At 42.6% G+C, this 288,358-nt stretch overlaps 1 protein-coding gene and 1 long non-coding RNA gene across 2 annotated transcripts; one reads left to right on the forward strand and one right to left on the reverse strand.

Annotated features, from left to right (window-relative positions):
* Positions 1-42,825: 42,825 nt before the first annotated feature.
* ANGPT1 (angiopoietin 1) lies at positions 42,826-187,954 on the reverse strand. Its single transcript, XM_081204802.1, has 9 exons — positions 187,128-187,954; positions 114,887-115,042; positions 110,401-110,522; positions 95,449-95,681; positions 86,767-86,894; positions 79,856-79,957; positions 70,162-70,331; positions 56,988-57,118; positions 42,826-46,461 (listed from the first exon to the last, which is right to left on the reverse strand). Exons 1-9 carry the CDS (start codon positions 187,422-187,424, stop codon positions 46,301-46,303), a joined length of 1,500 nt encoding a protein of 499 aa, XP_081060928.1. The 5' UTR covers positions 187,425-187,954; the 3' UTR covers positions 42,826-46,300.
* A 58,564-nt stretch (positions 187,955-246,518) lies between these two features.
* On the forward strand, positions 246,519-248,158 carry LOC308593151. The gene is made up of 3 exons (XR_014010788.1): positions 246,519-246,567; positions 247,568-247,717; positions 247,821-248,158. It is a non-coding gene; the product is annotated as an uncharacterized lncRNA (long non-coding RNA).
* The last annotated feature ends 40,200 nt before the right edge of the window (positions 248,159-288,358 follow it).

The raw sequence follows: 288,358 nt of genomic DNA on the forward strand, positions 1-288,358 counted from the left end.
AAGCTGAACAAGAAAGAGAAAGGGAGCAGTACCGTCTGAGAGGGGAAAAGATGCAATTTCAGTAAGAAATGCGGAAACTGGAACTAGCATCTGGGGAGAACCAAAATAATAATAATAGCACAAATGTTCAAAGCCAGTTTAAGGTAGATCTCAAGCCTTTTCCTGAATTCAAGGAGAAATTAGGAACGCCCTATTCATTATTAATATTACTATTATTATTATTTATACCCTGCCCAGCTGACTGGGTTGTCCCAGCCATTCTAGGCAGCTTCCAACATATATAAAAACACAATAAAACACTATAAACGTTTAAATCAGAAACTGGGATGGCTCCTGTAAATCAGAGACTGTCCCTGGAAAATGGAGGATCTGCAAAGGGTGCCCACTGCTAAGGGCAACAAGCCTGGATTTTGGTAGCTTTAAAAGTCTTGTTTATCATATCTTACTTGTTATAACCATAGTGGGGAACCCTTAACAGCTGGAGAGCTATGTTCCTTTCTGGGCAACCTTATGAGAGTCACATGCCAGTAGTGGGTGGGGGTCAGAGACAAAAGTGAGCAGAGCAATGAATGTAAGCTCTGTCCTTGTACCGTAGGCTAGTTTCTACACACATTCCTCTCTATACTTCATCAGAACAACTGGGAGGCATAATCAGAGCTCAAGGACACATTCCAGCCAGGCAAAAACACTTGGGGTGCAAAGTAGATCCCAGCATGGGGAGAATTCTGAGGGCCATATAATATAGGCCCGAGGGCCACATTCAGACCCTGGGCCTGAGGGTCTCCCCCTGCCCTGTTTTATAAAGACAAGGCAGGAGAACGTATTTTCCCATTGCTACAAGTTCTTGAAAGTTCCCAGAGACCTTGTCCTTACTGAGGGATGTTGGGAAATTCTGACAAAAACAGAAACGGGACTGTAAATTGGCCAATGCTGACTTAGTTGTCCCATGTGCAGAATGGAAATCAGTCCAGCAGATACAACTGGTATTCACTGTGGCTGTTGTTGCTTTGAGTGTGCAAACAATAATATTCCACCCATTGCATTTCCTTTGCATTGCAGAGCCAGTTTGGGGGGACTGTGGGGCATGTGCGGGAGGAAAAGCGGGGAAGCTCTCTTGTGCAAGCAGAAGTCTTTGCACAGAGCTTCTGCTGATGGGGCTCATGAGAGGAGGAATCCTACCCTATGTAAGTTACATAAACTATGCAATTTTGTCACAGTGGACAGTGAGACAAATACCATCAGTTTGGGTGGCAGATGAACTGCAGCAGAATGCAAACAGTGCTGCATGTGATTAATCCAGGGCAAATGGAAAATGATACCTTCTTGTCTATCCAGATCATCCAGTGGAACAGTGATTTACACAAAACTACTGGTAACAATCATTTACACAAATTTATATTATAATTAGCTCTTACACAATCTACATGGCTTCTCAGTTGTTTACTGCATTGTTCATGCAAAACTCAGTCCGCCATCTGGAACTGTCCCTCAGTTTTCTTCTCTCTTCTAGCACGAGCCTTCTTGATTTTGCCTTTTATGAGGCATCCCTTTTATATTAACTTTCCCCTTAGCTAAAATGTGAGCAACTGCCCGCTCCTTAGGACTGCCGTAAGAAGAGGAGGCAAGTGCCATTCAGAATTGTTTTTCCAACTTTGATCGCCTATTTCCAATCCCTCATTTGAATGGAATTTAAGAAATTACTAAAACGCAGCTGGAAATGAAGTAAAGGATACACAAGCAATCATCACCACTTACTCAAAGAATAAGCCATGTTTTTATATGAACTTGAATGCATACCCCAGGGTAATATCCATTCCGCATAACATCAGATTGGACCATAAGCATCTCTTTTAGCAATGCCCTAAAAAAAAAAATCAAAATCAAAACCTCAAGAATAATATTTTGCAAACCAGAATTTGTGTCATATAATCTTCTTTATCTACAAGAATTCCTCATGATCCAGGCCGTCACCCTGAACCTATCTGAGCCTTTGTCACACAGAAGCAGTGTAGCCAAGGGATGTCTAGTATAATGTCCCCTCATCACACTGGGGTCTAGATGAAGACATAGAGAGACATCTAGCCATCTTAGGCATCTCCATCTGTGTCCAAAGTGCATTGCTGAATTTATTTGGGATTCTGCAAAGTTTTAGTGGATCAGAATTCTACTTTCTGGCAGCCGTTTTCAGCTAAAGTTACCACAGCAAGGAAGTGACTGTTGGTGAGAGGGAAAGGCCAAAATCTGCTCCATCTCAGATATGCATATGGCAGGTATAGAGAGGGGATCTTCAAACAAACAGGATTATTATTATTATTATTATTATTATTAAGAATGACCATCAGGGTCAAGTATGGGGAAGTATGATGCTTTCCTCTTCTACGGACTTATATAAGTAGAGATTGTGCTTTCAATACACAACAGACCTCATTAAGAGGATTATGAATGAATTGACCTGAGTCTGTGAGAACCAGTGACAAGTGATTTGGGTAGACTTGGAAACCTGTATCTGGGTCTAACATTGAGACTTTGAGACATCATTGTCTATTTGTAAAATGAGATATTTTATTGTTAGCTACAACTATGACAACAACAGCATATTGATGAGGTTTGTTATTTGCTGTTGCCATTATCATTGCCACCATGAAACATACAAAGAGAGTATCTCTAAAGGGCAAGCAGAATGCTTTATTTCCTAACCAGAGCAGTTGCTGGGCCACTTCCCACGACTTGGAAACCTGGATTCAGCTTACAGACCTGGGTTAGCCACCCATAATGGGTGCCAGGAACCTTTGGCCCTCCAGATGTTGCTCCAGATGTTGTACATGGCCATTGCAAGGGGTGATGTGAGTTGTAGTTCAGCAACACCTGGAGAGCCAAATGTTCTTCATGGCTGCATTATAAGGTTGATACAAGAATGAGCATGGTGAAGAACGTAAAGAACTCGGCATTCAATACATGATAAATCTATCTATCTATCCAGTAATAATAGAAGACACATTCTGCTTTTCATGTGGCAGATACTTAAATGTTGAAGAAAACTATTATAATTGTGTCCTGCATTGCTCTCAGATGTTTGACTACCTCCTTGTCCTTGCCTCTAAAAGCTGCGAGAACCCAAGCGAAGTAAGAAATTCAGTACCTTAATACAAAAGAAGGTCTCATATATCAAGTTCTATTAAATTCTTTACAAGGTCTTTCAGAACTCCCTTACAACCTTATTGTGAGAATTATTTTTACAAGGCACGCTTGGTTGGCATTTTGCAGTCCTTAAATATGAAGACAACTGAGTATAAAAATGAAAAGTTGTCTTGGGGTTCAAGGATAATGTGGCCTAAGAAGGAATTGGTAGGGAGAGCAGAGATGTTTCTGAATAGTGGAGCTTGAAGGCAATCTGAAGGTCAAGAGAAAAGCACAAAAGCTTTGGGTGTAAGTTGGCCATTCTTTTTAATATATAGACACAGATGGTGTTCAATCTTTTGTATCTTTCTTGACTTTCTTCACAGTGATGTATAAAATAGCTCTGTTAACAACTGGCTTTTACAACAATAGACTTGCGCATAAAACTATTTTACAAGTATGTTGAAAAGGAAAGGGGGGAAATTAAGTACTGGGTACAGTGGTACCTCGGGTTACATACATTTCAGGTTACATACGCTTCAGGTTACAGACTCCGCTAACCCAGAAATAGTGCTTCAGGTTAAGAACTTTGCTTCAGGATAAGAACAGAAATCGTGCTCCGGCGGTGTGGCAGTAGCAGGAGGCCCCATTAGCTAAAGTGGTGCTTCAGGTTAAGAACAGTTTCAGGTTAAGTACGGACCTCCGGAACGAATTAAGTACTTAACCCGAGGTACCACTGTATTGGTGAGTTTATATAGGGTTGCTATACGTCTGTTCAACAACTTTATGCAAAACTAAACAAAGCTCAACAATTCCCCCCCCCCCATTTCTGTTCGGATTTTCACTTTTTGAAATACAGTATAATAGTTTATAGTAGGGGCAATCTTCCTTGTCAGAAAAACCTTACATGATTTACTGGAAAACCAACATTCTAGGATGTGCAAGCTGTAAAATTGTTTTGTCCCATCTGCACTATCCATTTGGAGAAGTATCATACCACTTTAACCATCTTGTCTTCCCTTAAAGAATCCTAGGATCTGAGGTTTGTTAGAGGTTGAGAGTTCCCTGGGAAGAGGGACTAATTGTTCAACCACTCTGGGAATTTTAGCTCTGACAGGGGAATAGGGGGTTTCCTAACAACTTATAGTGCCATTAACAACTTGGGTTCCCAGGATTCCTTGGGGGAGCCCACGACTTTTTAAAGCCTGTGATGCTGCTTTAAATGTATAGTGCCAATGGGGCCAAAGTTTATTATGATGGACAGCCACTACTACAATGTGGGAAAGCAGTACAAGAAGCAGAAATAAAAAGAAGAAAATCAACAGGCTCGTAGTGGAATATGGCATGCAGTGTGAACAACAGAGTGTTCACAACTTGCCAGAAACAACGGAAAGATCAGACAATTGATTGGTGGCTTGCCACCACTGTCAATGGAGCTACACATTCATCTTGTGTGTTCTGGAGAGAGAGGAATAAATCCAGATGTGGAATGAACATGTTCTCCTGGGTTCTGTTCCCAACCCAGATTTCTCTCTCTGATTCGTGTAGTCAAGAAGGAACAAAGGCAGACTATCAGGGTGATAATACTTGCCTCGGAGACGATTGTCAGCTTCAATTAATCTTTGCAGAGTGCTGAGTTTCTTAGATTAAAAAACAAAACAAAACTCTGTAAGTGCAAAGTATTCATTAATTGGCTGATTCCTAACTGAAGTTCCTTTGAAATAAAGCCTTTTATACTTTTATAGAAGTAGACTATTCTTCTGAAGAATAGAATACCGATATTCCCTCTAGTTCGGGCAAAAGTCTGTTTCTTGTAACTGTCAAATATTATAGAGTCCAAAAGCTCTTTGGCTGTTGCATTTGATTATCTAAAAATGTTTTCAAGTTCTGCCCCACGGGTACATTTTAGGGGTGTTTGTTAATGGAAAGGGGTGGGGATATTTAGACAGGTGTGGATTGCTGGTGTTGTATGGAAATTTGGTTGGAGTCATCAGGTTTTTTTCATCACGTTCTGCTGCCTTAGCATGGTGGCTTCCAACAGCAACTGGTTGCCTAGAAAGGCCCACCACAATTTCTGAAAGGCTTATCTCATGAGGTGGGCAGTGAGGAATGAAAGGGCCAGAGTTCAACTTTGCATACAAAAGAGTCACAGAAGCATAGAACTGTAGAGTTGCAAGGAACCACAGTGGGTCTTCTACTCCAACTCCCTGCAATGCAGGTATCTTTTAGCTCAACATGGGGCTCGAACCCACAACCCTGAGATTAAGAGTCTCATGTTCTACCAACTGAGCTATCTATCCTAGGGATCTCAGGTTCAATCCTTGGCTTCTTCAGGAAAACATGGAAAGCTGCTGTTGACAATACTGATCTAGATGAATCTTCTGATTCCCACCTTCCTGTGGTTCTATAATATGCACACACCTGTTCACTGCTCATTTCATGCTCCTGTTTATGAAATGTAAATGATACAGTTTAAGGCATCACATGACACACGGTTGTTGCAATGGTCTAACGTGGTTATTCTTCTGGAGAGAGGTTCGCCTTTAGAAATTGGATGGCTTTAAAGGAGGATTGGACAAATCCACTGAGGACAAGGCTTTCAACTGCTACTGGCCATGATGGCTATGTTCTGCCTATACAGTCAGAGGCTTCATGCCTCTGAATACTAGTTGTTAAGAACTGCAAGTGGGCAGCATGCTGTTGGACTCATGTCCAGCTTGTAGGCTTCCCGCAGGCCTCTGGTCGACCACTGTGAGAACAGGATGCTAGACTAGATGGGCCACTGGCTAGCTCCTGCAGCCTTGTCTTACTTTCTTATGTTCTTAGACTTTTCAGAATCTGAAATTGATTTAGAGATGGATAGTGGGAATCTTCGTGTTGGAGGAGACTCTTGAGAGTCCCATGGATTGCAAGAAGATCAAATCTATCCATTCTTAAGGAAATCAGCCCTGAGTGCTCACTGGAAGGACAGATCGTGAAGCTGAGACTCCAATACTGTGGCCATCTCATGAGAAGAGAAGACTCCCTGGAAAAGACCCTGATGTTGGGAAAGATGGAGGGCACAAGGAGAAGGGGATGACAGAGGACGAGATGGTTGGACAGTGTTCTCTACCAGCATGAGTTTGACCAAACTGCGGGAGGCAGTGGAAGACAGGAGTGCCTGGTGTGCTCTGGTCCATGGGGTCATGAAGAGTCGGACACGACTAAACGACTAAACAACAACAAGTGGGAATCTGGCTGAAGAATCCATATTTATTGAACATGATTCTGCCCGACACTATTCTGCTACCATTTCTTGTGTGTTTTGTTGCATGGAGTAGAGACTTTAACACTATAACTGCAACTGTTTACTTATAGTTCATCCCTTGTTGAACCATAGAGGTTGAATGCCAGCTGAGCTCATAACAAGGCAGATAATATCTACCACATCACCTACAGTTGGGCTTCCTGATTGTCAGCCCAATCTGTGCTTGTCTGCCATGAAGTAAGTCCAAATGAGTTTAATGGATCTCTCACTCCTGAGTAAGCGTGTTTAGGATTGCAGCCTTAAATAATTATTTCATGCCTTCCTACTGTCATGGTGAAACAATTACTTGGGTCAAGGGTCTGCACCATAGGGATTGTTTTGGAAGGGGCCCACCCACATTCCAACCTGAGCAGGGTAAACCTGACTCTGGACTCCTGGCTGGAATGTCATGTTAACAATAAATCACGAAGCCATTTAGCTTTCAGCAGTCAAGTGTCTTCAGGTCTGCCTTCCTGGTTTATGTTTTTAATAAAGTCACATATCAAAGCTTTGTGCCCCAGTTGGAATATATTTGGATCAAGAAGATTTAAAAACCACATTTCAAACAAAGCATATTAATCCTGGAATCAAGCACTCTGTAATTTATTGGGGAGAGACGTCCCCAAGGGCTCATTGTTATTTTATTGATATGCACAGATTAGAATTATTTCCACGGATGAATGTGAGGTTTAATTTTGAAAAGTTTGTAAAGGAGACTGTGAATTTACTACAAACTCCTCACTTGCTCAGGCTGCAAACACACCATACATTTAAAGCACGTTCTCACAAGAATCCTGCAAACTGTAGTTAACCCATACAGTGAGTTCCCAGCACCCTTAACAACCTACAGTTCCCAAGCTGCATGATGCATGTATGCTTTAATATATGCTGTTTATCCTTACAATACCTTATGCTTTGTTACACACATTTTCCTAGGATTTGCAAATGTTTATCCGTTGCATTAAGAGGGTTTGCAAAATGAAGACAATATGTTCCTGCAGACTTAAACCTAATTACCTCTTTAGGATGAGGGTGGGATACCTTCCCTTCCGCTCCTTGGCACAAATGCTCCTCTCACTGTCTTAACCAACTACCTTGATGATAATCAGGTTTTCTGTCTCAACCAAGAATTGAAGAGGATTTGCAAAGAGTGAATCCGGTAAGTGTTAACTGTAGTTAGCATGTGTAAAGGTAAGCCATGATTAAAGCCAGCAAGAGAAAGTGCTGGATTTACTGGAGGAAAGATTTCCTCTAGAGGAGGGAAGAAAATGAATGAAGCACATACAAGTTGACACATAAGGCACAGAAAAACGAGGCTACAGGGCCAAAAAGCAACCAGGGTTGGAGGGCAAATCAGAAGGCAGGACTACAGAAGATCAGGACCAAAGAACAAGACAGGATAGGCAAGCCGCTTTACAACTCTGGTTGACTTTGTTGCTCAAAGAATGCACTGCTGGAAAAGGAAGCCGTTTTGGACAATCTGGGATGGTGAATCCAAGCCATCTTTTAAATGGACTTATCTGAGAGGCTGCACTTATGCAGCTCACCACACGGGAAAGTGGCTAGCAGTTCCTGACTCAGAAGCAGTGGTGTAGTGGTAAACTTGAAAATCAGGAGCTTGTCACGCTAGTCTCCATAGCTGCATCCCCAACAAGGGTCCAAAAATGTAGACAGTTATTATGTTGATCCATTATTATATAGATATAGGCACACACACACAGCAGCACATAACAGCCTAACACCATAATGAAACTACATTTAGGTAAAGGTAAAGGGACCCCTGACCATTAGGTCCAGTTGTGGCCGACTCTGGGGTTGCGGTGCTCATCTTGCTTTATTGGCCGAGGGAGCCGACGTACAGCTTCCAGGTCATGTGGCCAGCATGACTAAGCTGCTTCTGGCAAACCAGAGCAGCGCACGGAAACGCCGTTTACCTTCCCGCCAGAGCGGTACCTATTTATCTACTTGCACTTTGATGTGCTTTCAAACTGCTAGGTTGGCAGGAGCTGGGACCGAGCAACGGGCGCTCACCCCGTTGTGGGGATTCGAACCACCAACCTTTTGATCAGCAAGCCCTAGGCTCTGTGATTTAACCCATAGCGCCACCCGCGTCCCTACATTTACATTTAAGTAAATTCCACTGAAAAACACCTTGATACTCCTGCTCTTCATTTTTAATTATGAATGGGTCAATGCATGTATGCATAGAATTGTATCAAGATAAACCTTGTGCAAAAAAGACCCACTGAACTCAATTGATTGTCCTATTTTTTTTACTATGTTTTATAAAGTTTATATTTATACAATCTACACACACACACACACACTAAAATGGCATGCAAAATTGCATGGTAAAATTACGGTACATACCTGGGTAGGTTTGCTGGAGTGGGGTTGGAAAGTCAAGTTCATTGATTTCAGTGAGTCTACTCCAAGAAGGACTGGATACAACCCATAGCCTACAATTCTGAATTGTTTGCTTCTGTTGTAAATGAAAGAAAAAAAAGTTGAGAAGACATTCTTGAAATAATTTTTTTTTCATGGGAAATAGCTAGTCTGGTGTTTTGTCAGAGATCCAAACTAAATAAGTATGTTTTGATGCATCACATTAATCACAAAAAAGACAATGTTTGAAAGATTACAAATGTAAAAGCCCCCTGGGGAAAAATATACTTTTAATAGGCTTTTATCTTTTTTTAGTCTTTCATAAGTTCACTCCTCTTACAGGAAATCTGTCTAAAAGGATCAGCATGAACTGTGGAAGTGGCAGTGTTTTCTTCAGCTACTCTCCAAGGGCTTATACAATCTTTTGAAATATTAGGTACAGGGCAATCCCTCTGTTGCTAGTTGTAATCTGATTGCATTTAATTCAGTGTACAAAATGTACTCATCATCTCCTTTTATAAAAGGTGTTAGTCACTTCTCGCTACTTAGCCCTTCAGGAATCATAAACACACCATCGTTTAATTGATCACGGAACATCCATCACTTCCCCCAGTAATTCCTTCATCTCCCATAATAAAGATAACTGAGCAAAGGCGCCAGTGAAGGAACCTGGGCTTCTTAGATTTCAAATAACTTTCTTTTTGAAAAAGATGTAGGAATGGGCTTGGCAGCTGCATCTTGTATGTTCTGATTAGGACTTTCAGATGGAAGAAAGGGTTTTGCTAGGGCTTTGACTTGATTATGGACAGTTTGTGGTTGACTGTCAATAATTTTTCCTTTGTTTTCCTTCTGAATAGTTGCAAAAAGCAATGAATTGATATTATTATTATTATTATTATTATTATTATTATTATTATTATTATTATTATTATGTAACTATTTCAAAAAAGGACTGCAAAACAGATTTGCATTCCCTCTTCTTTTAAAGACCCAACTTACCATATATACTTGAGTATAAGCCGACCCGAATATAAGCCGAGGCACCTAATTTTGCCACAAAAAACTGGGAAAACTTTTTTGACTCGAGTATAAGCTGGTTCACTACACCACAAACCTCCTGGTGGGCCAGAGTGCATGTGCACATGCATTCACACACAGCAGAGGGGGCTTCTCTCTCCCCCCAGCCCCTCCTGTCCCCCTGCCTATCTAGGGTGCTGCCGAGAGGCAGAGGCTGGTGGCGGCAATGGAGGAGGAAGAACAAGCAGCCTGAAAGGGCTCCTTTCAGGCTGCTAGTGTCGGAATCTCCACTCAGCCAAGCTGATAAAGCTCCATTTTCCGGCCGAGTCTCCGGAAACGCCTCCGACGAATAATTAACAACCTCGAGCCTTTGATGAGGCTCCAAGGCACATTTTATTCAGCAGAGTTCCCAGCACAGGGAAGAGACGAGAGGTTTGGCTACATGCTATGCTTTATTTCTAAGCTACTCAGAGAGCACAGAAAAATACATCCTCTCTCTGTGAGAGCAGAGAGCAACTGAAACAAAGGAACAAAGGAAACAGGAAACCAGTAATGTCACATCCGTCTCTAGTCTCCAGTGAGACTTTCAATAGCCTGGACTGTCTCTGGAATGTAAACAGAGCCTTGTGACTCCAAGCAGCTGCTCAGTGGCAAACAGAAACAGAAAGGCGGAGGAGGAGGAAGGAGCAGCCTGAAAGGACCCCCACTCGAGTATAAGCTGAGGGGGGCTTTTTCAGCATTAAAAATGTCCTGGGAAAGTCAGCTTATACTCGAGTACATACAGTAGTTTTGAAGGCTGCAATCCTATATGCACCTCCCTGGGTTTAAGTCCCATTGAATCCATTGGGGCTTACCTTGGAGTAAATATGCATTGGATTGCATTAATAATCACCCCCAGCAAAGAATAGGCTTGTACCGCAATTGAAGTGTGTTTCCAGTTTCGACTCAGCTATCAAAAGTTACTTCTTTAGTTATCATACTTATTTGTGTGTGGGGTGGGTGGGGAACCTGTTCTAAATTATGCACTGCAACTTGGTACACATGATGGAAAATTGTAGTAACTGAATGAGGACTATCTATGTCACTCTGACTTCTGCTAATGAAGAGTGATTGTGGCTCTCATAAGACTGGTGACTATGATTATCGTTCTTATTGGAAGACGGGATTCTTGCAGAAGTTAACACCCTCCCGCTGTGTTCAGATCAACTTGCATTACTTAAGCGAAGGCAGAACAACTAATTGAATGGGAAAGCAAGGCCGGTAGAGAAAGCCCAAAGTACTTTGGAAAATCATGTTGCTTGGCTGAAAACACAGGAAAGTGAGTAGTAATTTTTTCCCTCAGAGTGTTTTTTGAAGCGTTATTAGCTGAGAAACAGCAGGGACTTATCACAGGCCCTCCTGTGTTTAAGTGGATAATCTGGGCCACCCAGATCTGATCAGATATAACAGAACTCGTCACCTGCAGAGGAATCTGATGGCACAAAGCAGTGTTTTTCTTTGCTTAGAAAGAAAGGAACAGGTCTTTTGCATAGCGTGGCTGAGACGTGCAACAAAAGCCCCAAGTCGTTTTGCATTATGTTTGAAGCAGAGAATCCCAAAGGCATATCCTCTATGGTAAACACACACATCAAATTATACATTGGATTGTGCCTAAGTATCTCCATTTGCTGATGGAAGACTCTTTTATCCAGTGAAGATTTCTGTGAGCAGAAAGTAGGGGGAAATCTGCAGGCAGGTCAGGGGTGGGAGTCTTGTTAGAATATGCCAGAGATCTACCTCATCCTAAGGCGCTCATCTTCACAGATCCTGCCATAGGACTGTAGAAACAGGGTAAAACAGACTTATCAGTGAAAACAGGTAAAAATGATGCAGACTGGAAGTAGGCTGACCTGTCTATGCTATTAGTATATGTCCATCCCTATATGTCAGCTGTTCTGAGCTGCCTAGAAAAGAACAGCACTGTTGGCTATGATACAAATCTCTATATGGTTGCTGCACCTTATTATGAAGTTCTTTTTAATTCATGTGTAGGCATCATTACTACAATGTGCAAAATATAGAAATAATATTTTTTATTTCCTTTCTCAGCTTTATTTTACAAGTCAATGAAACACCTGATTGGGGAAATGACCGACTGTACATGACTGTGTAACTCTACTTTCAGAGGATGGTTTCTTATAAAGCATGCCAAAATGGATTTCCATGTTCCAATATGTGCTTAATCCTCAATGTGCTTATGTACACTTCCATAATCTTTGCATCTGGGGAGTTGCGTCTCGGCTTATTGAAGAGGCAGCTGCAAAAAGCAGCTTTGGAGGGTTTTTGTTTTTTTAAACTTATTTCTGGTAAAAGGATAATATGTTAGGTGACTTTATTGTACCGTTACGAAGTGGGCCGTGCAATTCTTTCAGTACGTACTCCTCTATTTTGCGACCAGACAAAGCAAAAACTGAAATGAATTTAAAAGCCTTTAAAAGACTTGCAGGCAGTAGTTCAGCAATGCCAAGCTTTATCCGCACTGCTGCTTGACCCAAGATTTATTGCTCTCTGGATTCAAATGATTCAGCTGCAGACAGAACATGAGAAATTATATGTTTTAAGCCAGCAACAATATGGCATAGATCTACCCTGGGCCAAAGCTACTACTTCATCTGCGAGTCTTCAGCCTCCAGCAAGCTGAAATGAAACCTGCCCGTGAGTCTGTAGCAAATTTAAAATGTGTTTCGGAGTGGCTCCAGTGTACAGCCAGCCCATAGATTTGCATCAGATTGCATGTGTTTTCCTGGTGGAGAAGCGACACACATCTAAATAAGTGCTTTGCAAACATGCTGGCTGGCTGATGGTAATGCAGGAAGGACTGGGGATGAATTTTCAAGGGTGAATTGGTCAATAGGATTGTGTGCTAATGGCCTACACTGTAAAAGTAGGTCTGATGGCACTATATTGCCACTGGAAACCAAAAGTCACTTGATTTGTTCTGGTTGCTGCTCAACTAACTATTCCAACCACCCAGTTACCCATGGGTGAGCAGGGTATTGTTCTGAACCCAGGATGGAGAAATCACAGAAGGGACTTCCTATGTTTACCAAAGCCCATAATCAAACATCGATAGATGTGGCCAAATCTTCTGTAAAACCTTTGATCTTTGGGTTTCAGGGGCTATGAAAAGTAAGACAAAAGTTTCGAGGCTATTCTATGGGGAAATAAATGTAAATGTGTTCTCCAAACATTTAGGAGGCAGTTTCCTATTTCAGTTCTCCATATGGCACAAGCAGATTAAAACCATTGGCTAACCAGGTGTAGGGGTGTGTGTGTGTGTGTGTGTGTGTGTGTGTGTGTGTGACAAGATGAGTGAACAAGTCAGAGAAGCTGCCAGCTGAAAGTTGTTGAAAGAATTGTGTTCTCTGACCTACCCTACAATTTGATGCAAGGGAAAACACATCCATCTTTGAGATTATTGTTTGCCCTAAGTGTAAAATGCTCCTCCATTAAACTGACGACATGGAGCTGATCTGTACACTCTTCCAGATGATACCTGATGCATATGTGGGGCCATAATTGCTATAAGCTTATGGGTAGACACCAGTCAAATTGAGAAATACTATTTTGTCAGACTAGATGGGCAATGACATTGTCTGTGCCATGGCAACACAAAGCCTTTTGTTTCCATTCTTTGCTGGAGTCAGAGACTGCCATTACAGTGTTTTAATTCTTATGTGTGCACATCTATTAATGCAGTCTTTTCTCCTGTGCTTTTTATTCCCCACCCCCTGCTTAACGCTACTGGAATGTTATATATATAATATCTATTATTTATTTTTGTTGAATGGGTAGTCATTGTGAAGTCCAAAACTCATTTCCCACCCCACTCCAAACAGTTTGTTTCCTTTTAATTTTCTTTTCACCTCAGGCATTTTGATAGGCTTGAGTGGGAAGAAACAGGCAAACAGAGACAAAAGACTCCCCCCCTCCCCGTTTTAGTTATTTAGAAACACTATGGCTTTATCAATAGCAGACTTCAGCCAGAATACCTGCTGTTTTTCATCCAGACCAGAAATGATAGACAAGGCAAAATGTGTCAGTTTTCTTTGCATGGAAATGAGGGGTTTTTTGAGAGGGAGGGGGTGGAGTGTAGGCATCTGCAAGAGGAAACATCACATCAGCAATTCAGGAAATCATATTCTAAGACACTGGAAGCCAAAATATGGAATTACAAATCAAAGCCCATGAAAAATGGGAAGGGTTTTTTTTTTTTTAAGTCATGCTGGGGGAGGAAGCTGGCATTGCCAACCAGCAGGTTGCAGCAGTCCTGTTTAAACTCCTGGAGCCTGTCCAGTCTCTTCTAATAAATTGCTGTGTGAGGGGCTTTCATAGGAAGTCATAGGAACAAACATTATTCCAGACAGATTCCTGTATCGTTCAGCAGCTTCCTGTCCACACTTTGTCATGAAGTAGAAATAATGCATTTTCTGCTTGAAAGTCATGCCCAATGCCTTCCAGCTCTCAGCTGGTATGTTAACTTTCGTCTCTGACTATCAACTATCATACACCAATGCACCTTGGAGCAGTCAGGTTTCCTTAAAAGATACCTCCAGACTTAAATGGTATGGAGTCAGAGTTGGGCATTTATTTGCTTTTAAGGTATAACTTTGTGCCATCTGTTGAGCTGATAAGCCTATTATGTTTAGTTTTTGTTCTGTTTTCCATTAAAGCCCTAAACCAGGAATGTTGAAGCGATGTTCTTCCAGGTGTTGTTGTACTCCCAACTCCCAAACCAGTACACCAAGTGGTTAGGGATGAGGGAAGCTCTACTGCAATTGTTTATTTATAGGCTGTATTTTCAGGCATTATGACTACCAGAGTAGTTTACAACATTCTGAACAAATTCAAATCCTACTAAATAGTTGAAATCCACATAAAGCAATGCATGGTACCTAGTACAAATAAAAATACAGAGTGCAAAGGAGAAAAGAAAATCAACAAAAGGCCTGGGTGAAAAGATGAGGCTTTAACTGGTGGTGAAAACTCAAATGTTATCTGGATGCCATCTAAACCAGCAGTTATCACTCACAGTTTAAGAAGATAGGAAGCTGCCTCCCTCCGTCAAACCATTGATCCATCTAGTGCAGTTCTGTTGACATAAGTAAAAAAGATAAAGGTAAAGGACCCATGGATGGTTAATTCCAGTCAAAGGTGCTCATCTTGCTTTTCAGGCTGAGTGAGCTGGCGTTTGTCCACAGATAGCTTTCCAGGTCTTGTGGCCAGCATGACTAAACTGCATCTGGCACAACAGAACACTGTGACGGAAGCCAGAGTGCACAGAAATGCCTTTTACTTTCCCGCCACAGTGGTACCTATTTATCTACTTGCACTGGCATGCTTTCGAACTGCTAGGTTGGCAGGACAGAGCAATGGGAGCTCACCCTGTCGTGGGGATTTGAACCACCAACCTTCCAATTGGCAAGTCCAAGAGGCTCAGTGGTTTAGACGAAAGCACCACCCGCATCCTTGTTGACACAACTGATGGGTTAATGTGTCAGTTTTGCTTTCTCTCCATTTCTCATTTATTCTTTCTTAAGTTGAGTTCTCCACATTTCTGCCTCAGTTTGCAATTAAAATAAAAATTCTCATGAAAATTCATCTACCATATTTTTTTTGCTCTATAAGACTCACTTTTTCCCTCCTAAAAAGTAAGGGGAAATGTGTGTGCGTCTTATGGAGCGATTGCAGGCTGTGCAGCTATCCCAGAAGCCAGAACAGCAAGAGGGATTGCTGCTTTCACTGCACAGCGATCCCTCTTGCTGTTCTGGCTTCTGAGATTCAGAATATTTTTTTCCTTGTTTTCCTCCTCCAAAAACTAGGTGCATCTTGTGGTCTGGTGTGTCTTATAGAGCGAAAAATACGGTATTTTTAATGCAGAATTCTCCCAATGCACCCATTATTGTGTGCAATCTTGCTCAGAATGTAGGTCTTCACAAATCAATTTTCCCTAATATAATGATTTTTTTGTATGTTATTTTCATGAATTATGCATTTTTATACGCATTGCTTGGCTGGAGAACTACACTGCAAAATTCAAAGGAGTGCGAATTTTGAATCATGGCTGGGGGGTTTTTGGTTTGCATATTGTCTCGGAAAGTAGATTTGCCTTTCATTGCAAAGTGAATTGAATCTCTTCCCCATCTCTGTTTACCTTAGACCTTCTCACCCGGAAAGATCAAGTATAGATGGACAATACAAGTGGCCTTGCTCTTCCTGTATGGATAGAAATTAAGAACACCTCATTGTGTTGGCTATTTCCTGGGCAACAGGCCGAGTGGGCCTTAATGCAGAGAGGTGACTCTAACAAACGTATTCCCCACCACTGCCATGTTGCTTTGACTGATGCTTTGTGCTGTACTAGCTTCACCCCTACACCCTGGAATAAATTACAATGCAAATGGGAGGCAGTGAAGTAATGCATTGACCACATCACCGCTACTGTCTTATCGTCTAGAACATGAAATGGAATCTCTTCTGTGGTGGTGGGGAGTTATGAGAGCACATTTCTTTTGGTTCTTGCTATGTAAGGACATCGCTGTAACTTGCCGTTAATCAGCCTTAGGGTCTCTATCTCTCAGCATTTTGTCAGCTCAATGTCTGCAAAGAAGGTCACTGAATCTGGGCATAATGAAACACATCAAACATCTCACTTGTAATCTCGAGGCTCTGCTCCCCCAGCCTGTCTGCCCCCTCCCCAAGAGCCGAATGAACTTTTAGACGTTTGTTTTCTACTGTTTTGGATGTAGCCAGTGGGTTCCATTTTTCCATACATTACTGTTATATTAAAACGGCTTTATACTTGCCCAAAATCTGTTCCACGCTGTTGTTCTACGTTTATGATCCACTTCGGTGCCAAGAGATATGAAACTAGCTGTGTATAACGACCATCTGTTTTTTGGCTTGCTATGAAATGGTGAGTGAATTAGCAAGTGAGTTCCAAAACACAAAAGGGATGCTCAGTTCCATAGAAAACAAGCCAGGATTGGACACTTCTCCATGCTGCTGAAATGCATCCAACATTGTTATCTTCAACTATGGGAGCGGTTGTTTCTTTAATTGGCCCCTGCTGCTTTTTGGCTTATACTATAGTGGGAGATGATCTAGATTAGAATAATTTTGGTAACCATTCTGGCAACACTTCATCTGCTCAATCTCTTTCATGGTTCATAGCTGGGAATAACAGTTGGTTACCCTCCGAAGCTAAAAATCTATCTAACCTGTCCTTGGTGAGATTGATAAAGACAGATAGTGGAACCATATTCCTGTGGGTGTCCTTAATTTGCATGAGAGGAATTGGAAAGAGGGGACATTAAAAGTAGAAGAACGTATGGAGAACTTGCAGGATCATGTCAGCGACCCATCTAGTCCAGCAGCCTGTTTTCACAGTGGCCAGTCAAATGCCTAAGGGAAGTCCCAAAGTACAACTTGAGCACCACAACACCCTCCATTCATGCAGTTTCCAATAACTGGTATTGAGAAGTATATTGCCCCTGGCAGTGGTGGTACAACATATCAGAATGCACTGCTGAAGTCCTTCTGAAGAACACTGTCAGTTCCATTTTTCTGGAGACCTCCACTTGCACATTTCTTGTGTTTCATAAGAAGCCAGACCATACTGAGTCAGACCATAGGCATATTTAGCTCAGCCTTGTCTACACTGACTGGCAACAGCTCTCCAGAATTTTAGGCCTATTCCTAACCATAACTAGAGATGCCAGGTATTGAACCTAGGACCTTTCAGATTCAAATCATGGAACTGTGACTTTTCCTAATAATGATCTCCCCATGAAAAAAACAACAACTTCCCATGCGTAATAAGATCTAACTGAGAACTGTGCTGAAGGTTCCCACCTGATATGCTACTTTTCTAAGATTTTGTTTCAAGGAGTAAAGGTAAAGGTACCCCTGCCCGTACGGGCCAGTCTTGCCAGACTCTAGGGTTGTGCGCCCATCTCACTTAAGAGGCCGGGGGCCAGCGCGGTCCGGAGACACTTCCGGGTCACGTGGCCAGCGTGACAAAGCTGCATCTGGCGAGCCAGCGCAGCACACGGAAACGCTGTTTACCTTCCCGCCAGTAAGCGGTCCCTATTTATCTACTTGCACCCGGGGGTGCTTTCGAACTGCTAGGTTGGCAGGCGCTGGGACCGAGCAACGGGAGCCCACCCTTTCGACCGGCAAGCCCTAGGCGCTGAGGTTTTTACCCACAGCACCACCCGCGTTTCAAGGAGTAGAAGGAGACAAATATGTGACTCCTGAAGTTTTAAGCCGTCATTTGCTCCTCAGCAAGGATGGGCAATCAGTTATTAATTTATTACATCTTTCATGCAGATCCAGGAAATCATCCTTCCTTCTGTTGTCAATGTTCAGATGTGAATATCGTTGCATATGAACAGCACCCTCCATGAACAAAGGGAAAATATTGACAGCCGTAAGGGGAACATCAATATTTGCAGAAGTACAACAAAAATCTTTAAGGAGAAGATCCTAAGAATGGCTCAATTTAGGAATGAGTGATTTGTTTTTTGGAGGGGGGATGAAAACTGGGTAGGAGGGGAATTGGGACAGAGTATTGTGGAAGTGTAGCTTCTTGTCCCACATAGAGATTTCTCAGGAGACAGATGAGGTGATCAGGGACAAGAAGCTACAGTTAGAACTGGATATGGAACAACTGATTGGTTCAAAATTGGGAAAGGAGTACGACAAGGCTGTATATTGTCTCCCTTCTTAGTTAACTTATATGCAGAATTCATCATGCAAAAGGCTGGGCTGGATGAATCCCAAGCTGGAATTAAGATTGCTGGAAGAAATATCAACAACCTCAGATATGCAGATGACACAACCTTGATGGAAGAAAGTGAGGAGGAATTAAAGAACCTTTTAATGAGGGTGAAAGAGGAGAGCGCAAAATATGGTCTGAAGCTCAAAATCAAAAAAACGAAGATCATGGCCACTGGTCCCATCATCTCCTGGCAAATAGAAGGGAAAGAAATGAAGGCAGTGAGAGATTTTACTTTCTTGGGCTCCATGATCACTGCAGATGGTGACAGCAGTCACAAAATTAAAAGACGCCTGCTCCTTGGGAGAAAAGCAATGACAAACCTAGACAGCGTCTTAAAAAGTAGAGACATCACTTTGCCAACAAAGGTCCATATAGTTAAAGCTATGGATTTCCCAGTAGTGATGTATGGAGGTGAGAGCTGGACCATAAAGAAGGCTGATTGCTGAAGAATTGATGCTTTTGAATTATGGTGCTGGAGGAGACTCTTAAGAGTCCCATGGACTGCAAGAAGATCAAACCTATCCATTCTTAAAGAAATCAGCCCTGAGTGCTCACTGGAAGGACAGATTATAAAGCTGAGGCTCCAATACTTTGGCCACCTCATGAGAAGAGAAGACTCCCTGGAAAAGACCCTGATGTTGGGAAAGATGGAGGGCACAAGGAGAAGGGGACAACAGAGGATGAGATGGTTGGACAGTGTTCTCGAAGCTACCAGCATGAGTTTGACCAAACTGCAGGAGGCAGTGGAAGACAGGAGTGCCTGATATGCTTTGGTCCATGGGGTCATGAAGAGTCGGACACGACTAAACGACTAAACAACAACAACATTGTGGAAGTGGGCATGGCTGACTGAACAGGAAAACAGTGCACTATGCAAGTCCCACCTGAGGAAAACAATTTACAAGTTATTTAAGCACAAATTGGACATTTTGTTTTTGTATGAACTTGGCCATACCACAGCAGTTGCTGTGTCTGATATGCTGTGCCCCTCTCCATAATAGGAAAAGTGGTTTCCCTAGTTTATTCTCAAGGGGCACCAAGTCTCCTGATGGTTATTTGGCAGCAAATGTGATGACTCAGCCAAAAATATTGTTTAAATAGTGGGATTCATGAAAAGAAAGTTATTTGGGGGGTGGGGGCACACAAGCTTATCAAAGGCTCAGGGTTCGAATGAAAGCAGAAGAACTTTCAAAGCAATGAAGTGAAACAAGAATTTTCCACTAAGAAAATAATCAGGAATTACTATTTAGTACAAAGTTTATTTTACTGTTATCCTCTCTTGGATTGTGACCTTCTTTGCAGTTGGAATGTGTTATTATTCAACCAATTCATATAAACATCCTTTGTGGCTTGGTAGCTTTATAACCGGGAGAAGATACATTTTGGGGTTTTCATCTCTCCCCAGCTTGCCTGTGCATCTCTATAGGTTCAACACAGAGGAGGACTAAGACAGAAGACAAGGAAAACAAAGAGAGGCCTTCATTTGTACATCAGTTGTTGTCTTGCCAAATATGTTGGCTCGGTGCAGCATCAATTTCCATCCTGCTTTGCACTGGCTTCCACTTGTGGAAGTTGTGAAATATTTATCATCAAAAATGAGTCCTCTGGGATTATTCTTGGAAGGCAACTGCTCTCCAAACCATAGCATGTTGATTGAAATCCTTTGTGTCCAGATGTGGAGAAGCAAATTGTGAATGCCACTCATCCCCCATTCAAAAGTTAAAAGGAAATAGAGCAGCTATGAAGAAATGGTACCTATTGCTGTTGGGTCTGTGTACAATATGGTGCGGTGTTTGGTCATCCTCTGCTGCTCATCAACCAGAAACAACATGGACATGAATTTTGTAAGGGAACCGCACCTGTGCGGTTTGCTGCAGCTTTCAGTTTCTTCAACATTTTTGTGTCTCTCCCCAGTCCACATCAACAAAGTGCCCAACTACAGTGCTAAATCAGTACACCCCAAAAAAGCAGTCTTGATGTCATTGTGTACATATGTTTGCATCAAAATACTTTTGTGTGTTGTGTTTTACCAACAAAGATGTGTGCTTGTGTGCGCTGATAAACGCACAACACAAAGAATCTATCCCACACAACTTTTGCCTCTCCCCACTAGCACCAAGGAATTACGTAAATTTCATAGGGATGGGGAAGGAATTTAATTCAGGTTACATTCAAAGGCAAACATACTGTTATTTATTGAGTTGAATAGGATCCAAAATGCAGCAGTCTGATTGGTCCTAGAACAATAGGATTCAGAATGCAGCAGTCTGATTGGTCCTAGAACAATAGGATCAAGAATGCAGCAGTCTGATTGGTCCGCAGGAGCCACCCAATCCAACTCCAGGTGGAAGTGAATCTGTAACCTGATTGGCCTACAGGAAAATCCCAGAAATAGCCAATCACGTGGGACCCATTGTGTAAATAATGTATATAAAGCAGACATTTCGGTGGGAATTCCATTCTTCACTACTATGAGCTGAATAAAGAGCATGAAATCCACACTCGACTCCGAGTGTATTTCACATACCTAATTAGCACTTTCTGAAACAACTAGCAAATTCTAAAGTATCTTAAGGTTTTCAGTGATGTACTCCTCAATTCTTTTTCCATCTCTTATTGTTCACTTTCATTTTGTGTTCTTTTTTTGTTCTCTTTATCTGGGCAAGACTTGCATTTTTAAAAAGGGATCCTCTTGCCTTTAATAGCTTCCTTGACTCTGATCACAAACCCTGCCGGCATCTCCTTTGCCCTGGTTGTGGTATCTTTTTGGATCTGCAGTATACATTCTAGCCAAGCTGCTGTTTACATCTCCAGTTCCTGGCATTTGCAGGTGGGACTGGGAAAGATTCTTGCCTGACACCCTAGAGGGCTGCTTCTAGTCAGTGAACACCATGAATATCCTCCAGATGTTATTGAATTCCCACTTCCAAGAGACCAATCCAGCATGGCCAATGATTAGGGATAGTCAAACAGCATCTGGAGGGCATCATGCCGAGGTAGACAATGCTGGACTAGGTGGTCCCTAGCTCATCACAAGACAGGTTCCTATGTACCTAAGTTAGTGATGACTAAAGCAAAAAATGATGGTGTTCTAAATAGGAGTTTCCTTGCTCTACAAGAGACCTGTATTTACACAGGCAGCTTCTGCGTATTTTCACTTGCAAAGCATGCAAAATCACCCTCTGAGGGCAAGAAATGCACAGTAGCTTGGCTACCAGCTTTCCTCAGAGTACCCATGCTCTCTTGTGACTTGCAGTTGCCAAATATTCCTGTCTCTAATGAACTTTATATAGCCGTTGTGCAATGTGGGCAAGGGCACAAAACTCTCCATTTAATTTCTTACCACGAAATGACCTTCGGCTGAATTGCATCATTCAGAACACCAAGGGCCTTCTCCATTCCTTTTCAAATTAAAAGAGTGGCTTCAGCTACAGCCGTGAATTCATCCAATCCTCTTTTAAAACCTCTCCCTATTTCTTGGGGGGGGGGGAGTGAATCCCATGATTTAATGGTGCCTTCCAGAATTTGCTGGACTAAAACTCCCATCATTCTTGGCCATTGACCATGCTGGCTGAGGCTGATGAGAGGTGTTTTCTTTTCCTTCCTTCCTCTTATTTTAAAAAAGGAGAAGATTGTAGCCACAACAGTATGGCTACATTCCTAAAAGATTTTATTGCTGTGTAGAATACCTAATTCTACACAGCAATGTCCTCAGCATTTGTCAGCCTACCTGTGCATTTTATAATAAGGCAATGGAGGCTGCTCCATGAAGGTGAATGGGGCACTGCCCCACCAACCTCTGCCTGCCTGCTCTATTATGTACCACCAGTCAGGGGGTGGCTCTGCCTGCCATTGGCTGTGGCGCCACCTACTGGTCGCCTCCTTGCCTTCCACCCTATCAGTCCCAATGGGCACCAGCTGGGGCTGTATTCAGGTATGAACGTCCAAGTACGAAGGAGAAGGTGAAGGTGAAAATTGATCCCAGGACGTGACAATATATCAAAGATTCTGATCTTTACCTCCTGTGGACAAAATGTCATATACCTGAGCGTTATGCAAATTATGTTAGCTTTCCAGCAGGAAAGCATTGCTGTATATAGTCAAGCGGTGGTTCTTTCAGGGCAGACATTCTGACTATTTCAAAAGACGGGAGAAAACATACAGTCTGGGTTTTGGTCTTGACCGAAATGTGACCTCGGCTACGTTGATTTGCCGATCAGTTTGTTCCACCTAAACTAGAACCACAGATTTGGAGCTTTTGAAAAGAGCAAGCCACTTTATTTAGATGCCTTGATGTGATAGTGGGAAATCTACCATTAAATATTCCTTTTTTTTAAAAAAAAAGCCTGAGGAAACAATATGACAACAGGAGGCAGACGGTAAGGGGGTTTCACATTTAAGAGAGGAAATGACATGGGGTTTTTGGCAAGCGCAGTTGAGATAGCTTGGATCCAAATGAAAGGTAGAAAGGGTAAAAAGATCAGAGGGAAATATTAGCGAGCCTGGGCCTGTGATAAGGCAGACCTGGAAATCTCTATTTAGATAAAGACTGCACACACATACACACACGCACACACCTTGGCAGAACTTTATCACATTAATCCTCATCAGAAACAGATTTCCTAAACCTCTGCAACTGCCTTTTGGAATAAGTGTGATTTTGCTAAAGAAAAGGCAATGCTCTTTAAGGGAGCATTCGTGCTCTCTGGGTTTTTAGAACATCCAGATTGGCACCAGCACTTGGCATTGTGGGGCAAAGCCTGTTGTGGCCACAGGTCCTGGAAGGCCCCCTGCAGCTGACAAAAAAATCTCCCTTCAAAAATAATAATACATTAAAAATAATAATAGCCCAGCAACGTAAAGAAACACGCTGGGTGTGGCAGCTGCAGCTGGTTTTGCACTTCCTAGACCCAAACGTCAGGGCACTGCCCCTGACTTATACGTTATTTATGTGTTTATTTTGAGGTGCAGATCTGTGCCCCGGTCTGTAGCTGTGTTGGATATGAAACAGGTTTTACATATGGATTTGTTTGTAATTGTTTGTATGTACGGAACTGTTATTACACATGGAACTGTTTTAACTGGTTGGGTTTTTTTTACATTGGGATTGTTTTTAAACGTTTTTATTGGTGTTTTTTTAAAAAAACTGTGAAATTGCTTCGAGATTTTATGGGTAGCAATTCATACATAGAATCAAATAAAAGCAAAATAAATAAATGTATAAATCTGTTGGTCTACTCTGTCTTTTTTCATGCACTAATCTGCTCTATACCGAAATGTCAAGTTCCATATTCCAACAATGATTATCATCCTTTCCTTCCTACCAGTGAAGTCACGGTTAGTATCAGAGCCTGGTACCATTTTGTAATATTATATTTTAATGTGTCCTTTATCTTTTTACTGCATTATTGCTTGATTAAGGTACTGCCAAAATTCTCAATCCACAGCCTAAAATGATTCAAACAGAGCTAGTAAGGATTAAAGGATACACTTTACCAGAGTCTCTTAAGTTCCCCTCAATACCTCAGCCTCAACACTGACCCCTTCTCCGGAGTCTTCTTCAGGTGTTTGAAAGGTCATAGCTCAGTGGTAGAACAGCTGCTTTGCATGCAGAAGGTTCCAGGTTCAATACCTGGCTTCTCCAGGTTGGCTGGGTGAGTACCTTACCTGAAACCCTAGGCAGGCATGGCCAAACGTGGCCCTCCAGATGTTTTGGGACTACAACTCCCATCATCCCTGACCACTGGTCCTGTTAGCTAGGGACGGTGGGAGTTGTAGTCCCAAAACATCTGGAGAGCCACGTTTGGCCATGCCTGCCCTAGAGAGTCTCTGCCAGTCAGTGTAGACAATATTGAGCAAGATGGACTAATGATCTGACTCAGTGTAAAGCAACTTATTGTGTCTGTAGGTTTTCTACCTGAACCATCCGTCATCCTCTCTGATGGGCCTTTGAAGCTACTTATGAGATGTTCCTTCTCTCCAATTCCACTCCCAGAGAGAATGCCTACCTGGTCAATTAACTGCAGTTAGCTCCATAAATCTATCTATTAATCCTATAGCAAGGTCAAATACATTTCAATTCAGGACATCATTTCAGTGGTTCCATTCATTAATCATTGCTTCATAACATCCTCATTAATTTATAAAAACCCTATCCCGCTCACACCCATTCAATTCCTTTGGCACCAACCTTTGAAGCAGACATGTTAGCAAATCCCACAATGCTGAATTTATTCAAGGAAATGATTCTGTTCATTCATCAACCAACCTTTATACTCCACTGAAGAAAATGTTGGCTTATTTATTTAATATTTAAGATATACCGACTGGGTGTTCAGTTTAGACATTGGTAAAGAAGAACCTATGTGTGTTCAGTCATTGGCTTCCATTTGATTAGCAATTCCGCATGATTAGGATTTCAAATTGCATGGAGACCTTCACACACATAGCTAAACATGTGTACACTTCTCTTGTCGGATGTCTGCAAAGAATATGTAAACAATATGGAAGAAAGGGAAGTGGGACACGCGTCGTATCCAAATTAGCGTTATGTGGCTCGTTCCACCAGTGCAAGGAACCCAGAACCTTCTTGCCAAGAAGATGCTATTCCACTAGGTAAATGCACAAGTGGTACAAACTACAGCTTGTGGACTTTATTCAGTGGATCTGAATGACAGTCTGTGGGAGTGGGGGACCTTTCCAAGACAAACTGATTTTTTTAAAAAAAACCAAATACAAATACACACACACAGAACGATTCACTGACAGAAAGCATCTGTTGTCTGCAGCAGATAGAAATTAAAAACAAAGCCCAAGAAATGCAGGAGTATTATTTTGCAATGGCATTCCAAAATACAATGCCAGGAGAACTTGGCAATAAAACCACCCCAACTGAGATGGAGTTTCTCTAGGTATCAAACAAAGAATTAGACACTGTGCTAGCTTTGCCAACAACTTTGGCTGCCATTGCTACAGAGCCAGGGATATTATAGTTGTCAGGAGCCCAAGGCAAACAACATCCATCCAAGACTGATAAAGGAAGTTTGGGTGGAAATGAGAGAAGCTTTAACAGATATTTTCACAGGTTTGTTTGGTTCAGATGAGCTCCCTGTGGGACTGGAACATAGTTAGAATAACCCTCTAATGAAAAACTAGCCTGGAGACGTCCTTAGAAATTAAACATTAATCCATTTAACCTCTTCTGAGAGAAGGTTTTGTCAGCATTTGAGTGATTTCAAATGCTGATACTTTTGCGAAGCTGAATGTCTCGGCTTGGCTGTGAACAGCTACAAGGCATCAGAAGATGACTACAGTGCTCTAAAAAGACCATAATTCCATATATATCTATATTAGTTATGAAAATATAAAGAGATAATGACTGTGACCCACCAGAAAAAAAGGGATCCCGAGGTTGTGGTGGATAGTTTGATGAAAATGTCGATCCAGTGTGCAGGTGCTACAAATCAAGGAAAATCCCACCTTGGGGATGATTAGGAAACGAACTAAAACTGTCAATATCACAGAACAATTATACAATATGGTGAAACCACACTTGGAAAACTGCATGCAGTTCTGACAATCACACCCTAGAATCACACCAATCAAAGGATATTTATGGGTGAATCTTTCACTTCAGTTTTTCAGTTTTCCATTCTTCAGTATTCCACATTTCCACATCAGTTTGCAAAAAAACTCTTCATGAAAATCCATCAGCATTCGTGTCCAAATTTTTGTTAATATTATCCAAATACACGTTTCTTATGCCATTTTGCCTAATACACAAATTTTCCCCTCAAAGTCATTTCCCCTCATATAATGCAGGTTATTTTCACTTATGCCTTTTATGCACACTTGACCCCAGTATATGCATTCTGTACACATTACATGGCTGGGATGCTGCACTGCAAAATTTGGAGACGCGTCAAAGGATGGTTGTGTCACAGTTTGTGTATTGCTTTGGAAAGTGCAAATTGGTTAGATTTGTGAACTAGATTGAATCCCCTGTCTCCAGTCTATGTAGAGTTGAAAAAAGTGCAGAAAACAGCAACCAAAATCATTCTGTGAGGGAAGGTTACAACATTTGGGGCCTTTTAGCTCAGAAAAAAAAGTTGTGAAAGGCGGCAGAAGTTCATTAAAGCCACAGCAGCATGGTAGAAGCCCCAGCTGACCGAGTAGCTCCAGAAGGCAGTAAAAAGAAAGAACTCTTTCTGAGAACTCCTATAACACCTGGTGCCCTGGTTTCTAATTTGTTTCTTTTTATTTATTCATCTGTCGCATTTATATCTCACCTTCTCCGTGGTGCCCCTTTTAACCTACATGGTTGTTCCCCTCATTTAAACCCCACAACAGCCCCTTAAGGTTGGTTAGGAAGGGAGTGAGTGACTGTGTGCTGGGCCCAGGGGTAACCCATGAAACACGGTCCAGGACCGGACCAGAATCCAGAGGTTCCTCTAGGAGTCAGTCCTAAAGGGCCAAGGCAGGGCACAAGGCAGGAAACCAGGCAAGGACAGGTACAGGATGTAGGCATACAGCAATGTTGCTCCCACAACCTGGGGTGGGGTCCGACAGCCTTTTATCTTTGTCGGGGTAGAGGCTGGGCCTGATCCCCCAGTGACTCACCTCCCTGTTTTGCCCGAAGGCGAGCACTCCTCCTGCGAGTACTTAGGTTTCTCCTTCTCTCAGACCTTAGTCTCTGCAGCTCAGGAGACATCGGTGGGTTACTAGACCCAGGGGCTGCCCCAGCCTCCCCTGACCCAACTGGTAGCGGAGCAGCTGTAAGTGATGGCCCAGCTGAAGGCAACGAGGTAATTGCCACATCTGGAGCCAGGGCAGGCTCAGGCCCCTGACTCGGCCCAACTGGTGTTTGTTGCAGGGGAACCTGTGCAGACTGGAACTCTTCAGGACCAGGCCCCAGACTTGGTTCATGTTATGTACTGAGTTGAATAGGATCCAAAATGCAGCAGTCTGATTGGTCCTAGAATAATAGGATCCAAAATGCAGCAGTCTGGTCCTAGAACAATAGGATTCAGAATGCAGCAGTCTGATTGGTCCTAGAACAATGCAACAGTATGATTGGTCTGCAGGAGCCACCCAATCCAGCTCCAGATGGAAGTGAATCCACAACCTGATTGGTCTACAGGAGAATTCCGGAATTAGCCAATCACGTGCCATTAGCCAATCATTGTGTAAATAATGTACATAAAGCAGATACTTTGAGGGGACTTTCATTCCTCCTCACCACTATGAACTGAATAAAGAGCATGAAATCTACTCTCTACTCTGAGTATATTTCAGTTCAGATTATGCCTGAGGCAAAGGATCCAGTGCAAACCGAGACTCCTCTGGTTCTGAGTCTGAGCCCAAGTCCCAGGCCATCACAGACTGGCCCAACATCACCCAGTTAGCTTCACAGCTGAGTGGAGATTTAAACCCTGGTCATCCAAGTCCTCGCCCAACACTCTGACCAACACTGTGACCAGTAGCCCAATTTAGGGTGCTCATGTTCGTAGTTAAACCCCTAAGTGAGTTATCCCATGAACATCTGAAAGGCAGCCTTCTTCGCTACAAGCTGTTAAGATAAGCAGAGGGAGGCCCTCTTAGTAGTGTGGGGAATCTTGGGAAAAGCCCAGGAGAGGGCAGCTTTCCATGGCAGCCTCTACATTTTGGAACTCCTCACAGAGCTGCATCTAACACCCTCGTTAGGCAACTTCTGCCATATGCTGATGGCTCACCTCTTTGCGTTTGCCATCTGATATATAATTATTAGGACCTACCCTATTCTTCTGATTGGCTCTGATATGTTTGAAAATGTGGCCATTTCTGGCTGCCACCTCCTTGATAGAATAGTTTTCAGTGGGCTGAGCATGGTTTATATGTATATATATTGTCAGAAACAGATGTTGGCCCAGATATAATTGAAACCAGGGTGGTTGTTTTTTGGAAGGTAGAGAATCTAAGGTAACAGAATTATTGACACATTTCATTGCTCCCAGTCCATTTTGAAACACGGGACAATAAGTAGAGTAAATTCACAGCTTAGGAAATTCTTGGAACAAAGAGAGGCGGAATGGTCTTAAAGTCAAACATTAGATCTAATCAGCCAGCTAACACAACTTGGTGCAGAACTACAGATGTCATTTTGGGATTAGGTTGAGATCAGGCCCGTTTGAAGAAAGTGCAATGCTGGATGTGTTACTTCGTTACGGGAATTAGCTTGGGCTGCGGTACGACATTCGCTGTTGGAGGAAAAGCTCCAGAGAAAACTCTTGGCTTCGGCTGTTTTTAAATGGTTCAATTGTCTGATAGGAGCGGGGGGGGGGGGGAGCGGGGGAGGAAAGTGGCTGTGTAAAGTCTTTCCCAAAAACTGATACTAACTCCTGGGATGCCCGAAGGATTTATATTCATGCTGGATTATATTATCATGGAATTCATACAGTAATCATTTTATGTGTTGTCGAAATACAGACCTAAAACCCCCAAAGGTGGAAAACATCAGAGAAAATCACTTTTGGTCTTCAAGGAATTCTCACGGACTTCCAGATCTAATTGTTATTTGGCAGGAATCAAACGGAGCAGACTTTTAAAGATTATTATTCTTCAGAAGCCTCCATTAGGTCTTCTTTTGCTGCAAACATTTGACTGTTCCAAATCTGTATCTTACTTACTTATTCTGTTGTGCTACCTGGTGTTTTTCAGCTTTTGGATTGTTACTGTTCCTTGTTTTTTGTCAAAATTCAGGGCAAATGCATATCTACAGCCCCTCAGGTTAGAGGGCACCCAAACTGCCTTTGAGTGTCATTCCTTTCAAATTTTGTCTTCAGGTCTATTTCACACCATAAAAGGAATTCCATGTATCCACCAAAACTTCAGATACTTTGCTCAAATGACAGCCTTACCCCCAATGGCGCATGACATACTGCCTTTGAAATGCATATAGCATTTAAAACGTTATTTAGTTTATGTATATTTTGTGTCATTAATTTGCATCCTCTGTGAAACCCAGGACAATGTTCACAGGGTTCCTGGTGAGTCACCTGTTCAGGTACTGATGTGGTCCAGGATCTCAATACTCATGGAATAAACTTACCGTTATTAAAACAATGTTCTCTTTCTCAAAGAAATGTAGAGATAGGTAGATCAATAGATATCCATATGGATATATGGATATAATATATTTATGTCAGGTTGTGTTCTATGAATGTTTACTCAAACCAGTTTAAAATGAACAGCATTTTCCAACCTTGGGTTCCCAGATGTTCTTGAATTATAACTCACATCGGTCCTAGCCAACACAGCCCAATGGCCAGGCATGATGAGAATTGCAGTCCAACAACATCTGGGGACCCATGGTTGGGAAAGGCTGGCATAGAAGTAGGATAGCCAATCAGTAGTTTGCCAGATGTTTTTGTACTCCAAGTCCCCTTTTCCTGCCCATTGACCTTGCAGGTTGAGACTGCTGAGAGTTGAAGTCCAACATCTGGAGGTTTGCTCCCGTGGTTTAGAAGATCCATGTATATGCATACTATGCATAGTATTAATTCTTTCCTCTCCTAAATGTTTTGTTCCTGATAAATTGTCCCGAGAAGATGCTAATCCAGGTAAAACAGAAGCCAAGCCTTTCTCTAGGTATGTGTTTTCATTAAAAAGGAATACGCTCTGGACCTACAAACTCAAGATGAAGGATGAAAATACTAAGGAAAAAATGATTAGAATGTTATTTCTAGCTAGGAAATATCTCCTAATAAAGGCACAGAAAATCAGAGTAGATGCCTTTTTGTGGGCCGAAAAGCACAGTAAAGCTAAACATAAAAATGGCAAAATTATTTTGCCCCTTCTCCTTTCTGATTAGTGCTGACTATTCTGCAAGACATTGTACAGTAGTGATTATTAGAGTATAAGGATTGGTTGTTTTCCCCTCAAATCAAAAACAGATTGTAAGGAAAGGATGCTACATACAATCTGTTTCATGAATAATGGGTGGCAATTAGCCTTACTTTAGGCACATATATATTAAAACTTAGTGTTCTAGGTGGGGAGAGTTGATTTGAAGAATTAATATTAAAATGTGCATTAACTACCCGAGGCATCAGGGGTTATGCAAAGCAGGTGACTACTATACCCCCCCCCCTTAAAGACAAAATACTATGTTGAGCAAGTCCCATTTCATTCACCAGAGCTTACTCCCAGGAAAAGGACTATGTGACTGCAAAAAAGGCTCTTTCCAAAGTGGTCAAAAGAGAAATATATTTCACTGGTTTCTCTAGGTTTTGATTCTTTTACTTAGGCTGCAATCCTGCACACAATCAAGCTATTTAATTCTTAAAAATAAGTTTGAGGAAGGAGGGGTGAGTTGCTGAATGGGAGAGACTGATTATTCCTATTTTTCATCTTGGTTCGAAGCAAACTTTCACCCAGCTTGCATCTCCATTAAACCTGGCTTAAGACGCAATCTTATGCACAGCTATTTGACAATAACATCAGCTGAAGCCAACAGAATTTAATTCCAAGACATTCGTTGACTTCAGTGGGTCTAATTTGGCTTCAGTTCAAGTGTTTTGATTTACCTCCGTTGTGTGGATAAGACTGTTGATGGGATTCACACAAAGGCATTCAGCAAAAGGATACTTGGCAGTTAGATCATTTCCCTGAGCTTCATATCACTCTTTTAGGCCACCTACTGTGCTGCCCGAGAGGAGTCGTATAACCTTTGACTAAATGTAGGAATTTAAGCTATGAAAAGGTCCGAAACTTGACACTTGCCATGACGCCACCCTGTCGGTTGTTAAAGATAATTCCGCAGTAGATACTGAATTCTGAAAATAGAATTACACAAAGGTTATTTATCTACCTTTGCCCTTCCATACTTTCAACTGAACCCTGCTGTGATTGGAGATTTCCTGAAATCAACACTTTGTCTATATTAACTTTTGCGTTTAAGTCTGTTGATGAGCACAAAAGACGTTTGCAGAAGGCAGTGATTGCAAAGCAGCCAATTTGAGGCCAACAAAGACAGGCGATTGCCCAATTAGCATCTCCTGTCACTCGATCACAAAAGCTTCCCCACAGATGGCTTACTTTTGATTATGATTCCCATTCCCATGAAACGGAATGAAAGGCTTGGTCAACTGAGTTAGGACTATGTTTGATACCACCTGTGTTGACTGAGGCCCACCTAGCTTGTCCTCAGGGTTGGCCCAGCACATGTTTCTTCCTGAAGCGAAGGACACAGGATCACAGGAAGCTACTTTAAACTATCAGCTCATCTAGTTCAGTATTGTCTACACTCAATTCTTTTCCTTTAGAAAAAAATTGGTGCCAATACTGTGTACTCTTGAGTACCCTGAGAAAAAATGCACTGTCTACCCTGACTGATGGAGGCCCTCCACAATTTCAGATGGGGGACATTCCCAGTCTCATGAGGAGATGCAAGGGATTGAAACTGGGACTTTCTGCATGCAAAGCAGATGCTCTACCGCTGAGCTGTGGTCCTTCCCATCAGAAGATGTTGCACCTTCCCCAACCCACATCCAGAAGCTAGCTGGACTGGCAGTGGAATCTCCCTTGAACACTGGCAATGGGCTAGCTAAGGGAAGCCAGGTCAGGCCATGTAGCATATACAGTTCTGTTCACCAAGAGATGGAAATAGCTGGAGGAACGGGTGGCTGCCAATGTTGCCTCAGCATCTGCCGCCTGAGGCTGCATTCTCATTTTGCCTAATGGTAGGGCAACACTTCTTCTCTTCATTACTTACATTTGTGCTTCAATAGGACAAAAAACAGGAGGCAGATCATTCAGCACAAAATGGCAAGCAAGAGGCATTATCACTGCTCATTGACACATTCCAGGCAGGCAAAGACACTTGAGGAAGGTGCAGAACAGGAACCATGAGGGGTGTGGGCTGCAGGGAGGGGTGTGATAAACCTGAGCACCAGACACATTTGTGGCCTGAGGTTCCTGAGGTGGTGGGAATCCATTGCCTTCAACTTGTGAATTTTTCATAGTTGGCTGCTGTGGCAAACAGAATATTGAGCAGCCGGACCTTTGGTTAGATCCAGTTTTACTTTATGTGAACAATTACAAAAATTTCACTTTCAGTGAAGCCCTTGCCCCCCACCCCCACCCCCATTGTAGCTGGTCAAGATACACATTGTGCAATCTTCCCTGATAATAACACATGAGCCACTCGCTGGAGACAAACTCTCTGGAATAAACAAAGTAATGTAATATTTCCTGGTGCAATCCCAAGTTTATCCTATTCCCTGACACTAATCTTTTAATTCATTGGCTGGGCACTAGCAATCTCCTTCCGCATTTAGATACATTGGACAAGGCTTTGAGTGTTTTGACATTTTTTGATGCATTACAGCTGATTTCCCTTGTGGTCTTAACTCTTTCAGATTAGAAAGCTGCCAGTGCCAATGAAGAGGAGTTGGAAGGGTAAACAGGGTCATCTCGGCCCATGATCGGAATCGTTTATGAATGAATTCCAAGCTATGCCTGGACCAACTCCTTTTTTGCACCATCTAAAAACATAAGAAGAACCTGCTGGATCAAACCAATGGCACATCTAACCCACTGTTCTCACAGTGGCCATCCTGTGGCAGCAAGTTCCATAGTTTAATTGTGCGCTGAACTATCTCTGTAAATATCATTATGTGTCCTGCTGCCACAAGACTCTTTCTCATAATATAACCATTGCCACACCATTTGACTAGGGGAGCAGGTGGCACTGAGGTCTAAACCACTGAGCCTCTTGGGCTTGCTGATCAGAAGATTCAAATCTCCGCGATGGGGTGAGCTACCATTGCTCTGTCCCAGCTCCTGCCAACCTAGCTGTTCGAAAGCACGCCAGTGCAAGTAGATAAATAGGCACTGCTGCAGCGGGATGGTGTACAGTGGTACCTCGGGTTACAGACGCTTCAGATTACAGACTCCGCTAACCCAGAAATAGTACCTCGGGTTAAGGCTTCAGGATGAGAACAGAAATCGTGCGATGACAGTGCAGTAGCAGCGGAAGGCCCCATTAGCTAAAGTGGTACCTCAGGTACCTGAACAGTTTCAGGTTAAGAACGGACCTCCAGAACGAATTAAGTTCTTAACCTGAGGTATGGCTGTACGCCATTTCCATGCACTCTGGTTTACCTCACGGTGTCTTGTTGTGCCAGAAGTGGATTAGTCATGCTGGTCACATGACCTGAAAAGCTGTCTGTGGACAAACACCGGCTCCCTTGGCTTAAAGCGAGATGAGCGCCGCAACCCCATAGTCTTGCCTTTGACAGCACTTAACCATCCAGGGGTCCTTTTTACCTTACACCATTTGGGTAACATGAATAGGCCCAGGCTGTGTGGGAGGAGAGCTAGCTGAAGAATCTCCCCTTCCCAGCAGCATTGCTGCTACCAGAAGCCAGAACAATTCTGGCCCATAAAAGAAGCCCAGTGTTGGCTCTACTAGTTAACCATAGTCCTTATCATATGAGCCAACTGCTAGGGGCTGAGGTCCCTTTGCCATAACATATTTGAGGGCCCCTGGGCCCACCAAAGTTGATCAGCATTGCCATTCAAATAGTGTGCATGTGTATATCACATCATGTGATTGATTCTGCAGGGCGGAGCTTCCTTGTCCCCCTCCCCCATATTTCATTCAAGTTGGCACCCCTGGTCCTTATCATGCTATTTTGAGCGTGGGACATGGAGCTGCATAGCAGCCGATCAAGGATGGGGAATCTATATCCCTTTAGCTGTTAGTGGACTACTGCTCCCAATACCCCTGAGCATTGGCTGTATGGACTGGGGCTGATGTGGACTGATGTGGACTGGGGTCTAGCAAAGTGTGGAGGGACATGACCCCCCCTGCAGCAGATCTATACCAAGAATGTTAATGGGAGAAAGCAGGGCACAGACAGACCTTAGTTAGTATTGCCCTTCCTAGCAGCTTTGCATGAAACATAGAACTTCAGTGGAGAACTTACAATGTGAGCCAGTGTGGTGTAGTGGTTCCGAGCAGTAGACTCATAATCTGGTGAACTGGGTTCGCTTCTCCGCTCCTCCACATGCAGCTGCTGGGCGACCTTGGGCCAGTCACACTTCTCTGAAGTCTCTCAGCCCCACTCACCTCACAGAGTGTTTGTTGTGGGGGAGGAAGGGAAAGGAGAATGTTAGCTGCTTTGAGACTCCTTTGGGTAGTGATAAAGCGGGATATCAAATCCAAACTCTTCTTCTCTTCTTCTTCTTGTGTGAATAAATATCTCACAGTGAGATGCAACCTATGGTCTACTGTTTTGTTACCACTTTAAGATCAGAGCCTTTAAAAGTGTTCAGTACTGTCCTGCTTAAGTACATAGGTAGGCCTGTTAAAAATTATTTTATGAAACTGTGTATATGAAAAAAGCACAGGACACTGGAAAATAATGGAAAGTGTGCAGGAAACCATTTTAATATATGGTGCAGAACTCTATGGACCACATTGACAATGGTATTTCCCTCCTTTCTCCAACCAATACTGCAGTGTCAAAGAATTAGGTGACTTTCACTGAGTAATTCTTATTCCTGTTCATATCCATGCTTTCATTCAGGCTAGCTGATTTTTGAGACTTGTCTGATGGGCAAGGGATGAGAACGGCATCAACAACTGGATCTGCTCAGTGTTCCAAATATTGATTTCCCGAAAAATATTTGTTAAAGCGAATTAGTTATGGTGGGAAGTCCTGGCTAGAATGCAAAGGTTATCTGTAGCATTGTGACCTCTTGAGCCCAATCTGCATGCTGCTCTGGCTAGAACAGAAGAAAGCAAAAAGGTCAAAGAAACAAGATAGCTGATATAGGGCAAGAAGATTAGCGGCTTTCGCTGCCTGCTAAGCTATTAATTCAAACCAGAACTGTACCTTTTGGCAGGTACTGTGGGGGTGGGAGAAAGAGTGTATTTTTTATTATTGTTGCTAATTAGATCCATCCAAGTGCAGGCAGTGCAGGTCCACCCTATTTAGTTTTGCGGAACAAATCTCTCTGTGTGTGTTGCCATCAATGAATGAAATGTAAGCAATGGTGTAAGTTCCTGCGTCTGCATGAATTTCACTACTGAACATGAAAGAAAATAGCAGGTGAATGTTCAGGGATGGATTTTCCATCTAGGCCGAGATATTTCCTGTTTCTCCTTCAGAAGCATATACTTCTAGGAGAGACTTTGGGTTTATAGAAAGGTAGGTAGGTAGAGGAAGATTCCTACTGAACCTGGGATTTTTTTAGCTTAAACAAAAGGCAACTAAGAGGTGACATGATAGGAATTTATAATGTTATGCATGGCGTGGAGAGAGTTGACAGAGGAAAGTTATTCTCCCTCTCTCATAATACTGAAACTCATGGATAAAACTGAATGTTGTAAGACTTGAGACAGATAAAGGAAAGCACATAGTTAAACTCCCATTTTAATTATCATCAACACCACACTCTTGATTCCTGGTCCATGTTTTTAAAATCTATTTTAATGTAATTCTGCATTAACTGCTATCTTGTGTTCTGCAATATTGGCAGTTTATTGCAGTCTTGCTATTGAAGCCTGCCTTCTGTTCAGAAACCTGAGACCTGATCAAGCAAACGGCTGCTGTCAGATGCTGTTGCGGTTGCTCGAGAGTAACCAGGCAGGACTCTGAACTGTCTTTTACAGGCTTTATTTTGGTGCAAACTTTTTACAGTGAAGAGCATCATAAGTTCATGTCTGGCTCAATCGCTAGCAGAATCTGGGAGTGGTCTGTTTTTGTACCTCCCCAACATAAAGGTTTTGTCACCCCCAGCCTTTTCCGCCCCTCCTACTGCGCATGATGGGCGACGACAAGGGCATGCCTCCCTCCTCTCTGGCTTGCTCAGGTGTGGTGTTAAGGTTCTTACTAGCATCTTCTGGTCCTTGCACCTCTTTTCCACTGGAGGTGGGGCTTTCCTCCTCACCGGAAGAGGAACTGCTTCGCAAGATTTTCCGAGGCTCCCTGTAACACAACTGCCCCTTCATCTCTCGTCTCTGAGCCGATGGCAGTTCCCTGACATCCACATTCTTAAGTGTGGCTCAGGATAACCCCAGTTGACTATTATTAGATACAGGATAACTCCCATGAAGTAATTAGACCTCAGCAAAGCCACTGAGTGTTTGGGAAGTTAACACCTCAGGATATGATGGGTTAATGTTTGTACATAGTTCTCATAACTTTTCATGAAAAGTCGAATTCTGCCGCACCAGTCCTGGCTTAGTTCTTTATTCCCTTGTGGGATATGTTAATGGTACTTTTGTCTTAAACAGGAAATAATCCTAGCATGGCGCTGATGTGGATTTAGAAAATAAAAGCCAATTTATCAAAAAATTGGATCAACTGCTTTTCAGCCCTCAATCTCCTCCTCTAGTTTTGTATAGTGAAAACAGTTCATTTGAACTTGACTCTATTGGCTTCATTAAAAATGTTGCTAATATGCTATAGGTGGCAGCAGACATCAAAAGAACTCAACTGAAAGACCCTGGTGTATTTCATTATGGCTCCTAGGTGCTGGTAATTTCCTCACTGCTTCTTTACAGTCATGTCTTCTGTGGGCAAATCCTATGGACTTTGGTAGGACTTATGAAGCAATCCTATGCTCACGAAGCTGGCACAAAGCAGGCTGGTGTAAATTAAGCCAGCGTAAAATTACACCAGATCTTTACCTTGTTCAGCAGCAGGGCTGCTGCTCTACTTTAAAATCTGGCTATGCAGTAATAATAATAATAATAATAATAATAATAATAATAATAATAATAATAATAATAATAATTTATTTATACCCCACCCATCTGGCTGGGTTTCCCCAGCCACTCTGGGTGGCTTCCAACAGAATATTAAAAACACAATAAAGCATTGAACTATAAAAACTTCCTTAAAGAGGGCTGCCTTCAGATGTCTTCTAAAAGTCAGATAGGCCATTTAGGGCTTTAAAGATCAGCACCAACAGTTTGAATTGTGCTCGGAAACTTACTGGGAGCCAATGTAGGTCTTTCAGGACCGGTGTTATGTGGTCTCAGCAGCCACTCCAAGTCACCAGTCTCACAAAAACTCACTTTCACGCATAAACCTCTCTTGCTGGATGGAAACAGTTGTGTATGTGTAATTATGTGTAGCATAACAGCCTTATTTTGTACTATCTGTGAGGGTGAGCATTATTTCCACTCTTGAATGCTACTTTCATCAACCTCACTTAAAGGTAAAGGTAAAGGTACCCCTGCCTGTATGGGCCAGTCTTGACAGACTCTAGGGTTGTGCGCTCATCTCACTCTAGAGGCCGGGAGCCAGCCCTGTCCGCAGACACTTCCGGGTCACGTGGCCAGTGTGACAAGCTGCATCTGGCGAGCCAGCGCAGCACACAGAACGCTGTTTACCTTCCCGCCAGAGTGGTACCTATTTATCTACTTGCACCCGGGGGTGCTTTCGAACTGCTAGGTTGGCAGGTGCTGGGACCAAGCAGTGGGAGCACACCCCGCCACGGGGATTCGAACCGCCGACCATGCAATTGGCAAGTCCTAGGCGCTGAGGTTTTACCCACAGCGCCACCCGCGTCCCTCAACCTCACTTACCTGATGGAAATTTGAGCTCCCTTCTTTCAACCACAGCTCATTGATACAGCACTTCTTTCAGCCAAGTAAACATCTAGGCCCATAGCATGCCAATTTTGAGTGGTTATTAGCCTTCCTTACAATAGCTAATTAAAGGAAGGGCCATACCTGAGTGTTGGAGCACTTTCTTTGCACAGAGAAGGTTTCTTGCACCTGCAGTTGAATGACTCATATAACAGGTGATGGGAAAGGCCTTAAGCTCTCTCTTGCCTGCCTGGAGAGTCACTGGTACTCAGAGCCAGATAGACAAGTAGGCTGACCTGAAAGTAAGGTCAGCTTCCTATGTATGTTAAAGAAGTTTAAAATTCCTGCATTGCTGATTCCATCAAGGTGCATTCAACCACATGGTTCTAATTTAAGGAGTGGCTGCATTTTTTAATTTAATGCATCCTATCCCCAGCATGGGCAAAGTCCTTCAGCCTGTGTCTCTTGTTAATCTGGGCCCTGTTAGGTCTGCATATCTATGATGTACAGTTTAATGCACACCATAGAGCAACCATAAAGGATTAAGATGGATGATGCTACACCATGTCCATGTCAACTTTGTGTAACCTGTTTGGACCTATAGGGTGGTGTTTGCTGCTGTAGATGCCACTACGTATGTGAGGAACAAAGAGAGAGGTTCTACTCTGGTTTTATGAAGGCAGAATTTTGCCTGGCTATCACCCCGTTGGAATCACATTTTCAGAAGAGGAAAGACAAAATAACATACAGTGGATGCGAGTCAAGATCTAAAGCCAAAGTCTTTAGTAGAGGAGAAAAATCTCAAAAGTTTTGCCTCACAAAAAAGGAAAAGAAAATATACACTGAGGAGTTCTGCTCCATTTCCCTAAAGAAAATAAATGAACAGTTCAATGATGCATCTGAATGTGAAGAAATCAGAGATTTGTAGTTTCCCTGAGAGCAGACAGTGCTTCTAAATTTAAGCATGAAAGGGATACTGGAGGATGGGTCTACATCTAAACGTGGAAGAATAAATATTATCTGAAGATGATTTATTTGACTTAAGGGTTCCTGACTCAGTAGAAATATGGACTGTTTCTTGAGACACCCCCGCCGAAGTCTCTTTAAGAAAGTGAATGTTCTCTGGGTTATATCATCCATTTTAGAGCCTGATGCCCACTGACATTTCGATATACTGATAGTAAATCTGAAACTATCCATTCATGTTGACTAGTTACACAGCTAGGGCTAGAGACTTGTACCATGAGATGCTTTAGGCTGCAATTCTAACCCTACTTATATGGGAGCTGTGGAGGCTGGTCCATTAGGGTGAACGTGACAATGTCCCACCAACTCTCTGAACTCTGACAGCCTCCATCAGCTGGCCTTCTTACAAACAACCAGTCCAGGGGGTGGCATTGCCTGTGACAGCTTTCTCTTCCTTCGTCTCAGTGCTGTCCTTGTAGAACTCAGGAGGCGGATGGGGACAAGACTAGAATTAGTTAGCTCTGCCTGTCCTTGACTCTGGTTCTATGGGCTGTTGGTTTCCCTGTCTTCCACCCTGCCAGTCCCAATGGATACCAGTCACCAGTGCCTGTGAGTAAGCCCCACTGGATTCAGTAGGACTTATTTCTGAGTAGACATAGTTAGGACTGCATCATTATTCTCCCACATTGAGAGCCAAATTGATTCTTTGTATATGAAGCCGGTGAAGGCTTTAGTATTCAATCAAGGCTAAAGGTTCAGAAAAATCACAAGGCATAATGCCTTCAGGACCATAGGGTGGGAATTGCATGTCTGAAGGCTCCCCTGTATCAAAACATAGCATTGATATAGATATACCACAAACAGTTTAACATCTACTTGCCTTCTATATATTTCTAGGAGACCAGCAATAACTTGCAACTGAACTCAACATATTGACTTGTCCCCCCAAAAAGGGCTTTTAGGAGAAGGAGAAATGGTGTTTCTTCATCATAATAATGTCCACCACCTGTTCAGGTCCCCCCCTCTCTCTCTCTCTCACAAGGGAGCAGTCAAATATATATATATTTAAAATAAAATAAAAAGGTGGCATACCCAAAATGTGGAGTTCTTTCCATTGATGTGCATAGGTGAATGGTGCGGTGGTATAATATCAGAGACTCCCAGTAAAGACTGGGATGTTGTAAAGCTTCCCAGTAAAGATGCCTTCCCAGCAAAGATGCTGTTACCACAAGGGACATTGGAAGAGGGTGGGCTTCTCTCTCCCCCACAGATTTTGGGGGAGACATTGGAGCGTTCTCCATGCACTTAAATGGGGGAAGGCATGGATCCACCTGCAAAATAAACCCATTTTTTAATCCCTCCTTCAAATCATTCTGATTCAACTGGCCTGTGAAAACCATTCAATGCAACTAAAAGCTAGACCTGTCCATCAACTCAAAATATATTCCCACCTCTGCACACACTCCCTTCTTGAACTCTGGATGTTTTCCCAGGCAGATTGGCTTTGTTTCTCAGGGTGGTAAAGCAACAGCCATTGTGGGGTTGTTGTTGTTGTTGTTTTAGGAGAGCCAAGGCCACAGAACCAATCAAACTTAGCAAGGTCGTGATTCACTTTGAGACACCCTGTTAATGGTGCAATCTAACTTGGAAATGTGAAAACCTTCACTGAATCACCCAATTTTCCTTATAATCCAGAGAACACAAAGACCTGAGACACAGTATATCTATACAGTGGTACCTCAGGTTACATACGCTTCAGGTTACATACACTTCAGGTTACAGACTCCGCTAACCCAGAAATAATGCTTCAGGTTAAGAACTTTGCTTCAGGATGAGAACAGAAATCGTGCTCCAGCAGCGCGGAAGCAGCAGGAGGCCCCATTAGCTAAAGTGGTGCTTCAGGTTAAGAACAGTTTCAGGTTAAGAACGGACCTCCAGAACGAATTAAGTACTTAACCTGAGGTACCACTGTATATCTATATGCTGTATCTTTAATATTTTGCTACAGTTATAAATGCATTTCAGCAGATTGGATTCCACCCCCTTCCTAAAAAAAAAAATCCTTCGCATTTACTTTCAAGGCATACAAGAGCCTGTAAGTACTAATTGGCATGATAATCTAGGACTTGAAAGAAGCAAAGACACATTTCTCCATTCCCCTATGTCTTTTGTACTGGCTCCCACCCCCAACCCCCGCTTTAAGCTAGGCTGGCTTGAATGTATACAAGAAAGAAGTCTAATTATGCTTAACTTCCCTGAAGAAAAAAGTGGATAAATGTGTTACAAAGAGATGTTGAAAATACTCCCTCCATCCTTGAGCTATATATATATATGAAACAATGGCTGGGATCTGGTAAAAGAATTCGAGCTAATTGAGGCTGGCCACTGCCAGGCTTCATGAACCAGAGAGTGATTAATGAATAAAAAGTCGTTAGGGAAGAAGAAACAAGTAATTCCATTTCATACAAAGATGGCCCAAAGGAAAATGAGTCATTAGAAAGGAAATCCAAATCCAAATTAAGTTGTGTAGTAATCAGCTGGTAGGAACCAGCAAGAAATGGAATTGTTTCGTTTGTTAGCAAGAGACAGAATATTTCTTTTTAAAAAAAAAATGTGAAGTGCTTTTAGATCATAAGAAGAGCCTGCTAGATCAGGCCAATGGCTCATCTTGTCCTTCACTCTGATCTCATAGTGGCCAATCAGATGCCTAGGGGGAGCCTGACAGCAGAAGCTGAGTGCTTGAGCCCTGTCTCCACTTGGGATTGTCAGGTTTCATTTCTTAGTACCGAAAGTATTGATCTGATGTATAGAGATCTTTCCTATTCTAACTAATACAAGAGAATTCTGGAAGCTCCTCTGTGTGAAAGAAGCAAGCAGAAGGTTCATGATTGTTTGGGTTATACCTTCAGAGAAGCTGAGTACAGCTGGCTTGAACTGGTTCTCTTATCTCTTCCAATTAAGGTCATGTTGATTATAAATATAAGCCAGAAGGAGCCTGGGTTTTACTTTCTATCTCTCTTCTTTTTGGTATGGTGTTCTGTACATAGTATGCTTAGTGTTAAGGTTTAGTCTTGTTATAAATTTTTGTAAGTGCTGCAACTTGATTTTTTATGGACTGTACCAATCCTGAATGTACTGGCTTTGTGACCATTATGCTCATTTGCCTTCAGATGAAAGTAAAAGCTCTGTTGAATGAAATATTAATTGCCTCCGGTCTATTTTTGGGGAACTCTGCTACATGTTAAAGTTTTTTCCTACCCCAGCACTGGCGCGACAGGGATGCCCAGCAATTGGCATGCAGGGGCATATTGGAACATATTTACAGCCTTATCCTCCATGAATTTGCCCAATCCTCTTTGACAGCCATCCAAGTTGGTGCCCATTACTACTTTTTGTGGGACTGCATTCCATCGTTTACCTTGGTGCTGTGTGAAGAAGTACTTCCTTTTGTCTTTCCTGAATCTTCCAACAACCAGCTTCACTGGATGTCCCCAAGTTCTAGTAGTGTCAAAGAGGCTTGATCTTCTCAGCCCTCAGATTGCCAGCCTGAACTTCTGAATATTGTTCTACTTAGGTTTTCCCTCCTCTCAAATGTGGGCTACCACAAGAATGTACACTCCAAACACAGCAAAACACGGAGCCAACCAATGTGTTTTAAATGTTTTATTATAAAGGATAGGAAACCATGTTCCCATTTGTTCAAACTGAGATAAATAAACAGTAAATATCATGCTTGAGTTTTGACATATCTTTTCCTTTATGGTTTTTTTTTAATTGTCCTTTGCAATACGATCTACACGATGGCATTCCTGATTTGGAGACTTAAAAAAAAAAGTTTTTTTGAGAAGTAGCACACTTTTTGGACTTAAATGAAGACTGCTGGAATGAGAGAGAAACCAGAAGTATGAAGGAATCACTGAGCAAAGAACAAGTTGGAACACAACAAACTAACCCTTCAGGCAGGATAATGCAAAGAAAAATACATACAGATACATCAATACAAAAGACCTTCTAAACTTGAGAGACATGGAGCCATCACAGTTACAAATAATCCTGTGGTCACCCCCTTGTACTTCCAGGTTTTCAGTAGGAAACCTGTGCAAGCTTCATCATTCCCATAAATGGAAGCAAAGCAAGCTATGAAGAGGCTGGGTAGTCAACTTTCTTAAGCACAACATTAGAAAAACTTGTTGAACATTTTTTATTTCCTTCAGAAAGAGGCTCACGCTTCAGAGCAACCCAACTGTGTGCTCATTTCAACAGGGCCAGATTCCACTACTGTTTATTTATTAGTTATTCATTTCCATTTCTGAATCACTTGCTATAAAATAATTTGCAGTGATTCAACAGTTAAAAATATATCAAACATTAGACACAGTGAGGTGGTCATCTCAAGTGACAGAGGCTGAGCGTGAGGGATTGACTGTGTCGGAAGTCAGAGCAATGGGTCTACAGCACAGCCTGCCCTGCCCTTCCTATGTTAGCCTGTTGTCTTCAGGAGTGGTGGAAGACATCAAACTTAAAAGAGCTTGCTGGATCAGCCCAATGGCCCATTTAGTCCAGCATGGTGCTCTCACAGTGGACAACTGGATGCCTGTGAGAAACACACAAGCAGGATTTGAGTACAAGAGCACTCCCCCTTCCTATGGTTTCCAGCAACTGGTATTCAGAAACATTACTATCTCCAACTATGGAGGCAGAATATAGCCATCATGGCTAGTGGCCTGTCCCATTTAACGGGTGTGTGTGATGAGGGGGCACAAATAAAACCTCTTGGAGGGCCAGATGTGGTCTGCAGCCCACAGGTTAGCCACCCCTAAAGTACACCTATAATGATATATGAAACACAGTTGAAAGTCAGAGTGAGACTTGTTGAACAGTGCTGAACACGGTGTTCTTACAACAAGGACTTCCTGAGATGCTGATTTGTAAATGATTTCCCCCATAAGATGATCCTTCCTCACTCAGATACTTCTCATGGCATAGAAAAGCTCGGATAATGATACCTTGATAGCTGGAAAAACCCCAATCTGCACATACATAAGGAATGTGTGCAGCGAACATCCCATGCTTTGTTGATCGCATTTGCTCAGTGCCACACATGCACACAAGTTTCCATCACACAGAAGATTTTACTGCGGGTTCCTTGAGTTCCCATTCACATTGGTTTCCCCATTTAACTTCTCATGCGCACTGGAGCTCTGAAGTCTTGTGGACCTGATAAGTTCCTATGTATTCTGAAAATGCACATAGATGAATTCCAACTGAGCAAATAATATTGGATGTGGACCAGATAGTTGCACATACAAATGTATGGCCGGTCAGCTTTCTCTGATCCCCATTTTCTTAAAAAGGATGGCTCTCAAAAATAATGGAATGAGCCTAATTTTTACGTGTGAATGGTTATCTCACCCATTTCTGCAAGAGAAGGACCACAAGCTCTGTGGCAGAGTACATGGTTTAATACCTGACATCTGCAGGTAGAACTGGGGGAAACTCACATCTAAAACCCTAGAAAGATACTGATAGTCTGCACAGAAGCAGTGCTGAACTAGAGGGACCTGTATAAGGCAACTTCCTATGTATGAGATCTTTCATGCACATGAGTTACATTAATGAAGCATAGGTGCGTTTCCCTTGGGCCATATGTCTGTCTGAGCTGGTTGACAATGTACACAAGGAAGCACATGAAATTCTAGAAGTGCATACATTGGAGGCAAGTTATTCAGGAATCAACATTGTAGTACTAGAGCACAACAAACCCCTTCCATACAACTACCAAAAGCTACACGTTTATTGCAGCCCTACGTATGGGACATGATTCAGATGAGTACTTTTAAGTCCCATTCATTTCAAATAAAAGAGTTACGCATAGGCTTAGTTTTCCCACTGAAATTAATGCCTTTAACTTTGGCTACTCTGTGCCCATGCCCACTGCAATTACAATACATAACTGTAAGTATTCCCTTAGTTCTCCTGTATTTACTATTTCACAGCAGTAACTGAAGCACAGCAAAGAACTGATAGTCTCCTGCTTAACTTATTTTGCAGATTAAGGATGAATAACATAGAGAAGAAATGAAGGTCTAAAAGCAATTCAGAAGTAATTAAAATGTGCACATGCAAAAACAACAACAAAACACTGCTTCATGAACCAAATCCAGTTGGAATATGTGGTTACGCCATCTGCATCCATGCTGTATATTTCAAAGGAAATTCCATTTGCAAAATAACCTTTATTTCACCTTACAAAATATCTGGGTTTGACATTCAGACTTCATTTGCTAGAGGCCAGAGCCGTAACAGTCAGAAAGAAAAATCCCTGGTTTCTTTTGTTATCATGCTATAAATCCCAGTTGAAGGATTATGCCAATTATCAGGATTACCTACATTCACCCCAGCCATGCACGACCATTGACAACTCTCTGCATATTGCTCTTATCATTCTCTGTCCATCATGATTCACAGTCTCTTTATTGGGGGCATGTTTCACATTTGAAACCGACTTAATGAGAAATTGCTCCAACATACCATATTGATCCTACATGAAAGAGACGTTATCCATCTAAATGGTGTTTGCTGATACCAAGCAACGTTTTGAATGACCATCTTTGTGTTTCTTTTTTAAGGCACGTGTACCAATTAAAATAAATATCGGTTGTGCTTTTTTTTGCATAGATTCTGTGCTATTTCCTTCACTGACAAGCATCCTTTTCTCCACGGATGATGATGGTGATGATGATGATGATGATGATGATGATGTATTTCTGCTTTACAAAATTTCATCTAGTTTAATCTGGCAGTTTTGTACAAGCAAACAAGCTTCTGCTCAAAAGTATTAGGTTCATTTGTGGCAACCGAACCATAATGTTGTCCACTGATCTGTCGCAATAAACACCTTCGCTAGTCCAAACAACCACAGTGTCATCTGCATCCTGGTGTGTTGGGTGGTGACTTGTGTCCGTTTACTGCAGCCTATGACAGGGAAGATCTGAGTACTGATGGGCGGCTGCCATTTGATGCTTTCAGGAAGTCCTCACCCTCTGCTTCTGAAGGTCACATACGAAGTTCTTCAGAATATGGTAGCTATACTGCACATTGTTTTTGCTTTTGCTTGGTGCGTTTAAAAGTCTAAGGGCCGGATCATCATAGTTGTGGAACGTAATGAATAACTGGGGCCTTTGAAGTAGTGCCATTTGATTCCATTTATTTTTCCATGGTGCTGCCCAGCAGAGTAGAACATTCCGTTGAGATTGGAAGGCCCACAGGCATCAAACCACCATCCTGAAATCATTAAGAACAAAACCATTAGAATATACACCAACTAAGCATGCTCACTTTGGCTTGCAACATCACGCTGGCTGGCAAATGTGTAGAATCCAACTTGGTAAAGGCCGTGGAGGCCATGTTTTGAGTTTCTTCTTCTTCTTTTTTGAAAAAGAAGAAATATTTTGAGGTTGGGATTCTTAGAACTGTATGAGTGGCTACATAAAAAACAGTCAATGATAGAAATAGGAATAGCAGTACTCTGTACCAAACAGCAGACAGTTTCTGAAAGTGAGGGAATTTTCAAAAAATATTTTGTTATGTGGCATACAGGTCCGCTTCTCAAAAAGAAAGGAACAACTATTCCAGTGGATATTGCAAACCCTTGACAGCAGCTAAATTTTGGGTTCTTGCCTATAATCAGAGTTGATTCTAGATCAAATGACACTGAACAAGACATCCTTCCATTTGTTTGACTTCTTAGCATCTTATTTTGTAGTCATTTCACAACGCTGACACCCAATGCGCATGCATTTCTACAAGCTGATAAATTTTCATGGGTGCATCTGCAAATCTATTCATTCAGGTCATTGTCTCTAAACTTATGGAATAGAGTTCTTATGCTGGGCTGCCAGGCCACGTGACCAAACTGAATGGGGTTAGGATCCAGCTAAGTCCATGGTTCTGCCCCTGCTATGCCCTTGGAATGCCCTTTTTGGGTGAATTATGCTTGAATCAGCTCAGCCAGCTTTGGTTCAGCCAGCTGAGTCCTGGCTGAGGCAGGATGAGCAAGTTACACCACCATATTTTCAACCTTGATCAGCTGGGCCAGAGATCCACTGCATCCTAAACTGCTCATCCTAGTGAATCTTGCCATAGGATTGCTCCCTAAATGTATGAAAGAACTGCAATGATTTTTTTTAACAGTGAAGCTTGTTTCTTTCCTTAATTAAGAAGCATACATGCTCCAGCCGTGTTTGTGGGGGATCACAACATTTCCTTCTTGAAAGCATAAAATTATGTGAGATCAAGTTTTGCCCTCTGAAGATTTTTTTTTGGGTTGTTTAAATATTTGTAGCCAAACTTTAAAGAGGTAAACAATGGCTAAATAAATCATTCAGAAACAAACATTTGCAGACTCTTATTCTCGATGACACTCACTCAAACAAACTCAACTTGTTTTAATTAGAATACAGGGAAGCAGCATATCACTTTACTAGCACATTTTGAGCAAGGCAGAACTTTGTGCATTGCAGGGGGTTGGACTAGATGACCCTTAGGGTACCTTCCAACTCTAAAATTCTATTATTCTAAATCAAATCATACCCCCTGCAATGCAGGAATCACAGTCAAAGATTCCCTGACAGATAGCCATCCAACCTCTGCTTAAAAACCTCCAACAATGGAGAGCCCACCACTTTCCATATGTCCATTCCACTGTCAAACAGCTCTTACTACCAGAAAGTTCCTCCGAATGTTTACAGTGGTACCTTGGGTTACAGACGCTTCAGGTTAAAGATGCTTCAGGTTACAGACTCTGCCAACCCAGAAATAGTACCTCAGGTTAAGAACTTTGCTTCAGGATGAGAACAGAAATCATGCAGCGGCAGCTGGAGGCCCCATTAGCTAAAGTGGTACCTCAGGTTAAGAAGAGTTTCAGTTTAAGAACAGACCTCCAGAACAAATTAAGTTCTTAACCCGAGGTACCACTGTAGCTGGAATCTCCTTTCTTGTCTGCTCCCTTCGGATACCTGAAGATGGCTATCATGACACCTCTCACTCTTCTGTTCTCCAGGCTAAACATAACCAATGCCTTCAACCATTCCTCATAAGGTCAGGTTGCCAGAAGTCCCTGTTTCCCGGGGACGGTCCCCGGATTTACAAATCAGTCCCCATACAAAATCCATGGAAGTTGAAAAGTGTCCCCGGATTCATTGAAAAAAATCTGGAAACCTTATCTAAGGCTTGGTTTCAGATCCTCTATCACTTGGTCACCCTTGATGATATGTTTGCAGGCATAGAATCATGGGCTTGTAAGGGACTTTGGAGGCTATCCCATTCAACCCCCATGTTTCAGAGGCCTGACTGACCTCCCGTAGAAGTCGAGCAGTTAGTGTTACCAGGGCCATGCTGTGGAATACTCTGCCAGCAGAGATTCAGCAGGTATGCTTGCTATTGACTTTCAGGCATCTCTTGAAGACAGGCCTATGCAACAGTATAATTTTTTTGATCAGCCAGTCACCTTAATCATTTTGTACTGTTTATATGGTGTTTATACTTTGTCGTATAAATTATTATACACTGCCTTGTTATATTGTATGAACTGGTGGTATATAGCTGCTTTTATAAATACAGTCATACCTTGGGTTACAGACGCTTTGGGTTGCGTGATTTCAGGTTGCCCACCGCGCCAAACCCAGAAGTACCGGAACAGGTTACTTTCAGGTTTTGGCACTTGCGTATGCACAGAAGTGCTAAATCACGCTTTGCACATGTGCAGCAGCGCCGAATTGCGACCCGCGCATGTGCAGACATTGCGCTGCACTGCGGGTTGCGAATGTGCTTCCCGCACAGATCACGTTTGCAACCCAAGCATCCACTGTAAATGCATAAAAGCCTTGTTAACACTGGTTTTACCCACTCACCCTTTCTTTCTGTTGTTTCTTAAATCCACTCCTTTTTGCCCTCTTTGATACCCCCCAACCGGCGCCAATGAAATTTATATTGTCAGCAGATTTGTGGCAGGGACTCGCCATGTACATTGATGAGAGAATAAAATAATGTGGACATTCCTCCCCCACCTCATATTACTTACAATTCTCCTTCCTCCCACCCCCCAACCTCTTTTCCAAGCAAATCAATAAGGGATATGTGAAACTCCTGTGAGAACTGTTAGTACTCTTTCCAAAAAAAATTGGGCTACCCTCAAAAGCTGGTCACCTGAAAAGGAACCCCCACATTAGCCTTGAATTTCAGTTTAGGTAACGTTTCAGCGGTCACTCTAAGAGCCAAGCTAACTAGTGTGTGGGAGATCTCTGACCGGATCTCCTGAAATCTTTTCCTTTGGTTAAAAGCAGCCACCGTGGAAGCAATTTCACTTGACTTGCATTTGCAGTGCTGGGGAGGGGATATTAATTCATCTCGCTAAGCTAAAACTCTGCACCCCCATTGAAAGCTGCTGTTTAGGTGGTAGGAAAAGCTATCTATAACATTGAGTATCATCACCATTACCACTTTAAGAGTCATGGAACATCCTGAAAACTCTAGGATGTTAAAGGTGATGACCTCACAGGACTATAATTCCCAGCCCCCTTAACAAACTACAGTTCCCAGGATGCTTCATGCTTGTCACAGTATTATAAAAGTGCTTTTAATGTATGGATGTAGGTTATCTCCATTGCTGATAGCAGTTTGGGGACATTTTCATCCAAGCAAAGCAGGCTGAATCCAAACCCACGTGGCTGCTTTTTACCAAATTTAAAAACTATCATGGTTCCCACTCACATCAAATCTAGTTTGGCCCTCAGACAAACTGTTCCTTCTACAAAGCACAGTGCAGAAGGACCTGCAAGACAAGAATTCTGAAGCAAAGCAATACATCAGAAGCATGGCTTTACTCATTGCAAAAGTCCCTTTTTTGAAAGGAGTATATAGCAGGACAGCTTAGGTTTGTGCTTTTGGGGTTGAAGGCTAATAGTGAAATAAAGAGATTTCCCCTTCTCCCAAAGGGGAAGGAAGCCAGTCTGCACCTTTTGTTCCATTTAAACTAGAGGTTGCTTGTGTTGTGCAGCAACACAGCATCTGTGAACCTGCTGGAAGCCTCTGCAGGGGAGCCTAGCAGAGCCAAGTAACAATCAAAACTGAGCACACACAGTTAGCAGAGCGGTGTGAGATTTCTTTGACTCCACGGAACAACACGGCGTCTTCCAAACTGAAATGCTTACTAACTTTTTTTTTTTTTGGAAGAAAGAATAATAAAAATAATAAAAGGCACCTTTGGTGTTCAAGGATTCCTGTCCTATCTCTGGAGATGCAGGGGAATTAAACACAAATTTCTTTTTTTTTTTTTTTTGTGGGCAGAATGTGCTTCCCATGCGGCTTGTGCACTTTGTCAGCAGATATGGACCTCTGCATTCCATCCAAAGGAAAGGAGTCCTTGTTTTCTTTTTTCTTTTTTAACCAGTGGTAACAATGATCAGCGCATAGCTCCAAGGTTTACTCGACTCTGCATTTCGACCAGAGTGAATTTATGACTTGAGCCTTGCAAAGTAATTTCTTGCATTATTTTTTTTTTTTGAACAATACTTTGTAGGCTCCCCACCCCCGAAGTAACACTTCATAACAAGATCTTTGGGGAAGGATCATTGCCAAATACATTCTGGCATTCTGCTATTTTGATACAGCTGACCTCTCTTTGATTACAAAGCTATACCTAAGGGGCTAATAACCAAAGAAAAAGAAAGCAGCACAGCTGATGTTTGACTGTAACAAGAGCATAATCTTGCAGAAATTTAAGACAAAGCTAAACATGGAAAAATCTAATCCTCGATCCCCCCCCCCTTTCCAGAACACATAAGCCTGGAACACATAAGCGGCTCTCAGCTCCATTTACACTGTCAGGAGTATGGACCAGGAAAGTGGTATCTATTACCATTCTACTTCACAACAACCATCATAGCATGAAAGACAGACTTTCTTTGGGGATATTTTTCTTTTCTGAGCAAGGCAACCTAAACACTGTGCAATCCCAAAGCAGCCCTACATGACAGACTACCTAAATTATGCCTACAGGAACGATCTGCTAAAGTACGTACCACATTTAAGGACTCCCGGCTGACTTGCACAATTAAGTGGGGTCTGCTTTATAGGGTACTGGAGACATGTCTATTACGGTTTATCTATGTGGTCCAGCTCACACAAGCATGTGTTGTTTATCCCTTCTTGACTGCCTCATCAAATCATTGCTCGTTTGCTTGGATGAGCTATCACAGTTTAATCCCCTCAGAGAAAACCTGTATCTCATGCAATTCCAACTCTAACAATGCTTTTCCAGTGAAGATGCTTCACACATTCAGCTGAGAGATCAAGTGAAATAGATATATATATGTAGGTATGAACCAAGACAAAAGTCAGCAAATGCTGAAACAGGTCCCAGGATACTAACTTCCTGCCTTCCTGCTGACCTGGCTACAGGACAGATCTCCATATTTTCCACATAGTTTCAAGTGTTTAAAAGTTGCCATTGCCTCAAAGGTTCGATTTCTGCTAAGCAGCAACTGCAACTTATTCTGGAGAATAATGTGAGGACTGGTCTTTTTTAAACTCTACTTATGGCGCTATCCCCAGCCCAGCAACAGTAGACTGGCAGATAACTGCACAGATAAAACGGGGAAAGAGGAATTGCAGCCTGTTAAATTAATCCACACCCGAATTGCAGCCATCTCCCCTATAAATCTCTGAATTTTTCTCATACAGCTAAGGGAGTGGTGATTGACTAGATAGAATTGCAATCAGCTTCTGAGCTGGTCCATTTCATCCCTAGAGATATTAATTATACTGCCAGAATGATTCAATATAACTGGAAGGATTTTGCATTGTTCTTGGTGGTTCTATCATTCTAGAATTTTTTTATTTTGTTGTTTTAAAAACACTTCAAATATTGTTATGGCCAATGGCTTCAATCATTTCAACAGTAAACATTTATTCATTCATACCAGAAATTATACTGGCCTAAAACAATCAAGGTTTGCTTTTTATGGACCTGTAGGGGGAGAGCAAGAAATTATTCTACTGATGTTTCTAAATCCTCATCCTTCTGTTTAGATTACTAGTTGAGCATCTGCTGATTTTAATTCAATATTCCTAACTAAAAATATGTCTTATTTATTGGAACCACAGCATACTCTCCAACATTTCTCTGATGGAAATAGGGACATCCCATTCCATAATGATAACTTTGCTATTTATACCCCACACATCTTACTGGGTTGCCCAGCCACTCTGGGCAGCTTCCAACATATATATATATATAAAATAAAACATTAAACATTTTTTAAAAAAACCTTCCCTATACAGGATTGCCTTCAGACAGCTCGGGAGTCAAATAACTCCATACCCACCAACATTTCTCCAAAGAAAATAAGGACATCCTACCATACCTTCTAACATTTTTGCGATGAAAATAGGGACGTCCTAAGGAAAAAGCAGGATATTCCAGGATCAAATCAGAAACCAGGATGGCTTCTCTAAATCAGGGACATCCCTGGAAAATAGGGACACTGCGGTTTACAATCTTTTGTCTTCAAACTGGTTTCTATATTTCTCTTTCTGAGGCAGAAAGTTCCACAACTAGAGATTGGATTTGGATTTGAATTTGATATCCCGCTTTATCACCCAGCAGCTGCATGTGGAGGAGCGGAGACGTGAACCCGGTTCCCCAGATTACGAGACTACCGCTCTTAACCACTACACCACACTTGCTGTTGGGTAGCTTGGAAATCCATCCAAAAAACAAAACAAAACATTTTTCGGATGATTCTGAACTAGTTCACTCATGTATGCACATTGCTGGAGTTCGCCTAGTCTACATGAAAAGACTGACATCTGAAGGTATAGACTTACTATTGATAATGTCTGTTTGATGGGCCATTGGATAATATCACTACTCCATCTCTGGTATTAGGTCTGTGATGGCTCATGGGCACATACATTGACAGTGCAGCCAGAAAGTGATGAATGCACAGAACACTGATGAACTAGTTTTCAATAGAAAAGTTGTGTTTATGTCCCCAAGTTTAGGTTAAACTGGCTGCCTGCATGTGCATAACTCTCTCTCTCTCTCTCTCTCTCTCTCTCTCTCTCTCTCTCTCTCTCTCCTCTCTCCTCTCTCTCTCTCTCTCTCTCACACACACAAACACAGAACTTTGCTTAGATCCTATGAAAAAGTACATTTTTGTTTTGTATGTCTGCTCCTTAAAAAAAACCCACCCATTATGATAACATAGGTAAAGGGACCCCTGACCATTAGGTTCAGTCGCGGACGACTCTGGGGTTGTGGCACTCATCTCGCTTTATTGTCCGAGGGAGCTGGTGTACAGCTTCTGGGTCATGTGGCCAGCATGACTAAGCTGCTTCTGGCGAACCAGAGCAGTGCACGGAGACACCGTTTACCTTCCCACCGGAGCGGTACCTATTTATCTACTTGCACTTTGACATGCTTTCGAACTGCTAGGTTGGCAGGAGCAGGGACCGAGCAACGAGAGCTCACCCCGTCGCGGGGATTCGAACCGCCGACCTTCTGATTGGCAAGTCCTAGGCTCTGTGGTTTAACCCACAGTGCCACCCGCGTCCCTTATGATAACATACAGCTCAGCATTTAGCACATCCACACATGCAACAGGCAATGTAAAACACAACAGTTCAATGTCCTGTAACTATATGCCTACGAACTCTATGGACATTGGCTCCATAACTGTGGAGGCTGGTCCATTTATGGTCTGCCCTCAGCTAGCCTTCTCCTGCCTCCCTTCCTACTTACAAACCAGTCCAGGGGCTGAAATTGCCTGTCACTTTCTTCCTTCTAAGTCTCAGTGTTGTACATGAAGGAAGGAGGGGGCAAAACTAGAATGACTTGGCTCTGCCTGCCACTAGCTCTGTCTCTGCCTACGGTGGCTCCCTCTGCCTTCCATCCTACCATTGACAATGTGCACCAGCCACTGCGGCATTTAAATGTGATCTAAATATGCAAATGGCCTTAAATATGGCCTTGTCTTAATAATAAATGTGCTCTACGGGTTTTCAATGGAAAAGACCTGTTTTGATGGTTCAGTGAAGTTTGTAAACCTTTTTGGAAACAGACTGCTCTACTTTTGCGATCTGTATATACTCCACAGCACTGTAGGTAATTATGATGATCATAACAGGTCAACAAAAGCTGCATCAAGGGACCTTTTATCTCCTGTTGCAAACCTCTGAGCCAGGTATGCCAGCACAAAGCAATAGACTGTGGTAGATCTACCTGCTCTAAATCTTGCTTGGCCTTCCATAATTACCTCTTTCGGTTCCACCCAGCCTATCAAATGATTGCATGAATGGCATGCAAACATTTTAGATGTAAAATAAATAACGGCTTTTGGAATACTACCTAGAAGGATCAGAGCATTAACTATAGAGTTTTCTACACAGAGCTTTAAAGTTTGGCCAAACTTGAAGCCCACTGTTCCACATCATGCTGGAAAGAGAAATTCAACCAAGTTGTTGAGCTGGCGGAAGCCAACATAATGAGTCCCTCCAGTGCAATGGGACTTTCCCCTCTCTCCTCCCCAACACCCTCCCCAAGTCTGCTTGGGAGGGCTGGGAGATTGTTCCATCTGGCAAGCAGAAATGTTTGTGCTGATGGAGCAAACACCTTTGCACAAGACTGAATTCCACCCAAAATCTTCTCCCGTTGGCCTTGTTATTTCTTAGTCTTTAAATCAAGTGTTGACTTGTCAAATGATCTCTCCTCCTGCTGTGCATCACCCAGATTTGTCCTAGAGATCCCCCCAGTCCTCCAGAGCAGATCTGGGTAGGGTAAATGGGGAGGAGAGGGGGGCAGAAATCCCATTGCACAAGCAGAAATCTTTGCAGTGATGGGATGTTGCACTTGAATATTCCAATTAGTTTTATACACATTTGCTGCATTAATCCTATAACAAGATCAAATATGTTTCATTTCAGAATGTCTTCCTATGTTCCTAAGTTCTATTCAATGTCTAGTCAAAATCACATGTTTGTAACTCAATCCAATTATTTTAGGTCCCATCCTTTGAAGCAACATAAAATGAACCTGCTTTATCACAGCTCAGTTGGTAGAGCATGAGACTCTTAATCTCAGGGCTGTGGATTTGAGCCCCACATTGGGTGAAAGATTCCTGGATTGTAGGGGGTTGGACTCGATGATCCTTGTGGTCCTTCCAGCTCTATGATTCTGTAATCTCTGTGGCAGCCCTTCAATTATCTGAATATGTCTATCGTGTCACTTTTTAATTACTTCTTCTCCAGGCTAAATATCCCCAGCTCCTTCAAACTTTCCTCAAGGGACTTTGGCGCTAAAACATTTAACAACAGTACAGAATAAATTGTGGCTTTCCAGTTGTAGTTTTTAATCTCTGGTGATTCCAGTCTCCATCTCTGATCATCTCTTTTGTCACTTGCTACACATAAAATATTTTGCTCATCTCCCAGAGACTACAAAACCCTCCAGGCTGTCAAGATAGCTGCAGAACTTGTGTATATTTTATAGAATTCATAATCAAAAGGCTGTCCATGGTGTTGCCAAAACCAACAGAAAGTCTGATAAGGTTTTCTACTGTCTAAGATACAATTATTTTACAAGATGAATTATTTTTATTACATAGTTATCACAGCCACTTTTTGTTATCAGACAGTTTGTTGTGACAAAAGAATTGAACGGATCTTTCTACGGTTCAGTGTTGTGAAGTGCTCAAAGTGCTATCTCACAGGAAGCTGGCTGTACATTGCAAATCCATGAAAAAAAATAACCCATCATATCCTATTTAAAGATGTTTATGCACAATCAATTAGTAGCACCGGCCCTGAAAAAATGAGTCAAGCATCGTTAGTCATACAGCTGACAAAAACGGGTAAAAGCATCTCCTTATATGTCCATATAGCTTTTTCTTACTTGGAAGCTTTCCACAAGAAATTACTAGGACTCACTTCAAATGTCTAGAATCACCCTGGACGGGGGCATCTTGGTTACTGACTCAACATTCCCAGTGAATTTCCCATTGGACTCTTATCAATACATCAGTGGTATTATTTTTGTTTGGCGCTATAAATAATAGACCAAGATGATAGTGACTTGAGATCAGATGACACCCCCACCGTCCACCCCAACATCATCACCACTATCATTTGTAACAAGCAGCCATGGGGAGGGGCAGATGACAAAATCAGAAACGGGAACTGAAATCCCCAGTGTTCACTTATTTGTCCCATTTCCAGAACAGAAATAAATCTAGTGAACATAAATAAATACTGTGGTCCCAATCCAAATCTAACAAGAATGTTGTGAGACAGGAGACCCAAAACCAGGTCTCCATTATCTGCACCTCTGGCCCTGCATATTTCTTTAAAAAAAAAATGAAAAAGATTTAAATCAATTCGTCACTTCTTAGAAGGTAGAGAGCAGTAACAGAAGCAGAAGGTAGCTCAGTAACAGAAAAAAACGTTGAACACACCAGGTTTCACAAGTCTTAACAAGGCTCCCTTAAAACCCTGCAGATGTTTCCCCTAAGGAGGAAGACCAATTTCCCATTGATTTTCAGTGAAACTTTAGCTAAAGGAATCTCAGTAAGCCGAAAAGAACTTCTGTTTGAAACCCTTTGGAAAACTGTTGGTAGCAGTGGGCTGGAAGGATTAGAATCATGATTCAGTAGAAAGTAGCTCTTTCTCCATTCATTCATTCATTCATTCATTCATTTATCTTTTGGTCCATCCATCCCTTTATTATGAGTGTTTTTTTATCATTTGATGCTTACCTCCTGTTAGCATAAGGGCACATTTGCACATGCAGTTGTCATTGTCAGCATCTTTGGTACTGAAGTCAGCTCCGTGCAATATCAAGCTGCTCTGTTTTCCTGCGGTTCCTGAATGACCCTTTAGATACAGCCTACAAAGAGACAGGAGAGGTTCTTCATGTTAGCCAATACAGCCACACAATGAACCACACTTGATTTGGAATTCTGTGGTGGCGACAAGTCAGGAAGATTCCCGAAATCCTGAAAATGCTGCGGGTCAGTGGAATCATATTTCAGCCATATCATTATGACTTAACTCATTTGTGATTTCCCTACTAGGACTGGATCTAGACACATCAAAGAAGAATTTCAGTTTAAAGAGTTGTAAATTTAAACAGGGAAAACAGGTAGAGGAATATCACACATACAACACATATAAATGACTTTTTCTTTACCAGTCTAGCTGAGTCCTAGAACTCGTGGACATACAATGAAGGTGAAGGTTGGAAGATTCAGGACAGACCAAAGGAAGGAATTTTTTACACAGTGTGCAGTTAAACTATGGAATTGGTTCCCACAGAAGGTAGTGATGGCCACCAACTTAGGTGGTTTTAACAGAGGATTAAACAAGTCCCAGCAAAGGAAGAATGGATACAAAAACTTATGGAATATGCAGAAATGGTGAAACTTACTGAAAGAATAAGAAATAAAGGTAACAAACTTTTTATAAAAGAACAGAAAGGGTTTATCGAATATTTACAGATAAATTGTAAACAGATAAAAACACAGGCAGGGTTGTTGTAATAACCTGCAGCTACATAAGAGTATATATTTAAAGAAGATAAATAAATAAGTTAAGTTAATTTGGATATGCAGAAGATATTAAAAATAAAGTTAAGGGAACCTGCAGAAAGAGGAGGAAGGAAGTCAAGTTTTAAAATGTTAGAATTTTTGTAAGATCAGTGAAATGTATATATCTGAAAAGTATAAATAAAATGTTTAAATAAAAAGGATTCACAAGTTCATGGAGGATCAATGGCTGTGATCTGTGATGGCTTTCTTTTACTTGGATGGCCATCTGTCATGGAGGCTTTAACTGAGATTCTGACATTGCAGGGTTTGGACTAGATTACCACTGAGTCCCTTCCAACTCTATGATTCTTTAATTCTACCTCCACTGGTGATGGCAGTGTGCTCCTCAACTCAGTAGCTGGGAATCACAATTTGAAAGACTGCTAAGTCCTCAAGTCCTGCTTGCGGACTTCCCACAAGCTTCTATCTGGTTGGCCACTGTTAGAACAGAAGGCTGGATTAGATGGGCCATTGGCCTGATCCAGGAAGGCTTTTATTATGTTCTTATACGATTGCACTGTCAGCTACACAATGCCCATTCCAAACTAAGAGAACGCTGCTGCACAATCCCTTTGCACACAGCCAGAATTGGATCAGTAAGGGGAGAATTAAGGGCACTACGCTGGAAAGAATGCAGCCAATCAAAATGGCAAGATAAATCCAATGTAGGGGAAGTTCCAAATGCAGGGCTAAGATAAAGTATCTTGGAAAAAGTCAGAGAAAGGCTGGACATAAAAATGGTCACGCTTTATGAGGAACAGTTGAAATGCAGTGCCAATTAGATATTGTTTTCTAAAGCAATACACAGGCTACGTTTTGGAGCAATAAGTATTCCACTGGTCCTTATGCTTTTTTGTTGTTGCTTGAATATAAACAAACTAAATTGAGATTAAAGCCTTCTAGATTTACTGAACTTGGACTCTCATGACTTATTTTGGTAAATGATCTTACTTTTTTTTCCCCCTAGAGGAAAATAAACTCCTTTGGAATAGTGCTGATAGAAAAACGACTCCGGAACATGGTATCTACAAGCTTATTTTAAACTGTCACAGATCGTCAGTACATCACCCCCCCCTGCCAAGCTCACAGAAGCAAATGTCAGCAGAAATAGTGGAACTTGGCTTTCTGACACCATTTAAAGAACTCTGGCTAAATCCCATCATGAAGTCAATAGCCGAAAGTGCTAAAAAAAGAGCCAGGGGTTTCTTAAACTGGATGTATAGAAACTCCATGAGAATTTTTGCTCGACTTAAATCCAAACTGGTCATGGCATAATCTGCACATGACCAAATAATCTCGTCATGTTTATAGCATTGAAATGTGGTTTCTTTGTAGGTCATTGCTGTTATTTTACTATGTCATTATGAAAGTGTTTTCGAACTGTTTGTTTGAAACGCAGCCTTGTTTTGTTTGTTGTAAGCTGCTTTCAGCATAATTTTATTTTGTGGGAAAGTTATTCATTGGGGTATCTGTTGATAAAATTATCTGCTGATAAAATTCATATAATAATTTTAATAATTTTTGCATGTAGGGGAAAGTTAACTATACAGTGGTACCTTGGGTTAAGAACTTAATTCGTTCCAGAGGTCCGTTCTTAACCTGAAACGGTTCTTAACCTGAAACGTGCTTTTGCTAATGGGGCCTCCTGCTGCCGCTGCGCTGCTGGCACGCAATTTCTGTTCTTATCCTGGGGGAAAGCTCTTAACCTGGAGCAACCACTTCCTGGTTAGCGGAATTTGTAACCCGAAGCATCTGTAACCCGAGGTATCACCGTAAAGGAGAAAAAAAACCCTGATTACCGAAAGAGGAGAATGAACTAAATTCTTTCCTTGATCTCTCCCACAGCTGTCTATATTTATGACATTCTTCCAGTCTAATAGCATAATTGTGTTTTACCAGAAGTTCTCTTCGGGCCTTTGCAATTTTGAGTTTTGATTTCTCTAGTGTTAATGGCTTAACATATCTTTCACATCATGCTACAGAGATGGTTTCCAGTACAGATGGAAGGGAGATGTGGTTGATAGGAGACTGCGCAGTGAGACACCGCTAAATGAGTATCTGTAACAGAACACACATGCAACTGGATTCTAAGTGAGAAACAGAAAGAGGGCAATTCACATGTGGAGAAAAGATTGCCACAGTCGGGACTTTTTAGTTTAGGCAAAAGGCGAGTAAGGGGATTGTTATGTACTGAATTGAATAGGATCCAAAATGCAGCAATCTGATTGGTCCTAGAACAATAGGATTCAGAATGCAGCAGTCTGATTGGTCCTAGAACAATAGGATTCAGAGTGCAGCAGTCTGGTTGGTCCACAGGAGCCACCCAATCCAGCTCCAGCTGGAAGTGAATCTGCAACCTGATTGGCCTACAGGCGAATCTCAGAATTAGCCAATCATGTGAGGCCCATTGTGTAAATAATGTATATAAAGCAGACATCCTGGGGGAACTTCCATTCCTCTTCACCACTATGAGCTGAATAAAGAGCATTAAATCTACTCTCGATTCTGAGTATATTTCAGGGATGATTATGCAAGGCACGGAGAAAGTCTATCTATCTGTTCTGATCGGCTTGGGTCTTCTAAGGAGGCCTCAAAAGGCAACAACTGGTCCAGATTATGCTTAAGTGATGTCCTAATTCTGATTTATTACTTTAACTACTAAACACTTTTTATCTAGAGGTAAAAGGAGAGAGAGAGAATGAGCCTCATCTGAAAATATGCCAGGCGTCGATTCAACTTTATTGCAAAATCAAGCGCCAGTAATTGTATATTTTCAATTCATCTGAAGCCAAAAATATTTTTTCCTTGCAAAGAAGTCGATATTTTTTGTATCACACACATGAAATCAGGGGTGTACTCCTACTTTGGCAATGGAACATTCACTTAAGGCAAGACAGTGATTACGGGGAAGTTCCCAAGTATTTGAAAATGCATAATAGGATACAGTAATTGTCATAGTTACAAGAAAAATAGTTATTTTCTATGCCACAAATAATTTGATTTCCTTCTGTACTCACTAATAGCAGAAGAAAATAAGCACATGTGCTTGTTATGCTCAGAGGCAGTGACTGAAGCTGCCTTGACCTAACCTGGTTAATGATGCAGATATATTTGCTGGAATTGCAGGCCTGGACTATGCATGTTATGTACTGAAGTTCTCACCCTGGGCCAGCAGGGGGATACTGTAGATAGTTATGCAAATAAGGGATCGAAAGTGACGTTCAGTGATTGGATAGTTTTAGAAAGTTGTTACAGTAACGTTGTACTGGAGCTCTATATAAGTAGGCTGACTGAACCCTTCAGTTCAGTTCTGTCCTGGCTTGTGAATAAACTAGAGCTGTTTGAAGAATCGATGTGTCGTCTGATATGTTCACCCACAACCTAACACTGCACATAGCAGAAACCCTGGAGAGTTGAATTGTATATTGATTTCTCCTTTACGCCTTATTCTGGGAAGGCCATGGAGGTCCCAAACCAGTGTCTGGATGTAGCAAAGGATTGGATGTGGGCAAACAAATTGACACTTAATTCAGACAGGACAGTTGTGCTCAGGCTAAGGATCTGAAACATGAATTTCAAAGGATACAGTAGTTGTGTTCCAGTTCACTAGCTTCAGGAAATGTGATTAAGTAGGTTCGCATTAAAGATGAAATGAGCCTAATATCTTCCCCATCCCTTATTATATGGAAAACAAGAGGTTGCCACACTAGTGCTTGCCTTGTAATGCTAATGTTGGGCCAAGGGGGGTTGTGTAGAACCCATGAGTTGGTCGGAGATACAGAAATGCCTAAGGAATGTGTGTGGTTTGAAACATACACCAAGCACAGACATGATGCCCAAACAATGAGGTTTGGCTGTCATGTTTTATACCTGTATATTCTAATTCTCCCACTGACTCCCTGGTTTGAACAAACCATAGATTGCTGTGTTTTTCTACGCATGGAACCTATGGTTTTTTAAAACCATTGTTTGTCTCCAAATCAGAAATGGAAGGCACAGTTTGATCTTGGGTTCTGTTTCTGGCTTGTGGATTAGCTATGGGTTACTCATACTGGGAAATGAGTGAGGGAATCAGATTATGCAAGCGGCTGCAAAGCCTGTCTTCAACAGCCCAACTATAGTGATGTCACAACTGGGTTATAGGGTGTTCATATAAACACAGTTTGGCATTCTATAATTCAGGGCACGAAAGTTCTTTAACAAGCAGCTAATTTCTAAGTGTAGGTAATCAGTGCAGAAAAATCAAGAACTGGAAAGGGTATTCCTGGAAATGTTTACAGAAATTTGAAATAAATAAATGTTGCCTTGGAATCCTTGATTTGCTTTCTAAGGACATAATGTGGATTTCAAGAAGTGCCAAGATGAATTATGTGCCACTAAGACCCCAGTTTGAAAAACACAAACAGCCTGTTAAACATATTTCTACTCCCATGGCGTCATTTGTGGCTTCTAGAGTCAGATATGAGTGAAAGGTTCACTCACTGTCATCTATTTATACTTTAAGTTGTTAGCTGGTGCCATACTGACCAGGCCAGGAGGGTTCAGACTGAACCCTGAACCCTGAACACTTTTTTTCTTCTTTTAAAAATCAGAGTCATGGCCTTATAAAAAAAAAATCTGCAGTTCAGAATTATGACTCTGTCTCTTTAAATAGAATCAGGAATTAGGTACATGGGGCTTGTTATTACTGCTAAACGGACTAATAAAGATTACTCAATAATGAGTTTGCTTTATGCATGGTTCGGTTTGCAGCAGATTGTCAGGGAGATTTAATGCAATCAGGTATTTGGCAGGTCTTAGTTTTCCATACAGATAAAAGTCTCATGTAATTGCTTGTTTGTGGAATCTCCTGCCTCACCATGTCCGCGGGTGGCCTGCATTACCAAAGACAGTCCTCTATTTGAAGGTCTCATCTGTTGGAATGGCTGTCGAAGTCCAGAAGGAAGATTAAGAAGCATGAGAAAGGAGAGCAGGAGTCTTGAACTAGAGGAGCGGTTCTTAACCTGTGGGTCCTCAGATGTTGTTGGACTACAACTCCCATCATCCCTGAGCTCTGGCCTTGCTAGCTAGGGGTGATGGGAGTTGTAGTTCAACAACATCTGGGGACCCACAGGTTGAGAAAGGCTGAACTAGAGCATCAACAGGACATGATCATCTGTTGAGTTGTGGTAGATCAGTGATAGGACATCTACAGCAAGCAATGCACCAAGTTTCTGAATCGGCCCTTCCTAGCACTCTCTCTAGGCCACACCCCTTCTCCCAGGCTCCCCCCCCCCGTGTAGAATCATAGAATCATAGAATCATAGAGTTGGAAGAGACCACAAGGGCCATCGAGTCCAACCCCCTGCCAAGCAGGAAACACCATCAGAGCACTCCTGACATATGGTTGTCAAGCCTCTGCTTAAAGACCTCCAAAGTAGGAGACTCCACCACACTCCTTGGCAGAAAATTCCACTGTCGAACAGCTCTTACTGTCAGGAAGTTCTTCCTTAATGTTTAGGTGGAATCTTCTTTCTTGTAGTTTGGATCCATTGCTCCGTGTCCGCTTCTCTGGAGCAGCAGAAAACAACCTTTCTCCCTCCTCTATGTGACATCCTTTTATATATTTGAACATGTACCTTGAGGAGGATTTTCTGTGCAACTGAGGAGCGTAGGGTGGAGGCAGACAGATCATGGGGAGGCAAGCTTTAGCCAAGAAACAAAACATAACAAAAAAAACTGTAATTTTTTTTAAGCATTTGGCTCACACCTACTGCAAATGCCTAGTGATAATTGACGACAGCTTTCATTTTTTTCCTCTTTTTAAAAAAACACAGGGCGGGTGAAGGGTGGAAATTGATGGATGATGAATGGATGTGTCCTGTCTAGCTGTCAACATATGGCATGGACTGGGATTTGATTGGATTAAGCTACAACTGTGAGTTTACAAACCTTACGAGAACAATAGCCTCAGCTTTCAGTTAGCCAAACAACGTTTCTCTTAACGTTTGCTAATTCTCAGAGATAGCTCACACAGTGCCACTTCGGACTTTGGTCACTCAACTGATAAAGCACTTTGGCGTTGTTCCAAAATGGGCCTCTTGCTAATGGGCACTAGATTAAATCACTACACGTTTGGGTATATTTCAAGTCATTCCTGAGAAGTCATGGCGGCCTGTTGAATGCGGGAATAAATTTCCATGTTGAGAACATTTGCAAAATACAGTGGTGCCTCGCAAGACAAAATTAATCCGTTCCGCGAGTCTCTTTGTCTAGCGGTTTTTTCGTCTTGTGAAGCAACCCTATTAGCGGCTTAGCGGATTAGCGCTATTAGCGGTTTAGCGGCTATTAAAGGCTTAGCGGATTAGCGGCTAAAAGGCTATTAGCAGCTTAGCGGCTTAGAAAAAGGGGGGAGCGGAAAAAAATCAGAACACTCGCAAGACATTTTCGTCTTGCAAAGCAAGCCCACAAGGAAAACCGTCTTGCGCAGCAGCTCAAAAACGGAAAACCCTTTCGTCTAGCGGGTTTTCCGTCTTGCGAGGCATTCGTCTTGCGGGGCACCACTGTATGTACAGAAAGCACATCTGCTAAAATCTTATTATGTGTTGTGTTCTACAGTCATACAATATGGCTTGAACGAGCTCATTTGGGTTAGGATTGATTTGATGTGAACTTGGAGGTTCTGTAACCAGAGAAGGAGAAAATTGGGTGTTCCAACCCACCTAGGCTGTTCTGGAGTACATCCTTCCCATTGTGATATCATAATATTATGTACTTCCCTAGCTCTGTTACCATTATTGGCTGTTGATGCTGCTGGAGGCAGGGGAAAGCACAACAAGGCAATCTCATGGCATGGGTGAAATGTCCCCCACATTATATTTGAGAGTGGAGAGTGTAATGGCAGGATGCTATCCCCATGTTCAGTGCAACACGTTGTTTGGCTGTTTCATTAATTCCCATCACACTACTTCTTGCCATTGCCCCCCTCCATATTTTCTCCCAGCCACATTATTTAGTAAATTCCCATCTGAAATTTGCTTGCAAAATCAGAGAGAAGTTTATGTTCTGGTGTATACTATTTAAATCAAATACATCTGATGAATGGGAATGCTAATGTGAAAATTTGTTTCAGCCAAATATTCTAATTTGAAACAAACACACATGAAAGCTCATAAAGTATATGCAAGGCATGCCAGAAACAAATGTGCATTCCCCATGATTACAAAGTCTTCTGTTTAACTCTCTTTATTTCCTCATATAGATATAGAAAGAGATTAATTTGGCCCCTGGAATGTAAATATGAATATTTCGCCATTATTTAAAATGTGTATCTAAACGGCCCTTACTTGAATAGAGTTACCCTGTGGTCTAAAAGGATACTTGGAGATAGCCCGTTTAATCATTTCTGCATGCAAATACTGCCAGAAAGTAATATTAAAGAACATATAAATCAGATGAGCTGCGTTCAGATTCAGGAATTAGGTCATCATTCAGCATTGATTAGTAAATGCCACTTATTATCAGCCAATACTCTAAGCTCCTTCGCACTTTTTTATACCCATCTGGGATGTATTTTATCCTGCCTTCTCAGAATATATATATATATATATATATATATATATATATATATATATATATATATATATATATATGAGAGAGAGAGAGAGAGAGAGAGAGAGCGCGCGCGCGCAGCTGTATGGTTCTGAAAAGAGAGGATATTTTTTTAATGTACATGTGTTCAGCATTACTGCTTTCAAATCAGAGATCCTTTAGGCTAATAAAAAGTAGTAGAAAGAAGGAAATACAAACAGTTAGGAGAATAAGCAGAACATGTCTGAAGTCACCAATTGGGAATGATCCAGGCTGAATCAAAACTTTCTATAGTGTTTTGTAGAGCCGCATGAAAAATGATTTTCCATATTTTCTCAGGCATAATATATCACTCCATAGCCTCCGAATCCTTACATCAGTGATTGCAAGGAAATGTTGGAGCAGTGTTATTTGTCCTTTGATAAGGCATTATTGTGCTGAATGCAAACAAAGCGCTTCTTCCACCTCCCAAGGCTTCCCCCCTCCCACTCCTTCACGTTGTTTTCTGTTTTATATTTTAGGTTTCCTTGAACTAATGCCCAGGCCAACTTGGAAACCAGTTTCTTTGCTGGTTCTTATTATTGCTGATGGAAATGATAGTATTTGGAAGTTAAAAATGCAGTGCATCCTTCCTCTGTGTTTTCTTGCTAACAGGAAATATTGGGTGCAGGATCATTGTTGCTGTTAATAGTTTCATCAGCAAGAAAGATCATTTGCTTGGCTGAAAGGAGTCTGTTTCCCGTGGGGGATATTCAGAGTAGATGCAACCGGCAACTAGCAATGCGAAAAGAAAGCAACAGTGGATTTTTGCTCAGTAGGCACTTCTTGGGCTTGCTATGCACAATGCGAACCAATGAAAGTTGCGCCATCAAAGGCACAGACACGCTCTGCTCTGTGGTAGGTTGGCCAGCTGTTTGGCATCCAGCCTTAAGATTTAGCTCCCTCCTCAGTTCCACAGCCAACTTCTGTAGCCATCCTAGATTTGGCAAGGGAAGTGAGACTTTTTACTCACGAGGCTGTAACAAGTTCCTACACTAATGCCTTGATGATCAACATTCTTTGGTTAAAAAAATCAACACTGGGGGGGGGGACATTGGCCAAGCTTAAATCTCCCAAGATGAAGAGATTTGCATATTGGTAACACGCCTCATTATTTTAGCAGTGATTTAGACTGTTAGCTGTAAAGGACAAAGCTCTTGCTGTATGACTTATGCTACTTTGTAAAGTATCATGATGGCACAATATAAATAGACACATAGGGTTAGTTCTAACTACTCTGACCAGCCTGCGTCTTCGCAGAATGTCAGATAATTATAATTTTCACCTGTGACCTGATCATTTTAACTCAAGATGCCAAGAACCGGTGTTTCCCCCCCAAGAAAAACAGGTACCATAACTCAACATGTTACAATAAGTCACCAGGTGACTCGGGGCAGCCCTGAACAGATACTGGTTTGACATTAGGGATGTGGGTGGTGCTGTGGTCCAAACCACTGAACCTCTTGGTCTTGCCAATCAGAAGGTCGGCGGTTCAAATCCCCATGATGATGTGAGCTCCCATTGCTCTGTCCCAGCTCCTACCAACCTAGCAGTTCGAAAGCATGCCAGTGAAAATAGATACCAGTGGTGTAGCGTGGGTTGTCAGCACCCGGGGCAAGGCAAGTAATTTGCACCCCCTAACCCGTGGATTTGCGCCCCCTAACCCTACCCCCCAGATGTTGCGCCCGGTGCGGCCGGCCCCCCCTGCACCCCCCACACTACGCCACTGATAGATACATAGGTACCACTGTGACAGGAAGGCAAATGGTGTTTCTGTGCACTCTGGCTTCCATTACAGCAGTCTGTTGTGCCAGAAGCGGTTTAGTCATGCTAGCCACATGACCTGGAAAGCTGTCTGAAAGCAAGATGAGTGCCGCAACCCCATAGTCACCTTTGACTGGATTTAACCATCCAGGGGTGCTTTACCTTTTACCTTTCCTTACTGGTTTGACAACAGCTGCGTTCACTGCCCACAGAGGTGCTAAAAACTACAACAAGTTGCCTCCCTAGCTGGTTTGGGAGTCCCCCCTGGTTCTGGTCTAGGTCAAATAAATGTGCCCCCACCTCCCTCATTCTCTTAGATTCAGGCAGATGGCTATGGCAGCTCGGAAGGGCCCTCGTGCAAATGCACACATGTGCAATGGTAGAAGCCTGGCTGGAAACCTTAAAGCCCACTGTCGCTACACAGGAGACAGATGGAAGAAAGAGAAAGATGAACTGCCCCCACCCTCGTGGCTAGGAGATAGGTGCAACCATAGATCTAAAGAGTAGACACACACATGCTGGCCAGCTTGCATTTTGACTTGAAACGTTTGTTTGGGGATTCTCAGAAGTAAGTAAAGGCAGAAAGCAGGACAGGGGAGCACCAGCCCACAAACTGGTGCTGACCTTTAAAGCCCTAAACGGCCTCGGTCCAGTATACCTTAAGGAGTGTCTCCACCCCTATCTTTCTGCCTGGAAACTGAGGTCCAGTGCCGAGGGCTTTCTGGCGGTTCCCTCGATGTGAGAAGCTAAGTTACAGGGAACCAGGCAGAGGGCCTTCTCGGTAGCGGCACCCACACTGTGGAACGCCCTCCCACCAGATGTCAAAGAGAAAAACAACTACCAGACTTTTAGAAGACATCTGAAGGCAGCCCTGATTAAGGAAGCTTTTAATGTTTAATAGATTATTGTATTTTAATATTCTGTTGGAAGCCGCCGAGAGTGGCTGGGGAAACCCAGCCAGATGGGCAGGGTATAAATAAAAATAAATTATTATTATTATTATTATTATTATTATTATTATTATTAGAGGTGCCAGGGTGGGGAAGCACTGCCAGGAACTGAGACTAAAATCTGAGACTAAGGGTGCATTCAGACATTGCTCTACTTTTCCTGATTACAAAGCTAGCACTTCTATTCTGGATTTTAATGTTCCTTTCACACTGCATTACCTATTGCCTTATGGTACTGTGGCTTTTGGGTTGATGTGGAGGGAAGAACAGTATGCCGGAACACTGGCCCATATTTCATCATGTGGAATTACAACTGAAAACTCCTGTGATTTTCCAGATTAACAGGATAACAAATGGATTTTTTTCTGGCCGCAAATAACATGGAGATAATTGCTAAACTAGATGATGCTACTTTTCCAGAAGTGGCTTTTACAGAGTGTGAAAGATCACAAAAAATATGGAAATTATCATATAAAGAAACATTAGAAAAATGAAAGTAGCCTGACTTTGGCTAGATAAGGCTATATTCAGGTGCTGAGAGACAGGGTGCTTTTGCCTTTATTTGCGTTAATAGAAAGTTATCCATAAGATTTTGTGAGTTTACAGACTTTGAAATTAAACTAGACAAGCTGGGCAATAAGGAGACAAGCACCAGTATATCAAGTCCATGAGATTCCCCTATCACTGTTGGATCTTGGCTCCAACAGATAAGAAACTGAGCTTGGCTAGAGAAAGAACTGTGCAGCTTAACATCAGCTATTAGATCACTAGCTAGTCTCTTATTTCTACCTTGGGAAATGTTAATCTTTGGGGTTTTAACTGATGTAAGCAGAATTTTCTTGTATGGCTTAAAAAACAACACTCTACCACTATTATTTTCCCCCAGTATTTTCAAAATATGCATAAAATTACGGTAAGTCAAAATTCGATAGTTTGGTGATTTCTAAACCCGATTATAAACCAAATTGAACCTTGTTGCACTGCAGATGATGGAACTGGATGTGCAATAAGGTAATATCAGCTCTCAACTCTATTCTTCTCCCCCCAACGCTAGAGGCAAGGACAGTTGTATCTCTGACACACCCTTCACCACTTTTCCCTGGCACTGGGAACAATGTCATGGCAGCAACCAGGTACAGGAAGCTCCCAGAAATGCAGGTCCCTGGGTAAATTACCTTTCCCAGTCTGTTAGCATCTGTGTCACTGTCATAATAATGATCTATACACCAGGGGGAGTGGGGGGGCAGAGACACCTCCTTCTTTCATTGCCTCCCTGCAAGTGCCAGAAAATCAGCTGCCAGATAGGTGAATGGTGGAAAGATTTGTGGTGTGGAGGAGTTCTTCTCTGGTTCAGATTACAATCCAAGCCAGAGAAAGACTCTGAACTTAAAAAAATAAAAATAAAAAAATGAGGTGAGCATTATGAGTCCCAAGATTCATATTTTGAGCCAAGGAATTGACTCAGTGACATGATTTAGGTGCAACAATATATCCAGTGAATGAAAGAAAAGAAAAGAAAAGAAAAGAAAAGTCGTTATAATTCAGAGTGCTGATTCCAGCACTTAAGTTCTTTTAGGGTACAACCGTTTGCACACCTACTGTCAGGAGCAAGCCAGCAGTAAATCACACTGTGCAAGTTTGAGTTAACTCTTTATTAGCAAGAACACGATCTGCAAACCTACCTGGGGGTAAACACCACTGAACATGAGACATACTTTGAAGTAAACGTAGGTAGTTGTGGGAAATATCTCTAGAACGTTATACCAGCAGAATGGGGGTGCCTTGTCAAACATGACCACTTTATATTTACATGTCCATAGTATATGGATATCTTATATGTCAACAAGTATAAGTTTGTACCTAGGCAGTCAGTGTAGACAATACAGAATAGTCTGATTCATGTAAACGAGCTTCATATATTTTCTCATATTCCATCTACTAAAACCTTCCAATTGTATATGTTTGGTTAGTGAGTTTCTAATTCATTGCATGCACACAGTGACAAAAACATCTGGACTCACCTGTAATTCTGCTTTTCATTTCCTATGTAAAATCTATCGTATTGTGAATATGCTCGGCTTCCTTCCCAATCCATTAGTTCAATTCTTAGAGAATAGTGTCTTTGACTAGTGGTTATTGCAAAGATAAACTCATTCCCCAGCCAATATTCACCAGAAGGACTACCAAAGCCCTAGAAAAAAAGAGATAATATTCAATTTATTGGTCTTTGCTTACATTTCTTTAATACTTAAACTATAGCAACTGTCACTTGAAGGGAAACCAACTTTCATAGTTGTGATAAAACTTGACTAATACCCACAATATTATTGAAGTTGTCAGATGCAATTTGGAAATACGAGCTCGTATTTTCATTGACAACTATTATTTTTGCCGCTGTTTGTTGACTATGATGACATGAGATTGCTATGAAAGTTTCCTCATGTTTGAGGCATAGAGTTACTACTTATTTTTCCCAACTCCTCATTTATTAAAACATGGCAAGCTTTAGGCCGGATCAGATGTACTCTTTGCAAAAGAATTAAAATATATCAGGTTGGATCCAGACAAAGTTAGTCATAAGGTAGCCATGATACTCTAATTTTCCAATTGATTTTGATAGACCTTGCATTTGCTTCTGCTGCAGAGAACATTTATACTCTACTTTATTAATTACTTTGCTATACTACGTTAGTAATTATTAATTATATTTCTGGGTTGTATCCTATGTAGTGCTAGGCAACCCGTTCTGTTAGCGCAAAGATTTCTGCTTGTGCAATGGAACTTCCACTCCCTCCTTTTCCTGTACCCCCTAAATTTGCTCTGGAATTCTCCCCAACCCTCTGGATCAAATTTGAGAAGGATACAGGGCATCTGCAGTGGCAGGAGGAGTGGAAATCCCATTGCACAGGCATAAATTATTGTACTCATGGAACGAGTGCACAGTATACCTTCCTTTGCATGTGAAATTTTATTAAAGAGTTGGTTTTATGGCTTTAATGCTATTAATTGTTCTAGGATTTTAAAATGAATTTATTATAAAATTAAAGGAATAATAATACTAGTTTGAATGCAACTCATGTTGTCTAGAAAATGCAAAAAAGGATGGTAAAAAATTCCCAGGAGAGAATGGGTGAGATGGACAGCATTAGCTGCTAAAATAAAGGTAAAGGGACCCCTGACTGTTAGGTCCAGTCGCAGATGACTCTGGGGTTGTGGCGCTCATCTCATTTTACTGGTCGAGGGAGCCGGCGTACAGCTCCTGGGTCATGTGGCCAGCATGACTAAGCCACTTTCTGGTGAACCAGAGCAGCACATGGAAACGCTGTTTACCTTCCCACTGGAGTGGTACCTATTTATCTACTTGCACTGAGTGGGACGCGGGTGGCGCTGTGGGTAAAACCTCAGTGCCTAGGACTTGCTGATTGCAAGGTCGGCGGTTCGAATCCCCACGGTGGGGTGAGCTCCCGTCGTTCGATCCCAGCTCCTGCCCACCTAGCAGTTTGAAAGCACCCCTAAGTGCAAGTAGATAAATAGGTACCGGGCAGGGGTACCTTTACCTTTACTGCGTGCTTTTGAACTGCTAGGTTAGCAGGAGCAGGGACCAAGCAATGGGAGCTCACCCCGTCGCAGGGATTTGAACCGCCAACCTTCTGATCTGCAAGCCCTAGACTCTGTGGTTTAACCCACAGCACCACCTGTGTCCCAGCTGCTAAAATAGCTGTCTACTAATAGATGATATTGAAAAGGAAAGACCTTTTGAAAAACAGAAAGAAGACAGCATGTGTTTTCCAAACCGATAGGTTCTACACTTTTGTTGTGAGCCACATTAGGAACATCTATGTAGAAAAGTGTCATAAAATAAAAACAGCACCACTACTACCAAAACATAATGGCAGGCCCAAAGGATTACCATATCTAGAAATGCCTGTTATAATTAAACCACATATTTATGCCCACTTGATAAGGCTCTTGAAATTACAATATAATGTTGTTTTTATTCATGATTTTGGCCTGGTTGGGACATCCAGCAGCCCTCTACACTCACACACATGTGCATGCATGCACAATCAAACTGGCAATATTTAAGTTCCTGCTGACCGTGAAATAAAATAAACAACCTGGCAAGCAAAGGCAACATTGATTTGGGACACAGCTAATTGCCCTTGTGGCATGTTTTAAAATGGCAGACTGTCATTTAAGTGGGATGCCTTTATCCCTTAGGACACCTGGAGTTTCCCATAGAGCCATTGGCATTGTCTGCATGGTTGTGTAGCTGAAGTGGCAAAGCAGCAAACATTGGTGCTGAATGCACTAGAAGAAAAGACATGAACCTGGACAGCTCTGTTGGACGTCACTTTAGAGGGCTTTGCGCCCTGATGGGTCTAAGGACATAATGCATCACTCGGCTCTCCTTATTGCAGAGGGGAGGATGTTTTCCTTGGCTCTGCCCAGCGTGCTAGGCATAAGAAGCCTACTTTCCTTTGTCCCATGGTTTCTTCCACCCCCCCCCCCCGTGATTTCCAGGCACAAGTCTGGGCGGTTTTTCTTTTATCCTGTTTTCATTGTTGCCTGGGAAAACCCACAGTTTACTGCTGAATTGGAACAAATGTCAATCCACAGAAAACCTGACTGACGTTTGTTCCGATTCAGCAGAAAACAGCAGGTTTTCCTGGGGGAAGTAGAAGGAAAAACCTAAAACCTCTCAGACCCATGCCTGGACATCACAGGGCAAATGTGATGAGCCCGCAGTATAAAGACCACCATTTGTGTTGGTGCGAACTGATATGGCTACATTAAACCAGTTGTGTCCAATAACAACAGTCAATTGTTAAAATGTTACTTCAATGACGTTCTGATCAGAGGCTATATAACAAAGGGAACTGGAGACAAATGACATTTTATAATGTTTTAGCTACTTAGCAAGAACCACCAAAGGCCAATCTACATTACCCGTTAATTGTGCTGCAATTAGCGGAGCTGAAATAACAAAAAGGGTCAGGGAGTCTGTGTGAGTTTTGAAAGCGACTGCAAGGCTCTTGCATGACTCTTAATAGAGGCACTCAGAATTTGCAGACTCGATGTTAACAAGGGGGCAGGGGAAAATCCCATGGATGGTGCAAAAGGGATTTATTACTTTTGGCAAATTTCATAAGGGTATCCTATTTGAATCGTGTTCCTTCAGCGTCATTAAACCATTTTCTCTCTTGCGTTGTTTATTTTGTCTGAAAATGTTCATAGGAAGCTTTGGCGTTTTTTGTAGGCAATCCCTCCAAATTGAAACCAGACACAGACAGTATAGCCTATGGGTTCATCTCTTGTCAGATAGCGCACTGAAGGAAGCAGTTAATATGTCAGGTAAGCCCCCCTCCCCCCAATATCAGCAAGCATGCCTTTCCAGGGACTATAAAGAATAATCAGGGAGATTCTCAAGCTTTACATGGGAATACGCAGCAGTCTTTGAACATTTCTGGCAATAATTTTATTACTGTGCACGATTTCTTTTTTTTGATGCATACTCCACTTTTTAGATATTTCTCACAAGGCAGTAACAAAAAACCACACACACACCATAAACAATACAGTGGTACCTCGGGTTAAGTAATTAATTCGTTCCGGAGGTCCATTCTTAACCTGAAACTGTTCTTAACCTGAAGCACCACTTAGCTAATGGGGCCTCCTGCTGCCGCCGTGCCACCGGAGCACGATTTCTGTTCTCGTTCTGAAGCAAAGATCTTACCCCCAAGGACTATTTCTGGGTTAGCGGAATCTGTAACCTGAAGCATCTGTAACCTGAAGTGTCTGTAACCCAAGGTACCACTGTACCACTGTATGTATAACGTTTTGCGAGGGGGAATCAACAACAAAGTCAAAATTGTAAGAATAGCAATCAAAGCTAGCAACCATTGATAACCCCGTGAATTTGTCCAGTGCCCTTTTAAAGTCATTCAGGTTGTGGACATCTGTCATAATACCCCCATCCACACTTTGGTTAAACAGAGGACGGGAGATCAGGCCAACCAGAGTGTTCCTCTCTGTTTGCCGTCCCTTATGATTAATGTTTCGCTACCACAATGTCAAAGTCTTCGTTTCACCAGGCTGCCTGCACCAAAAAGCTACAAACTCCCCCAAGAACACCTCTACTGTGGGGTTTGGTTGTTAAGGGTGGGTGGTTAAAATAATAGAGACCAGAAGGTTTCATGAACCAAGTTTAAAAGCTAATGAAAAGGATAAATAGAAAGGTTGTTCTTAGGATAAAATGTTTTCACATATGAATAGTTACATGCACACAATCAGTGGTGGACCTATATTTTGGGGGTCTGAATCTTGAATGGTCATGGGGGCCCCTTTGTAACCAGCAAAGAGGTCTGTGTAACCACTGTTATCTTCTACAACGGGGTTGTTCCGTGACAGATTACCAAACCTTTACAACACCTGTGCTACTGACTCTCAAACTTTGAGTAACACAAAATTGATCAATTTGAGTTGTGTGACTCATATCACGTCTACTAGACCCATTATTATTTTTTAAAGCAATGTTGGCTAAGGTCACTTTTGGGCCCCCTCTGGGATCAGGGGCCCTGATGCTTAAGATTCATTAGTTTTATAATAGACACAATCAATCCCACAGAGGAGCAAAGTACAGAAAACAAAAGTAGGTTGAACTCATCCCAACAGCTGAGAGTTAAGGCCTTAAAGATAAAAGTCCTAGAAACCTTATTGGCAGTTTGCAGCTCCCTCTGGCTTGTCATCTTCCAACACCTACATGATTTATTGTTCTAGAGATCCGTGCCAGTCTGACAATCATTGCAAGTAGCTGGCTAAATATACCTTTGCATATCCCAAACTACAAACAGACACAAACATCAAAGAAGTGCACTTTTGTCTGAATCCCGTTTGTAGACTGGCCCACCCAGAATCCACACCTTACCTCATTATTTCCTAAAACCTCCTGAGAGGCTTACCTGAGAGAGATAGCAAATTAACTCCTTGATTCCCCAACCAAACTATATACAATATTTCTGTTTCTTTTTAAGCAGCCCATTTCCTTCACAGCCATCACTATATCTTCTAGTAATAAATTCCATACTTTGGCTATGAATGGTGTGCATCCTCATGCTTCCTCCATGTGCCTGCAGAAAAACCAATGGCTGTCTTCTAGTTCACCCACCTGAGCCAAATCTCAGACAACCACAAAGCAGCCATGGTTTTTCTCTACTCTCACCCAGGAAGATGAGGCATGAGGAGAGCAGAGACTTGTTTGAGAACCAGAGCAGGGGTTTCCTCTTGCCGCAATCCCATTTGAAGTAACCCAATCACATTTTATCTTAGAAATGAAGTAGGGTTGAGCCTGGCTAGTAAAGGCATAGGTAAACTTGGCCCTCCAGATGTTTTTGGCCTACAACTCCCATGATCCCTAGCTAAGAGGACCAGTGGTCAGGGATGATGGGAGAGCCAGTGTGGTGTAGTGGTTAAGAGCAGTAGACATGTAATCTGGTAAACTGGTTTCGCATCTCCACTCCTCCACATGCAGCTGCTGGGTGACCTTGGGCCAGTCACACTTCTCTGAAGTCTCTCAGCCCCACTCACCTCACAGAGTGTTTGTTGTGGGAGAGGAAAGGAAAGGAGAATGTTAGCCACTTTGAGACTCCCTAGGGTAGTGATAAAGCGGGATATCAAATCTAAACTCTTCTTCTCCTTCTCCTCCTCCTCCTCCTCCTCCTCCTCCTCCTCCTTCTTCTATGCCTGGGCTGATACTTCGGTAGGAGGCTGATTGGGAATCCTTCGTGCTTTGACCTCCTATTTTGTGTTTCAGTGAATGGTCATTAACTAGCTCCAGGTTCTCTGGAATGAAATAGGATTTTCCAGATCCATTTCAGTGGGGCTTTAGGCCTGATTTTGGAACTGAAACTGCCTTAGTCACCCTGTGAGATTACTTTTGCCGAGAGAGGGGTGAGAGAGTTCAACACTGCTGATTCTCTTGAAGGCTTTTGACGCCATCAGTCATAGTATCCTCCTGGATAGGCTGCCTGGAATAGGGGAGGAAGGCCTTCTTTTGCAGTTTTCCCTCTCCTGTTTGGATGGTGAGTGTTAGTAGATTTTTGCTTCACCCAACTTCCATTTTTCCTTTGCATCCACACATCTGGGAACCTGATATTTCAGGGTTCTGCACTTTAGATGTTTGTGTGGTATGGCGAAGCAGGGATATGTGATGTCTGGGTCAAGGCTAAGTGGTACACCCTTCTGCATTGCATGAGCAAATCTTCTGAAGGCAGCTATAATTTCCCCAACAGAATTTATATACAATGCAGCCAAGCGCTATGTGTTATGAAACAACTCTTTTTGCTAGAGCTGAACTCTCCTTGTCCTTTCTGACTAGGGAAGGCTGCCATATGGGTATTATTTGAATAATACATGGGTAGCATTTATTACAGCATCCCTAGAAATGCTGTACTCAGCCGAACCAAGCAGATATATAGCCACACGTCAACACAATTCCTCAAACAGATGTTATCCAGTAACATTCACAAAGGGAGGATAGCGGATTCTTTTTACCACAAGCTCAGGCAAAGAAAGTGTAATCAGCTTTTTGTTCAGTAGCTGAGAAATGACTATAAATTAATTAAACAAGAATGTATGTGGTGGCTTGTGGTTTTATCTAATAGGTTTGCTGAACTGCATGGGGCGGAAGTGTCTCAGCTTCTGGTTACATGATTTTTGGCACAGCAAGTTTCTTCTGATCTTGTCCATCCATACCACTCAACCTTCTCCTTTCACCCAGCTGCAGACAGTTTGGTCAAGCAGTGGTACATACCTGGCCTCTACTCTCCAATTTCTCATATTCCACCCTGGCCTTTCTTGTATATTGTAGGCTTATAGGCATTTAATTTTGCTTTCAGAAGATGCCTGTTTGCAGCATTTCCCCCCTTTAAAGTCTAGATTGCTGAGGCACCACAAGGGGTTTCAGGGATCCCTGATCAACTCATACCACCTCACAGAGATCTGCCTTCACCTCTAGAAATCCTCAATCCCACCAAAGTAACCCTGCTATGATTCGGAACTCATCTGAATATAATGCACATCCTTATCCTGGTTAAGTATGCCACATACCAGAAACAAGGAACTGAAATAATCTAAAGTAGCTGTATTTAAATTAACAAAGAACCGTAAAATCAATAGCATGAGTAGTTTAAAAATGCAGAATATTTATTTTGATCAAAAACATACCCTTCAAACTAAGCCAAATGTTTTTTGTTTGACAAATGCATGTAAAAGTGTTTTTCCCATTAAAAAAAAAAATCATTAGTAGTGAGAGCAGAATGGAAACAGTGAAGCAGGCATGACTAACTCTGAAAACACAAAGCTTTTAAAAATGTAGTCAACACCTCATTTGAAAAAAAGAGGAAAATATTTAATCAGGAACAATTTCTTCCTAATTTAATAAGTTGCTTGACATGATGTTTTCTAGTTTTAGCCTTGTGGTGTACCCTGGCATCCTTCAGAAAGTCTTGAAACTTCTCTATACCCTACCCTCTGGAGGACACAAGGACAGCTAATTTCATTTGTCACAAGATCATGTGGAGAAGTGCTGTCAAGTTGTTCCTTGTGTTCCAGAAACCCAACAGGCTTCAATTACATTTGGGCATTTAGTGACAGTAGCCCCATGCTGTGGAACAATCTTCCAGCAGAGGTTTAGCAAGCATCATCAGTTTTGACTTTCAGGCATCTCTCTCTCTCTTTTTAAAATAATGCTGACAGCCTATGCAGTTGTTTAATCCACCCCCCAGGTCAGTCATTTTAATGATTGTTTTGTACTGATATATTGTGAATTATTTTTGTACACCACCCTGATGTTATAGTATACAAATGGCAATATACAAATACTTTCGTAATGGAACAAAAAACCCAACTATTTAAATAGTTGTCCCTTTATCTCTGGGATTACGGTAAATGCAGAACAGAAAAGCCCAAGTCAGTGTTAGCTGCCACCATCTACTGACTTCAGAACAGGAGTTCAGAGGAGGTGACTGAATATAAATAACGGTGGTGTAGAAATTCATTGTGTCCTTAAAAAAGAAGAAGAAGACCAACTCAATTCAGCATTTCTGAGTTTTCTTGCCCAGTAGAACACAACTATTAGTTGGATTATCCACTTCTTTGGATTTTGCTCTGCAATAGTGGTCTCAAAAGGTGCACATTTTAAAAACATTAGTAAGCACACAAAATGTGTATGTTAGGATGAAAAGGAATGTATTGAAAATGCATATTGTATGGGTAAATGAATTCAAAGTTCATACAATTTACATGTGAACTTTGTTTCTGTTAATTTTGGAAAGCCTGAAAAAAATAGGACGTATCAGATCTATAACTGAGAACACCAGTGAAACTGACATAGAACGGACTTAGGCGGGTCTGCCCGTCCTTAAATGGAAGGGGAAAACACTTTCAGCACTGAATCCAGACAAACCTACTTCCCTTCATGCCACTATTGCACAGCTAGCAGAAGGAATGCAGATGTCCTCAGAGTCTGATGATTCATTCTGAGAAACCACACCATAGCCTCAGTCTCATCAGTGATAGTGGAGCCAATGGCTGCTAAAGCAGACCAAGTGCATTTACCTACCAGAGGCAGAGGAAGCCAGCTGGACTGAGCAACAGCCCCATTTTAGTCTCAGTCTAGGAGTGCCTGGTGCTGAAGCAACATTTGAGCCTGCTCCTGTCAGTCTGTCTACAGCCTGAGCTGCTCTTGGAGCTGTCCATGGTTCTACCTTGACCCTGAACTCTTGCCTTCAACATATACTCTTCCCATGAATGTGAACTGCTTATGGGTCTTCTCCCTTCAGGTTGGACTGGAACATTCAATGGGCTGCAGTTACTACCCACTTGGACAAGAACACTTATGTGGTGACACAAGTTCAAACAGCACCTCCATCTGAGGGCATCCCAGCAATGAGTCTCTCCACAGCCCTAACATCTGTTGTTCCCCCACCTCAAATTTAATACAAATTTAATACATAATTTGTAAATGAATAATCTAGGGCAGGTTTTCCCAAACTTGGGTCTCCAGCTGTTTTTGGACTACAATTCCCACCATCCCTGACCACTGGTTCTGCTAGCTAGGGATGATGGGAGTTGTAGTCCAGAAACAGCTGGAGACCCAAGTTTGGGAAAGCCTGATCTAGGGCAAAATATCTAGTATAGTAGTTTTCCTCAGAACAGTGACTGTGATCCAAACCAGCTTTCTCCTTTAAAATACTAGTCATTTCCCCGTGTTTCCTTTCAGAGACAAATCTCCCTCAGTACATGAGAAGCTCCCATTCTTGAGCAGAAGTCCTTTCCCCTTGTTCACAAGGGAGTTTGGAGCTCACCCAAGGTTACTTTTATTATTCATGCTGAATGTGACACATCCTCTTGGGGTGAGGAATGGAAAGCATAGACAAAGGCAACAGATACATCCCAAAATCTGCGAGGCATGGGGAGTTTCTGAGCAGAGAAGCTCTAAGAAGTATGATTCATGTTAAATCAAATCAAGAAAGGGGTCTTTAGATGGCTATATGAGACTTGAGTCACATGGTTCTTCTGGCTTTCCTGTTTAAAGGCCACATTCCCAGCACAAGTTCTTAACACAGTGTCCGCTTCAAAATAATAATGATTTTATAGCAATATCCCCATGGATTCTAGGGATAGAATTCCTGTAAGTAACTCCCCCCAGCTTACCATCTTGTATTCTTTCCAGCTTTTTTGGAAATCTAGGCTTCCATCTTCTCGGTGTTGTATGACTGTCCAGCCTCCTCCTGCAGTCTCCATGTTACAAAAAACCTAGGCATAAGAAGATACACTCGTGAGGTTCACTGTGCGGATCTGGGCCCTTGATAGATCCAGTTCAGCTTCCTGCCTCCTGCAGTGGCCAATCTGAATTTTTAGAAAGCTTTGCAAAAAAGCAAATTAGCTAGTAACCCATGTTTTTTAATGCCTAGATTCTAAACCAAAAAAAAAAAGGGGGGGGAATAGAGAGTTACTGAACATGGAGGGTGGATTTCTCAATCTCAGTGACCCAGGGAGCAATCGTATACACAAGAAGCTGCCACAAAGCAAGCTGGCATAAATTACACCAGATCCAAACTCCACTAGCAGTGGAGCAACAAGCTAAGCCTGGGAGAGGGAAAACAAACCTTCAAAATAGTTTGAGTTACACTATCATCTGACCCTGTCAGAGCCCTCAGAAGACAGGCAAGCACTTACCACACTCTGAGAAGGCGCTGCACCACTCGCACTGTGCCCACACGCTGCCCACACGCATTGGTATGTAAGTAAGCCCCCCTTTCCACACACCAGCAGCTCTCTCAGAGCTGTTTCCCTCAGGTGATATCTAACACAGCTTTGATATCTGTCCGGTTGATACATCCGCATGGATGGGATCTATAGCACAATTATTTCTAGCCTCAGCTGAGAGAGTGTAAGAGTTAGGTGGAAGAGACCCACACAACCACCGTTGGCCACGTGTGGGAAGGGTTGGGCAGTGGCTTCCATGTTCCTGCAGGTGCATGCAAATGGCACGAAGGATCCACACCACTGTGCGCTTTACACTGCACATCTTTTATGTGAGATGCTGGGCCATATACCGTATTTTTCGCCCTATAGGACGCACTTTTCCCCCTCCAAAAATGAAGGGGAAATGTGGGTGCGTCCTATGGGGCGAATACAGGCTTTCGCTGAAGCCTGGAGAGTGAGAGGCTGTCACTCTCCAGGCTTCAGGAAGCTCTGCGCAACCCTCCGGAGCCCGGCTCGAAGCCGCGCCGGCCTCCGGAAGGTCGCGCAGAGCTACCTGCCCTCCCGGGGTCCGCGCAGCTCTGCATTCCGAAGCCTCGGGCGCACTCTTTAGCGTGCCCAGGCTTCGCACAGCTGTCCGCAATCCTGGGGAGACCGGCGAGGCTCCCTAGGCTTGCGGATAGCAGGCTGTTCTGGGGGCTGGGGAAGCTCGGGCTTCTCCTGCACCAGCCTCATGGGGGCGGGGGGGAAAATAATTTTTTTTTCTTTATTTCCCCCCCAAAAACCTAGGTGCGTCCTATAGGGCGGTGCGTCCTATGGGGCGAAAAATACGGGGTGTGTATATATATATATATATGCTTTCGTAGATTTTCACGGGTACAGGAATGCAGGTTTTGGTGTCTTCGGGTGTCTTCCCGTGTAAGAGTTGGGGTGTCTAGGCGACGTTTCGACGAGGTCTCACTCGTCATCTTCAGGCTGGTGCTTTCGGCTTCTTGTTACTAGAACAGAGCAGGATCTCAGTGTTTGAGTTCCTATAAATACTGTTGAGGGGGTGTGGTGTATAGCCTCCAACGTTCTGGGCAGAGAGGAAGTTCCCAGGTTAGTGTGCCTTTTCTTCTTTTGTTCATTAATTACTTGAGGGATATCTTGAGAGATTTCTTGAGTGATATTCTGAGTACCATTTAGGAGGGTCATTAGGTGTGAATTAGTTGCTAAAGCTTTCGTGTCTTGACCTCTTGAGCTTGTGAAGAGTTTTTCTGAGAAGATGGCTGTACTGCACTTAGTTGTGCTCTGGCTTGGCTTCGTGTATAGGGGCGAGCTGTGGTTTTGTGCCCTGTGCCAGCCAGATCTGTGTAGGGATTGCAGGGGGGTGCAGCATCCGGAGGTGCCACTATGGTTTGGCTACTGGATGGTGTCTGTAATTTATCTGTGGAGAGGGTCTGGGTTTGGGTCTGGTGTGGTTGATTGGAGATGGCCTTCTGTGTGCCTCTGGTTCTGGTGTCGGTTTTTGTGGGGAGGGCTAATTTCCAGATGTCTGGCAGGCGGGACGTGTCGTCACGCTTGTTCATGTTGTGAGGGTGTTTCTCTATCTCGATGGCTTCCATGATTATTCTCTTGTGGTGATGTTCCATGTTAAAGAGCAATTTGGAATCTGCAAAATTAATTTCGTGTCCTGTTTCTTTCATGTGTTGGTAAAGAGAGGAAGTTTTTTCTTCTTTTTTGACGGCATTCTTGTGTTCTGCGATACGTGCATTTATTCGTCTGTTTGTTTGTCCAATGTACGTGGCTGGGCAGACTTTGCAGGGTATTTCATAGACCCCTTGGTTTTCTAACTGGATTTTATCTTTGGGGTTTCTGAGGATATTGGCTATTTTTTGGTTGGTGCAAAAGGCTGTTTTGATATTGTGTTTATGGAGGATTTTGCTAATTTTATCTGTAGTGCCCTTGATATAAGGAAGGAGGGCCATGCCATTGTTTTCTTCTGTGTCTTGGTTTTTGGGGGGTGTTTCTTTTTGGATTAGTTTCGTAACCCTGTTTTGCTGGTATCCGTTGGCGATTAACACATTTGAGAGATTCTGTAACTCAGTTGTCAAGTGGTCTTTGTCAGCCAGGCGTTTGGTTCTGGAGATGAGAGTCTTGGCTACGGAGTTTATTTGTGCAGGGTGGTGGTGTGATTGTGCATGTAAGTAGCGGTTGGTGTGTGTTTTTTTCCGGTAGATAGTGTGTCCTAGGGAGCCATCAGGTTTTTTGTAGATTAGGACGTCAAGGAAGGGAAGTTGGTTGTTGGCTTCTATTTCCATAGTGAATTGTATTTTGGGGTGTAGGCTGTTGAGATGTGTGAGGAAGCTATCTAGTTTTTCTTTCCCGTGTGGCCAAATTACAAAGGTGTCGTCAACATATCTGAGCCAAAGTTTGGGTTTGTGTTCTGACTTGTCTAAAGCATTGGTTTCAAAGTGTTCCATGTACAGATTTGCGATGACCGGTGAGAGGGGTGATCCCATAGGTGCTCCTTCTATCTGTTTGTATCTTTGTCCATTGTGGATGAAGTACGTGTTGGTTAGGCAGTGGTTGGTCAGGTCCAGGATGTATTCGGGGGGATTGTATTTGTTTTGAATGGCTGTCAAGGCTTCATTAATGGGCACTTGTGTGAAGAGAGATACAACATCGAAGCTCACAAGTAGGTCATCGGGATGTAGGTTTTGCTTCTTTATTGTTTCTATGAACTGGAAGGAGTTTGTAACGTGTGAAGCGATAGATTCTGCATAGGGCTGAAGTTGCTTAGCGAGAAATTTAGCGAGATTTTGTAGAGGTGAGCCTATGGAGCTGACTATTGGTCTGAGTGGTGTTCCTTCTTTGTGTATCTTGGGGAGACCGTAGAGTTTGGGGCATCTGGATGATTTTTCTCTGGGGATGATTCTTAGCTGGATTTCTTCACTGATAGGAGAGGCTTTTATTTTGGATTTGGTGGTTTTTTCCAGATAGGTGGTGGGATCTGTTTTTATAGGTTGGTAGGTAGGGTCTTGGAGTAGATTTGATAGTTTTGCTTGGTAGTCCAATGTGTTCATCACAACAGTGGCATTACCTTTGTCTGCTGGGAGAATGATTATGTTGTTGTCTTTCCTCAGGTTGGTGAGTGCTTTCTGTTCTTCTTTGTGTAAATTGCTTCTGGGTGGTTTGCTGGAGCAGAGGATGTTGGTGACTTCAAGTCTGATTTTATTGGCTTCATCTGGGTTGATTAAAAACTCTTCACAAGCTCAAGAGGTCAAGACACGAAAGCTTTAGCAACTAATTCACACCTAATGACCCTCCTAAATGGTACTCAGAATATCACTCAAGAAATCTCTCAAGATATCCCTCAAGTAATTAATGAACAAAAGAAGAAAAGGCACACTAACCTGGGAACTTCCTCTCTGCCCAGAACGTTGGAGGCTATACACCACACCCCCTCAACAGTATTTATAGGAACTCAAACACTGAGATCCTGCTCTGTTCCAGTAACAAGAAGCCGAAAGCACCAGCCTGAAGATGACGAGTGAGACCTCGTCGAAACGTCGCCTAGACACCCCAACTCTTACACGGGAAGACACCCGAAGACACCAAAACCTGCATATATATATATATATATATATATATATATATATATATATATATATATATATATATGAATGATGCATTCCTATGCCAAAAGGAGCTTTCACTAATAATAATAATAATAATAATAATAATAATAATAATAATAATAATAATAATAATAATAATAATTTATTATTTATACCCCGCCCATCTGGCCGGGCCTCCCCAGCCACTCTGGGCGGCTTCCATAAAAACCAAAAATACAGTAAAATATCACACGTTAAAAACTTCCCTGAACTTCCCGTATAGCTTACACGGTCGTGTATTTAGGAAACAAGTTAGTCAAAATATTCTCAGCCCTTTCCCTTTCCCAGGAGGGGAAAAAAAATTGAAAACCCCTGATTTTCAGGTTTTGCTCAGTCTTCTTACTTGAAGCAATTTCCTTAAATATGTTCATACTCAGATGCACATGCTCCAGAATGGTTGAAAGTATTTCAGAGTTCCTCTCAATGTGATCTCTTAGCAAAGCTACATGCTCCGCTGGTGTTTAGAGCATGATTTTAACAAAAGTTGTTATGAATTCAGTGCAGGTCTCAGCATTCTCACGCAGGAACATAGAAGGAAGCGGACCTCATGACACTAGCTGGTAACATAACGCTGTACATGGCCTGATCACATGGGGGTCACTACCCAATTCCTTTCAACTGTTTCCTTCATAATTGTCCAAAGGATGCTATTTTATCCTTAGCTGAATCAATTCCATGCCTTTCACTCCAAGGGGTATTGTCCATTCTGGTGCTATGCGGTTCCCACTACTGAATGCACTTCCAGTCTGCTTTATGCAGCCAATAACCCCAAATTTTGTGTCAGAGGAAGGGGATTGTACAATGTCCCCCACCCCCACCACCAAATGGAAGCCTTATTTGAGGAGGTAAGATCAAAAAAAGAAAAGAAAAATCTAAAGAAGTGCTTTTGCTTGGAGAAAAACAATTTGGCTCTCTGCTTCCTCCCACAATGACATTTGAGTGCAAACATTTATCTGCACCATGCGGCTTCACTGGTCTTTGATTTATAACCGCCTTTTTTAAGCAATTCATGTATCTTATTTAATACTCGCATCAAGCTCCCAGAAACACAGTGGCTACTTTTTTTGCACATTAAATCCTCATACACCAGTCTGTAGGCTTATGTTTCCATATGGCAGCTGGGGGGAGGGCATGGCTGGGGGAGATATATAAGCACACCCACACATACAGGAAACTTCTTGAAGTGTATTTTTTAAAATTTTATTTAAAAAATCCATTCCTAAACAGGTTAGGGAGTTTTACTGTTCTGAGTAATGTAGCAAATTAAAAACAAGGAATCAGACAATGACAGAGGGATTTGCAGCACTAAATTATTCACTGTGTGGTCTGGTCCACTCCATAGCAATGGAAGGGAACACCTGCCACATTAACAGGAATGGCAGGCTGATTATAAATGTTAGCTTACCACTATCTGAGCCAACAAATGTCCTCAACTGGCTCATGTCCCAGACAAGGTCAAGGCACTCAGCTATTAAACACCTTTAACATGTTTTGAGGTCGAAACTTGAATACACACACGAAATAAGAACTTGAATTGCTCTGCTTTTTTATTTTATTTGCTTGATAGTGGATGGAATATAACCTGAATCATCACAAGGCAGTGGAGTCTAATGAAATGAAACTCGCTAAACTTATAAGAGATGTATCAAAATTACAACAACCCTATGGAAGCGTGTGCTTTTGTTGTTGTTTTAGGATTAAAATATACCATAGCTCTCAACTTTATTTCAGATGCTGCCAGTTCCAGTCATATGTCAGCTGAAAGAATTCCATCAAAAATAGAAACAGAAGTGGGAAATGTCATCTTCCTTTTCTGTCCCATGTCTGGTAAAGAATAAATCCAGTGACTATGATGGGTACAGCAACACAAATGACGTTATCTTTGGCCGAAGGTGAACAGTAGCTGAATGGAAACAATGCCACATGTGACTAATGTGTGGCAGGATGAAAAAGGATGCCTTCTTACATCCCTAATGATGGACTGGTCGGAAGAAGTCATTGTGGTACATAGGTGACTGCACCCAGGACTCTTTCTTCTCTCCCTCTGGTAACTGGAGATACCAGTGAAATGGATCGCTGATGGGACACGCACTTTGAAACTATCTAGCACTGCTCCAAGCATTGCTTTTTCTTGCTAGTTTCTTTAGACGTCTTTGTATTTAGAGGATCAGAGGACCAGTGTGGTGTAGTGGTTAAGAGCGGTAGTCTCGTAATCTGGGGAACTGGGTTTGCGTCTCCGCTCCTCCACATGCAGCTGCTGGGTGACCTTGAGCTAGTCACACTTCTTTGAAGTCTCTCAGCCTCACTCACCTCACAGAGTGTTTGTTGTGGCGAGGAAGGGAAAGGAGATTGTTAGCCGCTTTGAGACTCCCTAGGGTAGTGATAAAGCGGGATATCAAATCCAAACTCCTCCTCCTCCTCCTCCTCCTCCTCCTCTTCTTCTTCTTCTTCTTTTGAGGCACAATATTGCAACTTACCTTATTACTGCAAAATTTCAAAATCCCTGTTAAGCAGACACCTGCTTTAAAATCCCTTCCTGCAGAAATTGAGGAGAGGGGCCAGGGATGCATCATATCTCTCAACATTAGAATTTAAAGATATGATACCCAGATTGCAAAAGGCCAACTCTTGAGCTCTGAAGAGTATCTAATGAAACAGGTTGTTTTTTTTTAAAAAAAACAACCCACAAAAATTATTTACCTTTTTAGGTTCGGATATGTTATTAACATAAATAGTGTAGACGCCACTTTTGTTGAAGCCAGCTTGGTATGCATCAGCACAGTCTCTGAATGGCCTGTCATCTTCTCTTTTTGTACTCTTTAGTACAACTGAAAAACAGAAAACGAATATGGTGTTGACATCAGCAGTAACAGCCGCATTGCAGTGTTATTTCTAATGGTGTATTTTTTGTTAATGGTTGCTCTAATATTTTTACAGTGGTGACATAAAAATACTTTCATAAATAGATCAATATAATATACAAAAATTAGAGGCATTTAATTCAGTGACAAGCAGAGTGATACCACAGCCTGAGCAACTGAGTCTAGGTTATCCTGGTCAAAGGGCAGATCCACACTCGTGGTTTTTAACGTTAAGGATGGGTTAAGGAATGCTGTTGATAATGTAGATGGACACATGGTATCCTACTTTTATGTTCATAAAACGTTATTATCTTGTCTTTTTATCACTTAATTTTTAATTGTTTTATGCTGTTATATCAGTGCAACACTGATCATATGTCCCTAGGTAGTGTTTTGTCTGGTTTTTTTACTGCATTCAAACTCTGACCCCCCTCCCATGGTATTCAAGGGGCAGATAACAAAGGACATGGAGGGAGAGAGGAAGAATTAAAATGTGAGACCAGATGGCAGAGCACAGCAACCAGCGTGGCCAGGTATTACTTACATTCGATGGGGGGAAAAACCAAAGGTTAAAAAATGTTTTTGATTAACAAGTATGCCCTGTGACATTTTAGGACGACATATCTAATAGTGTTCCAATAGGGGGAAATAATGTTCAAGAGGTCAGTGTAGATCCAGCCCAAGAACAGCTGCAGTTGGTGAATTAGCCTACACTGGGCAGAAGCATTCATAGCTGTAATAGGTATGAGTTACTCGTGCGTAAACTGGTGCCTTTCTCGGTTAATTTGCCTTGTTAAACCTTTCTGACTGCACAGCCCATTCTCATCGTGGCTGCCTCAGTCACTGGCAGAATCCGTCAGTGGGCGTTTCTTGAACCTCTTCCAGCTTAAATGTTGTTTGACACCCAGTCTCCTCCTCCTCTCGCTGCGCGGGAGTCTTCTGCGCAGGGAAGGCGTGGGTAGCGGAGGAGCAGGGCTCTCCTCACTGATGTCCAGTGAAGAGTCCTGGAGCCCTCTCTCCAATTCCCCCGTCTGCCCCCCTTTATCCCTGGTGTTGCGCTGATTGGCTTCCCCCTCTACTGAGCTGTTTCTCCCCCTGCTGCTGGGTCCTTCGCCAGCATCATCTGGGAGCCTCCCCTTCACCTCTCGCTCCGATGTCAGTTCCCTGACAATAGCCACAAAAGCCACTTGAGACTCCAGTGATAAGCCCTGCAGAAAGAGGCAAGTCCTCACCTGGTGCCTAAAGAGATGGGGAGTGTTGATGCTACCTGGACCTCATGGGGAAGTGAGGACGATAACCCTGCTACTCCTAGGGCCTTCTGGTGGTTCCCTCACTGTGAGAAGAGAGGTTACAGGGAACCAGGCAGAGGGCCTTCTCGGTAGTGGCGCCCGCCCTGTGGAATGCCCTCCCATTGGATGTCAAGGAAATAAACAACTACCTGACTTTTAGAAGACATCTGAAAGCAACCCTGTTTAGGGAAGTTTTGAATGTCTTATGTTTCATCATGTTTTTAATATTCTGTTGGGAGCTGCTCAGAGTGGCTGGGGAGGCCTATAAGTAATAAATTATTGTTGCTGCTGCTGTTACTGAGAAGGCCTTCAGCAAGGTATAGACCTCTCCACAAATGATACAGTAAATCAGGGGTCAGCAAACTTTTTCAGCTGGGGGCCGGTCCACTGTCCCTCAGACATTGTGGAGGGCCAGACTATGTTTTGAAAAGAAGAAGAACGAATTCCTATGCCCCACAAATAACCCAGAGATGCATTTTAAATAAAAGCATACATTCTATTCATGTAAAAACACGCTGATTCCCAGACTGTCTACAGGCCGGATTTAGAAGGCGACTGTGCCGGATCTGGCCCCTGGGCCTTAGTTTGCCTACCCATGCAGTAAATTAACAGATAGAAATAAACAGCTACAGGTTTGATGGAGGAAGCTTCTTTATCCTGCCAACATGCCTATCTGAAGCACACAATATCTGCTGACGAACGAAGGTGGAAGCCCTATGTTTAAGTTATGGTACGATACATAAAACTCGCATTACCTATTAACGGCAGGATTCGTGACTCACAATCTGTTGGCACTATATAAATGTTTAACAGTAGCAGCAGTAAAAGTTTTATGGAGGAATCTTAACGTCTTTTGTTACACTTAGAGAGGGAAAAGGCAACAGAGCTACTGTTACATTGCCAGATTAGCACATACTCTCTCCCTTTTATTATCAAGGAAAACATCCATTTGCTGCCTTCTTCACCTCACTTTTCTTTTGAGTTCCTAGCACAGTCCGATGGATGAGGCCCAGAGTTTATTGTTTTAGGCTGTTTATCTTGAAAGAAAAATCAAGGCAGCTTAGAAGTCAAACAGTGGGAAAATAGAATGAGAAATCGGAACAATAAAATAGGGTGCTGTTGGCTTCATTCAAATGTTATCATCAGTCTGGGTTGCTGAAAGATTGCTCAGATAAAAAAGATTTTATCTTCCTCTGGGAAGCAAATTCCACTAAATAATGGCTAAGGCTATAAAGGCTTGCCAGTTGCCTTGAAGCTCTGATAAAGAGAAAAGGCAGAACCCGGAACAGCCCCAGTCTTGCTCAGCAAGAAAGCTTCTATGAGAAGCTCCCTGTGTTATGCCGGTCTCAGGCCTTAAAAAATAAAGCCAGCATATTGAACTTTACCTAGAAGAACGTTAGCTAAAAGAATTGTTTTGTAAAGGTAAAGGGACCCCTGACCGTTAGGTCCAGTTGCGGACGACTCTGGGCTTGTGGCGCTCATCTCCCTTTATTGGCCAAGGGAGCTGGCGTTTGTCCACAAACACTTTTTACGGGTCATGTAGCCAGCAAGACTAAGCTGTTTATGGCGAAATCAGAGCAGCGCACGAAAACACCATTTACCTTCCCGCCGGTGCAGTACCTATTTATCTACTTGCACTGGTGTGCTTTCGGACTGCTAGGTTGGCAGGTTGTTTTGTAACCTAGGCCAAATACAAATTCCAGCAGCTGATCCGATCAACAGATGTCACCATATTCTATCATTCCAGCTGGAGTGAATTGCATGCTGTGATCGCTATCCAAGGAAGAATCCTGCTATTTTTATGGTAGATGTTTTGTTTCCTGTAAGTCACCACCACCAAAAAGCACTTGCAGGAAGGAATCCAACAGGTAGAGAGTTTTTTTGTTTTGTTTTGTTTTTATAATCACACACATTCTTTACCTGCCGAATTTCTGGGGAAAAGTTTTTATTTATGGCAACAGAATATTGTTTCTCCAGCAGGGTAGTCATTGATTGTCCTCATACTCCCCCATCTATTATTTTAAATATTTATTAGTTGTTTTTTCTTACAAATCTGTATATATACTTATCTGTTTATGAAAAAATAAATATAATTTTTTTAAAAAAAGTTTAGTACACACAGAAGTTCAACAGGTGGGTCATTTACAATCACACTTATTCTCTATCTGTTGAATTTCTGCCTCTGATTTTATTACTAAACAATAGGAAAAAATGGCAGGAATGTTTTATTGTGAAGAAGGACTACATGAAGAAAATTAAATACAAGCTTGATAACTCAGTTCCTTTTGTTTTTACATCAAATCAGGAATCTCAGCATGGTGTGGTGGAACAATAATTCCCTTACAGGTGCCTTTCCCCCAAAATAAAACTGGCATGAAAACTGAGCTGCCAAGCAATTGTGTTCCTTAAAGACTGATGCATTTCCTCTTTCTTTCTCTTTTTTGTGTGAGCAATGAAAACCTTTGCCTTCTTGGCAAAGTTCCAATTTGTAATTACTCCAGGATGGAACTATGTTCCCTTGTATCCAAACGAAATGACTTCTGTGCCAAGAATTATCTTCCAGTCACTGCCCTTGTGCACCTCTATTCTATCTTCCCTTACTTGCTCCCCCCCCTAAACTGAACCCCCCTCAACACTGTAACCCTTTCCTCCTCTAGGAATGTTGCTGCAATCCCTTGATCATTTTGGTTACTAGTTAACAAGCAGCTTTTAGAGATTTAGATTCAGGCAGGTAGCCGTGTTGGTCTGACGCAGTCGAAATAAATAAAAAAATGTCCAGTAGCACCTTATAAACACATGAAAGCTTATACTCAGAACAAACTTAGTTGGTCTCTAAGGTGCTACTGGACATTTATTTATTTATTTAGAGATTTAGGATATACTTCTTTAAGACACTTAGGTAAAGGTAAAGGGACCCCTGACCATTAGGTCCAGTCGTGGCCGACTCTGGGGTTGTGGCGCTCATCTCGCTTTATTGGCCGAGGGAGCCGGTGTACAGTTTCCGGGTCATGTGGCCAGCATGACTAAGCTGCTTCTGGCAAACCAGAGCAGTGCAAGTAAACGCCGTTTACCTTCCCGCTGGAGCGGTACCAATTATCTACTTGCACTTTGACGTGCTTTCGAACTGCTAGGTTGGGAAGAGCAGGGACCGAGCAACGAGAGCTCACCCCGTCGCGGGGATTTGAACCGCCGACCTTCTGATCGGCAAGCCCTAGGCTCTGTGGTTTAACCCACAGCACCACCCGTGTCCCTTAAGACACTTACTTAGCAGTAAATTTGGGAGACCAGCAAAGCCAATGTGGTGCACTCCAGATTTTGGTGACTGCAACTCCCATCAGCCCAAGCCAGCACAACCAATCATCCACAACATCTGAAGTGCATCACATTGGCTACCCATGCTACAGACATCGGTAGGATTCACAATTAAACATGAAAGACCATAATAACCTAAAGCTAGAAGACATGCTTCTGCTTTGCATGCAGAAGATCCTGGGTTCAGTCCCTGGGATGTCCAAGCATGCCTGGTAGGGTTGCCATATTTCAATAAGTGAAAACCTGGACAGAAAAAGTTGTTGAGCTTATTTCTGCTAAACAGCAAAGAGATTTTGAGCTTTCTCCTTAGGAAAATCAGCAAAAACAACACTGCCAACATTAGCTGCCATACGTCCAGATTTTCCAGGAACATTTAGCAGATTTTCCGCCCGGACACTGCTTGCGGCAGAAGAAAGACTTCTTCCTGAAACTTGGAGAGCTGCTCTCAACCTGTAAATCATTGTGAGTGATATAGAACAATGGTTTGACTCAGTATATGGCAGCCTCTTCATGATCTGGCTTCATATCTAGGGCTTACATTGAAAGCTGAGTCTAGCTTGCCTCTCCTTCCTTGAATTTGCTCTGTAACTGGAAGTGGACCAGTCACATCCCTGTGGACGGAATGTTAGAATGAATGGGCATTCACTCTCTCCACAGAGATGATTCTGGCTGAGAAGAAAAGGGCAGCAGCAGTAAGGCATCCATGTACTGTAGGCTGTTAGGCCTCTTTACTACATTGGAGCATGATCCTAGGGAGCAAAGTATATTGTGTGTTTTAATAACCACAATAGTGCTATGCCTGCACTTTAAAAAAAAAAAACACACACACACCAACGCCCTCATTTCACAGCCACTTTGGAACCTTTTTTTGGCTGGGAATTGAAGCATAAATGCAAATAAGCATTTGTGGGTATATAGTGATCTTTGATATCAGTTGCTGGGAAGCAAGAGTAGGAGAGAGTTATTGCATTCATGTTCAGGCATTTATTTGGCTCCTGTGGGAAACAGGATGGTGAACTTTGGTCTGATGTGGCAGGGTTTTTTTAATGTTTAAATTTGCACTAATTAATGTTTAATTATCATGTTTAATTTGCTAAGCGGAGCAGTTCAGCTGCAGAAGCTTGTCTGTTTTATACCTATTTATGGGGTGGGGTATAATTAATCACAGGAAGACTTCAGCATTCCCAGTAGCTTGTGCTAGACAAGATAACAAAGTCTGGAGTGTAGATAGAACCTTGCTGACTGTCACTCAGCAACAATGCAAGATTGCAATTACTATACTCTCTTTTAAGGCCAAACTACATATGATATTCAATGCAACAATTGTTGTTGTGAGTGAATGTGTGTACGTGTGTGTGTCAACACCAGTGCTGGAGGACCAATCAGGATCAGAATTGCAGTGTGTGGGGAGTGGGGATAACTTATTCCTCCCACATTGCCTTCTTAGTGAAAATCACCCTCACAATTTGGCATTATTTGGTTTAGAACGGAAGCTTCCAATATTTCCAACTCTGTTGTTGTTGTTGTGGAAATTTTTATACTCCTTGAAATCCCACCTTTTACCTAGGAAATGTGCATGTTCAAAGTTGACACAGTATTTCCTTAGTGTTGGGATTCAGCTTTTTTCATGCTATAATAAACCTTGAGGTGATGTGTGAAAAGCTGAATATTGCAAGTAGGAGTTGATGGACACAGGAAGTTAGGCTGGAGGCTGGCACTTGTAACATTTCCTTGCGTCTAACATACTCCCTGTTGTTTTTGTCCATTGAGTTGGGAAAGATTGAGGGAACAAGGAGAAGGGGACAACAGAGGACGAGATGGTTGGGCAGTGTTCTTGAAGCTACCAACATGAGTTTGACCAAACTCCGGGAGGCAGTGGAAAACAGGAGTGCCTGGCGTGCTCTGGTCCATGGGGTCACGAAGAGTCAGACACGACTAAACAACAACAACCATACTCCCTAATGCATGCGGAAGGGCTGTATCTCGATGACAGAACATCTGCTTTGCATGAAGAAGGTCTTAGGCTCAATCTCCAGGTAAAGAGCACCCCACCTGAACTCCCAGATGCTGGTGCTGCCAGTCAATGTACTGACCTAGACGAACCAATGGTCATACTTCATGTGTTCCTGTGTTGGTGTGAATAGATTTTGAATTGTCCTCATATGGAGTCAGGAACTTTCCTTTGATCAGCCAAAGGTTGCCCAACGCTAGTTTAGTAATTCTCAAACCCCTGATAATAATGCAATATTATATATCAGAGGATGTTGAGAAAAGGCTGTGTCAAGCAAAATTAATTTTGATTTACTTAGTAATCTAAGATCTGACACAATGAATAAGAAATTCAAAACATAGTATTTACTGGTTCCGATGTAAATTAACCAATCCTATTACTAATCGAAGGATGCTTATCTTGATACTAGCATATTTCAACATTTCCTGACATTTCTAATCACATGTTGATATAATGAAGGATGTAGTGCTTTGTGGCTTTTCAAATATCTGTCAAATATGGTTGTTATATTAACCTAAAACTGACTTTTCCTGATTGCATGCTCAACTATTCAACAGTGATCGCCGACATGGGTTTGTGATCCCACTTGTTGGTAAGACTGTTGATCCTACTCATTACTAAGATTGTATAGTTCCATTCAAAGTTCAGCTAATGAGAGTCAAAAATTTCTTGTAGATTAGTAAAGACAAAAGCTCTGATGCTGTTGCACTTGCACCTAAGTCACCATGATCCCCAGTGACAGTAGATCCACCATGTCCCACCGCAGCAGAGACCTCTAACTTTCCTAAGGTCACAAAGAGCACACCAAGTGGTGGTGCTCCATTTCAGGTCTGGGGGCTGCCCTTTCAATGATCCCTACTGGTTGGAAAGCAAATGAGACCCGGGAGAGGTTGACAGGGCCTAGAGAGATATAAAGGCTCTGCAGGAGTAGGGACTTTGTTGTGAACAAGTGGTTGACTCTGATGCCTCCTGGGGATCTGTCTGTGATTCTGCAAGCCCTGTGTCCAGTCATCTTTGCTATGTGGAACTGTAGTGATCTGCTACTCTTGTCATACTGGGTTTTGAACATGTACTTGGCTCACCCAGGTTGACCCAGGGTCCCTTCAACACCCCACTCTGTTTAGGCAAACACAAGTCCCAGCTCAGCCACAATTCTCACTGTTATGCTCCCTCAAGGGATTGTTCTGAGGAAAAAACTTCCATGAGTGCTGCTTTAATACAAACATGTCAATATATGCTTGTATCATGCATGTGTTATGAAGATTACCATGGAAATATCTTGGCACTTACTAGTCCCACTCAATCCATTGGTAGGACTGGTCCTGGTGGCTACCTAGCAAAATCCTGAAAAATGGGAGTCTGGTTGCTGTGTTTAAGCTTAGAAGCCAGCCTTGGAACTCATCCCTCTCCCAACAATTCCTTAAGCTGTCTTATTTACTCTTGCCCACTTAACTATGCTTAAGTTCTACTCATACGACACTTCTGTGAGGTCAGATGGGGACATGCAGAACTTAGGGGTGGGGCATCTAGTAGCCCACTGAATCATACTACAGTAGTTCTGAAAGCCTACATTATAATCTTAGGTGTTAAATTGGATAATGGCTTTACAATCCACAAGGAGCATAATTCAGTACCCAATGGTCATTTGATTCTGAATGTGTTCAAGGAAGCTGGCCTAAGCAGGTATTTGGAAAATATAGTTTTATCCTCAGAATGACATGCTAATAGAAATCTGGGACAGAATTGACTCAATAAGATGGCAGTCATTGTATTACAGACATTCTGGGGAGAAATCCATAACCATTCCTGCTTGGCGGGGGGTTGGACTCGATGGCCCTTGTGGTCTCTTCCAACTCTATGATTCTATGATTCACCCCTGATTTAATTGTTCAAGCATATGCCATCTTACCTCCTTCTTTAGAACAAAGACTGACTAAGTTGTGAACGGTGTCCATGAGCTCCAGCTGTTGTTTTTGCAGAATACTGTTATTGGTGGTTGCCTTACTCAGCTGCCTCTCCAGTTCTTGGATGATGTAGGTCTGACGTGAAACCAAGCCTTGCAGGTTCTCTTTCTCCTCCTTCAGCGTATCCAGCTCCCCTTTATGTCTTTCTTCCATTTCAAGGATTTTGTGTTCCAATAAACTAGTAGGGGAAAAACACATCTTTGTTAGTGGTAGTGTATGGGAGTAGCTGGCTGGAGAATCAAGCAGAGGAGATGAGAGGCTGCAGGTCATTCATTCATTCATTCCATTTATATCCCACCATTCCTCCAAGGAGCTCCACATAGGACACATGGTTGTCCATCTCATGTTGCCCTCCCAACCACCCCGTGAGGTAGGTTAGGCTAAGAGACAGTGATTGGCCAAGGCTACTGAGTGGGGACTATTATCTTAGTCTCCCAGGTCTTAGTCCATCACTCTAACTAGTACATCATGCTGACTGTCTTTTATATGTGGAAGGGGCCCAAAGCCTTTGAGAACCAGCCCAGCTCTGGAGGGTAGCCTCCCAACAATAGGAGTGGTTGCATCTGTCACTTTTGGTTTCTCGGTTTCTCAATTTCCCCACTCTTAGTTTCAGTTCTCCACATTTCCACATCAGTTTGCAACTTTTTATTTTAAAACATCCTCATGAAAATCATCAGCATTGAACTGCAACTTTCTCCTAAAATACACATTTGTTTTGAGGGGTGGATTCCCAGTACAGTGGGCAGCTAGCATCTGCAAAGAAAAGGAGGATAAGGGGAGGAGTGAAGGAGAACTACACTAGCCCAAAGCTCACCTTATTATTACTATAAACTATAGTCAAGGCATGCCTGCCCATGAGGTGGGCTGATGTTGCCGCCTTGGGTGGTGGAATCCTGCGGGGCAGCACTTGTGCAGCAATGACCTCTTCTGGCAAGATCTCGTGAGAGTTCTGTGAGATCTCGTGAGAGTTCTCCGAGATCTTGCCAGAAGAAGCCACTGCCATGTGACCTAGGCAACTGAGGCTTCTGCGGGAAAGGGCACCTCATGTTTTGCCACAGGTGGTTAAACAGGATGGGTCCCCCCCCTGACCATAGTTTATCATTACAGCAGAAGAGTCTGCACTAAAATACAGCACCGAGTTGCATTTAAAGTGTGATTTCAAGACAGTTTGGAGGTTACTGGCTGGAGAAATGCAAAGGGAGCAGAAATGAGTTTCGAAAAGCCTAGTGAGCCCCTCATTGCTCATCCTCAGAGGAGCAACATAACACAGGCCTGTTTCTGGATAATACTGCTGACAAACATGGCCAAACCTTGACACCTGGCAACATACCACCGTTATAATGTGAATGGTTTCCTATCTGAAAACTAATATTTGGCTAAAGAGTAAAGGTGACTAGACTGACTATGGCTGCATGGAAAATAAAAAATACCACCACTCACCCCCGCGCACATTTTATTACGATTCAGATTTCCAAGTGAGATAACATGTACTGCATACAGGAATATATTAAATATGTGTTTAGAAAAAGCAAGATGATGTAAGATCTTGTCTCTCTCTCTCTAAATGAGAGTGATACCCAGATCCTCGTGAGTCCCCCTTGCCCCCGTAGTCTTTAGTTGTACTAGAATCCAAGGACATTTAAAGTTAAAAAATATCAGTTTCTCCAAATCTACTTAATTTCTCTGTGAGGTGTCAGAGGAAATATGGCACCCTAACTGTTCTCAGATTGTAGGGTTATGTGAGGTACATAGCATCTTTAGAGAACAGGGAAGTGAAAACCGACACAGCAAAGGTGATCCAGATAAAGAATATAATAGTTCATCCAAAGAGGAAATTAGGCACAAGCTAACATGATACTTCACTCTGCCAGAATTTCTTTCAGAGAAGTTGGCTTGTGCATGTTTGAAATATATTTTCATGGTGAATCAGAGGGCGTTCACTCTTCATTGAGAACTTCAGGCTACAATATGGGGACAGGGGAACCTTGGACCTGGGGGCAGAATGTGATCTTCTCGGCATCCCTCTCTGACCCTCAGTACTCTCTCCACAGACCCCTCTCAGGGTCACACTACTCAACACCCCAGATCCACACTCTCCTCAAGTGTTTGGGCCTAAGCAGAATGTCCTTGAACCACAAAAATGCCTATTGCTTCCCTGAATGGAGGAGGCAGGTACGTATAGAAACCCCTGGTTTTTGTGTAGTTGAAATGTCCAAAGTAAGAGTCTCCTCCATTGCGCCAGCCACTTTTCTCTCTGGCCCTACCCACCACTGGAATGCAGCCCTTTCTGGAAAGTTCCCCATGTGGGAACATGGTCCTCCTTATTATGGGATTTTTATTCCCACCCACACTCAGATCTTGCTCCCAGTGGGATAGGAAGCTCGGAGTTTGGAAGAGTTGCCTCTCCTTTTGAGGTAGGTCTTCAAACAGCCAAGGTTCTTCTATCACAAGCATCTTTACATTTTTCTCTGGAAACTACATTTACGAAGGGGTCACCGGCATCCTTTTTCTTGGCCTGCTCTCCTTCTTAGCCTGAAAGAGGAAAATATATGGCTTTCTCCCATTCCTCTCCCTGTGGGCACATCACTGCTATGGGCTTTGTTGGTTTCAGAGGAAGGAAGAGGGTTGGAGGACTGCAAATCTAAATGGGACATGTTCTTCTCCCGCTCACTCTTCTCTGAGGTGAGCAATATGAGCTCCTTAAAGCTGTATCTGTTCCTGATAATCTTCTCTCACATCCCTAATCACGGGTCTTCCTCTTACAGAGATGATTGGGGAGCATCTTCATAAATGGATGTGCATTTTGCCCCGGAGTTCCACTGGACACTATAGCAATGGACTACTCGTGGTAGTTCAGTATTAGCATCAAGACTCAGCATCATAAAACCACTCATGTGGTGCTGCTTGGAGGTTTTAGCATCAAAACCTTTCTGTTATAAGAAGGAAAGATGTAAATATATCCCATCTGCAGACCAGTCTTTTGATTCCGTATGCCAAAGATCATGCTTTTTATATCCACAGACTAACCAGTGGATTCACGACTGCCAGTGATCCACGTGCTATCCAAGATTTAATTTGAAATTCCCCCCACATCCCTCTTAAGGCATTTATTTCTGGATAACAGATCAGTGGCAGAGTGCCTTGAACACAGTTCATCTACCCAAACCTCGGGATATAATAGTATCCATATGTTATTGTTTTTATTGACTATCACAGACATTCAATGTGGGATGTTACATATGATAAACATATACTTAATTAAAGCCATGAATCTGCTTCTACACTATGGAGTAATATTTTTCTAGAAAGGAAAAGTAATGAAAATGAAACACAAATATGCTTTCCATTTAAATTATAAAACATTTGATGTACAAGAAACACACCTCCTAAAAGCATGACTTTTTGTCTCACAAAGTGAAAAGTAGGAGGGATTATGGATTACAAGAACATGAAAAGAGCCTTGCTGGATCAGGCAAAAGGCCGACTGAGCCCAGCCTCCCTGCTTCCCACCATGGCCTACCAGATGTTTCTGAGAAGCTCAAAGCAGTTAGTGCAGTTCTTATTCTTACAACCACTTCTGCTTGGCTTTTCTAGGATGCTCATAAGAAAGCTGTCCCCCACATAGATAAAGGGACCCCTGACCATTAGGTCCAGTCGTGACCGACTCAGGGGTTGCAGCGCTCATCTCGCTTTATTGGCCAAGGGAGCCGGCGTACAGCTTCCGGGTCATGTGGCCAGCATGACTAAGCCGCTTCTGGCGAACCAGAGCAGCGCACAGAAATGCCGTTTACCTTCCCGCTGAAGCGGTACCTATTTATCTATTTGCACTTTGACGTGCTTTTGAACTGCTAGGTTGGCAGGAGCAGGGACCGAGCAATGGGAGCTCACCCCATCACGGGGATTCAAACTGCTGACCTTCTGATCGGCAAGTCCTAGGCTCTGTGGTTTCACCCACAGCGCCACCAGTGTCCCCCACATACTGAACCCTCTATACACCATTTCTGCAACAATTTGCTTTTTGCTTTCTTTTTTTGGTAGATCCTTATGAAAATACACCAGCATTTTAATGTGGTATTTTTTCCTAATACAGTCGTACTTCCCGAATGGAATCCGTTCCGAAAGTCCAGTCAACTTCCGTAAATGTTCAAAAACCAAGGCGCAGCTTCTGATTGGCTGCAGGAGCTTCCTGCACTCAATCGGAACCAGCGGGGAAGCTGTGTCAGACGTTCGGCTGGAACATTCGCAAACTGGAACACTCACTTCTGGGCTTGAGGTGTTCAGGAGCCAAAATGTTCGAGTCACAAGGTGTTCCAGAACCAAGGTACGACTGTAAATACATTTTTGTATGTTTTGAAAAATATAGACATTTTTGCAAGTGCTTTCCCCGAATCAAATGCATTTTTCTATGTTATTGCCGTGTGCATATGCACTTTCACACACACTTCGTCTTAGTATATGCATTTTTGTACACGCTACTTGGGTGAAGACCTGCATTGCAAAATTCATGACAGCGTAAATTTCAAAGGATCTATGATGTACTGCTTCCTTGAGGAGGGAGGATAAGTGGGGGTGTCTGTATATATCTGTTGATTTCCACAATGCAGCATGCTGTCTTGTTTATTACCTCCCAGACAATATTTTACATAACAGTAAATTAATTCCCAGTAATGAGTCGGCCACGGGAGTTAGATTAGTGGAATGTTGCCTATGTCAAGGAAGGAAGAGAGATGGTAGCATTTTTAACCCCACTGACTGGGATGTCGTGGAATGAGGAAGCCTACAGATGTTTTACTGCTTAAGCAACAACACATCTGACCGTTTATAGATGACTTCATGAAAGTCATGTCAGCTTCATGTAGTGCAGTAAAGAGTCTGGGTATTTTAGATTTCCCCTTCCCGTTTATATTTACAAATGTGGTTTTGCATTAATTTCAGAATCAGTGTATAGATAAGGGAATCATACACACTGCCTTAATGATTCTCTCTGCAGAAATGGCAATGAAAACCATATTGAAGTGTTCAGAGTGGTATGCAGATCCAGAAAGGGTGACATTCTCAGTAACATGGTAATTACTTGTCAACAGCAGTCAGACCACTAATTTCATGTCTCCTTTATTTAGCTGCATAACAAACCTCACAATGAAACCACAGGCCTATATTTAGATGGTAGATCTCGAAGCCATGTTTAAAGGCAGAAATACCAGCAGAGAATAAAGTTCTACTGTTGAGACCTTCTATTAGCCTTTTACTTCAGAGTTTGCAGGGCACACTGCGGCCAGCTCAAGACTTGGATTCTATTTATTTTAAATCAAGTGTTGGCATTTTTTAAGGGAAACTAATTGCATGTGTTTTGTGAAATGAACATTATAAAGTTCTTGAAAAAACAGGTACATTAGTAAAAAAACAAAACCACCCTGCATATAAAAATGTGTTTACTGGAAGAAATTCACTCAAAAATGCTGATAAATCTTCACGAGGATTAAAAGAAGAAGAAAAAGAATTAGCAAATTGCTGAAAAATGTGGAGAACTCAATTTAATGTTGGGAAAATGAGCCTGTGAGAACAAAACGTGACAGATCCATCCCTATTTCAAGGAAATAATTAGGGATGCTTCAAATATCATACGTTTCCTACATGGAGAGCATGTAGGAAAAGCAAGAAGGCCACATGTGGATTTTCATGAATAATGATCATGCTTGTGTCTATTACTACAGCCCACATAGGAAATACAGATCATTTGAAATTGGCTTTAGATGTTGCAAGATCAGGTTAAAGGTGCAAAGAAAAGTGTGTTGTCTTTAGGGCATGTTAGCTAGGGGGCATATTCCTTTAGATGGCAACGTTTAAGAGCTGCTAGTTCCTAGTCTCAAATGCCACAATATTATCTAATGCTGTCAAGTCTATTGATCTTAAATGAGGCCCGAAATCAATTTTCTACCGGAGAAATGGTGCGTTACTTTTGTCAGGATGTAAACCAGCAGGGTGGATCAGCAGGGGAGTATACTTAACCCTCTTCTCCCTGTTCTGCTAATAAACTTCACTCTTAGGGAGAGGTTAGACAGAAAGGCCAATGTAAAAAATTCTCTGTTGTAGCTACTGTGGAAAAAAAAAAAGGGTGATGAAGTAGACCGTGGAACCAGCCCTGATGATTCTCCCCTGGGGCTAGGATTGCTTGATCCAGACAATTTCCTTTGCAAGGTAGATCTGCTAATCCGGTCCAGACCATGCTTGAAGTTTAAAAAGGATTTTAACTCAGATGCATTTGAGAACAGGATGTGGACCAGTACTTAGATATATATTAGGGTTCTCAAGAGCTTGGACATTTTAAAAGTACAGATAATAAGATTTAGTCTGCCCAACAGATACAGATAACTGCCATCACTGGGATAAATGCCCTGCATATCATCTACATTTTTACTGTATTTTATATGTATAAGGGAATTCGACATGACACTTCACCTGCTATGAAGCTGGAATGGTTAACATCAATAAAGGGAGCCCTCCTTGCTCACCTACAACTTAGATCTGTGAGACAGACAGGCACAAGGCACAGGGCCTTTTCTGTGGTGGCTTCATGGCTTCGGAATCTTTTACTGCCTTTACCTCCAGAAGCCAGTTTTCCCCCCAAGGGGGTTGAATGACTTGAAACTTGGCATTCACGTCAGCAATATTCTTCTCTGAGAGAGCTTTCCTTCTGTTGTCTTATATTAGGAGGTCAATGTGTTTTATCTGGCTTATTGTTTTGATTTCTTAGCACATAAGTGGAACATGGTTCAGTGAAACTTGGTGATTCAGCCTACAAGTATTTTAAAACAAATAAAGCAATTCACAAACATCAGAAGTAAGAGTTGTCATCCTTTTTCAAAAAAACAACAACCGTAAGCAATCCCTTGCATTGAGCTACCTGGTGGGGCATATTTTGTTGCGGTTGTTGCTGTTATTAATAAAATACATGTTATTTCTTACTGAAGATGTAAACTGGCTCTTTCAAGGAGTACTGGAAACCTTTTCTTGTCTATTTAAAAAGTAATTTTCCATATGTGAAGTCCACAGTGGGGTTTGAAGTTTAAGGGGACAAAACAGCAGAACTTATTAAGAAAACCATTAAAGAAGATGAAACTGGATGTGATGGAATTTTAGAATGAAACTGTATGCAATACTGATTATAAACATTGAGGATGGGTGAGTGGGAAGGCAACAGTATTCCAGGAAGTTTTTTTTTATGGTTGATGTTTTATTGTGTTTGTAATATTTTGTTGGGAGCCACCCAGAGTGGATGGGCAGCATGTAAATATAAATATATAAGATTATTATTATTATTATAATTAAATAGGATTTTAACTGTTGAGTGACAAAATGTAACTTTGAATTTTGAAATAAAATAAAATATGTATTGGGGGGGATGTAAACTGGACATTTTATTTAGTCATAAGAGCATTTCTCCAACCCACCTTTCAGGCCAATGGGGCCACCTAGAAGGCATGTACACACACACACACACCACAAAATAACAAGCAATACAAACTGGGATCGTTTACACAGAGCCAAACAGAACGCAAGCAAACAGCAGGAATGGGATAAAAACAAAAGCTTGGCAAGCTACTGAGGCTTTGCCGCAAATCAAAACGCCAGAACAGAGGAGCCCACGGAGCCTTTCCATAGCGGGGATTTCACAGGCAGAGGTGCTGCTGATGTGATGCAGGAGATCAGATCTCCTGGCTTTTAATTTTATTTTGTTAAAAAGGCTTCATAGCAGAAGAACATCAGAAAAGCCTGCTGGATCAAACCAATGGCCCATTGACCACCCAGGTGCCTGTGGGAAACCCGTTAGGATGACCTTGGCACAAGAGCAATCTCCCCTCCTGTAGTTTCCAACAACTGGTATTCGGAAACATATTGTCTCCGTCTATGGAGGCACAGGATACCAGCTGTGGGGTGGCATGAATTGGAATGGGGCAGGGTGCTGGGGGAAATGATGTCCAGTGCTTCCCTGTTGCTCTGTTTCCCTGACCAAAATCCCCTTCCCCAAGCTGCTATTAGCTCTACTAGGAGGAAAGGGGGCCTCCTGAGCTTATTAGCTTCCCCCAACGGGACTTCAGGGGAAGGGACATATTTTAACTAGGAAAACAGCACAGAGACAAAGGTTTCAACACTGCGCTACCTCCTGGTGCCACTGCCCTCGTCTAATTTTGGGGGTCCCACAGCTGCTTAAAGCTGTAATAAAACATCAAGAGCTCTGATTACAGATGTCCCACCGCATCATGTATGTTTTGGCCCATAGTTTTCAATGCATCTATATATATAAAAAATTACGTCCAAGGTATTACACATTCCTCTTACACGGAAAATTATAGCACCAGATGTTTTTTGACAGCGCATTATACTAACACTACAGATTTTTTTTAAAAAAAATTGGTGAAGGGATCATAATGTCGCTGCTGTGGCAATTCTCATGCCAAAATCCTTTTTTAAGCACTTTTTGTTCATGGCTGAGCAGTCGCAAGCCCTTGTGTTGGAAACACAGGGATATCCTTTCCAACGAAAGGCTGCTCCTAAAGTTACAAAATTCTTACAGGGGAAGATTGGTATGTGGAGGGAGGGATAGGAAACGTGTAGATCAGGATGGGCCAACTCAGTTGACAAGATCTATTTTGTTTGACAATGTAAGAAGAGCTTGCAGGATCAGACCAAATGCTCTTTTAGTCCAGCATTTAGACATGGCGGCTAACAAAAGGCCTGCAGGAAGTCTGTTAGCAGGACATGAGTGGAGTGGTCCTCTCCCACTCATGATTCTCAGCAAATCATGTTCAAAGGCATATTGCCTCTGGCACCGAAGGTAGTACATAACCCTCATGACTCATAGCCTTTTAAAAAATAACTGGAACCTTAAGATCAACCATTCAAAGCTGGATGCAAAAGACATACAGTGGTACCTCGGAAGTCAAATGGAATCCATTCCAGAAGTCCGTTCGACTGCCAAAATGTTCAGAAACCAAGGTGTGGCTTCTGCGGAGCTGCGGAAGCCCTGTCGGATGTTTGGGTTCCAAAGAACGTTCGCAAACCGGAACACTTACTTCTGGGTTTGCGGCGTTCGGGAGCCAAAACGTTTGACTCACAAGGCGTTCGCAAACCAAGGTACAACTGTACTTAGAGTTAAAGAATTCTGAGCCCAAGGATTTGTTTCAGTACCAGAACCGATTGCACAGCCCCTAAAACCCCACTCCTGTGTGTCCCCCTTCCCCAATTTTCTTCATTTCAGCAATATAATTTGGAGTTGGGGGAGCCATTTTGCCATTGCCGCTGTTAAGCAATTGGAAGTTGCCAGTCCACAAACAGATCCAGAGCTACCTTTCACTCACCCCTGGCATGGATCATTCTTGGTGATGATCTCACATGCAGATACTTTTTGCTCTGAGTTGCAGTTGGACTCTACTTTCCAAAGCATGTATGCTGCCAGTTCATTGAAGAGAACAGATGTGATAATTTTGCCTGCATTTTGTTATGTATGAAAAATGCATTGATTGAAGTACATGCGCTGATTAAAAGAATTGTGATGTGATTGTGCAATCACACAGATTCCTTTTTATGCTGTGATTTAATCTAAGTGCATATTTATTTATTTTTATTTGATTTATTAGATTTATATACTGCTCTGCATCAAAAGATCTCAAAGTGGTACACAAGATTAAAACATGAGATAAAATCACAAATAGATAGTTAAAACAGAAACAACAAAACAGTAAGTGAATATGTACTGGTCTGCATTCATAATCCACAAAGGAAAAAGATGTTAACTGCACACTGCATCAAATTGATTATGTGCAGGGGTCTGAACAAACTCTGGGTTTTTATTTTATTTTTATTTGTTTAAGGTATGATGAACAGTTAAGGCATCAGTGCCATTATGGAAATAAACCAGATTCTAAAATCTGGGTAAAACATTAGAAGGGGGCAGTGCCACAAGAATATTGAGGAACCATCCTCACTCAATTATTATCCAAACTTTCAATTCAACCAGTTTGTGGGTTATGGGCTAGGCAACTTTTCTCCATTATCTATAGGGAAGTTTCTGAGTAGCCTAGTATCTTAATCCTGTTGTTCCAATTCAATTGCTTTTTGGAAATAAGCGAGACAGTGAAAAAGTTGTGATCTCTACAAGAAGAAAAGATGATCTCTCCAGTCTGCTCACTCCTGCTAATTTTATTAATGGACCTTACTGCATTCTGCTTTCTTGAACAAACAGTTTCTGCTCCCCTTCCCTCCTTTAACTGCAGCATGAAAATAGGTTGATTTTCAACACATCCCTTCCTTCCATATACAAGGCCAGGCTATTTCATCACATTAAAAGGGCACATCAGTGTGTAAGTCGATGCAGCCACACACAGAGGTCAAGGCAGGCCATGTTTATTTACTGCCAAACATATCTTAACACTGTGACACATTATTAAAGCACATAAATAAATGCAAAATATTAAGGACACCAGTTATCACCTATAGGAATCTTTGCCTTCTCCACATTCTAAATAAATACTTAGGCCTAAGCCGATAATTGGCAGGTCACTAATACAATCAGTAGGTCAGTGGGTTAAAAAGCCACACACATTTCCACTTTGACACTGAAGCTTTGTAATGGTCTTGCAGGTAATTCAATAATACGGAAGCAAAAGTTGATAGAGCACATTACCTATATAGGGTCTAGATTTCAGCCGATTACCGAATCTCCCTGCTCTGCCTTCCTACGGGGCCAGTATTCCTATATAACAAAGTGGCCTTTTATGCATTACCACAACGATGCAGAGACCACGTTCCCACAGTTTTACCTCTGGTTGTACAAGAGTGGTTGAATTCTAAGAACAATGTGAGCAGAGCCAATTGCAATTTTCACCCAATGGTTGCTGTCCAGTGGGATGAATATCAGATGGGAAATACCTATGTAATTTACCCCACCCATATGGTTCTGGGGTTTCATTTCTGCAACGGAATGGAAAGATGGCTGTTGTGCTTTCTTGTGACATATGAAGGTCCTTAAGGGCGCTGCTCCACATTTTTTAAGCAAACTGGTCTGTTTAACAATTGCCAGACTAATGCATACTAAATCCTTGGGAGGCTTTTGGGGGAGGAACTACATTGATGAGCCTGTAATTAAACTTTGGATTTTTCCAGATAATGTGATATGGTTATTTTCTTTTATAAAAATGCACCAAAATACATATTTTAGGATAAAATATGCTTAGAAATGTCTATATTGAAAGAAAATGTGAATTTGCATTTTGTGATAAGATATGCATTTAAGTAAGTATTTGGATACAAAATTTCATATGGATTCTTTCCCCACCCCCAAAATGTACAGATCAATGCAGAAATGGGATGAAAACATGTGAAACGGGCATTGACTGGCAACAGACTGCTCCATCCATCCCTAGTGACAACCAAGTCAACTACTTGGTGACTACAATAATTGCTTGATAAACTAGTCATTTAGGAACCATGCAATATCTCTCTATGAGATTGTTTTATCATCTCCTAAGTGCAATTAATGGAACGAAAGATCCTGCAAAATGAGACAATCAGGATGTGAATGTCCTGTTAAAAGCATCTCTGAATACATGCAAACTGTTTGCTAAGCACGAAGCTGTTCCTAGGTTCTTTGAGAATATCAGTGTGTGTAAGTGTTTGTGCAGCAATTGTCCAAGAAGTACATTTCAAACAGCACAAAAAAGCAGTCCTTGATGTTAGTTAATAATTGGAATGGTTTGGGAAAGCATAATAATATCCAATTTCATTTGTCTATTTGTCCCTTTCTTAAGCTACCCCCTGCCTTTACATGGAACAATGTTTCTTAAGATAACATGAATAGCCCTACTCCATATCCAATACTCCTGATAGGGCCATATAGAATTCCCCCTATAGTTAACTTGGTGGCCCTCTGCCAATCAACAGGGCAGTGACATGAGGCCACCCACAGACAAAGTAAGAATTTCTTCATACCTGGGAGACTTCCTAGGTTGTTGTTTTATTTTTTAAAAAAGTAGCACTTTGTTTTAAAAATGAGAGAAACCCTCCCCCAAAAGCCTCCCAAGGATTTAGTATGCTTAGACCCTTCCCGAGCTATAGATGTTAAAAAGAGTTAAAAACAATGCTAGTGATGAATGTAAGTGGGGGTGACAATCTCATTCCACGATCAACAAGAGAAATAAAGAAATCTCCAAAGCAAGGAAGGAGAGATGGGTAACCATATACTGTTCAGGTTGGAGATGAATAAATATATTCCTCCACAATCTGCCCCGCCCCGATTTCTCCCCATTGATCTAGAGCAGGTGCAGCTAAACCTGTGGTTCTCTAGATCAGTGTTTCCCAACCACTGTTCCGTGGCACACTAGTGTGCCGCGAGATGTTGCCTGGTGTGCCGCGGGAAAAATTAAAAAATTCGAAAGATTTTTTTTTTTAAAAGTCAGATTTTCGATTGGGGCGCCGTCACTAGATGACCCCAGGGGTTCCCTCCCTCCCTCCCGCTCTGCGCCTCCCTCCTCCTCCTCCTCCGGGGAGGCCCTTCCTGGCTCTCGGCCAAGGCTTGGCGGCTGCCACTCACTCACTCGCTCGCCCACCCGTCCCTCCATCCCTGCACCCGGCCTCTCCCCCTCCGTCCCCGGCGCGGGGGCTGCCGGGAACCGTAGTCCCCTCGCCCTTGGGCTCCGCGCCCGCGCGGGGTGCACGAACTACGTTTCCCAGCGTGGCCTGGCGGGCCGGGCGTTTTGTTTGAAGCGCTCTTCTCCCGGCCATGGAATGAGCGCGGCGGCGGCGGCCGGGCGGGCAGGGGCTCTTCCGCGCAGCCCCCGCGCAGCCTGCCTGTGCCCCCGCGGAGATCGGGCGGCAGGATGGAGCCCGGGGATCCCCGTGGAGGCGGAGCGGCGGAGGCGGAGGCTGCCCCCCAGGTAGGGCTGCGTCAGGGGTTTTTTATTTTTGCAATGCTGCATCCGCGCCGGAGGGGACGCATCGGACCGCGGGGAGACCCCTTGGTGGGCGTGCAAGGCAATGCATGCGTGCAGGCGTTGCATGGAGTGCAGTGCAATGCAATGGCAATGCGGCGCCCTGCATGCATGCATGCAACTTCCACCTTCGCTCCGGACTTGGCAGGTGAGGGGGGTCCCCAGTGGGCGGCAGAGAGAGCCGGGAGGGCGAAGGGGAGCCGGGGGGGAGCAGCGCTGCTCCCCGAGCCGAGCCCGGGGGGGAAACTTCGGCGTCGTTGTGCCGGGTGTTGGAAGCGGAGGCTGGCGGGGGCCCCTCACCTGCAAAACCTGGTCGCCTCTCATATATTTCGTGCATTGCATTCATCGCCCGCTTTCTCCTCCAAGGAGCTCCCGGGGGCGCGCGTGGTTCTCCCCGTGTTATCCTCGCAACAACAGCACTGCGAGGTGGGTCAGGCGAGTGGCCCAAGGGAGCACCCAGGGATTGTCCTGGCCAGGTGGGGTGATTTGAACCCTGCTCTCTGCCCGGTCTTCGTCCTCATTTAGCCCCCACATGTGCATGACTGTGCATGACTGAGGTTTTCCCCCCTCGTCTTGGCTATGGTGTGAGTCTGTCCTGTTAATTAATGGGGTTCTGCCTTCGGAGAAGATGAGCCAGCCTTCAAGGAGGTGATTATGTAATTTGCTAGCAATTCATGTCCCTCCCGGCGTGACGCTGTGCGCTGACGTCATGGGGCTGTAATGGTGGTGTGCCTCGAGATTTTTTTCATGAAACAAGTGTGCCTTTGCCCAAAAAAGGTTGGGAAACACTGCTCTAGATGCTGCTAGACAGCAACTCCCATTATCCCTGATCACTGACCAATATCTTGAGAGGCATAGTTTCCCCAAGCCAATCAACAGCATCCTCTCATTTACCATGCTAGCTGCGATTGATTAGCACTAGGAATGTCAGAGGATTCCACTGTAAGCACAGTGCAGCGCAGCACTGCCTTTCCACAATGAAATAACACAATGAAATAACTGCAAAGAAGTGAGATGTAAGGAAAATAATGCCAAAAAATGAATATCAAAATATGGTGTCTATGTATGGCATTACATACCACAAAAATACATATACGGTATAATTCTACTTACGTGAATAATGAAGCGGGTAGCATATTACAAGGAGAAAAGAAAATTCAGTTGAGCATATTGACCAATATGTCAGTATGAATGAACGTCAGAATGGAATGAGGCACATTCCTACATCCCTAATGCAGGCTTCCTCAACCTTGGCCCTCCAGATGTTTTGAGACTACAAATCACATCATCCCTGACCACTGCCACTGGTCCTGCTAGCTAGGGATCATGAGAGTTGTAGTCCAAAAAATAACTGGAGGGCCGAGGTTGAGGAAGCCTGCCCTAATGGGTCCAGCAATATTCAGAGGGCCATCATTTTAGCTACCACTTACCTACAGCAATAGAGTGCTTTAGCACTAATTCAGGACCAGTGATTGCATCAAATGTATGAAGGAAGAGTTCACACTCCTTTCACCAACTGTACTGCTCAGTATTTACCTTCCCCCAGTGATTGCCATGGGGGTGCATGGAAGCAGAGCCCCTTCATGAGTCTTCCTGGTTCCCAGGTTCTTTTGAGATGCCAATATCACACCTTGCTGCCTTTCATCCACTGGTATCATTCAAAAGTTTAGGGTCACTGTAAGCATAACAGTACAGAGTACTGGCCATTTTACCTGATAGCCTCATATATAATTGTATTGTTTCGTTGCTTGCCAGCCTGGGCTCCTTTTTAAGAAACAGTGGAGTAGAAATCCAATCAATCAATCAATCAATCAATCAATTAATTAGAGAATGTCCGGAAGAAGGCCTCTTGGTACTGAAAATGCTCTTCCACACATGCTTTACAACAGTATTAAAGAACTCTGCACTCACCTATTTTTATCATGTATTTTCAAGATTTCATGTGTCTGCTGGAGCAGTTGTTTCTCCAGCTTGTAAGTAGATAATGAATTCTCCAGCAGCTGAATTTCTAGTCGAGACGTTTGATTTAGTACCTGAAGGAGGCAAGCGAGAAATAATAGATAGGCCTTCCAATACTTTTGACTTTAGCAGTCAACATTGCTGTTCTGCTTTGCTTGGTCCCAGACATATCATGATGATCCAAAAGAAAAATATTGCAAAATAGAGACACATCAACAGGACATTTTATTTTGGTCTCTACAGCTTTTCCATTGTTCTTTTATGAAGTGCATTTACCTAAGTAGCTTGCCAGGGTGATTTAAATTTAAACACAAGCCAACCTGCTCCCCAGCTTCTGTTCTGTAAACAGAAGTTCCAAAACATCATTGTCCCAAGGTATTTCTTTGGCTGTGTTTGGTCTAGGTTTATTTATAGCATAGCTTCAGATATTGCATACCTCCTTGGAAGTAAGTTTACATTCCTCCCTTGAGCTTCTTCAATTTCAGTCACTCTAAGCCTCACTAGGTTCTTCCTGTGTCCTTACCGAACAACATCACCTAGAACAGTAGCCTTCAGTGTTCTCAGACCTCAGCCCACCTTTAAACCAAACATGTTGGGGGGGACCCATTCCTTCCTATATATAGGGATAGGGGAATCTTCCTAGATACACATAAAATATAAGGCTGTCAATGCCAATCAGGTTATGGAGAATTTATAGGACCACTACCAATCATCATGTCTCTGCATGCCAAGCATGGTGCATGTGTGTTATTTAAAGAAGGCACCATTGGCCAAATGTAGAGTTGCCATAGAATATAACAGGCCTGTCATTACAGGGAGACAGACTATTTTCTACCACGACCCAAAATCATGTGTGCTCCAGCTATGAGCACTTCAGATCCAAGAATTCTGTCTTGTGGATCACATTGTGAATCTACTTATTTGTGCATGATCAAATCAGGTTTTGGGGCCGTCGTTATAAAATTAGAAAGAGAAGGCTCTGGCGGTTCTGATGGGCGATTGTCTAGAAAATTATTGAATAATACACATTTATCTTGTTGTATCACAACGCATATATTCTCTACATATTTGGATAGATTTCCAGAAAAATAGTTGGTGTTATGAGTGATTCAACAAAAAAAGGTCATAATCTTTGGCTGAAATCCTGTGTAAAGCATAAATTCTTGTGTTGCCTTCTGATAGTGGGCATCCCCCCTATATTGTATGTGTGCCAAAAGTCAATTCTTATGTTTAATACTGTGACTGCAGGACTAAGCCAATGGGGATCAGCATCTACACTGCTCTGGTAATATAAAAGCCGGCCTTTGTTTATCAAGGATGATGGGTGAGTTGACCTTGACATGCTTATTTTCTCCTAATGCAGTTCAAATATATAGTGTAGCCTCTATTCTCTGTTATGACTTAAGACTAAAAATATAAGATTTTGGTTCCAGCAATTTCTCATGCTCATATTCCATTACCTACAAGCTAAGGCCGTCTTATATGAAACTTTTATTAGCCCTTCCATGGAAAACTAAGAAGCTGAGAGCTTGAGTAAGACTATATTGTCATCACCATGTGTATATTATCTCTAGCTAGACTAAATTAATTGTCCTTTCTTGTGTAATTGATCTTGTTACTCTATATGTTGATATGCGTTTTAAGTAATCATTTCGGGAAAGGATACTGTAAACACGGTTTGAGGCTCGGAGAATACAAAAAATATGATCCATCTCAAACACTCTGCTGGTATAACTAACTGGCCAGTGTAGTGATTACATACATGCATACATTTGTTTTAAGCAGACAGTCTGGATGCGCAGCATCTGCTAGATACCATATGCTTGAAACTGTAAGGGAAAGGGGAAAGAGTGGCGGAGAATTATGAATTGTGAACAGATAGATAATATCAAAGGGCTCTCAATGAGTTAGGGCCAACGGACATGTATCAGAAGCTGGGATGCTGATCTTGTGGACTTCTCTGTCTCCTCCCTTCAAACCCAGGCCCTGTCTGTGATGGGTTCCCAACAGGACTGCAATTAGCAAACAGATGTTCTCTAGACCTCTTAGCCTCAGGTATAGACAGTTGGAAACATAAGACTATGAGAAGATCCTGCTGGATCAGGCCAAAATGGCCCATCTTGTCCGGCATCCTGTTATCACAGTGGTCAACCAAATGCGTGTGGGAAACAGGATTCAGACACAAGAGCCCTCTCCCCTCCTGTGGATTCCAGCAAATGGTATTCAGGAGCAGTACTGCCTCCAGTGGTAGAGGCAGTGCACAGCCATCTTGCCTAACAGTCTGTGATAACCTTCTCCTCCATGAATTTGTCTAATCCTCTTTAAAAGCTATGTAGAAACAGGGTCCCTACTTAATTACAGCTAGAACAGGCAGAAAGGTCTGGTCTTTTCTTTAGCCCTGGAAGAAGAGGAGGAGGAGGAGGAGGAGGAGGAAGAGGAGGAGTAGTTTGGATTTGATATCCCACCTTTCACTCCCCTTAAGGAGTCTCAAAGCGGCTAACAATCTCCTTTCCCTTCTTCCCCCACAACAAACACTCTGTGAGGTGAGTGAGGCTGAGAGACTTCAGAGAATTGTGACTAGGCCAAGGTCACCCAGCAGCTGCATGTGGAGGAACGGGGAAGCGAACCCAGTTCACCAGATTACGAGTCCACCGCTCTTAACCACTACACCACGCTGGCTCTCCCCTAGGCCATCCTACCTCCACTACCACCATTAAACAACAGGAGAAGTATTGTTGGACATGAACTTACACTGAAGGAATGGGTTTCCAAAACCCAAAACTGACTGTGCAGGCAGTTTGAAACTGCACCAAAATCCCTATTTTTCCTTAGCTAAAATCCATTAACTTGAGCTCTGTGCTCAATGCATAAACAAAAGCCCAGCTGTATAGACAAGTGCTCAGAGCGCTCTCTTTTATCAGTTGTGACAGCAACTATGGCCTTCACTGTACCAGTAGTAGAACAGAACAGAGAGAAGACACGTCTGTGCTTTATCTTACGTCCTGGACACACTCTGACACACAAACCCAGGTCCGGGAACAAACGCCAGAGCGTGTTCCCGGAGATGATTACCTCTTCCTCCCAGATAAGAGTAGGAAGAGGAAGATCCTTTTATGGTAAGAAGTACAGGAAGAAACACCCTTTTATGGTTAAGAATACCAGAGCAAGAACATATGTGATGTCAACCTGCGTACATAGGCTGATGTGGTTGGAAGGAGGGAGAGGGTGTCTGGAGGGTATAAATACTGCATGAAACTTCTCATTTCTTTGGACTTGCTGTGGACTCACCATGCAAGTGCCTTCTGCTATCCAAAGAGCAGAATAAACTCTTTCTTTGAACCAACTCGGTGTCATTTTGACTTCCTTCCACCTGTCCCAGAGCAACGCAGACCCAATCAGTGAACTCCAATAAGGCTACAACACATGGGACATTAAATGACTTGCAATCTTAAGCATATCACAGAAGCCCCTACAATAACTTACAATTCAGGCCAGGTTCTCACTGAGATGATAAACCTGTGTTTTGGCCGTTCCCAGGTCCCAGGGCTGGATCCAGGTTCAAGGGGACCTACAGCAAAGTGCCTTCCACAGGTTCTGCCCTACATTGGATCCTTCCTCCCCTCAGCTATGGGCTGCGCCCCACCATTGCCCTGCAGCAGCATTGATGGAGTAAGGGTGTTTTCTCCTGTTCAAGAGGGTAGGACCTGCACCAGTGGATTCACGCTAAGGGAGAGGAGATTCCAAATAATCATCAGGAAGGACTTTCTGACAGTAAGAGCAGTTTGACCATGAAACGGACTCCCTTGGAAGGTGGTGGATTCTCCTTCCTTGGAGGTTTTTAAGCAGAGCTTGGACGGCCATCTGTCACTGTTGCTTTAGTTGAGATTCTTGCATTGCAAGCAGTTGGATTAGCTGACCCCAAAGGTCTTTCCCAACTCTACATTTCTACAACCCTGGGATTCTATAATTGTCTTCGATAGCAATACTCCATGGGCACAGTGTATTTTTCATGGCTGTGAACACTGAAGAGAAAATCAAAGCAACCCAAGCTACCCTAAAGCGGCAAGTGATCACATATATAAAAGGCACAATCAGAACTTTTCGACACATTCAATGCTTCAGTTGCTCACAGCTAGTAGACAAGCTGTTTATTTGAAGTCAGCAGCAGCAGCTCACTTTCTTGGCTAGTCCAGCCTGAGATAACACATGCAGAGCAAACTATACCAAGCAACTCCCATTTGGCCCAAACCAGGACACTTTAGCTGAAACCAGCCTTTGCTGCTGTTACCACCAATCAAGAAGTGTGTTTCCTGCAGCAAAAATAAATAAATAAATGCCGAGAAGCACAGTATGAGGAATGTCACAGAAAAAAGTGGAGAAAAGGGGAAAATGTTTTGTCATAGTTAATGGCCTGGTGAATGCAACCATGGAAACATACCTGTGTTTCGACATCTGTGAGTTTTCTTGTCTGCTCTGCTGTCTGGCTCAGGAGGCTGGTTCCTATTTCCAGCATGGTGGCTGTATGGTTCTGCACAGCGTTCTGCTGTAACTGCGCCATCTCTGATTTCATGTTTTCCACAATGTAGTTCTCAAGCTATGGAAGAGAACAGGTAACGAGTTTAAATGGCAGCAATGTATTTATGTTAAAATGCATCTGCAATTTAAATGTGTGTGTGTGTAATAAATTTATAAGCGCTTTTTCCTCTCCATAGCGGACTTCAAAACAATGTGAAATGCAAGAGTTTAAAAATAAAAATAAGCAAAGCAAAAATAACAAAGCTGGGAAACAATCCCATAAATACTACCAGCACAGCAAACAAAAGTAAAATCAGCAACAGAACATAAGAAGATTTCAGGGGCAGGACTGAGGAGGAATGGTGCCCCCCCTTCTCCTGAACCTTCCCAGGAATAGGAGGACAGTATAGATTTAGAACAGTGGTTTGCAGAAGGGCCTAGTTCAGAGATTGCAGAGGGGGAAAGCTGGGAAATATTGGAAGAGGAACAGCAGGAAAAAGAAACACCAGGGGAGAGACACCTGGCGGACTCAGTGTCTTTGGAGAGCATTCCTGAGCCAACTTCCCTTAGGACTAGGTGTGCAGTGAGAGTAGCCAAACAGAAAGCTCAGAGACAGAAAGTCCAGTTCAGTTGGCGCAGGGATGACGTAGGATAAGAGAGACGGGGGGGGGGGGCTTTACTCGGAGCAACGCCATTTCTAGAGAGAGACTGCATTCCTTTGTCTCTCACTGTGATTATTGAATAAACTAATTGGTAAGAACTTTTCTTTTTTTTATCTGCTTCTTTGCTGCCACCGGGGCAGGGATCTGATTCCCTGAAGCCTGACAGAAGATGAGTCCTGCCATCAAGCCAAAGGCCCACATTCTAGTCCAACTTTCTGGTATCATACCAGATGCCTACAGGAAGGCCACAAGTAGGACCAGAACCACAATAGCACTGTCCCTGCTTGTGATTCACTTCAATAGGTATTCAGAAACATATTGCCTCCAGCAGTGGAGGTAGAACAGCCATCATGGCCAGCAGTGATTGATGGCCTTATCCACCACCAATATGTCTAATATTATTTTATAGCCATCTAAGTGGTGGCCATCATTACATTCACTGGAATCTAGTGTGGAGAACTACACTGTCCTGAATTTTGCAACATTTAGCTTCCCTGGATTCATAGCCAGCAGCCTCAGGCAAACTATTTTCTCATAAGACAAGGTGAGTTGTTGCTCTTCTGCAGTGAGATGTAGCCCTTTCATATGCAGTATGTTTAGGAATCAATCCTACCATTCCGGAAACAAAAGTTCATTGCAGCTTCCCTTGTAAAAATCAATCACCCAGCGCACTTTTACACAACAGCTGATTCAACAAACTATGTGATGAGCCATATAATAAAGTCAGTTGGGGCCAAATGAACTCTTACCTTCCCTTTGGCCTCTAATGTTGCCTTGGGGAGTACCAATAGTGTCCAAAGTGGTGGATGGAAAACACATTATAATATATTACAATGGGAAGGCTAGATTTACACATCTAGTAGCAAAATCATAATCAAGAAGTAGAGCAAAACCACAAGCAATTGGCTTGTGACTTTCAGAGGGGGTGTCTGAATTAATTTCCTCCAAAATAGTACTGGGTTGATGACATTTTTAGAGTGTGATAACCTCTCACAGAATAATTGTAACACAGAACTCCATTGTAATAATTTCCAGAGAAATATCCTTGTTAGTCTCTTGAAACAAAAACAAGAAAGTCTTGTAAAGAAAGTCTTGTGGCACATTAAAGACTGACAAATTTATGATGAATAAGCTTCTCTTGTGGACTATAAACCAGTACCTGCATCAACTGAAGTGGACTATAGTTCACAAAAGGTTATGCGATAATAAATATATTCATCTTTTTTATTTTTTTTTACAGATGGCCATGCGGGGGCGGGGGCGGGAATCTGTATTTTATTATTGGGACAGTAAATGAGGAGTGCACAGCTTACAAAGTCAAATGTACATATTACTAAGTCATGTGATTAATTTTTCATATACATTTATTTAATTTGGTCATTAGCTAACTGTGTACTTACAAACTGGTTTGTGAAGATTTTTTTTATTTATTTGAAAAGTGGACTATAAATTTATTAAATAACTGAAATAACAGCAACAACATTAGCATCATGGTAGAACTATTCAGCTCCATTTCTGAAATATGCTTAGTTTATTTTTGTAGGCTACATTAAATAGTATATTGATAGTCATAGTTATAGCTGAGACTTCTGGATAAAAAACTAGTGCCCATCATACTCATCAGACTATATGGTTTCTGAGTCAATGGAATTCGTGGGTAAATGTAAAACTCCCATCTCCTAGAGATCTACGATTGTAGGGGGAAAGAGGCAGGCAAAGACAGCTTCATATACAAGCCTGTGAATCAGTTTGATGGACCTCTCACTCCCCTGGTGATATTATCTCACTGCCCTGTGAGAGAGTCCTGAGAAAGGGAGGCAAATGGAGACACCACCATCTTGTCTTCAGACAGAGCAATTCAGATTGCCTCTCCTGGAGTCTCCCTTCACAATGGTTACAGAAAGGGGCTCAACATGCATTGGACTTTGCAGATGATATTCACTGGGTAAGATATGAAAGTCTAGCTTGGGTTTACTGACTATCAATGAAAGTTAGCAACTTTCTAAGTCAATGTAATTCAGAGGAAAGCATTGCAAGTGGATTCAGAGTCTCTGAGTCTTGGCTAAGCTGTTCTTTCTTTGTCCCTGCCTGAAAATGTGCAGGATATTCGTTCCCATGTCAGATTTTCAGTGTTTCAGCTAGGGATACAGAGGATGAATTTAGGCATAAAGTGGCAGGAGACCTGAATGTCTTCTCCAGTGAAGAACAGATAGGCATTGTTGACCAGATGCCAGGATCTCTGGAGTGTTTGCAGATGTAGGAGGTGTTTTCGCTATTGCTATTGGAGTTCGCAGCCTTTTAAAACCAATTCCAGGAATGTGACCCTGTGCTCCCTGTGTTACTGTCTTGAATAATGGTCATTTAAATACATTGAAGATGGAGTCATTTTTTTTGGGGGGGGGGAGAGAGTGAGAAGAAAAATTCAATAACAGCTGAGATTCTTTGATGCAACACTCTGCAAAGACAATGCCAGTATGGTATTGCCTAAGCAGGCACAGTCTATGGCCCATGAGAGCAGTGAAAAAAATTGAGACACTGGAGTTCGGTGAAAACCAGATGAGATTTTCACTGACTACGTTCAGTAAACTGGGTTGGCATGGCAGTAGGAGAAGGATGAGTTCCTCATTCCACTCTGCCTTTGCTGATGGAATGGCAATGTACTGAGCTTAGAAAGGCCCTCCATGGGAGTTCTCCAGCACTGAACTCTGGTTTGATGAAAGCCTGGCATCCAGGATCTCACTAGGCAAGTGGGAAGAGATTCCTGTTAGGTAGAGATCCTAACTCATGCTGGGCATGTCTTAGTGAATCCTCCCCTCAGACCCATTTACTAGGAACCAGGCAGAGGGCCTTCTCGGTAGTGGCGCCCATTCTGTGGAACGCCCTCCCATCAGATGTCAAGGAAATAAACAACTACAGTGGAACCTCGGGTTGTGGACGTAATCCGTGATGGAGGCATGTCTGCAACCCGCAGCGTTTGTAAGCTTCAGTGCCGCGTCTGCGCAAGCGCGTGGCATGATTTGGTGCTTCTGCGAATGCACAAAGTTGAGCACTTCTGCACATACGTGAGCAGCAAATCCCAGAAGTAACCATTTCTTGTACTTCCAGGTTTACCGCGGTCCGTAACCTGAAAACGCGTAACCCGAAGTGTTTGTAACCCAAGGTACCACTGTATCTCACTTTTAGAAGACATCTGAAGGCAGCCCTGTTTAGGGAAGTTTCTAATGTTTGATGCTTTATTGTATTTTTAATATTTTGTTGGGAGCTGCCCAGAGTGGCTGGGAAACCCAGCCAGATGGGGGGTATAAATAAATTACTACTACTACTACTACTACTATGCCGATCCTACCCAATTCCATTTCCACCCACACTTGTAACAAAAATTCTCTCCAATGCTTAACATAATGAGGGAAAAGGGAAACAAACAAACAAACAAGCCTCCAAAGAGGCCAGTTGAGGTTGAGAGGAAAGAACCAGAGACCCTTTTAATGGCTTCCGCCCTTCCTTTCTCACTTGAGTTCCCATGGGATGAACACCACCCCATGAGATCTTGTGAGGGCAGGCACAATTCTTCCTCCCCCATCCTGTTTCTGGGCTCTGCACTGCTGGGCAATGTTGCCCCATGTGGTGGTCACACCCAGAAGGAGGCTCAGAGGTGTATGAACTTTCCTTTATACAACCTGGAAACTTTTCATATGTGAGATTTAAAATACTTTTATACTTACATCACATTATTATGAGACTCCCAAGGCATTTTTAAAAGGCTCCTTTCCCTACTAAGCAAAGTTTTAGTCTTACATCTGAACCAGCCCTCTGAAGTTGCCTTCCCCATTTTAGTCGGGTAACATCCTCAAGTTCTACTGCCGTTCCTTTTCTATTAAACTTGAAATGCTGCAGGGGAAGTGAGCATGTTTCATTCTGAACAGTAAGCAGCACCCAATACGGGCCAGATGTGTGCCTTGATTTAGGGACTGAGGGAAAAAGTAAGAAGGGAAATGTACAGCATGGGATTAATACAAAAGCACCCTTTCATCTTTTATCTATGTACTTCTGCAGATGCCAGACTGGCAAAGGCTGATGAATTGCACTGGCTGAGGTCAAGAAAGATTTGTAACAAATTTGATTGTCTATGTAGAACTCCAAGTAGTGGGGTTTTTTTTGGGGGGGGGGGTTTGGTTTTTTGTGGGAGGCAGAGAATGTTTGCCTATGAGGAAGAAAATGGAGCTTTCCCTCCAGAACAAATATAGGTGTTTGAGAGATGATTTTTCAGCTCAGAAAAGGGAGAAAACCAATGGAAGCATTAGAATAAAAGCTCAGAAATATCACAGGCTTTGCTTGCAATAATGCTGAGTTACTGAATAATACCAGTGCAAACATGTTACCTGGCATTCTAAGGGCCTCTTCTTACAAATGCTAGGATTCATAAAAAGGGAATCACAAACAGGGAGTGTGCTGTTGTACTCAGGTCTGGCTTTTGGGCTTCCTATACACATCTGCTTAGTCACTGTGAGAACAAGATGCTTCCAATAATAATAAGAAGAAGAAGAAGAAGAAGAAGAAGAAGAAGAAGAAGAAGAAGAAGACGACGACGACGACGTGGGTGGTGCTGTGGTCTAAACAACAGAGCCTAGGGTTTGCTAATCAGAAGGTCGGCGGTTCGAATCCCTGCAACGGGGTGAGCTCCCGTTGCTCGGTCCCTGCTCCTGCCAACCTAGCAGTTCGAAAGCACGTCCAAGTGCAAGTAGATAAATAGGTACCACTCTGGCGGGAAGGTAAACAGCGTTTCCGTGCTCTGCTCTGGTTTGCCAGAAGCGGCTTAGTCATTGCTGGCCACATGACCCGGAAGCTGTACGCCGGCTCCCTCGGCCAGTAAAGCGAGATGAGCGCCGCAACCCCAGAGTCATTCACAACTGGACCTAATGGTCAGGGGTCCCTTTACCTTTACCTTTACCTTTAATAATAATAATACTACTTTTATTATTTATATGTCGCCCATCTGAATGGGTTGCCCATAAAACATTAAAAACACAAAGACATCCAAAGAGAGGGAGTGATGTGTGTATATATATTTATTTTTTAAAAAACACATCATATTGGATATCCTAGATCTTTTGCAGTCTTGTATGTGAAAAGTCTTCTGAGCATTTCCCAGTCAATCCAAGGTAAGTGTAGCACAGCTCACCCATTTCTAGTGGAACAACCTGTTCCCCTCTAATGAACCTAGAGAAAAACCAAGAGGAAGCATAAACTTGCCATACATCAGGGAAATTCCTGACGTGTCCTGGTTTTCGGGTGTAAAAAGGGCATCGGGGTGAATTTTGCAGAATCGGCAAAACGTCAGGGAAAACCCAGATGTATGGCAATGTGATGGAAAAAGCAGCAGAAACAGCTCCAAAAGCTTAAAATCACTATTGGGGTAGGGGTCAAAAATTTTGGTGGGTTTCATTAAAAAAGCAACTTTGCGGGTGTCAGGAATATTACTTTTTGAACTATGGCAACCCTAGAAAACATTACTGATGGTAGCTCACTAGGTTAAGTCCCGGTTATCATGGTTTGTACAGCAAAACCTTCTTTGGGAGAGAAACAAACTACAGTCTCTGGTTTGGATGCAATTCCAAGACAGGACGTGTGGTCTGTTTCCTCTGTGAGCTAGTTGGAAGGAGCAAAACAGAGCAAAGAAGCACAATCACAGTATAGTGGTACCTCGGGTTACAGACGCTTCACGTTACAGACTCTGCTAACCCAGAAATAGTACCTTGGGTTAAGAACTTTGCTTCAGGATGAGAACAGAAATTGCGTGGCGGCAACAGCGAGAGGCCCCATTAGCTAAAGTGGTACCTCAGGTTAAGAACAGTTTCAGGTTAAGAACAGACCTCCAGAACGAATTAAGTTCTTAACCCGAGGTACCACTGTAAACCATTAACTATGGTTTACTGTGACATGAGATTGACAACATAGATTGCATGGCCTCATTTGTATATAATACTAAACCGTAGTTGGCTGTTGATTATACAGGAAAGCCTTTCTTATGCATTTCTTTATTCGCTTTATGGCTTTCCTTTCTTTTTGCTTTGGAGCCTCTGTCTAAGCCAGCTCTTTTTATGCTTTATGTTAGCTTGCAGCCTGCCTGCATAACGGTATGGGTGCTCATGCTATTAAATTCAGCGGCATCTGCTTTCTGTAAACACTCATTACACTGAATCTGTGTTTTCAACAATGTGGTAATACTCAGCAGCGATGTAATAAAGCTCCAACGTTCTCCGAAATAAAACTGCCACAGAGTTAAATATTATTGTTTATTAAACATTCCAGGAGATCGCGTATTAGGAGTAACTGATTTTTTTATTTTTTTTATTTTTTGCTTTCAGTGTTTACCAAATGATCTTTATAGAAGCCACCCAAACGCTAATGATTAAAATGCAAACAGAAATGCTGAACATGAGTGCATGTTAAGGTTAGTGGCTTCCGGCATATGCCTATAAATAATGTAAGAGCTATTCTCTTTTACTTTGATTGACTATTACTCAGTGTAGTTTACACTTTTACATTTGACCGGAAGAAGTACAATGGCTACCTAGATGATTCTGAGATCACAAACAGGCTTCAGAATTCTATTAATTGGCCTTAGTAAGAGGGTGAAGCTTAGCATGACAAGAAATGGTTTTCAAGCTGAAACCCGTTAAAAACCTTTTAAGTATACAGTGTGTTTTGGAGGTTGATGAAAGGCGATAGATTGCTCCATAGCTCAACAGCACACATGGCAGCTGGTACATGCATCCATACTAAAAAGGTAAAGAAATCATGAACAACATTGGGAAAGGAACTATGAGCATGTGTGAAATGTAATTCACAAACTGATTGGTGCACCAGGTAGGCTGATAATTTATTATCAGCATGTATTTGCTGTGGTTCAGGACCGAAGCCTTCCATGTTAAAACATGAAACACAGATAAAATCAAATTAATTAAGACGGTAAGCGGCAGTGTGAAAGGTCCAGCACAAGCAAATGCAGTAATGCAACTCAAAGCTATTTAAAACTGAGACCGTATCGGTATAAAGAATAAAATATTGGACACTGCATTTTAACTAAAAGGCAGAGGGGAACAAAATGATTTCCTGGAGCTGTTCAAAGGCTGCTAAGGACAAGGTCAAAGATATATCCCTCAAGGGAGAGTCCCACATATATGGGGCCATATGTATGGTTGCAGAATACATAGCATTTCCATAACAACAATTCATGTATTGAAAGACAGGCTTTGGCACGGTACACTTTTGGAGGGTGCTAAACACTAAAAATATTATTTTTACAGCCTTTCCCAGAAGGGTGAGTTGACTAGTGGGGAAGTATCTGACTTCTTTTTTGAGAACTTTTTGGAAATTAGTTTTTACTTCTTATATTCTTTTATTCTTTTACTGCTGTATATCACCCAAGGCTTGTTCTTGGCTGCAGCTCGCAGTTAGTGATGAGAGAGCTTAACTGCAGGGTCTGGTTCAGACAACATGCTAAGCCAAACTTTGGCTTAGATCAGTGGGGTATGGCAGTAAGAAGGACCAGGGGGGAGACAGTGGCTATGAATTCCTCTCTATCTACACATTCAATTGCAGTCCTTGGTCAGCTATAGTTTGGGCTTCCTATAATGTGTGAACAAGACCACAAAGAAGAGATTTGCCCCTGTGTTTCTCAACATATTGCTCCATGCTGAAGCCACTTATATCTGTCAAGGCTGAATTGCCGGCATAATCTGTTAAAAAACAAGAAAATCACATCCATTCACTAGGGATAATTCAGAGTTAGCAGCTGATTTATCAAGGGGGCGGAGAAAGCCTATACAGAACTGTGGCCGACCACACATGTTCAGTTTCTGTCTCTCGACATGATATTTCAATAAACATATTGAGAGCATTTATCTGAGATGTATACCGGATCACACATACAAATAAACAGTTGGTGTTTATTTGAATGTGCAATCACTGAAGTAAACACAGCTGTATTTGGAGTACGTGATGTTTAAATGTGCTGCTTCTAATCCAATTGGCTAGCAAGGGTTCAAATGCACTTATGCTTGATAAGGATCACCTTAGGGCAACAATGCCTACTGAAAAATCAAAATATATGCACAATTTGAGTAGGAAAATATTGGGTTTGCCAGTGAAAAGCCACCGTTGCCTGTGCTTTCATGGCCGCGGTCAAAATGCATTTATTTCCCTTCTTGCACTAAATTAGAAATTAACAAGCTGTTTCACAGTATTTCTTTATTATTTCATGAAATGTATATACCACTTGATTATTAAAAACCCCCTCAAAAAGCAAAAAAAGATAAAACAATAAAAGCCACCAAAAAAAATCACAAAAACCATACAAAAATTAGAATACTAAAACCGATTAAAATCACCTCAATTTTCTAAGCGTCTTGGTAGACTCTTCTAAACAGGAATGTTTTTAGCAGGTACCAAAAATAGTACAGTGAAGGTGTCTGCTTGATCTCAATAGGCAGGGAATTCCAAAGTGCAGGCTGAGATCAGAAATGTTCAGCGCGTTGGGTTTGCTGTCCCAGGAGAGTCCCTTTGGATAATAACAATAACAATAATAATAATTTAATCTATTTATATACCACCTTTCTCCCAAACTGGGAAAAGGCAGCAGCTCTGCAAGATCTTTTAAACTTCCCTATCCCTTCAGGTTTGTTGAAGGAGAAACTTTTGTTAAATAGCTGAGCAGATTGCATAATCATCTAATGTGTTTCTCTGCTATTCATCCATATCCTGGTTGTTAATTATAACTTAGACAGGGAAGTGTGGAAAATCTGACTCTTGGGCCCTTTCGCACATCTCCAAGACATGGACAACAAAAAGTTGAAATTTCAAGGGTGCACTTGAAAGCAATGAAAGCAGTGAAACCCAGACTATATCTACTGTTGCTGTTCAACTCTCCTGAAATCCCAGATAATAAAGTTTAGAATTTCTATATCCAATGATCATAATGTTTCATGGAGGTATGACCCTCTATTATCTTCAGGGGCAAACAAACATCTGCGGTGAAATACTCTTAAAATTAACTACAATAAATTATACTGTATTTCACTACTGCACTTCTCCCCCAATAGGTGTAACTCATAATAAGCGTGAGAGAGGCTCTCACTCCTGATTTAAATAAATCAAGATTAAATCAAGAGGAATTCATATCAAAAGAATGACACATCTACAATACACTAATGCCAAGTGGACTTAATTGGGGTTGTTATGCAGGTAGGGAGGGGGAAAGGATGAAACTGTAATTTATTGTAGGTTTGTTCCTATATTCAAAATTAATAAAAAATATTTTTTAACAATGTGCAATTAACTTTGCCGTTCACTATCATGAAGGAAGCCAAAAATCTAATCTATATGGTTCATCTCTGTTCATTGAAATAAACAGAGGATGGTATACATACCAGAAAACTTGATTAGCTACTTCCAGTCACCGGCAATTAAAAATTAGACAGAGGATTATTTCTCCCATGCATGGCACTTCTGTTCTTGGATTTACATGTAATATCTACTTTTGATTACAGCTTCGCTTAATATGGTTAGACAACCATATTCATTGGTGTCCTGTAAAGTTTGGTATATTTATGGTCTTCAGTTTTTATAGCACTAATGTGTAGCACAAGTGGTTTCGTGATGAATATTCCATATAGATGGCAATGTTTACTTTAGTTCCTCCCCAAGAATTGTATCAATACATCTCTGTTGGACTTGCTTTATAATTGTAGGAGCACATAAACTGAACAATTCCAGAAATGACCATGGCAATAAAGGAGCAATTTTCAGTTTCCCACATCACCATAAAAATAGCAAAATGCTAATGGAAACTACAGTACATGTCTTCCTTTCCACTCCCATAATTCTGCACCCATCTATTAAACTCCACATGGCCTTAGCCCTAACTTTACTTTTAATGAGATTGCCTGCATAACTCTCCACATATAAAACTCTCCAAGTATTGAGAACAAAAACTTTCAACGTAAGTGTGCAGCCTCCATTTACCCAGGATGCACCAGTATTCTGAATCGCACATGAAAAACAAAATGGCCGCTGAGTATTTTCAACATTGGGCTTAGTGCCTGACTCTGAATTCGACTTGTTTGGAATTTAGGGAAATCTGCATTTGGCTTTACTGAGACATCGAACTATAAAGCTGAATGCCCTTAATATTGATAGTACCAAGTGTAGTCATTTCTTAGAAGTGTTGGGTGTGGCTGTATTCCACTGAGCAAAAGAAAAAAAGGCTTGGATGTTACACAAGGGTTTGTGTGTGAAATTACACATCACAAACCATTAATATGTTTATCGCGCCAGTAAAACCTTACCAGATTTAATCCCTTCCACCCTTACATTTATTTTCGGTCTTTCTTCCATGCGTGGAACTTAAGGTAGTGTAAATGTGGTTCTTGGGCAGTCACTCATCTGGGTACTGACCAAATCCAGACCTGCTTTGTTTCAGCAAGGTGGTGAATTCATGCACATTCATACCATAAACTGGAACCAGGGCAATTCTGTGCATGTCTAATCAGAAGCTAGGGGGTTAATATCAGGTTAGTGGGTACAGGATTTCATCCCACCATGGAGAATCCACCATAAAGAACCGCTTACAGAAAAAGAAGCTGAAGTGAGTCCTACTGTAAAGGGTAAGGGAGCACTTGTGGATTTCATCAATGTGGTGTAGTGGTTAAGAAAGGTAGACTCGTAATCTGGTGAACCGGGTTCGCATCTCCACTCCTCCACATGCAGCTGCTGGGTGACCTTGGGCTAATCACACTTCTCTGAAGTCTCTCAGCCTCACTCACCTCACAGAGTGTTTGTTGTGGGGGAGGAAGGGAAAAGGAGATTGTTAGCCGCTTTGAGACTCCTTAGGGTAGTGATAAAGCGGGATATCAAATCCAAAGTCGTCTTCTTCTTCTTCACCAACCCCAAAGGCCACCTTGTGCTCAGAGAACTCCATTTTGGTGAGATCCATATGTTCCACTTGAAATAGAATGAAATGAGTTGCCCGTGCCTCTTAGTTTTTCTTGGGCAGTGGTTTGTTACTGCAATAACAAACACTTAGCATGCTGGCTATTGAAAAAGATTCAAGCCAAAACTGAGAGGCTTTGCCTGTGAGTGACATGGCCATTTGGATGAACAATGAACAAGTTCCACTTGCACATCTAGCTTGACATCACCGCTAAACAGAATACTGCTTGCTGTTATTTCTGTTTAGCTCTTCATCTGAGTCTTGTTAAAATAATAATAATAATAACCTCTCTCTATTTTTTTTTAACTTGGCTCCATTTTCCTGGACTCTCCTGCGGTCCATTTCAGTGCTACAATAAATCCAAGTTAGATAGTGGACATTAATAAACCTATATTATTCTGCCAAGTAAAAGCCTTGGCCAGAGGAACAGCTTTGTAATCATGCTAAGACATTACAGTGTAATCAGAAGTCCATAAAACAGCGCAGCGGAGAAAGATAACAGGGCTGCCAATTTATTTATTTATTTTCTGAAAAGGAAAGGGGAGATCTGCATTCTCTGAAATCACATTCAAGGACATTAAAACACTGATATGTGAAGTTCAGACTTTTATTTGTGGAATGACGGTGAGCCGTGTAGCTTTGCAGAGAAGAAATATTAGCTTTTTATTGCACTGAGTCTCTGGATGACGCATGAGGATGCAGGCTATCGTTCATCACAGCACCCACAAAAGCAATACGGTACTGAATCAGAGACCATCCTAATTCTGGAGGAGGGAATGAAGAGCCTTCAGAAGGAGCTCTAACTAGGTCACAGACTTTATATCATGTCATGAAGTCTGAGGAAAGAGCAACACCATAGCTTGAGTGGAGCTTGGTCCTGCCATGATCGAAAGGTAGTCAGGAAACATGTGTGATGCATCTTACATTGATGGGATGCCTGGGTTCAAGGCAGAGGCAAGATCAGGTCCAAGACCGGCGGCAAGAACACAAGCCCAATACACTGCTAGTGGCATCTGATCTGACATATGGGCTCTGCTCTCCATGTTTTTCTTTAAAATCTTCCCCAATGAGAATAACTTGTTAAGGGCAGGTTTAGGTTAGGGCATATAAAGATTTATCTGTAGGAAAGCAGCAGGCAGCCCTCTATAAGGATGAGACAGGGAGGTCAACGACAAGCTATTTCCTGCCCCCAAAAGAGATGCAAATAATTCTTCTCCAGGCTGACAAACTGCTGACCAGCCCCCTCAGTATTACCCACCCTCAGAAGCCTTGCTTGACGTTTCTGGCAACGAGTTTTGTCCTTTCACTGTAAACTTTCCTCACATGTTGTCCGCGATGATTTTCTTCTAAAACTCGAGCTGTTAACATTAGTGCAAGACGTATGCAGGGGGATTTTTTTACTTTGTTTCCTTTGGAACAAACCACCCATTTTGTTAAGCATGAAAAGGAAATTCGTAAGTGCTTCTGTTTCAGTTGAAGTGAGCTATCATCGTTCCATGAATTCCCAGCTGAAGGAAGGAAAGGTGGAGTGTACTATATGAGGTGTAGGACACGTGAAATATTTGCACATCATGAACTAGGGTTGTTGTCAGTGGAGGGTGGAATCTTGAGAATATTCATTTCCCTAGCTTGGAGGCAAAGCTTCAATGCAGCATACCTTTGGGTCTGATTTGTTTAACATACATAAAGGCATCTCACTGTAAGCAATTATTTCATGAGTCAAGGGCTGTAAAAATTATTGCTACTATTATGCTGACATCATGATGAGCAGCAAACCCTGCATGATTAATAATAATAATAATAATAATAGTAATAATAATTTATTACTTATGCCCCACCCATCTGGCTGGGTATCCCTAGCCACTCTAGGCGGCTCCCAACAGAATATTAAAAACACAATAAAATATCAGACATTAAAAACTTCCCTTCAGATGTCTTCTAAAAGTCAGATAGTTGTTTATTTCCTTGACATCTGAAGGGGAGGGCGTTCCACAGGCTGGGCATCACTACCAAGAAAGCCCTCTGCCTGGTTCCATGTAGCCTCACTTCCCACAGTGAGGGAACGGCCAGAAGACCCTCGGCGCTGGACCTCAGTGTCTGGGCAGAACGATGGGGGTGGAGATGCTCCTTCAGGTATACTGGGCTGAGGCCATTTAGGGTGTTAAAGGTCAGTACCAACACTTTGAATTGTGCTTGGAAACGTACTGGATCTGAAACTGACATTTCCTACCATATCCCTCTTGTGATGGGGAAAAAATATATGGGAATTTGCTTTAATCAACATGCAGAATTGGGCAGATTCTTAATGTGTGGATTCTTCTTCTTCTTCTTCTTCTTCTTCTTCTTCTTCTTCTTCTTCTTCTTCTTCCTCCTCCTCCTCCTCCTCCTCTTCGATCACTCGTAGCCGAGTAAGATTGTCTTCCATAAACACGGTGTGGATTTGCCAAGTGTGCCTTCCTCCTAGCATATTTCTCCCTTGCGTCCTGAGTTTGAGTGTCTTCAAAGCCCATGACACCTTTGGTAAAGGTTGTTCTCCAACTGGAGCACTCGCAGGCCAGTGATTCCCAGTTGTCAGCGTTTATACTACATTTTTTTAGATTTGCCTTGAGATAGTCTTTAAACCTCTTTTGCTGACCACCAGCATTACGCTTTCCATTTTTAAGTTTGGAATAGAGTAGTTGCTTTGGAAGACTATGCACATGCAATGAATAATCAGAAACACCCAAAACATACAAAGTTAATAAGCCCACCACAAATATACTATACACTGATTGCACGTCTGACATAGCATCTAATGACAGCTGTCTGTCTAATTCAACTGCAGCTCCACAATGCTGCTCCAACAGCGATCACATCAGAAGCACCCCATGACAACAACCATGCAATCGCATGGTAGCAGCCCAAAGCTCAGCCCCATCTCTGCCCCCAAGTTGGGGAACGAATCCCATTTTCTACAGCAGCAGTGCATTGTAATTTGAGTGCTGGGAAAATGCTGAAGCCCTCCCCCCCCCAAACATGAAACTTTTAAAGAGGTTGATTATTTTAACCCTTATTCTTGTGCAAGAGCTTTCAGAGAAATAACTAATGAAGCTCGGAATCAAAGTCATCAACAGCAAATGTCAAGTATGGATAAATGCAGGGATACGTTTGATTGGACAAAGGCGGAGAAACTTGGCTCAGACTGTACCGGGGACCAGCAGAACCAGCACAAAAGCCCAACATAATAAACCATTCTTTGTAATGCCTTTTGCTAATCCTCACCTTTTAGCACTTGTGTTGGAGGACAAGAAAGGCGAGAAAGATTTAATATAAACTGGCTTTTCTGACTACAAAATGTTAATATGATTGGCATTTCATATCATTTCCCTTCTATTTAAACTCGGTTCTATTCTTAGGAGCACTGTAAAGCTTTTATTGAGAAAAAAGAGTGAAATGCATATTTGTGTGTGTATATATATGCACACACACATACACAGTACATAATTGGCTCCAGTTGAGTTGGCAGTGGGGCAATACTCTAGACAGCATAATCCTGAACTGGCAAAGGATGAACAGAATGACCTCATCAGAGCATTCCACCTCTGGCTTTCTATGAAATGAGTAGCTGCTTTCTTCCTTTCTTTTTTATTCAACCAATAGAAGGGCGGACAGGATTAAATTCAAATTACAGGCAAATAAATCTTACATAACTTTTTGTAAGGGAGGAGAGACCTAATGGTACAAATCTATTTTTACAACGTAGAACAAGCTTCCAAACTTAGTTAGCTGATCATTAATCAAGTGTCCTATTAAACTCTGGGATAAATTTCAATACAAATTGGATTTTGAAATGCATGAGCTTTTTGTTCCTGGAAGGATCTTGTGTTTAACTGGAATTCGGAAGAGGAAAAAGAAGCTGATTGGCTGAATTCATGCCTTGGCAGTGAGTAAGCAAATGTGCTCACTAATTGTAAGTAACAGAACATATACATGTAAACACTAATCTCCAAGGAAGACTTCAGGTTTTGCAGGCAAAAGTGTTGATTAATATCTGGGCTGGATCAGATATGAAAAAAGGTTCTCTATCTGATAGATGTTTTGCACGTTTCTACTTAATTCATTTCCAGATGTTTTCCTAATCTCATGTTCCTCTAAATAGTACATGCACCAAATACATTTTTGCAGCTAATGCAAGTCAGGAGCATTTGTGAGCTTGCAAATCTGGGCTATGAATTAGAAAGTCACTAATTTAAAGCCTGCCTCTTCCATGAACTCACAGGGTGGCCTTCACCAAACCACTCTTTTGGCCTCGGCCCCATATGCAATATGTGGGATAAGAATAGCAGAGGTTGCTAACCCATAGGTTGTATCATGCCCCCAACATTTCTGTGTGATCACCAAGACCTTTCTTGTTGCCTTTTTAAAAATAAACAATGCCCTTCTTGCCCCTCTTCCAAACCACCCTTGGCTGAAGGTTTGTATGCAATGTGTTTACATCTCTTTGTATGTGGCTGAGGGGGACAACCCTTGAAAGGTTGGCCAACCATCAATGCAGCTCTAGGTTAGCTGCTTTTGCCATCCAGGTGTGTTGTTGGGATTACAGCTAGATAATGCAGGTGAAAAACCTTGAGCACCTGAAAGCGCTTTCCATATGATATAATGATGACGATTCTTATGCCAGTGTGGTGTAGTGGTTCAGAGCAGTAGACTCATAATCTGGTGAACCGGGTTCACTTCCCCGCTCCTCCACATGCAGCTGCTGGGTGACCTTGGCCTAGTCACACTTCTCTGAAGTCTCTCAGCCTCACTCACCTCACAGAGTGTTTGTTGTGGGGGAGGAAGGGGAATGAGATTGTTAGCCGCTTTGAGACTCCCGAGGGTAGTGATGAAGCTGGATATCAAATCCAAACTCCTCCTCCTCCTCCTCCTCTTCTTCTTCTTCCTCCTATCATCCTATCATCATCATGCATCTCAGAGTCATATCTTTCCATGAATAAATTGCAGAGAGAAAGAATGAGAGTAGCCTGTGTCTATTATCATCAAGTTGTTTATCAGAATGGGAAACTGCCAGCTATTTGCAGGATCTGACTGTGGCTCAGGGTCTGCCTTGAAGCCGACTGTGGTTAGAGGAAGAGGCTGGTGTATAATCATTTGGACAGGCAAAAGTTGCAAACATGAAGCAGTAATTTGGAAGGGAAGAGGAAGATGGCAGCAAGACGGAGGAGTTCAAGCGAAGAGCAAACTACTTGCTAACCAGTGTGGGTGAAGTTTCAGCTGCTGTGCTTGGCTGTGTTTGGCTGGCATCAGTCCTAAGGACCTGTGTGGCATTCGTATGGAGCCCCCAATCGTCTCACGGACTACTGACCTGTACACCACTAATCCGCTGCCACCAACCAGGTCCTCCCCAATAAATCACTTAGTCTCAGTCAGGTTCTCAAGTTAACAAAGAAGAGTCTAGTTTATTTCAGACACAAGCAAACTTTAACTGCATTCCAAATGTTGTTACTCTTTACCTTCTTAGTCTTATTTTATCCTGTCCCTATCTCTTCTACCTCCCCTCACACAAGAACACACTGCACTAACTGACTCTCTATTTCCTACTGCCTGCCAACTGCTTTTCCAACTGCCTTTCCCAACCAACCAACCAACCCACTAAAACCAACCAACTAACCACCACCAACTAACTCAAACCTCGGGCTAAGCCCTTTTATATACAGGTAGGCTCCGCCTCTGGCTTTCCTATTGGTTTACATATTAACCCTTTCTCTCCCCCTGTACAGACATTTTTCAAACGAACGGGCAAATGTCACAACCGGACTTGCTGTTCTTGGCATAGCACCACCACCTGAACTTCAGGCTCCACCTAACTTCTTCTGCTGAATCTCGAGCTCCAACCACTGACCCTGAGCTGGAGAACTCATCCTCCAAGTGTAGTTTTGGGTCAGGGCCAGCCCCAGGTTTCAGATGGAGGTCTGAACAATGTGTCCATTAGGATTCACTATGCCTTCCTGGTGCCCTCCCCTATAAGCCTTCCAGGTGATGGCGGCCAGAAGCGAAGGTGGGCACCTTCCCCTTTTATTTTATTTTAAAAACCAAGGCTGAAGGAGTAAAAATGCTCTGAAGCAAAGCACTGAGTGAGAATGCAGCCGCCTCCCATCTTCATCCCGCAGAACACCTCTGTTTCTGTAACCCTAATTTAAAAGAAATTGTAAGTCGCTTTGAGCTGCCTTGGACAAGATAAAGTGGCTAACAGATTTAATAAATAATAAATATAATAAAGGGAATGGGATGCTTCTGACATGCATTTGCCTCACCATGCCAAGCGCTGAGGATGAGTCTGATTCCTGGAAGTATGGTATATTTAAAGTTCTTGTTTTTACCTTGCCCTGCTTGTTTTGCACAAGATGGTGCATGCTGCCTAGGGCAACAAACTCTGAGATGTTAGAACCCCGGAGAATGATGAAGCACAGGAGCAGCTAGGATATCATCTTTCTAAGGTGACTCTGATCATGCCACTTCTATGTTAGTAGCACGAGCCCAGCTGAAGCATGAACATAATTTGCAGCCTGCGTGGCAAAATGCCTGAAATCTACCAAGAAATATCCCAGAGGAGCTCCCCAAATAGTAGCCAGTATTTAAAGTTCTTTGCTTTTCTTTCAGATCTTTTGCATAGTGTGTAGTTTTTACATTGTATTTGGGGATATATTAGTAGATTTGCTTGTCACTCAAACAAATGGGAAATAAATGTTTTTCCTTCAGAATCCTTACTTTTTTCCAGTAAATTTAAACCAACCCGGAATTTTTCTTTCTACACCCTTTCTTGACGAATGAAGGTTCTCTCGGGGTTCCTAGCGCTTAATAGCTTCTTTCAACTATTGACTGTTCCTTCCTAATGAAAAGCCATTTTTAAAAACAAAACAAAACAAAAAGTATTTGTTACATTAAAGGGTTCTGATGAAATGATGAAAGCTCAGTTACAGCATGTCCTTAAATACACAAATTATGTTACACGGCGGAGGACAAACAGTATATTTGTTCAGGGTATGCAATAATCCCTTGTAAGTTGTTTGCTACCTTAGAACTGCACACACATAGAGAAAGAATGAAATAAAAACACACATGACTTCTTAGTCAGCTTGAAACTTCAGCTTATGCAAAATGCAGCTGCCGTAATTAGTGCAAGAGCTAGACAATTTGGTCCTATGACCATACCGATTTTGCATCTGTTTCATGTGTTACCCTGTCTCAGGTTAGAATGCCAGTGCTAACCTGTAAAACTGAGACAGTCTTGCAGACCAGGTTATCCAATGTGTTGCTTAGATCTGTAGGAACCTGCCCAGGCGCTAGGATCAGCCTCAGAGGAGCTCTCTAGTCTGCTGCTAAGTTCATTCAGGTTGGCAAGTACCAATGATAGGGTCTTTTCAGTGGTGGCTCCATACTTTTGAAATCCCCTCCCCTGAGAATTCTACTTCTGCATGCAAAACAGATGCTGTGCCACTGAGCTATGGCCCTTCCCAAATGATCAAGACAGTAAGGAGAGGAGAGGAGGGCGATGCCTGCTGCCACAGCCCCAGAAGCCCTTCCCTTTCCCCATCCACACACTGAGGGATAAGCTCAGCAAAGAAGAAGGATCTTTGAAGAATCTTTGTGAGGCTTACGGCACTTTCTTTGAAGAGGCTTCCTCAGGATGAACTGGAGTACTCTAGAAATGCAAGAAAGTTCTGCCAGCTCAGCACCTGAGCTATAGTTATTCTAACCTTTCAGATTATTTTTTCAAGTTGGATTTACACCAGTGAAAAACTGCTTTGCCTGTGGTATCAAGAGACTTCAGCTTAGACCTGTGTTCTCTGAAAAGACTACAGCTGTTCGGGGAAAGACCAAATCTCGATTCCAAAAATGTTCTGCTTATGCACATGTCTGGAACTGATTTTAGCTGACCTTGAGACTCTGCATCCATTCAGGTAACCTATCCAAAAAGAACTTGGAAAAGGATTTTTGGTACTCATCTTTAGGACACCTGCGTTGTCCCTCCCTGAGTGCATACCTCATTAATCTCCAAAGCAGATACGAATATATTCCATTGGCAGTAGATGTGGCTACTGTCCGGCCCTGGTTTAGCTCAGCTGAGACGGATTGCAGCTGGAACCCCCTTTGTCTGAGGGCGGAAGAGAACGAGAAGAGCAGCAGACTTGGTCACAGATGGGCTGGATGTCAAGGCCTGAAATCAGGCAGGTGAGAGTCAAAGGACCAGAGACAATAGCAGAGCAAGAGCCAGGAAGAAGAGCTCTTTTCAAGCGTTACAAAGGTGGAGATGGAGCCATGTAAGGGGGGAGCTGTGAGGACCAGCATAATATTCCACACCCCACCCTGTCCCCATTTTTGTCACCTTCCATCTTGTGAAGGACTGTGTGAAGCAGGGAGCCTCCTGCATCTTTGGAGGCTGCCCACACATTTTTCCAGTTCCAAAAAGTGTGGGCAGCCTTCACATAAATGTATGGTGCAAATGCACCCAGTGTCTGCTGCTGCACATTATTATTATTATTATTATTATTATTATTATTATTATTATTATTATTATTATTGTATACCCCACCCATCTAGCTCACCCAGCCACGCTCTGCGGCTCCCAACGAAAGATTAAAAATACAATAAAACATCAGACATTAAAAACTTCCCTAAACAAGGCTGCTTTCAGATGTCTTCTAAAAGTCAGATAGTTGTTTATTTCTGTGACATCTGATGGGAGGGCGTTCCACAGGGCAGGTGCCACTACCAAGAAAGCCCTCTGCCTATAACCTCACTTCTTGCAGGGAGGTAACCACCAGAAGGCCCTCGGAGCTGGACCTCAGTGTCTGGGCTGAACAATGGTGGAGACGCTCCTTCAGGTGTACTGGGCCGAGGCCATTTAGGGCTTTAAAGGTCAGCACCAACACTTTGAATTGTGCTCAGAAATGTACTGGGAGCCAATGTAGGTCTTTCAAGGCCAGTGTTATGTGGTCTCGGTGGCCACTGAGGTCTGTTTAAAGAAGGGGAAAGCAATGCCAGGAAGGGTGTTTGGGAAGCTGCAGCTGCAGTCATGTGTGCACTTACCTAGGATTATGTTGCCTTGAATCAAGGGACTTACTTCTAAGTAGACATGCACAGGACTTTTCTCATGTGAAAGGTTTCCAGTTTCCTAAAGAGAGTCACTTATGCTGCAGAAGGCAGGCAGGCAGGCAGGCTTGCAAGGTTGCCAAACAGCATTCTGCAAGATGCTGCTGTCATTTAAAATTTTTATTTTAAATGCACCAGACAGACTAAAAGTGGAGCAAGGGATAAGTTTGTACAAGCTGTTGGGACCTGGCTCAAGATTTCTGGATGGCCGGAATACCTCACTCATGCACTTTCTAATGATGCTAATAAAAACAGACTCGTTGTGGTTTTCCAGCTTCCTTGTGACTTCACTGGACTTCCTCATTTACATCAATACATATTAACTGTATTTTAAGACTAAAGATCATCACAGGGAGGAGGCTCCACAATTTGGGCATGTTGTCAAAAAGGCCAATTCCACCCTAATGGAGACAGCGCATTTGTGAACGTTGGCACTAAGCTTCTCTTTAATTGGGCAATTTACTACAATATTGTTTTTGCTGATCTGCGTGTTCTAGACACTTTTTGCCATCTATTAGGTTGCATTACATGCTCTACTTTTAAAGCACATTCTGTCCCTCAAAGAATTCTGGGCACTGTAGTTTAGCACTCAGAGTGTTGCAATTCTTAACAAATTACAGTGCTGAGAATTCTCTGAGTGGGAAAATGTACTTGGAAGGTGCTTTAAAGTTATAGTGTGTCACAGTCTTACATGACTAAACGTTAAATCAGGTCCTCCCTTAAAGAGGGCACGTATTGCGGTGAGACCTGGACAACTGACACCCTGTGTTGTGTGTGGCTACAGTGGGTCAGCCACAACACCCAACTGGTAGGTCCCTCAAAGCTGGGTGCAATCTGGCCAATGGGGCACAGTTCAAATCGTTTGAGGGACCTATTTATGCCCATGCACATGACCCAGAGCTTCCTCTTTCAGTGCCTGCATTCGGAACACCTGCCCACCTTTCTCTACTTTTAGGGCTTTGTGTCTGACCTTGCTATGCCGTCATGTGTTGTCTGTCATTGGGACAGGGGCACGGCAGGAATTTCCCCCACTTGGCTGATTGGCTGTTGCCATTTGGGTTTTGCCTGCCGTGTAGCAAATCGTCACAACTTGTAAGGTTGCGGACAGGCTCTGGTTCATGTGATAGGAATGGGAGAACGCTCTCACCATCCCTATGTGAAGGGTATTCCGTTAAAGGAATCCAGGGACTCAGTGGTTTGGTCAACCCCTGAGAGGGGGTTGTGCCCATGCCTGACTCCAGGGGGACATTTGGGTGGTGGAGATAGCCTGTTCCTGGCTTTCCGCTTATCCAGGTGTTCACCCTTGGCTGACCTATGCTGTAACCCTGGGATAAGTGCTACCTGCATGGCAGGGAGGTAGTCGAACTATAGCCTATGCAACCATTTATTTTCTGTAATCAATAAAGTTGTGGCCTAAATTCTGCCAAAAACCAAACCAAAATTTGAGTCAAGTGTGAATTTATTTAGGGGGGAGGTTTCTGGGTCTGAACACACAAAAGGAAAGGTAACCGATAGTTTCTCTCAATCCTGGATTATGTATATAGCAGCAGTCCATTCTGCAGCATCTAATAACTGTGTGCTATATTTGTAATTTATTAATGTATTGTCATTTGGCTTTAAATATATATTGAAAAAAAATATTTAAAAATGCTTTATTAAAGACTAAGGAAGGGGTAGCCAATGTAATTGGCGATGTAATTAGATTACAGTCCACCAGCCCCACCAGCCAACATGGTCAATGATCAGGGGTGATGAGAATTATTGTCTAATCAAATTTGGAGAGTGTCCCACTGGCTACAATATATTTAAAACTGGGACACTAAAAAAGAAATTAGAAGAGGGAATCCCTGAAATATGAAGAATGTGACCATTAAATGTTTATAGGCAGAAATTACTATTGATTACTTTAAATCACATAGATTTGGTAGTAAGAGTTTTATTGAACATATTATTTGAAATAGCCAGAAGTATGTATTTCATCAGTACAGTTCTATCAATGCACTGGATCCCATTTTTGTCACTCTACTTCTCCCAAAGCTATGGTTTCTGAAATAGTAAATACACATCTAAAACTGCCCTTAACTAACAGATTACAGAAGCATTTTGGGGGTCTAAGACCTCCACACCACTAGATAGAAACCCTTAAATGTACTATAAGCATGTACACCAGCCTTAAATAAAAGTATGAAACAAAAGTATGAAATATATGTAATGGTTATTACTATTTTACACACTTTTTATGTAGAATACAAGATCTGCTCAATACTTTTCTTAATATTAATATTCCTCAGAGGGAATCCACAAAGGTTTCTTTTTAAAGTAGTCTATAAATGCTTTCCTGGTAATAGTTCTTTCTAAAAGCTATTTTCATTACTTAGCATTATATTAATGTTGCTTTTTCCAGGTGTATACTGAGGAAACACTTATACATGGTTTCCAAACTATGCTACAGTATAATTGCTAAGTGCAGTATCACAGATAACATCAATGGAAAATTGTTGGATGCATATTTTTCCCTGAGGGAGAGTCATTGCTGCACCATGAATGAGTTTAAAATATTGTAAGGTAAAGCTACCCCTGACCGTTAGGTCCAGTCACAGACGACTCTGGGGTTGTGCACTCATCTTGCTTTACTGGCCAAGGGAGCCGACATTTGTCCGCAGACAACTTCCAGGTCATGTGGCCAGCATGACTAAGCTGCTTCTGGCGAATCAGAGCAGCGCACGGAAACACATATGTAGTACACCTAAAAATGGTACATATCCAGATTCTTGGTTTTAAAACTCAAATACACTTGAAGAGCTCAGGCAGTCTTTGACTAAATTTATTCTCAGAAACTCAGTCTGGCCTGTTGACAGATATATATATATATATATATATATATATATATATATATATATGCATTTGCATGCAATCTTTTCTCCAAGGAACTGAGAATTATATACATGGTGTCATCCATCCACAAAAATATATTTTACAGAGGTACCTCTAGTTATGAACTTAATTCGTTCCGGAGGTGCGTTCTTAACCTGAAACTGTTCTTAACTAGAGGCATGCTTTCGCTAATGGAGCCTCTTGCTGCTGCTGTACCGCCGGCACACGATTTCCGTTCTCATCCTGGGGCAAAGTTCTGAACTCAAGGTAACTCTTCCAGGTTAGTGGAGTTTGTAACCTGAAGCGTTTGTAACCTGAGGCGTTTGTAACTCGAGGTCCCACTGTACTCACAACCTCATAGGTAAGGCTCAGACACACACACACACACACACACACACACACACACAGAGCCAATGTCACCCCTTGAGCTTTGCACTTGAATGGAAGTTTGAAACCAGGACAGTAAATGACATCACCAAGCCAGAACCTAGTTCAGTATTGTCAGCACTGATTGGCAGCTGTTCCACAGGCAGGAAACTTTCCCAGCCCTAGCTAGGAACTGAACCTGAATTGAACCTGAGACTTTCTGTTTGTAACCCATGTATGCTACCATTGAGTTGCAAAACCAGTAGAGAAATCTGGTTGCCTAATTCAGATAAGGTCAGAGTACGTACTATTATTAGGTAAAGGTAAAGGGACCCCTGACTATTAGGTCCAGTCGTGACCAACTCTGGGATTGCGGCACTCATCTCGCTTTATTGGCCGAGGGAGCCGGTGTACAGTTTCCGGGTCATGTGGCCAGCATGACTAAACCGCTTCTGGCGAACCAGAGCAGCACACGGAAACACCGTTTACCTTCCCGCTGGAGTGGTACCTATTTATCTACTTGCACTTTGACGTGCTTTCGAACTGCTAGGTTGGCAGGAGCTGGGACCAAGCAACGGGAGCTCACCCCGTCGCGGGGAGTCGAACCGCCAACCTTCTGATCGGCAAGTCCTAGGCTCTGTGGTTTAACCCACAGTGCCACCCGCGTCCCTACTATTATTAGAGTTAGGTAGAAAAAGTGAAACAAAAATCTCTCAGAAAAATCAGGAGGGGGGGGTTAAAAAAATTGAGAGGGGGTCGGCCAAAGTGTTTCAGGTCTGTTGTTTTCCTTTTCAAGTGGGGAAATTTCAGCACAACCTTAATTGTTATTGCATTTTCATTCCATCCTTCTTCCAAGGAGCTCAGAGAAGTATACCTGTACACCGTTTCTTTCCTCTTTCCCCATTTTAATTTCTTAGGCTGAAAGTCATTCAGTGAGCTTCAGAGTGCAGTAGATATTTGAACCTGTGTTTCCCAGGCCCTCCTATCCAACAATATAATTCCTAGAGCATAGTGACTATAATGAAAATCCACTTGAGCGTCATTCAGTTTACATACCACATCTCTTTCCTCTATTATCAGCTTCTCTGATGGCTCAGATGGTCTCTTGATTCCCATCAAAGGCAATAGGATGAAGAGCATTTCACTTTGTACTGTACATCCATTCATTTGATCAAAACTGACTTTGGTTTGATCATGTTTTGTCTTCGGTACTTGTTTATGCAGCACAGAGAATGGACGTTTCAAATGATGTCCCTATTTCAAAGGATGCTGGCTTTATGAACACCAGACTTAGGCAAAATAAGAGTTAATGCAGAAGCCCAAATCATCCAGTGGTTTCCTTTGGATATGGAAACTTATTATTCCCCCCCAGGGTAGCAGTGAACTCTGATGTGTATAATATCTGCAAAACTGTAAGAAAGGATATCTAAACATGCAGATTTACTGTATTGTTCTGAGAATACAGTCAACAAGGGACCAAAAATCTGATTTCCAAATCACAGTGGAACATGTCCTGTTTTGTTATACACTAACATTCAAGCTGTTCCAAAAGTTAATGTTGGCATGTCAGCCTTGAATTAGGAAACTAGGGAAGATTTAAGCAACTTTTACACAATAGTAAGTTGTCACTGCATTGCTGTAAACTAGGTCTCAGGGGCCGTTGTTGAGTTATATTGGTGGCAAGATTGATAGCCATCAGGACCACTAACTGTTTGGGCTCCCATCCAAACCCCAGAGGGATAGTAATATTAGTCTGTTATAGACAATATCCCAAATGAGAGCTTGACACTAGGGATTGAAAAGATTCGTTACATGCACTTTATCTCGTGGATTCTTACATTCCATTTTTCCTGAATTCTGGTTTAATGATTAAAATATATATATATATTTTTAAATCAGAATTTGCCATCCTGACTGGAGCTTTAACTTATGTAATTAACATAAAAGAGCCTACTGTATCAGGCCAGTGGCCCATCTTGTCCACCAGCCAGTTCTTTCCCTACAGATGGAAGGATAAAATATTTGAGGTTTTATAGTTTAGCAAAATAGATGGGAGGATAGAAATTATAAAGGTTTATTAAATGAGAGTTGAATTAGGACAGACAAAATAAATGACTTCTTCACATCAGCACCGACCCGATACACTTCACTGCCTAAGGAAAAGGAAAATATGGCAACATACAGATACCCCATTCCACATACAGAGGTCATTCCTGTCTCCCTAGCATTTGCCACCTGAGGTGGGTGCCTCACTTTGCCTAATAATAGAGCAAATGCATACTTTGCTTTGTTCCCACAAGATGTAGTGATGGCTTCAGGTTTAGATGGCTTTAAAGGGGGATTCAATGACATAATAAAGGATAGGCTTATCAATGGCTCTTTCTTACATTATTTAAGTTTAAGATGTTTTTGTAAGAAAACAGTCCAGGCAGTTCAAAGGCACAACAATGAGATAATCAGTAGCTAACATCTTGAGCTGAGTCTGCAGGCTGTTTGGAAGCCAGTTCAATTGGATAAGATGATCAGACGATAGCAGCCTGGGTGGCAAAAAAGTGATTAGGCAAGCAATGTAATCCTATATCTGCTTACCTCAGAGTAAGCCCCACTGAACTCAGTGGGACTTAACTTTTATAGAGACAGATGTCCTGTAAGGCTGAGATCCTGAGAACATTTACATGGATAGCAGTTTCTCTGAAATCTACCTCACTTTCAAGTAAATTTCCATAGGATCGGGCTGCAGAAGTCCTTGTGAGTTGTTTTGATACCCTTTCCTTGCAGTTATAATTTAGTGCAGCCAAGAGGGGAAAGCACCAGTTATGGAGTTTCTTAACTTCCATGCCTTGAAGAGGAATGGGCAATGGACTGAAAGAATTCTGGTCAACAGTAATGGGAAACTGGCATGGATATGCTAATTATTTACTTTATCCAGATTATTTCTGCAGTTCTGAATATTCTCCTCCTCCAGGCCTGTTGAAAGTACTGCCTTGTTGCTGTGCAATCAGAGAGGAGCATGCAAAGGTGTACAATTTATAGCCTTTTACTTAACAGGTGGTAGCTGTGAGTTTCCTGTACTGGATAATAAAAAAGAAAACCATGTCTTCCTTTTGTCTTTTCCTCTCTTCTCAACATAAAAGAGGGGCAGTATTAGTCACAGTTTGCATGGACAGTTGCCAGCCCAATCGCTTGCTATTTTTCTTTTCTTTTTTGAGCCTAATAAAAATGTCTATTAGGCTTTTGTAGGGATTTAAAGACTGACCTGCACCACTGGCCAAAGCCGAATGAAATTGGCAAAGCACGACAGTCAAATCCCATGTTGCTTTGCAACTTTCAAACAATCTAAAAGCCTTGTTGAAATGTAGCAGCCATGGCAAGCTCACGCTCTTTGCCAAAGCACTCTAGGGGTACGTTCCAAACAAGATCTGATCTCTCAGGCTCGGACAGTGAAGGGGGGAAAAAAGAAAAGGAAAAAAAGAGGTTAGGTTCTGTCAATATCGTGCACAGTACAAACAGGGGGAGAAATTCCCCTTGACTTGTTTTCTTAATGAGACATCCCCTTGGATCTGTTTCATCTGTGCTCCATGGGATCCGATTAGGAAGACTTTCATCCAGCCAAAAGTCAAATGAAATTATCAGGAGTGAAGGCTAGAAGGAGACCATGAAACTGGATTTTCCAACAGCCTACTCCAGTGTTCACCCCACCCTCCTCCTCCAAAACAAAAACAAAAGCAAAATCCACGGGGAGAAGCAAAGTAATAAAAATGGTTATAAACTTAAATGACCCCACCTCCTTAGCCTGCAATTAAATAAATAATAATGATTCTACACTAACAAGAATTTAGTCCACACATGTGAAAAACCGCTGAATAACAATGAGGATTTTAAATGGCATAGCTCTTTGCTTTCCTATTTGTTTTCCCCTCAACACTATCCTATGAGATGTAGAAAATGTTACCACAGTTATTGGGAAGATAATTGGAACTAAGGTGTATTGTCTTCACTAGATATTGTCTATATTTTTTTGGGGGGGATGCCAAATTTTGAAATTATTGGTTGTTGTTGTTGTTGTTTTTAAAAAATGCATTTTCAGGTGAAATGTTAACTAAAAAATTGAGTGCTTTGGCACCTGTCAAATCCTAAATATCATTACATCTTAATTATCAAATACAGGATATCAAATCCTGTAATGTCAAGTATCTGGGATAACTTAAAGATTCTATCTGTTGGCATCAATGTTTATGGAGAGAGAGAGATAGAAATATTATATGCAGCTGCAGAACAGAGTGCTGGAAGTCCTTTTGCTCTTTTCTATATTTCTGTAGTTTCCCCCTTCTTTTCCTTTTCTCTACCTTTCTCTTTTTTTTGGGGGGGGTGTTTCTTTTCTTTTCTCTTTTCTAACTTTGTTCTTTCTCAAGAAAGTAGCTGTTTTATCTTAGTATATTATAAATAGGTACTTTGTAATGGGTATGTATTTTTATATATCTGTCAATAAGTATCAATACGTAAGTTAAATTTTTTTTGGGGGGGGGGGATGAGAGAAATCCGAAAACGTTTGGGTTCACTTTAATTCCACCGCTGATCATCACCTGTTTTATGGCAGGAAACAACGATTTATCCAACAGGAACGACAGGTTCTCATCCTACATTAAGGATGGGGAACTTACGGCCCTTTAGACATTACTGGACATCAACTTTGGGGAGCTGGATCCCAGCATTATCTGGAGAGTCATCTCTGCTCTACAAAATGAATGGCCTTTTGATATTTTGGCTCTGCTTACAAACTATAGCAAGTATATCCTGTAGAGAAAGGTTGGTGCTCACTAGAGCCTCTTCCCTGCCTTTCCTGGCCCAATGGATTATATAGAGAGAGGTGCTCCTGTGGGTATCATTTAGGGTAAAGGTAAAGGTAAAGGGACCCCTGACCATTAGGTCCAGTTACAGATGACTCTGGGGTTGTGGCGCTCATCTCGCTTTACTGGCCTAGGGAACCGGCATACAGCTTCCGGGTCATGTGGCCAGCATGACTAAGCCGCTTCTGGCAAACCACAGCAGTGCACAGAAATGCCATTTACCTTCCCGCTGGAGTGGTACCTATTTATCTACTTGCACTGTGTGCTTTCGAACTGCTAGGTTGGCAGGAGCTGGGGCTGAGCAACGGGAGCTCACCCCATCACGGGGATTCAAACTGCCAACCTTTCTGATCAGCAAGCCCTAGGCTCTGTAGTTTAACCCACAGCGCCACCAGCGCCCCTATCATTTAGGGTAGCACAGGTCAAATCCAGAACCTTAAATTGTGCCCGGTGGGAAACAGACAGAGAGAAACACAGTAAACCAATAGAGAAACGGGACTGGAATGGCCTGGCCTGGCCTGGCCTGGATATATGGCTTGCACACTATATTGCAGATCTCACTTGTTCAGTGTTGTGCTTAGGTGATGTTTGATGTGTTTATGGTGTTGTTCTCAACCTGTGCCTGTTTTTTTTACAGCTTCAGGCTGGGAACTAAGCATGACTGGATGCTCCACCATATAAAAAGGGGAAGGTGGTAGACTACTCTTCCTCCTCACCTGCACATAAGTATGGGATGCCCCTCAGCGATACCCCACCACCACCTGTAGTCTGAAGAAGAAAGACCAGACACAAGCAAGAACTACCCTTTACAATCGGTTGAACAAGTATTTTCCTCGGGTTGTTTTTTTAAAAGCCAAAGCAGCTTTAGGAGTCAGCAACCTGGAGCAGACTATCATTGGAGCACTTGCCTCTGTGGGCCTCTGTGGGCCGATTTCATTCTTCTGAGGAAAGTTATGATAAAAGTACTGTTTGCCTTCCTTCATGAGGTAAAAAGCAGCTTGGGTGGGTGATTTTTGATGTGGGGGGAAATGGGTCAGAAGAGAAAACTGAAGTGCACTTTCCTCACTCAGTGTGATGTTCAACACCAGACTGTAGCCTTAGCCAAAAGCAGCCGCACAAAGACATGTGTGTGTGTGTGTGTTTGACATGCAACTTACCATCTTGCGTTGTTGTGATCCCTTCGTCTTTTTTGTGGTTTTGACTTTATCTGGCTTTTATAATGTTTTGATGATTTTACTGTGCAAACATTTTGAGCTCGCTCAGAATAAAATGTGCACAATAAACAAACAAAGAGCATAAGAACGCAAGCGCTTACGTTATTTGTTTATTGTATATTTAAGCCACGCTGAATCAAACCAAGCCAAAGGGTCCATTTAGTCCGCCAGCTCTTTCCCAAGAATGACCAGCCAGATATCTTCGAGGAGCTCACAAGCAAGCCATGAAAGCAGCAGTGCTCCCCTGTTACTCGTCCTCAGCACCTGGTATCTGCTAATGAACATGGAGACTCCATTTGTCTACAATATTACAAAACCATTGAAGGAACAATCCTCCCTGAATTTGCCTAACCTAAGCTTGTGGCCACTACCATATCTTGAGGCACAAAATTCCAGATTAATAATGAATTGTGTGTTTTGTCCATTTCAGATCAAACAACTTCAATGAGTGATGCAGAGCTCTAGTAGCGAGGGAACGCAGACTAGGGAGCACGCACACCATTGGCTCCCTACAGAACCAGCAATGGTCTGAGATAAATGCTGGGGCAGCTTTTACCTCAGGGAAAGGCTGCAGAAAGTGATTCCAGGCTAGGGAACACAGATACCATTGACTCCCCGTTGGCCTGAGAGTCTTTGGTCACTCTACATTTTATATAATGTATTTTTTTTTTACAGTATTTTAAAATTGTAAACGGCCTGGGCAGAAATCCAAGAAATAAATCCAATAAATAAATAATGCTATGCCATGCATTGTTATCCACAGAACCAAGATGGGGGGAAGGGTAGGGTGGCAGAGAACAAATACTTCGCACAGCACATTCTTAAACTTTCTGAAGATGTAGTGATGGCAACCAAGTTGGATAGACTTAGAAGGTAATACAGTGGTACCTCAGGTTAAGTACTTAATTCGTTCCAGATGTCTGTACTTAACCTGAAACTGTTCTTAACCTGAAGCACCACTTTAGCTAATGGGGCCTCCCGCTGCTGCGCCGCCGGAGCACGATTTCTGTTCTCATTCTGAAGCAAAGTTCTTAACCTGAAACACTATTTCTGTGTTAGCGGAGTCTGTAACCTGAAGCATATATAATCTGAAGCGTCTGTAACCCAAGGTACCACTGTACAGTGGTACCTCGGGTTACAGACGCTTCAGGTTACAGACTCTGCTAACCCAGAAATAATACCTTGGGTTAAGAACTTTGCTTCAGGATGAGAACAGAAATCACACAGCAGCGGCACAGCGGCAGCAGGAGGCCCCATTAGCTAAAGTAGTACCTCAGGTTAAGAACAGTTTCAGGTTAAGAACGGACCTCCAGAACGAATTAAGTTCTTAACCCAAGGTACCACTTTATTAGACAAAATCATGGAGGATAAGGCCACAAGCCACTGTTCTACCTTCCACTGTCAGAGGCAACATGCTTCAGAATCACAAGTGGGGACCAAGGTCTTGCTCTTACATAACCTCCAAGATACCTCATATGAAAATAGGGGCATTTCTACCCACCCCCCCATTCGCACTTCCAACACTACTACACCAACGGGATGCCACATACACACCCTCCATGATCCTGAGTATACCCCTTAATCCCAATTTTATTTTATTATTTGGTAGATTTACCAAAAAAGGAAAAACCCACCAATAAATGCATTTTAGAAAGGGGCAAGATTAGACGCAGATGCATAAAGCTTTTAATTTTTTTTTTTTTAAAAAAATTAAGACTCCTAGTGCTCCGCTCTCCCTTTCTTCCCATCCAGGGCAGCCCTGCCCTCTGCCTGCATGCTAGCGGTCAACAATGGCTAGGCAACACGATGACCATATACATACGTAATAGACAATCTTTATAGAATTCCTTCAAACCATAAAAAGTTCAGAATGAAATCTTTAGTCTCAAAGTCTCTGAAAATCTTTAAATGAAGCGAGGTACCAAACTTTGTACGGTGGAAGACAAGCTGTGAAGCTTTGTGTATTCAACAATGATGTCCAACGCTGAACAGTAATTCCAGATATTGACTACTGTTTCGTAGAATTCTTCATCAGCATGGTGGGTGGATATAGAATGCTTTATAAACCCATCTTATTTTGAATGAATGCATATAAATGAAAATACAGTGGTGCCCCACAAGACGAATGACTCGCAAGACGGAAAACTCGCTAGACGAAAGAGTTGTCCGTTTTGGAGGTGCTTCGCAAAACGAATTTCCTATGGGCTTGCTTCACAAGACGACAATGTCTTGCGAGTTCCTGCTGGTTTTTTTTCCTCCCTCCCGCCTTTTTCTAAGCCGCTAAGCTGCTTATCAGCTGATCCGATCAGCAGATAAGCCACTAAAAGCCGCTAATAGTGCTAATCCGCTAATCCTTCAATGGGCTTGCTTCGCAAGGCGAAAAAACCGCTAGACGAAGAGAATCACAGAACGGATTCTTTTCGTCTTGCGAGGCACCACTGTATCAAATGCTGTGGAACAGTGCTCATGTAATAATGTAGTCACTGCATGACAGTGGTGGCAGCCCTCTCTTCCTCCTTGCCTGCTCTCCAGCAGCTGCTATGAGCTACCCAAGGAGGCCAGCAAGAGCAGCCATGGAGAGGTAACAGGATGCTGCCTCGCAGTCAACACTGCCACCACTGCAGTCACTTAAGACAAGTGCTGTCTGATCCTTCTCCCCAAGCTCAGCGGCAGTACTGGCAGGGAAAATAGGGGCATTCCGGGATCAAATCAAAAGCCGGAATGGCTTTCCTAATTCCAGGACTATCCCTGGAAAATAAGGACACTTGGGGGGTATGCTTTTGGGCTTCCCTCAAGCACCTGCAGTGCCGGATTTACGTATAAGCTAAACAAGCTATAGCTTAGAATCATAGAATCATAGAGTTGGAAGAGACCACAAGGGCCATCGAGTCCAACCCCCTGCCAAGCAGGAAACAGGGCCCCACTGTCTTGTCCCCCCCAATATACTTCTTCTTAATTGTATTTCACTATTAATATAATTCTTCTTAATTGTATTTCAGTCGGCGGTACGAATCCCCGTGAGGGGATGAGCTCCCGTTGCTCGGTCCCTGCTCCTGCCAACCTAGCAGTTCGAAAGCACGTCAAAGTGCAAGTAGATAAATAGGTACTGCATTTGGTGGGAAGGTAAATGGCGTTTCCATGCACTGCTCTGGTTCGCCAGAAGCAGCTTAGTCATGCTGGCCACATGACCCGGAAGCTGCACGCCAGATGAGCACCACAACCCCAGAGTCATCCGCGACTGGACCTAACAGTCAGGGTCCTTTTACCTTTATTAATATACTTCTTCTTAATTGTATTCCAGTTCAACAATTACTTTGATAAAATACATATTTTGTTACTTTTAGATACCTATTACGTCCATAAATTACCATATAGCATATATTCAGCACAAAAAACAGTGACAATTTGTTGTTGACAGAGGACAGCTGGACATATAAAGGGCCCCATTACTTTCAGTAGCTTAGGGCCTCATCAAACCTAAATCCAGCCCTGGGCATCGGGTTGGCTACCATAAGAACAGGATGGCTCTTGTTATGTTCTTATGTATTAAAGTTTCTGCACAAATTACAATTTCTCTCTTGGTAAAGGGACCCCTGACCATTAGGTCTAGTCGTGACCGACTCTAGAGTTGAGGTGCTCATCTCGCTTTATTGGCCAAGGGAGCTGGCGTACAGCTTCCGGGTCATTTATCTACTTGCACTTTGACGTGCTTTCGAACTGCTAGGTTGGCAGGAGCAGGGATCCAGCAACAGGAGCTCACCCCGTCGCGGGGATTCAAACGGCTGACCTTCTGATCGGCAAGTCCTAGGCTCTGTGGTTTAACCCCCACCGCCACCCGCATCTCTCTCGGTAATGCATGACAAAAGTCCATTTGTTGTGGTCAAAATAGTGACTAATCATGCTGGGTATGATATATTATCTCCAGTAACAGAGGTAGTATGTCTCCAAATACAGTGGTACCTCAGGTGAAGAACTTAATTCGTTCTGGAGGTCCGTTCTTAACCTGAAACTGTTCTTTACCTGAAGCACCACTTTAGCTAATGGGGCCTCCTCCTGCCGCCCCACAGCCACCCCGCGATTTCTGTTCTCATCCTGAAGCAAAGTTCTTAACTTGAGGTACTATTTCTGGGTTAGCGGAGTCTGTAACCTGAAGCGTCTGTAACCCGGTACCACTGTACCAGTTGTTGAGGATCACAAGCAGGGATATTGCCGCTGCACTTATGGCCTGCCTGTACATTTCCCAGAGGCACGTGGTGAACAGAATGCCAGACTAATGGAAATGCTACAGCGGCTGACAGGATCAGGGTCTTAACTGGGCAACAAAGCAAGTGGAGACTCTCCAGCTCCTATGTAGAAATCTCCTCGCTCTCCCAGCTCCCCCTCAGCTGGCCTTCCTTTTTACTGACAATGAGTTTGCTACATACCGTGACTGTTGCATTTTAATGAGTTTATGCATGGCTTCTTTCGGAGCGAGCAATTAAAAGAAAGAAAGAAAAGAAGACATGGCACAAAAGGCGAAACTCCTCATTTACTGCTGCTCTATTATTTCTGCACAGGTTTAAGTTGGCCTTTATTTTATTTAGGCCTATTCTCTACTTAATCCCGCTCTGGTTCTCAAGTGCTGGCAAACCAACCACACTAACTTCAGCAGAAAAGGCCGGTTTAGGAGTTACCAATTCAAGTCTTTCTCTCTCCTCACTCCATTCTATGCAACACACTCAGAGAAGAAAAAAGGTCGCTTAAATCCATCTCCTGCTTAGCTGCATTGTGGCTTACTCTAACCCACAACAGCAGTGAGCAAACCTTCCTGACACTGCAGGCTTCGATACGTTCATTTATACATTTGCACTATTTAATAATACCATTTCCCCCAAAGCTCAACACAGCATATGACAAAACTGTAACACATAATAAGAGTGCACATAAATGAATTAGGAAAGAATAACAATCAAAAGAGAAAAAAGAAAGCAGGCAGTGACACAGTATCATTAAAAATTAGCAACAGCTCAAGGCTGTCGAGATTTACTGCAGGCATAGGCAAACTCGGCCCTCCAGATGTTTTGGGACTACAATTCCCATCATCCCTGACCACTGGTCCTGTTTGCTAGGGGTGATGGGAGTTGTAGTCCCAAAACACCTGGAGAGCCGAGTTTGCCTATGCCTGATCTACTGCAATCCAAACGTCTGCCCATTTGAAGAGGAGTGTCAGTGTTGGCTTCAGACCTCAGGGTCCCAGATTTCAGTGGTGCCCTGTGGAACACCAAAATTTGGCATCCCTTGCCTCTCTCACTCCATTCTAAATCAGTGTCATGGCTCCCCCAGTGGCGCACCTGAGGCTTGGTGCCCAAACTGGTTGTGCTCCCCAAAATCCGTCTCTGGTTCCTCAGCTGAGGAAGGGATGCAGAATCCATGGCCTTCTATATTTTCTTCAGCTGCAACTCCCATCAGCACCAACCAGCACTCTAAAGCCACCCCAGTGAATTTCGTAGCTGACTGGGGATTTGAAACCTCATCTCTCCAGTCCTCGTTTAGTACTTTATTTACTGCAGAACATGTCACGTCCAAGCAGGAGTTGGCGAATGCAGTTCAAACACCATTCTGAGGGCTCTTTTTAGGAGTCTGCAAGCAGGCACAAGATTTAACTTGTGTCTGTAGCTTTAGTATGCAGCGTCTTCTGTTTTGGAGCTGCTGTGTGTCTTTCCAGCTCAACACATTTTTCGGGAATGAATTTGATCTGTTAAAAACAAAGTTTTGTCTTCCCTCATTCGTTGTCATGGGGAATCTAAAAATGACTGTAACTTCACAGAATTTGATTCAATTTGCAGGCATGTGAAGGCCTCCATAAGTGAATTAAGGCTGCCAATCAAAGGCAGATATATCCATATCTTTTATTGTTAATCAGTTGGGGTGCTTCATGGGAGTGATTCATGAGGCAACGAAGGTTCAGCAGAAAATGGACCTTCACTGGGAGAAAGGTGATAATAAACATCCACTCAGATATGCAATCTCTTTCTGACTCCCCACCCCATGCCAACTGCTTAAATGTTCACACTACTTGACTTCTGCAGGATTCACCATCTTTGCACTGCATGGTAAGCACACAATGGAGTTTGATATGAAAAAAAGAGGGGGAATTGTTTTGTTTCTCTACAAGTCCACAGTTGTTCCTTTTTCGATAGTTGCACTCCATTTATTACAGACAGCAGAGTTGCTCATTTAGTTAAGCTATCCAGGAACCAGATGGTTCCTATCAGTAGAGATGAAGAAAAATGAAGAGCTATTCTTGAGAAAACCTGACATCAACAAGTCTCAGAAACGATGCCAAGCAACAAACTTAGACCGAGATTTGGATGGCTCAAAGTGCCAACACTACAAGGCTTGGTGATGGCAGAAAGTGGGAAAACATAACTCAAGTAGGGCAATCCAGACAGGATGTAGACTCAAGAACTCTTTTTAAATAGTTTTTGGAGACTGGAAATCCTACTTTTAGTCTATCAAGATTTTCAATGAAATTTTACACGGCAATTTTACATGAAAAGCTATCTTGGGTGGGGAAGGTCAGAAACAGCATGTTATCCAATTAACATCAATGCGAGGATTTACACTTGCACAATCAACCTTCACGCCTCTCCTCCCCCTGCACACACCCTGTCAGTTTCTCCAGTGCAGATTTGGGGAGGGGTAAAGTTATGTTGTGCAAGCATCAATCCTTGCACTGATGGAACACATTCATCTCCTGCTGCAAAGAGACAAATAACATAGGAAATTGCCTTAACATGAGTCAGATTGTTGGTCCATGTAGCTCACTGTAGCCTACAGTGACAGGTGGCAGATCTCCAGAGTTTCAAGGAAGTTTAGAAAAGGGTACCGCACTCCTCAAGATGGCCATCCTACATAGGTGTGCTCCTATTTGATGTAAGTCATAGGATTCTCCCGCTGTTGGATTGACCCAGTGTATACTTCTGGGAGGCAGGAGGCCAGGAGTCAATGGTTGTACCCAATGCCTATGTCAAATACCTCTAACATCTGCAGTCAATAAAGTTGTGGCCTTATTTGACCCCCCAAAGCATTGTGTTCTGTCTGGTGTATTACTCTGGATGATGCAAAGCTTCTTGGCTTGAAACCGAATATGTGGACTAACTCCATTGGAAAAATGTGGGTTGGATCACATGTTTGTCCCATTGACATAAATGGAACTTTAAGTGAGTCATGAAAAACTTGTCCTCTTGATTTAAATGGAACTAAACAGTGACAAACTTCCTTTGGATCCAGCAAGTTGTATTTGGAGGTGTGAAGTATATGCAAGTTCTCTTACTGTATCTCTCACTCCTGTAAGTCATCACTTGATACTGCAGTCATCAAGTGATGAACTTCAATGTAGTGAACCAACCTTGAACCTTTTACTTTGTCTAGTGCTTCTTGAGACCCTCATCCAACAGCTAGGAGAGGAGGCCACCAGAAATATCTGCTTTTTTTTTTACTAGAATACAAAAAATCCAGTCTTCTCTCATTCATACATTTATTAAATTTGTATTACACCCTTCTTCCCAAAGAAGCCCAGGATGGCAAACATCAAAATGTTAAAACAATACAATTTAAATAAAATAAGACAGACTAAAAAGATTAAAAAGCAATTAGAAACCATCTAAAAACATTTCATGTGTCTGAAAATATTTTAAAATGTTTGGAGTCCTTACTCCCAAATTATGGGGATGTTACTGTGCTTGGTACAGACCATCCACACTAAGGAACTTGGATGGATGTGGAGGTGCAAACATTCACAGCTGGATGCTATCCAGATGTCTTATTTATATCACACACTAGATTTTATCAGATCTGTTATGCTTCATTTTGGAATAATTTACATGTAGATAGGGCTTGCAGTAAAAATCAGGAGTTGGCAGGACAAGTTGTACCCAGTTCCCAACTGTGTTGTTAGCTGTGTTAAAAAAGGGGGGAGTTCAATCATTTTGTTTGGATTTGCTATCCAAATCCACAATTGTTCAGTTTTGACTGTTGCACTAACGTTTATTAACTCACACAACTGAGTTGCTCTGATAGTTCAGCTGCTCAGAACCAGATGGTTTCTATCAGCAGAGTGACCTTAATAATTGGGAGTGGGGATTATGATTCAGGAAGTGATTACATGCTCCACCCCCATCCCTACACACAACCACAACCTAACCTTCATAGCCACAGCCACTGCTTACAGAACAGTTGGGTCATGCTCCCCAATGCAAGAGTCAGCCTAAGACACGAAGCTGTAGAATGCATACTCCAGTTTTAATGATTCCGGTGCCTTTGTGAATGCTTTATCAATGGATTGCCACATTCTCTTGAGTGCCAGGAAATTCTCTGCTTATACCCTTCCAATTTTTTTGTCTCATGACATATATATTTGCCAGCAGCCTTTTGGCAAGAAACAACTCAGCGGATACTGCGTTAGTTGTCTCTGTGCTACACAACCGCATGACAGCTGTCTAGTTACTACACTGACACTTGTCAATGCTTTGAAATGAGATGAATGAATGCGTTTCTTGCCCTACCCCACAAAAGATTCCTCCCATCCCTGCAGCCATCTTCCGATTCCCATGCCCCAATGGCAGAGTGGCTGGTTCCCATTGGCAATGTTTACTGAGCTGTTTTTTCAGCAGAAGGGTGGTGACTGGGAAGCCCAGCACACCAGAACATTTGTGGGTAACAAGGACAGTCATCTGGGAGCTGGGAGTGTGGTGGGAATTCCTGCAATCCACTTTTTGCCATATACCACTCTGTCACTCCCAAACTTGCTTGCTGGTAGGATTAGATACTTCCCCAGATTTTGCAACAAAAAGTGTACACAAAAACATGAAATTTACTTAAACGATGCATAGTAACTCTATCTATCCCACTTTTCTGGGATGTCCAATGCAGCACAAAGTACAAAAAATATATGCCTAAAACATAATGAAAACTAGCAATATATCCAAACCTACAATTGAAAGAACAAAATCAATTCAGAAGCCAGGAGCTAAGATAAAATGTTAATTTTTATTTTATTTTATTTTTAAAAATATTCCAGCCTGGATGGAATCATTCTTGTTTTGCATGCTTGTTGGCGAAGGTTTTATTATCACTCTGCTAAGAGGTACACTTTGAAACAAATGCTTGGATTTATATAAACGGAAAAAGCAAATATCCAAAATATGTAAACAATGCGGCATTATTTGAGTGGTTTGGGTTTCAAGACAATTATAGTAAGTATGCAGATCTGGTTTTGATGGGCCATGCAGAAGACGTTGGTAAAGTGCTAAATGTGCAAGTAATTATGAACTTGGCACAGTAGCACTATTTATACTTTAAACTGTACATTTGCTGCTTTGGGGGAGGATGTTTACTTAACCAGAATCTATTAAACATGCTGAAGAGTATCACCGGGGAAGAAGGAAAAAAAGCTGTAGCCCGAAACATCTTTCATTGATGAAACACAGAGTCAGTCAGTCATCACAAATGGTAAAGAAAGACAGGCACAAGTTGGCAGAATACAGGAGACCCTTAGGTGTCTTTTATCTCCTTTAAAAAAAATCTGCGCTGAAGTGTTTGGTGACAGTGAAAAGGACTCGTGGGGCCGGCGGCTTGAGTCTTTCACTGGGTTACATGCTTTGCAGTCATGGAAACATAGGAAGCTGCCCTGTGCTGAACCAGGCCCATTGGTCCATTGAGCTTAGTGTTGTCTACACTGATGGACAGCAACAAGTTTTCAAGCAGGGAATGTTCCCAAACTTTCTTCTGCATGGGAAGCAAATGCTCTCCCATTGAGGTACGCCCTTTCTCTTGTTTTGCACCACTGCCTCAAGAAACAACGTTGAAAGGAAGGGAGGGGGGAAATCAATGGGCATTGGTGGGCTACCTCCCCCAACTATAAATGCTTTCATCACAGTCATCTCCCATTTTCTCTTTGAAAAAATGCCAGCGTTATCCCTCTGCTGCAATTTATTTGTCACTAGCTGTTGTTTAGGCGACCCATCCCAAAGATTAGCTGAGTGGATAGCCTGCATATAGATTTTTTTAAAGGTGTATAAACCTTGAAGACCATACTATTTGGAGTGATTAAACCATACAGATACCATATTTTCTGTTTGTTGGGTTTCAGTGTCATGCAACACCAAAATGTTACACTTTCAGGCACCTAACATCAGTACAATATTTGACTGATTGATTGATCAACATGTATTGATCAACACTTCACTTGACAGAAAGCCTCTAAGCAGTTTACAAAGAACAGGCTAAAATAATCATTAAAAAAACAACCAATAACGTGGTACCTTGGGTTACAGATGCTTCAGGTTACAGACGCTTCAGGTTACAGACTCCGCTAACCCTCAGGTTAAGAACTTTGCTAGTACCTCAGGTTAAGAACTTTGCTTCAGGATGAGAACAGAAATCGTGCGGTGGCGGTGTGGCGGCAACAGGAGGCCCCATTAGCTAAAGTGGTACCTCAGGTTAAGAACAGTTTCAGGTTAAGAACGGACCTCCAGAATGAATTAAGTTCTTAACCAGAGGTACCACTGTAAAAGCAAACATTGCAAACGAATTGGCATGTTTTCCCCCAAAATATTAATATAATCAGTAATTTAAAAACAATTATATAAAGCTACATGTCAAAAAATTATGTGTGGGGGGTTATTGGGGGGGTAGGAAATGCAGATTAATGCTGAAATGGGATAGAATGGACTATGAAAATGGCACAGAGCAGAAGTAGACTGATCCATCCAACCTTCCTCAAATTCTGTAAACTCTTAGTTGATGTTTCCCCACTCAGTTCCCATTCTCAGACATGAGAGTGGGGAATGATTTAAAACAGTTTCTCTCACCGCTTTAAAAAGTTGATACTTTTAACATGGCTCACTAATGATTATTCATCAATGCATATTTGCATAAATGCAAGTCAGATGTGTCTGAGCTCTCATATAATGTATCTTCACTGTGTCTGCTTCACTAAAAAAAAAGTGAAGTTGAACTATGTTTGATTTGCAGATATGAACAAAAATATGATCTCTTTTAAGGGGTAGAATTTTCTCACACAATGCAGAAGAATCTGCTATATATTCAGAAGATTATAATGAGTTAGGGTTGAAAGAGTATTATTTTGAATAAAGAATGTGAAGCATTAAATGCATAACATCCCTCTAGAAGAAATATATATTTAGCAACATAAGCTTAACTTTTAATTGGAGGGGCTAGATTCTATTAACAATTCTTTTCATCTGCATCTTATGAATTTTATTACTACTTAGTCCGATTCTCATCTTCCACAGAGAGTCACACAGACAGTATGCTTTAAAGTGTTGAAGAAGATTTCCAAGCTTTTGCAAAAGCTACTTACACTCACAAGTGATCAGAAGGAGAAATCAGGAACCGAGTTATCAATTGCATGGAAATGATGTCCTACAGCAATGCACCAGCCATAAGATTTGTCTTGTGTGTGTATCTGTTGCACTGGGAAGCAACTTGAACTGTTTCAGATCCACCTACATCTTTCCAATCTGACCTGTTGTTCAGGACCTAATAAAATCTGACCCTCACCAAATATAAAGGGGAATCTACAAATAGCTAAATCTCTCCCCTCTTTCCATAGAAGTGTGTGGAATTTGCAGGCAAAGGAGTCCCTCCAGAGTGGCTTAAGCTTGCCAAACTGCGGAGAGCTCCATCTGGGGTATTGGGAGGGGGGGGAGGTTTAATGTTTAAAACCAACCTTCTATGTTAGTCTTGTTCGGCAATCCCCTGGTTTTTAGAGGCAGAATACCTCCCTTCCAGTCTACTCCCAAGATTTACCGACGTACTATATGTAACTGGTAAGTAGCTACTGTCTGTATACTCTACAGCTGGTCATTCTGTTGCATTCTTTGGTCAGCACTGAGAGAAGATAAATAAAACGAAAGTCATTTGTAATGGAAAATATTACAAACCGTTTAATTTTAGCAAGTGATGATTTGCTGCCCTATGTAATTAGTTTTCCCTTCATTCTCTGACCTAAATATTATGCTCTTTTGTTGTATCCATGAAACCACACATCCTGCATTTAAATCCTACAAGACCTATTAAAAATGGTGTAGCATAACTATTGTATGAAAATGAGCCAAGTAAGAGAAAGGTTGAGTGCAGCAGAGTGGGTTATTAAATCCTTGCTCTGGTCAGTCTTCTTCCATTGCAAATTTGTGAAGCATCTGCCAGAAAGGAAAGCAGCTATCTTGCACCCATGTTACGGTTCTGTTTGTGGAAACGTTTGCCCAAACAAGCGGTTGTTGTTGTTTTGGACACATGCAAAATTCTAACTGGACACAACCTTTTTGTTGTCACAGATGCCCCCTTTTACATCACCATCACCATTGCCATCACATATAATGGTTGTCTCTATGTAAAACTATGTTACACCAAGGGAGGAATTCAATGTAGCACCAGGCAGATCGTTCCATCAGTACAAGCATTTCTGCTTACACTGATAGAATGATCGGCCCTCTCCTCCACCTTGTTCTGGGGGTTCTTCCAAGCCCACAGACAAAAACTGGGGAGGCACAGAGGGAGTGGGGAGCCCTACTGGGCTAGTGGAAGTCATTGTGTGGGCTTCTGCTGATGGGGTTCATTCTCTGAATCCCATTCAATACGTTTATTCACGTGATTGTTTTCTGATGTACAAAATCACTGGTGGCACATTCAGTAGAGAATAAATGTGCTACTTCTTTCCTATTCTGCCTGCCACTAATGGATTGTACTGTATCCCTTTATTCTGGGTCAGACTCTCTTCAGGGGATGATACCATGGATTCAGAGTGGAAATTGCCTTCAGATCAAGCCTCAGGTGTACCTACAACACCGGAAACACTTGAACAAAATGACCTCTCTGATCCTCTCATTACCCTCTGAGGGTTCCAGCCATACAATGACTGTCACTGAAACAACACCTGAGCTCTAGCTGTATGGAGTCTTCAACCTGAGCCCTGTAGGGAGCTGTCCAGGGTACCACTGAAGGGTTGTCTTGCCTCCAGGCTGCTGAAGCCCTGACTCACAACAAAATGGAGTGGCCTATTGATGTACACAGGAATGCATGCTGTTGACACCACACTTGGGAGAATGCCCAGCAGAGTTGTAGGCCAGTGACACAATCAGCCTGCACTGACCAGTACAAAGCACAATCTGGGTGCAGTGCCTGATTGGTACAGAGGTAGACCGCCCTAACTTCCAACTTTAACAAGTGACAGCCTCTTAAAATAACAGTGACCCACTTTTGCTCTTCCTCCTTTATTCACTCTTCAGCCTCAACAGCTGAGCTGTGCATCATCTGCCTCATACAAACTGCTGCTGTATATACTCTCAAAATAGTATTTAAAGTAAAACCTTTCATTTTCTTATAGCTGCTCCCTTGCTAAGGTGTTAAAGCATTTTTAATGTAATCTGGGGTTTTTTTTATCAGCTTCATGAGTGGAAAACCTTTAGATGTTGTTGGACTCCATCAGTGGTCTGGGACAATGAGAGTTGGAGTCTAGTAACATCTGGAGGGCCACATATCTCCCATCTTTGGCCTACCTGATTAACTGGCAAAGTTCATGTTAGCTTGTAGAATATTTCCATTGTAACTCACTGCTTCTTGTCTCTGAATTGGTTTATTTATCCTAGCTCCAAGATGTGCTCTGCTCCTTCAGAACTAATGGCAAATCATCAACTTCTAAACACAAGATCCACTGTCTGTTGGTTGACAATTTTACTATTATCCCTCACTGTTTTGCTGAGTTTTGACCTCTTGTGTTTTATTAGCTTAGATCTTAAAGTAGCAGGCTATGATGGCATTCACTCCAAAACATACCTGTAGTGACTGCCAGAACAATCCCCCACCATCCCCTTTCCCCAGAAAATCCTGGCAAAATCAAAGAGCAAATGCATATAGCATGCCAAGAGGTTCAGGTTTTACAGTTCTTCTTTGCTACTGTTTGCCATTTCTCTTCAGATATATTCAAAGTGCTATTTAACCACTGAAAACAACAAGAGGGAATCGGAGTACAAACTTGCTGAATTAACAGTTGTAAATATGATACAACGCAATACTTAAGTGGCTGAATCCAGTAATTTGACCTGCATACGGATCCCAGGAAAGAGAGGGGAGCTATATTTGTAACTGAGAACTGGGCTGGCTACAGGGCAAAATTACCCATTTTGCTAGAAACTCTTCAGATGTAAGATCCAAGCAAAGCGGAAATCACTACCAGGAAGAAAGTATCTGGAGTGCTATGCAAAGTTAGGAAACTGTGTCTGATTTCAACGCTGCTTGCTAAATTATGAGTTCGGTATTATTTATTGCGCATAGGTCTAACCATGCTTCAGCATGGAACAGTACTATTCCAATATTCCTCTTTCCCCTCTAGTTACTCCTCTCTCAACCAGTGCAGCCAGACAGCCCAACTGTCTCTCACCACTCTCTGTCCTCAGTGTTCAGTTCATTCAATATGACTAATCACGCCCTGACCCCGTGAAACAGGAAGCCATAGCAATATAAGAAGGTACCCTATACCAGGCCAGACTATTTGCCATCTAGCTTGTAGGCATTCCATGGGCATCTGGTTAGTCACTGTGAGAAGAGAGTGTCATTGGCCAGGAATCAGCTTCAACTGCTGAACAGCAGCCTGAAGGGGGATAAGGGAGTGACTCCATTTACAGCTGATCAGCCTTCAAGGACACAGAGTAGAAGGCACTGATTATAGCCAGGTGGCTTCAGCCTTCTTAAGCAGAGCTTCCAGCAGCAGTCAGATGCTAGAAACAACACTTGTAGTTCCTGGTCCTTCCTTTCTGCTGCCTGCTCATCTTGACCCTTGACCCCATGATCATCGGCTTCCCATCTGACCACATGGTCACCCAACCCTAGGACTGGACCTGACTTTGGATGCTGACTTTGCCTCCAGGCAAGTAGACCTCAGAGACTCTTCTGGTTGGCTGGCCTCCCACTCCATTGCAGCCCAGCAATGAGACTACAATACAGAGTGCTGGACTAAATGGGCCTTTGACCTGATCCAGCAGAGCTCTTCTTATGTTCTAAGAACTGTCAGCTTTGGCTGGCAGGGTTTTAGGCAGACATCTTCCTCACTGCTGTAACTTGACCCTTCTTAACTGGAGATACCTGGGACAGCACAGGCTGGTTTATAAACACAACAGGGGAGTTGTCATCTCTGTATAGGTTGGGATCTTGCATGCACAGTGATCACCATGCTACAATGCAAGTTTGGGGAGCAGGGAATGTAATCTGATTTGCAAAGTCTGCCCTCTTCTTCTTCCTTTTGAAAGGGAAAGCTTGTGCAAATTGGCAAAATCCGCACAGCAAATTCTGCATTTGCTGTCCACTTTGAAAATTGCCTCTGCTGTGGGTGGGAGGGCCAAGGTGCCTGTTTCACTCACCCTGCCTACAGGATCCCATCTGTGTGCGTGAATCTACCCTGAAAACAAGAAACTGATACCCAGCTGTTGGTAAAATGCACCTTGTATTTTATGAGGCAGATGAACTAAGGGCCACACCAGACTTGTTTTGCTAATTTGCAGCCACACAACATAGCTTTGACAATACAAAATGTGATGCTCTGGGAGAAAGTGCTTTGCTTAACCCTGTCTTCCTTGTCCCCCCCCCCAAAGCTGCTATCAGTGGCAAAGGTGGTGATGAGACCTGAAGAACATATGTACCAGTTTTCCTCTCCTGCTGAGCTGAAAGCAGGTTGGTGGGAGGAATTACCGTATTTTTTGCTCTATAAGACTCACTTTTTCCCTCCTAAAAAGTAAGCTTTCACTGCGCAGTGATCCCTCTTGCTGTTCTGGCTTCAGAGATTAAGAATATTTTTTTTCTTGTTTTCCTCCTCCAAAAACTAGGTGCGTCTTGTGGTCTAGTGCGTCTTATGGAGCGAAAAATATGGTACATCAGGAAAGGCCATGATAGGAAGGGTTAAGTAAGTCTTGTTAGCTCACCTTTGAGACTTTTTAAATACAAAATGACTGACAAATGTAATAATATAATGATAATGGTTTTAAAAACCTCTTCTCCCACACCAGCACATCCACAATTTTCAAAATCATCCCTGAGGAGCTGCTAATGAATAACAACAACGAAAACGCCGCATGAGATCCTCATCACAGCTTTCCTCTATTTTGTCTAGTTTAGCCCTAGGGCTTACTCTAAAAATGTTGGCTTTTCATCTATGACTAACAGGAAATATGGCGCTGAACTCTCAATTTAGTAATGTGGGAAACATTCAAAACTGGAACCCACTTTAAAGGAAGACCCCAAAGCCCTGCTTTTATAGCACGGTGACACATTCTTCACACACCAGCCACAAATTCTGGTCCTCCAGGTGCTTGACAATTCCATCTCTGCAGTTCATGGTAATCAGGAAGAAAAACTAGGAGGCTTAAAACTCCACTACTGGGTCACCATTAGAGATGGACACATCAGGCTATCTCTGGTGGATATCAATTTCATTCATTCAAAAGTCATGTGCATATTCATTCATAAGGATTCTTTTGATTAATACAGATGCAGTCATGAAAATCTGTTATGATACAAGCCCATTCCATCCTGTTTCTGCATTAATCTGTGCATAAATAGAGATATATAGGTAATCATATTTAAATATATATGTATTTTATCACAATGTACACAGTTATAAACATATTGTATCCTAAAACATGGCTTTTGTAATGCATTTTGGTTTATGCATCGTTTTTGAGTCAGGAACATTATTTTTGAAAGGAAAGGAGGCATATAAAATCAGAATGTTAAGTAGGGTCTACCCCACACACCAGTGTGGCCCACATAGCAGTCCACATCTAGATAAGATGTCAGCTTGCACAGAAATCCACAAAAACTGAATTCTTCAAGTATCCTTTGATATCATGCTAGTGTATGTATGTGGGCAGGTGCTCCTCTGAGGTTGGAGTATCACAGCTTACACAGACCGCAAAACTCGTGGTAAATGCCTGATTTCTATCATGGTTTGGGATCCCTTCACATTGACAGACCACAAAGATTTTCACAAGCTGATTTCATACTGAGAGGGTAGAGTGAGATGGTGTTAGTGTGAGCCAGCGGCATACATGAGGATAACCACAGGGACCTTCCTGATCACAGCTGCCGTTTTGCAAAGTGACATGGTCAAGAAATGCCTATGACTGCCCACCTACTGCTTTGACATACACATGCGTACAGAAGAATGGACAAAGCAAATGTTCATTGACAGATTCCCAAAGCAAAACTAACACACACACACACACACACACACACACACACACACACACAGTGTTAATGATTTCTTTAGACTCAACAGCTCCCTCCACATACGCAAATAACATCTGTTTTAAGCAACCAGCATGGTCAATTGATGTTTTCATCTTGGACAACCCCACATCAAGTTGCAAGTGGAGGGTTTCATGTCTGAAGGCCCCCTTTTGCATTAAACTCCCTGAGAACTGGCATAAATGGCATGTCAGAGAAAAGGTTTCGGACTAGCCTTCTTCCTATGAACAGGGTTTCATCAGGTGAGGAAGTGGCTAGCCACCCAGGACCTGAAGCTGTGCATTCAATGAAAGGCTTCAGCCATCATTCTGCTAACTACAAAGACTGATAGAAATGCTACAATGAGAATGCCAGTCCCCATCTCTATTTTACTTATTCCAACTGTAATGCAGGCACAATACAGAACATCTGTAAGGCAGAACCACTGGCTTTTAACTTTGAAGAAAACAGTTCAGCCCTAAAACCCTACACTGCTCATTAATGTAGTGAAAAGAGGACCTTTAATTGTGTCTCCTCTTAGCCAAATTTACTGTCAGTCTGTACAGGACCAGCCAAGCAGACTCCTATTAATGTCTGCACATTGGACTGCTCAGCACTGGAGACTGCTTGGCATGAACCAGGACTGTGGTAAGGCATTTCAGAGACCAGACCTTGAATACATGTTCTCTAATATGGGGCCCCTGCTTTTAGGAGCAGGGACCTGTTTTAGAACAGACAGGAGGTTCTATTAGAGCTGTGCACCATATTCAGTTGAGGCCAAGGTGAATCAGGTCATGTAGGGCTTCTACTAGGTTGGGTGGAAGCAGCCCTAGACCATTTCTGGTTGGGCCCTGCAGAGTGATCCAGGGCTGTTAGGGGGTGGTGAGTTGGACGGGGGGGGGGGAGGAAAGTGGTTTGAGCATGCCTGTTTCCAACAGGGGAACACACAAACAATCAAACTGAGCAGAACTGATTCAGTTCCGCAGGCTGCAGGGGTCTGCTTCTCCAGCATATTCCCCACAGGGAATTCGCTGGGGAAGCAGACCCCAGCAGAATATCAGAGTTTGATTTGGGATGATGATAAAGCCAAATCAGAGTAAGGTCAATACTTCCTGCCCTCACTCAGGAACCTTGTGAGTTATATATTTAAAAATGTCAGCCAGCAGCCTAGACTTCCTGCAGAATGAGCACAAACGTCGTGCCCACAAAAGAAATGGCAGTAGTGGGGAGAGATCAACTGCTACATTATTTCAGTGAACTTTCTTCACACACAGAAACCCAAGCTGAAAAAGGTTCAGAGGAAGAATTTTTTGTCCCAGCTCTAGTTTAAGATGATAAAAGTTCTCTCAGCAGTCTTTGATAGGTGATACCTCTTCAGATCTGCTATTTATCACTTGTTCCTGCAGAAGGGGGAATGATTATGTGTGAAACAACCCAAAGCGTTTTGTGTTTTGTTTTGTTCTTCAGTTGCGGGCATTTGAAACACGTACATAACAAAAAAATGATGCCCAAAACTTTTCAGCTTAATGGGATAACCTTTAAAAAGTCCAAATGAAAAATGTGTAGTGCTTTTTTTCCCCATTTTTCCTTTTTGTAATGAGCTTTTAACTTTTCCCAGAGGTGATTAAGCAAAGAGTAATGGGACCCTTTCTTCCAACTAAATTACATCAAGTTTTTTTTAGTATTTATGAATCACTTGGACAAGGCTTTGAGTCTGATCTATGCAAAAGGTGCAAAAACTCTATTTTATCTGTCACTACTTTTAATCATAGCAGAGAGGAATTTCATTCCTAATAAATTACACGGTTTATTGTACAACATTGTCAACAGGTTTCATTTTTCACTCCTTGGGTTTAGAGTCCGACAAGATGAATGTCCCTGGGTATTACTCTATAATGCATACAGCAGAAAAGCAAATGCAAACCACCCAGTGGGAAAGAGCAAATGGTTTTCATGCTGGACCAATTTGATACTTAATAAGAAAGAGAAGAAGGTTTTTTTACAGGGTACATGGTTTTAATTCAAGGAATCTGCATATTATCATGACCCCATCAGCTAATTTCTCCATGTTGTTGTTGTTTAGTCGTTTAGTCGTGTCCGACTCTTCGTGACCCCATGGACCAGAGCACGCCAGGCACTTCTGTCTTCCACTGCCTCCCGCAGTTTGGTCAAAACTCATGCTGGTAGCTTCGAGAACACTGTCCAACCATCTCATCCTCTGTCATCTCTTCTCCTTGTGCCCTCCATCTTTCCCAACATCAGGGTCTTTTCCAGGGAGTCTTCTCTTCTCATGAGGTGGCCAAAGTATTGGAGCCTCAGCTTCACAATCTGTCCTTCTAGTGAGCACTCAGGGCTGATTTCCTTAAGAATGGAGAGGTTTGATCTTCTTGCAGTCCATGGGACTCTCAAGAGTCTCCTCCAACACCATAATTCAAAAGCATCAATTCTTTGGCAATCAGCCTTCTTTATGGTCCAGCTCTCACTTCCATACATCACTACTGGGGAAAATTTCTCCATACCTGTTTAAAAGAAGAGTCCAGAGGCTTTGGATTCTGTTGCCCATGTGGAAGGCACTCACAGACACACTGCCTTATGGGTATTGTGGCAGATTGCCCATGTTTGAGCAGGAGGCTTGGCTATTTTCATCCACGTGCGATCAACTTCCCAATGTAAGGACGTAGAAAATAAGAGCTGCCTTATGAGTCTTCATATTACTTGGGCTTGAAAAAGACCAGCTAGCGGAAACAGACTTCCAAACAGGGCTCCATTTTCCATTATGTGTTATAATTATTTTGCTATTTTTTATTGTTTGCTGTTTCATATTTGAGCATAATATAGTTTATTCTCATATTCTGGGTTTTGCTGTTTTCTGTACACTGTCATAGTGGGTCAGACTACTAATTAATGATTAAGTATACTGACTCAGTATAAACCAGTTTCCTGGATTAAATGCTAATCCATCTATCTCAGCATTGTCTGGTAACAGTGACCAGCAAAAGCTCCCCAGACTTTCAGACAGGAGCCTTTCCCAATCTAATCTGGAGATACCAGGGATTAAACCTGAGACCTTTTGCATGCAAAGCAGATGTGCTATCGCTGAGCTATGACCCTTCATCAAAGTGGGAGGAGGAGGAGGCCTATTCTGCTCCTTGATAGCAAATGAATCACACTTCTTCCAGGCTTCCTGTAGATCTGGCTGGCCCACTGTGAAAACAAGAGGCTGAGGTGTGTGGACCTTTGGCCTGATCCTGTGACACCCTTCTTACGTTTAGGAAAAAGAGACGTACCTGAACTCATATTGTGATGGTGCATATTCATCTGCCCTAAGAGAGCCCCCATATTCATTCTGAATTCGTATTCAGACTTTACTAACAATTCTAGTCAAGGCCAAGGTTGGGCCCATGCAGATTTATTTATTTAGCCCCATCTATATTGGTTTCTGGTTCTTTCAATGATATTTTAGTTCTGTATTGTTTTGCACGTAGAAAGATCCAGAAACAACCTAAGATCTTGGAGAGTTGCTGTCTGTAAGAAGAGAAAGCACTCAGCTACACGAGCTAAACAGCATCTTAAAAAGTAGAGACATCACCTTGCCAACAAAGGTCCGTATAGTAAAAGCTATGGTTTTCCCAGTAGTGATGTATGGAAGTGAGAGCTGGGCCATAAAGAAGGCTGATCGCCGAAGAATTGATGCTTTTGAATTATGGTGCTGGAGGAGACTCTTGAGAGTCCCATGGACTGCAAGAAGAACAAACCTATCCATTCTTAAGGAAATCAGCCCTGAGTGCTCACTGGAAGGACAGATCGTGAAGCTGAGGCTCCAATACTTTGGCCACCTCATGAGAAGAGAAGACTCCCTGGAAAAGACCCTGATGTTGGGAAAGATGGAGGGCACAAGAAGGGGACGACAGAGGATGAGATGGTTGGACAGTGTTCTCAAAGCTACCAGCATGAGTTTGACCAAACTGTGGGAGGCAGTGGAAGACAGGAGGGCCTGGCGTGCTCTGGTCCATGGGGTCACGAAGAGTCAGACACAACTAAACGACTAAACAACAACAACACATGAACTAATGCAGAAAAAGGCAACTCCCTACATTGGGGAGAGGCTGTGGCTCAGTGGAAGAGCATCTGATTTTCCTACAGCAGGTCCCAGGTTCAATCCCTGATATCTCTTGGTAGAACTGGGAGAGAGCCTTGTATGAATTCCTAGATAGACACTGTCAGTCACTGTAGACAATATTGAACTGGATGGATGGCAATTCTGAGCCAGAATACGGCAGCTTCCTATGTTCCATCAGGTTGTATTGATATTGAAAAAAATTAGGGCCCTTAAAATATTTTTATGGTGAGGAACCTGCTGCAGCATGTATTGTTCATTTACTACTCCACAACACTACTTGTTCCATTTGCCCAAGTTTCAGAGGTGAGGCAATAATTTCATGGGAAAGAGCCTCATTGCCAGGCTCACTGCCACATCTGTCAAGTCTTCTGACTTCACTGGAACTGCAGAAGAACAGGATGTGCTGCAACAGCTCCTATAATGCAAATGTAACATCATCATAAGGTTGTTTCTCGATCTGTGTGACCGAAAGTCCATTGCCAAAGTGAATTTAAAGCAGCTGCCATTCATCCAGGACTTCTGCCTATATCCCGTCCATCTTCATTCCAGTTTGCATCTGTACTGGAAATACTTTTACCTGATTCTACATGTGGAATTGTTGTTAAATATTTTGTATTGTTTTTCCACCTGCAATTATTTTTCATTGTTTTATGGTTATATAACTGTTTTACTTGTTCTATTTTTAATTTTACATCAAATGTTAATCTGGCATGTGCATAGCTTTTTATACTTAGATTCTATTGGCAAATTAACTTGACATAAACTCTCATTTTGCATAACTTACCAGACAGAAATCTATCTATCTATCTATCTATCTATCATCTATCTATCTATCTATCTATCTATCTGTATACAGTGGTACCTCAGGTTACATATGCTTCAGCTTACAAACTCCGCCAACCCAAAAATACTGCTTCAGGTTAAGAACTTTGCTTCAGGATGAGAACAGAAATTGTGCTCCGGCGGCGCGGCGGCAGCAGGAGGCCCCATTAGCTAAAGTGGTGCTTCAGGTTAAGAACAGTTTCAGGTTAATACGGACCTCCAGAACGAATTAAGTACTTAACCTGAGGTACCACTGTATATATGAAATTTTAAAATTGTTTAATATTTGGAACTGTTTTTACCATTGCTTTATGGCTGTAACTGTCTGATATGTTTAATAATTGTATATATAACCAGTCCAGGGACCTTGTGGTGAAGCAAGGGCAGAAGAAATCAAAATACAGTCAAACTTTGGTTGTCCAATGTAATCCATTCCGGAAGACTGTTCGACTTCCAAAATGTTGGACAACTGAAAACTGAAAGAGGACGCCTTAATACAATAGGGAAACTCAAAATGGGAGCCATGTCGGATGTTCACCTTCCAAAACACATTCGAAAGCCGGAGCAGTTACTTCCTGGTTTTTGGCATTCAGAAGACAAAACGTACGATAACGGAAGGGTTTGGGAACTGTAAATAAATAAATTGCTAGTAAAAAAGGAATCTAATACACTAAAATTATCTAGAATCTAATACATTAAAATTATCTAGAAACTGAAGATTATTTAAGGCAGGGGTAGGGAAGCTATGGCTCCTAAAATTAACTCTTTATTCAAAGGAACAAACAGCTCAGGAGGCCAGGCCTAGTAAGCACAGCAACTCTTCCTGGTAGATCATGCCCCCAATGAGGCAGTTGTGAGGACTGAAGGTCCCCGCCTTCCCACAGTTGCTTAAACCTCCTTCTTCCCCAGGTCCTTCCCAAGCAATTTGAGACTCTGTCAACATGTTTGTCGCTGCTCCTCCCCCTTCATACTTATTCTGGTCCTGGGAGACCAGAGGGGAGAGGAGCTTTGCTTGCTGGGGTTGATGAGAATTGGAGTCCAGCAATATCTGGAAGGCCATGGATTACCCATTCCAGGTTTAAGGGTATGTTTACTCTCAGTGCCTTCACACGACCAAATCTTTGCTAATGAAACAGTAATATAATGCTAGGTCCATGGATAAAATCCACCAAATGGTTATTGTGAATTCAGTTGCAATATTAATAACAGATGTTTCTATATGCTAACACATACTATGATGGACACATGTTCTTCAGTCATCAGAAACTGTGGTGGGTAAGTGGTTTACCTATGACCTTGCTATTCTAATACAACATGAACCTGAAATCAACCAGAAATCATTGTTATGTGCCTCAGGAGGATCACATCTCTTCATAAAGTTGCAGGGGCAGCCTATTTTGGCCACATAGACTCCAGAAGTAGATACTTACAAGAAAGTCGTGCTTGTGGTTTTCTCTGCTTGGGAACATAGCAGTCGTTTTACAAGGCCATTGTGTTAATTGTAAAAATAAAACAGAAACTATTTGATGGTGTTGTATTTCCTTGCTTACGTGTTAAGTCTCAAGCAATAATAAACTGAGATCATGAGCAATGTGGGACAATAATTGGTTTGATTAATCACTCATAAGTAACTCCACAGGCAGGCAGACATATCACTGTACTATGTGTGGTGTGAAGTTTTCAGTACCACCAAGTGATGCTGGTAGAACGCATCTGCTTTGAGACAACTGAAATGATATTGCAGAGTGGCAGTGTCTCAGTAATAGTTCACATATACTTTGCATGCCAGAAAAAGAGAGAAGAAGAAGAAGAAGAGGAGGAGGAGTTTGGATTTGATATCCCGCTTTATCACTACCCAAAGGAGTCTCAAAGTAGCTAACATTTTCCTTTCCCTTCCTCCCCCACAACAAACACTCTGTGAGGTGAGTGGGGCTGAGACTTCAAAGAAGTGTGACTAGCCCAAGGTCACCCAGCAGCTGCATGTGGAGGAGCAGAGACGCGAACCAGGTTCACCAGATTACGAGTCTACCGCTCTTAGCCACTACACCACACTGGCTCAAGAGACCTTGATCATTTTTATGGGAATGCAAGATATAAACAAAGTAGTCAGAGAGGAGTGCATTCTATGGATTGTGCAAAGACTGAATTCTTTAAGCATTCCTACAGTACAGAGACATCAGCGGGAATCTATGCACTCACGTGGAAATGTTGCCTTACTGTTGGCTTTGTATTAACCTATCCATATGATTATGGATAAAGGTACTATAAACTTTGCACAGCATACTAACCACAAAGCCAAACACACATCAGCAGTCATATATTGTGGCCTGTCTGGGGCTTCTGCAGTCTCAGACAAGCACCCAAACCCCGGAGGGCTATGGCAGGCCAGTTAACAGCATTTGGCTTGCTGAGTCAGACACTATGATGGCTCTTTCAAGCAGCTAGATTAGCTTTTCACAGGTAAACTAACAGGGGAAACCCAACAAGCCACTGAAGGAACTGCAAGATGGCAAAAGTAAATCAACATTACAGGTTACGTCAAAAGAGCAACGCTGTTGAAACTCTTTCAAAATGAGTATCTAGATGTGTGGTGGGAAAATCTCAGCCCTTCAGAAGTTGCTGAATTACAACTCCCATCAGCCCCAGCTTGCATGGCCATTGGCCAGGGATGATGGGAGTCACAATTCAGCAACATCTGGAGGACCAAAGGTTCTCCAACTTGCTCAAATATGTTTGTGCAGAATTGGCATTCGGAGGAAGAGGGTAGACAAGAGGCTGCAGGGAATGATTAGAGAACAATAGCCATTGTCACAAGTAACAATGAGTCATACCTTTTAATGATCTATTTTGCATCACAACCCAAATATTAATTCAAAAAGATGTGTTTCCTCCTTCAGTGATTCTAAGATTGCATTTTAAGTGGAGCACTGAGAAGAACCAACAACAGTGATATATTATTTTGTAAAGACCCTCATCCTTCATCTCACTTGTTTATTTCCCAGTTCAGCTGTTAAGGGAGGTTTTGATATATATACACATATATATTCTTGAGGATTCTGGAGGAAGGTTTTTCCCCTCCAGCATGACTTAAAAGAATTGTCAACAAGGAGTATTAGTTCTAAACTGAAACAAAAACTAGTGCACATGGGGGGAAGTTACTGATTTATTATTCTGAATGTGCTTTTTGTTTTTTGCTTTTTAAAAAGGAATTCTTAGATATAGAGATGAGTGAATTCTCCAGAGCGCTCTTCTAGCATAAATACATTAAAAAATGTTCCAACACGTGTGTGTGTGTGTGCGCGCACACACACACACATTAATCAAAGATTGAGTTTGAATGCTGATCTTCACAGAATGTGTGTGTGTGTGTGTGTGTGTGTGTGTGTGTGTATCTATATATATATCTCCCCTAGTGGGGCTAGATTTTACATAATTGACGTTTATAGGTTGCAGCTCAGAATCCATTTAGCGCCCTGTCAATGAAAGACTGAGTAAGTAAAGAAATGATTTGACTCTCTTCCTTTCCATTGTTTCATTAACTGTGGTCAGAACATCTTGAAAATATCTCCCATGTTTGTTTATTCAAGGCAGCAGTAAAGACCACCTGTTTTCCATAATATCTTGACTTTCCTCTGAAGAAAAAAAACAACCAAAGGGGAAATCACTTTTCTAGTTTTAAATGGTTTGGGAATTTTTATTTGTTTGCTGTTTTAAGTGATGTGCACCTCAGGTCTTCAGGATATCTCCTGGCATAACAGAAAAAATATATATCCAAAAACCAAACAAGAGAACAGCAACCAGAGATGGTGATAAACCACAGACAAATCTGTTCGGACTGTATTTTGGATATAGTCAATGAAAAAGAATATCCTGGTAAAAAAATCTCTCAAGAAATGAAGTTCTCATGAGAAATAGAGTTTGTTATCCAGGCCAAGCTGCTTTTCACAAAAGCGTGCCCAACCTGAAATCTGGTTAGCTGAAGCTAAGTTACATATGTTTTGGGGTTTCATGCATCACAAAATTCTAACTCTGTGGGCAATCCTTCCATGTCTAAAAAGATACATTGTGATATGGTTGCTCCTTGGATGTGTATTCATTCATTCTTCATTCCATGCAGAAGTGATCTCTTGGCATTGCTCCACCAGCTCCAGCTTAGATATCTGCTAATGGTGATTTCAGTTATAAATATAATTGTAGTTCCTTGTATTTGAGCATGGTGCTTGTTTTTCAAGGAGAGAAGACATCCTTTCTTTACTGGACAACTTAACACCACTGCCTAGTGTACACCTGCTTATGACATAAATTAAGCAGGAATGGAGATTTGAACTCTCAATGACCATTCCAGAAACGAGGGTCCAGTTCAGACAATCAACTCACCATAAGACACCATATTTTATAAGAAACCTTGAGAAGGACATGCAAGAAACAAACAAAACTTTTCATTGCAACAATGGGATATCTTCAGACATCAACAACTCATCCATAAAAGCTCCCTGATCTGGGAATCCCACCTTCACCATTATCAGTGGGAAGCAGGAGATGTGAAACCCCCATGGAATCATATGCCTCAGAAAGAAAGCATGGCTTCTTTAACTGGGGAGGAAGACTCTCAGACACAGTCTTCCCCAGAGGACTACTTTCAGCCTTCGGTATGCCAGCCCAGTGCTGGAGCAACATTCCAAGCTATTGATTCCTTGATCCAAATACACCTGCTGCAGCTACACCAAGTCTGTCTCCCACAGTGCACTGACCAAGGTGCTGACTTCTGACTTGGACTGCAGGCTCCACTCTATTACATGCCCATCTGTCTGTCAACACTTGAAGTCCATCCTCAGTCAAGGCTGCAAGAATTTGGAGTAAGCTACCATTAGATGCTGGGGAGATGTTCCTTGTCTGCTTTTTTGAAAGGGAATGTACGATGGTGCCTTATACTGAGTCGGACCATTGGGCCATCTAGCCCCATACTGTATACACTGACAGGGTTCTCTTCCAGCCCTTTCTGGAAACAACACCAGTGAGTGAACCTGGGACCTTCTACAGGCAAAGCAAATGCCCTACCACTGAGCCAAACCTCCTCCCAGAGTTGGGGTTGTATTCTTAGTGGTTGAGCTGATGGCTACAACTCAGCTGTTATATTGGTCCTGTTCTGCAATGTTTCTGATTTTTTTTATTTTAAAAATGTTGTTTGTTACATTTCTGAGCTACATTTGGAAAAGAGGCACTGACATTATTTGAATGAACAAATCCTCCCCTTTCTTTCTTTCTTTCTTTCTTTCTTTCTTTCTTTCTTTCTTTCTTGAACACTGTTGCTGTTGGTTTGCTAAGACTTTTTGCTTCAAATGCCACTGGAAGACAGATTCTAGACAAGCACAGCATGTAGCAGGCAGAAAACATTCTTTAGCTACCTGCAATTGGCCAGGGAAAAACATATAATTATCCAAATGTCTGTATTTTCATCCATGAAATGTCTGAGAATATCCACTCACGTGCAAGCAGCCCGCCAGAAGATGGATTAAGTCCTATTTTTACTGCATTTCGAGGAGTGTAAAAACAAAATGGAGAGTTGCGTGGCACCTGGTAGGCCAAAATACCTGACTGCTGAGCTGTATTTAGCCTTGTTGAACAAACCTGGTGAAATTGATGGAGTTGACAATGCAGAGAAACAGAAAGAGATAACTATAATAGGAGAGAGAGATGATTTCAGCATTCTGAACAGACCAAAGAGCCTGAAGCTGGGATGGGAGACCTATAGATCTCCAGGTGTTGTTGGACTACAGCTCCCATGCTGGCAGGTGTTCATGGGAGTTAAAGAGTCTCACAACATATGGAGAGTGACAGGCCATCCATCCCTGGTGTAAAGGAAGTCCTGTATTGTATTCTCAAGTACAGCTGTGGGTGCATTGATCATCTGGCTTCTCCAACTCCCTTTGAACCACAGGTAAGTTGGGGGTTTGACTACATATCTTTACATCTGCAGTGGTCTTTGGTCATAGTGCAGAGGCCTTCAAATACCAGAGCTTCATCTAAGCCAAGAGCAAATAACCCTACATAATAAATCTGATTCACCCCTGAACAGATGTGAGTCAAGCTGAAAATAGATAAGATCTTAATAGGAGCTCTGCAGGAGTGCAATCCTCACAGTTGAACAACTCTAGCCAGCCAGATGTTTACAAGCACCTGGGAAGCTTATAAGCAGGGCATGGAGGCTTCCTTTCTTATTTGTCCACAGCATTTGGTATTCAACATCTGGTATTCAGAGGTCCACTAGCTCTGAAAACAAACACTCCATTTAGCTATCATCTTAATAATTGTTGATAGACCTGCTGCTGAGTAGTGGGTTGCTATTTTGGGGTAATTTCATGTTACTAAATAATATGGAAGAACATGAAAACACAAGTGAATTATTTGAGGAATGATGGGGTTAATGAATGCTAAACTGGGCAAAACTGTCTGAGTAGATTTGATACTGATTTACATCCCACTGCTATTTGATTTCAAACACTTCATAAATTAGATGCCTCTATTAGGCCTCTATTATGCAGAATGATCAAATTAACAACAATGGAACTACAGACTTCTTGGCATGCAAATGGATAGATTAATTCTGATTTATAAAGACAGCATGTGTGTGCCAGGAAGTCTGTACTATAATGGGGGGAGGGGTTTGACCACACACACAACCCAAAATATACACACACTACACAACCCAACACACTTTCCCAAAATAGGTACAGCCCTAGACTTTCTGATACCCTTCCAAAGTAGGAATGAGTTATACGACAGGATTCAAAACCACATGGACATTTGGAGAGCTGACGGAATCCAGCTTGAAATTCGCTAAGGATAAAAAAGTGGGATTTCAGTTTACAGCTAGTTTCCAATATTCCATCACGTTAAATTATCGTTCAGTGGAAAAAGAACAAAGGAAACTCAAGTGACTTCAAAGCCAAGACTTTTGTTCGTAGAAGTTCACATGCACTCTTCCTCTGTACATAAGTCACAGGTCCCATCATTCTAAAAGCATTTGTGTCACATGGTTGTGTTCTGTGTAACAGTTGGGGAAGGGAGTGTGAGACACTTCCAGCTTTTCACAGTTCCTCCAGAGTTTCTATGGGACAAACCACTAAATCTTTCCAGGATATGTGGGAGTGTAAAAATGTTGATTCATAAAGTCAAATCTGGTAACACACTTCTCGGTTTCTTTACACCACACTCAAGGTTTCAACAATGTTTTTCTTTTTCATTTTAATTACTGCAGAAGGGTATAAGGAATGTAACACTTTATAGTAAGTTTACATAACGCTGCTCTTTTTCATAGTTTCAGCTAGTTGCTGTCACTCGTGAATGCAATGAAGTCTGATAAATGCATAGCTTCCCTTTTTTTTAAGGGAAATTCCCTTATTCCGAATAGGATTCCTCGCAAGAAAAGGGAAAAGTTGACAGCTATGTAAATGTAAGGATCAGTGGTCTACAGCATTATTATTTTTTTAAAAAATCTTTTATGGTAGTTTGAAATCTAGCATGTATACCACCACCATTTTGAGCTGAGTATGAATGAACCCTCCTTTCCTTTCTTGACCCTAAAGCACAAGCTTACAGGGTGCAATGGGATCACCAGCAACAGAGACTAGAGTTGCAGAATCTCAAAGTGAGCCAACTGCTCTGACAAAAGCTGCAGTACTGAGGCCTTCCAACTTCTCCAGAGCTGATTACCCTTCATAGGACCCACCCCATGAATGCACACCCCAGTAGTTGCCCCCCCAAACCCCCCATAAACCCCAGATTCCCAACTTTCATTTAAAAAGCAAGGTATATTTAAAGCTATATACCACTTTAAACAGTGGGTTCTTTGGAGCCTTTAGTCTGGCTTAGAGTTGTTAGGAGTCAGTCGCCTTTTCCTCTCAGAGAGCTACAATTCCCAGAATGGCTTAACAATCAATTGCTCTTCCCATGGAACTCTTCAAATTGTAGCTCTTTGAGGGAAACAGGGGTTTCCTAGCTGCCCTGGGAAATCCCACAGAGGCCTAATTCTGAGGGAAGAAGAATGGACCACACCCTATCTGGCCATTACTAGAAGACACACCAATTAAGTCCTACAGAATAAATAGAATTTGTGATCCCAGATGAGGTAAGTGATCTCATTACAGGAGAGGTGACCTAATTTCATTGGGCTATTCCAAAAAGCTCCTCAAAAACAGGTTGGCAATAGCTGAAAGACAACATGGCCTGAACATTTGCAAATCTGTGTTTCTGTGTTAATCGGCATCATGCAAGATATATCTGGCATGCCTCTCATTGACAACTGGTTTTGCATCGTGTCCAAGACACGGCATTCTTATATTAGATAATGTTCTTTTTTGAAAAGCACAGTAAAAAATATCCTCTGGTGGATACAAAAATAACCTATTAGAAGAGACTACAGCCATGACACTATCATGCAAGTTCTGGCAGAAGACTTCACACAACAATACCACAACAAATGTGTAAAACTTTCCATAAGCAAGGGAGTGGGGAGGTGCTTGTAAGATAATAGTGATGGTGCAAGGCAAAGAAGGTGTGGCGAATCTTCAGAATGTTCCTCTAGCGTGACCTAGACATGGTAGGGGAAGAATTTTTCACAACTGCAAATAATTACACTTACAAAGCATGAGCAAACACATCCACTACAGAGAATTCCACCGTTTCCCCATCTGTAGTGTATGTACATGTAATATGGCCATGGTATATAGGCTGTATAGATATCACCTTGCCAACAAAGGTCTGTATAGTTAAAGCTATGGTTTTCCCAGTAGTAATGTATGGAAGTGAGATCTGGACCATAAAGAAGGCTGATCACCGAAGAATTGATGCTTTGAATTATGGTGCTGGAAGAGACTCTAGAGACTCTCATGGACTGCAAGAAGATCAAACCTCTCCATTCTTAAGGAAATCAGCCCTGAGTGCTCACTGGAAGGAAAGATCCTGAAGCTGAGGCTCCAATACTTTGGCCACCTCATGAGAAGAGAAGACTCCCTGGAAAAGACCCTGATTTTGGGAAATATTGAGGGCACAAGGAGAAGGGGACGACAGAGGACAAGATGGTTGGACAGTGTTCTCGAAGCTACCAGCATGAGTTTGACCAAACTGTGGGAGGCAGTGGAAGACAGGAGTACCTGGCATGCTCTGGTCCATGGGGTCACGAAGAGTTGGACACGACTAAACAACTAAACAACAACAAAAATATAGGCTGTTCACTTGAGAAAGACTACTACAGCAATAACTGGGTTGTGGCAGCTATAGGGAACAGAACATAAACAAAAACAAAAAAACAAAAACTGGCATATGTTGGGTGTGGCTGACTGAAACTAGGCCAAAGTTCTCTGTGCCAAAATATCTGCTCTAGGAAGTTATCAGCTTCTGCAAAGGATGCAATCTGCATTTTAACAACAGCAGTGTTGCCCTCCCATTCCACACAGAATCAGGAGGCATCTGAATAATAATATAAAAACCAGGACATATTAGAGAGACATTATTCATGTTTACATGCTTCCTCTGGTTTTAAGGTAAAGTTCACATCTCCAAACAGTGTTGGCATCCCATAAATGTCTCCCCGCCTTGGAAGACTGACTCCAATTCTTCCCTAGCAAAGTGAGAGCCAATGTCCCAAACAGCTGCTCCTTAGATCTGACCTGGGCAAGGCAGTATATTTAATCCCGAGATGGTATCTTTAGGAAGGAAGCTCCTTTACACATTGGCAGACAACTTTAGAGCACGCATAAATAAGACAGCCCAAAGGGCAAGTCAACACTCTGTGCTTCTGAAGGGCAATATTTGAAAAAGAGAATAAAAAGAAAGAAAAAGAAAAGCTGTTTGGGATATAGCTTTGAAGAGTTATCCCTGGAACTTTCAGAGCTGCATAAAATATTTTCCAAGATCACTGAATGCTCCAAAGGTCAGCAACTGATATACTTCTCAAATTATCAGATAAAATGCGCCCAAGTTAAAAGCAGTGTTAGTTTCAAGGGCTGTCAGGAATAACTTCATAATGCATAGTGATTGCCACAAAACCCTACATGCATTTAAAACTCTACTGCATGGTGACCTTAAAATACTGAGAAACATAAAGTATAGATGTTTGATAGACGTCTCCAAAACCTGCTCTTTCAGCCTATAAGAATGTTGTTATTTAAGCAGTTCTGAAACCCATTTTCTATATAGAAATCTTGAAAAGCTGTACTGGGGGAGTAGATCTGAAGATAAATAAACGTTGCAGCGCTCATCTCGCTTTACTGGCTGAGGGAGCCGGCGTACAGCTTCCGGGTCATGTGGCCAGCATGACCAAGCCGCTTCTGGCGAACCAGAGCAGCACACGGAAACACCGTTTACCTTCCTGCCAGAGTGGTACCTATTTATCTACTTGCACTTTGACATGCTTTCGAACTGCTAGGTGGGCAGGAACAGGGACTGAGCAATGGGAGCTCACCCAGTTGCGGGGATTCAAACCGCTGACCTTCTGATTGGCAGGCTCTGTGGTTTAACCCACAGCGCCACCCACATCCCTATTTGAAGATAAGTAGTGGTGAGCAATAGAAGGAAGGAAGGAAGGGAAAAAATAAATATAGATCAGGTAAATATTGAAACAGACAGGAGAGAGTACTGTAAAACTTGGGAACAGTGCAATTTTAAAATGTCCTACTAACTAATAACTCCCCATGTTTGTTATCAGATTTGTTGCCCAACTTGTGTCTGTTTTGGAGAGGATCTAGTTAGAAACTGAAACAAGCATCACTATTAATCTGGAGCAATTATGAGCGTTTTGCAGAATCGACCTTCCCCAGGGTCCAGTATTTTTGCAAAGCTGCTGCTGCTGGCTGCAATCCAGAATTTCAGGTAGGCTATCCTATTTGTTGCAGCAAGGAAGAAGCACTGTGCAAGAACAAGCAAGCTTTCCCCAACACTGCAGGCAAACAGATACATCTTTACTTGTATGGCGCTCCATGAGTGTGTATGTGTGGGTGTTCTAGGTGTGTTACTGCATCTAGAAAGGTGCCAAAAATTAGGTGCACCAGCCCTAACAGCCACTGGTTGGGTTGATGGCGGAGTTTGTTAGCATCTAAATGCACATACAGCTGTAGTTTGCATGCCACCCAAAGACACAACAACAACTTTCCCTGCTTCCACCCATCCTGTGGAATGCAAATCACTTTCCAAGAAACTCACACCAATCTAGGAATGGGGTAAAATTCAATCCTTGCTCCCAGGGTTTAAAGCAAAAGAAGAGATGGGGACCTGTAGAGTGTAAGCTCCTTGAGAGCAGGGACCTGTGTAACGCTGAAAGGCAGCAAGCACGTTACAAATAGTAACTCATTGTTGCAATATAGAACCCCACACAAAACCATTCAATGTAAGTAAGAGTGGGACAAGATCAATGCATAGGTTTAAATGTTTCCCAATTAAAAGCTGTAATCTTGTCCAGCAAAACCCAGGCAAAATAGACTTGTTTCGGCAAAGGGTGGCTTTGACTCAAGCTTTGTTGAAAACCTATGTATGCTTTCTTAGAAATCATCATATGGCACAGCTCTCTTAAAATACACCACAAGAATCAAGGTGGCGAATAGCATGTTTGAATGTTCTCTCAAAAATCATAACATTAAGCATGCATGCATGCATGTATGTATGAACATTGCAACTCAAGAGTTTTCATAGTCATCAGCCTTGTCAACAATGTCTCCTGACCCCTTGGTTGTTAGGTATGGCATCTGGGAGCTACGAGAGAGCAAAGCACCCACTCACAGAAGTTTAAAAATAGAACGAAGAAGACACCATCTGCTAAAGGTGAGTGACCCCACAACAGTGGCAAATTTCAATGTGTAAACCTCCCTCCCCTGCCACAATGGGATAAATCTCCCCCTGCTTCACTGCTTATGAACAGGGCCATAAAATGCAGAGGGCCCTCTCTAGGTGTACCCATTGTTTTGTCTCATCTTCTAGTATATATGGGATAATGTGGCCTATTTGGTTGGCAATGTAATATGCTTCTATGTTGGGGATTCCCCATCCTCCTTCTGAGGTGGGGAGGTGCAGGTATTTGGGGCTTATTCTTGGCCACCAACAGCATACAAATCAATATGGCTAACCTGATCCAAAACACCCACCCACCCCACTCACACACGAAATCAAAGATCACCAGAGCCAATCACAAACAACAACCATACCCTAGGCCAATCCCAACCTCTCTCACCGCCAAAGAAACACAAATGAACAGCATGAGCAACGCTGACACCAAACCCTACATACAGTAAGCAAAATAGAAACATCGCCACTCAACCCCCCCAATCTTCCCCCTCCCCCCCCCAATGTCTCAACAAACTGATTTGTAAAAATGTTACATGGAAAAAATACGAGAGACATTACACATACTTCTTTAAGACAAGAAAATCTTTAATTTTTAAAAAATAAAAATGCAGAGGACCATTTTGGTCCAGCCAGTAGACACACATCCAAATGCACATCCACACCAGCAACAGATGTGCAGGAAGATGCTGACTGCCATCTGCAGATATCCCTTGTTGGACCCTATCAGCTCATACATACACCATTTATTCATCACATTAGTAGTTGCCTCTATTTGTCCTCTGCATTTGATTAGTAAAATATACACTGGTGCTTTAGGGATAGCGAGTTCTCCCAGGGAGAATGTCAGGGACAAGCCTAGAGACAAGTCTGATGACTGATAGTTTTCTATGATTTAGTGTGACCGCAAAGCGCCGACCTACCACTGTTATTAATGAAAATAAATAATTTGGGGCTGGATGGCCCATTGTGACAAGGCTCTCCATCAAAGCCTGGGAAACATTTTGAGAAACTAAAGAAATGTGATGATGCCCCCCCCCCCAAAGCAAGATAGGCTGTTTCTCTTTTCTAATGGCCCTTTGATGCTTCCACTTGCATGTATTTATTTTATCATTGCCAAATAAGTAATCTCTCAATTCTGACCAATCCTTAGCATTTCTACGCTGGGGATCCCTTGACTTTTGTTGTGGGCACTTGGAATATCTCTGTGGGTTACCAGAATGTGAATGAATAAAGCTCTTAACGAAATTCAGCCACATGAATAGGAGAAAGATGTTTTTAATGCCCAAAGCAGCCAACTATTTTTATTTTTGGACACAAAGTGCATTGCTTTTGAGACAATTTTCATTGCTAAATAAAATCCCGCTTCCAGCCTGACTCTGTTCTTGGCCGCAGGTGTAAAAGAATCCCAAAACAGACCGTAGGGAAGTTGAATTTCTTGCCCACTCCTAGCGACTGCTTTGTAACCACCATTGGTCCTGCTGTGGGTAATTTCCTTCCCAGACCCTGGGCAATACTGCTCTGTCATACAAAGAGCATTTTAACCCAGGGGCAGACACACACTTTGCATTCTAAAAAAGTGCCTGGTTCTGTTTCTAGCATTTCCAGCTTAAAGGACTAAGTGATGAAAAATAGGGCTGTGTAGCCAGTTTGGTCAAAGCTCAAGTACTGACCCAAAGCAGCCTGATTTGGGTGGATCAGGGCTTCAGCCAGATCAGATTGAGACTACCCTGGGTTGACCAACAAAGAGCAACCCACTGCATTTTAAAATCTGTCTCATGGCTTTCCCTCGTCACCAGCCACAAGTTTCCCAAAACACTACTTTCCCTGGTCATTCTGGCTTAGAGGCAAAGTGGGTGGCTAACCATAAGGATGGAAGGATCTGTCGATTTCACTTCTCTCCATTTCTCATCAACCCAATCTTGAATACAGCTCTCCACATTTTCCAGCAATTTATACCTATATCTATGTAAATCCGCATGAAATTTCACCAGCATTGTAATGTGAAGGTCTCCAAATTTTAAATGCTGTTTTGAGTAATGCACACATTTCACAAGCAATTTCCTCTAATAGAAAATAATAATAATAATAATAATAATAATAATAATAATAATAATAATAATAATAATAATAATAATTTATACCCCACCCATTTGGCTGGGTTTCCCCAGCCACTCTGGGCAGCTTCCAACAAAATATTAAAATACAATAGTCTGTTAAACATTAAAAGCTTCCCTAAACAGGGCTGCCTTCAGATGTCTTCTAAAAGTCTGGTAGTTGTTTTTCTCTTTGACGTCTGGTGGGAGGGCGTTCCACAGGGCAGAAAAATTGACTTTTGTATGTTCTTTTCAATAATATCTTCATTTTTATGCATGCTTGCTAAATGATGTTTGTTGGGGGGACTGTGAATTTCAAAGGAAAGATGTGTTTCAATTTGCATATTGTTTTGGAAATATATTCATCTTTAAATGCATTCATCTTTAAATATATTCATCTTTAAATGCATACTGAATCTAATTTTTCCTCCATTCCTAGTTGGGTGACACTGAAATGAGGTGCATTGAATAGGACCAACTAGCACCATCCAACATCTCTCTCTTTTTTGAGATGGAGAGGCGACTATCATAACTGAATGAACTAAAGCCTGTGCATTAGGTTTTTTCTCTGTACAAAATGATCAGAAAAGTGTTTCATGGACACTGCCAAGAAGAGATTTGGTTTATTGCCACATCTTAAAACTCAGTAATGCTTAGAAAAACTATAAATCTCAGCTGATATTGTAACTAAGGATTCTATCCCAGCAAGCACTGGTCGAACGTGGAGTTGGAGAATTTCTTACTGGATTCAGTTGCTTCCCATACAATTGTTCTGAACCAGGCAGAGGGCCTTCTCGGTAGTTGCTCCCACCCTGTGGAATGCCCTCACATCAGATTTCAAGGAAACAAACAACTATCTGACTTTTGTAAGACATCCGAAGGCAGCCCTGTATCGAGAAATTTTTAATGCCTAATGTTTTACCAAAAGAAATTATGTGCTGTAAGCTGCCCAGAGTGGCTGGGGAAACCCAGCCAGATGGGTGGAATATAAATAAAATATAACAATAATAATTTAATAATAATAATATTTCAGAGAGTATTCATTTTGGTTCATTTTGGGGTGGGGGGGAAAAGTGGGGAAAAGAGAAGGAGGGAGAGTCAGGTATCAGAAAAAAGTGAGAAGGGAATAGCACAAGGAGAGAAAAGTTCTGACATCCACCCTAGGCATGTGATCTACAACACCTTGCAACCACAGAAATCCACACACAGATTTCCTACTCCCTTAGACACCAACTACTCAGGGAAGAACACTGATGTTCTGAGTACCTTTTAATTGAAGTGTAACTGCAAGGATAATTTCATGTGCAACTTCATGGTTAGTTCTGGTAGCCAACTAGCCAAGACTGGACAAGTGAAGGTATTGCTGAGCAATCAGCAAGAACGGCATGATGTTTGCTGAGATAGCACATGGCCTCACTGGCTATGTAGTACTGAGCGAGTTTTCCTCTGTATGTTTGACTGAATGCCTCCCTGCTGTCTACAAGGCCTGAAGTCAGAAAGATAAAGCCTCTATTTCTCCTCATATTATACACTGTTCTGTACAGTTTCTCCAGTAAAGCATTTTGGGATTTCTCTTCCCTCTGAACTCCATCTGTGTTACTTAAGTGGCTTTTCAGTTTGTTTGTTTGTTTATTGAAGAATTTATAAAGGAGCTGCCAACCAATGTTTCTGAAGTGGTGCTCAGTAAAGAGATCAGAAAACAGAACGTTTAAGAGAAATAAATACATACACAACAATTTGAGCGCAATAAATAAATAAATAAAACTCCACAAATTCAGCACACATTATGAAATGGCCAAGTCATGCTGCTCAGAAGGCCTTTTTTAAAAGGTAAATTGGACCATGGTTCTCTATGCTATGGCACTTATCATTCTTAGTTGCTAACTGATGGTTAGGACTGAGCTACACATGGAGCAAAACCAGACGGGAATGAGATGGTAGAATGGATTGTACTACCTCAGACTGCAAGTGGGGATAACATTTTCAACAGCTGCTGTATGCAAAACAATGACAATCTGCTCATCTCCCTGCTTGCATAAAACAAGCACTGAAGGACAAGGGCTCACTTGGCACTTTTCACTGCATTGCCAAGTTGTACTTGGAGCTTGAGATGAAACCTGCCTTCCTTCATCTTTTTTCAGAGTAGCTTAAGCCAATCCCTCTTCCCAGGGAACTCTGGGAATTATAGCACTGTGAAATTAACTCTCAGCACCCTTAACAAACTACAGTTCCCAGGATTCTTTGCGGGGAGTCACAACTGTTTAAAGTGGCATGATACTGCTTTAAATGTATAGTTGTGGATGTGGCCTGAGAAAGGCAACATATGAACAGGACAGAAACAGACAGGAAAGATAGGATCTTGAGAATGACAACAGAAAAGACATTCTGTCTGCCTCAATTCAGGAAACGTCAACATTGTAAGGCTATCATATATGCTGAGCCATCATCTTCCATACACAACACCCTTAACAGACTAAAGTGGTCTACAGTCAGAAAATAGGTACAACATGCGATCAGGCATCCCAAGCGTATATGGAGAGGTTTATGAAAACATATTCAAATTACTCAGTCATGAAAACTCTGCCACATGGTAAGAGGAACAGAGAACAGTCCCCTGAATTATCTTCCAATCTGATTCATGGGAGATCGGCTTAACAGACCCATTTTTAATTTAGATTTTGGCTGATTACAGAAACAACCGCCAGTGGTTTCTCTTTAACAAGGTTATGCTTTTAACTGTTGGGTATTGAATGCCAAACACTTTTGTTAGGAACGGTTTTGAGAGAGGTTTTTTTTTTTAATGCTGGCCGCATTATGCCGATGTGCAACTCCATCCACCTACAGCAATCTCAAGCATTGTGTTGAGAGAGGACTAAATGGATACCATACATACATCTGCACAGTTGTGAAACTATTTGTACTTCTATTGGTACCATACATTCGCTCAGCATGGGAAAAAAATCCTGAATAGTTGCCAAGCTAAAAATGTCAGTTATTCTTTGACAATGTTTAAACACTGAAATTACAACCTAAGCATTTCAATGCTGTATGACAGCCAGTTATTGCAAGGAATAAAAACCAGTAAGCAGTCTGTTTGACGCTGTTAGAACAAACATGGCAGATGCGCAGCCCAGGGTTAAATAACGAAGGAAGCTACCCTTGTTAAAACAAATCCTTCAAGGGAAAGGGGCTAAATAGGCTTCCCAAACCATCACCTTCTGGTAGTTTCGGCAAAAGAGCCCCTCATTGCTAAGCTGGGTCTTCTTCCAGCCAATCACTTCCACACCAGCCGTGAATATGCAAATGTCATTGGACAATGCAGAAACTCAGAGAAGGCAATCCTCAGAAAGATTCAAACTGACAGTTCATTTTAAGAGGGGTTTAAAAATATTTATTTTGTTTCCCAAAATCTGCTGCCTTTCGCTTTTTGTTAAAGAAAGATCAGGCTACATTTCTTCCAGATTAGCTAAACTAAGACCCTCGCAATGTCAACTTCCTCGTTAAACAATGCATACTACAATCCTTTCTTACATTGCCAGCCTGCCTTCCAAAGTGTACAAGACTGTGTTTGGGATATGTTCTAATAGGAGTAATATGTTCTGACGTGCTCTAATGCCGAACAGTTTTAATGAATGTGATACATTACAGGAAAGGCTCAGGAACCCACATAGACACAAGCACTGTGAATATAAATATATATCTTCCCAGATTCTTAAAGCAGTTCTAATGCTGCGCTTGGGTCATAGCCATGGGACTAGTAATATTTCTCATTTACTCTGTCTGTGGCAATATATTGCTCAAACAGAAACTTATTTGAACAGACAGGGTTTTTTTGGGGGGGGGGGTTAGGGGGCATAAACCTCAGCTTTGGAACTGTAATATAGTCTTTGCTATTAAAAAGGAGGAATTGCAATATAAATGGCCCACATCGACACCAACAATGCAGCAAATGGATTGTGCTGGTATGTTATAATGGAGCCCAATAGAAGAGTCGTTTGCACCACCACCTATAATGCTGGGAAGCAGGCTATTTTGTTCTGTGAAATAGTGACACAGAAAGAGATGTGACCTTTGTTTGTTTGCTGCTTTGAATGGACCCATCAGGAAACCTTTTGCCTAATTTCAAAATTCCAATAACCACTGAAGGGTGCTCTCCCTAGACATACCACTTAGGTGATGAGTCAGCCAGTGGCTATCTTCTCTTGGAGCCTGGGTGCCAACTGCAATTCAGAAGTAGGTTTTTTTTCCTCCTTTACTTCCCCCTCTCTCACCCCCCCCCTCTTGTGCAGATTGCAAATAAAACAGTGGGCTTAGTTCAGTCCCTAGTGGTCAAATGCAGAACACGGAAGAACATCCTAGATGCCTTCTACTAGAGCAAGAGCAGCTCTTTTCACAAGAGAAGCAATGACACGTGAACACAGAGGATTTGTGAATGCAGGCATTTATCTCCTGCATAAGGTTTGCTCAAAGCCATTCTGAATAGAACAAGTGTTTATTATAAAAGCATTTCCACTACTTTAAGTCTCCTCTCAATGAAGTTGGAGGCACAGGCTGAAATCCTACAAACCCTTAACTGGGAGGAATTCCCAATGCATTGGATTAGTCTTATCTCTAGGGAAATGCACTTGGAATTGTGATGCATGCCTATGAAGAGTAAAAGACAGCGCAGCACATCAAATTTTGTACAGTTTCACCAAAACATGGAAGCCACGTGGGTTCCTCCCAAGCTATTCTTCAGGTTAAAATGCAACATTGAACCAGTAAAACTGCAGTAGCAACACATTCATAAGTCTAAATGAGGCAGATCTTCTCTGGAAAGCTTTAAAGCTGCAATTCTATGCACCATTATGTAGGAGTAAAACCAACTGAAAACAGCGGGTCTTCTGAGACAAGGTGCATAGGATTGTAGTGCAGGATTGTGCTCATGAAATCCACCTGTCCAGCTGATTATCACTGTTGTGATATAATGAACCACATTTAGTGACCATTTAAGTATATTTATGGAATGGATTGTACATAGAATGTAGAAAGGCAGCCTCAGAATATTCAGGCACAGAGAATGGCCAAAAAAAATTCAAATCACTAGTTAGGTGATGTATTGGGATGTGTGATTCAAAGCTGCTTTTCAGATGACAATCCAGTGTAAACCAAAGCAGCAAACCCTTTACCTAGCCACACTTCTACTAAGGTGCATGCATGTCTCATCTAAAATTTCCAGCATTATTCTTCTGACTAAGCACATTTATAACATTCCTAACTTGTATCAACTTTTTCTTAGCTGAACCAAAATAAAAATAAAAACGGAAGGAGTCCAGTGGTTTATTGATGCGGCACAATGTACTGAACGATTACCATAATTACCCTTAAACCATTCATCAGTTATCCCCTGCAGTGTTGAAATTTATTACTGGAATAAATTTCAACTTGATATCAGACGCAAGCTGTTTTATTTTTATGAGGGTTAAAAAAGAAAAAAAACTTTACAGTTCTCTTTATAGATCCATAATGCTTAATCTCTTATCTAACCAACTGGCAATACTTATTTCCATGAGCACCAAGATCATGCTTAAAATATTGCATGCAGTTTATTTTTTAAGAGCCTGTTTTAGCTTGTCAACAGGTTAGCTGATCATAAGCTACCAGCACATGATATAAAATGTATTTCTTCAGAAGTTCCTAACGGATTATTATAAGCCTCAGCTTTTATGTTCGGAAACTAAAGAGATCAAACTTTTTTGTTTTGTTTTAGGAGTGGAGGGAATATTCAAGAAACAAGCTTGATTTGCTTTATTCCACAACAGAGAGGATGCTGTCACCGTTTTATCAGCATGTACGCAATGTTCGCCCAGCCAATATAACATCTCAGACAGAATAGCATGTACAACTTGAGCAAGGTGTGCGAGGAATCGAAAAAAAATGGAGTGCTTACCTTTTGCAGCCACTGAGTGTAGTTTTCCATCACATGCTCCAAGCGCTGCAGTTTCTGGGAAGAGAAATCCTGCTCCATGTGGGGGGCATCCCTTTGGAGAGCGTTAGCGTTGTATTGGTCGGTGGTGCTTTCACGACAGTTCCCATCCTGTTCTGGAAGGATGAACGTGTAGGTGCACTGTCCATGCTGAATCCGGTTATATCTTCTGGCACTGGACTCTGGACCCCGACGTGGATTGCTGCAGCCTAGGTGAGTCAGAAGTGTAGCAAGGAAAGCAAGCTGAAGGAATATGGTCATGTTACTGTCCCTTTCCTTTCCTGATCTTAGAGACAATTTTGACCCAACCCCTTTCCTTCCTTCCTTTTCTTTTCTTTTTTTTCTTAAAAAAAAATGCTTTACCTTGTCTTTTGAAATCCCTTTGGGGGATCAGAGAAGGTAAAGAAAAGTGAAGAAGATTCAGATAATAAATGGTGAATTTAAAAAAACCAACAACAACAACAGTGACTAAGTGCACCAGAGCTGATTGCTTCCTTAGCCGGAGTTTGAGCAATTTATTGCATAGTAGCCGGGATTTATCGTTTCCTCTCTGTTACACTTCAGCGTGCAGCCTCTTTGAGTCAGCTGCCCAGGCATAGCCCCAGCCTCTTTCTCCTACCCTCGCTGCGGCTGAACTGCTATTTTCTCGGAGACCTCGGCGTGTTTTATTAAGGTTGTACATTCAAGCCAAGTTGGAAGCCGGCAGCCTTTCACAAGATGACTTGAGTGGAATGTGTGTGAGTGTGTCCCTGTGCGAAGGGATGCCTGATGGGTTCGGCAAAGGAGTATCGTCTTACACTCTGGCTCGAAGCATGACCTCAAACATGCACGCCTGCTCAGCTCCCTCTGCACAGAAAACGGCTAAGAGCCTTTTGACAAAGTTTAACGAGTCGAACAGTCCACCTTAATAGACTTCCCATGTTCAAACTGAACTATTTAAATGGACTTGCAGGGTCCAGGCTTGCTGTAATCCCCCCCTCCAGTAAACATTAACACACAGACCGCCGCACATGGAAAATATCTGCTCTCGTATAATGGGTATGTGACCGAGCGACTCTCTCAGGGAATGCTAAATCGGAGAGTGGGTTGCAATTCTTGTCAAACGATTGGGGTAGAAAGCAGGCATGATAACAGAACAGAGACCATCCCTGGAGCAATTTCGTTTCTTTCATCAAAACACAGAATCATTTCTGCATCGGAGATATGATTAAAGCAAAAGCAAACAGTTTGGGAAATGTAACTCACCAGATTATTTCTTTGCATGTCAATACAAGATTGAAAAACGTGTTTGCATATAAATATGGAAGAGGGAAGCAGTGATTCTGGTTTCTCCCTCCCCCCCCCACTCTGACTAATATTTCAAACAACTTGGCACTGATCCATTGAGCCGCACTGCACATTTGCAACTAATACTGTGTACACATTAAACTTCTGCGATGGCAATTTTCCTCCTGCAGTCCCCTTTGCAGCTCAGCACATGACTTTTAAAACTGGGGAAGCTGCTTGAGGACAAATGACTCAAGAAAACCCTACTTGGAACCTGGATTTGTTGCGCTGCATTGAATTATCACCACAGATGCATTTTATAGTAGTGTTTTATATCCATAGGATATCCCACCAGGTATTCACTTTGTATATAATTCCATGCCTATAATTCACTTGCATGGGGCTACTAGGTGGTCTTCCTTTAAGGTGCTGACCCACCACCAAAAGACCTCCTTTCAGTGTCATTCTTAGTAAAATTCCAAGATTCTTGTGGCTTTATAACTGGAAGTGCATCATTATGTTCAATGGGTCTTGTTGCCGATGGCAAATTCAGATATTGTACAATATGTTCAGATTTCAGCCCAGTGCCTATTTGTCAAGCAGAAAAAACAATCTCTGACATGGTCTTTTGGCTTTCTCCAGACCATCATCATCCTGGGGGAAAGCAACAAGTGGGGTGTCAAAGGTTTTTGTCCTGGGCCCGCTGTTGTTCATCGTATACAAATCCACCTAACAGTTACTGTACCCCACTCTGCCCACATTTTACCAGCTTCCTTGCAAGAATATCATGGGGCAGTTTGTCAGATCTAATTGACCAACATAGCTGCAATTTATAATTAGAACCAATTAACTTCATAAAGATTTTTCTGATTGTTTTCGCACCCCAATGTGTTTTGAAAGCATCAGATCAGAATTACAGCTTTTCTTCATAGATAAAATCTTTTTGTTGTTGTTTTTGTTCATTTGCTACTTTAGTTAGCAGACTGTTTGAGCCAGACTGAAAAAAAGTCCTTGTCTGTTTTGAAGGATTAATTGGTGTCTTTTAACCCCTTATCATTCGGTTTCTTCAACCTCCTTACATCCCTGGCTCCCTGATTTGTATTTATAGCCAGACATAACAATATGGTATATGTATGAGAATGGGTGGGTGGGTGTGAACTAGACATTTGCTCAGATAGTAATGGTTTTATGGAGCCCTAAACAACTCAGTGATCCAAGTATTTGTAGGAGAAGCCCCTTCATTACCACCCAACTCAATCCTGACAAGGCACACTCTTCTCTTGATCATCACTGCAACTGGAGGATGAAGGAGGGAGCACATAGAATGGCCTTCTCCGTAGTGGGACCTGAACTCTGGAATGATCTCCCACCGCCACCCAGAGGTTTTTGCGCCCAGGCCTTGGTAAATTGAACTCTTCCATCCTTGAAATGAAATGTTCCAAGTTCATTTTTCTCTCACTTTATCACTGTCTGGAGGGGCTGCGGTACAACCAATTGTGGTAGCATTGCAGAAGAAATCAAAGCAGAACAAATTCACTGCCAATGCCCAGTTACTGTGTCAAGGACACTGCAGAACGCACCCACAATAAAACTTGAGAAGGAACGGCCCCTAAAGCTGCGTACACAGCATAAAAGGTAAAGGGACCCCTGGCCGTTAGGTCCAGTCGCAGACGACTCTGGGGTTGCGGCGCTCACCTTGCTTTATTGGCCGAGGGAGCTGGCGTACAGCTTCCAGGTCATGTGGCCAGCATGACTAAGCCGCTTCTGGCAAACCAGAGCAGTGCACGGAAACGCCGTTTACCTTCCCGCCAGAGCGGTACCTATTTATCTACTTGCACTTTGAAGTGCTTTCGAACTGCTAGGTGGGCAGGAGCTGGGACCAAACAATGGGAGCTCACCCCATCGCGGGGATTCGAACCGCCAACCTTCTGATTGGCAAGTCCTAGGCTCTGTGGTTTAAAACACATTTAAAGGACATGGCTTCCCTCAAAGAATTATGGGAATTGTAGTTTGTTAAGGCTGCTGGGAATTGTAGATCTGTGGTAGGTAAAGTCCAGTTACAGAAACTGCAGTTTACAGACCTACAATTCCCAGCAGCCTTAATAAACTACAATTCCCAGAATTCTTTGAGGGAAGCCAAGTGCTTTAAATATATGGTGTGTTCCTTCCTGTAAATTACGGACAGAAAAAACCCGTGAGTAAAACGGAACTTTTATTTGGATCTAAAATTTGGAGATTTGGCTGAAAGCGGGGAGGTCAAAATCAAGGAAGTCTGCCTCCCCCCGACTGCATGAAAGTGAAAGCAACGGAACTCTAAAGCTGCATCCGTTAAAGACTTCGTTTTTATTTAATCAAACCTGACATTTGGACTTTAGATCTCCCCTCTAGCTAGCAGGGCAGAGGGGAGGCAAAAGAGACTTTGGCAACTGCATGATTTATTTAAAAGAAAAATCCTCTGCTGCCTCAGCTGTCTAAGAGCATGAAACGGTCTGCCTTTTAGGACAATAGGACATTGAACTGACTTTTTCCTGTGAAAGTTACATAGTGATACAAAGTTTCTGCATTGCCTGGATACAGTACATCAGACAGTATCTACTGGGAAATTGTGGCAATTTGCAGTTACAAGCCTCCAGCTACACTTGCTTTAATTTTTCTCTTTCTCCCTTTCCTACGTATTTGGATATTCTCTTTGCCTTTGTATTTGGACATTTTATATTTGGCCATTTTGATTTGCTCCCCCTAGAGGGTAAAGTAAAGGTTGGCACAGCCTAAGACAGTGGAATTTTCCAGTGGGGAATAGCTCCTGTGGGAAACGACCTTGACATGAGTGGCTCACAAGAAGAGATAGTCACAAGAGCCAAGACCAAACAACAACAACAGCACCAGCTGCAGCAACAACAGCTAAAGAAAAGAGGCTCAATCACAGGCGTAACTGTCGGACTTGCAGGAATAACAGGACAAGAAAAAGTGACAGCTGTCTCTATGGAAGCCGTGACAGAAGCCCTGCTCAAGATAAATCAATCCCTGGAGTCTCTGACAAAACAGACTTCAGAAAATACACAAAAATTAACAGAAATATCAGCAAGACTAGACCAGAACACAGAATCTATAAACAAATTGGTTGAGGAAAATTCTACTACACGTAAAATTGCTGAAGAAGCGAGGGCTATCGCTGGAGAGACACAAGAGAATTTAGAACCGATTGCCAAGAAGGTCCACGAGCACGACGCAACTTTGGCTCTGTGGGAATTACAGAGAAAAGAGAGAAATTTGAAATTGAGATTGATTCCAGAGAATGAAAGTGACAACCTTGCGGAGTTTTTAACACAGGAGTTTGCTGATTGCTGGGATCTGGAGGAAGACGAATTTAAAATTACAACAGCCTTCAGATTGGGCAAAAAGCAGGATAGAAAGACCCCGAGAGACTGCCTGATTACACTTAGATCTAAGGAAGAAAGAGATAAAATACTAGGACTACACTTTGAAAAGGCCTTGCAAATTGGAAACTCAGCTGTACAGATTTTTAAAGACATTCCAAAATATATTTTGGATTTGAGAAACTTTTATAAGGACTTAGCTCTTTTGTTAAAGAAAAACTCCATCCGCTTCAGGTGGGAATTCCCACAGGGACTGTCTTTTGACTACAAGGGAAAGAAGGTCAAAATAAAGACTATTAAAGACAAAGACAAATTTTTGGAAAGAAATCAAGAGGACCTGCAGAAGGGGACTGTGGACCCAATTGCAGAACAGAGGAGAGCATTAGACATTCTGAATCTCTCGCTTGGACACAAACCACCACCATCAGAGGAAGAGCAACAACTTGGAGCTGTTGGAGGAGTGTCAGAGAAATAACAAAATGGCTCTGCAATTTCTTAGCTGGAATTGTAATGGGCTCAATGGGCCTTTGAAGAGAAGACAAGTTTTTCACATTTTGAACAGAGAACAATTGGACTTGATATGTCTACAAGAAACCCACATAACCAGAGCTCACAGGAGATTACTTACAAACAAAAGACTAGGACAAGAATTTATCTCATCAGACAAAGTAAAAAAAAGAGGAGTTGTGATTTATGTAAAAGAGAAATGGGCCCCAAAAATGATGTTTAAAGATGAGCAAGGGAGATATTTGGCAGTGGAGATACAAGTACAAGGAGAAAAACTTTTAGTTGTTGGAATCTACGCACCAAATGAAGGTAAATCTGACTTCTTCAAGAGACTTCATGAAATTCTGACGGACTATTTGGATTACAATATGATAATTATGGGAGACATGAACGGTGTGGTCTCCACCAACATGGACAAGGCACAAAGACTAACAGTTACCAAGGAAGGGAGACTTCCTAGGACCTTTTTTGAAATGACGGAAAACATGGACTTGATAGATATATGGAGAACAAGGAACCCTCTGGAGAGAGAGGGAACCTTTTTCTCCCAAGCAATGATGACCTGGACCAGAATTGATCAAATTTGGATTACTAGTGGCATGGCTCCAAAGATTAAGAAGGTAGAAATCTGCCCAAAAACTTGCTCCGACCATAACGCCGTGAAGATGGAAATGAAACTTACAACAACTGGTCAATTTAGATGGAGAATGAATGACACCCTCTTTCGAGACAAGGAGATCCTTATGAAGGCCCAAAAAACTTTAAAAGACTATTTTGAAATAAATTTGAGGGCTGACGTGGAGAAAAGAGTGATCTGGGACGCAAGCAAAGCGGTGATGCGAGGTTTCTTGATTCAACAAAACTCAATAAAGAGGAAAAAACAAAATGAGAAAAAAGAAAAGATTTTGGAAAAGATAAAGGAAGGAGAGAAAAAATTAAGAGTAAAACCAAAGTCCCAGGAGATTTTAAGAGAGATTAAGTTATATCAAACACAATATATGGAATTGATGAACCAAGAGATTGAATGGAAGATAAAGCAAATGAAACAAAAGACATTTGAATCAGCAAATAAATGTGGCAAACTTCTGGCATGGCAATTGAAGAAAAGGCAGAAATTAAATACAGTTACAAGCCTAGAAGTGGATGGAAAGAATATATCTAAACCTAATGAAATTAGAAATTGCTTTTTGAGTTATTTTAAAAAACTTTATACTCAAGGCCCGCAAAATGAAGAAGATATAGACAAATTCCTTGATAAATATGGATTACAAAAAATCTCTCATCAAAGCAAGATGGATCTGAACCAGAGAATAACAGAACAAGAGATAGAGGCTGCCATTCAGAATATGCAACTGGGCAAATCTCCAGGACCAGATGGACTGACTTCCAGATACTACAAATCGCTGAAGGAATGGTTGATTCAACCACTAAAAGAAGTCTGTAATGAGATCCTTGAGGGAAAAAAGGCACCTGAATCGTGGAAAGAAGCATATATTTCACTCATACCAAAGACAGAGACTGAAAAGACTCAACTGAAGAACTACCGCCCAATATCACTACTTAATGTGGATTACAAAATTTTTGCAGACATTTTGGCAAAAAGATTTAAAAAAGTGTTGATGGAAAAGATTCATAAGAACCAGGGACTTCCGGTCGGTGCCAGCGCTTAATGGCGGTCCTAGCTCCGAGCTCCGGAGAAGGACTGCTTCGCAAGTTCGGGTCTTACCCGCTACGGCAAGCGGGGGACCCCTAAAATCCCAGGCGCTGAAGCCTGAGAACAAGGAGACTCGGTGGGCACCTTTGCGCCCCCCGGTACCGTGAAAGAGCCTTTTTAAAGGCTACGGATCGACATCGGGAGTGAGCGCGGTGCTGAGAGTCGCTACCCAGCCTGCGAAGTGAAGCCGCGTCGCCATAAGCGGAGAGCGCCGATTCCTTCCTGAAAAGAAATTCGGACTGATTCCCCGTGAGTAAGAACTGAAAAATAACTGGGACTCTTTTACTTTTAAAAATTGGGCTAAAAACGGGGGAGATTTAAACAAAGGAAGTCTGCCTCCCCCCGACTGCATGAAAGCGAAAGCAACGGAACTTTAAACCTGCATCCGTTTAAATCTGTCCTTTGATCAGCTAAACCGGACATTTAAACCTTTGATCTCCCCTCTAGCAAGCAGGGCAGAGGGGAGGCGAATCTGACCATTAACTGCATGACTTATTTGGAGGAAAAAAACATCTGCTGTCTCATCTGTTTGATTGTACGAAACGGTCTGCCTTCTTAGTACACTGAACTGACTTTTCCCTGTGAAGTGATACTTTGATACAAAGTTTTTACACTGCCTGACTATTGTATATCACAAGAAGAAACAGTATAAATTGGGCAACTGTGGCAATTTGATTTAGTAACATTGGCTTGGACTGTGTTAATTTCCCCTTTTTCTCACTTTTTGGACTGTCTCCTTTGTTTTGGTACTTGGAAATTTTGTTCTATGGCCATTTTGATTTGCTCCCTCTAGAGGATAAAGTAAAGTTCGGCACGGCTTAAGACAGTGGAATTTTCCAAGGGAGAACAAATCCCGTGGGAATTGACCTTGACATGAGTGGCCCACAAGAAGAGATAGTGACAAGAGCCAAGATCAAGCAACAACAGCAACAACAACAGCTGCAGCTGCAACAGGCAAAGAAAAGAGGTTCAATTTCAGGCGCAACAGCCGGATCAGCAGGAACAACAGGTCAAGACAAAGGAGCAGCCGTCTCTATGGAAGCTGTGACAGAGGCCTTGCTCAAGATAAACCAAACCCTGGAGTCTTTGACAAAACAGACTTCAGAGAACACACAAAAATTAACAGAAATATCAGCAACACTGAATCAGAATACAGAATCTATAAATAGATTGGTAGAGGAGAACGCCACCACGCGCCAAATTGCCGAGGAGGCCAAAGCCACTGCCGGAGAGACACAGGAGAAGCTAGAGCCCCTTGCCAAGAAGGTCTATGAGCATGATGCAACATTGGCCTTGTGGGACTTACAGAGGAAAGAGAGAAATTTAAAATTAAGACTGATTCCGGAGAACGAAAGAGACAGCCTTGTGGAATACTTGACACGGGAGTTTGTGGATTGTTGGGACCTTGAGGAAGACGAATTTAAAATTACGACTGCCTTCAGATTGGGTAAAAAGCAAGATAGAAAGACACCGAGAGACTGTTTGATTACACTCAGATCTAAGGAGGAAAGAGACAAAATATTAGGATTACACTTCGAAAAGGCCCTGCAAATTGGAAACTCAGCTGTACAGATCTTTAAAGACATCCCAAAATACATTCTGGACTTAAGAAACTTTTACAAGGACCTGGTTCTCTTGCTAAAGAAGAACACTATTCGCTTTAGGTGGGAGTTCCCACAAGGACTGTCATTTGACTACAAGGCAAAGAAAGTGAAAATAAAGACAATTCAAGACAAAGACAAATTTTTGGCAAGATACCAGGAGGATTTACAGAAGGGGACTGTGGACGTACTTGCAGAACAGAGGAGAGCATTGGACATCTTGAATCTCTTGCCTGGACAAAAATCATTACCATCAGAAGAAGAGCAACAACTTGGAGCTGTTGGAGGAGTCTTAAGAAAATAACAAGATGGCTCTGCAATTCCTTAGTTGGAATTGTAATGGGCTCAATGGGCCTTTGAAGAGAAGACAAGTATTTCATATATTGAATAAAGAACAATTGGACTTGATATGCTTACAAGAAACTCACATAACCAGAGCCCATAGGAGATTACTTTCAAATAAAAGGCTAGGACAAGAATTTATTTCATCAGATAAAGTTAAGAAGAGAGGAGTTGTAATATATGTGAAGGAGAAATGGGCTCCAAAAATGATATTCAAAGATGAACAAGGGAGATATCTGGCTGTGGAGATACAAGTACATGGAGAAAAATTCTTAGTTGTTGGAATTTATGCACCAAATGAAGGCAAATCTGACTTCTTTAAGAGACTTCATGAAACCTTGACGGACTATTTGGATTACAATATGATAATCATGGGAGACATGAATGGCGTGGTCTCCACTAATATGGACAAGGCACAAAGATTAACAGTCACTAAAGAAGGGAGACTCCCTAAGACTTTTTTCGAAATGACAGAAAATATGGACTTGATAGACATTTGGAGAACAAGGAACCCTCTGGAGAGAGAGGGAACCTTTTTCTCCCAAGCAATGATGACCTGGACCAGAATTGACCAAATCTGGGTTACTAGTGGACTGGCTCCAAAGATTAAGAAAGTGGAAATCTGCCCAAAAACTTGCTCCGACCATAACGCCGTGAAGATGGAGATGAAACCCACAATAACTGGTCAATTTAGATGGAGAATGAATGACACCCTCTTTCGAGATAAGGAGATTCTCACGAAGGCCCAAAAGATCCTAAAAGACTATTTTGAAATAAATTTGAGGACCGACGTCGAGAAAAGAGTGATCTGGGATGCAAGTAAAGCGGTTATGAGAGGACTTTTGATTCAACAAAACTCAATAAAGAGGAAAAAACAAAATGAGAAAAAAGAGAAGATCTTGGAAATGATAAAAGAAGGAGAGAGGAAATTAAGAACAAAACCAAAGTCTCAGGACATTTTAAGAGAAAGTAACAATTGGGAGTTGCTATAAAATTATGGACATTGGGATGCAGAAAGGGGGGGTATGGGGAAGTCTTAGAAAAGAGGTTTATGAAAATATGTTATGAAATTATACGTGTATGTTTGTTTTCTTAAGTGTTTGTTTGTTTTTTAAAAATCTCGTAAAACCAATAAAAATTTTATATAAAAAAAAAAAGATTCATAAGAACCAAGCAGGCTTTCTCCCAAAAAGACACCTAGCAGACAATGTAAGGAATATAATAGATATTTTGGAAAAGCTAGAGGTGAATATAAATACTAAAGCAGTACTGATTTTTGTGGACGCGGAGAAAGCCTTTGACAATATTTCTTGGAGCTTTATGATAAAGAATCTTCATGGGATGGGGGTAGGCCAAGGTTTTGAGAATGGTATGGCTGCAATATATTCTGAACAAACAGCTAAATTGATTGTAAATAATGTAGTAACTGAGGAACTTAAGATAGAAAAAGGAACACGACAGGGGTGCCCAATTTCCCCATTACTCTTCATTTCAGTTCTGGAGGTGTTGCTGAATATGATTAGGAATGACCAGCAGGTTAAAGGAGTGCAGGTCGGAGCTAAACATTATAAGTTAAGAGCATTTGCAGATGACCTAGTACTGACTTTGCAAGAGCCAAACACTAGTACGAAAAAGGTCCTAGAAATAATCCAACAGTTTGGCCAGGTAGCTGGATTTAAGTTGAATAAACAAAAAACCAAAGTTTTAGGAAAAAATTTAACAGATACGGAAAAAGAGAAATTCCAAGAGGAGACAGGGTTGACGGTGGTCAAGAAGGTGAAATACCTAGGGGTTTATTTGACATCTAAAAATGTGAATTTGTATAAGGATAACTATGAAAAATGTTGGTCAGAGATTAAAAAAGATCTAGAAATATGGTCAAATTTGAAATTGTCAATGTTAGGCCGAATTGCAGTGATTAAAATGAATGTATTGCCTAGAATGTTATTTTTGTTTCAGACCTTGCAGATTCTTGATAAGATGGAATGTTTCAAGAGGTGGCAGAAAGATATTTCGAAATTTGTCTGGCAGGGCAAAAAGCCCAGAATCAAATTTAAAATATTGACAGACGCTAAAGAAAGAGGGGGTTTTGCCCTGCCGGACTTAAAATTGTACTATGAGGCAGCAGCTTTTTGCTGGCTGAAAGAATGGATGCTCCTCGAGAACACAGACATTTTGGATCTGGAAGGTTTTAACAATGCTTTCGGTTGGCATGCATATCTATGGTATGACAAAATCAAGCTGCATAGTGCCTTTAAAAATCACATTGTTAGAAAAGCATTGTTCAATGTTTGGATAAGATATAAAGATCTGTTGGAAAACAAAACCCCTAGATGGGTGTCACCAGTGGAGGCCAAGGCAGTGAAGAAACTCAATATGGAGGTCGGATGGCCGAAGTATTGGGAAATTTTGGAACAGGATGGAGATAAGTTGAAATTACAAAGTCATGAGAAATTGAAACATAAAGTACAAAATTGGTTTCAATATCATCAAATAATGGAGTTTTTCAAACAGGACAGGAAAATTGGCTTTCAGGTGGAAAAATCAAAACTAGAGACTGAATTGTTAGAACCCAATACTAAGAATTTATCCAGAATGTATAACTTGTTGCTGAAATGGAATACACAGGACGAAACAGTCAAATCGGCTATGATTAAGTGGGCACAGGATGTTGGTCATAACATTATGTCAGCTGACTGGGAATGGTTATGGAACACCGGTATTAAATTCACGGCATGTAATGCCTTAAAGGAAAACATTATGAAAATGGTCTATAGGTGGTACATGACCCCAGTCAAGCTGGCAAAAATTTATCATTTGCCCGATAACAAGTGTTGGAAATGTAAAGAGACTGAAGGTACCTTCTACCACCTTTGGTGGACATGCCCGAAGATTAAGGCTTTCTGGGAAATGATCTATAATGAAATGAAAAAGGTACTTAAATGTACTTTTCCTAAAAAACCAGAGGCCTTTCTCTTGGGCATTGTCGGCCAATTGGTGCCAAAGAGGGACAGAATTTTTTTTATGTACGCTACAACAGCAGCAAGAATACTCATCGCAAAATATTGGAAGACACAAGATCTACCCACTCTGGAAGAATGGCAGATGAAAGTGATGGACTATATGACATTGGCCGAGATGACAGGCAGAATCCGTGACCAAGGAAAAGAGACGGCGGAAGAAGAATGGAGAAAATTCAAAAGTTATCTTAAGGACTATTATAAACTTAATGAATGTTAGAGTGTTGTGGTTTTCAGGAACAAAGGGATACAGTGATATAAGGTCAGAATACAGAGATGACTAAGATGACAGAGGTTGGAAAGTAACAATTGGGAGTTGCTACAAAATTATGGACATTGGGATGCAGAAAGGGGGGGGTATGGGGAAGTCCCAGAAAAGAGGTTTATGAAAATATGTTATGAAATTATACGTGTATGTTTGTCTTTTTAAGTGTTTGTTTGTTCTCTAAAATTTTGTAAAACCAATAAAAATTTTATAAAAAAAAAAAATTAAATATATGGTGTGTCTGCAACCCCAGCGTTTAAGATGCTTTTATATCCACTTGTCTATCTCATAATCTATATCTTGTCTATCTGTGCACACCGGCATCAGTACAAGTGTGCATGAATTGATATATTTGGCATTGAAAAGGGTGACAAACTGTTTGCAGAGTTTGTTTGTTTGGGTTTGGTGTAGAGTTTTTGTTTGTTTGTTTGTTTGCTTGCTTGCCTGCCTGCCTGCCTGCCTGCCTGCCTGCCTGCCTGCCTGCCTGCCTGCTTTTGAGGCTGCTAGATAAAGTTAAGTTATGTTCACGTCACACAAAATACCTGAATCCCTTCCAACCCAATTTCCTGTTCATGGCAAAAATAGAAATCATAAACTCTTTTCTACCAGACACATGATTTACAACCTAATGTGCTTCTGACACAACCTTCACACAGTTCAATTAATAGCCGGCATTAACAACTGTCAAAGTGGGAAGCCCTTGACTAAAGAAGCACAGAATCATGGTAACGGAAGGAACTGCGTGGACATAAGAAGATGACCATAAAGCTCAGATCAAAGGTCTTTTGAGTTCCTCAGTAAGTTTCAAACACAGTTATATGCCTTCAGAAAGTTTGAACAGGATATGAAGGTGACAGACATTCCCTGTTGTTTAGGCCTTAGCAGTGAAAATTCAGAAGGAAACCCCCCTTCTTCTAAACCCTTAGCCATCATGGCTACTGACAGGTAAAACCTGTAATAAAATGTTGCACTGTGAAGGACTGCTGTTCAGAATTCTAGCCCCTTCACTCAGTTTCTCCTCCAGCCACTCACACAGGCTGTGTACACGCAAGACTTCTCCAAAGAATCATGGGAACTCTAGTTTTCACCCCTCACAGAGCTACAACTCCCAGAGGCCTTAGCTAACTGCAATTCCTAGGGGTTTTGGAGGGGGACATCTTGTGCTTTAAATATATGGCATGTATGCAGCCACATTCGTCCATCATTATACGACAACGGAGACTGCTAAGTCTTCAGTGGTGAGACTTTCCCATGGGCTTCTCCCCACCCCATAAAGTTTTTTGTACTTCTGCAAACCTTGGGGTTCCCCACAAGCCTACTAATATTTCCCTCTGGTGCATTGGTTGTGCAATTTGGGCTACAAAACAAATGGTACTCACAGCCTGACAATCAGAAATAGAGGGAACAATCAACATATCCCCCTTGGATTTGTCTAATTTGTAGCCATCCATTAAAATATATAGATATGTGAAAGAAGTACTTCCTTTGTCTCTCAAGACTCTAGCAAGTATGTGATGAATTGCCTCATGATCTACTAAACCATCTTGGGTGGCGGGGGCCCTGAAATGTCGGTTGAACGCACCGCACTTTTCTGGAAGGCACACCTACCCACAACGGGAAAAGGAACTTCTAATCAGAGATTAAGAAAGGACTTCCTTGCGCCAAGAGCTGCAGGAGATTTGGGGGCTAAACTGAGGTTACGGTGGGGTCTGTACTTGTCGTGCATTGCTGAAATACCTTCCCATCCGCTTCGTGAGTAAATAAATTATAAGGAAGACACTCAGATCCGTATGAAGCCTATATATACAGCAAACACTGTAGGTCTCAGGATAACTTGCCTCAGAGACCATATAAATCATAACTGCAGGAGCCCAAGCCAATGAAGAACAACTTGCGGCAAGGGAGACATTCAACTATCTCCACCGCACACTAGGAACACTCTTAAAGGTGCAGGGACCAATCTATGTCACCCAAACTATTCCATTAAGGCATGGGTAGCTAACGTGATGCCCTCCCAATGTTGCAGGACAACAACTTCCATCATCTCTAACAGTTGGCCATGCTGACTGGGGCTGGTGAGAATTGAAGTCTATCATCAGCTAGAGGGCTTTGCTGGATTGGCTGACCCTACATTGCAGCAATGGTACATGGCATGGCCAAATGTCAGGGTTGATGGAAGTTGTTGTCCTGCAACACCATTCAGTATCTGGGAATGGGTAGGTACAGATGCACATTCAAACAGAAAACTGCAAGAGTGACTAGGAGGTTGTCCAGGTATTAACTGTTGATGGGCAGCTTCAAGGGCCCTGTTTCCCATTATTATTGTTCTTGTTGTCTTTAAACTGAATTGGGCTGACAGTCCTTCAAATGGAGGGTGCCAAGGACTGTGCTGAGGAGGGCTGCACAGATAAGGAATGGTGGGAGCCTCCCCCTCCCCCTCCCCTCCCCCTCCCCCTACTCCAGATCTGGTTCCTCTTCCTAGGAGCAGGAGGACAGTATAGATTTGGAACAGTGGTTTGCAGAGGGACCTAGTTCAGAAGGCAGAAGCTGGGAAATACTGGGTGGGGAACAGCTAGGAGATGAAACACTGGAAGAGAGAGGGTTAACAGATTCACAGTCTCTGGACAGCATTCACACACACCCTTCTCCAAAGTCACAGAGAGCTCGGAAAGCACAGAGGGTACAAACTCAGATTACAAGACGTAGTAGATTAATAGGGATGTAAGAGGGTGTGAACCTTATCTGGAAGCACCGCCATTTCTAGGAGATGTGTTCTTTGTTCTCTCGCTGTGATTATTAAAGTTTCAAACTGGTAAGAAGAATCCTTTTCCTTTGCTCTGCTTATCTACTGCCACATGGGGAGAAAGTCAATTCCCTGAAGCCTGACAGAGGGCATCTTCAAATAGAGAGCCCTGACCTCTGAGGGCTCTGAGGGGTCTGTGTGGAGAGGGTAACAACGTTCAGATTTTTGGGCATTGAATTACAAGAGGATCTGTCCTGGAGTGTCAACACAAGGGGGCTTGTGAAGAAGGCGCAGCAGAGACTGTACTTTTTGAGAATTCTAAGGAAAAACAATCTTCCGCAGAAACTGCTGCTTGCCTTCTATCACTGTGCCATTGAGAGCGTGCTCACTTATGGCTTATGTGTGTGGTACGGAAGCTGTACTACCCAGGACAGGATGGGGTTGTGCAGAGTTGTTAAGGCAGCAGAGAGCATTGTTGGCTGCCCACTCTCCACCTTAGAGCAGATTTATGCCACAAGGTGCCATAGGAAGGCACTGGACATAGTAAAAGATCCATCGCATCCTGGTCACTGTCTCTTCGAGCTCCTGCCGTCGGGACGGAGATACAGGACGATGAAGACAAGAACGAGCCGTCTTAAGAACAGCTTCTTCTCCAGAGCGATCTCAGCCCTGAATGGGAAGCCTGGACTTTGAAAGTCATCTAATCTCCCTTGCTGTATTATACTGTATTGTTTAATTAGTGCTTTTATGGAGCAGTCAAGTAATTTCGTTGTCCCCGAAGGGGGCAATGACAATAAAGATATTATTATTATTATTATTATTATTATTATTATTATTATTATTATTATTATTATTATTATTATTTAATGGCAGATGGCCTTTCCTCCTGCCGCAGCCACAGGTGGGGGGCTGCTTCAACCCTTCCCCCTGCAGCTAGGAACCAGCCACTGAAACCATGCCATGTTGGGGGGGTGAGGACTTTACTTTATCCACTTTCTCCACATGATGGCATCTCCCCAGGCTGTTTCTCTGGAACACCTTGGTTCTTCAGAAGAGAAGGCGTCAAATCCTGCCATAGGGCATTGCCATGGACCCCAAGCATACCTTTTTCTTCTATTCTTGGCTCAACACTAATTATTTTGGACCCTGAAGACAGCACCCATCAAAGCAGGAGACGTCTACGAAGGATTAGAAGGTAAGTAAACAAGCGTGCAGACACAGTGAGAAAGAGACAAAGAGGGAGACAAAGTTCAGATTCAAGAATTGCAGCTATTTCTTATTTAAGCAAGGCAGCTTATTAATGAAAGATCACTTACATTTTTATACAGTGCTTGGCTTGCCAGAACTTTATATTTATTTTTATACCCAGCCTTCAGTTTCACGCTGTGATGCTCTGAGTATATGCATGGTTATAAACGAAGAAGCAGGACCCTGAACACTGTGCTTAGAAGGAGCCATTTATATATAGGAAGTAGAGTCATACATATCTGTCTATAACCAGAATGCAGCAGCTAGTCGGATGACTGGGAGTGGCTGCCAGGACCATATAACACCGGTCCTAAAGGATCTTCACTGGCTCCCAGTACGTTTCAAAGCACAATTCAAAGTGTTGGTGCTGACCTTAAAATCCCTAAACAGCCTCGGCCCAGTATACCTGAAAGAGTGCCTCCACTCCCATTGTTCTGCCCGGACACTGAGGACCTCCTCTGAGGGCCTTCTGGTGGTTCCCTCACTGCGAGAAGTGAGGTTACAGGGAACCAAGCAAAGGGCCTTCTCAGTAGTGGCACCCACCCAGTGGAACACCCTCCCATCAGAGGTCAAACAGATAAAGAACTACAGTGGTACCTCGGGTTACATACGCTTCAGGTTACATACGCTTCAGGTTACAGACTCCACTAACCCAGAAATAGTACCTCAGGTTAAGAACTTTGCTTCAGGATGAGAACAGAAATTGTGCTCCGGCGGCGCGGCAGCAGCAGGAGGCCCCATTAGCTAAAGTGGTGCTTCAGGTTAAGAACAGATTCAGGTTAAGTACGGACCTCCGGAACGAATTACCGTATTTTTTGCTCTATCAGACTCACTTTTTCCCTCCTAAAAAGTAAGGGGAAATGTGTGTGTGTCTTATGGAGCGAATGCAGGCTGCACAGCTATCCCAGAAGCCAGAACAGCAAGAGGGATTGCTGCTTTCACTGCACAGCGATCCCTCTTGCTGTTCTGGCTTCTGGGATTCAGGATTTTTTTTTTCTTGTTTTCCTCCTCCAAAAACTAGGTGCGTCTTGTGGTCTGGTGAGTCTTATAGAGCGAAAAATAAGGTAAGTACTTAACCTGAGGTACCACTGTATACAATAGTTCATCTGAAGGCAGCCCTGTATCAGGAAGTTTTTAATGTTTGACTCTTACTGGTGGGGTACAAGATTAATTGATAGTTCCACATCAGATAGAGACCTGGAATCTAGTGCACATGTGGTTCAAGACACCTACAACAAGAACAAACTGAAAATAGATTTGTTCATCCTTTGTTTGAAAGGGAAAATATGGTGTACTCCGAAATGACTGAGGTATTGCCAGACCAGAATAGGAAATTGGTGCATACTTGGGACTCAGCTATGCAGCTGAAAATATAAGTGCATTATACAAATGTGACACTAGATAACCTGGTAAGTTAATGGCAAATACCACATATATTTTTAAATGTTTTTTATATATATATAAAAAAAATTCACAGTGTTTTTTCCACATATGCATAGATTCAGCCTTATTCCAAGGGAACACTTTCCCTAGAGTTCTTTTGGAAGAGGAACTTCCTTTAACTTTGAACAAGAGACATGAAATCATTAACATATTTCATCAGCAAACTGACCACATGCATAATCCAAGATTACTTGAGTTGCGATATTTTGTTGGAAGGCATATAGATAGAACTCACTAGCATCCCTGCATCACACAGCTCATTCCCACTCTTCTCTTTTTACCTGCAAAATATGAGACCTGTAAAAAGGATCTCCTGCATCTATTTAAAAGGTTATAACAGCTGTGGGAAGCCTATTTGATTCCAAACTGTGGTTCTTCAGGAGAGAGTTAATTCTTTCCCTTCTGCATTCCGATTTTGCCCAATAGGACAAAACATGCAAATACCTACATGGTGCTGTATGTTTTTCTCCATGGAACAAATGGCAACTAGAAAGGAAAGATAATTTTAATTGAGAAAATGTATGGGGGGGGAGGAGGGAGGATAGCTATCCACATGCTTGAAATCAGAAGGGAAAATAGGAACCAAGATTATCACTTATTTGCTATACTAAAAATAGGGTGCTGCTAATAGGAATGGATAGTGGAACAAAGTAGCATTGCTGCACTTAAATAAATTCATCATGGGGCTTTTAGCCACAAATTAGATTTGCCACAAACGAGACGGAGCTCTTGCCTCCATGTAAAAAACATTTTGGAAGAAATTTAATTTAATTTAATTTTTTTAAGGGAGAAAAATGCAATTCTATACCTGTATACCTTTATGGGTGGCGCTGTGAGTTAAGGGTGGCACTGTGGGTTAAACCACAGAGCCTAGGACTTGCCGATCAGAAGGTCGGCGGTTCGAATCCCCACGACGGGGTGAGCTCCCGTTGCTCGGTCCCTGCTCCTGTCCACCTAGCAGTTCGAAAGCACGTCAAAGTGCAAGTAGATAAATAGGTGCCACTCCGGTGGGAAGGTAAATGGCGTTTCCATGCGCTGCTCTGATTCGCCAGAAGCGGCTTAGTCATGCTGGCCACATGACCCAGAAGCTGTACGCCGGCTCCCTTGGCCAATAAAGCGAGATGAGCGCCGTAACCCCAGAGTCGTCCACGACTGGACCTAATGGTCAGGGGTCCCTTTAACTTTAACTATACTGTGTGTGTGTGTGTGTGAGAGAGAGAGAGAGAGAGAGAGAGAGAGAGAGAGAGAGAGAGAGGGAGAGAGGGAGAGATACTTTATAAAAGTATTTATATACCTCCCTCTCATAAGATATCAGGGTGGTATACAGCACAACAAAGACATAAAACACCACTGAAGAGAGTGATTAATGAAGGAGATGAAAATTTGGGAAATGTTATACACATGCATGAATAAATTCCCTTCTGGGGCCCCTCTGGGAATAGGGTCCCTGAAGCTTAAGGTTCATTAGTTTCATCGTAGTTCTGTCCCAAATATGAGCCTCCATTCTTTGAATTTATGTCACCAAGAGCACATGTGATTTATGCCCTGGGTCAGTAGCTTTCCAGTAGCCAATGAGTTTCATTTCCTAGTGTAAACAGAGCACAGATTCATTTTGTGGTGCAAAACGGCCTATCATCTGCATAGTGCCCAGCCAGCAAGCCAGCTTTCTTTTTCTTAATGGTATTTCGCTTTTAACAATATAGCACCCTAGTGACCTATTGCCACGGTTACTGCATGTTTTAAACTGGTGTCTGCAACTCTTCATTGGGATTACTATAAACTCATCAGGAAGCTGTTGTGTTTTCATACTACTGAAGAGCAGCAGAACAGTAAAAAATGCTTGTCAGAGCTGTTAGCTGCTACTTTTCAGCAGCAACTATTAATCGCTGGGCCCAATGTTTCCAGAATTGTCACTTTACAGAAGATTTTTTTAAAGGTCCTTGAGTATGGGAGAGAGCACATAAATAAGAGTGAAGGGGAGGAGCTAAAGTCTTTGCTGTCAAGAATTTTTGAAGGACCACTACAGACCACCTGGCTGCACCCTATGTTTGTTACCTCCTTCTTGTTCTTTTATTTGCATCTCCCTTACAGGGTTACATTTGAGTTGCTGGGTCTGGTACAATGTTAAGCAGTACATCGAGTTGTTAAATAGATACACTCTATCCAGAAGAAGCCTCATTGAATTCAAAGAGTTTTGCTTGCAGTTAAGTGGGTACAGCAGAGATGGGGGAATCTGCGGCCTTCTGGGTATTGCTGAGGACAACTCCCATCAGTGCCAGACAGCCAGCCTGGCCCAGGTATGATAGGAGAGGTAGATCTGCAACATCTGGAGAGCCACAGGTTCCTCATTCTTGGGGTACAGGATTGCAGCCTTGATGTTACTACCGAAAAATTTATTTTCAAGGAATGTGATCCTGCCAAAGGCTTTAAAATCTTTGCACTCTTACCAAGGAGGAAGTTCAAAGTTAATGTTACGGTGTAAAAGATGTGTGGATCCAGAATAGGCCTCCTCAGTCACTCTGCCTCAGCCCAGTATACCTGAAGGAGCGTCTCTACCCCCATCGTTCTGTCCGGACACTGAGGTCCCACGCTGAGGGCCTTCTGGTGGTTCCCTCACTGGGAGAAGCAAAGCTACAGGGAACCAGGCAGAGGGGCTTCTCGGTAGTGGCACCCGCCCTGTGGAACACCCTCCCACCAGATGTCAAAGAGAAAAATAACTATCAAACTTTTAGAAAACATCTCAAGGCAGCCCTGTTTAAGGAAGCTTTTAATGTTTAATAGGTTATTGTATTTTAGTGTTTTTTTGCAAGCCACCCAGAGTGGCTGAGGAAACCCAGCCAGATGGGCAGGGTATAAATAGTAAATTATTATTATTATTAATTCTTATTGGAAGACAATCTTACATGGCTACGAGCGATCACCAAAGAGGAAGAAGCTTCTTTCCGAATACACAAGCAAGGGATTGTGCTCTCTCTCAAACCCCATTTTCATCTTAGGATATGCATCCACCATAATTTATCCTTGATGTTTTTTATGCAACCATAGCTGGACCTCCTTCTTGCTCTTCATCCTTTCTGCTTCCCTTGGATTGTTCCTCCCTTTAGTTGCCACTACTTAATGTGCATCCTCCCTTGTTTATTATTAGGCTGCCCTGTGCACGACACAAGCAATATATTTACATTCCTGGCTTCTGCTTATAATCGGCAGGCAATTTGAATGCAGTTTATACACTGGAAAGGGAAACACCACACTGAGTTTTGTTTCCTTGAGATGTTTTCCAATGTCCCCTTTCTTTTTCCTTTTTGCATGATAACTTGGTAATAAAGGCAGCTGCTTTGAACATTTTCAGACAGAGGAAATGGTAACCCTGACAACAGGAACCATGGCGCACGTGTGATCTTTCAGCACAGCACCTGCATAGTTTATTCACACCCTCATTGGTTCTCTCTGTAATATTAGTAGTTGGAATTCATTAGCTTTGTTGAATGGCTTTCCGTTTTGAAACCCCTGTTCTTTTCCTCTTTCTCCTGCGTTGCAGTTCCTTGCTGTATCTCAAGCAGTGGGTTCTCTTGTTCCGTGTCGGAGGCTGCAGACTGATATATACCTATCTAGAACTTCCAAACTCCTGGGAACTTTCTTCTGAGTAGACATGCACAGAGTTACACTGTGTAGGTGCAGGTTTTCAGTTGTCATAACACCCTAGCCCATGTGCTTTCTTAAAAATCAGTTGAGCACATTAATCTGGGACACGCATTTCCACACTAACCCACACAGACCACAGCCCAGCATGTTTCAAAAAAAATTATTCATGGCATATTGTTATGATTTTCTTTACTGTAACAGTAGTAATAGCTGTGACTTTTTCCGAGAGATCTGAATGTACAGAGAGGAGATTTCTCCAGGGTTGATAAGCCGTTCAATGAACAGCAATTGAGTAACTCAGTTTTCCAATTAACTCTTTCTTTCTTTCTTTCTTTCTTTCTTTCTTTCTTTCTTTCTTTCTTTCTCTCTCTCTCTCTCTCTCTCTCTCTCTCTCTCTCTCTCCTTGTTGTATTTTTTAAAAATGCAGTCTATAAATATTTAAATATTTTATATATAAACTCAACTCAAAGCCTAATCAATAAACCAATTGAGCTAAGGTACATTAGCTTTAATCTAGTTTAGTATTTTGGCTTCACTTGGACTAAATAATATTAAATTCCAGTAATGTGATTCCCAAACCATTTAGCCATATGTTTTGACTTTACAATACTTCAAAGATCAAATGTACAGTAAGTACCCGATAACAATGGGGCAGTTATAAAGAAATAATGTGTTTCTCTAACTGGTGGTTGGTTGAAGTTTTTTTTTAAGTAATCTATTGCAATTGCTTCTGCTTAATAATATACATTTCAATTACAGTGGTACCTCAGGTTACATACGCTTCAGGTTACATGCACTTCAGGTTACAGACTCCGCTAACCCAGAAATATTATCTCGGGTTAAGAACTTTGCTTCAGGATGAGAACAGAAATCGTGCTCTGGCGGTGCAGCAGCAGCAGGAGGCCCCATTAGCTAAAGTGGTGCTTCAGGTTAAGAACAGTTTCAGGTTAAGAACAGACCTCCGAAACGAATTAAGTACTTAACCCGAGATACCACTGTATCTGGAATTTGGTTCATCTTGATTGTGATAGAGTTACCATTATGCCTGTCACAATGCTTTTTTCATAGAACCACTTCATGCATTCATGATACAATTGCAATAGGATTTAAAGGGGAGGTACTCGAAGGTACTAACATGAGTCTGACCAAACTGCGGGAGGCAGTGGAAGACAGGAGTGCCTGGCGTGTTCTGGTCCATGAGGTCACGAAGAGTCAGACACGACTAAACAACTAAACAACAAAACAAAGGATATACTCAATATTACATTTTAAAAGGCAGTGTGCTTTGAGGACATTTGCTGTACTTTCTAATACAGTGGTACCTCAGGTTAAGAACTTAATTTGTTCTGGAGGTCTGTTCTTAACCTGAAACTGTTCTTAACCTGAAGCACCACTTTAGCTAATGGGACCTCCCACTGCCGCTGCGCTGCGCTGCCGGAGCACGATTTCTGTTCTCATCCTGAAGCAAAGTTCTTAACCTGAGGTCCTATTGCTTTTGAAAAAGAACAGCAAGAAAAGGATTTTTGCCTTTGGCTTCATGGATACCTAGCATATAAACTCATTTAACTCAGTGCTGCAAACATGGAGTTCCCCTCACACAGGAAGAACTTATAATGACCTCCTGATGGTGAGAGGATCTGAAAGAGAGGATAGGCAGAAGACATCTGGGCAGGTTCAAATGATGAAAGACATACCTGAAAACCTAACTGAAAACCTAACTGAAATAATGACGGCAGCTTCGCTTAGGCTTGGAAATGAACTGGCAGCCATTTATTTTCTTTTAATACTGGTGCACCTAAATGGAGATATGCACACCTAAAAAAAAAAAAAAAAGGTGGCATAACATAACACATGGCTTGACCTGTCAGTACTATATGAAATATTATGGAATTGATTACAGTATCATTCTTAATTATGTGAACGGGACTATCTGCAGCTCACTGAGAAAATACTCAAGCTTTGGCTAATCTCTTCAGAGGCATTTGCTTGTTTAACCTTGACCAGTATCAAGCCTGCTGAGATTCATTAATCAAAAGCACTATCTACGGTTTTGCAAGAAGATCGACTCTAGTTGCTAATTGCTGATCTTTAAGCAACTTTTCAATCATGCATGTGGCTAGGCTGAGATATCCTGCTCCCCCAAGTGGATGCCTTGTGCAATTCAAAGTCCTTGCCACATTGCTGAGGAGGCTGTTAACTCTGAAACTGGGCATGTATGCCTGCAGTCCTAATGACACTACCCAGCATACTTTGTATCCGTGCAAAAAATAATCACTTAAACTGTGCTGTGCTTCATTGGTTCCCTAACTATATTGAGTGCTTTGGTAGTCGGTCCAGTCCTGGCCCTCAGTTAAGTATGACATACACAAGCGTTTGCCAATAACATTTGAAAATAGATCTGGCCCATTGTTTACCATGTCCAAGACTGAAAGCAGAGAAATTGCATCTAGGAGAGAACTCTGTAAGACAGCTGAAGCTTGGCATCCTATTTTTGCCACAATAATTCCTGCGCTTTTAAAACAGTGGCTTATCTCTTTAGCAACAAACTGTGAAAATATGCTCCAGCAGCATGCATGGTTCTCTTCTGCATACACATGTTCCTTCCATGGATGCTGGCCAATAATTCCCATTATGAAACTAACAGCCTTGGACCAGGGGTTGTACTGGAATTTGAAGAAGAAGAAAAACAACAGTGTGTGCTGTTTTGAAATCAGTGATTAGTATCAGTGCAGTTTTGCCAGTTTCAGTCTGAGGTTGAATCCTGACAAGACAGAAGTACAGTACTGTTTTGGGGGGACAGGGGGCGGGCAGGTGTGGGGGACTCCCTGGTCCTGAATGGGGTAACTGTGCCCCTGAAGGACCAGGTGCGCAGCCTGGGAGTCATTCTGGACTCACAGCTGTCCATGGAGGCACAGGTCAAATCTGTGCCCAGGGCAGCTGTCTACCAGCTCCATCTGGTACACAGGATGAGACCCTACCTGCCCGCGGACTGTCTCGCCAGAGTGGTGCATGCTCTAGTTATCTCCCGCTTGGACTACTGAAATGGGCTCTACGTGGGGCTACCTTTGAAGGTGATCCGGAAACTGCAATTAATCCAGAATGCAGCAGCTAGACTGGTGACTGGGAGCGGCCGCCGAGACCATATAACACCGGTCCTGAGAGATCTGCATTGGCTCTCAGTACGTTTCCGAGCTCAATTCAAAGTGTTGGTGCTGACCTTTAAAGCCCTAAACAACCTCGGCCCAGTAGACCTGAAAGAGCGTCTCCACCCCCATCGTTCAGCCTGGACACTGAGATCCAGCGCCGAGGGCCTTCTTCCGGTTCCCTCATTGCGAGAAGTGAGGTTACAGGGAACCAGACAGGGGGCCTTCTTGGTAGTGGTGCCCGCCCTGTGGAACCCCCTTCACTTCAGATGTGAAGGAAATAAGTAGCTATCTTATCTTTAAAAGACATCTGAAGGCATTCCTGTTTAGGGAAGCTTTTAATATTTAATGCTGTATTGTTTTTAACACTCGATTGGAAGCTGCCCAGAGTGGCTGGGGAAACTCAGCCAGATGGGCGGGGTATAAATAATAAATTATTATATTATTATTATACCATTTGATTCAGAATGAGGTCCATTTGTATCCAAACACAGAGGAAAAACCTGCTCTTGAATCTCAAGAACCATCATGCAAAATTTGGTTATGAGAGGTTCTATTCATCTCAGAGTGGACTTCGAGTGGTGCTTAAGAAATGTTCAAATACATAGTGAGCAAACTTTCTTCTTCCTTTGCTTTTTTTTGTAATCAATTCTTCAGACCATAGTTTACTGTGGTGTCTGAATAAGTAAACTGCAAGTAAATTGCAAACTATTAATGATTGTTCAAACCACAGTTTGCCAGTTCAGAAATCACAAAAAGTACACAAAAATAACAAACATTAAACTTTTTTTAAAAAAAAACCAATACATATAAAATTATAAATATAATATATTTTAAATTTAGCATACATACTGCACTAGAGAATTTAGTTTAAACATGCAGCCATATGCAAATAATAGCCTGGGAGAATAGCCATATATTCTCTTGGCATGTCACTAGGATTAGTCCCTTGTCACCAACCACCTCACCTGAGAGACTTTCTAATCCCCTGATCTTGAAAAATGGAAAATTTCGTATTGAATGCAGATATCTCAACGATAGTAAAGCCATTATAAAACATTTATAAATAAACATTTATATTGGTTGTGGGACAATATAGCTGAGTGTGCACTTAAGTCCTTCCAATTGGAATTTATCAGACTTAATTTCTTAGTTTGGGTTGGATAATGCCTAGAAATTGTACAAATGACTTGTTTTACTAAGTGATTTAGCTGTATGTGTTCTGTCTTGGAAGCCTAGCAAGGAATCAAAAAATTAAAATGGCAGTGCTGCTGTCAGCATATTATTATAGACATCATGTTTAGGAATGTGAAGGTTACGCTTTCTGGGACCTGCCAATTAGAGCGAACTCACCTGATAGTTGTATCAATAAACATTCCAATAACTCAATTAGATATTGCCCTGTTTGTGAGCCAGATTTATCAGAAGAAATGTTTACATGCCCTTGGGAGTTGACATCACACTTTAAAATCATTACACAGAGTCTGTCTGTGGCACCCTCCTACAATGGCAGGTGACTGGATCACACACAAACACCACAATTCACTTTATTTTTTGCTTCTAATTCATACATTTTGAAATGAAACTCCAGGGGTGAAACTTCCTACATATGCAATCTCAAATAACCATTTAAAAATATTTTTGGATTCAGTTCACAGCATGCTACAGGATAGCCAATTATAGGCATTTTTGTTACAGCTTCCTGGAAAACAAAACCAAAACACTAAGCAGTTAGGATTTGGCAGGAGGGGTGGCAGACAAGCTGACAATCTTTTTCTTACTCCAATATTCAACAGACAAAATAAAAATCTTCTGCAGGAAGTTAGCCTATAGACCCTACATGCAGCAGCAAAAGTTAATGTCCGTTAAACAAATCCTTGCTTGGAGCAGACCTTCAGCTGAAAGGTAGTCACAGTGAGACTTGGTATAAAATGGGAAAGCTGACGTTTATCCATGTTTATTGTATTGTTTATTGGGAAGAGTTCTATAGTTCTAGTCAACTATCTAGTTGGAAAAGCAAAGAAGCCATGTTTGCCCCTTTGCAGGAGCAGACTTTGGTCTTTCAGATATCAGCAGTGTCCTATGCGAGGCCAAAATCTGCCTCTCACCTTCTGTTCTGCTCAGTATGCCACATTATATTTGTCATGTCCTAGAGTGCTCTCTAGGGACGCGGGTGGTGCTGTGGGTTAAACCACAGAGCCTAGGACTTGCTGATCAGAAGGTTGGTGGTGAGCTCCTGTTGCTTGGTCCCTGCTCCTGCCAACCTAGCAGTTTGAAAAGCAGATAAATAAACGAGAAAGTGAAAAGGAATAAAGTTGAGAAAGTCTTGAAAAATAAGAACTATGACGTAATCTGCTTTCAGGAAACTCACATTGCTAAGAAACATAAACATATTCTGGTGAATAAAAAACTGGGAGTAGAGTTTATCAATTCTGAGGTAAATAAAAAAAAGGGAGTTGTGATATATGTTAAAGAGAAGTGGGAGCCCGTTCAAATTTGCAAAGACGAGGAAGGAAGAATTCTAGGGGTACAATTAAATTTCCGGGGGGGAAAAATTAACGTGGTGACCGTTTATGCCCCAAATACTAACAGAGCAGAATTTTTTGAGAAACTAGAAAATTTATTACTAGAACTAGATGCGCAGAAATTTATCTTGCTCGGGGATATGAATGGAGTCCCAGCACCGGATGTGGATAGGAGTGAAAAGAAGGGGAAATCGAATAGGGGAAAACTGCCGAAATCCTTTAATGATATGGAGGAAAATTTAGATTTAATCGACATTTGGAGGCACAAAAACCCCACTATCAAACAGTTTACTCATTATTCTGAACCCCATCAGAGCTGGGGAAGAATTGACCAGATCTGGTTGACAAGAGAACTCTCGTTGAGAGTAAAGAGATGTGAAATTCAACCTAGGACACTTTCCGACCATTGTGCCTTGATTATGGAATTAAAAAATGAAGTAAAGGGACAGTATAGGTGGAGGATGAAAGAGAGTTTACTTGAAAACGATGAGGTGAAAGAAAAAGTAAAAAATACTCTGAAGGAATACCTGGAGCTAAATTTGAATAAGGAGACCACCATTGATATTGTATGGGACGCCAGTAAAGCGGTCTTAAGGGGACTTTTAATACAACAAAACAACTATAGGAGGAAATTAAGGGAACAAAGAAAAGAGGAGATCCTCAATAAACTGAGAACCTGTGAGAGAAAGCTGACTATAAACCCGAAAGATGAGGAGACTATCCGAGCCTCTAAAGTGTTGCAGTCTCAATATTCAGCGATACTAAATCAAGATATAGATTGGACAATTAAATTTATGAAGCAGAGGTATTTTGAATCTGCGAATAAAATGGGGAAATTACTCTCGTGGCAGTTAAGAAAGAGAAAGAAACAAAACCTGATAAATAAAATAATAATGGAGCATAATATTATAGAAGACCCAGACGAAATAGAAAAAAAGTTCATTCAATTTTTTGAAAAGTTGTATAAAAAAGGGGAGGAAGACAGCGTAGAAATTAAAAATTATTTAGATCAAGGTGGAAGGAAATATATAACAGAAGAAGATTGTGTATACTTGAACAAGGAGGTAACAATAAATGAGGTTAAGGAGGCTATTAGTAAGATGAAGAGTGGAAAGGCCCCCGGGCCGGATGGTTTGTCCTCAAAATATTATAAAACGCTAGGGGAATACTTAGCGCCGGTGCTTAGAGATGTCATAAATAACATTTTCCGGGGAGGGAAGATTCCCGGATCCTGGAAAGAGGCATATATAACCTTGATCCCAAAAACAGAAACTGAAAAAACAGACATAAAAAATTATAGGCCAATTTCATTGCTTAATAGTGATTATAAGATCTTTGCTGATATTATGGCCAGTAGACTTAGGAAGCTCCTAATGAGATATATACACAAAGATCAAGCGGGATTCCTCCCCAATAGACATCAGAAAGATAATGTCCGCCATATATTAAATATCATTGAGTATCTGGATTTGAGAATTGACATCCCAGCTGCATTAGTCTTTATAGACGCTGAAAAAGCTTTTGATAATGTCTCCTGGGACTTCTTAACACAATGTATGGTTAAGGCAGGCGTAGAAGGCCCATATATGAAAGGCATTAAGGCGATATATTCTGAACAACAGGCCAGGCTGATTATAAACAATAATTTGACCAAACCCTTTAAGATCATGAAAGGTACAAGGCAGGGCTGCCCTTTATCCCCCTTGCTTTTTATAGTCGTACTAGAGGTGATTGCAAACAGAATAAGAGAGACAACAAACGTGAGGGGAATAAGAATTGGGAAGAAAGAATTTAAGTTAAAGGCGTATGCCGACGACCTGGTCCTGTCCCTGGAGAATCCAGTGGACAGTGCAGGTAAGGTGGTAGAATTATTGGAGGAATTTGGCAGACTGTCAGGATTCAGATTAAATAGGCAGAAAACAAAAATTTTAGTAAAGAATGTGAACGACCAGGATAAAAACCAGTTGGAAAAAAAGATCGGGATTAAAATCGTGAATAAAGTAAAGTATCTGGGAATTTGGTTATCACCGAAAAATATAAACTTGGTTGAAGATAATTACAACAAGGTTTGGCATGAAATAAAAAAAGATTTGGACACCTGGCATAGGCTGCAACTCTCCTGGACAGGAAGGATGGCAGCAATTAAAATGTGTATCCTGCCGAGATTATTGTTCCTGTTCCAAAATATCCCGATAATAAAAGGCACCTCCTGCTTTGGGAACTGGCAAAAAACTCTGACCAAGTTTATTTGGCAAGGGAAGAGAGCCAGAATAAAATTTAAATACTTAACAGATGCAAGAGAGAGGGGTGGCTTTGCAGTCCCTAATATAAGGCTCTATTACGAGGCAGCTTGTATATGTTGGATAAAGGAGTGGGCTACCCTTAGGAATACAGACCTATTAGATCTGGAAGGTTTCGATATTAGGTATGGGTGGCATGCCTACCTATGGCAGGAGAAAAGTGGGGTCCATAGAGGTTTTACCAATCATATAGTCAGAGGCTCACTATTGGAAGTGTGGAATAGGTATAAGAATGTGATGGAAAAAGGTATCCCGTGGTGGCTCTCCCCAGTTGACATTATTAAAATAAAAAAAAAATATGACAGGTGAAAGATGGACGTATGAGGATCTCTTAGTAAAGACAGAAGAAGGGTGGAAGATGAAGTCTTACGAAGAGCTGAAAGGAAAGATTAAAGAATGGTTACACTTTCACCAGATTAGTGCATTGTGGGGTGAGCATAAGAAATTGGGGATGAATGAAAAGAAATCGAGATTCCAGCTGGAAATCTTAGAGAGTAATGATAAACTCCTATCCAAAACATATAAACAATTATTAGAATGGGATACTAAAGAGGATATGGTGAAGGGAGTAATGATAAAATGGGATAGAGACCTCGGACATAATATTGATTATAATAAATGGCAGGCACTCTGGAGGAAAGGTATGAAATTTACAGCGTGTGCAGCTCTGCGTGAAAACCTAGAGAAAATGATGTACCGTTGGTATCTGACCCCAGCAAAGTTAGGAAAAATGTATAAATCTGTAGATAATATCTGTTGGAGATGTAAAGAGACGGTTGGGACCTTTTTCCATACCTGGTGGACCTGCGATGTAGTGAAGGAATTCTGGAGTCAGATTTACGAGGAACTGAAAAAAATTTTGAAGTACAATTTTCTCAAAGCTCCGGAGTTGTTTCTCTTAGGGATGATTAGTGAGGAAATTAAAAAATCAGACCAAACCTTTGTTCAATATGCTATGGCCGCGGCGAGGATCCTAATAGCGCAAAAATGGAAATCTCCCGATGTTCCTACGATTGGTGAATGGCAACTGAAGTTATATCAATATATTGATTTAGCTAGATTAACACAAAAAATAAGGCAAAACAATACTGTTAAACATAAAGACGAATGGTTTAAATTTTTACATTATTTTGAGACAAAAATGGGAATTAATAATTTATCAGTAGACGATAATTAATGCCCTCGATGTAATAAGTTAATGATAGAATTACTGCAGATGTAATGTAAGGATGTGTATTCCAAGACCGAGATGAATGGAAGTTAATAATGTGGTGATTTTTCTTGTATTTTTTCTTCTTCTGTTTTTTGGATTTCCATTTTCTTTCTTCTTTTTTCGTACCTTTCTTTTGAAATGTAAGTATATATATGTATGTGTATTTTAGAATGTAATCTGCATTGACTTTAAATAAAGTAAAAAGAAAAAAAAAGAAAAGAAAAGCAGATAAATAGTGCAAGTCAAAGTGCAAGTAGATAAATAGGTACCGCTCCAGCGGGAAGGTAAATGGCGTTTCCATGCACTGCTCTGGTTCGCCAGAAGCGGCTCAGTCATGCTGGCCACATGACCCGGAAGCTGTATGCAAGCTCCCTCGGCCAATAAAGCAAGATGAACGCCACAACCCCAGAGTCGGCCACAACTGGACCTAATGGTCAGGGGTCCCTTTTACCTTTACCTTTAGAGTGCTCTCTAGGCTCAATGCCCAGTGCAGCGGAACTGGTCATGTTGCCCTAAACTAATCTCTGCCTTTTGTTCTCAGAGGATAGATCCAAGATGACCTCTTGGCTTGAGGTCCAGAGAAAGAATGTGAGGAGGAGCAGGAAGTGTCAGGAGTTCAGCCTACACTCGAGTAGGACTCTGGCAGAGACACATGCCCGACTGGCATGTTCCCTCCCTCTCTCTCTAGCATCAGACAGGCAAAGAGAAAAAGAACAAAGGACAATAGTCCCAGTTCATGGAACACAGTAACACAAACATCCTGTTTCCATAACTTCCCACTCTGTGGAGTCAAAACATGTACCGTCATGTGATAGACAACAATCCTATGACTGCAATCATGGAGCAGGAGTTCTAACATCAAGTTGTTCATTTGAACAGTGGAATAGCAGGGGGAACAGAGGAGCCAAGGTCCCGGGTACAGAATCTTGGGGGGCATAAACCAGGTGCCCCCAGCCCCTGCAGAGATCCCCACACCCTGCCTGGCTCCAGCGGTGGGGGGGGGGTTGATGAGAGCGGAGAACACCCTCTGCCCCCACTAAGCACCAGGCGGGGAGCGGGTGCTTGTCACCCTCTGTTCTCACCAGTAGCACCCCCTGTGACCTGCCCCCCATGCCCGCCCGACAGAGAAGGCTGGGCAAGCACGCTCTGCCCCCACCTGGCATGTGTCCCACACACCCTCCTCGGGCACTCATGAGCAGCCCCTGCACTGGACGCAACCTAAGATTTATCATCAAAGCATCAAAGAAATAGAGAGAAGTCAGCAGACAAAGTTACAGGGATAGTATGGAAATCGCGCCCTAGAAGAAGTAGAAGAGTTTGGACTTGATATCCCGCCTTTCACTCCCCTTAAGGAGTCTCAAAGCGGCTAACAATCTCCTTTCCCTTCCTCCCCCACAACAAACACTCTGTGAGGTGAGTGGGGCTGAGAGACTTCAGAGAAGTGTGACTGGCCCAAGCTCACCCAGCAGCTGCATGTGGAGGAGCGGGGAAGCGAACCCGGTTCACCAGATTACGAGTCCACCGCTCTTAACCACTACACCACACTGGCTCTCTACTCTATTTGAGTTGCACCCAAACTGCCAACAATATCAAATGCAAAGAACATCATTGTTCTCATTTATCCAACAGTTCATGATTAAGGGACCTAAGAATAAGTGTGTGGGTGTTTTTCAGAGGATGGTGTGTTTCCTATGACTCTGTTAGCTACCCAGGGAATGTAAAGGTGAGGTATACATTATTTAAGTAGTAGTGCCACTCTATTCTGCCTTGATCAGACCCCACTTGGAGCACTGTGCCCAATTCTGGGCACCACAGTTTAACCCTATTCAGAAACTCTGATCAGACTGTTGGGATTGCTCTGCAATTTTGTAACTAAATTTAATCAAAGTGTCATTTAAGACCCCCTTCTATATTCTTTAGAATGGCTCTTTTGGCTACATTTTCAAAATAAACCAATGCACACCACTTCCTCCTGTGCTACTAGCCTAAGGCTGACTACCAGCAGTTGCAGGGAAACTTATCTGATACTATTACATATTTATTGGAAATATTGATATATACTGCCTGCCTTTCAACAGCAGCAAAGCTGTTGCCCCCCCACCCCAAAGTCAATGCTTTCAAGTGTCACTTTTGAAAAGAACTCCCACCCCGTAGCAGTAAGTGGGGGATATGAACAAATGCTGTTGGGAGGCATCATCACATGGTTTACATAACAGAGAGACAAAGGAGAAACAGCGCTGTTTTGTTTTTCAAAGTTAAAATAATACAGGGTCAGAAAAGGCTGCAGTATCCCTGCTGAAATATGTGGTGGGGCATTTTGCTCCCCGAGCTCAGCAGGACAGGGTCACAACTGAATCTTAAGGCATATCTATCCCACAGACTTGTGGTTTAATAATTTCATTTTCTCCCCAGGAGACTCTGAGAACTGTAGTTTTGAAGTGGGGGAGTTGAGATTCCTAACCAATTCTCAGCACTCACATGACCAGCGACAACTGGGAGATGCTTGGAGTATCCCTAGGAGAAGAGTACAGAGCAGGCATGCGTTTTGTAGTGTCTACATGCCCCTCTTAGGAATCAGGGTGGAGGAATTCTTTCAGATTCATTTTTGAAGGTAACCTATCGAGGTCATATTTTCCAAACGAATGTGTGGTCTGAAACTCTGCCATCCTTTGAAATTCACACTTTTCTTAATGTTGTGATGCATGTCTCTAATCCAAAAATATGGCGCTTATACACACACACACACACAAAGAGAGAGAGAGAGAGAGAGATATGAAAGGTGCATACAAAAAAAAATGTTAATGTAAGGGAAAATAATGTTCAACAATGCATTCTATAAGGGGTAAAATGTGTATATTAGAGTCTGTACAAAAATTGCAATACAGTACATAACGGGAAATGTATGTGAAAATGCACACACATTTTATTGAAGAATACACACACAGACACTTGGAAACTTGAAAAATGAGAAAGTTTTGGGAACCAAAACCAACAGACTCATTCATGTGGACAAAATCTGAAGTGGAAGGTCATATATATATAATCCTTGATAGTAAAGGTAAAGGGACCCCTGGCCATTAGGTCCAGTCATGGCCGACCCTGGGGTTGCGGCGCTCATATCGCTTTATTGGCCGAGGGAGCCGGCGTACAGCTTCCGGGTCATGTGGCCAGCATGACTAAGCCGCTTCTGGCAAACCAGAGCAGCGCACGGAAACGCCATTTACCTTCCTGCTGGAGCGGTACCTATTTATCTACTTGCACTTTGACCTGCTTTCGAACTGCTAGGTTGGCAGGAGCAGGGACTGAGCAACAGGAGCTCACCCCATCATGGGGATTTGAACCGTCGACCTTCTGATCGGCAAGTCCTAGGCTCTGTGGTTTAACCCACAGTGCCACCCGCGTCCCTGGGATAATCCTTGATTTGTTGTTGTTGTTTAGTCGTTTAATCGTGTCCGACTCTTCGTGACCCCATGGACCAGAGCACGCCAGGCACTCCTGTCTTCTACTGCCTCCCGCAGTTTGGTCAGACTCATGCTGGTAGCTTCGAGAACACTATCCAACCATCTCATCCTCTGTCGTCCCCTTTTCCTTGTGCCCTCAATCCTTCCCAACATCAGGGTCTTTTCCAGGGAGTCTTCTCTTCTCATGAGGTGGCCAAAGTATTGGAGCCTCAGCTTCATGATCTGTCCTTCCAGTGAGCACTCAGGGCTGATTTCCTTAAGAATGGATAAGTTTGATCTTCTTGCAGTCCATGGGATTCTCAAGAGTCTCCTCCAGCACCATAATTCAAAAGCATCAATTCTTCGGCGATCAGCCTTCTTTATGGTCCAGCTCTCACTTCCATACATCACTACTGGGAAAACCATAGCTTTGTTGGCAATCCTAGATACACTTGATAATCCTTGATACACTGATCTAAAAAGATGAAGGGGCAAAAGATTGCATGTTCATTCAGTTAAAATGACCTGCTGCCTACAGAAAATCTCCATGAAAAGGACCTTGGAAGTCACCTAGTCCAACCCATTGCCACCAATCCATTTGGTGCAGCCACAGCACCTGTGTCCAGGCACTTCAGCACCCCTTGGGATGGCAAGAGAGGCCAGGGTATATCAGGTCACCATTTTGAGCCTTCCAATTGCTGGAAACAATGCAGGTCTCTGACTGGAACCCCAGCTCCTGAGGACACTGCTGCAGCACGTGGTGGTTTCTGCTTGCCTTTGGCAGGAACAGCAGAGATCTCTGTGGTGTCAGTGACTCCCCACAGTTGAAACAGATTGGAGGAGCATCTCTGTATATCAGATGGTTACTGAGATAGAGGTGAAGTGGGGACGACTCCTAAGAATGCTTAGGGTGGTTCTGGAGGTTAATTGCAGGTGCCTGCATAAGTTGAACAAAAAGGTGCAACTTCCATTTATTTTATTTTTGCAGATTGGTACAGTGCTTGGCCCTTTAATATCACATTAGTAGCTATCTAATTCACTGTATCATAACATCAAGGAAAGAAAATCTCTTGGTTCCTGGCTTGTTGCAAAGATGGACGTTTGGCTTCCCAGCTGTTTCAGAGTCCCAAGTGTTTTGTGTTACTGTCAATCACCACCAGGCTTCCAGCTGTTTCCAGCTCTGTGTTTATGGGCTGGCAGCCCACGATCCACATCTCAGGGAACTTGTTTTTGGAACCAGCCCACAGAACAAGCCCCTTGGAACAACTTTTTACCACCTCAAAGGAGTCATCTGCTCAGGATTGTTAGGGGAGTCTTATAGAGCTCTGCCCTTATGTAAACAGATCACCAGAAGCTTTCCATTTTGTCTACTGGGGCCCAAATCAAATGTGATGCAGGCTAACTGAAGAATGCAGGGAATTATTTTTTTAGCCATGTGTGGTTCTACAAGCTCAGCGTCATGTAAACATTTTGTCACTGGTGCCTGCAACATTAGCATGTCAACACTGTGTGCTCTTGGCTCATAGATCTGTAGTATGGTGACACTGAACCCACAGATGCAAGCAATTCAGTGTTTACCCATGGAAGCTCACAACACATTTTTTTTAAGTATTAGTATCTGGATTTTGCTAGACCTCAACAGCAATGAGGAGGAGAAGTGAAGACTACAGGGAACCAGGCAGAGGGCCTACTTGGTAGTCACACCTGCACTATGGAATGCCTTCCTATCATATGTCAAGAAAGTAAACAACATCTACCTGACCTTTAGAAGACATCTGAAGGCAGCCTCCTACAGGGAGGCCCTTAATGTTTGAGGGCTTTAGTGTTTTAATATTTGGTTGGAAGCTGCCCAGAGTGACTGCAGCAACCCAGTCAGATGGGCGACATATAAATAATGGAATTTTTGTTGTTTTTCACCTTTAAATGTGAACTGAATCTAATCCCCACCATCCCTAGTAGCAGGTGATGAGGAAGACCTATGCTTGAGACCTTGAAGTGTGATTGCCAATCGGTGGAGAATGGGGGCAGCCAATGTGGTGCCATCCAGATGTTGTTGGACTCCACCTCCCACCAGTCCTAATCAGAATCACCAATGGTCAGGGATGATGAGAGTTGAAGCCCAGTAACATCCGGAGGGCATCTAATTGGTTATATCTGGAGTAGACCATACTGGCTTAGATGCATAAACAGCATGACCTTGTATAAGGCAGCTTTGTGAGAGCTCATGTTCAAGGTTTGTACCGGGTGGTAGGAAGGGAGGGGGCGAGAGATGAAATCTCAAAGATGCACAAAAACAAAGGTTTCTGTTTCCAGGATGGAAATTATTTTGTAGAGACCGTGAGCGTTATATATAATGTTTGGCCAATAAGATCTACCCCTCTCGCTCCATCATTGGCGCCTTTCTTCCTACAGTTTGTTCCAGGCCCAGATAAACTATGCCCAGACACTGCCACTACCTTAATCTGTGGGTAGCCTCATTTTGCAGCCAGACTGATAGTCACAGAACCATCAGATTTGGTATTAGAAGGGAACTGGAATAGTCTGTATATAAGATATTGTGACATTGCAGTAGTATGCTGCCAGTTCTCGCTTGCGGCCACAGAAATCTGGCACCTGAAAAATGGATTGGCTTTGCCAAATGTCTGGCACACTGCTAAGGGTTCCAGTATTACCTAAGTAGAAAGCAGTATCTCAATCTAAGATTTATGGTATCTAGGATCTCTCATCACGCAAATGAAAATTAGAAAACTTGGACCCAGTGAAGTGAAATTCTTTTATAATAATTCTTTAGAAGGTGAGTCAAGAACAAGGATTTAATTGTTACAAATGTGGAGAAACCAGAAGTATCCTTTGTTTTTGTTTTTTCCCCTGCCGTCTCCACAATGGAAGAGATCCAATGCTTGGCAAGGCGGCACAGCCACAGAACTATAGATATTTAGAATTAAGCAGTGATGTGAGTGCAGGTGGGGATATTTTTACCCATTTTCTCCAAACCAGGCATAATTTTATAGACCATGTGCAGAGAAGGGGCCAGGTTACTTCAGGGCTTTTAAGATGGTTTTAAATATGGGGATTGGACTAATTTATGGAGGTCAGGGGATTTCAGCCATGATGAGTAAAAGAAACCGCCACATTCGGTTGCAAGAGTGAATATAAGCTGCTGGGGAATGGGGCAAACAGCAGTGTCTTCGGCATTCATGCCCTGGTTGTAGGGATGGAAGGTTTCTCATTGTTCTGGGCTTAAGTTCAATGCACAACATTTGCACAGCAGGTTGCAATTTTTTAAAAAATAAATAAATATGAAAATTCACCAGCATATCAGTACATACACGAGCTTAGGGGTTCTAGATGCCTCTTGTTCCCAATGTTTGGGACTGTCACCGAGCTGTATGTTGCACAGTTCTGCAGAGCAAGGGTGGAGAGCTTCAGGCCTGGAGGCCAAATGTGGGTCTGGACGATAGAGAAGGGTGTTTGTGAGGTGTGTTGTACAAGGATGAAATTTACATTAATTGCGCCACCCACCTTTGCCTCTGGCCCAATGCATCACTGTCATGGGATCCCAGAAGGTTGCTCAGAGTGGAATGCTACCCTCAAGCTGAAAAAAGGTCCCAACCTATGTTCTAGAACCTTACATACCAGCTTTTTGCACAGCTCTCTGTCTGAGAGTGAAAACCCCACTGCAAAACAGAAGTGTTGTTTTTTTTTTAAGCACGCATGAATCTTTGTGGTTTTTGTCATTTTAGAGAAAATCTCTGTGATTTTGATCAGTTCACTCAATTGGTTCTAACAAACATAGGGCAGGTGTCCGTCCCTCCCAGCCAGATCTAAAACTCCATTGCATTCATGAATGTGTTGAGGTTAGGAGTGGAGGTATTGAGACAGAGGAAGTGGCTGAATTTTCAAGTGGTTCTCCACTACAACTGGAGCTGGCAACTGCAAATTGCACCGGTTAGCATAATAGGGATGGAGCAGTATGGCCGAGCCACTATTATAAAACCAAATGGAGCAACCTTTTCTTAACACTGTACTTACACAATAAAAAAATCTCATAAATGCCAAGCAAGTGAAATTTACCCTTCACTAACAGGAAACAAAATTAAAATGTTCATAGGCAAGCATACAGACAAACTACATTAAAATATCTATATGGTGATTTTTTTTGTACTGGATTAAGACATTTTTATTTGCCTGGCCATTTTAAATTTATGGCATTGTTTTAGCTGTTGGAATAGATTTTGGTTTATTATTTTTCAGATATCACATTGTCTTGCTTTTTTTTTTAAAAAAAAGTTATTTTAATATAAGGTTGTATTCAGTGTGGCACTTGTTCCATCAGTGCAAACTCTTCTGCTTGCACAGCAGAATTATCTTCACTCGCCTCCCTTGCATGCTGTTCTGGAGTTTCTCCTTACCCTCCAGAGCCGATTCAGGTAGGATGGGGAAAGAGAGAAGCAGGTATTTCTGTTGCACTAGTCAGAATCATTGTTATTTAATTGAATGCGGCTCATTGTATTATGTTTATGCAACCTGCTCTGGAATCCTTATTTTGGCTCAAGAAATGGCTTAAACATTTCCCCAATTAAAAAATGGATTAAAGTGAGATTAATTATTTGACAGTAACATTTCTCTAATGGGAATTGTGTGACTTAGGCTCCTATAGTGACTTACTGTGTGACCTGGGTTTCTGTTGTAGTTTTGTGGACATTGCTAAAAAGAAAAAGAAAAGAAAAACCCATGTTAAAGACCTTGCGAAGCATTTGGTTTTATATTTGTTTTTTTTCCTACTGACCCGTGTTTTTAATTAGGAGACATGTGCTTTGTATTACTCTGCCTGTAGGAATAATTGTTACTGCCATGGTCCATTCAAACTGCAAACGATTATCTGACTAATTGCAATTTAAGAGGGTTCTGTTCTCCCATTCTATGTCCCTATAAAGAAGTCATGCTATTTAACTGCTGGTCTTGTCCAAGGCTCTTTTCCCTTAGAAGGTAAACAAGGCGAAGTTTCGAGGCTAGACACAGGTCATATTTGTCATTATCTTTGCTTGTTAAAACAAAAGAAAAGAAAGAAGCGATACTGTTAAAATCTAGCAGTGTACCCAGCCATAAATTAGCCTTGCCTTGGTGACCAAATATGAAGTCTCCAGGCACCGTTCTAAAGAGAAAGAACACTATGACTATATATTGGGTCACCCGGACTCCTTTACCTCAGTCCATTTATACTTGTGGGCCAATTCCACTAGTGAAGAAAGGTTTTATCCATCAAGGATCCATCAAGGAGAGCAGGGCAATGCTCTGCAGATGAGGCTATGGTCCTTTCCGCAGTCTAAACTGTTAAATGACTTGTTATGCAAAGCTCTGGCAAAGAACTTCAGCGCTGCCACATAATGGAAAACAACTCTGACAAATTACAATTTAAGCAGCCAGATAATGGGGGTGGGGGAGACACAAGGAAAAACTATCAGTCTACAACAGATCTACAAGTTGTATAAACTTCATCATCTAAGTATGCCACGTCATCCGGCCTCAGTGCAACTTTTTCGGAGTCATTCTCTCATTTATCCACCTGCTAATTATCACTTATTGTTACCTATATATGGACTTAATTGATGGCACTTTTATGCTGATTTTGCTTCAGACAAGTTCCAAAGCAGATTGCAATCAATAAAGAACAGCAAAAAATTTTAAAAAATCACAGTTCCAGCACATAATTGTATTGTAAGATTAACAAATCGTGAATGGAAGTTATTAATAATTATATGTGAAACAAGACTAACAAAAGAGCTGAAAAGGAAGCTAAACAATATTCCCTGCTGATATGCGGTACTCATCTGGATAGTTGACCATCACTGTTGCCCTCAGGTCATAATAGGCTAAGTGCTCAGGGACAGAGGACATGAGCTGTGAGTCTGCAGCTATGTTGCGTTTTTCCTTATCCCTCTTGGTCTCCACCTCAAGTAAGTTAATGCATTATGCTGCTTTTCCTGTGACACGCTCCAGCATTCACATTATCGCTACAATGTGGAACTGGTTTACAATGTGGAACTGGTTGGCCCAGATGGAAGGGGTGTTTCCAGAACATTCCTTTCACGCTCTTTTTTGTGTATTGGTGCAGGAGATGGCACTATACTCTGTTTTTGAAAAGAAGAAAAATCTTTATTGGGTGTTTCCACATGCCACAAGAGGAAAGTATAGCAAAGACTAAAAAATCCAAGTTACCAAAAGTGCTAACATATCCCAAGAGATCTATGCATGCCCCCTGCGTTGTACTGACGTGGTCACGTTTAGAAACAATTGGAGCCATGCTATTCCTCTAGAAAAAGAGAGCCAGTGTGGTGTAGTGGTTAAGAGCAGTGGACTCGTAATCTGGTGAACCGGGTTCGATTCCCCGCTCCTCCACATGCAGCTGCTGGGTGACCTTGGGCCAGTCACACTTCTCTGAAGTCTCTCAGCCCCACTCACCTCACAGACTGTTTGTTGTGGGGGAGGGAGGGAAAGGAGATTGTTAGCCGCTTTGAGACTCCTTAGGATAGTGATAAAGTGGGATATCAAATCGAAATCGAGAAAGAGGTGCTGGAACTCACCATGAACACCTCCTTTGTTCTGTTATCATGGCCATGGCACGCACCTGAGAGGTGCCGGAACTGAGTTCTGGAGAGTTCCGGCTGAAAAAAAAAGCCCTGAATAGGAGGCTCTCAGTGAGCTCACCCTGATGAAATCTATATGGGTTTTCACCCCTACTTTCCAAATTGTTTTCATCTGCCTTATGCCTCGTTTTTTTACCTCATACTGACAGTACAAACGGACCCAGAAAGTGGTGGTCTCTCCTTTATTAGAGGTTTCTAAGCACAGGCTCAATGGCCAATTTTTAAGGATGCTCTAGCTGCAGATTTCCAGGGGTTTGGGATAGATAAGGGGTGGGGAACCTTTGTCACTCCAGATGTTGCTAAACTACAACTCCCAACTCAGCCTTTGAAGTACAGTGGTACCTCAGGTTAAGAACTTAATTCGTTCCGGAGGTCCATTCTTAACCTGAAACTGTTCTTAACCTGAGATACCACTTTAGCTAATGGGGCCTCCCGCTGCCGCTGCATGATTTCTGTTCTCATCCTGGAGCAAAGTTCTTAACCCAAGGTACTATTTCTGGGTTAGCAGAGTCTGTAACCTGAAGCATCTGTAACCTGAGGTACCGCTGTATTTGGCCTTAGAGGTTATTTTCAACTCTTTGATTAAACAGTGCAACTCCCTCATCTTGACTAATGTGCTTCTGCTTCTTTCATCACTTCTTGAGTAGGCTTTCTTTCTTTCTTTCTTTCTTTCTTTCTTTCTTTCTTTCTTTCTTTCTTTCTTGCACTCCTACTTCTTTATTGAGTGGCCCTGTGGTTTTCCTTGGATGCTCAAGAGTTTCTATTTTGTTCTGTTTCTTGGTTTATTTTTGTTCTTAAAACTCTCATTAATTTTATGGTTTGTTCTGCTGCCCACCTTTTCTTTTCTTACATCTATCTTTCACATCTTTTTTTCTGGGTTTTTTTTTTGCCACGGCTTATCATGCAAAACGGCAATAAAAGTGACAGAGCTGATTTCAGCAGTCACCTCTTGGCAGATGCATTTTGTTTTCCCAAGATGCCTCAGATGTTGCGCCGTTCCAAGGCATTCTGTGGGTGGGTGGGGCAATGTTTTCCAGAAAGATACAACATATGAGATGCTCTGGAAAACAAAAATGGTGACTGCCAAGAGCAGTCACCAAAACCAAGAGCAGCTGCTCCTAGGGAAGGAAAACCCTCACAATCTCCAAATCACTGGCAAATGGGTCTGAATGGAAACAAATATGGGTAATGAAAAGCATGTCGATTCTTTACTCATGACTTTTGGAATGAATGAAAATTGAACCCAATAGACCCAATTTTCGTTCATTCTCACACGACTGGACACACTTCTCCTCAATGCCTGCACCTTTCCATGTAGACTTTTCTTCTTCTGATTTTGGTCACTGCTTGGTCTCTGGCCTTCTTCCTATTTTGGAGGACATTTCAAACAAACGTCTCCCATCCCTAGGATTCCCAGTTGCAGTCTTCAGCACCTTTTTTCATGATATGCATGGTAAGGAACCCAGCTGAGGGAACACACCCTCAGCATGAGCTTTCTGCTACCCTTTCAGAAGTACAGGCATGAAACAGTCCACAATGTCCATAATGGATATGGATCTATAATCCATTTCCCAGGCAGGCAAATTGAAGTTTATTTTTATTACCACTTAAAAATACCCTATTTTATTTTATTCCAAGTAACTTTTAAAAGGGTGGGATCTTTACACATGCCAGGATATTGTTCTTTCTATCTTCTCTATAGAATACTGATATTCTGCTTCAAAACTCCAAAAGTCTTTCAAAGATGGCGGCAGTTGATAGGCAACAGCTCGCACTGAGGAATTCTGAGGCAGATCAGCTGGAACTTCCGCAGCCGATGATGGAGGCAAATATTCCCTTGCTGTTGGTTCCCACTGATGTCCTCTAAGGCAACGGGGTTGAATAGCTGGATCCTGCCAAGCCCAATATGAAGGCAAGTCTTGCCTTGCTGGTGGCTGGCGGTTTTTAATATCAGTTAACTTTTGACAGATAGCTTTTCACAGAGAGAAATAAAATGGCTTGTGAAACTTTCAGATGTTATTTCAGGAATTTAGTAATGCTCTTCAGGTAAACAAACATTACATGGCTCCTTAGGTTTCCAATAAAGCAAATCTGAAATGGGCTCCAGCTCTTTCTGGAGAAATATTACGATTCTCTTTGAACACAGCATGAACGTCTATAGAAATGTGTCATCTCATTTATGATGTATTAAACATTTGCCTTGGAAAAAAATGTTTTCCCCTCATTTTTATTCCCAAAGTGACATCTTACTTTGGGTAAAAGGGGTTTTCTCGCCACCATTTCCCACATCATGAGCTGAGTGCTCTGCTAAATATTTCCCATGCCTAAAAATGTTAATTGAGAAGGAACTGTATGCATTTGCTACACAGGTGAAAGGCTTGCATATGACAAGCTAGACCCAGAGACCTCCCCCCTAAATAAAGTCACATTTGATTCAAATTTTAATTTTGGTTTTTGGCACAATTTAGGCCACAACTTTATTGATTACAGAAGGTGAGTGGTTGAATAGGCTCTGGTTCAATTAGCTCCCTGCACCCTTGCAGGCAGCACTGACCCAGAGCACCAGCATAGGTCAGCCAAGGGTGAACACCCGGGTAGGTGAACATGCCCCCTGGACTCAGGTACGGCCACAACCCTCCTCTCAGGGGTTGACCAAACCAGTTGAACCATGGATTCCTTTAACTGAATACCCTTCACATAGGGATGGCGAGACCATTCTCCCATTCCTATCACCTGAACCAGTGCCTTATAAGTTGTGACGATTTGCTATGCGACAGGCGAAAACCCAAATGGCAATAGCCAATCAGCCAAGTGGGGAAAATTCCTGCCGTGCCCCTGTCCCAATGACAGACGACATGCGACGGCATAGCAAGGTCAATCGCAAAATGCCCTAAAAGTAGGGAGAGGTGGGCGGGTGTTCCGAATGCACGAGCCGAAAGAGGAAGCTCTGGGCATGTGCACGGGTTTATACAGGTCCCTCAATCTGTTTGGCCTGCGCCCCATTGGCCAGATTGAACCCAACATTGAGGGACCTACCAATAGGGTGTTGTGGCTATCCAGTAGACCCACCCACAACACAAGAGTTCGGTCTCCAGATTTCACCACAACACATGCCCTCTTTTAGGGAGGACACAATTTCTCTGCATATTAGGTGGCAATCCCATACAACTGTCCAGGGGTCCTTTACTTTTACCTTTGCACACTGACCTGGGAGTAACTTGCATTTACGGTAACTCAGGGGGGCTTACTCCTGAGGAGGACATGTATAGGGTTGTACAGGCTGTAATCCTATGCATATTTATTTTGTAGTGAGTCCTATGATGGAACTCAGTAGGATTTACTGCTGAGTAAACATGCATAGGGTTAGGCTGTATACAGCTGGAACTCAATGTCACACTCTTATAGTCTTTCCCTCTGTGCAAGCATTGCAGCTGACCAGACAGAATAATCTCCTTTCTCCTCCCACATGTGCTTTCCTGGGGAGGAAGGAGGGGAGAGACCCTTTTGTGCAGTGGAAGTCCTTGCACAAGGTATTCACTGATGGGGCTCCTTAGGTCAATCCTGCCCTAATTCTTGTGAGGTTCTGCCTTATTCATTTAATGCCTTTCTAGGGTCTCTGGCATTACCTGTCCCATTACCTGCTACCTCTTAGGGATTGAGCATGGGAATTTCAGCATCAAAATATGTGTCCTACCAATCACATTTGATTCCTCTCCATTAATATGTTGACAACACCCAGCACTGTATTCCTTGACACAACTCTGAAGAGGCTGTGGAGGTCCTCAACCAGGGCATAAAATCATAGAAAGTGGGCCAGGCATGGCAGACTGAGGCAGCTGCCCCAGGGGACAGATGCTGGAGGGCACAGCTTACTGTGCCACGCAGGGCTAAGCTGGCTTACTGCCCTCTGATGTGCTGGAAGGGGATGTCCTGTTGCCAGTGCTGAAGAAAGATTCAACCACCAGTCCCAATTTGTGGAACTGGGAGAGGGTGTCATCTGGTTCTTCACCTCAGACGACAAAAAACATTTGGCTGGACCTAAACTGCACCCAAAGGGACGCGGGTGGCGCTGTGGGTTAAACCACAGAGCCTAGGGCTTGCCGATCAGAAGGTTGGTGATTCGAATCCCCACGACAGGGCGAGCTCCTGTTGCTCGGTCCCTGCTCCTGCCAACCTAGCTGTCGAAAGCACATCAAAGCGCAAGTAGATAAATAGGTACCGCTCCGGCGGGAAGGTAAACAGTGTTTCCGTGTGCTGCTCTGGTTCTCCAGAAGTGGCTTAGTCATGCTGGCCACATGACCCAGAAGCTGTAAGCCAGCTCCCTTGGCCAATAAAGCGAGATGAGCACCGCAACCCCAGAGTCAGCCACGACAGGACCTAATGGTCAGGGGTCCCTTTACCTTTACCTTTAAACTGCACCCACAAACTGGGTGGGTATGGGTTCTGGAGTTCACCCATGTCACCTGTGTTCATGAGCCACTCCTTTTGCCCAATATAATCCAGAAATTGGACTGCATGAATGCACAGCAGTCAGCAGCTTTCTTCATCCCAGGGATGCTTGCGGAATTTATCTTTCTGAATTCCGATTTGAAGCGACCTCATCTGCACCTCCTGCACTGATTTGTGAATCAGAACTTCGTTATCCACCAGCTTCGCACTTCTGAAATATTGCAATGCAGTTATCCACTACAAAAAAGAAGTAAATTGCAGATTGATGTGGAACAGAGACAGAACAAATTTATGAGTGAGCACATGCGATGGCAACACAGTCCAGAAATAGACTGATTCATCTGCAACCATTTCCAAGATTGTCTACCTTTTTTACTCCCCTCCCCCAACATATTACTACTTACTGCAGGCACATAAATATATCAAAGGCAATTTGTTCCCTGTGTCCTGGATGGCAGAATACATTTTCTCTTCCCAGCAAAAGTCTGCATTTTCATTCAGTGTTTTATCTTCGGGTTCAGTTCCTATTCTTTTCACCAGCTTAGCAGAAGCTGTTATAGTGCATATATCACAAATATTTTACAGCCTGTAAAGGGAGTCATGTACTGGATTCTGAACAAGCCGTGAGTTTGATGATATGAGCTTAGCCATATTTTCAACATCCAGGTGTTGCTAAGCCATGGCCTTTCAAGTTTATTATTCTGTTATCAAATCTAGGAGGAGTAAGATAATTACAGCCTATCGACCCAAAATAGCTCTGAAGTGTTGGCAAATATATTCTTGTTGCGAAGTTACATAAAGTGCTCTTTGTCAGCTTTATGCAACAAGTGTTAACTGACATACAACATGCAGGGGAAGGCAGCCTCATAAAAAAAAAAGCTTAAGAAATAATTGCAAGGTGAAGACTTTGTGCTGTGTGTTATGTGGGCTGATTTGGCATTTGGAACATATAAAAAATACCAAACATGTTAAATAATCCAGATGAGACTTTTTATGTGACAGGCAAAGCTCATAAATATGGGTGTGTGTTTCTTATAAAGATAGGCAAAGCTTCCCATTTCAATTGTGTTATCTTTTTAAACACAGAAGCATTTGACTGGCTGAAGGCAAAGAAGATCTAACAAGAAGTAACTGAACCTTCCTGTATAAGTGATGTTGCATAAACGGTCTAGGAAATTTCTGTGAACTTTAATTGTAAGCCAACAGAAGGGCAGTTCATCCATTGTTTTTATCACCCTTGCAAATAGTTATTAGCATTTTTAGACAAATATAACGAGTGAGACAAATGATCAGGAAAATGTGCTCTGATCCAACAGTATGAATCATGCATTCGGATTAATGACATGAATGTGTTTTTCCAGACAGAAAAGCCCAAGCCAAAAGATGGGACTCTATATACAGTGATCAATAGCTTCATTAATCTATTTGGGAGTCAGTCAGGCAATGGAGGGTTGGATTTAGGGAGGAAATGCTGTCTAAGATCCACTGGGATGAGCAGCTTAGGCTGCAGTAGATCTCAGCTGACCCAGCCCCAGTTCAGCTAAAGTTTCGCTGGCATAATTTGATTGTCCTGGCACAACCAAGACTCAGCCAATTGCAATCCGTTTTTGCAAGCCACGTGACTTTCATTGGACATCTGAGTTTAAAAGCAAACTAAAATTACACCAATGAATACAGCTGTATTTCTTTTCAATACATTTGCCTAAGTCACATGTTCTTCTCATGATTGATGAGGTTCTTCAGTCCGGACAGATATCTGCTTTTGATGACGAAACAGTTCACGTTCTGTTTCAAATTCAAGATGCTCTTTTCATGCATGACATAAATCCTAAAGTGCACGACAGAAGATAATTCATGATGGGCCTATAGAAAAGTCACACATTGTTTTATTTCCGCTGAAAGTAAGAATGGGGAAGAAATTCGGTTGAGTCCACATTTAAAGGCAGACTTACCAAATTCATATTTACTGAAACAATTCACAGACTGAAACACAACCATATTTCAAAATTCACACTTCTCCAAATGCTGCAATGCAAAGTAATGTGTACAATAATATATATACTCTGTAGAGCAAGGGGGGCATATAAAAGCGAAAATAGCATACAAAAATGCATGATAGGGAGAAATTCTTTGGGGGAAAAACCCCCCAAAACAAAAGACTGGATAAATATTGAATTTAAGTTCACTGTACCACCTAATCACAAGTGAATTTCTTCTTTTTGGTATATATTTGTTGTTTAGTTGTCTTAGTTGTGTTTGATTCTCCGTGACCCCATGAACCAGAGCATGCATTAGAAACTCACTTTCTTCTCAAAGCTTCTCCTTTTTTATGTCCATGGAGTTTTCTTGCCAAAATACTGAAGTGGATTGCCAGTTCCTTCTCCAGGTGGATCACATTTAGTCTAAACTCTCGGCTATGGCCTGTCCGTCTTGGGTGGCCCTGCACAGCATATCTCATAGCTTCATGGAGTTATTCAAGCCCCTTCGCCACGACAAGACAGTGATCCATGAAGGGGTATGGTATATATAGCAATCTATAAAAACAAGTCAGCAAAGTAGCACCCTATGTGCCAGGATTAAAATCCCAGAATGTTTTGGGATGGCACCATTGTGAGCATCAGAAACTAGCAAACCCTTCTTCATGAAGCTCTTCTGAGACTGCCTCTGGAATCTTATGCTCAGGTCTGGGCACCGCATTATTAAAGAGATTAGGAAACTGGAGGCTATTGACAGGGAAAGTAAGAGAAGAAACTTGAGTTAAAGAGAAAGTTGTAGAGAGATAAATGTGTTGTGCCTTGGCAAACTAATTGCAGCAGCTGTTATATGGTAGTTATCTAATTATATATCTGAAAAGGTGTAGAAGGCAGAAGAAAAGGTAATATTTTCTCTTCTGTGGGGGAAAAAGAACACTTGGATAATTTGTCAAGAGAGACAGTAATGTAGCATTGTAGTAAGCATGTGCAGAAACCTGTTTTCCAGTTTCTCAAAAGTTTTCTTCCCCCATGAAGGAGGCTTATGGTTTGGGGCCTCATTTACAAGATGCTGTATAATTGATTGAGAATTCAGGTGGGTGCAAGGTTGAGTTTCCCTTGCCACTGTGAGGTGGCCTAGTGTAGTGTGTGTTTTATTTCCATATTCTTTTTTTTCTCCCTCTAGGGTGAAAAAGCTCCAGGTTTCCTGATCTGAAAATGCCTCATGTTTTGTGAATTTGAAAAAGCCCCAGGGGTGGAGTTACCTTATGTTACCTCCACGCAGCCTTTAAGTGAAGTTCAGGAAGCCAGATTTCTCCAGCAATCAATGCACTTGCTGACTTTGTTTTTGGGAAAGTTCTTCCCTTTGTCTTCTTTAAACACACACACTCTCACACACATACTTCACATTGATTTATGTAAAAGTAAAAAGACTTCACTTTAAAAAATAACCATGAACAGATGTCAGGACCATGGGAGATGGGCCTCCATGAGAGGCCCAGCTAAAGATACCATGAGGTGTTCAGGAAGTGTGGACACCTGGGAAGACTGCAGAAGGCAGATGACCAGAGAAATGATTTGTAGAATTGAAAGCACACTCACAAAAAACCAAATTATGCCCCACCTGAAAAGTATTTTGCTGAAAGTTTCTCTTCTCTCCTTTTCAAGGTGCTTTCTTATCTCGTTAATTGATGGGATTGTTAAAATAAAATACAAATACATTTGTACAGCTGTAATTGCAGACTTTTGCTGAAGAGGATTCCACACACCCATTCTTTCTTCAGGATAGGTAGATTGCATGGACAGGCCCTGTTTGGAATGATGTGTTTAAGCCCTGGCTTATATTAACGGATGCCAGCAGATGACAAATTAGCCCAAGGCTTACCCTCATGCCCTCCAAATTGGCATCTTGCTCACAAAGCCTATATGCAAACCAGCCTTTAGAAACTGGAATGCACTGTCAAAATTAGGCTGAGGTTGCTGGAAGCCATATACAAATCCAGGCCTAGAATGATCTCCAACTCTGTGTTCCCGTTCCCATGGTTAGCTTCTGGGTCTAAGGCTAGCTGCAACTGGTGGGTTATACTCATGCCACCACCAAAATTAGTGCTGGGTCCAAGCTATAGATAGGACAGGAATTTGGTGAAAGTTCCTGGGAGGTTTTTTTAAAGGATTTGTGCAAATTCATCCTAAAATATCTGGACAACAAGGACAGGAGGACCCTCGCAGTAGTGGCGCCTGCCCTGTGGAACACCCTCCCATCAGATGTCAAGGAAATAAACAACTATCTGACTTTTAGAAGACATCTGAAGACAGCCCTGTTTAGGGAAGTTTTTAATGTTTGATGTTTTATTGTGCTTTTAATATTCTGTTGGGAGCCGCCCAGAGTTGCTGGGGAAACCCATCCAGATTGAGGGGGGGGGTAATAAATAAATTACTACTACTACTGACACGGGTGGCGCTGTGGGTTAAACCACAGAGCCTAGGACTTGCTGATCAGAAGGTCGGCAGTTTGAATCCCCGTGATGGGGTGAGCTCCTGTTGCTCGGTCCCTGCTCCTGCCAACCAACAGTTCAAAAGCACATCAAAGTGAAAGTAGATAAATAGGTACCACTCCAGCGGGAAGGTAAATGGCATTTCTGTGCGCTGCTCTGGTTCACCAGAAGCGGCTTAGTCATGTTGGCCACATGACCCGGAAGCTGTACACCAGCTACCTTGGCCAATAAAGTGAGATGAGTGCCGCAACACCAGAGTTGGCCACGACTGGACCTAATGGTCAGGGGTCCCTTTATCTTTACCTTACTACTACTACTCTAGTCCTACGTGGTAGAAACAGCCCTCCTTTGCACACTCACCAGATAGACCACTGTAAGTTCTGATATGATATGGGAACCATCTGTAGATGGCAAGAAAACAGTCACGGCAATAGCAGCGGAAATACACAGATCCTGCAAAAACTACTAAGAAAATACTGTCCTGGGCCATGTCTCTCAAACACAGGAAGTCAAGCTGTTAGTTCACCTAGCCCAGGACTGTCTACAGTGAACAGCAGTGTCTCACCAGGGTTCCAGACAAGGGACATCCCAAGCCATATCTGGAGAGGCTGCATGGTAACCTGTACCGCTCTACTACAGCCATTCCCTGGCCTATGGGACATGTCCAGGTAGGATCGTCATGTCACCAAATCTCTCCCATTCTGAGGACACCAGTCCTTATAAATTCAGGATTGTAAAGTTATTTGGAACTCTAGACTTGATGCCATGGCATCAGTGTCCCCAGTCTTTGTCACAGGCTACACATGGCCACATTTTTGGCTGGGGTGTCCCAGGGGGCAATGGTACTTGGCCAGCAATGCAGCTGCAACAGCTGCACTGCTGCTTGAAGTCACAGAAAGGCTTTGTTGGATAGAAATAAGGCAAAACGGGGAAATCGTTGGCCACCTTGTAAGATAAGACAGCATTTTTAAACCCCTCCCCCCGCAAAAGTACATGTGTGCCTGGGGAAAATTCCCAGCTTGAATCCAAATATGAAGCATTTTGTCTTACAGCTGGTTCAAAGCCAAGCTGGGGATTTAACCACTGAGACCAGGTTTCCTCTTCTCTTTACCATGAAATCTTTTCAGTTCTACATTCATCGTATTTTTTTCCTTTCACCAGTCTCCCTGTCATTTTTTATGTTTTCTTGAAACTGATCAAAAAGGTACTACAGTGGTGCCCCGCAAGACGAATGCCTCGCAAGATGGAAAACCCGCTAGACGAAAGGGTTTTCCGTTTTGGAGGCGCTTCGCAAAACGAATTTCCTTATGGGCTTCCTTCGCAAGACGAAATCCCATAGGGAAATCTCCGGGACAGCGGGGAAGCGCAGCGCTTCTTCCCCACTGTCCATGGACCTCCTCCGAAGGCTGGCGGTGGGGCGGAAAGCCCTTCTCCCCACGCCAGCCTTCGGAAGGCTCCTCCGAAGGCTGGCGGTGGGGCAGAAAGCCCTTCTCCCCGCGCCAGCCTTCGGAAGGCTCCTCCGAAGGCTGGCGGTGGGGCGGAAAGCCCTTCTCCCCGCGCCAGCCTTCGGAAGGCTGCTCCGAAGACTGGCGGTGGGGCGGAAAGCCCTTCTCCCCACGCCAGCCTTCGGATGGCTGTCCTGAAGACTTGCGGTGGGAGGAGGGTTTTCCTTCCCACCGCCAACATTCAGAATGCTGTTCTGAATGTTGGCGGTGGGGAGGAAAAACCCTCCTCCCACCGCAAGCCCCGGGAACAGAGGAGAAGCGCTGTGCCCCTTCCCCTCTGTTCCCGTACCTGTCCTGAAGGCTTGCGGTGGGGAGAAAAGCCCTTCTCCGCACCGCCAGCCTGGCAAGCGGTTTCCATAGGAACACATTAATTGATTTTCAATGCATTCCTATGGGAAACCGTGCTTCGCAAGACGAAAAACTCGCAAGAAGAAAAAACTTGCGGAACCATTTAATTTCGTCTTGCGAGGCACCACTGTACTGTGAAACAATGCATGTTTTGGGGAAATATACCAGCGATGGCATGACAGGTTTATGAAAAATACATACTGTTGAGAGGGGTGTTTGTATTTATTCATATGCATGTATATTGTAAAATGTTAAAAGCCATCAGGTGCATTTTTTAAGTTGCACTCCATATTTATTTCCAGATTACCTCAATCAATATTTCACACACAAATCCATTCGAAGATTTCCCTCTCCTAATTATTATTGTCGCAGACTGAACAGTCGCTCCTCTGAACCACATGTAAAACTCAGGAAATTCACAAATAACTGTGGTTGCTGAAAGTTTTTCTTTAATATCCTGGAACGAACACTTAGCCAGATGTCTGAGTCAAAACTGCTTTTGTCAATCTGAAGTGGGTTGTGTTGGTTACAAGGAAAGTGTGCTTAGAAAATGACTGAGCTGCTCAGCAAAGAAGTTGGGGAAATTGCTCCAATTAATATATTTCTAATGAATTGCAGTCGGTTAAGCCACTCTAGAGGCAGTACTGTGCTGCTGTGTTGACACTGCTTGGCAGTGGCTAAGTGTGGGATGAGTGGGGAAGGCCTTATCCTGTTGTGCAAAGGTCTCTTCAGGATGCAGTGGGCCCATGTCATTATCAGCAGCAGAGACACAAGCCAGACATCCCTGGTTGCCAGAAGGTTGGCCTTCTGGACACTGCACGTTCTTCATGCTGCTACCATACAGAGGGTCTTTATTTTTGCAGCAGGAATAATGTCCATCATTGACAATGCATCCTATGCAAAAAGTCTGCACAGCTGGCTTCCAGTGGCCGATTCTAAACAAGCAGGCGTATCTTCCACAGAATGCACCTAAAAGCAAATGTACAAGGGAAATTTCTTTATGTTACGCACATTCCTGTTCATGGTACTCACATCCTGGCTTGTGGCTCATAAGACACAAAACCCCTTTGTTTTCAGTGGTTCAGCAACCTACCAAACTACAATGTGACCCAACATACAGGCCACCAATCATATATTGTAGCCAGACAGGTGTTGGATCAGGGGAGTGCTGTGGACAAAGTGTATCTTGATTTCAGTTATGCTTTTGACAAAGTCCCCCATAATATTCTTGCAAGGAAGCTGGTAAAATGTGGGTTGAACAGGGTAAACAACTTCTTTGGAACTTTAATTTTGTATTTATTTTGTAATTGCGACACTTAGGAGACGGTCTGTCTGACTTTGTCAGAGACTGTTCTGAGCTCCCAATCAGCACAAGTCATTACAAATCAGTTTGGGTCAATCCAATCTGCTCTGTTGTGATTTATAGCCGCCTAAACCCAATCTGGATTCAATACAAATTGACCTGACTCTGTTCAGGATTTGGGCAAAGTGGTTGCACAACCCTAGTGTCTACTGTTACTATTCTGTCATCACTATGTCAATAATATTTTTTAAATCGCATGCTCTTTTCACAATTTTTTAAAATCGCATGTTCTTTTCACAATTATTTTTATGCTTACTTTACTCTAGTATAGGTATTTCTGTACTTAGCTGGAGTGCTGCACTGTAAAATTCAAAGAAGCACAAATTTCAGTGTTTGCATATTGTTTCAGAAAGAGCAAATTAGGTGGGTTCACTTTTAAATTACAACTGAATTGAATTCCTCTGATTGTGTGTGTGTGTGTCTCTCTCTCTCTTTCTAAATATAAATATATATTTGCTAGCTTCTTTCTGCAGTCCCAGGCATGTAGCAAAAAGAGGAGAGTTCTCAAACTACAGGCACACCATGATTTATTGCTGGTGAGCTGCACTTGGCTTTGTAGCTCACTGTTTCTGCATGCTTAAGCTGGTCACATCACTTAACTACTCTTCTCAAGACAGCAGACACATGAGTGCTCTTCCCTTCCTTTTATACGTCAGCTGAGAGGATTGAGATCACCACCTGGATTGCAAACATATACGGGCGTCACACTGCCAACTTCCAGCCAAAATGGAGAACCTATTCCATATGCCTCTGCTGTGAGCAACATTTGCATTTGTAATGTCATCTCCTGTCATCTCGAAATCTCGCCTGGCACATTGCCTTAGCTAAATAGCTGGCTTTCAGAGCAAACAAAGCAAGGCAACAGTGCCAGTTTGGCAACAAACTGCAGGCACAGCAGATTGGAAGAAGCTTCCAGGAATCCTACTAGCTGCCCAACTAGCCACAGCTGGAATCATTCAAACTCTCTCACACCCAGCAGGGTGACCAAACCCTCAAAATCCCTCTTCTCCCCTTAAGTACCTGGTTATTATGAACACACTGGGACTGTGGAACTGATAAATGCACTTATTTAGATTTTTAAATCCTCTCTTTCCCTAAAGGCTGAGTGTGAGGCAACACATATCTGAAGCGAGGAACACATGCATGTGTGTATGGATGCAAATATATTGGATGTAAGAGTGGTGTCAGAAAGAGTTGGGGAGAACTCAGGGAGTGCCAGCAAACCGAAGGCCATGTGCCCAGAGGATGGAGAGGCTTTCAGTCCCAGGAATATGAATTGGACACAAAACACTTTCTCTTAATCCAGCAGACATACTGGCCCAGTGTCTTCAGAAGTTATGGGAAATATAGTCAGTTGTTAAATCAGCAAGTTACAAATATTGCAGAACATTAGCAGGCTGGGACAACACTATTTGTGCATCACAAGAAATGAATTAATTCAATTTATTTCTTTATTTTTGTATTATTATTTATTAAATTTGTCTGCTCCCCTTTATCCATAGATCTCAGGGCAAGTCACAACATAAAATTACAATCTTAAAAAAACAAACAGACCATGGAATACATAATAAAATTAAGAACATCCCCCCCAAAAAAATTTGCCCCCGCCCATAACACATTTAAAATGACACTGAATGTCAATCAGCCAAAGCCCTGGTTGAAGAGGAACCTTTTTGCCTGGCGCCTAAAGGTGTATAATGAAGACACCAGCTGAACCACTGCATAAAGGTCTGTTATTGTGTTGCCACCATCTGGACCTCTCGTGGAGGAGGCACACAAAGAAGGTCTCAGAGGATGAGCTCAAGGTCCAGGTAAATTCATTTGGAGAGAGGTGATCCTTGGCATCTTGTGGTCCTGAGCCATTTAAGGCTCTTAAACCACCACTGAGAATTGGGCCCAGAAACTAATTGGGAGCCAGTGCAGTCAGGCCAGGATCGATGTAATGTGCTCAATCTTGCTCCAGTGAGCAATTCAAGGCTCCCAGGAACCCCAAATGATCTATCCACAAAAGAAACCATCTCTTCATGATCTTGCCTCAATCTATGCCGTACTTAGTTCTTTCTTCCATCAGCTATAAACAAATCATCTAGTCACTCCCATTACCAAAAGACAGAAGATTTACCTGTTTTCATAGGAGGCTGCCCATTGTATCTATCCATATCAGTGTTCTCACCCCTTCAGACTAAGAGTTATGCTGAAAACAATAATCTTTGTAGAGCCACTGATCTGTTACAAAAGAAGCTTCCATGGATGAGATTCCTGGAAGCTTCCGTCAGAAGCACCAGAGCTCTGATGGAGTGGAATCCAGACCATGGAAGCCTCTACTACAAGAAATCTCAGAGAAGAAATCATCCACAAGATTCTTTGACATTTCAGCTTCAGCAGACTAGCACAGCTACCCACCTGGAAGTTGTGGTTCGAGGACCTGATCCCCGCATACTGGAATGAAAACACACGGACACGTGATATAAGGTTAATGGGCAAGAAAAGGCCAGAACTTTAATAATCATCATCATCATCATCATCATCATCATCATATCTTTATTGTCATTGCCCCCGCTCGGGGACAACGAAATTACTTGGCTGCTCCATCCACCCAGGTAGGGCACTCCACACAAAATCAAAACAACTATAAAAACACTAATTAAAACAATACAAATTATTGATTACAGCAAGTGAAAAGGTATTGGCTTAGGCCAGGGGTCTGCAACCCGCGGTTCCGGAGCCGCATGTGGCTCTTTTACACCTTTGCCGCGGCTCCGGGGCAGATACTAGCAAGGGGAGGAGGCGCATTGTGTGCCCCGACACTCCCCACTGTGGCGGGCACTGTACTGGCTGTGACGTCGCATGGGGGCGGTGCGTTCATTAGTCATGCACCATCCCGACATCACCTTCCCGTCCGCTACATTGTAAGGGGCATGTATGCTGGTCACTGCATTGAAAGGGGGCATGTACGCTGGTCATTGTTTTGAAGGGGAGTGAAGAACACACACACACAAAAAGGTAACTTGTTAATTTAATGTTTATTTCTATGAGGAGGAGTAATTCTGAGGGGTCAAACAAAGAAATAATAAAAAAGTGACAAAAAAGTTATTTTTATAATGACGAGTTTTGCGGCTCCCAGTTTTTTTCCCTTCGGAAACAGGTCCAAGTGGCTCTTTTTGTCTTAAAGGTTGCAGACCCCTGGCTTAGGCATTGGATGACGTCAGTTGACTCCACCCACTCGGAGAGGGGTGAGTCTAAAAAGGGGGCTTTATTCACCAGTAGGTGGAGCCTGTTGATGCTAATCCAACTATAAGCTCTCCCCTGATGTCACCGAGGGTCGTGCCATGGCCTCCCGCCACGCAGGCATCGGACAGAATACACGACCGCCGGATTCCTTTAACGGAATCTTTTGCAGGAGGAGAGTCTTTGTTGCCATGCTCAAAAAGTGTCAAAACACAGGAACACAGTGTCTGTGGTCCTCAAAGGGTGGGTATTATTTACGATTTTAATGATCTAGTGAAAAGAAATCTTGATTGTAAGAGTGAAGCGTACCTCCAAGTTTAATTCAGGAAATAATGATCCCCAGGCTGCCTTGTGCAGGGATCAGATTTTGAACCCACCCTTTCGAGGGGAAAAGCACGGAGGGGAGGCCAGGCTGGCTTTCATGCCTTGTAGAGCTCAGCTAATGAAGGGGAGTTGCCATCATCTCTCACCACTGTCCATGGTGACTGGGGCTGCTGGGCTCAGCAACATCTGGGGTTCAGCAACATCTGCAGAGCCACATGTTCCCCATCCCCATTGTAATGGATCGTCCTTACTTGTTTTGATTTTCATTTTATGTTTTGGCCATTCAGATTGTCGTTAGCTGCTTTTTATGAGGGAATGTGGAGTAGACAGGTTTGCAATTAATAAGGAATGAACATGTAATTGGCCCATATAAATGATTACTGGGTTTTGACAAACGGAATGCTCTTGCACAACGGCATTTGAAATTGTTTTTCACAGAAACCTCTGGAGTACAATCTTTCACATATGAAGTCGTTTTGGTGGACTTCCTACATAATACGGGCACTTTTATATCTTAGGAAGAAAACCACCGAGATGTGGAATCTTAAGAAAATTAATAGTAAGGATGCTGTTTGCCGTGCCAAATTGTCCTCAGAATAAATAGAACGCTACCAATGCTCATTTTTACATTCTTGACCTGGCAAATATATATGTATGTATATAGTATTGGAACAGGAAATCACAGTCTGAAACATCGACAGCCTCCAAATGAAAAGTACCTATGAACAGGACAAAATATGACCATGTGTCACATACAATATGCATTTTTTTAATTTAAAAAATGTACCCAGTTTAATGTCTCCCCATAATGCAAAGCAGACTTTCTCATTATTTTTATAGGCTTTATTGCTTTCATGTGGCCCACAAAATGGTTTGTATTTTTTGTTCAAATGGTAAAAATAGGCAGTCTTTTCCACAAAGGATTGTGCATTATTGTCACGACTTATAAAATCGGGAACGGATGATGTTGCATGTGTGTGTGTTTTGGAAATAAGCAACAGTCAATATGTAGCCAATTATATTTGATCATTAAATTACCGTATTTTTTGCTCTATAAGACTCACTTTTTACCTCCTAAAAAATAAGGGGAAATGTGTGTGCGTCTTATGGAGCGAATGCAGGCTGCGCAGCTATCCCAGAAGCCAGAACAGCAAGAGGGATTGCTGCTTTCACTGCACAGTGATCCCTCTTGCTGTTCTGGCTTCTGAGATTCAGAATATATTTTTTTTCTTGTTTTCCTCCTCCAAAAACTAGGTGTGTCTTGTGGTCTGGTGCGTCTTATAGAGCGAAAAATACGGTATTTAACATCTGAGACAGGGAACCAAACACTATTCATTGTGTTAAAAATGGTTCACAATGCAGATCTCTGTGTGATGCAAAAGATTTCAAAACCTTCCCCTCCCACCCACCCACCACAGTGCTTGACAGATGAGTGAAGAAAATACAGGGAGAAAAAGTAGTTATATTCTGGACTTTTATTTGATTTTTCCAATGGGTGATGGGAACTGAAGACAAACAACATCTGGAGGGAGAAAGGTTAGCCATCTCTGATTCATAACATTAGTGAATGATATTCTGATATATACGTCACTGAACTCCAAAGTGCATTTCTGCTCCTAGAAAGGTGCTGTAATCATCATGAGAGGAGCATGTAGGGCTTTAACTGCTTATGAATTGCTGCTTCCTGTGTTCCATAAATGTTTGATCTAGTCTGAAGACACCAAAAGCAAGTGTCCCGCTTCTCCCGTTCTTCTGAGCAGGCACACATGATATAGTTACGATGGTCATGGGGGGAAGTTTGGTGAAAATGTCCTAATGTGCCAAATTGGGATCTGCACTGAACCTAATGACCCCACCACTGACTTACATGATCAGTTATCATGCCAGCTTGAAACCAGGCTTAGCCAGCCAGTGTCGCTTGGACATGGACCCATGAAGGCATGATAATACTACATTTATTTACAAAAAAGGGGAAAGAAATTACAGTGAGATCACTCACACTAAATTCTCACAGAGCTGTGAGGAACTGGATGTTTACATGCATAGTAGCTTACTTTTATCCAATGTCCAAGTTGTATGTGTGTGTTTTTGCATTTTTATGTACTGGAATCTATTTGTGGGTATTTGGACTGCAGTGGGTTTTTGTTTTGTTTTTTTAATGGCATCCTCAGAGAGTCCAAGATCAGGCCCCTCTCCAGGAAATGGACTGACCCAGGGTCCTGCAGATCTATGCCCAGCCCTGGCCTTCTCCCATAATGCCTCATTTAGATGGCCTTCGCTGGCTACCTCTGATGGGATGCTGTTGGCGGTAGCTTCTTGGCTGTCCGTGCTTGCATTTGGCGGGTGTTGTGAGAGCCTCCAGACCGGGAGATTCCCCACTGCAAATAGAGCCTGGCAGAGGAACTCCTCTGCCTATTCCTAACCCCCTGCAGCAATGTTGATGGGAGGGGCGGGGTTGATTGCTCTCTAAGTATACATTCGTAGGATCAAGTTGACAAAGGGTCCATTGGCAGTTGCTCTTGTAATTGATGTAGTTATACTAATAAAATAAACTAAAACCCTGAGAAATGACTTAAGGTTTCAAGCCAGCCCTCGTGGCCAATACACGCAAACCTCTGAGCATGCCAAGATGTGGATTGAGTGAATGTTTACTTCATTTTTTCCAGTGCGTCAGTCAGTTTGTGGCATTTCCCATATCTGTATATTGAATTTAAGAGCTACATTGTCAAGATCGCTGGTTTACAAGTCAAGGCCAGGATCCATGAGTGAGTCACACATTGTCCACTACCATCATTTTTCTTTCTTTCTTTGTTGTTTAGACTTGGGGAGGGGCTTTTGAGAATAAGATGATGGGGAGGGGGAGAGAAAGACAGGCAGGTACATAAAAATGAAGTGGGACCTTTATTGCAGTTTCAGATTAAAAGTACATTTTGGGATTGTAAAGACTGAAGGCTAGAGGGTATATTCTATAGGTCACTTGTGCTGCAGAACACTCAAGCATGCACTATCAACCTATTCATAGACAACCTTTCCTCCCATTTTCCTTTTTCTCATCACCCTAAAAACAGGAAACATTGGTGCAGTGGTACAGAAACATTGGGTGTCATTCTGAATTGGCTTATGTTTTCTCACATTAACACTGTTGCAAACAAGCAAATATGACAGGTTTTTGGGCATTGTGACATCGATACATTCCCAAGGTGATCCCTGATTGGCTGGGATTGTGTTGTAAGGATGAAGAAGTCTTGACGGAAGACCAAGAAAATGCCCCAACAGCTGTCCAGAGGTTAGAAAATATAAAAAAATGGCAATCTTTTGAGAGTTTGGCCAAATGATTCAATCCTTCCCAAAAGCTCCCTTTTAAATCCAAAAGTATTCATCTGTGATCAGTCAAGACAGCCCTAATATTATATTTCAGAATGTCTTTTTCCAACTTCTACTTTGTGGACAACAAAGAGAAATGATGTGTTCTGACGGAATGGCATTCTCAGCCCCCCCCCCCTTGTGAAAATGTGGTTGCTTAAAGTGACTGCACATTGCAACTGTGTGATTTGCTGTTTACCAATGAGCAAGCAAGGGGAGCCCCAAGTTTTTTAACCTATCTATCTTGATGGGTAAAGTGAGCATTTGACAGGATAATCACATAAGTGGCTTGGCCCAATGGCCAATTTGAATAAAGAAATGATCCAGCTCGCATCAGGGAGCACACTGAGAGTTGTGTGAATTGGCCCTCACTTTCTAGTGGAACACCTGCAATAGCACATCTCTCTGAAATGCTGCCTGCCAAAAAAATTGGGCCATTTGACTCACTAATGAAAGGAAAAAGGAAACAGACACAGATCTGTGTGTGTGTGTGTGTATAAACAACAAAGTCAAGACCAATGAGGAGAACCAGCATACCATGGAAATGAAGGGATGGAGGGGTACCAAGAATGGGCACTGCACATGTTGTATGACAACCGTAATAAACATTTCACACGGAGAATTATAGCTGGGTTAAGTCTCAAGGAATGTCCCACAGAGAGAATAGGTAAAGTGATACCTTTCCCAAGAATGAAAAACAAAAATGGCAGTGATGAAAAGCTATGTACAGTATGATCTGCATGGCTGTATGGATATGAGGCATGGAATATCGACATGGAACAGAGGGGGCGGAAATGGGACCAATTCAGATGTAGTTTTCTTAGGCAGATGCTCAGAATGACTAGTATTATTCTATAGCAGTGTAACCCCTGAAGGCTTTCCGCTGCTGCATTAAGCATTTTCTTCCACTCTAACCTTTCCAGATGTAGTGTATGTCAACCAAGAGAGGTGATACCTTCGAAGTTATTTATGTATTATCACAGGCTCCTTGACTTCTTCAGGATCTGGCATGGTTTCACAGCCCCAGACGCAAGTGGAGGAGGAAGGAAAAGGAACAGATGAAAGGCTGGAAGGTGAGCATCTCAGGGATGAAGGAAGAAGGTCCTTCTCTTGTTACTCCAGATGCCAGAGAGGGAGAAGCAGATCTACCAGTTCTCTCCCTTGCCCCTCCTACAGATCACAGAACCTCATGTGCCAGTGAGAGGGACCCAACAGGAGGAGGCGGCAGCAGAGCTGGAGGAAGAGGGGCAGGACACAGTGTTGACACTGAGAACCAGGTGCTGCCTTCAAAAGTGGGATCTGATGCACCCAGCCAGGTGTAATGTTTGTGTGTACGCATGGTAGAACCATAGAGAAAAAGCATAAGATGAGTGAGCTCATCCTACATCATCTTTAATAGCTTGGCAGAAGAGGCATGTCACCAGTAAGGACATCTTCACAGCTTCTGGTTAGGTATGAATCTCTTGCCTTGCTCATATACCATGGAATCTTGACTTCTAGAGCTTGTGCTTGCTGCTGAGCCTGTACTGCTATTTAGAATGAGTAAACATCTCTTCTTTATTTTCAGCTAAAAGTTGTTGTCCTTTCATTTTGGGACATGAGCCTGACACATATCTTAAGCAAAATCATATGTCTCAAGGCTGAGGAGCCTTATGCCTGGGGGCCAAATGTAGCCCTTCAGATCTCTCTACCTGGTCCTCAAGAGTCTCTCTAGACCAGGCATAGGCAAACTCAGCCCTCCAGATGTTTGGGGACTACAACTCCCATCATCCCTAGCTAACAGGATCAGTAATCAGGGATGATGGGAATTGTAGTCCCCAAACATATGGAGGGCCAAGTTTGCCTATGCCTACTCTAGACCTTGCACCTTCTCAAGGCCAATCCTGCTCCATGCCCTCCTCAGTTGCTTTTGCTTGAAATGTCTTCTGTTTGTTTGGATGAAGAGAAGAATATGTACAGATTTAATACTGTAGCCAATTATGATTTTATTTAGAGAAAAGATTACTGAAGACAAGCTTTCTTCGTCCAGTAACTTTTGTGACTGGTAAGCCAGCTGTAACAAGATGTAGGCACAGTTCAATATACATTAAATAGTTCAGCTTGTAGAGCTTTGCCAGTTCAACTATTTCCCAAAAAGAAACAGCTCATCTTGTTTATAAGCTAGTCTGACTTTGGAAATCAGAGTAGTCCTCAGAAAAACCATCTCTCCCAAAGGATGCTAGAAACTTCTCCACAACTACTGCCCTAACAGCACACAAGAGAGAAGGAAAGGAGAAACCCAACCTCCCTCTTCACATTAGTCCTTCCTTCATTGCAACTGGAGTGCCAACATTGCTGCTATCCCTGTGCTACCCAGTAACCGTAATATAAAAGGGAGAGGGATGAGGGTTTGGAGATCAGGGAGCTGGAAGGAAGAGTGTTTTGGGCATCATGGTGGCTGGGTGGGTACGCCTGGAATTTTATTCTGAGTCAGAGAAGAGTTTGGGGGCCTGTAAAGCTCACCAAAACTTGTATCTGTGCCCACATTTGGAGATCTCTGCCAGCATCTTCCATGCTTAATATACACTTTTTGATTTGATTTTGTGAACATCCAAATCAAATCTGTTGCAGTTTCCAATTTTTTATTTATTTTAATGATAGTAATGGATGAAGAATAAGAAATAATGAAAAACACACTAGGCTGTATCATGAATGCAAAAATCAAATTACAGAGATATTCATTGGTGGCCTTCACAGGAGCCCCTAATAAACATGTTCGGCCACCAGTGTTCTTCAACGTATCTGTGCTGATGAAGAGATAGAGAAATATAGGAACCTGCAATAGACTAAGTCAGACTACTGGTCCACCTAACTCAGCATTGTCTGCACTAACTGATGAGTGTATCTCTCAGGCATAAGAACATAAGAAGAGCCTCCTGGATTGACCCAGTGGCCCTTGTAGTCCAGCATCCTATTGTCACAGTGCCCAATCAGATGCCTGTGAGAAACCAGCAAGCAGGACCTGAGCAGGACAAGAGTGCTCTCCTCTCCTGTGACTTCCAGCAACTGGTAGTCAATAGCATTACTGCCTCCAACCCTAGAGACAAAGCATAGCCCTCATGGCTGGCAGCCATTGGTAGGATGGCTAGTAGTCCTACCTGGAGATGCCAGAGGTCGAACCTGGGATCTTCTGTGTTCAAAGCAGATGTTCTATCGCTGAACTATATCCCTCTCTTAGGGTGCTTTGGAGGGTGTTAACATACAGGAATCTTTTACCGATCTGTAATGTTCTAGACATCAACACATTGTTGCCATCAAAACATTTCAAGAACCACCATCAACATCTTTTAATGGCTAATGTTTTTTGCAGGAACTCTAAATCCAGCCTCATAAAACCTTAAGTGCCCAGATTAGTTTAATGATGAAGGTTTTAAACAATGAGAAACTACCGACGATTAAGAGTGTGATTCTGATTCATGGAACCCAAAGGCATGCATAACCTCAAAAATTTCTCATTAGAGCACATGTTTAATCAAGCCAAGCATTTGCAGATCTGCGTGACATCTATCTTTACACAACATGACAATGAAGAGAGTCTGCCTCCCTTCTGAATTTCATAACTGGTGTCCCAGTTTTGCAAAAATGGTGGTATGCATCTCTGTTTAGCTTAGATTTTATTTCCTTTGCATTAGAAGCTGCAGAAAGCGTGTTCTCCAATAAATGAGAGCACGTGTTGCGGTGTGGGCCACCAGGCCAGGCCTCTTGTTGCCAGGCAGGTTAATAGTTGTTGCCTGGCATCATGATTGGGTAACCGGGTTGCTGGGGCAAATTGTATGTTGCAAATTGGGTGGGTGGGACCATAGTCTTTAAATATTGGTGCACTCTGGTTTCTCTTTCACTTTGCAGAGTGCATCGGATCACCCGCCCGCCCTCTTTCCGGTTGACCTTGCTTTGCCTGTCATGGGGCCGTCTGCTTTGGAGCAGGGGCCTAGTAGGAATTTTGCCATTTGGTGATTGGCTGTGCCATTTGGTTTTTGCCTACTGCTCAGCAATTCGTCACAACTTGTAAGGTTGCGGTTAGGCATTGGTTATAATATGCTGGTGGTGGAGGGGTCAGGCTGGGCCTGCCCCTCCTATTGCCCTGAAGGGAATTCCGTTAAAGGAATCCTGGGGCTTGCCATGATTTCGTCCAATCCCTGTTATGGGACCAGGGCTGCCCAATCCCTGTTATGGGAATCCTTGTTATAGGACCGGGCAGGCAAGCTTTCGGGGAGCTGCTGGGGTGAGCGGCGTGGGTCCGACGCTTAGCTCAAATGACCCCCAAGTTTGACTTTCTCTTCTACTGGCTACCGATCGGACCTCGGGATGTCAGTTCTGTCCCAGGCGGGGGGACAGATAGTCATAACCAATGTCTAAGCAACCACTCACTGATTTTGTATTTTAATAAAGTTGTGGCCAAAATAGTGCCCAAAAACCAAAACTAAAATTACGTGTTATGTGTTAAGTTATTTGAGGGGTGGCCTGGGGACCTACACACGCAAATCATCTGCAACAGCCTACAGATGAGGAGTGAAATAGCAGTTCACAACCAATCTACATATTGTTCACATCCTCTATTAACAATAATTAACCACACATTTTATATGCAGAAAATACTGTCACGAGGCCAGCTTTGGCTGAGGCAGCATCCTTCTTATTCTCATGCCCACTTCCAGAGTGGCTTTTCCCACACAAGATGAATAGCTGTAGCTCACTGGTAGAGCATCTGCTTTGCATTCAGGAGCGTCCAGGTTCAATCCCTGGCATCTCCAGGTAGGACTGGAGGGAAATGCATATCTGAAAGCCTGGAGGGTCTCTGCTAGTCAGTCCTACACTAGAGGTTTAGCATAGGCATAGAGTATAACTGTTGACTTCCATCCCGCCTGCTGGGAGTATTTCCTGGGTCAACCCAGCAGTGACGGAGTCCTAAAACATACATCAAATAAGAATGCCTCTGTGGAATCGCCGTCTTGAGCAGCGCTGTGGCCCAAGACCCCGCTGTTATTATTTGTACTGTAGTTGTTAGAAGATGTATTTTACAAAGAATAAATCATACTGGGGGAAAGAAAACCTATGTAATGTAATGTAACAGCTGCAAAATCTTGTCTCCAATTCAGGTCACAGAAATGCTGAATCATTGCCTTTCCAATTTGTTAACTCTCTTTAAAAGTGAATATGTGTGTGTCTTATGGGAAGGATGGGAGTTGAAGATTGGCTGGTTGTTTTGCTGTGTGTGGAGACTCCAAGAACACACTGTTGTGAGGACAGACAAAGGAGTTTTAGAAGCAAGAAAGGCGCTCAAGGGAGAGAAACACATTTTTGGACTTGATATGCATAAATACTATTGCTTGTTAATAGTTGCCGTTCTGCAAGTAAAGAGTCCTCTTCAAAGTCTTGTGTGTGGAGTCTACTTCATCACTAGGGCTTCAAGGGTAAAACCACCGTATCACTCTGTATGACGCAGAAAAATAGCCAACACCCACCTGGGTGTCTGGGCAAAATAATCTCTTCTCAAATCCCTTTAATCCCTTTCCCTTGGAGGGACAAGCAGAGACTACAACCTCCCCTCCAACCAAGACTAAGGCATACCCAATTCCAATCCGCCCAAAGTTGTGACAACTGCTAAGAGACAGGCAAAAACCACCCGACAAGAGCCAATTGGCCTGGTTGGAAAATTCCTGTCTGGTCCTGAATATGGCAGCCAATGAAGTCCATAACAAGGTCAAGCAAAAACAAGAGAAACAAATGGAGGAGGGTGGGAGATCTGGTGATGAACTGGGTGCAGAGGTCAGGGAAGGTTTATTTACATTCCCCAGGAGTGGACCCAAGGGAAATCTGAAGGTTGATGATGAAATGGGGGGGAAAGCTTTGTGTGAAATAAACCAATTTCAGTGGAATGAAAAAGAGCAGGTGAAAATGTGAATGAATGTAAGAATAGACTGAGGCACATCCATCCATCCCCAAATGCCACCCAAAGGGAGAGGGCAGGAGTGAAAGCACATTGCTTCAATGATGGCAGCTCTGCATGGTGTAGTGGTTAAGAGCAGTGGACTCGTAATCTGATGAATTGGGTTCGCTTCCCCACTCCTCAACAAGCAACTGCTGGGTGACCTTGGGCTAGTCACACTTCTCTGGTCTCAGCCTCATTCATATCACAGAGTGTTTGTTGTGGGGGAGGAAGGGAAAGGAGATTGTTAGCTGCTTTGAGACTCCTTAAGCAGAGTGAAAGGTGGGATATCAAGTCCAAACTCTCCTCCTCCTCCCTCCCCCTCCCCCTTTACTTGCTCCACTCAGCACTCACTCACTTGGCTTCAGTATAGGATAAAATGCAAATACGATCTAAAGTTCCTCAACTCAGTCTTCAAGACTGTGAATGTCTAATGCTTAAGCTAAAAACATTCTCCCTCAAAGCATTCTCCCTTTCAAAATAGATGAGCCACAGCATTTCTGTAGACTGTGGTGGCTTGAACTGCAGGATTTCCTCTTTCTCTGGAATCAAGAAAATCCCTACACTTTCCAGCACAGAGGACTTGGTCATAACTTAGTGGCAGTGCACATAACTTAGTCTGCATACAGGTTCTAAGGTTTAGTCCACAACATTTCCAAGTAGCAGTAATGGGAAAGGCTTCTCCCTGAAACCTTGGAGAAGATTTGCCTGACAAAGTATACTATAGTAGGTATTTTGGGGGTCTAGGGTTCTGCTTTTTAAGATGCTGACTTAAGCAGAGATATCACCTTGCCAACAAAGGTCCATATAGTTACAGCTATGGTTTTCCCAGTAGTGATGTATGGAAGTGAGAGCTAGACCATAAAGAAGGTTGATCGCCAAAGAATTGATGCTTTTGAATTATGGTGTTGGAGGAGACTCTTGAGAGTCCCATCGACTGCAAGAAGATCAAACCTATCCATTCTTAAGGAAATCAGCCCTGAGTGCTCACTGGAAGGACAAAAGCTGAGGCTCCAGTACTTTGGCCACCTCATGAGAAGAGAAGACTCCCTGGAAAAGACCCTGATGTTGGGAAAGATTGAGGGCACAAGGAGAAGGGGACGACAGAGGACGAGATGGTTGGACAGTGTTCTCAAAGCTACCAGCATGAGTTTGACCAAACTGTGGGAGGCAGTGGAAGACAGGAGTGCCTGGCGTGCTCTGGTCCATGGGGTCACGAAGAGTCGGACACGACTAAATGACTAAACAACAACAAGGGAAATCTGTACAGACTCTTGGGTTGGGGTATTGTTTAATACAAATAACAGGAACACCCCAAAACACTTTTCTGTATCTTTGTCTAAGGTCTTATGATTTATGTGGAAAATGTTCGGTTTGGTTTTGTGCTTTTTGATTCAATAGTCTATTGTTGTTTCAAATGAATCAGGCTACGATTATCCAAGACGTCTCCCTTGACAAATATCAGTCATCCCTCTGGTGTGACTAGAGCTATTTTTATCCAAGCAAATGAATCAGTCTTTTTTATGTGTGTTACAAAACTAAACTCAATACAGTACAAACTAAACTGTAAAACAAAATGTATTTTATCAAACATTATTCTACAAGCTTTGGGAAATAAAGTAAGCCACTTGATTTTAAGTGGAGCTTTGCCTAGAAAGCCATAATGAGATATAACATGTGCCTTAGCACCTGCTCTGCTAATGGGGTTGCCATAACATCTGCCACACTTGGCAAAATTGCCTGGAAGTATTTACCTGGAAGAAGGAAGTACCTCATTGACAGCTTCCACTGGTAAGACTCCAAGGACAATTTATAACTGTCCTCTCTTGGTACCCAGAAAAGAGGAAACCTCATCTCCCTTTTCAAGTAGAGATTAAGTTCTTTCCTTCTGGTTAGCGAGGTGATTATTGCTTTGGAGGAATTGGGGAGAGGGGGGACCATTTGTGGAAACATAATCCATCTCTGAAGGCAACTGAGAGGATCCTGGAAAGAAGCCCATCGTGTGAACTGTAATTCATGTATTTTCTAAGGCTGATCAGCAAGCTCTACCTTTCCGCTTAAAAAATGCAAGCCTTTTTCTGCCTGGACAGCACAGAGAATATCCATGCAATGAAGTATCTGAAACAGTCATCTATTAACATGCTGCCTTCCTGATCTTCTGCTTCCAGAACCATTCCAGATGTTTCATAAAAGTGGCAAGCAAGCAACGTATTTATTTACCTTCTTCTGAGTCAGACCAGCTGGTCTGTCCAGCTCACAAGTTGCCTAATTTGTGGTAAGCTGCTATGTGAACATATTTGAAAGGCTGGTTCAAATGCCTAAAATATTAATAAATAAATGATAACTTGGACAAAGGGCAGCTACCTATTGTTATAACAGGAGATACTTGAACCTGACCACCAGTGAATATCATTCCCAGAGGCTTTGGAGGATAGTAAGACAGTGGAGACTGGACCGACCTTCCTTCCTCCCTCCCTCCCTCCCTCCCTCCCTCCCTTCCTTCCTTCCTTCCTTCCTTCCTTCCTTCCTTCCTTCCTTCCTTCCGGCATGCCAATATTGTATTTGCCTTCCTCAAAAATTCCAAGGCAATTTACAAAATCATTTTTAATAGCTGTATTTAAGCATCCAAACAGACACAGAACAAGCTTCAAAACCACAGTAAAGACAGCAGCAGACAAGTTCATTAAATCTATTTTAACCAAATTAAAAACTATTGAAAAGCTACTCCAAAAGGGCCTGCGAGAATAGAAAATATCTTTGCCTGTTGTCGGAGCAGTTTGGATAACCGCACCACGCCCTTAGAAACTCACAGGACTTTATGGAACATGCTCACCAGGGATCCTTGCCTGACACGTATTACATTGAGGTTTCAGGCACTAAGTCAAAAACCATTTTATTTTGCCCATGGTTGTGTGTGTGTGTGTGTGTGTGTGTGTGTGTGTGTGTGTGTGTGTGTGTGTGTGCAATCATATCTCTGTTTTGCTGCTATGGCTATTGTTCTAGCTGCTGTTATTTTAGAATGATTCTATGTTTTTGGAACAGTATAATGCTGCTTTTATTATTCTCTTGTTGCCTTTGAATATCTTATGGTTGGAAACTGTCATGCAAATTCTTTGAGTTTAAAGGCAGGGTGTAATACTCCAAATAAACAGAGAAATAAATGGCTCAGACCTGAAGCCTTCGATATACAAAGCTCTACTTGTGCACAATGACTCCTCCCCACAATTTCCATCAAGAAAGCTCATCCATATCCCAGCAGATACAGAACTCCCCATATTCAGTATCTGCACTGAAATCTCGTCAGGATCATTGTCAAGGTGTTGGTGGATCAGTTAAGACAACTTCGCCACACCCTCGCAAAGCTGCATGACTGATTGGATTCCTGCACTCTTTGGCAGACATAACTATCAGGCACTGTTCATTGTCTCCAGTAATATTATTCTCTACATATTTGATCCCAGGTAAGCCCCTTCATTAGGGTCACGGGTGGCAATGTGGTCTAAACCACAGAGCCTAGGACTTGCTGATCAGAAGGTCAGCAGTTCAAATTCCCACAACGGGGTGAGCTCCCGTTGCTCAGTCCCAGCTCTTGCCAACCTAGCAGTTCGAAAGCACGTCAAAGTGCAAGTAGATAAATAGGTACCGCTCTGGCGAGAAGGTAAACTGTGTTTCTGTGCGCTGCTCTGGTTCGTCAGAAGCGGCTTAGTCATGCTGGCCACATGACCCGGAAGCTGTACACCGGCTCCCTCGGCCAATAAAGCGAGATGAGCGCCACAACCCCAGAGTCGTCCGCGACTGGACCTAACGGCCAGGGGTCCCTTTACCTTTACCTTTAAGCCCCTTCATTGGCTTGTAAGAAGCAAACGGAGGACTATGGGGAATTCATTACAGCCATTGTATGCTCCTAGACTCAACACTGCAGCTAAGTTCTGAGAGCAACAAGAGCACCTTTCAACAACCCAGTTTGGCCAAAAGATTGCACCCCTTTCTGCTGAGAGGTCACCCATAAAGGCTGCCCTTTATGGTGTTTTGGCAGATTCATAAAATGCAGAATCTCATCATAATTTCTAACAGATGTAGGATGCCAATAGCATATTACCTTGGCACACCACCATACACTCTGACTTCCTGTTACCTTCCATGACCATTTCAGCTCCTTTCCGCATACAAATACCCCCTGGGAAGTGTTTTAAGTTTTGAATGGGGGACAAAGAGCAGACCTAAGTATGTTTCATGTACAATCCATTCTGGATCTCTTTCTGTCATTATGGCAGAAGCAAAGCTGGTTTCCCACAATGGACTGACATCTATACAGGAGATGTTGGGCAGAACTAATCACCTTTTACTGTAGCTTTGCGTCTTGTGAGGATGATTGCTCTTCCTCCAATTCAGTTCTATCCTCCTTGTCTGCACCTCCGAGTCAGAAGTCTGAGTATTTGCCTCCTCACACTGGTGGTGATCAAACACAAGCTATTCCCCATAAATCTGGTGTGTGTTCCTTTACCAGCACCTGAAGAGGTGATAAATGTTTATGAACATTCACTGACTGCAAGGCTTATTGCATTGGATGACTAATTATACCAGGAAGCATAGGCAGCAGCCCTGAACTACTGAGGTGGCTTAATAATAAGCATACAGAGCTCTGCAAAGTCTCATTGGAGCTTGCCAATTTGTAGTGCATCCCTGCCTCAGAACACCTTCAGGTGATGAGATTTCCCAGCCAAGAAAGCTTTCAGCAGATGGAATGGAGCTCTGAAGAATGTCTTCCTTGAGTCAGGCCTTACAACTGTCTTTTGACAGGCTTTGCACAGTAAATCCATCTGCAATCTCTGTGGGAGGGATGACAAATGCGTCTGCAAAGGCACCTGATTCCAAATACATGAACAGTTCCAGATATGTTTCTGAAACTCCTCCTTCTTTACTGTATCACAGGATAGAAGGAACACATTTCATTCTTAGACCTGCTTTTTTCCTGAATGAGTCATCTGTGTTTTTCTTCAAACCTGCAAAATTGAATGCTCCCATAAACGGTAATAAAAAAAGGAAATGTGCACATGCTCTTTAGAATTTTTATGTACCAAATAAACTTACTGGGATTTGTGCTTTTCTGCATGGCAGCTTTGGCTCCTGCTAATCTGTTTGGGTTCAGCAAACTAAAGAGCAGGAATTCGTTCTTGTATTATTATTATTTATAATAATATTATTATTAGCCTCCTGAGGATTTAAACAGAAATTCTGTATGAGATGCACAGTTCCTAAATTTCCACATAAGAAAGTTGTTTGACACATTGAATCTCCCCCTATTTGTTCCAAGGTTACTGACTGAAATTCTTCAGGTGGGTTTTATTTCAATATTAAGCTCTGCAAGTTATCTGAGTTAAGGGGAAATCCTATGGCAAGGCCCACCAGAATGAGCAGTTTAGGATGAAGCAGATTTCTAGATCTCTAGACCTAGGGCATAACATCTATATGGATCAATGGGAGAAACTATGGAGGGAGGATATTAAATTTACAGCGTGCGCTGTGGTCTAAACCACAGAGCCTAGGGCTTGCCGATCAGAAGGTTGGTGGTTTGAATCCCCGTGACGGGGTGAGCTCCCGTTGTTCAGTCCCAGCTCCTGCCAACCTAGCAGTTTGAAAGCATGTCAAAGTGCAAGTATATAAATAGGTACCGCTCCAGCAGGAAACGGTGTTTCCATGCGCTGCTCTGGTTCTCCAGAAGCGGCTTAGTCATGCTGGTCACATGACCCAGAAGCTGTACACCGGCTCCCTCAGCCAATAAAGCGAGATGAGCGCCACACCCCCAGAGTCGGTCACGACTGGACCTAACGGTCAGGGGTCCCTTTACCTTTACCTTTTATAATCTCAGAGAAAATATTATGAAAGTGCAATACAGATGGCACCACACTCCAGCAAAACTTGCAAAGATGTATAAAAATAGATTACCAACTTTCTGGTGGTGTAAAGACCAACCGCCAATACCAAGAAAGTTGTGAGGATTTGCTATGAGGTAGACGAAAACCAAGTGGCTGGTGCCATTTGCCAAGTGGAAAATTTCCTACCAGGCCCCTCAACGGCTACCAACCAAGGTCCATAGCAAGGTCAAGGAACTAAAACCTTAAAGGGCGGGAGGGTGGGAAACAGGAACAGCTGGTAGGCAGGAAAAGAGGGAGATCCCTGGCTGCGCCTGAATTAAATAGGGCAGGCCACACCCCCAGAGCGAGCCGATTGGCTGGCCAGGGGGTGATGCGGCCCGGGATTCCCCCAATCGTGCAGGGGCTGGGCTCCAGCCGCCGTGCCATCTTTTAGTGAACTTCAACCATCTATCAAGCTATAACTTTCCCAGCATCAGCAAAATAATAATAATAATAATAATAATAATAATAATAATAATAATAATAATAATAATAATATTTTATTTATATCCCGCCCTCCCCAGCAGAAGCCAGGCTCAGAGCGGCTAACAACAATAAAATGATACACATTCTAAAATCATTTCATTATAAAATTAATTCAAATCAGATTAATGGCAACCAATTGGGCTAGAGTTCTGTGAGAATTGCCAAAGGAGGGAGTCAGGCTGTGCCCTGGCCAAAGGCCTGGTGGAACAGCTCTGTCTTGCAGGCCCTGCGGAAAGATGTCAAATCCCTCAGGGCCCTAGTCTCTTGTGACAGAGCATTCCACCAGATCAGAGCCACATCCGAAAAAGCCCTGGCTCTGGTTGAGGCCAGCCTAACCTCTCTGCGGCCTGGGACCTTCAAGATGTTTTTGTTTGAAGACCGTAAGTTCCTCTGTAAGTTCCTACCAGGAGAGGCGGTCCCGTAGGTACGAGGGTCCTAGGCCATATAGGACTGTATAGCAGCAATTATTTTTTTTAGATCAGAGGTTGGTCATCAACCCCCTACATACAAACTTCTCCCGCCCCATTCAAAATTCCTTTAGGAGATCCAGGCATTCAAATATATTCTCATGAGATAGTAGCCCTTCATAGCAAACATACATTTGAGAGGAATGTTGCATTCCTCATTTGTTTGCACTTAAGAACTATCTTCTTGCACCAATCCCACTCACTTAAAGAAACCAACATGGTGACCTTCAGGTGTTATGGGGCTACAACTTCCCTGATCCATGCTGCCTGCCACAAGAAGAAGAAGAAGAAGAAGAAGAAGAAGAAGAAGAAGAAGAAGAAGAGGAGTTTGGATTTGATATCCCGCTTTATCACTACCCTAGGGAGTCTCAAAGCGGCTAACAATCTCCTTTTCCCTCCCCCACAACAAACACTCTGTGAGGTGAGTGGGGCTGAGAGACTTCAGAGAAGTGTGACTGGCCCAAGGTCACCCAGCAGTTGCATGTGGAGGAGCGGAGACGCGAACCCAGTTCACCAGATTACGAGTCCACAGCTCTTAACCACTACACCACACTGGCTCTCATTGACTTGTGGGAGTCTAGAATCCAACAACATTGCAGGGTGACCGCACAATGGTTAGCCCTGTTGTTTGCAGCATAATGCATAGTGGGTAAAATGATATATATATTTTTAAAGGTGTGCTTGTGGTGATGGTGAAAAATCACAAAAAGTATAAAGAATTAGCTTCTACTTCTATTTTCCAGATGCTATAGGAAAGCCAAAACAGGAAAACAAAAGAGTTTCTGTGATATGACCTGAGCATTCTGGTTATTCCCAAAAGAAGCCCGGTCTTGCAAGATTACCAGCACAATGCTGCATATACTAGATATTTAGATAAGGATCTGCACTTGTCCAAAACTCACCCAGATTCCAAGCCTCTGGAGAGTCATCAATCAATATGAATTTCCCTCATTATATGGACTTGACAGACTCCTGTGACCCTAACATTTTCAGTGGGGTTTGAGGGTCCACAACCCTGATGAAAGTCCACAGGAACAATGGAACCCAATTCCCATTTCCTTCTAGGAAGTGAGAGCTCCCTTTTGCTTATAGATGTGTTCCTGTCATGAACTAACATACCGAAGGGGAATTTGCACAGCTATGCAAAATTAGGCTCTGGGCACCTCTTATAAATATTAGAGCCCTCAGGGTACCAAGTTTCAGTGATAAAAGGCCCAATGTTGACTGCAGAATGCAAGCAAATACCTCAGGCAGGCATGTGTGTTTGTGAGAGAGATAGAATAATTGTGACTGGGGGAAAAACATCAAGGCTAACACAATTAATCATAGTACAGTATAAACCTCCCTGGGACAGCTCATTTCATCACAAGTAATGGGTGAGTCCACAAAGTTTGTGCGCCAGCCTTCTTTAGTGCCCTTCAGGTGTTTCAAACTACAACTCCTATCCAACCTGAACATTGTTTAGGCCAGTTAAGGCTTGTGGCAGTTGCAGTCCAACCATATCTAGATTGCTGTACATTGGGATAGGCTGGTATTCGCCATAATATGCCGTGTTTGTCTTTGAGGGATCACAAGATTCTTCTGTTTTCAGACTTACAGGGCTACACTCTATGGAAACTGGATTTACATATCATTTATGAACTAAAATCTTTTTTACATCCTCCAAATGCTGGTGTTGGGTTCAAAGTAGAGAGATGTACCATGTCTGTGTGGTTCCATGGAATGCATTTCTTCAGTATTTTCATGGGCTACATGAACTTATTCCTTTTGTGAGTAGAGGTGACCAGTTGTACCAAAAGGTGGGATGTCTGTCCTGACAGGCTTAAGCCTAAAATTGATCACACTCTGGAGGTGGAGGGACACAGAAATTAATCCCAGAAAGCAAAGGGCACAGCCTTACAATTAAATGGAAATCAAAGCAGAAGGGGGGGAGGGGATATTAGCAGGCAGGAGGACAGGCAAGCCATTGCTGGAGACAGCAGGTGTTTTGAGCCCCATGAGTGTTTTGCACATGCTTTCTTGGAGCACACATGAAGGAGTGAGCCCCTCTTGAAGCAAACAGCAGGATGCTTCAGGATCCCTACCTGACATGGATTAACATCTGTTTAGATTGTGACCATTAGCAATTACATCGAATAAACCAATGAACAAATATTGAATTTTCATCCATTCATTCCAAATGTCTTCAGGAGAGGAAGCTGCAATACAGACAGGTAAGCAGATAGACAGATACACACAAGCCTAAATCGTAACAATAACCCCCTAAAATATGATTCATGTTCCAATGTTGCTAACGCAATACAACTTTAGGATACCATTCGTATTTAAGTCGACATGTGTTGGGATTTGTTAAATTATGATCACACACAATTCACTCTGTCTGTTGCATTTTTCCTGCTATTGCTGCACCCTGCTTTGAATAGGGAAATTTTTTTCCCCTCTTCTCCCTTCCACACACACACACTCACCTTGGTTTGTTTTAATGTCATAGGTGAAAGGCTATCATATTAAGCCTTGGGTGTAAGGGGATCCATCTCTTTTCCTTCACTGCAGCTGCCCTGTTTATACCAGGAGCGGTGAAAGCTGAGCTGGTTTCCGCTCTCTGGCATATTTCTTCAGAGCTCAGGTTGTGTTTTTGTGTTGTTTGGCTGAAAGCTTCCCCTGTCGTGACAGAGAAATAAGAAACACCATGCCCTCAATTCTCCAGGAGCATGTCATGTCACTGGGGTTGTTTATATTGGTTAGCATATGTCATGAGGTTGCTTTCTTCTTTTTAGTGGGCAGTTGGCCAAAAATGTAGAGTTGGAGGGGGGGCTGTGCAGTTAGAAAGTTAACAATGCGCAGTTTGAAAAAGGGTGGGGGGATTTGACACATTAGGAGTCTGTATTTATTAAGCACTTAAATGATGGGCAATGTTAAGGACAACATGCACACAAATTAGGTAAAGGTAGAATACGCTTAGTTTCCATACTTAAAGACAAACTGCATTAACCATATTAAAAACACCTTTTTCTATTTGGCCAGAACCTCCTGTTTTGCACCTTCATCTTTATACAGGTAACTTAAAGTTAATATCCTTAAAGTACACCTTTTTGTATTCCTGCTAAGTTACTGAGCTGAGGCAGATTCATAAATGAATTGTCATTGTATAGTAGATAAGAACTACTGACTGACAGTAAATAAAATAGTAGATATTAACTACTGTTTTTATAATGAAGAAGGAGCTGGGATAGCTTGAGAAGGATGTAAAAGAACTGAAGAAAAGCAAACAGGTAGAAAGGCTGGGATGAGAAGAAATACAACACACAAGCTGATTCAAAATGCCACTAACAAACTCTTTGTAATGTTCAGAGAACTAGGCAAAGAGTGCAAAAATGGGAAATCTTTAATAGAATCAACATCCCTCACCCTACACATTGTCTTCTTCTTTGGCTTGTAGCTAAGTAAGATTGTCTTCCATGAATATGGTCTTAACGGTGTTCCGTAAGTGACTGTGAAGGTCAATTCTGGATCTATACATCCTTCCACGATGGGGAAATAGGTTTCCGGGTGGAAGTTGATCACGGTGATGGTTTGCCAAATGTGCCTTCCTCTTAGTTCAGTTGTGGTGTGTTGGGTGAGAGTCTAGCCCTGGATTGGAAGCTGCAGCTCTAAGTCAGCAAACTCCATCTCCCTTCCCATTCTCCTCCCCTGGTGTTTTCTTTTTATGATATTGTTTACATTTTTTTAAAAAAATGAAGATGGGTTGCCTAGCATAAGCAATGTACACGTTGCTGCTTGCTTTGTCCCCAACACTGGTGTTTGAAGCTGAGTGCATGTGAAATTAACCACAGTCCTGTAGCTTCTTGAGAGATACGCCCATTTGATGCACTTTCCTTCAACTACCTTCCATCTTGCTAAAAAAACAGAAGCTGCAGTTGTTGTTGTTAATGAAATTTATACACACCACGGGGCACTTAAGCTGAGGTGTGCATACATTTCAGACAGCCATTACACACATGCAGATGGCAGCTTCAGTGGGTAAACAGATCAGATAATGGGTGAAGACATCCCTGTCCCCTCTCTGGTCAGTACTGCAATATAAGATTTTGACTGGAACGTAGTGGTGGGGGGGGGGTAACCTCCCTGTGTTTCAAGCTGCCAATGTGTACACAGCCTTAGAATGCAGTTTTTGAAACTCTAGATATCTCCGAAGAACTTGTGGGGTCCACTTCCACTTGGATCACCTGTAAGGGGCCTTGTCTTGCCTCAGGAGAGCCAGTGTGGTGTAGTGGTTAAGAGGGGTAGTCTTGTAATCTGGTGAACCGGGTTCGCTTCCCCGCTCCTCCACATGCAGCTGCTGGGTGACCTTGGGCTAGTCAGCCTTCTTTGAAGTCTCTCAGCCTCACTCACCTCACAGAGTGTTTGTTGTGGAGGAGGAAGGGAAAGGAGAATGTTAGCCACTTTGAGACTCCTTAGGGTAGTGATAAAGCAGGATATCAAATCCAAACTCCTCCTCCTCCTCCTCCTCCTCCTCTTCTTCTTCTTCTTCTTCTTCTTCTTCTTCTTCTTCTTCTTCTTCTTCTTCTTCAGGAGGTCTCTGCTTCATTCTGAATATGCCTGCCTCAGGATTTGGATGAAGCAGATGTACAGACCGAGCTTCCAAGTATATATTGTAGTGTAAAGAAATCTCTCTCTCTCTCTCTCTCTCTCTCTCTCTCTCTGTGTGTGTGTGTGTATATATATATATATATATATTTTCCCACATACAAGGCAAATGAAAATTTTGTAATAGACTACTGAATGCTGTACTGGTCCTCTGTTTCCTATTTTGGAGAGAAATTATGTTATATGATATAGCTGGGACACTTTGTTCCAAAGATATTGATCTCTCGCAACTGGAACTGGGTATACTATAGAAATGCAATAACAAATATTCTTTTCCTAGCAACATATTGTGTTGTTCATTTGGTAGACTTGGCCTTCTCATAGCATATCTTTATTAAAGGCTTTAATCCACCTCTTATTCTCTTTAATAGAGAGTTTTCCATCACTGAAAAATCAAGCCTTGAGAGAGTTTTCATTTTATTTACAAAGTTGCATTATAATTTTTTGTGTTCTGTAGTCAAATATCTCATGTTCTTTTGTAATATGTAAACAGCATTGTGGGAGAACATATTGAAATAACATCTTGAGGGAACAGCTCATGTTCTTCAGAATTTAAATCTGATTAACCAAACATATTATTTGAATGCATGGTGTACATATCAATGTTCTAGGAAATTTTATATATAAACTCTGCAAGCTTTGAGTTTATATGATGTCCAGTGTGATGTCTTTTTATGGTTACATGCTTTTGAATTTATTTATATTTAAATCTGCTTTATTGCTTCCACAAATCTGCATTTCTTCCATTTGCAATGACCTCTACTTCAGCTGAAGGTAACAAAAAAGTTCTGATTTTTCCCCAGTTCCATAACTTTATTCTGATCTGTCTAAAAGGTCTTTGTGTATACTACCAAATAAACTAGTGTTGCCACACAAGTGGTTGTTATGTTTTATGGGATAATCTGGAACACAAAAATACAATTCCAAAAGAATCACCCACATCCTACAGATTCTCACATTCAGCTGGGAACGGCATTGTGGTAGAAAAAACAGGCAAAAGGTTACTCAGTAACTATTGTTCTACTATTATTCTATTTGTTCGTTGTTTAATTTATATAGTGTTATATAGTATATCAAACCAAAGTATATCAAACATTAACTTTTTATATATTCATAATTAAAATACACCAAATTTAACAATCCAGTTAAACAACATAGTGTTCAAAACAGCAGAGTGTGGATCAAGCAATCAAAGAAATGCCTATCTGAAAGATTTATGCATTTCCTATCTATAATATACCCAAAGCACCTTACACATCAATGTGTAAAACTGCATGGGGAAAATCATAAACTTAAAACAGTAGTAGTAATAAATATCAAATAGCATTGTAGAATTGGCCAAATACCTAAATGATAAAAGAGTAGATGCCTCTTAACTGGAACTACTGTTCTGTACCACTTGGACTAAGAACTCATGATACACTGTCTAAAGTAGGCTTGAGGAACCTTTGGTCCTTCAGATGTTCTTGGGCTCCAAATCCCACCAGCCCCAGCCAGCCTGGCCCATTGTCAGAGATTGTAGTCTAACAACATCTGTCCCACAGGTTCCCCATCCCTGGTCTAAAGACTGAGTAGGGCTAAAGCTGAAGTGAAGGCCATCTGCCAACAAGTAGCAGGTTCCAGACAGCAAGCTGGACAAGATCTACAGAACCTTGGAGAGCTCCTAGTGGAAACTAGCCCAAGTGGAGTCGGGTAGCGGCAAGAGCAGAGATACCCAATAAAAGGTCACAATGCAACAGTCTGCTGTGCATCCTAGGGCTTGCCAAGTCTTGCTAAATGTTAGCAAGAATTTAAGTAGACGAAGCCCACTTTGAAGTAAGGTACTACTGAGTGTGCCCTGGCCCAGAATGAATTCTTGTTATTTTGATTAGCTAATTTAACTCATACAAGATGCTCGAGCTCCACAAGTCTTTTGTACTCATTTGCTAATGATTAAGATATTATTAATGACAGGACCATGCCAAATTTCAGACAGAAAGCAAACGTATTACCGCAAGCTGCCAAGACACAGGTTTCATTATAATGCATTAAACATGCGAGTCTCCCTTTGAGTTTAGGAAAATCGTGCATAATTTAGGGCAGAGAGTTGTTCTGTGCATTGCTTTTGCCAAATGAAAATCCCCTGGATATCAAGGGCTGTGCAAAATGATAACAGAAACTCGAATAACGGCCATGTTAGAATATCAGACTAACATTTTTGTATATCCCTTGCCAACGTAGGATAATACTGTTTAGCTGAGAGGCATTCACTTATTTTCATTTATTTGTTTTATTTACAGCGCTTCAAAGTTGCTTTTCTGGGCAAATGCCCATCCAAAGGAGGCTAGCAATCTAAAATGACAAAAGATGAAAAGAACAATAATACAAAGGTTTAGAACTTAAAAGGACAAGTCAGCAACACTCTTTGTGTGTGTGTGTGTGTGTGTGTGTGTGTGTGTGTGTGTGTGTGTGTTTTAAGAGAGTTGGGGAGTGGGGGGATGTAATTCAACCAGACCATCATCCCAGCTAATAAACATCACGCGCCTGGAAGGCCAATTGAACATGATAGGTCCTCAGGGCCTTCCAAAAAGCCACTTACATTTGTCTTCTATTTTGTCTCATCCAGCTTCAAGAAAAACATACACAAAATATTGGTTGGCTCTTCAAGGACATTTCCCCCTGTTACAGTCTGCTCACTGCTCAGACTTTCTGGTCATCTGTATTTGAGGGGAGGAGGAAGGGACAAAATGAAATCCCACTCTCTTGTACCTAACCTTCTGCTTGTTTCTATCTAGCCACAGCTGTACCTCAGCCACAACTGATGTCATATATGATGTCATGAGTAGGGCAGGTGTATGTGATGAATACTCACCTACATAAAGGGGTGTTGTATCTCTGGGACCTTGGGGGAAGGTGGGAGAGCCATCATTCTGCAGTGGTTAATGTAAGAGACCAGGGGAGACCAGGGTTCAAATCCCCATGTGGCCATAAATCTCACTGGGGGACCATTGGACAGTCACAAACTCCTAATCTACCTCACAGGGTTGTTGTGAGGACAATATGATGATAATAATAATAATAATATTTTTTTATTTATACCTCACCCTTCCCAGCTCAGAAAACCGGGCTCAGGGCAGCCAACAACAATTTCAAAACACTTAATTGTAAAAGCAGCATAAAATACAGTATAAAAACATGAATAACAATAAAATTCAAAATTCAGAAATCAATTTAAGGGAAATAAGCATTAGATAATCCCCAGGGCTAGCTGGCTGAATTGGTCCTACTTGGGCCAGCGAGGAGGCCAGGGGAGAATTAGCTGTGGGGTCTCAGAGCGGGTGATCTTCATAAAAAGGGAAGGGGGAGGGAAGAGAAGGGAAATAAAAGATCATGCTGAATTCAAACTAAAAGCCAGGCAGAATAGCTCTGTCTTACAGGCCAGATGGAAGGAGGTTAAATCCTGAAGGGCCCTAGTCTCATGGGACAGAGCATTCCACCAGGTCGGAGCCATCACTGAAAAGGCCCTGGCCCTGGTGGAGGATAGTCTGACTTCCTTAGGGCCTGGGACCTCTAAACTACGGTTATTCATGGACCTTAAGGTCCTCTGTGGGGCATACCAGGAGAGGCGGTCCCGTAAATACGAGGGCCCTAAGCCACAAAGAGCTTTAAAGGTCAAGGGGGAGAGTGACACATGCCACCTTGAGCTCCTTGGAGGAAAGGTGGGATATAAAAATGTCACAAATAATTAAATTAATTGCTACACTGGGTGGGTCAGATGTGCTCTTTGCCCAAGGTTGTTCAACTAATATATATGCTGGGTGGCTGGGGAAATCCAGACAGATGGGCAGGGTATACATAATGAAATTTTTTATTATTATTATTATTCAGTTGTTTCTATGGAAAAGAAAAAGTGGTGCAGGATTTAAGAGTATGCAAGGATGGCACCAAATTAAGAGAGATAATTAGCTTTACTTTTATCAAATTGTGCCCACAGTGAGTACTACTGCACTTCAAGAATGTAGCATCAATAGCAGATCAAAATCCCTAGGACTTTCAGCTTCAAAGTAGAAAGAGAAACATTCCTATTTCCTTGAACAGGTCAACCCAGGTCTCAAAGAACAAATTAGATCAAGCTTTAATTTTTATTTTTTTAGCATAGTAATTAAAATATATGATCTGCATTTCCCTTAGAAATTATGGCTGAAAACAGGCACTTTGATTATCTTGCAGGTAGGGTAGCTCACTGAAGAAACAGTGAGAGACAGACAGAGAGAGTGATTGAGACCTGGTCACTGAGCATACAGTAGAAGCTGGCATTATTAAAATGAATTGATTTATGTTAAGTAATAGGAAAAGGTTTATGGGATTGTTCCTCTCCCTAACCAATCCCATTATACTCAAAAGAGTGCATACACAACGTTGGGAATAAGATGCTTTATTATGTGATCAACACATTAATTAAAAATAAAAGATACAAAGTGGTTTCCAAAGGAAAGAATGTGAATGACGGACATGCTCCCTGCTTTGGATTGAGGCTGGCAGTTATGAGCCATATTGAAGAATGAGCTCAGTTGACATGGTCAACTCCCAACTTCTCCTTAAAAATCGTATTTTGGAGCTGGAAGGGTTGTCGAAAAGGCAAACCTAAATAATCAAGGAGCCAGAGCAACTCGCCAGTGAGGTAAGGCTACAACAGTGAATATAAGTGTGCATGGTGTGTGAAAAGTGAAGAGGGAGATGTTTTGCTCGCTCTCTCATTCTGACCCCCAGTGTCAACCAATGAAGGTCAAGAGTGGGAGATTCAGGGCAAAGCATTTCTTCACACAGTGTATAGTTAAAGTGTGAGGAAATGTAGTCTGGGAAAACTACAAAGTGTAGTGATATCCACCCACTTGAATGGCTGTAAAAGGCAGGCAAATTCATGGAAAATAAGGCTACAGAGGATGTATGTCTCTATTCACTGTATTTTACCTCCAGTATCAAAAATGCGGTGTACCTCTGAATAGCAGATGGTGGAGAACTGCTGAGGCAGTTTTGGGGGCCCAAATTTATTTCCTGGGGGTGTTTGGCCCCTTACAACATTGTGCAACATCACATTGGGCCCCCTCAATCTTCTAGAGAAGCTGGCACCTGCAGTGGAGAACAACAGGGCTATCGGACTCATCTGGTGGGTTGCAGTGGGAACAGAATGGTTAAGGAGCTGTGTCTTTGGTCTGATCCAGCAGTGTTCTTCTTAAGCCCTTCTGCCATCACTCAGCAGCACACCTGTGGCACAGCAGACACACCTGGCCCATCCCTCTCTGTCTTTCCCATGTGGGAACACCTGCATTCCTCAGGGGAAGGGAGCGAGGGCCAGGAAGCTAGGAAACAGTCCATCAAATCGCAAGCATTCACCATCAGAGAGACTGGATGAAAGGTATTGAGAACCACTATGGTGTAATTTATGGAAACAGGTGATTTGTAGCAAGGGTAGGGAGATTACAGGTTTATTGGATCTATTTTCACTAGAACCTCAAGATCTATTGAACCAGAGCCAGGTTCAAAAAGCATACAGTTAGAACTAAAGAACAGGGTGCCTTGGAGCATCCTGCAAGCTAGTAGTGGGAGTGGGGGGCCTCCCACCAGTGGGTCTAATGAAACCCATCAAGCCTCCTCATTTGACCCAACAGATGATTTGGGCCAAACCTGTCCTATACCAGGCATGACATCAGGTGTGGCTCGGGTAAAGGTGTGGTTCCCGCAGGGCTTTGCAAGCACCAACCATGAGCAGATCATCAGGACCTGTTGGCCCATGGTGATCAGTGGGGGGGGGGGGAGACAGAGAGAGAAAGACAAAGAATGTAGCTGCTGAGAAAGGTCAGCATGGTTCATATGGCAGCTGGGTTTAAAATCTTATACAAGGAGAGCTGTGTAACGCAGGCAAAGAGAGTGGGAAGACATGAAGTTTGAGAAGCCAAAGAGATAAATGGTGCATCATGCCTAGAGCCACATGCAGTTGTTGGGAATGGGTACAAGTGCCTGAAGAATAAGGCATACAATATTTGGCTGCAGGTCTCCAGTCTACTTATATATATTTATGTTGGACAACCAGGATGCAGACCTTTGCAAGATTCATTCCCCAGATTTACTCCATCTCCTCTACCCCATTCCCTGCATGTATCTGTATTCTTTTAGAATATCTGCCTAGATTGCTGGCTGAATATCAGGAAAGAAGTCTGTTATATATTTCCCTGAAGAGTCACGATGCATTATGTTTTTAATTCTGATAGACTTTCATGATTGTACAGTTCTCCCAGCCTCGCATTAAGAAAAGGTCTGCTTTCTTCTTTTTTGTACACACACGTTCTTTCGCATTTTGTTACTGTGGAATCACTCGAGGCTAGCATGGATTTGGTTTAGGACAAGTCCTTGTTCACCAAGCAAAGAGAGAGAGGCTGCTATCAGAATAACACATCTCCCCTAAGGGTGATGGTGGGTGATGCCACTTGGCTGAAATAAGGTCATTTCAGCCAGCAGGATATGGAAGTCTTTGTGAAACTGACATTCTGGAGTAGGCCATTCTGGAAAGATTCTAGACATGTTGCTTTGTTTTGTTTATGTATTGCATTTGAAGCATCTATCTCCACACTACTCTTCTGCCTGAGGGCTCCCATATTAGCAGTGGTGACTGGTGAATGTTAACAATAATGATAGTGATAATGGTGATAATGATGATTTTATTTGTAACCGACCCATCTGGCTGGGTTTCCCTAGCTGCTTTTGGCAGCTTCCAGCATATACAAAAACATAATAAAACATTATAAACTTCCCTATATAGGGCTGCCTTCAAATATCTACTAAAGGTTGTTTAGTTACTTATCTCCTTGACATCTGATGGGAGGGCGTTCCACAGGGCAGACGCCACTGCTGAGAAGACCCTCTGCCTGGTTCCCTGTAACTTCACTTCTTGCAATGAGAAGGCCCTTGAAGCTGGAACTCAGTGTCTAGGCTGAATGACAGGGGTGGAGACGCTCCTTCAAGTTTGTTGGGTCTGGTTGCACATACTTCATTGTAACAACTATCCAAACAGAAAATGATTGGCACATTAGAGCACTGATACTGCTGGTGCCCTCCACACCTTTGTGTATACATAGTCCAGCAAAGCAGGAGAAGCATATCACCCTCACTATATATTTAAAATGAAATGATTATTAATAAGTGTGGTTTGGCATGATGTAGGGATCTTAAAGTCACCTGATTCTTTTGAAAAGGACAACAATGCAACTTGGATGATGAGGTGAGAGCATCTTACCAAAGAATCTTATGAAAGAAAAAAGACTGGAGATGATTGAACTTTTGAGGGGGAAGCAACTTGCCTTTAGTAAAGGAGTCATTGCATTATAACATTCAACGGAAAATGGAGAGATGGGGTTTGCTTGCCTTTCCAAAGAGATTATCAAGTCCTAACTAAATCCTTTCAGACAAACAGAACATCCACAAGCACCACTGAGCTAAGACAGAGTTTCCATTGATTGGTTTCCAGTGCTCCCAAGGAGATACTGGCTTGCCAGAGATCTGTTTAGAGTCTCATACTTTTCAGGCTCCATTATCCTTCAAGCAGGTCTGATGGCGGCCTTGTCAGCACAATGCATGTCATGCGCTGGGCTTGATTAATGTGGATTTGTGAGGGGGGGTGTCCTGAGGAATGTGGACCCATGAAAAGGAGATTGTGTGAAAGTGACGATGAATAAGATGTGGAAAACAGGAAGCTTCTATGAAAACATGAAGAACGAGCTGTAAAAATGTGTGAGGAGAAACCAAAAGCCTTTGTGAGGTAATTCTATTTTCATAACACAGCCACCATAATACATCGATTGTTTATCTTGATATCTGGTTTGATTAATGAGTTCAAGCTGGTGAGAAAGGACAACTCTGCAGAGCACATGCTAGCAGATGCCTGGATGCAGGGGGTGCAGCAAAGCTGTGCACCAGAGAATGCAGCTGCCTAGCACTAAAGATAGCATGAAATTGAGAGTCCTGAAAACCACAGCTTTCTTTAAAAAAGAAAGAGAGAACAAATATCTAGTCCTCATTGTTTTTGGAGAAACGCTGTTTACTGAGGAAGAGCATTGCATCCAGCATTATTATTATTATTATTATTATTATTATTATTATTATTATTATTATTATGGGGGGGTACTTAAGGTTATGCAGTACCAGCACCATTTTTTTTCCAGAAGAAAAGCACATCATTGATGATGATGATTTATATCTCACTTTGTTCCCTGATAGAGACTCAAGGTGCCTTACAGATAAAGATAAGAACAGCTAAAAACAACAATCATTTTTAAAAAAATTAATCATTGATAGAATTAAAACTAACTATACATTTAAAACGTCTATTAAAGCCATACAGATAATTACAATAAAATCCAGCCCTTTCATTAAAAGCAGTCAGTTCCCCAGAGCCTGTTGGAACAGGAAAGGCTTCACCTGCCAGCAGAAGGACAACAAGGAGGAAGCCAGTCTAATTTCTTCAGATTTCCAAAGTCTGGGAGCAGCCACCAAGAAAACAGTGAATCTGCTATAATGCACCAGCATTTGAGAGAATTATTTCTACTTTGCATGGAAAGCACTGCGGCTTCTGAACATGTGTTATTGTGGAGAAACAGAGGTCACGTGATGCATGCAAATAACACAGGGAATTAGGCAAGTGGCTTTATGCCTCTGGTCTTAGCCAAGTACAGTGGTACCTCGGGTTAAGAACTTAATTCATTTCAGAGGTCTGTTCTTAAACTGAAACTGTTCCTAACCTGAGGTACCACTTTAGCTAATGGGGCCTCCTGCTTCTGCCGCGCCGCCGCCTCACGATTTCTGTTCTCATCCTGAGGTAAAGTTCTTAAACTGAGGTACTATTTCTGGGTTAGCGGAGTCTGTAACCTGAAGCGTCTGTAATCCAAGGTACCACTGTATTGCCAGCATTAGATTGAGAGGCTGCCTCATCTTACAGCCAGTAGCTCACGGTGATCTGTGGGAAAGTTTCCCTAGAAAATTCCAAAGATCTCAAGAGCCCATTCTGTGGTAACTCATAGCAGGGCTTTTAGTGGGGCTGCCCCTGCTCTATGGAGTAGCATTCCTGGTGAGATACTGTCAGTATCTCAGCTCACAGTCAGAGGTAACTGGCCTCCCCCGGGGCAAACTGAGTAAGATACTTGTTTACCTTCCATCTGCGTCTCCCGGCAGGCTAGGTCGTAAACCGGTGATTCTCCTCGTTAGACGTGAGGAGAACACACCCTCTGCTTCTTTCTCCCAGCTCCCCCCCCCCCCAGGGAGGGGAAACAAGACAGACAGGAGTCTATTTACATGTCTTTTATTCCTGTCATTCAGCAGTACATAGAAACGTGACTGCACCCTTCAGACTCCATCAGAAGAGTCACAACTCCGCCCCTGTACTTCCAGTACAGGTCAGATGACACTGTGAGCTAACATCCAGTGCTCAGTACAGAGAATAGACTCCCCCTTTTTTCCAACAGTACAGTTTGAAACAACAACATCCTGTTTTGCTTTCCAGCCACCTGCAGCTGGCTTTTGCATTGGTGCTTTTTCCCAACAGATACAACAGGTGCTCACTGCCTGCGCTTTCCGGAAACAATTTTGTTCCAACAGCCTTTCACAGCTGTTTAAATGGGACTTTGTCACGAGTGTCTATTTTATTTAGTTTTAGTTTTGTTTTAAATGTATATGCAGTTTTTTTGTGTGTTCTAAGTCCCCCCCCCCCCCGTTTTTATTGTATATCACTTTGAGTCAATTACAGAGGTGATTAATAAAATAATAACAGCAGCATCAATAACTGGCAGATCTCTCTAGAGTTTCAAACAGGAGCCTTTCCCAATTCTATTGGACTAAATTCGAGACTTTCTTGTGCAAACTATGCATGAAAGCCACTACAGCTTGCAAGCATGTGTTAGTGTGTAGAAACAGATGCCCCATGATGTTTGCAAATGTCAACATACATAATCGTTCCTCTACATAGAAATTGTCTCTGTGTAAGGAAAGCTAGGCCTGTATGAAAAATCATTTACACTCCAGGGTGTTACAGCATTTTTTGTACAGTGGTACGTTGGGTTACAGACGCTTCAGGTTACAGACTCCGCTAACCCAGAAATAGTACCTCGGGTTAAGAATTTTGCTTCAGGATGAGAACAGAAATTGTGCGGTGGCAGCAGGAGGCCCCATTAGCTAAAGTAGTACCTCAGGTTAAGAACAGTTTCAGGTTAAGAACGAACCTGCAGAACGAATTAAGTTCTTAACCAGAGGTACCACTGTACTGATTAGTCCCAATCCTATACTAGGCAAAAAACAGATAGGATTAGGTGAAAGGATTGTTGATTATGATTCAGTAAGACACATAATCCAGGATGCGGGTGGTGCTGTGGGTTAAACCACAGAGCCTAGGGCTTGCCTATCAGAAGGTAGGCAGTTCGAATCCCCGCAACGGGGTGAGCTCCCATTGCTCGGTCCCAGCTCCTGCCCACTTAGCAGTTCGAAAGCACATCAAGTGCAAGTAGATAAATAGGTACCACTCTGGCAGGAAGGTAAATGGTGTTTCCATGCGCTGCTCTGGTTCACCAGAAGCAGCTTAGTCATGCTGGCCACATGACCCGGAAGCTGTACACCGGCTCCCTCAGCCATAAAGCGAGATGAGCGCCGCAACCCCAGAGTCAGTCACGTCTGGACCTAATGGTCAGGGGTCCCTTTATCTTTACCTTAAGAAGCATAATATACCTCTAAGTCAGCGATAACCAGCAATAACCATCAGGTGAACTAAGACATTTCCCCACCAACCTCTGTCTGCCCTCAATGAGCCCCCGCCTGCCTTCCTTAATACTTGCAACCAGTTCAGGGAATGAACATGGCTGTCCGCTCCCTTTGTCTTGGTGTTGCCTTTATAAAACTCAACAGGGAAGAGGATGGTGACAAAGCAAGAATTAGTTGGCTCTGCTTTTCATTGGCTCTGGCTCCACCTGCTGTTGGCTTCCCTTCCTTCTGTCCTATGAGCCTCAAAGGGCACCAGCCACTATGGGGGTTAGCTCATGTGGTGCTCTCCAGATGTTGTTGAACTATACATTGTTGGGGCATATGTAGAGTGCCCATTTAACAAGCCAGTGGAATGTGCCAATAGAATAGAAAAACACCAGGCACTTTGGGTAGGGTCAGTTCCTTTATGGACAGTATAATGCAGTTCTACAGCTTAGCGGTTACATACAGTTGTAATATACCGTATTTTTTGCTCTATAAGACTCACTTTTTCCCTTCTAAAAAGTAAGGGGAAATGTGTGTGCGTCTTATGGAGCGAATGCAGGCTGCACAGCTATCCCAGAAGCCAGAACAGCAAGAGGGATTGCTGCTTTCACTGCGCAGTGATCCATCTTGCTGTTCTGGCTTCTGAGATTCAGAATATTTTTTTTCTTGTTTTCCTCCTCCAAAAACTAGGCGCGTCTTGTGGTCTGGTGTGCCTTATAGAGCAAAAAATATGGTATTCTCCATGCAGCATTTGAACACAGATTACACTCTAGCTATGGGTAGGGGCAAAGAGCAACTTTGCTTCAAACACAAGGGTATTTATACTTTAGATTGTGCTGACTCACTCTCACATGCTTGCTGACTCACACTTTACTACTTGCAAGTGCAGGACAAGCACACCTAAAACTAACCAGTGCACCTAAATTAACCCTTTCTTGGCATTTTTCTCTGCATGCATAAACCCTTTATACATTAACTCTGCTCCCATCAGCCTCAGCCAAGACAGCCAACGCTCAGGGATAAAGGGTGCTGTTGTTCAGCAACATGTAGAGTGTACCCCCTGCTCTGGGCATACACAAATAGCTCTCAAAACAGCAACCATTGGTGTCTAGAACCAGGCAAAAAAATGCAAAAGCTGTAAAGTCAAGACTAGCAAGCAAGGAGAGATTTGAAGATTTTGCAAAGCTCTGGGGAGCAGCTCAATGTCAAGTCTTTCTGCCAAGCACTTCAGACAAAAGAGCTGACAAAGTTTGGGGAGATATACATATATGTCATTATTGCCAGCAGGACAAAGGAGTTCTTGAATCTGTTGACTCAGTTGTCAGTACTTGGGAGATCCAGCTGCTTAATGAGACCAGCTGCCCCCAGTTTGAAATCTGCGGTAGCTGACACCCCTAGTCCACCAATGTTATCAACCCTTCCATAACCCCCACTGCATATTACAAGGTCTCCATGCTACATCTGCATTAGACATGCTGTATTCTGGGGAAGTTCTTCGTAACATACTTTCCCACACATACTTTTCAAACCACAAAATGTGGTAATGAGCAGCGGGTCTCAAGCACGTCTTGCAAGGGGTCTCCCCATATCACTGTCTAAGAGGCCAACAGCCTTGGTGCAGTGATGGCATTGGCCCAATATGCCCAGCTTGGCAGGAATCCCTCTCCACCCCTCTTGTTTCATTTCCAGATCACTGGACTAATTAGAAAAGGGCCCCATTCTGAAATGGCTTTTCCAGAGAATTTTATTTTTATTTTTTTAGTTAGCCGCAGCTTATAGAGGTTTCCGTGACTCAAAGCAGCCCGTGCCAGATTTCCACTAAGCCATCTGTTAGATAGGAATGATGAGATGTCAAAGCACATGGCCGTTAAGCAAAACATATTTCCAATATTTCTCATTAGAGCAGCAATCCCTCGACATTAAAACTCTTCTTTCTAGGAGGTCTTTGGAAGCCACCCAGAGCAAGCAGGGATGCACACAGAGAGTGTCACAATGCACCATGTATTTATTTCAGCAAGGCAGTTAATCTTCAAGAAAGGACGCTTTAAGGAAGACTCACTTGACCCATTTGCTCTCCCTGCCTTCCTGAAAACAGGTCAATTGTGCAAGCTGAACTTTATGGACCAGCAGGAATATACCCCACCCATCTTGCTGGGTTTCCCCAGCCACCCTGGGGAGCTCCCAACAGATTATTATTATTATTATTATTATTATTATTATTATTGATGTGATAAAACCTCAAACACTAAAAACTTCCCAAAACATGGCTGCCTTCAGATGTCTTCTAAAAGTCAGGTAGTTGTTTATTTCCTTGACATCTGAGGGGAGGGTGTTCCACAAGATGGGTGCCATTAACTGGTTCCCTGTAACCTCACTTCTCATAGTGAGGGAACCACCAGAAGGCCCTTGGAGCTGGACCTCAGTGTCCTGGCTGAATGATGGAGGTGGAGACGCTCCTTCAGGTATACGATCACAGATGTTCAGGTCATATATGATTATTCCTGAATGAACACCTGTTTATGTGTCCAACTCACTGCAGTGAATAATTATTATTACTGTTATTATTAACTGTTGTTGTGGATCGAGGGCTCGACCCTGCTATGTGAAATAAATACACAAGGACACGTGATATAAGGTTAATGGGCAAGAAAAGGCCACAACTTTATTGATTACAGCAGTGAAAAGGTATTGGCTTAGGCATTGGATGACTATAGGTGGTGGGTTTATTCAACAGTAGGTGGAGCCTGTTGATGCTCATCCAACTATAGGCTCACCCCCTGATATCACCGAGGGTCGTGCCATGGCCTCCCGCCAAGCAGGCATCGGACGGAATACACGACCGCCAGATTCCTTTAACGGAATAACCCACGGTAGATAGCATAGGTGATGGCCACACCTAGCCCTTGACACAGCACAACACATGAATCCAATGCCTAACCTACCCACCAATACCACAAAAGTTGTGACGATTGCTACGAGGTAGGCAAAAAAACCAAAAGGCCTAATGCCAAATGGAAAAATTCCTACCAGGCCCCCCAGCCAACCAGGGCGACCAACCTAAGGTCCATAGCAAGGCCAAAAACCTAGACCCTGAGCTAAATGGGAGTGGAGGGTGGGTGACTCGCTGAGGGACGACGACGAATGAGGAGGAGGCGGAGCTGGCACCACAGCATTAAGCTGCTACACACGCCCCCCGGAGGCACCTGGTTGGCCACCTCCGGTGGGCGTGGGCGCCAGCCAGGTAGAAGGGGAGGGGGCTAATGCCCCCTACCAGGGGCGGAGCTCGGTCTCCCGCCCACAACCACTCCCCTCTCTTCCAGGGAGGAGAGTCTTTGTTGTTGTTGCTCTTGTTCTTGTTCTTGATATGTGGTGGTGGTCTCCAACTCCTTTGTCTCATCAATGAAAGGATTTCTGCCTGTGCAATGGGACTTCTCCCATCCTCCCCCCTATGTGCATCCCATGCCCTCCCCAAATCTGTTCTGGAGGGTTGGGGGAACCCTCAGAACAGATTTAGGGGGACTGGGGGGGGAGACGCATTGCACAAGTGGAAATCCTTGCACTGATAGGATGGCTACATAGTGCTACATTGGATACAAGTCATTAGCTGTAGTAGTTGTATTTGTTGCCCTTCTTTCAACATAAGGTCCCAAGGCAGACTGCATGTACAGAAAGGCCATACCATAAAAACAAATAGAAAGAATCAAACTCCGAAATACCACATGCCACATCGGAACAAGATATACATTGGAGGACATGAGTAATAGTAGCCCATCTATCAAAGGTCAAGGAGAAGAGGAACCACCTACAGCTGTAAAAAGATGGCGCCTGTTTACAAGCCACTTCTCAAAAACAGGCTTAAAAGTGACTTGCAAAAAATCCAGTGTGAAGTACAATGTTAAAACATTGATACAATACAGACAAAACGGTGTTCAGACCATAAAGCAAACCCCTCTATCCCTTAATGCAGAGTCGGTCACCAAACACATAGCCCCAAATACCTTCAGTTCCCGAAGAAAATTAACAATCTAAATGCCTGAGATGAGGCAGAAGTTTCTGGGGTGCATCTCCTGTCATCCCTGGCCTTTAACTACAATGGCTGGGGTTGGTGGGAATTGGAGTCCAACAACCTATGGAAGGTTACATCTTCTCCATCCCTGCTGATTATTGCCATAAACCACCTTTTCCCCCTAATCTGACACCCTCCTGGTGTTTTGGGCTACAACTCCCATCAACCCGCATGACCATTGGTTAAGCATGATGGGAGTTGTAGGCCAACAACTTCTGGAGGCACCAAGCTGGGGAAAGCTTCTGTAAATATTTAAATCGTCCTGCGTATTTGGCGTGTGTGCCAAAGGCACAAAACTCTTCACTTCACAAAAGAGTTGCTTCCAAAAAGATGGTGGGAGGAGGTGGTTCTGTGTCAATAAAATTTCTGTAGCTTTTTGTGAAGTATAAACAAGAAAATAATTCCACTAAATGTTCCTTTGCAACCTTGAATGTCTCCCAGAGGGGACCTTTGCATCCCTCTGAACCTTGACGCCCTGCTGAAATCTTTCCACTCTCAAATGAAAAACCGAAAAGGGTTCCTTGCCAATATGTTTATTGGTATAAGATTAGAGAGGGAAATCAAACAGTTGCACTTTAAATTTTCTGCTCCAATTTGTGATTTGTTCCAGAAACTCATATAAAAGTGCAGCATGCTAGACTGTGTAGCACCTTGTAATTCCATGTCAACAAGTCACTCAGGAAGGTATGCAGAGAAGGTCCAAGGCATTGTATATGGAGGGATAGCAGGTTCGATGGAACGGATGAGTTGCCTGGCTTACCAGCCCACCCAAAAAGAGTCTGCCTCTTCTCTCTTTATTCATTTAAAGTTCTTCATGCTAAAAAGGCTCCCAGAACATTGTACAGATCACACACAAAGACACAACCGTCCCTTCCCACAGGCATGACACAAAAGGAAAATGGATTGAATGGAAGAAGGAAATGAGCTTTCTTCAAGATCTTGGTTTACAAGTGACCGGCTGGGGGTGGAAAAGTTCAAGAAGAAGAGGAGCCAGAGTTCCTGGCCTCTCAGCACTACCATTGCACAATGCCTTTCTCTATTACATAAGAACATGAGAAGGCTCTGCTGGATCAGGTCAATTGCCCATCATGCCCCACCTTCCGGCCCTAGGAGTCCTCATAAGGAAGCTGGTCCTGGAGGAAGAACTGTGAGGAGAGAGACTTCATCAGGCAACGCCTCCTTCCACCTGCCTTGCTCCACCCTCTAGTCTCTGCTTCTCAATTTGTATTGTATTATTTTATGTACTGTGGCTTGCTGTTGTTTTATTGATTATAGTTTAGAAATTATTTATTGTAACTATTAAGTGGATTTCTGTTTAACGTTTATATGTTGATGTTATTATTATTTTATATTATCCTAATGATTGTTGAATGCTACTTTTGTGATGCAAATTGCTTATTTTAATGTTTTTATGGTGTTAGCCGCTCTGAGCCCAGCCTTGACCGGGGAGGGCAGGATACAAATAAAAATTTGTTATTATTATTTATTATTCTCACAGTGGCCAACCAGTTGGCTGTGGGAAACCCACAAGCAGCAGTTGAGCAGGAGAGCTCTCTCCCTTCCCATGATTTCCAGCAACAGGCATTCAGAAGCATTGCTGGCTCCAACTGCAGAGGCAGAGCACAGTCATCATGTTTAGTACTGTCTAATGTAATGGCTGCTACCAAGTCACAATGCTAGGAAGATGGAGAGGAGCCTGACTTCTCAGCAGAGGTCATGCTATTAATGCATCCCTTCTCTTACCCCTTTTGTTACAGCCTGTTGTGATGGCTGCTGCCAGGTCACAATGCAGTTATTTCCCCTAGTATAACCATTTGCTTTGGGGAATCTATGATGCTGTTTTTTACTTGGCAAAATGGCTTTCCTCTGGCTTTGCAACAGTCCAATGTGTAAGAGGGGCACAGGAAACAATTTTACTCTAAATCAGCCCATTGGATTACGTAGTTCGGTGTTGTCTACATGAGCGGTAACCAATGTGGTACCCTCCAGATGATGTTGGACTACAACTCTCATAAACCCTAGTTGGTGGGCCAAGAGCTGAGGATAGTGGGGAATTGTGGTCCAGAATTTTACCAGACACAAAAATAAAGGCTGCATTGTCTTTTCCCAGAAACATTGGAAATAATAATGCTTTGTCTGGTTGCATTTCTTCATCCTTAGTTATGAGAAGTAATGCTTTTAATTGCATCCATATTTACATTATATTTATACTGCATACTCATAATAATAATTCAGATCTAAGGGCTGATAGCCCAGATTGGATTTTTTTAAAAAAATAGAATGACTGTTGGAGCAATTTTATGTACAAGAAGCTGATATAAAACAAGCCACTGTAAATTAAGTGGACATAGCGTTACAGCAGATCTAAACCCTGCTCCCACTGCTGCCTTGTGTAAGCCTTTAAAACACGGGTGTCAAACACAAGGCCCGCGGGCCGAATCCGGCCCGCCAGACCTCGTCATGTGGCCCGTGTAGCCGTGTAGCCCCAGCCCGCTATTAGAAGCCCAGTCGCTTCCCACCCGCCCATCGAACAGGCTGCCAACGCGACGGCGCATGCGCGCGACGAATCCTCCCGCTAACTCCAATATCATAAAGGAGATCGCTTACCCTAGCGGCCTTTTTTGAACATGCACGACGTCGGGCGTGCAATGCGCATGCGCAGGTGGGGAAGGATTGGGGGGAAAGCGCCGCCGGCGCCGCCTCTGCGCTTGCGCGCTTAAGTGAGCTTCCGGGGAAAGGAGGCGGAGGTCGCGTGTGCGCCTCCTTCCCCGCGCATGCGTAATAGCCGGCAACCTGTCAGTGCCTGGCCCATGGCGCCCGTTTGCCGTTGCTGTGGCAGCCGAGGGGCCCTGCGGGAGGCCCTGGCTGCGAGGCCTGCCGGAGGGATGGAGCCTTCCAGGAACACGAGCGGCAGCTCGGCCACTTTCTCCTCAGCGCAAGCCCTGGATGTGCAAGAGACAAGATGTACAAGGACGAGTACAAGCGCAAGAAGAGCGACCAGGCCTTGGGGGGGGGGACGGTGGAAGTGGCGGAGGCGGAGCTGATGCAGAGGGAAGGCAATTTCAGGAGGGATGGGAAAGTGATAATAAAGAGTGGACACATAGTCCTACAGATACAACCGGCCCTTTGAGGGTGACCAAACTGCTGGTGCGGCCCCCGATGAATTTGAGTTTGACACCCCTGCTTTAAAACAATGTTCTATGCCACATTACTGGGTCACAAGACTGAGCTGAACAGGCTTAGGATATAGCCTAAGTCTACTATCTCTGAAGTAATCTTCCTGGAGTGATGTTAAAATGAAGGGAGAGATGATTCAGATAGCAGTTTCTAATAAAGTGACATGTATTTAGGCTTGACTATGATAGGGTAGGGACGCGGGTGGCACTGTGGGTTAAACCACAGAGCCTAGGACTTGCCGATCAGAAGGTTGGCAGTTCGAATCCCTCCGATGGGTTGAGCTCCCGCTGCTGCTGCCAACCTAGCAGTTCGAAAGCACGTCAAAGTGCAAGTAGATAAATAGGTACCGCTCCGACGGGAAGGTAAACGGCGTTTCTGTGTGCTGCTCTGGTTTGCCAGAAGTGGCTTAGTCATGCTGGCCACATGTCCTCGGAAGCTGTACACCGGCTCCCTTGGCCAATAAAGCAAAATCAGTGCCCCAACCCCAGAATCAGTCACGACTGGACCTAATGGTCAGGGGTCCCTTTACCTTTACCTTTATGATAGGGTAAAGGTAGCCATATGGCATCCTCCAAATGGTGTTGAGCTACACTTCCCATCAGTCCCAAGCAGCTTCACCAATGGTGGTCAGAGATGTTGTAGTCCAACATTATTCAGAGGGTGTCACATTGGTTAACTTTTGCAGTAAGATATGGGGACCATGATGATTCCCCTTTAAGAAGTATTGCTTAATTTGAACAGAGAACTCCATGACCTCCAATTAGAAGGTCCGTGGGGCTTTGCAGAAAGGTGACTTGAGGAGGGATCTGGAGAAATGAAAGAGATAGGAATACACATGTTGTCTGGGAGACTGTTCAGGGTGGCTATCTGTAGAAGCAGGAGACTTGCATGGTTGCATCTCCAGTGGAGAGCCACTGCCATTCACTGTAGACAATATTGAGCTAAACTGTCTGACTTCATATAAGGCAGCTTTCTGTTTTTTGATGTTGTGTTGCAAAACTCTTCTCCTATGGTCAATGGCCTTTAAATTGTGGTCAGAGCAGCCTGTGTCAGAACATCTAGATGTGGCATGTTTAGGGATTGATCTGTTCTCACAGAACTTTGAAGCCAGCTCTTCTTCATCTGAGTGGAACTAGAAGCAGGTCCACAATTCCACAGTGTTTTGGAAACGTCATCAGAAAGCCTTTAAACAGTTTAATCAGGAGCAGACCATTGAAGGCTCAAAAAAAAGGGGAAAGACATGGAGGATCCACAATATGTTTGTGCAGAATGCCCCCATCCTAAGGCCATTCAGTTTTCGGGTATGGACATCTGTGAAAGGATCATTTTCTATGTGGCCAAATCCTGAGGTCATGCTTCACTTTTCACTTAGGTAGAGTCCCATTACAGTGAGTGAAAACTGGAACAGAAAAATAATAATAAGGACCTCAGGACCCAGCCAAAAGTAAGTACTGTAAATTGATATCTACAGCTTCAATATATAATCTTTGAAATGGAGGAGTGAGAATATATCATTCCATTTGGCTATGTCTGTATTTGATACAGACAACGATAAAAGACCCCTGAGCAAATAGAAGTCTATAATTTACACGGTACACTGCTGTTATGAGCCATTAGTTCATGTTTAAGGACAGGAGCTATTCTCAAGAGATAAGTCTGCCATCTATTGTCTCTTAATGTGCAGTTTTTGCAAAATTCATTATCCTATGTTGTAGGAAGAGTGGAAACTCTGAGACCCTCCAGTGATTAACTTGGAGCACTTCAAAGTTGCACAACTTTCTGTCAAAATTTAGGGCAAAAAACAATGTATATTGGTGCAATCAGAATAACCATACAGTCTTCTTGTTTTTCAGATCAGGTCACTCACCATGTTTCTGAGATGTTGCAGTGGCTACTGCCTCCCAAAATGACGGGTTTGTTATTGCATCAAAGTGCTACAAAACTGCTGGAGCCAGTGCCATTTTGTTATCAGTCTTAAGAATGGATTTTAATTGCTCTTATGTGCTTTTGGTTGTTGTTCTAATGTGTGTATAGGTGCCGCTATATCTCCCACTGACAAAATACAAGCACTAGCCACTGCCACAACCATGTGATCTGAGGCAGAGGGTTTTTGTGGCTTTTAGCACACCAGTGTTCTGCATGAAAGAGAGTCACCTTTAACTACAATTGTTGGATTCAGAGAAGCTAATGTATGAGCCATCCCTTTAAAAACGGTTCTTTCTGCTCAATTCTTTTTATTATTATCCACCCATTATGTATGTAGATCTTCCCAATATGGAGTCCTTTACAATCTTCTGTCATGTCGAAATATCTGGGTAGGAAATATGCATGGTGCATGGTGTTGAGTCTATGTGGCTTGCAAGTGCTTTTCAGCATGGAAAATGCCAAGATTCAATATCAAATATAAACAAAAGAAAGATATATCCACTTAGCCCTTCAGACAGCCATTACTGTTCTGATTCTGGAACAAACTATTCCAATTCTGTGGAAAGAGACCAACAAGAAGGAAGGAAGAGACAAAATGAGTACAGTGGTACCTCAGGTTAAGAACCTAATTCATTCTGGAGGTCCATTCTTAACCTGAAACTGTTCTTAACCTGAAGCACCACTTTAGCTAATGGGGCCTCCAGTTGCTGCCATGCTGCCGCAGCACGATTTCTATTCTCATCCTGAAGCAAAGTTCTTAACCCGAGGTACTATTTCTGGGTTAGCGGAGTCTGTAATCTGAAGCGTACATAACCTGAAGCATCTGTAACCCGAGGTCCCACTGTACTCATATGAGAGTCATCCTGGGCAAAGAGCTGCTGTAACTTGTGATAAGAAAATGTAAGGCTTCTTCCTACGTTCCTGTGTTCTAAGCACAACTTTTGACATGATAAAAATGGTTCACCTAGAAATATTCATTCCTGCTTTAGTTCCAAAAATCTGAGCAGCTGCTGCACTGATATTAAGTACTGAAAATCAGAATAAGGGGCATATTATTCATTCACTAGTCAGCATTTGATACTTTCTCATCTACAAACCATAGAATAGCAGAATCGTAGATGTCAGGGAACTGCCATCAGTGCCGGAGGGAGAGAGCAAAATCCAGAGGGATTCCAGAGAGCGTCCCGGGATTGGGAGAGGCAGCCCATCTTCTGGGGAAGAGAATCAGTGTAGCACCAGTGGAGAAGGGGGTCAGGTGGGGGAAACGGCGAGGCGGTCCCATGACTCCTTACCGGGGACCAGCGGGGAGAGTAGGGGTCCTCCGCTGCCTACGCCCTCCTTGCGCAGAAGGCTTTCGCACAGAGAGAGTAGGAGGAGACTAGGCGTCAAAGTGCTTCTTTGCTGGAAGAAGTTTAAGAAACGCCCACTGACGGATTCTGCCAGCGATTGAGACAGCCACGGATGAGTGGCTGTCCGGACAGAAAAGGTTCACTCAGGCAACCCAGCCAGGTGTTTGCACCGGTTTACGCACGAGCAACCCCTAGAAACCATTACAGTAGAGTTGGAAGGGACCTCAAGGGTCATCTAGTCCAGTGTTTCCCAACCTTTTTTGGGCAAAGGCACACTTGTTTGATGAAAAAAATCTCGAGGCACACCACCATTACAGCCCCGTGACGTCAGCACGCAGCATCACGCCGGGAGGGATGCACGAAAGTGTAAGTTTCAATTTTTTTTCCTCCCCCTTGCCAGGGAACCTCCAAGCTTTGGGGTGGGGGGGGAGGAGGCAGCAAAGCGAGGCAGGAAGGAGAGCGCGGCTTGGCTGGGTGAGCTTTGGCAGGGGCGGGCGCTGCGGACGGAGGCGCTGCCCGCTGAGCTCGCAGGCAGCCAGGCAGGCAGACGGCGAGAGCCCCGCGCTGGGCGGCCTCTCCTCGCCACCGCCGCCCCGCCTCTCGCCGCCTGACTCGCCCGCCTCCCTCCAGGCAACATCTCGCGGCACACCAGGCAACATCTCGCGGCACACTAGTGTGCCGCGGAACAGTGGTTGGGAAACACTGATCTAGTCCAATCCCCTGAAATGCAGGAATCTCAACTAAAGCATCCATGACAGATGGCCACCCAACCAAGCTGGCTTACAATATATTGTAATAAGTATCAGTAATCTACACATGCAACAGTCTTTACTGGCTTGTTGCCCTCCCACTGCTTTAGACTACAATTTCCATCAGCCCCAGGTGGTTTGGCTAATGGTCACACATGATGGGATCTGCAGTCCCGAAACATCTGGAGAGCTCCAAGGCTGCTCTTGGTTATCTTAAAAAGTACTCGAAGGCAGTAGCAGTATAAAACAACTTAAGGAGCATTTAGTAAAGACTTCCTAGGCGTTGTCTCTTAGCTTTTGCACACATGACACAGAAAAAGAAGGTGTTTCTGTTTCTCAACCTCCTGAACCAATCAAGGTAAAGATGCAGCTGTCATACTAACAGTGGTTGAAATTGGTTCAGGGAAACTGATGTAACATCTCACATTCGTCTTTCTCTGCAGTTACATTTTGGCACTTGAAAAAAAATAACTGGTACAAATTCACATCGTGTCATTTTTTTTTTAAAAAAAAATGCAATCTTGCAGGTTCAGTCTCAGAAATGATCATTACAAGATGTGCATTTAAAATGAATGTCAGAATGTCAGGCAAGCTTGAAAATAACCATGGCATATATTTTCTTTTATAAAAGAAGAGCTGAAATAATAGGAGTAATGCTAAAGATAGCTGTGCTCTCTAATGGAGCCATTATTTACCTCCTGTTCTTCTCCAAATGGCTACCTCTATTAAATTGTCAAGAACTAATATATGTTTCTGCATGTATGTGCTGATTTAAGGTTCTCTTTCTATATGTCACAAATGGATGCAAAGCAATGAAGTTGTTTCCACTGGGATTACTCCGTGTACGATTGGGATGTGCATTCTTCATAGCCCTTGAAAGCACTCCGAGGCTTTTCCCAGCATCCCACTATGGAAGGAGGTCATCCAGAGTTCTGTTTGTTCAGAAGGTTGATAAATCAAGGTTGCACAGTTAATGAAATGGGCTTAGGAAGCAGGATAGAAACCCACAAACAAAAGGAGACTAAACCACCCCCACCCAAAAAAAAGTTTATGTGGTACTTTTATTTATTTACTTACATTTCCACATTCCGCCTCAAGGTTTGGTGTAGCTAACTATAGCTACTGTCAGTACAAAATATATAGAAAACATTAAAATGTATGTCTGGCCACCAATAAAGGCAGCCAAAATTTTTAAATTTTTAAATCCTAAGAGCTCTGCTGGATCAGATCAGGTCATCTAGAGTAGCATTCCATAAGCTACAATGGTCCTTTGCTACACCATCCCCATGTCAGGACCATATTTGTGTGAGAGTGTGTAGAAACCCTTGAGTTTTGCATGGCTGGGACATTTGTACATGACTGTACAAACCTAAGAGTCATATCCACCACAGCACCCGTTTTTGACTCCATCCATGCCCACCATCGGCCTGCCGCCACCTGAACATTGCCCTCACAAGGAATGATGGCCCTCAGAATGAAAAATGTTCCCCACAGCTTTCCAAGGGCATCAAGAAGAGTCAGTAAATACACACATGCCACTGAGGGATCACTGCCCTCAGCTGCACATTTGCCTGGGAAGACTGTTGGGGTATGGTTCCGTTCCACCTTAAAAGGGTACAGGCATGACTGTTGTGTGTCACTTGCCTGTTTACTTCCAGCGCTTGCTGGGAACTTCCGTTTGTATATTGCCTTTGCTTGCTGCTGTTTTGCTGGAGACGAAGGGAAGCAGACATGTTTTCCTTTGTTCCTGAACTATGCTGAATAAAATGCTGAACATTATGCTTACACATTTCTTTTGTCCGCCTCTTCTGCTGTGAGAAGATTTGCACACTCTGCTGATAGAGCGTGCATGGGTCTCTAAACGTATCTGAGGCTCGTGTAGCTGATTAATCCTGTTCCAAGGGTGACCAGTGATCGTCTGGCTGCCGGCCGGTGGCTGGAGCCAGCTGGGGGCCTGCCTGATGCCCCCATCTCCCCAGCAGTATCCCAATGAGGGATCACTGCCCTCAACTGCACATTTGCCTGGGTAGACTAGCTCCTAAATCTTTATTAGATACAAGTCTCGGGTTTGAAACTGGTTCTGCCCAACTGCAACCATCTCCCAGCATTCCTTAGGCAGAGTGAGGCAGCCACCTCAGGTGGCACAGGCTGGAGTGGGGAAGCGGACAACCTGTGGTGTGACATGTGGCTTGCCACATACCCCTTG

The sequence above is a fragment of the Podarcis bocagei genome, assembly GCF_964188305.1.
Source record: "Podarcis bocagei genome assembly, chromosome: 8".
Taxonomy (NCBI): domain Eukaryota; kingdom Metazoa; phylum Chordata; class Lepidosauria; order Squamata; family Lacertidae; genus Podarcis; species Podarcis bocagei.

Bases quoted from the DNA above. Each gene is read 5' to 3' on its own strand.
- ANGPT1 (XM_081204802.1), bottom strand. From the start codon at position 187,424: ATGACCATATTCCTTCAGCTTGCTTTCCTTGCTACACTTCTGACTCAC. The intron at 79,958-86,766 runs GTAAATAATTTT...TCTTATGCCTAG, and splicing joins ACATATCCGAACCTAAAAAG to GTTTTTTGTAACATGGAGAC. The intron at 46,462-56,987 runs GTAAGCATCAAA...TAATGATTTCAG, and splicing joins TGCCCTTATGCTAACAGGAG to GATGGTGGTTTGATGCCTGT.